The sequence below is a fragment of the Scyliorhinus torazame genome, chromosome 19 (genome assembly GCF_047496885.1).
Source record: "Scyliorhinus torazame isolate Kashiwa2021f chromosome 19, sScyTor2.1, whole genome shotgun sequence".
NCBI lineage: Eukaryota > Metazoa > Chordata > Chondrichthyes > Carcharhiniformes > Scyliorhinidae > Scyliorhinus > Scyliorhinus torazame.
Genome location: NC_092725.1, coordinates 23,811,638 through 24,099,995, shown reverse-complemented (window position 1 = coordinate 24,099,995; position 288,358 = coordinate 23,811,638). Strand labels below are relative to the sequence as shown.

Genomic DNA, 288,358 nt, shown 5'->3' with positions numbered 1-288,358 from the left:
AGATTGATGTGGAGATGCCGGCGTTGGACTGGGGTGAGCACAGTACGAAGTCTTACAACACCAGGTTAAAGTCCAACAGGTTTGTTTCAAACACTAGCTTTCGGAGCGCTGCTCCTTCCTCAGGTGAATGAAGAGGTCTGTTCCAGAAACACATATATAGACAAATTCAAAGATGCCAAACAATGCTAGGAATGCGAGCATTAGCAGGTGATTAAATCTTTACAGATCCAGAGATGGGGTAACCCCAGGTTAAAGAGGTGTGAATTGTGTCAAGCCAGGACAGTTGGTAGGATTTCGCAGGCCAGATGGTGGGGGATGAATGTAATGCAACATGAATCCCAGGTCCCGGTTGAGGCCGCACTCATGTGTGCGGAACTTGGCTATAAGTTTCTGCTCGGCGATTCTGCGTTGTCGCGGGTCCTGAAGGCCGCCTTGGAGAATGCTTACCCGGAGATCAGAGGCTGAATGCCCTTGACTGCTGAAGTGTTCCCCGACTGGAAGGGAACATTCCTGCCTGGTGATTGTCGCGCGATGTCCGTTCATTCGTTGTCGCAGCATCTGCATGGTCTCGCCAATGTACCACGCTTCGGGACATCCTTTCCTGCAGCGTATGAGGTAGACAACGTTGGCCGAGTTGCACGAGTATGTACCGCGTACCTGGTGGGTGGTGTTCTCACGTGTAATGGTGGTATCCATGTCGATGATCTGGCACGTCTTGCAGAGATTGCCATGACAGGGTTGTGTGGTGTTGTGGTCACTGTTCTGAAGGCTGGGTAGTTTGCTGCAAACAATGGTTCGTTTGATGTTGCGCGGATGTTTGAAGGCAAGTAGTGGGGGTGTGGGGATGACCTTGGTGTGGTAAACCACTGTTACACCTGTATTAGGTGATGTACGGTAGGACCTGTATTACAGGTTCGCCGGTAGTCCCTGCCTGCTGGCTCCGCCCAGTCTGAAATTCGGCGGACCCTTACCACCCCTCACTGCGTGCGGCCTCGTGACCCTAAAGGTCGACCCACCTTCCCTCTTTGCCAATCTAACTCCAGATTGCAAACCCGTCGCCACCAGGAGCAGACGGTACAGCGCCCAGGACAGGACCTACATCAGGTCCGAGGTCCAGCGGCTGCTTCGGGAAGGCATCATCGAGGCCAGCAACAGCCCCAGGAGAGCCCAAGTGGTAGTGGTTAAAACTGGGAGAAACACCGAATGGTCGTGGACCACAGCCAGACCATCAATCGGTACACGCAGCTCGACGCGAACCCCCTCCCACGCTTTTCTGATATGGTCAATCAGATTGCGCAGTACTGGGTCCTCAACGGTAGACCTGAAATCTTCGTACCACCAGCTCCCCATCCGTAAATCGGACCGGCCATACACTGCCTTCGAGGCAGGCGGCCGCCTCTATCACTTCCTTTGGGTCCCCTTCGGCGTCACCAATGGGGTCTCGGTCTTCCAAAGGGAGATGGACCGAATGGTCGACCGGTACGGTTTGCGGGCCACGTTTCCGTACCTAGACAACGTCACCATCCGCGGCCATGACCAGCAGGATCACGACGCCAACCTTGCCAAATTTCTCCGCACCGCCACTCTCCTCAACCTCACCTACAACAAGGAGAAGTGCGTGTTTAGCACGACCCGCTTAGCCATCCTCGGCTACGCGGTCCAGAACGGAGTTCCAGGGCCCGATCCCGACCGCATGCGCCCCCTCATGGAGCTCCCCCTCCCCCACTGCCCCAAGGCCCTCAAACGCTGCCTGGGGTTCTTTTGCTACTACGCTCAGTGGGTCCCAAACTATGCGGACAAGGCCCGCCCACTCATACAGTCCACCCACTTTCCCCTGGCTGCCGAGGCCCAACAGGCTTTCGCCCGGATCAGAGCCGATATCGCCAAGGCCACAATGCACGCTGTAGACGAGACGCTGCCCTTCCAAGTAGAGAGCGATGCATCAGACGTCGCCCTAGCCGCCACCCTCAACCAGGCAGGCAGGCCCGTGGCATTCTTTTCCTGCACCCTTCATGCCACAGAAATTCAACACTCATCCATCGAAAAGGAGGCCCAGACTATCGTTGAAGCTGTGCAACATTGGAGGCATTACCTGGCCGGTAGGAGATTCACTCTCCTCACTGACCAACGGTCGGTAGCCTTCATGTTTAACAACACACAGCGGGGCAAGATCAAAAATGATAAAATCTTGCGGTGGAGGATCGAGCTCTCCACCTACAACTACGAGATTTTGTATCGCCCCGGCAAGCTCAACGAACCTCCAGACGCCCTATCACGAGGTACATGTGCCAGCGCACAAGTAGACCGACTCCGGGCTCAGCACGACAACCTTAGTCATCCAGGAGTCACACAGTTGTACCATTTCATTAAGACACAAAATCTGCCCTACTCCATCGAGGAAGTACGGACAATCACCAGAGACTGCCAGGTCTGTGCGGAGTGCAAGCCGCACTTCTACCGGCCGGACCGCGCGCGCCTGGTGAAGGCCTCCCGCCCCTTTGAACGCCTCAGCGTGGACTTCAAAGGGCCCCCTCCCCTCCACCGACCGACACACGTATTTCCTCAGTGTGGTCGATGAGTCCTCCAGATTCCCCTTCGCCATCCCATGCCCCGACATGACATCTGCCTGCGTCATCAAAGCCCTCAACACAATCTTCGCTCTGTTCGGTTTCCCCGCCTATATCCACAGTGACAGGGGATCCTCATTCATGAGTGATGAGCTGCGTCAGTTTCTGCTCAGCAGGGGTATCGCCTCCAGCAGGACGACCAGCTATAACCCCCGGGGAAACGGACAGGTAGAGAGGGAGAACGGGACGGTCTGGAGGGCCGTCCAACTGGCCCTATGGTCCAGGAACCTCCCAGCCTCTCGCTGGCAGGAGGTCCTCCCTGATGCACTACATTCCATTTGCTCATTACTCTGCCCTGCCACTAACAGTACACCCCATGAACGTCTTTTTGCCTTCCCCAGGAAGTCCACATCCGGGGTATCGCTCCCGACTTGGCTCGCAGCTCTGGGAACCATGCTTCTCCGTAAGCACGGCCGACTCCACAAGGCGGACCCGTTGGTGGAGAGGGTGCTCCAGGCAAACCCCCAGTACGCCTACGTGGCGTTCCCCGACGGCCGCCAGGATACTGTCTCCCTCAGGGACCTGGCACCAGCAGGTTCCACCCCCACACCCCCTCCGCCCCCGGCGCCACACTCCCCTCCCCCATCTCTCCCAACATCACCCCCCCCAGGACCATCCGTCCTCCCCCTGCCCACGCCCCCTGGTAAATCTTCTTTGCATCTTTTCCAAAGCTTCCACATCCTTCCAAAAACGAGGCGACCAGAACTGCACACAGTACTCCAAATGTGGCCTTACCAAAGTTTTGTACAGCTGCATCATCACCTTACGGCTCTTAAATTCAATCCCTCTGTTAATGAACGCTAGCACACCATGGGCCTTCTTCACAGCTCTATCCACTTGAGTGGCAACTTTCAAAGATGTATGAACATAGACCCCAAGATCTCTCTGCTCCACCACATTGCCAAGAACTCTACCGTTAACCCTGTATTCCGCATTCATATCCCTCACCACCCACATCCTACAGGAGGAGCATGTAACTGGCCTAGCCTCCATCCCCTCTTACCTGACAGAATATAGCTGCCCTGTGGACTAACTAGATCTCCGCCCTCCGACTCTGCTCCCAGTCAGCTGAACTCTCTGTAAACTCCTGGCTCTCTTCTCACTCTTTGCGGAAATGTCAGAAACAAAATGAAAGGAGCACCTTACTCCCTCCTCACCTAACCCCCTCAGTCACCAAACTCTCAAATGCACCAAATTCAGCACTCAGTGCAAAAAATAAATAAATAAAAAATCTGATAGCAATACAGCCTCAGTTGGATTCAACTATCGCCTTTTGTCCAATTGATCGTGCCTCGCTTGGCAAGATGTTCATCGTCATCAATGATGTGTTGAAGGCTGTGAAGAAGGTGACGTAGTTTCTCCGCTCCGGGGAAGTACTGGACGACGAAGGGTATTCTGTCGGTTGTGTCCCATGTTTGTCTTCTGAGGAGGTCGGTCCGGTTTTTCGCTGTGGCGCGTTGGAACTGTCGATCGATGAGTCGAGCGCCATATCCCGTTCGTACGAGGGCATCTTTCAGCGTCTGTAGATGTCTGTTACGCTCCTCCTCGTCTGAGCAGATCCTGTGTATACAGAGAGCTTGTCCATAGGGGTGGCTTCTTTAATGTGTTTCGGGTGGAAGCTGGAGAAGTGGAGCATCATGAGGTTATCCGTGGGTTTGCGGTAAAGCGAAGAGCTGAGGTGACCGTCCTTGATGGAGACGAGTGTGTCCAAGAATGCAACTGATTTTGCAGAGTAGACAATGGGGAGATTGGTAAAGGTGTGTGTGTGTGAGTCTCACATACCTACATTTAAAAAAAAAAGAATCACACACACACCAAACAGGCCGAGGAGGAGCCGCGTGAGGCCTTGTGTGTGCCAGCACTGCCTGTCATTCGAGGGCCTGTCGGACCGGGCATGCTGCCGAACATGCCAGCTGAGCCGGGAGACAGTGCGACATATCTGCCAGATGATGGCACACCTGGCACCGCGGGGTATGGGGGGAGGACACCCGCTCCCGGTGGCCGTCAAGGTGATGGTCGCCCTGAGCATTTAGCGCATGGGGTCCTTCCAGGCGCCGAGTGGGGACGCGTCCAGAATCTCACAGGCCTCAGTGCACAGGTGCCCAAGTGGATCAATACATCCACTTCAATGTGGACCGAGCCCACCAGCATGCCAGGGCAGCGGGGTTCGCCACCATCGACAGGATGCCCCGGGTCCAGGGGGTGATCGACAGGATGCATGTGCCCCAAGGAGTACCTGCCGATGACAGGCCACTCTACACAAACCGCAAGAGTTTCCACTCAATGAACATGCAACTGATACCCGGGCAGTGTGCACGACGCCTTCACCCTGGCACGCTCGACGATTCCTGACACACTCAATACGCTCACCCTCCGCTTCCCGGCTTGGGGGGGGGGGGGGGTTGGCTCCTGGGTGACAGGGGTTATCTGCTGCGGTCATAGCTGATGAGCCTTCCAGAGGCCACAGACCCATGTGGAGACCCGCGACAGCGATGTCCATATAGCAACCAGGTCCATGAGCGAGCGGTGCTTCGACCTCCTGAAGATGTGATTCAGGTGCCCGGACCGCTCTATAGGGGTCCTCCAGTACGAGGCTGAGAGGGTCACCCGCATGGTGGTGGCCTCCTGCGTCCTCCACAACATCGCACAGCAGAGGGGCAATGTGCTGGAGGAGGAGGAGGTGGAGGAACACCAGGCCTCGTCCCACCAGGGGGATGTGGGGGAGGGTGGGCAGGACATGGGGCCCAGGCAAGGAAGGCCGCATGACGTGTGCGCCAGGGCCAACACGCACGGGACGTTCTGAACACCTCCAGGTTCACCAACTGTGCGGGGGTTGGGGGGGATGGACTGACCAGGGGCTCGGTCACTGCATTCCACCCCCACATCCCCTCACTCCTCCTCCCCCCGGCCCCCCTCCCGCCTGCAACCCCCTCCGTGATACATACCAACTGCACTATGGGACGCAGGCCAAAGGTTGGCAGTGTTGGGGGACATTTTCTGATACTGGGCTATGGTATAAATTATAGTTGGTTCTGTAACTACATTTTTGCTCCTATATTACTTTTGAATAGTTCTGCTGAGACAAAAGGTACTCATTGGCTTAGATGCCTGTGTAGAAGAGGCAATTTGTAGGAATAGATAGTGTATACACAATGCTTGTTAATATCAGAAAGGACACAAAATGGCTGTTACTGAGCTAGCCACATTCCTGAACAATTAGCTGGGTTAAGTTACAAGCTGTGTAAACTACCTCATGAGAACTAGACGTGGGTATTTCTAGGGAGTACAAAGAACAAAGAACAAAGAAATGTACAGCACAGGAACAGGCCCTTCGGCCCTCCAAGCCCGTGCCGACCATACTGCCCGACTAAACTACAATCTTCTACACTTCCTGGGTCCGTATCCTTCTATTCCCATCCTATTCATATATTTGTCAAGATGCCCCTTAAATGTCCCTATCGTCCCTGCTTCCACTACCTCCTCCGGTAGTGAGTTCCAGGCACCCACTACCCTCTGCGTAAAAAACTTGCCTCGTACATCTACTCTAAACCTTGCCCCTCTCACCTTAAACCTATGCCCCCTAGTAATTGACCCCTCTACCCTGGGGAAAAGCCTCTGACTATCCACTCTGTCTATGCCCCTCATAATTTTGTATACCTCTATCAGGTCGCCCCTCAACCTCCTTCGTTCCAGTGAGAACAAACCGAGTTTATTCAATCGCTCCTCATAGCTTATGCCCTCCATACCAGGCAACATTCTGGTAAATCTCTTCTGCACCCTCTCTAAAGCCTCCACATCCTTCTGGTAGTGTGGCGACCAGAATTGAACACTATACTCCAAGTGTGGCCTAACTAAGGTTCTATACAGCTGCAACATGACTTGCCAATTCTTATACTCAATGCCCCGGCCAATGAAGGCAAGCATGCCGTATGCCTTCTTGACTACCTTCTCCACCTGTGTTGCCCCTTTCAATGACCTGTGGACCTGTACTCCTAGATCTCTTTGACTTTCAATACTCTTGAGGGTTCTACCATTCACTGTATATTCCCTACCTGCATTAGCCCTTCCAAAATGCATTACCTCACATTTGTCCGGATTAAACTCCATCTGCCATCTCTCCGCCCAAGTCTCCAGACAATCTAAATCCTGCTGTATCCTCAGACAGTCCTCATCGCTATCCGCAATTCCACCAACCTTTGTGTCGTCTGCAAACTTACTAATCAGACCAGTTACATTTTCCTCCAAATCATTTATATATACTACAAACAGCAAAGGTCCCAACACTGATCCCTGTGGAACACCACTGGTCACAGCCCTCCAATTAGAAAAGCATCCCTCCATTGCTACCCTCTGCCTTCTATGGCCTAGCCAGTTCTCTATCCACCTTGCCAGTTCACCCCTGATCCCGTGTGACTTCACCTTTTGTACTAGTCTACCATGAGGGACCTTGTCAAAGGCCTTACTGAAGTCCATATAGACAACATCTACTGCCCTACCTGCATCAATCATCTTAGTGACCTCCTCGAAAAACTCTATCAAGTTAGTGAGACACGACCTCCCCTTCACAAAACCGTGCTGCCTCTCACTAATACGTCCATTTGCTTCCAAATGGGAGTAGATCCTGTCTCGAAGAATTCTCTCCAGTAATTTCCCTACCACTGAAGTAAGGCTCACCGGCCTGTAGTTCCCGGGATTATCCTTGCTACCCTTCTTAAACAGAGGAACAACATTGGCTATTCTCCAGTCCTCCGGGACATCCCCTGAAGACAGCGAGGATCCAAAGATTTCTGTCAAGGCCTCAGCAATTTCCTCTCCAGCCTCCTTCAGTATTCTGGGGTAGATCCCATCAGGCCCTGGGGACTTATCTACCTTAATATTTTTTAAGACACCCAACACCTCGTCTTTTTGGATGACAATGTGACCCAGGCTATCTACACCCCCTTCTCCAGACTCAACATCTACCAATTCCTTCTCTTTGGTGAATACTGATGCAAAGTATTCATTTAGTACCTCGCCCATTTCCTCTGGCTCCACACATAGATTCCCTTGCCTATCCTTCAGTGGGCCAACCCTTTCCCTGGCTACCCTCTTGCTTTTTATGTACGTGTAAAAAGCCTTGGGATTTTCCTTAACCCTATTTGCCAATGACTTTTCATGACCCCTTCTAGCCCTCCTGACTCCTTGCTTAAGTTCCTTCCTACTTTCCTTATATGCCACACAGGCTTCGTCTGTTCCCAGCCTTTTAGCCCTGACAAATGCCTCCTTTTTCTTTTTGACGAGGCCTACAATATCACTCGTCATCCAAGGTTCCCGAAAATTGCCGTATTTATCTTTCTTCCTCACAGGAACATGCCTGTCCTGTATTCCTTTCAACTGACACTTGAAAGCCTCCCACATGTCAGATGTTGATTTGCCCTCAAACATCCGCCCCCAATCTATGTTCTTCAGTTCCCGCCTAATATTGTCATAATTAGCCTTCCCCCAATTTAGCACATTCATCCTCGGACCACTCTTATCCTTGTCCACCAGTACTTTAAAACTTACTGAATTGTGGTCACTGTTACCGAAATGCTCCCCACTGAAACATCTACCACCTGGCCGGGCTCATTCCCCAATACCAGGTCCAGTACTGCCCCTTCCCTAGTTACAGACTTCCCCAACAGACGCTGATAACAACTTCACACAATAGCTCAAGGTCCCCAGGTGCAGACAGGACATATCCTTAGGTTAGTCTGGAGTGACTTTTGCATGAAGTTAGGGGCTGGTGAGACAACACCCACTTTAACCATATATGTGGTAACTGGGATGCTAAGAAAATTGATTGACTGCATGTAATGAATTGTGACGCGAATTGAGTTTTTTTAAAAATAAATATTTTATTGAAAATTTTTGGTCAACCAACACAGTACATTGTGCATCCTTTACACAATATTATAACAACACAAATAACAATGACCTATTTTATAAACAGAAAATGAATAAATAATAAATAACAAAAATGAAAACTAACCCTAATTGGCAACTGCCTTATCACAAGTAACACTCTCCAAAAATATAATTTAACAGTCCAATATATAATTATCTGTAGCAACGACATATACATACTATACAGTATATATTAACAACCCTGAGAGTCCTTCTGGTTCCTCCTCCCCCTCCCCCCCGCCCACCTCCCCCCCACATTCCATATCCCCCATCCATTCTCCCCGGGGCAAACCTATGGTTGTTTCTTATCGGGGACCCCCCCAAGGCTCCAGTCTTTCCCCTATGCTGTCTCCACTGTCCCCAAATCTTCAGTGTAGCCACCACCACCGGGCTTGTGGTGTAGTTCCTCGGTGAGAACGGCAATGGGGCTGTCACCATAGCCTGTAGGCTAGTCCCCCTACAGGACGCCCTCTCTAATCTCTTCCACGCCGCTCCCTCCTCCTCTCCCATCCACTTACTCACCATTGAAATATTAGCGGCCCAATAATACTCACTTAGGCTCGGTAGTGCCAGCCCCCCCCTATCCCTGCTACGCTGTAAGAATCCCTTCCTCACTCTCGGGGTCTTCCCGGCCCACACAAAACCCACGATGCTCTTTTCAATCCTTTTTAAAAAAGCCTTCGTGATCACCACCGGGAGGCACTGAAACACAAAGAGGAATCTCGGGAGGACCACCATCTTAACCGCCTGCACCCTCCCTGCCAGTGACAGGGATACCATATCCCATCTCTTGAAATCCTCCTCCATTTGTTCCACCAACCGCGTTAAATTTAACCTGTGCAATGTGCCCCAATTCTTGGCTATCTGGATCCCCAGGTAACGAAAGTCCCTTGTTACCTTCCTCAACGGTAGGTCCTCTATTTCTCTACTCTGCTCCCCTGGATGCACCACAAACAACTCACTTTTCCCCATGTTCAATTTATACCCTGAAAAATCCCCAAACTCCCCAAGTATCCGCATTATTTCTGGCATCCCCTCCGCCGGGTCTGCCACATATAGTAGCAAATCTTCCGCATACAAAGATACCCGGTGTTCCTCTCCTCCCCTGAGTACTCCCCTCCACTTCTTGGAACCCCTCAACGCTATCGCCAGGGGCTCAATTGCCAGTGCAAACAATAATGGGGACAGAGGGCATCCCTGCCTTGTCCCTCTATGGAGCCGAAAATATGCAGATCCCCGTCCATTCGTGACCACGCTCGCCATCGGGGCCCTATACAACAGCTGCACCCATCTAACATACCCCTCTCCAAAACCAAATCTCCTCAACACCTCCTCACCACAAATAATCCCACTCCACTCTATCAAATGCTTTCTCGGCATCCATCGCCACTACTATCTCCGTTTCCCCCTCTGGTGGGGCCATCATCATTACCCCTAACAGCCTCCGTATATTCGTGTTCAGCTGTCTCCCCTTCACAAACCCAGTTTGGTCCTCGTGGACCACCCCCGGGACGCATTCCTCTATTCTCATTGCCATTACCTTGGCCAGGATCTTGGCATCTACATTTAGGAGGGAAATAGGTCTATAGGACCCGCATTGCAGCGGGTCCTTTTCCTTCTTTAAGAGAAGCGATATCGTTGCTTCAGACATAGTCGGGGGCAGTTGTCTCCTTTCCTTTGCCTCATTAAAGGTCCTCGTCAATACCGGGGCGAGCAAGTCCACATATTTTCTATAGAATTCGACTGGGAATCTATCCGGTCCCGGGGCCTTTCCCGCCTGCATGCTCCTAATTCCTTTCACCACTTCTTCTACCTCGATCTGTGCTCCCAGTCCCACCCTTTCCTGCTCTTCCACCTTGGGAAATTCCAGCCGATCCAAGAAGCCCATCATTCTCTCCCTCCCATCCGGGGGTTGAGCTTCATATAATTTTTTATAAAATGTCTTGAACACTCCATTCACTCTCTCCGCTCCCCGCTCCATCTCTCCTTCCTCATCCCTCCCTCCCCCTATTTCCCTCGCTGCTCCCCTTTTCCTCAATTGGTGCGCCAGCAACCTGCTCGCCTTCTCCCCATATTCGTACTGTACACCCTGTGCCTTCCTCCATTGTGCCTCTGCAGTGCCCGTAGTCAGCAAGTCAAATTCTACATGTAGCCTTTGCCTTTCCCTGTACAGTCCCTCCTCCGGTGCTTCTGCATATTGTCTGTCCACCCTCAAAAGTTCTTGCAGCAACCGCTCCCGTTCCTTACTCTCCTGCTTCCCTTTATGTGCCCTTATTGATATCAGCTCCCCTCTAACCACCGCCTTCAACGCCTCCCAGACCACTCCCACCTGGACCTCCCCATTATCATTGAGTTCCAAGTACTTTTCAATGCACCCCCTCACCCTTAGACACCCCCCCTCATCTGCCATTAGTCCCATGTCCATTCTCCAGGGTGGGCGCCCTCCTGTTTCCTCCCCTATCTCCAAGTCTACCCAATGTGGAGCGTGATCCGAAATGGCTATAGCCGTATACTCCGTTCCCCTCACCTTCGGGATCAACGCCCTTCCCAGCACAAAAAAGTCTATTCGCGAGTAGACTTTATGGACATAGGAGAAAAACGAGAACTCCTTACTCCTAGGTCTGCTAAATCTCCACGGGTCTACACCTCCCATCTGCTCCATAAAATCTTTAAGTACCTTGGCTGCTGCCGGCCTCCTTCCAGTCCTGGACTTCGACCTATCCAGCCCTGGTTCCAACACCGTATTAAAATCTCCCCCCATTATCAGCTTTCCCATCTCTAGGTCCGGAATGCGTCCTAGCATCCGCCTCATAAAATTGGCATCATCCCAGTTCGGGGCATATACGTTTACCAAAACCACCGTCTCCCCCTGTAGTTTGCCACTCACCATCACATATCTGCCCCCGTTATCCGCCACTATAGTCTTTGCCTCGAACATTACCCGCTTCCCCACTAATATAGCCACCCCCCTGTTTTTCGCATCTAGCCCCGAATGGAACACCTGCCCCACCCATCCTTTGCGTAGCCTAACCTGGTCTATCAGTTTCAGGTGCGTTTCCTGTAACATAACCACATCTGCCTTAAGTTTCTTAAGGTGTGCGAGTACCCGTGCCCTCTTTATCGGCCCGTTCAGCCCTCTCACGTTCCACGTGATCAGCCGGGTTGGGGGGCTTCCTACCCCCCCCCCTTGTCGATTAGCCATCCCCTTTTTCTAGCTCCTCAGCCGGTTCCCACGCAGCTGTATCTTCCCCAGGCGGTGCCCCCCCCGCCCATCCCCTCCTATACCAGCTCCCCCCTCTCCCCAGCAGCAGCAACCCAGTAATTCCCCTCTTCGCCCCCCACATTCGCCCCACCACTTTGTTCAAACGTTCTTTTTAATAACCCGCTCATTCCAGTTTTTCTTCCACAATAAAAGTCCACGCTTCATCCGCCGTCTCAAAGTAGTGGTGCCTCCCTCGATATGTGACCCACAGTCTTGCCGGTTGCAGCATTCCAAATTTTATCTTCTTTTTATGAAGCACCGCCTTGGCCCGATTAAAGCTCGCCCTCCTTCTCGCCACCTCCGCACTCCAGTCTTGATAAACGCGGATCACCGCATTCTCCCATTTACTGCTCCGAGTTTTCTTCGCCCATCTAAGGACCATTTCTCTATCCTTAAAACGGAGGAATCTCACCACTATGGCTCTGGGAATTTCTCCTGCTCTCAGTCCTCGCGCCATCACTCGGTATGCTCCCTCCACCTCCAACGGACCCGCCGGGGCCTCCGCTCCCATTAACGAGTGCAGCATCGTGCTCACATATGCCCTGACGTCCGCTCCCTCCGCACCTTCAGGAAGACCAAGAATCCTCAGGTTGTTCCTCCTCGCGTTGTTCTCCAGTGCCTCCAACCTTTCCACACATCGTTTCTGATGTGCCTCATGCGTCTCCGTCTTCACCACCAGGCCCTGTATGTCGTCCTCATTCTCGGCTGCCTTTGCCTTCACGACCCGAAGCTCCCGCTCCTGGGTCTTTTGTTCCTCCTTTAGCCCTTCGATCGCCTGTAGTATCGGGGCCAACAGCTCTTTCTTCATTTCCTTTTTGAGCTCTTCCACACAGCATTTCAAGAACTCTTGTTGTTCAGGGCCCCATGTTAAACTGCCACCTTCCGACGCCATCTTTGTTTTTGCTTGCCTTCCTTGCCGCTGTTCTAAAGGATCCACTGCAATCTGGCCACTTTCTCCTCCTTTTTCCATCCGTATCCAGGGGGGATTCCCTTCTGGTTTACCGCACAGTGTTTTTAGCCGTCAAAATTGCCGTTGGGGCTCCTATCAAGAGCCCAAAAGTCCGTTTCACCGGGAGCTGCCGAAACGTGCGACTCAGCTGGTCATCGCCGCACCCGGAAGTCCCTCGTGACGCGAATAGAGTTGATTGATTGTCTGTAAATGAGATTGCAACTAATTCCGCCCATTGAATCTCTAAGTTAACCCAATGCAAACCTTAGCTCAAGTGAGAATAGTAATAGAATAATAATAATCGCCTATTGTCACAAGTAGGCTTCAAATGAAGTTACTGTGAAAAGCCCCTAGTCGCCACATTCCGGCGCCTGTTCGGGGAGGCCGGTACGGGAATTGAACCCGCGCTGCTGGCATTGTTCTGCATTGCAAGCCAGCTGTTTAGCCCACTGTGCTAAACCGGCACAGAAAGAGTGCTGTCTAAAGGCTGAGGGGTCTCAGGCCTTCCTCCCAGAGCTCTGATATAATATACTGCTTCTTTACTCATTCAAAGACCTGCGTGTGAATATTTGCACCTCTCATAGCAGTAACAGCGGGTCTGGTCCATGGGACGGAGGGTGATGACTCCCTGCTCTGTGATGAGCTCTGGTGCTCTGCATCCTTTGACAATGCCTGACTCCTGCCCACAGTAGCGCTTCCCACCGTCCACCTGGGTGATCCCTGCATGCGAGCTGGTCATTCCATCACACGGTCCGTTCGGATTCCTGGGGTGACGGTGGTGGGGACGGTTGGCGGGGGGGGGGGGGGGGGGGGGGAGAAAGAGTGGGGAGCATGGGCCATCCACAACATCCACCCATTCTCTCCCCGCACCCCCTCTCTGACCATCTCAGACAAGCCCACCCCTCACACCCATCTGACAGAGCACTGAGGCAGGTTGTGACAGTGTTAACAGGTGTTTAATGTGCACAAATATATACATCTACGTGCCCTAGCCCCTATAACTAAACTGTGCTTTGCACCCGTGCCAACGTAATTGGTATCCAACTTTCTGGCCATACGGGCCCTAACGCTATGTCTCGATGGGTTCCCAGATGGTAGAGCAGGAGTGGACGTGGCCTGCTGTGATTCCCTCCCTACAACCTGGGATCCCAGTTGGTTGCCATGGTGCCAGCGGGAGTCCAAGGTCTCCCCCTCCCACTGGGGTGCCCGATGACCACCGGGCTACTCCATTGGATGCGGGTGTGAGTGGAGCTATACCCTGAGGTGCCCCTTCCACCTGGCGCTGCCAATCCTGGAGGCCCGCTCTGGCCTCAGCCCGGGTCTGCGTGCTGGCCGCCATGGAGCACCTCCGTCTGGGACTGCACCACATCACCCAGTGACTGCCCTCCAAATGTCCGCACCCTCGGGAGCTCCTACCGCCACCTGCTGCACCGGACCAGCTGTGTGGGTGCGGACCAGAGGTTGTCCCAGGAGCCCCTTCACTAAAGTGCCTGACTGAGGGTGAGAGTCTCCGGGATTGTGGAGGGCGTTAGAGACAGCTGTGATGGGAAATCCATGCCATCCTCCGACTCGTGCTCCGGGGTGTCCTGAGTCTGGGGAGGGAGGGCTGCCATCCTAGCTGACCTCAACGCTGCTCGGCTCATAGGGGGCTCTGGCTGTGGCACTGGCTGGGGGCGGCATTTCTAGAAATTTTAAGGGCCTAACTGGTGTTTAATCTTTTTTTTTCCTTTTCAATCTCCTTGGGAATTCAGAGGCTAGGGCAGTTGCATGCTCCTCCTGTAGGATGTGGGTGGTGAGGGATACCCCCGATGTCCCCGCTGACTATACCTGCGGGAAGTGCACCCAACTCCAGCTCCTCAGAGGCAGCGTTAGAGAACTGGAGCTGGAGCTGGATGAACTTTGGATCATCCGGGAGGCAGAGGGGGTGATGGAGAAGAGTTACAGGGAGGTAGCCACACCCAAGGTGCAGGACAAGAGTAGCTGGGTTACAGTCAGGGGATGGAAAAGGACCGGGCAGGCAGTGCAAGGATCCCCCGCGGCTGTTCCCCTTCAAAACAAGTATACCGTTTTGGATGCTGTTGGGGGGGGGGGGGGGGACCTACCGGGGGAAGGCCCTAGCGGCCAGGGCTCTGGCACTGAGCCTGGCTCTGTGGCTCAGAAGGCAAGGGGTGGGGGGAGAATAGAAAAGCAATAGTGATAGGAGATTCAATGGTTAGGGGAATGGCGAGGAAATTCTGTAGTCGCGTGCGAGACTCCCGGAAGGTATGTTGCCTCCTGGATGCCAGGGCCAGGGATGTCTCGGATCGAGTCTACAGGATTCTTAAGAGGGAGGGGGAGCAACCAGAAGTCGTGGTCCACATAGGCACCAACTACATAGCTAAGAAAAGGGATGAGGATCTAAAAAGTGATTTTAGGGAGTTGGATTGGAAGCTAAAGAGCAGGACGAGCAGAGTAGTGATCTCAGGATTGCTACCGGTGCCACGTGCAAGTGAGGCAAGGAACAGAGAGCGAGTGCAGCTGAACACGTGGCTACGGGGCTGGTGCAGGAGGGAAGGCTTCAGATATGTGGATCATTGGGATATCTTCTGGGGAAGGTGGGACCTGTACATGAAGGACGGGTTGCACCTAAACTGGAGGGGCACCAATATCCTGGGTGGGAGGTTTGCTAGAGCTCTTCGGGAGGGTTTAAACTAGTTTGGCAGGGGGGTGGGAACCAGAGCTATGGATCAGAGGATAGGGTATCTGTTGAACAGGCAGAAATAGTCTGCAGCAAGTCTGTGAGGAAGGATAGACAGTTGATTGGGCAAAGTTGCACTCAGTGGAATGGGTTAAAGTGTGTCTGTTTCAATGCAAGGAGTGTCAGGAATAAGGGAGATGAACTTAGAGCATGGATCAGTACTTGGGATTACGATGTTGTGGCCATTATGGCGACATGGATTTCACAGGGGCAGGAATGGTTGTTAGATGTTCCGGGATTTAGATGTTTTAAGAAGAATAGGGAGTGAGGTAAAAGAGGAGGGGGAGTGGCACTGTTAATTAGGGAGTGTACCACAGCTGCAGAAAAGGAGGTAGTTGAGGAGGGTTTGTCTGCTGAGTCAGTATGGGTGGAAGTCAGAAACAAGAAAGGAGCAGTCACTTTATTGGGAGTTTTCTATAGACCCCCCAATAGCAGCAGAGAGATGGAGGACCAGACTGGGCGGCAGATCTTGGAAAGTGCAGAAGTGACAGACTTGTTGTCATGGGTGACTTCAACTTCCCTAATATTGACTGGAACCTCCTTAGTGCAAATGGTTTGGATGGAGCAGATTTTGTCAGGTGTGTACTGGAAGGATTCCTGACTCAATATGTAGATAGGCCGACTAGGGGGGTGGCCATATTGGATTTGGTGCTTGGCAACGAACCAGGCCAGGGGTCAGATGTCTCGGTGGGAGAGCATTTGGGTGACAGTGACCACAACTCCTTGACCTTTACCATCGTCATGGAGAGGGATAGGAACAGACAGTATGGGAAGGTATTTAATTGGAGGAGGGGTAATTATACTGCTATTAGACAGGAGCTGAGGAGCATAAAGTGGGAACAGTTGTTCTTGGGGAAATGCACAACAGTAATGTGGGGAATGTTTAAGGAGCACTTGCTGTGAGTGCTGGATAGTTTTGTCCCACTGAGATGAGGAAGGAATGGTAAGGTGAAGGAGCCTTGGATGACAAGAGAAGTGGAGCTTCTAGGCAAGAGGAAGAAGGAAGCTTACGTAAGGTTGAGGAAGCAAGGATCTGGCACGGCTCTAGAGGGTTACAAGGTAGCCAGGAAGGAACTCAAAAATGGACTTAGGAGAGCTAGAATGGGCATGAAAAAGCCCTGGTGTGAAGGATTAGGGAAAACCCCAAGGCGTTCTACACTTATGTGAGAAATAAGAGGATGATCAGAGTGAGAGTAGGGCCGATCAGGGATCGTGGAGGGAACTTGTGCCGAGAGTCTGAGGAGATAGGGGAGGCCCTAAATGAATATTTTGTTTCAGTATTCACTAGAGAGAGGGGCCTTGTTGCCCATGAGAACAGTGTGAACCAGGTTAATAGACTCGAACAGGTTGATATTAAGAAGGAGGATGTGCCGTAAATTTTGAAAAGCATCAGGATAGATAAGTCCCCTGGGCCTGACGGGATATACCCAAGGTTACTACGGGAAGCGAGGGAGGATATTGCTGCGCCATTGGCGATGATCTTTGCGTCCTCACTCTCCACTGGAGTAGTACCGGGTGATTGGAGGGAGGCGAATGTTGTTCCCTTGTTCAAGAAAGGGAATAGGGAAATCCCTGGGAATTACAGATCCATCAGTCTTATGTCTATGATGTGTTGGGTGCTCTGGATCTGTGGAACTTAAAATAGTGCAACACTATTTTATTAAGCTAGAAACTGTTGAACATACTTTCACTGTGGGTTAACACGATGTTAGATTAAACTAAAGATCTATGGCTGTCCGAGCCAGTCTATGCACTCATCACATGGTGAAGATCTGTGCTGTAAGCTGTAAGCTCTGTCCTTCTGAGAGTCTGCATCCTGAATGAGCGGGAAAACTGATGCCCTCTGTCTTTATAGTGAGTGTACTCTAACTGGTGATTGGCTGCGGTGTTGTGTGTGTTGATTGGTCTTGCTGTGTGTCCATCAGTGTGTGTGTCTGCACCATGATATACTGGTGTATATTAGGACATCCTCCCTTTTATAAAAGAATGTATGTGTGTGGCAATCAATAATGGTGAGAATGTTCCTAACTACGTGTGCGGTGCTAAGACATATTTACAGTACTACGTACATGAGAACTAAGCTATTTACATGGGAAGGTGCCTGGTGCAGAGAAGCAGTATGCAACAAGAGTAACGAGATCAACACTATATACAAACCAGGGAAACGATCAAACAAAGCAACAAAACAATTCAGAGAGTCCATAAGTTCGAAAAGTTCATAAATTTAGTCTCTGAGGTGGGCGACGAATGTTGTTGACCGCCTCAAGGGTGGGTCGAGAGCCGCCGGTTCAGGAGCGGGCTGGACTGCGTCAGAGTCAGGGGGAGGCAGAGTGACAGGGAGCTCTGCATAGTCCGTGGCAGGGTCAGCAGGAGAGCGAGGTGACACTGGAGGGTCACGTGGTGAGCGTGGAACGAGACAAAGGGCGCGTCGATTGCGGCACAGAATAGAGCCATCCGGTAGCCGAACCAGGAACGAGCGGGGGGCCACCTGCCGAAGGACAACAGCAGTCGCAGACCAGCCCCCACCCGGAAGATGGACACGGACGTTGTCATCTGGAGCCAGAGCAGGGAGATCGGCTGCACGGGAGTCATGAGCCGCCTTGTGCTGTGCACGAGACAGCTGCATCCGGCGAAGGACCGGAATGTGGTTGAGGTCTGGGACATGGATGGACGGCACCGTCATCCTCTGGGTACGACCCATGAGTAACTGGGCTGGCGACAGGCCAGTGGACAGTGGGGCGGAGCGATAGGCCAGCAAGGCAAGGTAGAAATCGGACCCAGCATCGGCAGCCTTGCAGAGGAGCCGTTTGACTATGTGGACGCCCTTCTCCGCTTTGCCGTTGGATTGGGGGTACAGGGGACTGATGTCACATGGGCAAAATTGTACCACCTGGCAAAGTTGGACCATTCCTGGCTGGCGAAGCAGGGGCCATTGTTCGACATAACCGTGAGCGGGATGCCGTGTCGAGCAAAGGTTTCTTTACAGGCACGAATGACTGCAGACGAGGTGATGTCGTGCAACCGTATCACCTCCGGGTAATTCAAAAAGTAATCCACGATCAGGACATAGTCTCTACCCAACGCCTGGAACAGGTCGATGCCCACCTTGGTCCATGGTGATGTGACCAACTCATGGGGCTGCAGGGTCTCACGTGGTTGGGCCGGCTGGAAGCGCTGACAAGTGGGGCAGTTGAGCACTGTGTTGGCGATGTCCTCATTAATGCCGGGCCAGTACACTGCCTCTCGGGCCCGTCGGCGGCACTTTTCCACGCCAAGGTGGCCCTCGTGTAGTTGTTCCAGGACAAGCTGGCGCATGCTATGCGGGATGACAATGCGGTCCAGTTTTAGGAGAACCCCGTCTACTACCGCCAGATCATCTCTGACATTATAGAATTGAGGGCATTGGCCCTTGAGCCACCCGTCCGTTAGGTGGCGCATGACACGCTGTAGCAAGGGGTCAGCCGCCATCTCGCGGCGAATTTGGATGAGACGTTCATCCGAGGCAGGTAGATTGGAGGCCGCGAATGCCACATGGGCGTCAACCTGGCAGACAAATCCCGCTGGGTCACATGGAGTGTTGACTGCCCTGGAGAGAGCGTCAGCGATGATGAGGTCCTTGCCTGGGGTGTATACCAGCTGGAAGTCGTATCGCCGGAGTTTGAGAAGAATACGCTGGAGGCGAGGCGTCATGTCGTCCAAGTCTTTCTTATTATATTGACCAGCGGGCGATGGTCGGTCTCAGCCGTGAACTGAGGAAGTCCGTAGACATAATCGTGAAACCTAACCACACCGGTCAGAAGGCCCAGGCACTCCTTTTCTATCTGCGCGTAGCGCTGCTCCGTGGGGGTCATCGCACGTGACGCATCTGCAATGGGGGCCCATGATGAGGCCTCATCACGTTGAAGGAGCACTGCCCCAATGCCGGAGTGACTGGCATCGGTCGAAATTTTGGTCTCCTTTGCTGGATCAAAGAAAGCTAAGACCGGGGCCGTGGTCAGTTTGGTTTTGAGTTCTCTCCATTCGCGCTCGTGGGCAGGGGGCCATTGGGAGCCTGTCGTCTTCCTGACCAGGTTCCCGAGAGCCGTGGTATGAGAGGCGAGGTTAGGGATGAATTTCCCTAAAAAATTGACCATGCCCAGAAATCAGAGGACCACCTTCTTGTCCTCTGGCGTTTTCATAGCTGTGATGGCAGCTACCTTGTCCGCATCCGGCCGCACACCCAACTGGGAGATGTGGTCCCCGAGGAACTTGAGTTCCGTCTGACCAAAAGAGCATTTGGCCCTGTTGAGGCGGAGGCCATGCTCACGTATACGTCTGGATACTCGCTGGAGGCGACTAACATGCTCCTGCGGGGTGGTGGACCAAATGATTATGTCATCGACAGAGACGCGAACACCTTCAATACCTTCCATCATGAACACTTCTGAAGCCGATATGATCCCGAACGGCCTCCTGTTGTAACAATATCTGCCAAAGGGAGTGTAGCGCACAAAGACTCCGTGAGACGAATAGAGTGAAGTCGATGAGGCTTTATTAAGCGTGTCTGTTCCCCCGCAGCTCGATAGTAAACTGGCCTGCGGGGGAAGACTCCGGCTTCTTATACTCCGCCTTCAGGGCGGAGCTAGAGGTCAACGGCCAACCAGGACCCGGGATCTGTCAGCCAATGACATTAGGGCTTCCAGTCCCACATGACCCCCAATACATACTACCACATTCACCCCTTGTCAAAAATGAACCCGGCGGGGTGACGCTTCGTATGGTGGTAAGGGTTTACAGGGCTGGTCCTGGGAGGGAAAAAAAACATTCACAAGGCAATACAGTATTGTACAATTTTGTCCTGTTGCAACTATTTACAGAGGGTATGGGAAGAAAAGCAAAATGTTCTTGTGAAAAGTCCATATTTAGTTTTAGATCGACGCCACGAGTCGGTCGGGCAGTCTGGTCGCCGTGTCGATCGCCTCGGCCCCGGTGGTGGTGGTGCTTGTACCGGTGTTGTCGCCTCCAGGAGCCTTACGGTTTCAGCTCGGGCTTGATTCTTGGTCGGTGCTGAGGGGAGGGGAACCGATCCTCCTGGGAAGGGGGCTGTCGCGGGGTGCGGCGGTGGCAGGAAGGGGGGGGGTTGGGTGAATGGTGTCGGGGGGGGGTGTGCATGTTGCTGGCGGGCACAAGATCCCGCAGGGAGGCCGTGTCCTGTCGGCCGTCGGGGTACTCCACGTAGGCGTACTGGGGGTTCGCGTGGAGGAGGTGAACCCTTTCGACCAACGGGTCCGCTTTATGTGCCCGCACGTGCTTTCGGAGCAGGATGGGTCCTGGGGCCGCCAGCCAGGTCGGCAGCGACGTTCCAGAGGAGGACCTCCTAGAGAAAACAAGGAGACGCTCATGAGGCGTTTGATTAGTGCTTGTACATAATAACGACCGGATGGAATGGAGAGCGTCCGGGAGGACCTCCTGCCACCGTGAAACTGGGAGGTCCCTGGACCGTAGGGCTAGTAGGACGGCCTTCCAGACCGTGCCGTTCTCCCTCTCTACTTGCCCGTTCCCCCGGGGGTTGTAGCTGGTCGTCCTGCTTGAGGCTATGCCCTTGCTGAGCAGGAACTGGCGCAGCTCATCACTCATGAAGGAGGACCCCCTGTCGCTGTGGACGTAAGCGGGGTAACCGAACTGTGTGAAGATGCTGTTCAGGGCTTTAATGACTGTGGCCGCGGTCATGTCAGAACAGGGAATGGCAAAACGGAAGCGGGGGTATTCGTCCACCACATTAAGAAAATATGCGTTGCGGTCGGTGGAGGGGAGGGGCCCTTTGAAATCGAGACTGAGGCGTTCAAAGGGGCGGGAAGCCTTAATCAGGTGCGCTCCATCTGGCCTGAAAAAATGCGGCTTGCATTCCGCGCAGATGTGGCAGTCCCTTGTGACTGTACGGACCTCCTCTAAAGAGTATGGGAGATTGCGGGACTTGATGAAGTGGTAAAACCGAGTGACCCCCGGGTGGTAGAGGTCCTCGTGGAGGGTTTGGAGGCGGTTAATTTGTGCGTTGGCACATGTGCCGCGGGATAGGGCATCGGACGGCTCGTTCAGCTTTCCGGGACGATACAAAATCTCGTAGTTGAAGGTGGAGAGCTCGATCCTCCACCTTAAGATCTTGTCGTTTTTGATTTTGCCCTGCTGTGCATTATCGAACATGAAGGCTACCGACCGTTGGTCCGTGAGGAGAGTGAATCTCCTGCCGGCCAGGTAATGCCTCCAATGTCGCACAGCTTCCACTATGGCTTGGGCTTCCTTTTCTCCTGAAGAGTGGCGGATTTCTGAGGCGTGGAGGGTCCGGGAGAAAAAGGCCACGGGTCTGCCCGCTTGGTTAAGGGTGGCCGCTAGAGCTACGTCGGAGGCGTCGCTCTCGACCTGGAAGGGGAGGGACTCGTCGATGGCGCGCATCGTGGCCTTTGCGATATCCGCTTTGATGCGGCTGAAGGCCTGGCAAGCCTCTGTCGACAGAGGGAAGGTCGTGGTCTGTATTAGGGGGCGGGCCTTGTCTGCGTACTGGGGGACCCACTGGGCGTAGTATGAAAAGAACCCCAAGCAGCGTTTCAGGGCTTTTGGGCAGTGCGGGAGGGGAAATTCCATGAGTGCGCGCATACGTTCGGGGTCGGGCCTATTATCCCATTGCGCACTACGTAGCCCAGAATGGCTAGCCGATCGGTGCTAAATACGCACTTGTCCTCGTTGTACGTGAGGTTCAAGGCTTTGGCGGTCTGGAGGAATTTTTGGAGGTTGGCGTCGTGGTCCTGCTGATCGTGGCCGCAGATGGTTACATTGTCGAGATACGGGAACGTGGCCCGCAACCCATGTTGATCAACCATTCGGTCCATCTCCCGTTGGAAGACCGAGACCCCGTTTATGACGCCAAAAGGGACCCGTAGGAAATGGTATAATCGCCCGTCTGCCTCGAAGGCTGTGTACTTGCGGTCACTTGGGCGGATGGGGAGCTGATGGTAGGCGGACTTGAGGTCCACGGTGGAGAAGACTTTATATTGGGCAATCCGGTTGACCATGTCGGATATGCGGGGGAGAGGGTACGCGTCTAGTTGTGTGTACCTGTTGATGGTCTGGCTATAGTCAATGATCATCCTTTGTTTCTCCCCTGTCTTCACTACTACCACCTGCGCTCTCCAGGGACTATTGCTGGCCTGGATTATGCCTTGCTTTAGTAGCCGCTGGACTTCGGACCGAATGAAGGTCCGGTCCTGGGCGCTGTACCGTCTGCTCCTAGTGGCGACGGGTTTGCAATCCGGGGTGAGGCTCTGTAGATTGCATTGGAAATCTAATCCCAGCAAGGTGGGGGCACAGAGTTGGGGAAGGACGTTTAGTTTGTAGTTTTTGAACTCCCTCCCCTGCACCGTTAGGGTAACTATGCAGAATCCCTGGATCTGTACGGAGTGGGATCCTGCAGCTAGGGAAATCTTTTGTGCGCTGGGATAGGTGGTCAAGGAACAGCGTCTTACCGTGTCGGGGTGTATAAAGCTCTCCGTGCTCCCTGTGTCGACTAGGCATGGCGTCTCGTGGCCGTTTATTAGCACCGTTGTCGTCGTCGTCTGGAGTGTCCAGGGCCGAGCTTGATCGAGCGTAATTGAAGCGAGACGTGGTTGTAGTAGTGGAGCGGGGTCCGTTGTTGCCGTCCAAGATGGCGTCGGGGATGGACAAAATGGCCGCCCCCATACATCGCACGTGGCTGGGGGGTCACAAGATGGCGGCGGGGGTGGACAAAATGGCCGCCCCCAGGCGTCGTACAGGTCTGGGGCGGTCCAAGATGGCGGCGCCCCTCCTCCCCTCGTGGTGGCCGGGAGCCAAAATGGCGGCGTCTGCGGGTCGCACATCGGCGCCCCTCCTCCCCTCGTGGTGGCCGGGACCCAAAATGGCGGCGTCTGCGGGTCGCACATGGTGTGCTGGGGGGTCTGGGGAGCGCTAGGACCGCGAGCGCTAGGACCGTGAGCGCTAGGGCCACAAGCGCTAGGACCGCGCGGAGCTCCCTCACCGGGGACAGCGGTGGTCGGGGCCCAAGTAGGTGGCGCCGGCGGGTCAGGCGTGGGGCGCGGGGTGGGGGTTAGGGTGGCGTCAGGGACGCGCAAAACTCCCTCCTCTCCGTGGAGAGTGTTGGCCGGGACCCAAAGCGGTAGCGCCGGCGGCGGGTCATACATGGGCTGCGGGGAGGGGGGTTGGGGAGCGTAAGCGGCGTGCAGAGCTCCCAGTTCTCCCGGGACCGCGGTGGTCGGGACCCAGAGCGGCTGCGCCTGCGGGTCGTACATGGCGTGCTGGGGGGGGTTGGGGCGCGTAAACTGCTTGCAGGGATCCCTGTTCTCCCGGGACGGCGGCGACCTCGCGGGACCGGCACACAACCGCATAATGGCCCTTTTTCCTGCAGCTTTTGCAGATGGCTGCGCGGGCCGGGCAGCGTTGTCGGGGGTGCTTCGCCTGGCCGCAGAAATAACAGCGGGCGCCCTCGGTGCGACTCGGCGTTTGGACCGCGCAAGCCTGTGGGGTGTCCGGGGGAGGGGGTAGGGGGTTTGCCGCGACGGGTACGTACGGGACCCAATGGGTTGCCGCGCGGTCGGGGCCGTAGGCGCGGGTATTACGCGCGGCCACGTCTAGGGAGGCTGCTAGGGCCCGTGCCTCTGAGAGTCCTAGCGACTCTTTTTCTAGAAGTCTTTGGCGGATTTGGGAGGATTGCATACCTGCCACAAAAGCATCACGCATTAACATGTCCGTGTGTTCGTTTGCATTCACCGACGGGCAGCTGCAGGCTCGTCCCAAAATCAGCAGCGCGGCGTAGAACTCGTCCATCGATTCTCCGGGAGCTTGCCGTCTCGTCGCGAGCTGGTAGCGAGCGTAGATTTGGTTAACTGGGCGAACGTAGAGACTTCTCAGTGCTGCGAACGCCGTCTGGAAATCGTCCGAGTCTTCAATGAGGGTGAAAATCTCCGTGCTCACCCTCGAGTGCAGGACCTGCAGTTTTTGGTCTTCTGAGACTCGGCCGGTGGTCGGTCTGAGGTCGGCCTCGAAACAAGTCTGCCAGTGCTTGAAGGCTGCTGCCGCGTTCACTGCGTGGGGGCTGATCCTCAGGCATCCCGGAATGATCCTGAGCTCCATAGTCCTTTTTAGGCACGCTTAATAAATTGTGGCGCACAAAGACTCCGTGAGACGAATAGAGTGAAGTCGATGAGGCTTTATTAAGCGTGTCTGTTCCCCCGCAGCTCGATAGTAAACTGGCCTGCGGGGGAAGACTCCAGCTTCTTATACTCCGCCTTCAGGGCGGAGCTAGAGGTCAACGGCCAACCAGGACCCGGGATCTGTCAGCCAATGACATTAGGGCTTCCAGTCCCACATGACCCCCAATGCATACTACCACAGGGGGTATTAAATGTGCAGAGTTTCCTGCTGGATTTGTCGAGCTGGATTTGCCAGAATCCTTTTGAGGCGTCGAGTTTGGTGAAGAGCTTGGCGCGAGCCATCTCACATGTGAGCTCTTCGCGCTTGGGAATTGGATAATGCTCCCTCATGATATTGCGATTCAGATCCTTGGGATCAATGCAAATTCTCAATTCGCCGGAAGGCTTTTTTACACACACCATGGAACTGACCCAGTCGGTCGGTTCCGTGACTTTGGAAACCACCCCTTGGTTCTGGAGGTCCTGCAGCTGCTGCTTGAGGCGGTCCCTAAGGGGTGCTGGGACCCTGCGAGGTGCGTGCACCACAGGCGTGGCATTCGGTTTTAATAAAATCTTGTAGGTGTACGGGAGCGTGCCCCTGCCCTCGAAGACGTCGTGGTACTGGTTGATAATGGCATCGAGCTGCACCCTGAAGTCAGTGTCCTGAAAGGCAGACCCGTCAGCAGGAGAGAGAGAGTGAACTCTCTGAACTTGGTTCAACAGCTTGCAGCCTGCGCGTCAAGCAGGGAGGCTTTCCAGGAGCCCACGATTTCAAAGGGAAGGCTGGTTTTGCGTGACCTGTGCGTCACTTCGAGCTGACACGAGCCGCTGGCAGCAATGGCATTGCCATTGTAATCCAATAGCTGGCAGGCTGATGGGAGGATGGTTGGTTTGACACAAAGGCTTTGGAGGTCAGACCGCGCAATGAGATTGGCGGAGGCACCAGTGTCCAGGCGGAATCGTATTTGGGACCGGTTGACCGTAAGGGTGGCACACCACTCATCGTCTGGACCGATGCTGTATACCGATAGAGGCTGGATTCTTTGCTTCGGGGACACCCTGTTTTTTGTAACCATACCGACTCGAAAAGGCGCCTTCGTGTCCTCGGTGTCAATATCGGGTAGCAGGTCCACATCGGACTCGGTGACCGTGGGTTGAATGGCCCGGACATTCCTGCGAGGCTGGCTGGAGCGATGAGAGTTGGCAGGCTGAGCTGATCTGCATAAAGCAGCAGAGTGGCCAAGTTTGCCACATCTCAGGCAGCGTCGAGATTTGGCAGGGCATTGCCGCTTTAAATGGGCGGAGCCATAGTTGCCGCACGTCGTAGCGTCAGCACGTTCACTGCGCCACCGCGCATGCGCGGTGCGGTCGTACGTGGTGCGTGCCTGCGCAGTACGTTCGTCAACGTCGCCGTCCCGTTTGGTGTGTACAAGCGTGGGAGTCCGCGAAAAGCGCGCGAAATGGCCGCCCTCATCCAGGCTGAGGCCCTGGAGTTGCTCGATTGCTTGGACCCGTTCTGCCTCGTGGGGACCTTGCCGCACCGTTTCAGCCGCTTGGATGTGGGAATACCGACTAGTGGCGTGTTCGTGTAGCACGCAGGTCTCGATGGCGGTCGCTGGGGTGAACTGCTTTACTTTGAGGAGCTGCTGGCGCAGGGGGTCCGACTGAACACCGAAAACGATCTGGTCGCGTATCATGGAGTCGGACGTGGGCCCGTAATAACAGGACTGCGCAAGGATGCGGAGGTGGGTGAAAAAGGACTGGAAAGGTTCATCCTTACCCTGCAAACGCTGTTGGAATACATAGCGCTCGAAACTTTCATTCACCTCGATGTCGCAGTGACTGTCAAACTTAAGGAGGACCGTCTTGAATTTTGATTTATCTTCACCATCAGCAAAGGAGAGAGAATTGAAAATGTGGATGGAATGTTCCCCGGCCGTGGATAGGAAGAGAGCGACCTTCCTGGTGTCCGAGGCAGCTTCCCGGTCTGTGGCTTCCAGGTAGAGTTGGAAGCGTTGTTTGAATATCTCCCAGTTGGCCCCGAGGTTGCCGGTGATGCGGAGCGGCGGCGGCGGGCGGACGCTGTCCATTCTGCAGGATGACGGAATGCTGGTGGAAGGCAGATCACTTGCAGGTAGGTCTCAGAAGTTCTAACATCCCTCAACTCCTGGTACCATGATGTGTTGGGTGCTCTGGATCCGTGGAACACATACCGGCCACCAACACTTAAAATAGTACAACACTATTTTATTAAGTTAGAAACTGTTGAACATACTTTCACTGTGGGTTAACACGATGTTAGATTAAACTAAAGACCTATGCCTGTCCTAACCAGTCTATGTACTCAGCACATGGTGAGGATCTGTGCTGTAAGCTGTAAGCTCTGTCCTTGTAGGAGGCTGCATCCCGAATGAGCGGGAACTCTGATGCCCCCTGTCTTTATAGTGAGTGTGCTCTCACTGGTGATTGGCTGCGGTGTTGTGTGTGTTGATTGGTCCCGCTGTGTGTCCATCAGTGTGTGTGTCTGCACCATGATATACTGGTGTATATTATGACGTCTGTGGTGAGCAAAATACTGGAAAGGATTCTGAGAGATAGGATTTATGATTATTTACAAAAACCTAGTTTGATTAAAGACAGTCAGCGTGGCTTTGTGAGGGGCAGGTCATGCCTCACAAGCCTCATTGAATTCTTTGAGGATGTGACGAGACACATTGATGAAGGTCGGGCAGTGGATGTGGTGTATATGGATTTCACTAAGGCATTTGATAAGGTTCCCCATGGTAGGCTCATTCAGAAAGTTAGGGGGCATGGGTTACAGGGAAATTTGGCTGTCTGGATACAGAATTGGCTGGCCAAAGAAGACAGCAAGTGGTAGTGGATGGAAAATATTCCGCCTGGAGGTCAGTGACCAGTGGTGTCCCACGGGGATCTGTTCTGGGACCTCTGCTCTTTGTGGCTTTTATAAATGACTTGGATGAGGAAGTGTAAGGGTGGGTTAGTAAGTTTGACGATGGCACAAAGGTTGGTGGAGTTGTAGATAGTGTCGAGGGCTGTTGCAGGTTACAACAGGACATTGACAGGATGCAGAGCTGGGCTGAGAAGTGGCAAATGGAGTTCAACCTAGATAAATGTGGTGATTAATTTTGGAAGGTCGGAATTTGAATGCTGAATACAGGGTTAAAGGCAGGATTCTTGGAAGTGTGGAGGAACGGAGGGATCTTGGGGTCCACGTACATAGATCCCTCAAAGTTGCCACCCAGGTTGATAGGGTTGTTAAGAAGGAGTATGGTGTATTGGCTTTCATTCATAGTGGGATTGAGTTTAAGAGCCGTGAGGTTTTGCTGCAGCTTTATAAAACCCTGGTTAGACCACACTTGGAATATTGTGTCCAGTTCTGGTCGCCTCATTACAGGAAGGATGTGGATGCTTCGGAGAGGGTGCAGAGGAGATTTACCAGGATGCTGCCTGGACTGGAGAGCATGTCTTATGAAGAAAGGCTGAGGGAGCTAGGGCTTTTCTCACTGGAGCGAAGAAGGAAGAGAGGTGACTTGATAGAGGTGTACAAGGTGATGAGAGACATGGATAGAGTGGAGAGCCAGACTTTTCCCGAGGGTGGAAATGGCTGTCACGAGGGGACATAATATTAAGGTGATTGGAGGAAGATATAGGGGAGATGTCAGAGGTCGGTTCTTTACACAGAGAGTGGTGGGTGTGTGGAATGCACTGCCAGCGGAGGTGGTGGAGTCAGAGTCATTGGGACATTTAAGCGACTCTTAGACGGGGACATGGACAGCAGTAAATTGAAGGAGTGGAGGTTAGGTTGATGTCAGAGCAGTCTTCACGAAGGTCAACCCTCGTAAAGCCACTGGCCCGAATGGGGTACCCGGACGAGCACTCAGGTCTTGAGCGGATCAACTGGCGGGGTATTCGCAGACATCTTCAACCTCTCTTTACAACAATCTGAGGTCCCTATCTGCTTCAAGAAGACGACCATCATCCCTGTACCAAACACAAGTCAAGCAGCGTGCCTTAATGACTATCGTCCAGTGGCTCTGACATCCACCATCATGAAGTGCTTCGAAAGGTTAGTCATGGCATGAATCAACTCCAGCCTCCCAGATTGCTTTGATCCACTGCAGTTCGCCTACCGCTGCAACAGGTCTACAGCAGACGCCATCTCCTTGGCCCTGCACTCTACCCTGGAACACCTAGATAACAAAGACACCTACGTCAGACTCCTATTTATCGACTACAGCTCAGCCTTCAACGCCATCATTCCTACGAAACTCATCTCCAAACTCTGTGGCCTTGGCCTCGGCTCCTCTCTCTGCGACTGGATCCTGAACTTTCTAACCCACAGGCCACAATCAGTAAGGAGAGGCAACAACACCTCCTCCATGATCATCCTCAACACCAGTGCCCCATAAGGCTGTGTCCTCAGCCCCCTACTATACTCCTTATACACCTATGACCGTGTGGCCAAATTCCCCTCCAACTCGATTTTCAAATTTGCTGATGACACCACCGTAGTGGGTCAGATTTCAAACAATGACGAGACAGAGTACAGGAATGGGATAGAGAATCTGGTGAACTGGTGCGACGACAATAATCTCTCCCTCAGTGTCAACAAAATGAGGGAGATTGCCATCGACTTCAGGAAGCGTAGTGGAGAACGTGCCCCTGTCTACATCAATGGGAACGAAGTAGGAAGAGTCGAGAGCTTCAAGTTCTTAGGTGTCCAGATCACCAATAACCTGTCCTGGTCCCCCCATGCCGACACTATAGTTAAGAAAGCCCACCAACGACTCTACTTTCTCAGAAGACTAAGGAAATTTGGCATGTCAGCTACGACCCTCACCAACATCTACAGGTGCACCATAGAAAGCATTCTTTCTGGTTGTACCACAGCTTGGTATGGAGCCTGCTCTGCCCAAGACCGCAGGAAACTACAAAAGGTCGTGAATGTAGCCTAATCCATCACGTAAACCAGCCTCCCGTCCATCGACTCTGTCTACAATTCGTGCTGCCTCAGAAAGGCAGCCAGCATAATTAAGGACCCCACGCACCCCGGACATACTCTCTTCCACCTTCTTCCGTCAGGAAAAACATACCAACGTTTGAGGTCACATACCAACCGACTCAAGAACAGCTTCTTCCCTGCTGCCATCAGACTTTTGAATGGACCTACCTCGTATTAAGTTGATCTTTTCTCACACCTTGCTATAACTATAACATTATATTCTGCAGTCTCTCCTTCCTTCCCTATGTACGGTATGCATTGTCTGTATAGCATGCAAGAAACAATATTTTTCACTGTATACTAATACATGTGACAATAATAAATCAAATCAAAAATCTTAGATTAGGATAAATGGTCAGCACGACCATAAGACAATACGACATAGGAGCAGAATTAGGCCACTCGGCCCATCGCGTCTGCCCCGCCATTCAATCATGGCTGATATTTTTCTCATTCCCTCAGGCTGAAAAAATTCCTCCTCATCTCTGTTTTAAAGGATCGTCCCTTTAGTCTGAGTCCTCTGGTTCTAGTTTTTCCTACAAGTGGAAACATCCTCTCCACGTCCACTCTATCCAGGCCTCGCAGGATCCTGTAAGTTTCAATAAGATCCCCTCTCATCCTTCTAAACTCCAATGAGTAGAAACCAAGAGTCCTCAACCATTCCTCATACGACAAGCTCTTCATTCCAGGGATCATTCTTGTGAACCTCCTCTGGACCCTTTCCAAGGCCAGCGACTCCTTCCTTAGATACGGGGCACAAAACTGCTCACAATACTCCAAATGGGGTCTGACCAGAGCCTTATACAGCCTCAGAAGTACATCCCTGGTCTTGTATTCTAGCCCTCTCGACATGAATGCTAACATTGCATTTGCCGCCTTAACTGCCGACTGAACCTGCACGTTAACCTGAAGAGAATCGTGAACAAGGACTCCCAAGTCCCTTTGTGCTTCTGCTTTCTGAAGCATCTTCCATGACATTGTGGGCCAAAGTGCTGTTCTATGTTCTATGCTCTATGTTCTATTAGTGTTTAAACATACAAGAAACAAGTTTCAGTAACAAGGGGTAAATTGTGAGTGTTTCGCACAAACTGAGGTGCAAGCTGGGAGTTGAGGTGGTTTGTTGTTAGTACCTGGAGAATATATGTTCAGGTTTGTGGGGGGAGGGTGCTGCTTGCTTTAGGCCCCTCGTGGTCAGGTACCCGATCTCTCTGTTCTACTATTTATGTGTGGCGGCCTAGTTTTACTCTATCTTGTTGTTTTGCACTTTTGCAAATGAAAATCCGAATGAAAACATTATTATTTTTAAAAAACTATTAACGGTGAGTGACCACGTGACTTCCGAATGGAGGGGCCGAGTTTTAAATTCTCCGCCTCATGTCGTGGTTTGTACCCGGTTGAGTTTACCGAACCCCTTTGCTCCTTACCCAGAATCCTTTTCAGCTGTCAGCTCAAAGGCCGGACCCGCTGGTTGCTGGGAGAATGGAATTGATCATTGAAGTTCATGGTCTCAAATGTTGACGTGGCATGATTCACCAAGTCGGGTTTGAAGGGACACGCTTGCGGTGCCCCACGTTGTGCCCTTCCTGTTGCTGTTCTGGGGGCATCCTTCCTGGGCTGTCCCCCCGCACCCTCTGCCCCACCTGCCCTGTGTTCTGGGTTGTGTCTCCTCCCCCCCCCCCCCCCCACTTTGTGGATCCCTTCCTCCCCCCCCGCCCCCCCCCCCCACTCCCTTCCCCACCTTCCTGAGACCACATCTGCAGTATTGTGCACAGTATCGGTCTCCTGACTTCAGGGAAGAAAACTTTACGAGACTAATTCCAGGAACAAGCGGATCGTTTTGTGAGGAGAGGGGTTGGCGAGGATAGATTTGTATCCATTGGGAGTTACGAACAGTAAGAGGCGACTTGATTGAAGCCTTTTCGATGCTGAGGGGTATGGACAGAGTGGATGTGGAGAGGACATTTCCTCTGGTGGGAGAATCTAGAACCAGGGGGTCACCAGGGAGTCGTCCATTCGAGACGGAGATGAAGAGAATTTTCTTCTCTCAGAGGGTGGAGCCACTCCGGAACTTTCTTCCCCAGAGGGCAGTGGAAACAGAGACTGTGAATATTTGTCAGGCACAGCCGGATAGATTCTCCATTAACGAGGGGGGGTGAAAGGTTATCGGGGGGTCAGGCTCTAAACTCCCAATGTGGGGTTGAGGTCACAATCAGGTCAAAGAACAAAGAACAAAGAAAAGTACAGCACAGGAACAGGCCCTTCGGCCCTCCAAGCCCGTGCCGACCATGCTGCCCGTCTAAACTAAAATCTTCTACACTTCCTGGGTCCGTATCACTCTATTCCCATTCTATTCATGTATTTGTCAAACACGGTCTTATAGAATGGGACAGCAGGACGCAAGGGGCTGAGTGGCTTCTTCTGTGACCAGTTTGCACAGGTGTATAATATATAATATATTCAATAAAATTGTCGTTTTTAAAATTTGTTTTTTTATCGTTTATTGTCACAAGTAGGCTTGAAATGAAGTTACAGTGAAAAGCCCCTAGTCGCCACATTCCGGCGCCTGTTCGGTGAGGCTGGTACGGTTTCAACACATTACTTGGCATCGTCACTCATTCCTTTGGCTCCAGAAGGGACCCCCCCCACTGCACTGGAGCAAGGAGGTTAAGTTGGTTAAACTTGTATCAAACACCAGTCCAGACTCAACTGGAGGATTGTGTCCAGCCCTGGCCACCCGCACTTTAGGAAGGATGTGGAGGCTTTAGAGAGAGAGAGAGAGAAAGAGGGAGAGAAAGAGAGAGAGAGGGAGAGAGAGAGACTTCCCTCTGAGAGACGATAATCCTCCTCTCGGTCTGAAACGGGTGACCCCTTCCTCTGAGATTGTCCCCTCTGGTCTGAGACTCTCCCACAAGAGGAAACATCTTCTCAGCCTCTATCCAGTCAAACTCCCTGAGAATCCGATATGTCTCAATATGGCCGCCACTCATTCTTCTAAACTCCCGACGGGTACAGGGCCGCCCTACTCAAACTCTCCTCATTGGAAAATCCTTCCCCACCCGGGATCAATGCAGTGAAGCTTCTCTGGACAAGAGGAGCGAGGGGAAAATCCTTCACCATTGACGCGGGAGATCGAGAACCAGAGGGGGGGGGGGGGGGGGGGGCCAAAGGTGGAAGGTCAGGTGGGTCTGCAGCAGTGAATGGGGGAACGGAGTATAAAAGTCAGGAAGACTCGCTACATCTATATGGAGCTTTGGGGAGAACACACCAGGAGCGCTCACTCACGGAGGGATAGACTCGTGTCGGAGTCAGTTCAGAGAAGGTTCACTGGGCTGATTCCTGGGATGAGGGGGGTGTGTCTGATGAGGAAAGGTTTGAGCAGGTTGGGCCCTGTACCCATTGGGGTTTAGAAGATTGAGAGGTGATCTTATTGAAACCTATCAGATTCTGAGGGGGGCTCGACAGGGTGGGTCTGAGAGGATGTTTCCCCCCCTCGTGGGGGCCACAGTTTCAGAATAAGGGGGTCTCCCCATTGGCGACGGAGATGAGGAGGAATTTCTTCTCTCAGAGGGGGGTCAGTCTGTGGAATTCCCCCCCCCCCTCGGAGAGCAGTGGGGGCTGCGGCTCATTGAATATATTCAAGGCCGAGTGAGGCAGATTTCTGATCGGCGAGGGAGTGGAGGGTTACGAGGGGGAGGGGCAGGGAAGTGGAGTTGACACTCCAATCAGGTCAGACAGGTGATGCGACCGTCAATTCACTGAGAGACATGTTGAGAAGTAAACCGTGGTTTTAATCAGCTTAGACTTGAGCCTGCCAACAATGAATGCGGCCCCGCAGGTCAGCTGCCTTTATACTTCCTGTAAGGGGTGGAGCCATGGGCGATCCCGTACATGCCCCGACATATCCCCCTGTGGGTGAAGCCGTACAATGGCCCATAGGTGGATCCCACAGGGTTAAACACATAACGTAACACGATACAGCAGTAACATGATATCATGGAAAAGGCGGCCGTCTGCCTCAAACGCCGTGTAGTAGCGGTCCTCCGGGCGGATTGGGAGTGGTGATATGTAGACTTCAGATCTACCGGAGAGAACACGCGGTAGTGCGCGATCTGATTTAGCATGTCTGCAATCCGGGGAAGGGGGTACGCATCGAGTTGCGTAAACCGGTTAATGGTCTGGCTGTAATCAACCACCATCCGGAACTTTTCTCCGGTCTTGACGACCACCACCTTCTCCAGGGGCTATTGCTGGCTTCTATGACCCCCTCCCGCAAGAGACGCTGGACCCCGGACCTAATGAACGTCCTGTCCTGCGTGCTATACCGCCTGCTTCTGGTGGCTACTGGCTTACAATCGGCGGTATCACAGTGCACTGGTGAATTAACAGCAGTTCCATTGGCCACAACAGGATGTTATGGAATGGGGGTAGCAGGGCTCGAGGGGCTGAATGACCCCTCCTGCTGTCGATAGGCTGGGACACACTGAAATTGAAACTTTCTCAAACCCCCCCCCCCAATCGGAGAGTTTATTTCAGGAACATTTTGTCCTCGGTTTTACTCCACTGACCTGTCCAACTTTGTAACTTTGATTCAATTGTCACTTGGTGAACGGTGACTCCAGGGGAGGCGGGGGGTGGCACTCATCAGAAACCAGGTCCTAACTTTTTCTACATTGTCTCCACCATGTAACCAACCTGCCGGCAGAGACCCAGGTGTTCAGAAAACAGATCCTCCCCCCTCCGAGGGGCATCACTCTGCGGGTCGAGACTCTGGCAGCAAACCCAGGAGGGGAGCTCGGTGGAGTAGGTAGGTATTGAGGGATGGCAATGAGGGAGAGGAGAGGTAGTGACACACAGAGAGGGACAGAGAGACAGCCAGAGAGAGAGCGGGATAGAGAGAGACAGAGATAGAGCGACAGAGAGGGAGAGACACAATGAGAGTGAGACAGAGAGCGAGACAGAGAGAGAGACAGGGAAAGAGACAGAGAAGCGAGACAGTGACAGTGAGAGAGAGTGGCAGACAGAGGGAGAATGAGAGACAGAGAGTGCGAGTGAAAAGGAGAGAATGATAGAGAGAAAGAGAAAGAATGAGATGGGGAGAGAGACAGAAAGTGCGACAGAGTGAGCTAGAGAGGCAGAGAGTGAGAGAGAGGTAGAACGTGAGAGAGAGACACACACACAGTAAGATAGAGAGAGAGAGATAGGCAGATAGAGAGAGATAGGGGGAGACACAGAAGACGAGACAGAGGGAGAGACAGAGGGAGCGAGAGAGACAGAGGGAGAGAGAGACAGAGGGAGAGAGAGACAGAGGGAGAGAGAGACAGAGAGAGGGAGAGTGGGTGAAGAGAGAGGGAGACAGAGAGGGAGAGACAGGGAGGGAGAGAGGGAGAGACAGGGAAGAGAGAGGGAGAGACAGAGAGAGGAAAAGACAGAGAGAGAGAGTGACAGAGATAGGAAGAGTGCGGGGGGAGAGAGCTGAACCCTGAGATCAGTTACTGAAAGTAAGCAGACAAGTACAGGGCAGGAAAGAAGGCCAATGGTATGTTGGCCTTCACAGCAAGAGGATTCGAGTTCAGGAGCAGAGATGTGTTGCTGCAATTGTACAGGGCCTTGGTGAGGCCACACCTGGAATATTGTGGGCAGTTTCGGTCTCCTTCTCTGGGGAAGGATGTCCTTGCTCTCGAGGGAGCGCAGCGAAGGTTCACCAGACTGATTCCAGGGATGGCGGGACTGTCTTATGAGGAGAGACTAAGTCAGTTAGGATTATATTCATCGGAGTTTAGAAGAGTGAGAGGCGATCTCATAGAAACTTATAAAATTCTAACAGGATTAGACAGGGTAGATTCAGGAACGTTCTTGATGGTGGGATCCAGACTAGGGGGTCAGCCGTAGTGAATGGTGCGGCAGGCTCGAATGGCTTCTATTCGCTGATTGATGTTTCATGTGTCTGGGCAAACTCGATGTATTGTATTATCCTGTGACTCTGTATGAGAGGGGAGAAAGAGAGAGAGAGATCCCTGCAGAGGGAGAGAGGGAGCGAGAGCTGATCCCCGAAGAGAGAGAGTGAGTGAGAGCTGATCCCCGAAGAGAGAGAGTGAGTGAGAGCTGATCCCCGAAGAGAGAGACTGAGTGAGAGCTGATCCCTGAAGAGAGAAAGTGAGTGAGAGCTGATCCCCGAAGAGAGAGAGTGAGTGAGAGCTGATCCCCGAAGAGAGAGACTGAGTGTGAGCTGATCCCCGAAGAGAGAGTGAGTGAGAGCTGATCCCTGAAGAGAGAAAGTGAGTGAGAGCTGATCCCCGAAGAGAGAGAGTGAGAGCTGATCCCCGAAGAGAGAGAGAGTGAGTGAGAGCTGATCCCTGAAGAGAGAAAGTGAGTGAGAGCTGATCCCCGAAGAGAGAGAGTGAGAGCTGATCCCCGAAGAGAGAGAGTGAGTGAGAGCTGATCCCCGAAGAGAGAGAGTGAGTGAGAGCTGATCCCTGAAGAGAGAGAGTGAGTGAGAGCTGATCCCCGAAGAGAGAGACTGAGTGTGAGCTGATCCCCGAAGAGAGATTGAGTGAGAGCTGATCCCTGAAGAGAGAAAGTGAGTGAGAGCTGATCCCCGAAGAGAGAGAGTGAGTGAGAGCTGATCCCCGAAGAGAGAGAGTGAGAGCTGATCCCCGAAGAGAGAGAGAGTGAGTGAGAGCTGATCCCTGAAGAGAGAAAGTGAGTGAGAGCTGATCCCTGAAGAGAGAGAGTGAGTGAGAGCTGACTCCTGAAGAGAGAGAGTGTGAGTGAGAGCTGATCCCTGAAGAGGGAGAGAGTGAGTGAGAGCTGATTCCTGAAGGGAGAGAGTGAGTGAGAGCTGATCCCCGAAGAGAGAGAGTGAGTGAGAGCTGATCCCTGAAGAGAGAGTGAGTGAAAGCTGATTCCTGAAGAGAGAAAGTGAGTGGGAGCTGATTCCTGAAGAGAGAGAGTGAGTGAGAGCTGATCCCTGAAGAGAGAGTGAGTGAGAGCTGATCCCTGAAGAGAGAGTGAGTGAGAGCTGATCCCTGAAGAGGGAGAGAGTGAGTGAGAGCTGACTCCTGAAGAGAGAGACTGAGTGTGAGCTGATTCCTGAAGAGAGTGAGTGAGTGAGAGCTGATTCCTGAAGAGAGAGAGTGAGAGCTGATTCCTGAAGAGAGAGAGTGAGTGAGAGCTGATCCCTGAAGAGGGAGAGAGTGAGTGAGAGCTGACTCCTGAAGAGAGAGAGTGTGAGTGAGAGCTGATCCCTGAAGAGGGAGAGAGTGAGTGAGAGCTGATTCCTGAAGGGAGAGAGTGAGTGAGAGCTGATCCCCGAAGAGAGAGAGTGAGTGAGAGCTGATCCCTGAAGAGAGAGTGAGTGAGAGCTGATTCCTGAAGAGAGAAAGTGAGTGGGAGCTGATTCCTGAAGAGAGAGAGTGAGTGAGAGCTGATCCCTGAAGAGAGAGTGAGTGAGAGCTGATTCCTGAAGAGAGAAAGTGAGTGAGAGCTGATTCCTGAAGAGAGAGAGTGAGTGAGAGCTGATCCCTGAAGAGAGAGTGAGTGAGAGCTGATCCCTGAAGAGGGAGAGAGTGAGTGAGAGCTGACTCCTGAAGAGAGAGACTGAGTGTGAGCTGATTCCTGAAGAGAGTGAGTGAGTGAGAGCTGATTCCTGAAGAGAGAGAGTGAGAGCTGATTCCTGAAGAGAGAGAGTGAGTGAGAGCTGATCCCTGAAGAGGGAGAGAGTGAGTGAGAGCTGACTCCTGAAGAGAGAGTGTGTGAGTGAGAGCTGATCCCTGAAGAGGGAGAGAGTGAGTGAGAGCTGATTCCTGAAGGGAGAGAGTGAGTGAGAGCTGATCCCCGAAGAGAGAGAGTGAGTGAGAGCTGATCCCTGAAGAGAGAGTGAGTGAGAGCTGATTCCTGAAGAGAGAAAGTGAGTGGGAGCTGATTCCTGAAGAGAGAGAGTGAGTGAGAGCTGATCCCTGAAGAGAGAGTGAGTGAGAGCTGATTCCTGAAGAGAGAAAGTGAGTGAGAGCTGATTCCTGAAGAGAGAGAGTGAGTGAGAGCTGATCCCTGAAGAGAGAGTGAGTGAGAGCTGATCCCTGAAGAGGGAGAGAGTGAGTGAGAGCTGACTCCTGAAGAGAGAGACTGAGTGTGAGCTGATTCCTGAAGAGAGTGAGTGAGTGAGAGCTGATTCCTGAAGAGAGAGAGTGAGAGCTGATTCCTGAAGAGAGAGAGTGAGTGAGAGCTGATCCCTGAAGAGGGAGAGAGTGAATGAGAGCTGACTCCTGAAGAGAGAGTGTGTGAGTGAGAGCTGATCCCTGAAGAGGGAGAGAGTGAGTGAGAGCTGATTCCTGAAGGGAGAGAGTGAGTGAGAGCTGATCCCCGAAGAGAGAGAGTGAGTGAGAGCTGATCCCTGAAGAGAGAGTGAGTGAGAGCTGATTCCTGAAGAGAGAAAGTGAGTGGGAGCTGATTCCTGAAGAGAGAGAGTGAGTGAGAGCTGATCCCTGAAGAGAGAGTGAGTGAGAGCTGATTCCTGAAGAGAGAAAGTGAGTGAGAGCTGATTCCTGAAGAGAGAGAGTGAGTGAGAGCTGATCCCTGAAGAGAGAGTGAGTGAGAGCTGATCCCTGAAGAGGGAGAGAGTGAGTGAGAGCTGACTCCTGAAGAGAGAGACTGAGTGTGAGCTGATTCCTGAAGAGAGTGAGTGAGTGAGAGCTGATTCCTGAAGAGAGAGAGTGAGAGCTGATTCCTGAAGAGAGAGAGTGAGTGAGAGCTGATCCCTGAAGAGGGAGAGAGTGAGTGAGAGCTGACTCCTGAAGAGAGAGAGTGTGAGTGAGAGCTGATCCCTGAAGAGAGAGAGCGAGTGAGAGCTGATCTCTGAGGAGAGAGAGTGAGTGAGAGCTGATTCCTGAAGAGAGAGAGTGTGAGAGCTGATCCCTGAAGGGAGAGAGAGTGAGTGAGAGCTGATTCCTGAAGAGAGAGACTGAGTGAGAGCTGATTCCTGAAGAGAGAGAGTGAGTGTGAGCTGATTCCTGAAGAGAGAGAGTGAGTGAGACCTGATCCCTGAAGGGAGAGAGTGAGTGAGAGCTGATCCCTGAAGAGAGAGAGTGAGTGAGAGCTGATTACTGAAGAGAGAGAGTGAGTGAGAGCTGATCCCTGAAGAGAGAGAGTGAGTGAGAGCTGATTCCTGAAGAGAGAGACTGAGTGTGAGCTGATTACTGAAGAGAGAGCGAGAAAGAGGGAGTGAGATCTGACTGGATTCTCCGCCGGCGGGACGCTCCGTTTTGCCGGCAGCCCGGGGGTTTAGTGACGGTGTGGAGCTGCCCCACAACGGGATACCCCATTGCCCGGTCGGTGTAACGGAGAATCCCGCCGGCGGGGTGAAACAGAAATGTTGCGCGGCAGTGCGGAGAATCCAGGCCATGATTCCTGAAGAGAGAGCTAGTGAGTGTGAGTGAGAGCGAGACATCTGATCCCTGAGAGATAGAGTGAGAGAGAGCTAACCCCTGAAAAGAGAGGAGAGAGAGAGACAGAAAAGAGAGCGTGTAAAGAGAGAGGAAAGAATGAGAAAAGTGAGGGAAAAGAGGGCGAAAAGAGAGAGGGAAGAGAGAGGAAAGAGAGAGGAGAGGAAAGAGAGGGTGTGGTAGTATGCATTAGGGGTCATGTGGGACTGTGAAGCCATGATGTCATTGGCTGACAGATCCCGGGTCCTGGTTGGACGTTGACCTCTAGCTCCGCCCTGAAGGCGGAGTATAAGTACCTGGAGTCCTCCCCCGCAGGCAGTCTACTACTGAACTGTGGGGGAACAGTCACGCTTAATAAAGCCTCATCGACTTCACTCTATTCGTCTCTCGGAGTCTTTGTGCGCTACAATTTATTAAGCGTGACTAAAGGATTATGGAGCTCAGGATCATCCCGGAATGCCTGAGGATCAGCCCCCACGCAGTGAACGCGGCAGCAGCCTTCAAGCACTGGCAGACTTGTTTCGAGGCCTACCTCAGAACAGCCACCGGCCAGGTCACAAAAGACCAAAAACTACAGGTCCTGCACTCGAGGTTAAGCACGGAGATCTTCTCTCTCATCGAAGACGCAGAGGATTTCCAGACGGCGTTCGCAGCACTAAAAAGTCTCAATGTCCGCCCAGTAAACCAGATCTACGCTCGCTATCAACTCGCAACGAGACGGCAAAGTCCCGGAGAATCGATAGATGAATTCTACGCCGCGCTACTAATTTTGGGACGAGCCTGCAGCTGCCCGTCGGTGAACGCAAATGAACACACGGACATGTTAATGCGCGATGCTTTTGTGGCAGGTATGAACTCCTCCCAAATCCGCCAAAGACTTCTAGAAAAAGAGTCGCTAGGACTCTCAGAGGCACGGGCCCTAGCAGCCTCCCTAGACGTGGCCGCGCAAAATACTCGCGCCTACGGCCCCGACCGCGCGGCAGCCCATTGGGCTCCGTACTTACCCGTCGCGACAAACCCACCCCCCCGGACACCCCACAGGCTTGCGCGGTCCAAACGCCAAGTCACACCGGGGGCGCCCGCTGCTATTTCTGCGGCCAGGCGAAACACCCCCGGCAGCGCTGCCCGGCCCGCGCAGCGACCTGTAAGAGCTGCGGGAAAAAGGGCCATTTCGCGGCTGTGTGCCGGTCCCGCGAGGTCGCCGCTGTCCCGGGAGAACAGGGAGCCATGCACGCCGTTTACGCTCCCCAACCCCCCGCGCCCCATGTATGACCCACCGGCGCTACCACTTTGGGTCCCGACCACTGCTCTCCCCGGAGAAGAGGGAGTTCTGCGCGTCTCTAACGCCCCCCAAACCCCCCCCCCTCCGCGCCCCACGTATGACCCGCCGGCGCTACCAATTTCGGTCCCGACCACCGCTGTCCCCGGAGAAGAGGGAGCCCCGCGCGTTCCTAACGCTCCCCAACCCCCCCAGCGCCCCATGTGCGACCCGCAGACGCCGCCATTTTGGGTCCCGGCCACCACGAGGGGAGGAAGGGCGCCGCCATCTTGGGCCACCCCAGACCTGTATGACGCATGGGGGTGGCCATTTTGTCCACCCCCGCCGCCATCTTGTGACCCCCCAGCCATGTGCGATGCATGGAGGCAGCCATCTTGTTCACCCCCGACGCCATCTTGGACGGCAACAACGGACCCCAGTGTCGACGGCTCCACGGGGTTCGAAGAAGACGCTCAACCACTACAACCACGTCTGGCTTCAATTACGCTCGATCAAGCTCGGCCCCGGACGCTCCAGACGACGACGACAACGGTGCTGATAAACGGGCACGAGACACCATGCCTAGTCGACTCCGGGAGCACGGAGAGCTTTATCCACCCCGACACGGTAAGACGCTGTTCTTTGACCATCCATTCCAGCGCACAAAAGATTTCCCTAGCTGCAGGATCCCACTCCGTACAGATCCAAGGGTTCTGCATAGTTACCCTAACGGTGCAGGGGAGGGAGTTCAAAAACTACAAACTAAACGTCCTTCCCCAACTCTGCGCCCCCACATTACTGGGATTAGATTTCCAGTGCAATCTACAGAGCCTAACCTTCAAATTCGGCGGCCCAATACCCCCACTCACTATCTGCGGCCTCGCAACCCTCAAGGTGCAACCCCCGTCCTTGTTTGCAAACCTCACCCCGGATTGCAAACCCGTCGCCACTAGGAGCAGACGGTACAGCGCCCAGGACCGGACCTTCATTCGGTCCGAAGTCCAGCGGCTACTAAAGGAAGGTATAATCCAGGCCAGCAATAGTCCCTGGAGAGCACAGGTGGTCGTAGTAAAGACAGGGGAGAAGCAAAGGATGGTCATAGACTATAGCCAGACCATCAACAGGTACACACAACTAGACGCGTACCCTCTCCCCCGCATATCCGACATGGTCAATCGGATTGCCCAATATAAGGTCTTCTCCACCGTGGACCTCAAGTCCGCCTACCATCAGCTCCCCATCCGCCCAAGTGACCGCAAGTACACAGCCTTCGAGGCAGACGGGCGATTATACCATTTCCTAAGTGTCCCATTTGGCGTCACAAACGGGGTCTCGGTCTTCCAACGAGAGATGGACCGAATGGTTGATCAACACAGGTTGCGGGCCACGTTCCCGTATCTCGACAATGTAACCATCTGCGGCCACGATCAGCAGGACCACGACACCAACCTCCAAAAATTCCTCCAGACCGCTAAAGCCTTGAACCTCACGTACAACGAGGACAAGTGCGTTTTTAGCACCAACCGGCTAGCCATCCTGGGATACGTAGTGCGCAATGGGATAATAGGCCCCGACCCCGAACGTATGCGCGCCCTCATGGAATTTCCCCTCCCGCACTGCTCAAAAGCCCTGAAACGCTGCCTGGGGTTCTTTTCATACTACGCCCAGTGGGTCCCCCAGTACGCAGACAAGGCCCGCCCCCTAATACAGACCACGACCTTCCCTCTGTCGACAGAGGCTTGCCAGGCCTTCAGCCGCATCAAAGCGGATATCGCAAAGGCCACGATGCGCGCCATCGACGAGTCCCTCCCCTTCCAGGTCGAGAGCGACGCCTCCGACGTAGCTCTAGCGGCCACCCTTAACCAAGTGGGCAGACCCGTGGCCTTTTTCTCCCGAACCCTCCACGCTTCAGAAATCCGCCACTCCTCAGTGGAAAAGGAAGCCCAAGCCATAGTGGAAGCTGTGCGACATTGGAGGCATTACCTGGCCGGCAGGAGATTCACTCTCCTCACGGACCAACGGTCGGTAGCCTTCATGTTTGATAATGCACAGCGGGGCAAAATCAAAAACGACAAGATCTTAGGGTGGAGGATCGAGCTCTCCACCTTCAACTACGAGATCTTGTATCGTCCCGGAAGGCTGATCGAGCCGTCCGATGCCCTATCCCGCGGCACATGTGCCAACGCACAAATTAACCGCCTCCAAACCCTCCACGAGGACCTCTGCCACCCGGGGTCACTCGTTTTTACCACTTTATCAAGTCCCGCAACCTCCCATACTCTTTAGAGGAGGTCCGTACAGTCACAAGGAACTGCCACATCTGCGCGGAATGCAAACCACATTTTTTCAGGCCGGATGGTGCGCACCTGATTAAGGCTTCCCGCCCCTTTGAACGCCTTAGTCTGGATTTCAAAGGAACCCTCCCCTCCACCGACCGCAACATATACTTCCTTAATGTGGTGGACGAGTACTCCCGCTTCCCATTCGCCATCCCCTGTTCTGACATGACCGCGGCCACAGTCATTAAAGCCCTGAACACCATATTCACACTGTTTGGTTGCCCCACATACGTCCACAGCGACAGGGGGTCCTCCTTCATGAGTGACGAGCTGCGCCAGTTCCTGCTCAGCAACGGTATAGCCTCGAGCAGGACGACCAGCTACAACCCCCGGGGGAACGGGCAAGTAGAGAGGGAGAACGGCACGGTCTGGAAGACCGTCCTACTGGCCCTACGGTCCAGGGACCTCCCAGTTTCATGGTGGCAGGAGGTCCTCCCGGACGCCCTCCACTCCATCCGGTCGCTATTATGTTCGAGCACTAACCAAACGCCTCATGAGCGCCTCCTTGTCTTCCCCAGGAAGTCCTCCTCTGGAACGTCGCTGCCGACCTGGCTGGCGGCCCCAGGACCCATCTTGCTCCGAAAGCATGTGCGGGAGCACAAGTTGGACCCGTTGGTCGAAAGGGTTCACCTCCTTCACGCAAACCCACAGTACGCTTACGTGGAGTACCCCGACGGCCGACAGGACACGGTCTCCCTGCGAGATCTGGCGCCCGCCGGCAACACACACACCCCCCCTTCCTGCCACCGCCGCACCCTGCGACCGCCCCCTTCCCAGAAGGATCAGTCCTCCTCCCAGGCCCGACCAGGAATGAAGCCCAAGCTGAAACCGTAAGGCTCCCGGAGACGACAACACCGGAACAAGCACCACCACCACCACCGGGGCCGAGGCGATCGACACGGACGACCAGACCGCCCGACCGACTCGTGGCGTTGATCTAACAGTGGACTTTTTAACAAGAACATTTTGTCTTTTCCTGACGATTACTGTAAATAGTTTGAAACAAAAAAAATCCTTGTACATACTGTAATAACATGCAAAAGGTTTCCTCCCAGGACCAGCCTTGTAAACCCTTACCACCATGCGAAGCATCACCCTGCCGGGTTCATTTTTAACAAGGGGTGAATGTGGTAGTATGCATTAGGGGTCATGTGGGACTGTGAAGCCATGATGTCATTGGCTGACAGATCCCGGGTCCTGGTTGGACGTTGACCTCTAGCTCCGCCCTGAAGGCGGAGTATAAGTACCTGGAGTTCTCCCCCGCAGGCAGTCTACTACTGAACTGCGGGGGAAACAGTCACGCTTAATAAAGCCTCATCGACTTCACTCTATTCGTCTCTCGGAGTCTTTGTGCGCTACAGAGGGAAAAGAGAGAGGAAAGAGAGAGGAGAGGAAAGAGAGGGAAAAGAAAGAGGAAAGAGAGAGGAGAGTAAAGAGAGGGAAAAGACACAGACACACACACAAACACAAACTCAAACACACACACACACTCTCACGCACACTCACTCTCTCACACACACACTCTCACACACACTCACACACAAACTGAAAAACACACACACAAAAAACTCACACACACACTCACACAAACACACACACACACAAACTCACACACAGACACAAACTCAGACACACACACTCTCACACACACTCAAAAAACTCACACACACACAAACTCTCACACAAACTCACACACAAATTCTCACACAAACACACACACAAACACACACAAACTCACACACACACACAGACGTACAAACATACACACACAAACACACACACAAACTCACACACACACAGACTCACACACAAACACACACACACACACAAACTCAAACACACACACACAAAAAACACACACACTCACACACACACAAACTCTCACACACACAAACTCATACACACAAACTCACACACAAACTCTCACACAAACACACACACAAACTCACACACAGACACAAACTCAGACACACACACACTCTCACACACACTCAAAAAACTCACACACACACAAACTCTCACACAAATTCTCACACAAACACACACAAACTCACACACACACACAGACGTACAAACATACACACACAAACACAGACACAAACTCACACACACACAGACTCACACACAAACACACACACACACACACAAACTCAAACACACACACACACACACTCACACACACACAAACTCTCACACACACAAACTCATACACACAAACTCTCACACAAACACACACACACAAACTCACACACACAAACACACACACAAACATACACACACAAACATACACACACACACACAAACTCAACACAAACACACACACAAACTCACACGCACACACAAACATACACACACAAACACACATACACAAACATACACACACACAAACATACACAGAAACACACAAACTCACACACAAACATACACACACAAACAAACACACACACACACAAAAACAAAAATTCTCACAAAAACACACGCACACACAAACAAACACACGCACACACACAAACTCACAAACTCACACAAACACACAAACATACACACACAAACACAAACTCACACAAACACAAACTCACACAGACACAAAAACAAAAATCCTCACAAAAACACACGCACACACAAACAAACACGCACACACACAAACAAACACACGCACACACACAAACAAACACGCAAAAAAACACACGCACACACACAAACAAACACACACACACAAACTCACACGCACACACACAAACGCACACACACACAAACTCACACACACACAAACTCACGCACACACACATACACACACAAACACAAACTCACACAGACACAAAAACAAAAATCCTCACAAAAACACACGCACACACAAACAAACACGCACACACACAAACAAACACACGCACACACACAAACAAACACACACAAAAAAACACACGCACACACACAAACAAACACACACACACAAACTCACACGCACACACACAAACGCACACACACACACAAACTCACACACACACAAACTCACGCACACACACATACACACACAAACACAAACTCAAACAGACACAAAAACAAAAATTCTCACAAAAACACACGCACACACAAACAAACACACGCACACAAACTCACACGCACACACAAACACACACACACAAACTCACGCACACACAAACACACACACAAACTCACACACACACAAACTCACACGCACACACACATACACACACAAACACAAAATCACACAGACACAAAAACAAAAATTCTCACAAAAACACACGCACACACAAACAAACACACGCACACAAACTCACACGCACACACAAACTCACACACAAACACACACACAAACTCACACACACAAACGCACACACACACAAACTCACACAAACACAAACTCACACAGACACAAAAACAAAAATTCTCACAAAAACACGCACACACAAACAAACACACGCACACACTCAAACACACACACACAAACTCACACACACAAACACACACAAACACACACAAGCTCACACAAACACACAAACATACACACACAAACACAAACTCACACAAACAAACTCACACACAGACACAAAAACAAAAATTCTCACAAAAACACACGCACACACAAACAAACACGCACACACACAAACAAATGCACACACACAAACAAACACACACACAAACAAACACACACACACACACAAACAAACACACACACAAACTCACACAAACTCACACGCACACACAAACACACACACACAAACTCACACACACACAAACACACAAACATACACACACAAACACAAACTCACACACAGACACAAAAACAAAAATCCTCACAAAAACACACGCACACACAAACAAACACGCACACACACAAACAAACACACACACACACAAACAAACACACGCACACACACAAACAAACACACACACACATACTCACACGCACACACACAAACGCACACACACAAACGCACACACACAAACTCACGCACACACACATACACACACAAACACAAACTCACACAGACACAAAAACAAAAATTCTCACAAAAACACACGCACACACAAACAAACACACGCACACAAACTCACACGCACACACAAACACACACACACAAACTCACACGCACACACAAACACGCACACACACATACACACACAAACACAAACTCACACAGACACAAAAACAAAAATTCTCACAAAAACACACGCACACACAAACAAACACACGCACACAAACTCACACGCACACACAAACACACACACAAACTCACACGCACACACAAACACACACACAAACACACACACACAAACTCACACGCACACATACATACACACACAAACACAAAATCACACAGACACAAAAACAAAAATTCTCACAAAAACACACGCACACACACAAACGCACACACACAAACACACACACACAAACTCACGCACACACACATACACACACAAACACAAACTCACACAGACACAAAAACAAAAATTCTCACAAAAACACACGCACACACAAACAAACACACGCACACAAACTCACACGCACACACAAACACACACACACAAACTCACACGCACACAAAAACACGCACACACATACACACACAAACACAAACTCACACAGACACAAAAACAAAAATTCTCACAAAAACACACGCACACACAAACAAACACACGCACACAAACTCACACGCACACACAAACACACACACAAACTCACACGCACACACAAACACACACACAAACTCACACACACACAAACTCACACGCACACACACATACACACACACAAACACAAAATCACACAGACACAAAAACAAAAATTCTCACAAAAACACACGCACACACAAACAAACACACGCACACAAACTCACACGCACACACAAACTCACACAAACTCACACACACAAACGCACACACACACAAACTCACACAAACACAAACTCACACAGACACAAAAACAAATTCTCACAAAAACACACGCACACACAAACAAACACACGCACACAAACTCACACGCACACACAAACACACACACAAACTCACACACAAACACACACACAAACTCACACACACAAACGCACACACACACAAACTCACACAAACACAAACTCACACAGACACAAAAACAAAAATTCTCACAAAAACACACGCACACACAAACAAACATACACACACAAACAAACTCACACACAGACACAAAAACAAAAATTCTCACAAAAACACACGCACACACAAACAAACATACGCACACACACAAACACACACACACACAAACTCACACACACAAACACACACAAACACACACAAGCTCACACAAACACACAAACATACACAAACTCACACAAACAAACTCACACACAGACACAAAAACAAAAATTCTCACAAAAACACACGCACACACAAACAAACACGCACACACACAAACAAACGCACACACACAAACTAACACACACACACAAACAAACACACGCACAAACAAACACACGCACAAACAAACACACGCACACACACAAACAAACACACACACAAACTCACAAACTCACACGCACACACAAACACACACACACAAACTCACACACACACACAAACACACAAACATACACACACAAACACAAACTCACACAAACACAAACTCACACAAACACAAACTCACACACAGACACAAAAACAAAAATCCTCACAAAAACACGCACACACAAACAAACACGCACACACACAAACAAACACACACAAACAAACACACGCACACACACAAACAAACACACACACACAAACTCACACGCACACACACAAACGCACACACACAAACACACACACAAACTCACGCACACACACATACACACACAAACACAAACTCACACAGACACAAAAACAAAAATTCTCACAAAAACACACGCACACACAAACAAACACACGCACACAAACTCACACGCACACACAAACACACACACACAAACTCACACGCACACACAAACACGCACACACACATACACACACAAACACAAACTCACACAGACACAAAAACAAAAATTCTCACAAAAACACACGCACACACAAACAAACACACGCACACAAACTCACACGCACACACACACACACAAACTCACACGCACACACACAAACTCACACACACAAACGCACACAAACTCACACAAACACAAACTCACACAGACACAAAAACAAAAATTCTCACAAAAACACACGCACACACAAACAAACATACACACACAAACAAACTCACACACAGACACAAAAACAAAAATTCTCACAAAAACACACGCACACACAAACAAACACACGCACACACACGCACACAAACACACACACACACAAACTCACACACACAAACACACACAAGCTCACACAAACACACAAACATACACACACAAACACAAACTCACACAAACAAACTCACACAGACACAAAAACAAAAATTCTCACAAAAACACGCACACACAAACACACGCACACACACAAACAAACGCACACACACAAACAAACACACGCACACACACAAACAAACACATACACAAACTCACACAAACTCACACGCACACACAAACACACACACAAACTCACACGCACACACAAACACACACACACAAACTCACACACAAACGCACACACACACAAACTCACACACACAAACTCACACGCACACACACATACACACACAAACACAAACTCACCCAGACACAAAAACAAAAATTCTCACAAAAACACACACACAAACAAACACACGCACACAAACTCACACGCACACACAAACTCACACACACACAAACTCACACGCACACACAAACACACACACACAAACTCACACACACAAACGCACACACACACAGACTCACACACGCAAACTCACGCGCACACACACATACACACACAATCACAAACTCACACAGACACAAAAACCAAAATTCTCACAAAAACACACGCCCACACAAACAAACACACGCACACAAACTCACACGCACACACACATACACACATACACACACAAACTCACACAGACACAAAAACAAAAATTCTCAGAAAAACTCACACACACACACAAACAAACACACGGACACACAACAACTCACACACACAAACTCACACACACACACAAACACACACAAACATACACAAGCTCACACACAAAGACACCAATTAGGAGCAGGACGAGGTCATTCAGCCCCTTGAGCCCTGCTACCCCATTCTATAACACCCTGTCTGATCTGATTGGGGCCTCAACTCCACTTCCCTGCCCCTCCCCCTCGTAACCCTCCACTCCCTCGCCGATCAGAAATCTGCCTCACTCGGCCTTGAATATATTCAATGAGCCGCAGCCCCCACTGCTCTCCGAGGGTGGGGGGGGGGATTCCACAGACTGACCCCCCTCTGAGAGAAGAAATTCCTCCTTATCTCCGTCTCCAATGGGGAGACCCCCTTATTCTGAAACTGTGGCCCCCACGAGGGGGGGAAACATCCTCTCAGACCCACCCTGTCGAGCCCCCCTCGCAATCTGATAGGTTTCAATAAGATCACCTCTCAATCTTCTAAACCCCAATGGGTACAAACCGTTCCTCATCAGACACTCCCCCCCCCCCCCCCCTCATCCCAGGAATCAGCCCAGTGAACCTTCTCTGAACTGACTCCGTCGCGAGTCTATCCCTCCGAGAGTAAGGAGACCAAAACTGGACCCAGTGCTCCAGGTACATCTGTACACCCAGAGTGTACACTGCATATCCCAGTAAAAAGTGCCCTTTTACCTTTCGTTCACTGCTTGAGGTGTGATTCAGCTTCTGTGGTGATGTAACGGGGCCAGGTTGATCAGGGACATGTGGTGGATGCTGTGTATATGGACTCGCAGGGGATTGTTTTGTCTGTTGCCAACAGACATGCAAGCAAAATATAAAATACAGGCAGGGAGGGGGAATGGGGTCATGAGGGGACACTTGGGTGGGTTGGGCATGACTCAGCATGTGGGTGTCCTGCAGATAGTTCAAGGTGAATGGATGTGAGAATGAGAGCTGGAGGACCATCAAAGGTCATTGGGCTCCACGGCAGTTGGGGAGTCAAGGGTTGCACAGCCAGGATGGGTGGAATGACCTTTTCCTGCGCTGTGTGGTGTCACCAGGTTATGGAGTTGCTGATTTTAATCCGTTGTCATGTTTTCATCTTTCCCCGGCTGCTCACCCGCTCTTCCCGGACTCTGCAGCTGACTGTTGATCGAAGCGTTGAGAGGGGGACACGGAACGTGGACAATATGAAAATCTCTCACAGTCTGGGAGTGATGGTGGTCCTGAGCTGTAAGTTGCTGATTTCCCCGTGTAGGAAGGGGGAAGTAAGGTGTCTGTTCTGCAGGAATGGGCGCGTGTGGGAGAGCAGGAGGAGAGCGGAGGAGGAGGAGTGGGAAAGAGAAGGGATGATGGGGGAAAGAGAGACGGCGGACAAGGGAACGCTGAGAGGAGGGATAGAGGGTAAAGATTTGGTGTTGGAAATGGTGGGAAATGGAGATATGCAAAGATCAGGGAGGGTAACATTTGCAGTGGTGGATGGTGGAATCTCAAAACATAATTTCTACCTCATGGTGGGAGGCAGGACTGAGGAAGTGGCAAAGAAGGAGAGGGGCATTAAAAAGCTTAAATAGTCAGCAAAGATCAGGTAAAAGAATCCCAAGATACAAATCAGCAAGATATAATTAAAAAAAAAAAAATTTTCATTCAAATTTTCACAATATATTAGCAACAAAATACAGAAAGAAAGGAACGCACCCCCCCCCCCCCATATACACAAATAATAAATTAACACCCTTCATCAACACAAAGGCAAAAATACACTCCCACTCAAGAAACAACGAAAAACGAACCAACCCCCCCCCGGGTTGCTGCCGCTGCTGACCATCTTCTAACGTTCTGCCAGGAAGTCTAGAAACAGTTGCCACCGCCTGAAGAACCCTTGTACCGATCCCCTTAAGGCGAATTTCACCCTCTCCAATTTAATAAACCCCGCCATATCGCTGATCCAGGATTCCACGCTTGGGGGCCTCGCATCCAGGGCAGCACGGCAGCATTGTGGATAGCACAATTGCTTCACAGCTCCAGGGTCCCAGGTTCGATTGCGGCTCGGGTCGCTGCCTGTGCGGAGTCTGCACGTCCTCCCCGTGTGTGCGTGGGTTTCCTCCGGGTGCTCCGGTTTCCTCCCACAGTCCAAAGATGTGCCGGTTAGGTGGATTGGCCGTGATAAATTGCCCTTAGTGTCCAAAATTGCCCTGAGTGTTATGTGGGGTTGCTGGGTTGTGGGGATAGGGTGGAGGTGTTGACCTTGGGTAGGGTGCTCTTTCCAAGAGCCGGTGCAGACTTGATGGGCCGAATGGCCTCCTTCTGCACTGTAAATTCTATAATTCTATGATAATCCTTCCATGAAGAAGAATCCTTCGCCGGGCTACCAGGGACGCAAAGGCCAGAATACTGGCCTCTTTCGCCTCCTGCACTCCCGGTTCCTCTGCCACCCCAAATAGTGCGAGCCCCCAGCCCGGCTTGGCCCTGGAACCTACCACCCTCGACACCGTCCTCGCTACGCCCTTCCAAAATTCCTCCAGTGCTGGGCATGCCCAGAACATATGGGTGTGGTTTGCTGGGCTCCCTGAGCACCTAACACACCTGTCCTTGCACCGAAGAACCGGCTTATCCTTGCCCCGGTCATGTGAGCCCGATGCAGCACCTTAAATTGCATGAGGCTAAGCCTCGTGTAAGAGGAGGAAGAGTTGACCCTATGGCATCCACCCACATCCCCTCGTCAATCTCCTCACCCAACTCCTCCTCCCACTTACCCTTTAGCTCCTCCACCGAGGCCTCCTCCTCCTCCTGCATCACCGGATACGTTGCCGAGATCCTCCCCTCTCCAACCCACCCCCCCGACAGCACCCTGTCCTGGACCCCATGTGGCGGCAGCCGTGGGAACTCCACCACCTGGCGCTGAACAAACGCCCTTACCTGCATAGATCTGAAGGTGTTCCCCGGGGGGAGCACAAACTTCTCCTCCAGCTCACTCAGGCTCGCGAACTTCCCGTCCACAAACAGGTCCCCCATCCTTCTAATACCTACCCTGTGCCAGCTCAGAAACCCTCCGTCCATCCTCCCCGGGACAAACCGGTGGTTCCCCCGAATCGGGGACCGCACCGAGGCCCCCACCTCCCCCCTGTGGCGTCTCCATTGCCCCCAAATTTTGAGGGTAGCCGTCACAACCGGGCTCGTGGTGTACCTCGTTGGAGGAAGCGGCAGCGGCGCCGTCACCAGTGCCTCCAGGCTCGTGCCCACACAGGACGCCATCTCCAGCCTCTTCCATGCCGTCTCATCCCCCTCCATCACCCACTTACGCACCATTGCCACGTTGGCGGCCCAATAATACCCACAGAGGTTAGGCAGCGCCAACCCCTCCCCATCCTTGCACCGCTCCAGGAACACCCTTTTCACCCTCGGGGTCTTCTGCGCCCACACAAACCCCATAACGCTCCTGTTAACCCGCCTGAAGAAGGCCCTAGGGATCAGGATGGGGCGGCATTGGAACGGGAACAAAAACCTTGGGAGCACCGTCATTTTAACTGACTGCACCCTACCCGCCAGGGAGAGTGGCAGCTCGTCCCACCTCTTAAACTTCCCCTCCGTCTGCTCCACCAGCCTCGTGAAGTTAAGCTTATGTAGGGCCCCCCAGCCCCTAGCCACCTGGACCCCCAGGTACCTGAAACTCCTCTCCGCCCTTTTTAGCTGGAGCTCACCAATCCCCCTCCTGGTCCCCCGGGTGCACTACGAACAACTCACTCTTCCCCATATTAAGCTTGTACCCGGAGAAATCTCCAAACTCCCTAAGGATCCTCATTACCTCCGGCATTCCACCCACCGGGTCCGCCACATATAGCAGCAAATCATCCGCATAGAGCGACACCCGATACTCCTCCCCCCCCCCCCCCCCCCCCACCACCACCAGCCCCCTCCAGTTCCTCGACTCCCTCAACGCCATGGCCAGGGGTTCAATCGCCAGTGCAAAGAGCAGGGGGGACAGAGGACACCACTGCCTCGTCCCCGGTGTAGCCGGAAATACTCTGACCTCCTTCTGTTCGTGGCCACATTCGCCACCGGGGCCTCATACAGCAGCCTCACCCTCCTGACGAACCCCTCCCCGAACCCAACCCTTTCCAACGCCGCCCACAGGTACCCCCACTCCACCCTATCAAAGGCCTTCTCCGCATCCATCGCCGCCACTATCTCCGCCTCCCCTTCCATCGCCGGCATCATTATAACATTCAAGAGCCTCTGTACATTGGTGTTCAACTGCCTCCCTTTCACGAACCCCGTCTGATCTTCGTGTATGACCTACGGCACACAGTCCTCTATCCTCATGGCCAAAATCTTTGCCAGCAACTTTGCGTCTACATTTAAGAGTGAGATCGGCCTGTATGACCCACACTGTAGGGGATCCTTGTCCCGCTTCAGGATCAGGGAAATCAGCGCTCTAGACATCGTCGGGGGCAGAGCCCCCCCTTCCCTTGCCTCGTTAAAGGTCCTTACCAACAGCGGGCCCAGCAGGTCCGCATACTTCTTATAAAGTTCAACCGGGAACCCATCCGGCCCCGGTGACTTCCCCGCCTGCCTGTTCCCTATCCCTTTGACCAACTCCTCCAACCCAACCGGCGCCCCCAACCCCGCCACCTGCCCCTCCTCCACCCTCGGAAACCCCAGCCGGTCCAGGAAGCGACCCATCCCTCCCTCTTCCAGTGGGGGTTCAGACCGGTACAGTTCCTCGTAGAAGTCCCTGAAGACCCCATTGATACCCACCGCACTTTGCACCGTGTTCCCTCCTCCATCCCTAACTCCCCCGATCTTCCTAGCTGCCTCTCGCTTCCGAAGCTGGTGCGGCAGCTTACGGCTCGCCTTTTCTCCGTATTCATATACCGCCCCCTGCGCCTTCCTCCACTGTGCCTCTGCCTTCCTTGTGGTCAACAAATCAAACTCAGCCTGGAGGCTACGCCGCTCCCGAAGCAATCCCTCCTCCGGGGCCTCCGCGTACCTCCTATCCACCCTCACCATCTCCCCCACCAACCTCTCCCTCTCTCTCCTCTTCCCCCCTCTTCTTGTGTGCCCTAATGGAGATCAGCTCTCCTCTGACCACTGCCTTCAGCACCTCCCAGAGCAACCGTACTTGCACCTCCCCATTGTCATTAGCCTCCAGGTACCTCTCTATACACTTCCGGACCCGCCCGCTCACCTCCTCGTCCGCCAGCAACCCCACCTCTAGGTGCCACAATGGGCGCTGGTCCCTCTCCTCCCCCAACTCGAGGTCCACCCAGTGCGGAGCATGATCAGAAATGGCTATCGCCGAGTACTCCGCATCCTCCACCCTCGGAATCAGTACCCTGCTCATGACAAAAAAGTCAATCCGGGAATAGGCCTTGTGAACATGGGAGAAGAAAGAAAATTCCCTGGCCCCCGGCCTCGCAAACCTCCATGGATCCACCCTTCCCATCTGGTCCATGAACCCCCTCAGCACCTTGGCCACCGCCGGCCTCCTGCCCGTCCTAGACCTAGATCGATCCAGTGCTGGGTCCAGCACCGTGTTGAAATCTCCCCCCCCATTATCAGGCCCCCTGACTCCAGGTCCGGAATCCGGCCCAGCATACGCCGCATGAACCCCGCATCGTCCGAATTCGGGGCATATACATTGACCAACACCACCCGCTCCCCCTGCAGCTTGCCACTTACCATCACATACCTACCACCATTGTCTGCCACAATGCTCGACGCCTCGAACGACACTCTCTTCCCCCCCTAGATCGCCACGCCCCAATTTTTTGCATCCAAACCTGAATGAAACGCCCCTTTCTCAACCTTACCTGATCCACCACCCTCAGGTGTGTCTCCTGAAGCATGGCCACATCCGCCTTCAGCCCCTTCAGGTGCGCGAAGACCTGGGCCCGCTTGACCGGTCCATTCAATCCCCTTACATTCCAGGTTATCAGCCGGATCAGGGGGCTACTCACCCCTCTCCCCCGCCGACTAGCCATAACCCCTCCTCGGCCAGCCACGTGCCCGCACCCCCCGCACGGCCTGTTCCCCACAGCGGCAGACCCCGGCCCCGACCTCTTCTACCAACTCCAGCTCCCCCTTGGCCATTCCAGCAGCAACCCGGTCCCCCCACCCCCCGCCCCCCCTAGCTGCATTGCTCCCCCCATTGCACTCCAGTAAGTCAGCTGACTCCTGCTGACCCCGGCCACTCCCGCCGCTCCATCGACCCCCCCCCAAGTGTGGAACTTCCCCTCCTCCCCCCTGTCCACCAGCGGGATCTCGTCCATTCCACTCCCAGCGCGGGAGAGAAAGCCTGCGCTTTCCAGCTCCGGCCCCGCCCCTTCAGCCCTAAACGTGGGGAAGAAAAATCCCGCTCTTTCCACTCGCCCGTCCCCGCCTCCCCTGGCGCAGCACCCTTCCCAGGCCCGGTCCCACTACCCCCAACTCAGGCCTCTCCCTCCCCCGCGGGGCCCCATCTCCCCTACCGACCATCAACCCCCAAGCAGTTTACCTGCCCCCCCCGCCACGAGCCCGCCCGGCGGACCTAATTAAAACAATGCCCGATCAACCCCCAAAAAACAAAAACAAAAACCTCGAAACAAAACCCAACAATCCCCAACCATCCCTCCACCGCAACCCCTCATCCCCGACCCTTAGTCTGAGTCCAGTTTTTCGGCCGGAACAAAGGCCCACACTTCCTCCGGGGACTCAAAATAATGGTGTTGATCCTTATAGGTGACCCACAGACACGCCAGCTGCAGCATACCGAACTTCACCCCCTTCCTGTGCAGCACGACCTTCGCCCGGTTGTAACCTGCCCTCTTCTTCGCCACCTCCGCACTCCAACCCTGGTAGATCCGGACCTCCGCGTTCTCCCACCTGCTGCTCCGCTCCTTCTTGGCCCACCTTAACACACACTCTCGATCAGCAAACCGGTGGAACCGCACCAGCACCGCCCGCGGCGGCTCGCTGGGCTTGGGCCTCCTCGCCAGCACTTGGTGGGCCCCCTCCAGCTCCAAGGGCCCCTGAAAGGCCCCCGCTCCCATCAGCGAGTTCAGCCTGGTGACCACGTAGGCCCCCACGCCCGATCCCTTCAGCCCCTTCGGGAGACCCAGGATCCACAGGTTTTTCCGCCTCGACCAGTTCTCCATCTCCTCGAACCTCGCCTGCCATTTCTTGTGGAGCGTTTCGTGCGCCTCCACCTTCACCGCCAGGCCCAGGATCTCGTCCTCGTTCGCCGAGACCTTCTGCCGGACCTCCTGGATCGCCGCCCCTTGGGCCGTCTGGGTCTCCAGCAGCTTATTGATTGAAGCCTTCATTGGCTCCAGCAGCTCTGCTTTTAGTTCCTTAAAACAGCGCTGGAGAAGCTCCTGCTGCTCTTGCGCCCACTGTCTCCACGCTGCTTGGTCTCCGCCCGCCACCATCTTCCCTCCCTCGCACCTTTCTTTGCTTCACTGCCACTTTTTTAATCGCCCCGCTCCTGGTCCACTCCATACACTATCGGGGGAATGTTGCTGTCCCCTTCCCACACCGGGAAACGTCGAACAAGTGCCGTTACGCGCCCTAAATAGAGCCCAAAAGTCCGTTTTTAGCGGGAGCTGCCGAATGTGCGATTTAGCTCCGCATAGCCGCAACCGGAATTCGCAAGACATAAATTAATACACAGGCTTCTCCATATATTAGAAAAATATTATCTATGTAGTTTGTAAGAACACACTGGGTATAACACTGTATAAATTATATAATAGCACACTGCACATCACTGGGTATAGCACTTTATATAATAATACACCGTGTGTAACTGGGTACAATGCTGTACTTATTATATTATATAATAACACACCGTGTGTCACTGGGTATAGCACTTTATATAATAATACACCGTGTGTCACTGGGAATAACGCTGTATATATTATATAATAACACACCGTGTGTCACTGGGTATAACGCTGTGTATATTATATAATAACACAGTGTGTCACTGGGTATAACACTGTGTATATTATATAATAACACACCGTGTGTCACTGGGTATAACGCTGTGTATATTATATAATAACGCACCGTGTGACACTGGGTATAACGCTGTGTATATTATATAATAACACACCGTGTGTCACTGGGAATAACGCTGTATATATTATATAATAACACACCGTGTGTCACTGGGTATAACGCTGTGTATATTATATAATAACGCACCGTGTGACACTGGGTATAACGCTGTGCGTATTATATAATAACACACCGTGTGTCACTGGGTATAACGCTGTGTATATTATATAATAACACCGTGTGTCACTGGGTATAACGCTGTGTATATTATATAATAACACACCGTGCGTCACTGGGTGTAACGCTGTGTATATTATATAATAACACCGTGTGTCACTGGGTATAACGCTGTATATATTATATAATAACACCGTGTGTCACTGGGTATAACGCTGTGTATATTATATAATAACACCATGTGTCACTGGGTATAACGCTGTATATATTATATAATAACACACCGTGTGTCACTGGGTAGAACGCTGTGTATATTATATAATAACATGCAGTGTGTCACTGGGTATAACGCTGTGTATATTATATAATAACACACCGTGTGTCACTGGGTATAACGCTGTATATATTATATAATAACACACAGTGTGTCACTGGGTATAACGCTGTGTATATTACATAATAACACACCGTGTGTCACTGGGTATAACGCTGTGTATATTATATAATAACACACCGTGTGTCACTGGGTATAACGCTGTGTATATTATATAATAACACACCGTGTGTCACTGGGTATAACGCTGTGTATATTATATAATAACACACCGTGTGTCACTGGGTATAACGCTGTATATATTATATAATAACACACCGTGTGTCACTGGGTATAACGCTGTGTATATTATATAATAACACACCGTGTGTCACTGGGTATAACGCTGTGTATATTATATAATAACACACCGTGTGTCACTGGGTATAACGCTGTATATATTATATAATAACACACCGTGTGTCACTGGGTATAACGCTGTGTATATTATATAATAACACACCGTGTGTCACTGGGTATAACGCTGTGTATATTATATAATAACACACCGTGTGTCACTGGGTATAACGCTGTATATATTATATAATAACACACCGTGTGTCACTGGGTATAACGCTGTGTATATTATATAATAACACAGTGTGTCACTGGGTATAACACTGTGTATATTATATAACACACTGTGTGTCACTGGGTATAACGCTGTGTATATTATTTAATAACACACCGTGTGTCACTGGGTATAACGCTGTGTATATTATATAATAACACACCGTGTGTCACTGGGTATAACGCTGTGTATATTATTTAATAACACACCGTGTGTCACTGGGTATAACGCTGTGTATATTATACAATAACACACCGTGTGTCACTGGGTATAACGCTGTGTATATTATTTAATAACACACCGTGTGTCACTGGGTATAACGCTGTGTATATTATATAATAACACACCGTGTGTCACTGGGTATAACGCTGTGTATATTATATAATAACACACCGTGTGTCACTGGGTATAACGCTGTGTATATTATATAATAACACACCGTGTGTCACTGGGTATAACGCTGTGTATATTATATAATAACACACCGTGTGTCACTGGGTATAACGCTGTGTATATTATTTAATAACACACCGTGTGTCACTGGGTATAACGCTGTGTATATTATACAATAACACACCGTGTGTCACTGGGTATAACGCTGTGTATATTATTTAATAACACACCGTGTGTCACTGGGTATAACGCTGTGTATATTATATAATAACACACCGTGTGTCACTGGGTATAACGCTGTGTATATTATATAATAACACACCGTGTGTCACTGGGTATAACACTGTGTATATTATATAATAACACACCGTGTGTCACTGGGTATAACGCTGTGTATATTATATAATAACACACCGTGTGTCACTGGGTATCACGCTGTGTATATTATATAATAACACAGTGTGTCACTGGGTATAACACTGTGTATATTATATAACACACTGTGTGTCACTGGGTATAACGCTGTGTATATTATTTAATAACACACCGTGTGTCACTGGGTATAACGCTGTGTATATTATATAATAACACACCGTGTGTCACTGGGTATAACGCTGTGTATATTATTTAATAACACACCGTGTGTCACTGGGTATAACGCTGTGTATATTATATAATAACACACCGTGCGTCACTGGGTGTAACGCTGTGTATATTATATAATAACACCGTGTGTCACTGGGTATAACGCTGTGTATATTATATAATAACACACCGTGCGTCACTGGGTGTAACGCTGTGTATATTATATAATAACACCGTGTGTCACTGGGTATAACGCTGTATATATTATATAATAACACCGTGTGTCACTGGGTATAACGCTGTGTATATTATATAATAACACCATGTGTCACTGGGTATAACGCTGTATATATTATATAATAACACACCGTGTGTCACTGGGTATAACGCTGTGTATATTATATAATAACATGCAGTGTGTCACTGGGTATAACGCTGTGTATATTATATAATAACACACCGTGTGTCACTGGGTATAACGCTGTATATATTATATAATAACACACAGTGTGTCACTGGGTATAACGCTGTGTATATTACATAATAACACACCGTGTGTCACTGGGTATAACGCTGTGTATATTATATAATAACACACCGTGTGTCACTGGGTATAACGCTGTGTATATTATATAATAACACACCGTGTGTCACTGGGTATAACGCTGTGTATATTATATAATAACACACCGTGTGTCACTGGGCATAACGCTGTATATATTATATAATAACACACCGTGTGTCACTGGGTATAACGCTGTGTATATTATATAATAACACACCGTGTGTCACTGGGTATAACGCTGTGTATATTATATAATAACACACCGTGTGTCACTGGGTATAACGCTGTATATATTATATAATAACACACCGTGTGTCACTGGGTATAACGCTGTGTATATTATATAATAACACACCGTGTGTCACTGGGTATAACGCTGTGTATATTATATAATAACACACCGTGTGTCACTGGGTATAACGCTGTATATATTATATAATAACACACCGTGTGTCACTGGGTATAACGCTGTGTATATTATATAATAACACAGTGTGTCACTGGGTATAACACTGTGTATATTATATAACACACTGTGTGTCACTGGGTATAACGCTGTGTATATTATTTAATAACACACCGTGTGTCACTGGGTATAACGCTGTGTATATTATATAATAACACACCGTGTGTCACTGGGTATAACGCTGTGTATATTATTTAATAACACACCGTGTGTCACTGGGTATAACGCTGTGTATATTATACAATAACACACCGTGTGTCACTGGGTATAACGCTGTGTATATTATTTAATAACACACCGTGTGTCACTGGGTATAACGCTGTGTATATTATATAATAACACACCGTGTGTCACTGGGTATAACGCTGTGTATATTATATAATAACACACCGTGTGTCACTGGGTATAACGCTGTGTATATTATATAATAACACACCGTGTGTCACTGGGTATAACGCTGTGTATATTATATAATAACACACCGTGTGTCACTGGGTATAACGCTGTGTATATTATATAATAACACTGTGTCACTGGGTATAACACTGTGTATATTATATAACACACTGTGTGTCACTGGGTATAACGCTGTGTATATTATTTAATAACACACCGTGTGTCACTGGGTATAACGCTGTGTATATTATATAATAACACACCGTGTGTCACTGGGTATAACACTGTGTATATTATATAACACACTGTGTGTCACTGGGTATAACGCTGTGTATATTATATAATAACACACCGTGTGTCACTGGGTATAACGCTGTGCATATTATATAATAACACACCGTGTGTCACTGGGTATAACGCTGTGCATATTATATAATAACACACCGTGTGTCACTGGGTATAACGCTCTGTATATTATATAATAACACACAGTGTGTCACTGGGTATAACGCTGTGTATATTACAAATAACACACCGTGTGTCACTGGGTATAACGATGTGTATATTATATAATAACACACCGTGTGTCACTGGGTATAATGCTGTGTATATTATATAATAACACACAGTGTGTCACTGGGTATAACGCTGTGTATATTACAAATAACACACCGTGTGTCACTGGGTATAACGCTGTGTATATTATAGAATAACACACCGTGTGTCACTGGGTATAACGCTGTATATATTATATAATAACACACCGTGTGTCACTGGGTATAACTCTGTGTATATTATTTAATAAAACACCGTGTGTCACTGGGTATAACGCTGTGTATATTATATAATAACACACCGTGTGTCACTGGGTATAACGCTGTGTATATTATATAATAACACACCGTGTGTCACTGGGTATAACACTGTGTATATTATATAATACACTGTGTGTCACTGGGTATAACGCTGTGTATATTATATAATAACACACCGTGTGTCACTGGGTATAACGCTGTGCATATTATATAATAACACACCGTGTGTCACTGGGTATAACGCTGTGCATATTATATAATAACACACCGTGTGTCACTGGGAAAACGCTCTGTATATTATATAATAACACACAGTGTGTCACTGGGTATAACGCTGTGTATATTACAAATAACACACCGTGTGTCACTGGGTATAATGCTGTGTATATTATATAATAACACACCGTGTGTCACTGGGTGTAACGCTGGGTATAATATATAATAACACACAGTGTGTCACTGGGTATAACACTGTATATATTATATAATAACACACCGTGTGTCACTGGGTATAACGCTCTGTATATTATATAATAACACACCGTGTGTCACTGGGTATAACGCTCTGTATATTACAAATAACACACCGTGTGTCACTGGGTGTAACGCTGGGTATATTATATAATAACACACAGTGTGTCACATGGTATAACGCTGTGTATATTATATAATAACACACAGTGTGTCACTGGGTATAACGCTGTGTATATTACAAATAACACACCGTGTGTCACTGGGTGTAACGCTGGGTATATTATATAATAACACACAGTGTGTCACTGGGTATAACACTGTATATATTATATAATAACACACCGTGTGTCACTGGGTAAAACACTGTGTATATTATATAATAACACACCGTGTGTCACTGGGTATAATGCTGTGTATATTATATAATAACACACCGTGTGTCACTGGGTATAACGCTGTGTATATTACAAATAACACACCGTGTGTCACTGGGTATAACGCTGTGTATATTATATAATAACACACCGTGTGTCACTGGGTATAACGCTGTGTATATTATTTAATAACACACCGTGTGTCACTGGGTATAACGCTGTGTATATTATATAATAACACACCGTGTGTCACTGGGTATAACGCTGTGTATATTATATAATAACACACCGTGTGTCACTGGGTATAACGCTGTGTATATTATATAATAACACACCGTGTGTCACTGGGTATAACGCTGTGTATATTATATAATAACACAGTGTGTCACTGGGTATAACACTGTGTATATTATATAACACACTGTGTGTCACTGGGTATAACGCTGTGTATATTATTTAATAACACACCGTGTGTCACTGGGTATAACGCTGTGTATATTATATAATAACACACCGTGTGTCACTGGGTATAACACTGTGTATATTATATAACACACTGTGTGTCACTGGGTATAACGCTGTGTATATTATATAATAACACACCGTGTGTCACTGGGTATAACGCTGTGCATATTATATAATAACACACCGTGTGTCACTGGGTATAACGCTGTGCATATTATATAATAACACACCGTGTGTCACTGGGTATAACGCTCTGTATATTATATAATAACACACAGTGTGTCACTGGGTATAACGCTGTGTATATTACAAATAACACACCGTGTGTCACTGGGTATAACGCTGTGTATATTATATAATAACACACCGTGTGTCACTGGGTATAATGCTGTGTATATTATATAATAACACACAGTGTGTCACTGGGTATAACGCTGTGTATATTACAAATAACACACCGTGTGTCACTGGGTATAACGCTGTGTATATCATAGAATAACACACCGTGTGTCACTGGGTATAACGCTGTATATATTATATAATAACACACCGTGTGTCACTGGGTATAACTCTGTGTATATTATTTAATAACACACCGTGTGTCACTGGGTATAACGCTGTGTATATTATATAACACACCGTGTGTCACTGGGTATAACGCTGTGTATATTATATAATAACACACCGTGTGTCACTGGGTATAACGCTGTATATATTATATAATAACACACCGTGTGTCACTGGGTATAACGCTGTGTATATTATATAATAACACAGTGTGTCACTGGGTATAACACTGTGTATATTATATAACACACTGTGTGTCACTGGGTATAACGCTGTGTATATTATATAATAACACACCGTGTGTCACTGGGTATAACGCTGTGCATATTATATAATAACACACCGTGTGTCACTGGGTATAACGCTGTGCATATTATATAATAACACACCGTGTGTCACTGGGTGTAACGCTGGGTATATTATATAATAACACACAGTGTGTCACTGGGTATAACACTGTATATATTATATAATAACACACCGTGTGTCACTGGGTATAACGCTCTGTATATTATATAATAACACACCGTGTGTCACTGGGTATAACGCTCTGTATATTACAAATAACACACCGTGTGTCACTGGGTGTAACGCTGGGTATATTATATAATAACACACAGTGTGTCACATGGTATAACGCTGTGTATATTATATAATAACACACAGTGTGTCACTGGGTATAACGCTGTGTATATTACAAATAACACACCGTGTGTCACTGGGTGTAACGCTGGGTATATTATATAATAACACACAGTGTGTCACTGGGTATAACACTGTATATATTATATAATAACACACCGTGTGTCACTGGGTAAAACACTGTGTATATTATATAATAACACACCGTGTGTCACTGGGTATAATGCTGTGTATATTATATAATAACACACCGTGTGTCACTGGGTATAACGCTGTGTATATTACAAATAACACACCGTGTGTCACTGGGTATAACGCTGTGTATATTATATAATAACACACCGTGTGTCACTGGGTATACCGCTGTGTATATTATATAATAACACCGTGTGTCACTGGGTATAACGCTGTGTATATTATATAATAACACACCGTGTGTCACTGGGTATAACGCTGTGTATATTATATAATAACACACAGTGTGTCACTGGGTATAACGCTCTGTATATTATATAATAACACACAGTGTGTCACTGGGTACAACGCTGTGTATATTACAAATAACACACCGTGTGTCACTGGGTATAACGCTGTGTATATTATATAATAACACACCGTGTGTCACTGGGTATAACGCTCTGTATATTATATAATAACACACCGTGTGTCACTGGGTATAACGCTGTGTATATTATATAATAACACACCGTGTGTCACTGGGTATAACGCTGTGTATATTATATAACACCGTGCGTCACTGGGTAAAATGCTGTGTATATTATATAATAACACACCGTGTGTCACTGGGAATAACGCTGTGTATATTATATAATAACACACCGTGTGTCACTGGGTATAACGCTGGGTATATTATATAATAACACACCATGCGTCACTGGGTATAACGCTGGGTATATTATATAATAACACACCGTGTGTCACTGGGTATAACACCGTAGATATTATATAATAACACACCGTGTGTCACTGGGTGTTACGCTGGGTATATTATATAATAACACACCATGTGTCACTGGGTATAACAGTGTAGATATTATATAATAACACACCGTGTGTCACTGGGTGCAACGCTGGGTATATTATATAATAACACACCGTGTGTCACTGGGTATAACACTGTGTATATTATATAATAACACACCGTGTGTCACTGGGTATAACGCTGTGTATATTATATAATAACACACCGTGTGTCACTGGGTATAACGCTGTATATATTATATAATAACACACCGTGTGTCACTGGGTGTAACGCTGGGTATATTATATAATAACACACCGTGCATCACTGGGTATAACGCTGTGTATATTATATAATAACACACCGTGTGTCACTGGGTATAACGCTGTGTATATTATATAATAACACACTGTGCGTCACTGGGTATAACGCTGTGTATATTATATAATAACACACCGTGTGTCACTGGGTATAACACTGTAGATATTATATATTAACACACCGTGTGTCAGTGGGTGTAACGCTGGGTATATTATATAATAACACACCGTGTGTCACTGGGTATAACACTGTGTATATTATATAATAACACACCGTGCGTCACTGGGTGTAACGCTGGGTATACTATATAATAACACACCGTGTGTCACTGGGTATAACGCTGTGTATATTATATAATAACACACGGTGTGTCACTGGGTATAACGCTGTGTATATTATATAACACCGTGCGTCACTGGGTATAATGCTGTGTATATTGTATAATAACACCGTGTGTCACTGGGTATAACGCTGTGTATATTATATAATAACACACCGTGTGTCACTGGGTATAACGCTGTGTATATTATATAATAACACACCGTGTGTCACTGGGTATAACGCTGTGTATATTATATAATTACATGCCGTGTGTCACTAGGTATAACGCTGTGTATATTATATAATAACACCATGTGTCACTGGGTATAACGCTGTGTATATTATATAATAACACACCATGTGTCACTGGGTGTAACGCGGTGTATATTATATAATAACACACTGTGTGACACTGGGTATAACGCTGTGTATATTATATAATAACACACCGTGTGTCACTGGGAATAACGCTGTGTATATTATATAATAACACACCGTGTGTCACTGGGTATAACGCTGGGTATATTATATAATAATACACCATGCGTCACTGGGTGTAACGCTGGGTATATTATATAATAACACACCTTGTGTCACTGGGTATAACACCATAGATATTATATAATAACACACCGTGAGTCACTGGGTGTTACGCTGGGTATATTATATAATAACACACCGTGTGTCACTGGGTATAACAGTGTAGATATTATATAATAACAAACCGTGTGTCACTGGGTGCAAAGCTGGGTATATTATATAATAACACACCGTGTGTCACTGGGTATAACACTGTGTATATTATATAATAACACACCGTGTGTCACTGGGTATAACGCTGTGTATATTATATAACACACCGTGTGTCACTGGGTATAACGCTGTGTATATTATATAATAACACGCCATGTGTCACTGGGTATAACGCTGTGTATATTATATAATAACACACCATGTGTCACTGGGTGTAACGCTGTGTATATTATATAATAACACACCGTGTGACACTGGGTATAACGCTGTGTATATTATATAATAACACACCGTGTGTCACTGGGTATAACGCTGTGTATATTATATAACACCGTGCGTCACTGGGTATAACGTTGTGTCTATTATATAATAACACACCGTGCGTCACTGGGTGTAACGCTGGGTATACTATATAATAACACACCGTGTGTCACTGGGTATAACGCTGTGTATATTATATAATAACACACCGTGTGTCACTGGGTATAACGCTGTGTATATTATATAACACCGTGCGTCACTGGGTATAATGCTGTGTATATTATATAATAACACCGTGTGTCACTGGGTATAACGCTGTGTATATTATATAATAACACACCGTGTGTCACTGGGTATAACGCTGTGTATATTATATAATAACACACCGTGTGTCACTGGGTATAACGCTGTGTATATTATATAATTACATGCCGTGTGTCACTGGGTATAACGCTGTGTATATTATATAATAACACCATGTGTCACTGGGTATAACGCTGTGTGTATTATATAATAACACACCATGTGTCACTGGGTGTAACGCTGTGTATATTATATAATAACACACTGTGTGACACTGGGTATAATGCTGTGTATATTATAGAATAACACACCGTGTGTCACTGGGAATAACGCTGTGTATATTATATAATAACACACCGTGTGTCACTGGGTATAACGCTGGGTATATTATATAATAATACACCATGCGTCACTGGGTGTAACGCTGGGTATATTATATAATAACACACCGTGTGTCACTGGATATAACACCGTAGATATTATATAATAACACACCGTGTGTCACTGGGTGTTACGCTGGGTATATTATATAATAACACACCGTGTGTCACTGGGTATAACACTGTGTATATTATATAATAACACACCGTGTGTCACTGGGTATAACGCTGTGTATATTATATAACACACCGTGTGTCACTGGGTATAACGCTGTGTATATTATATAATAACACGCCATGTGTCACTGGGTATAACGCTGTGTATATTATATAATAACATACCGTGTGTCACTGGGTATAACACTGTGTATATTATATAATAACACACCGTGTGTCACTGGGTATAACGCTGTGTATATTATATAACACACCGTGTGTCACTGGGTATAACGCTGTGTATATTATATAATAACACGCCATGTGTCACTGGGTATAACGCTGTGTATATTATATAACACCGTGCGTCACTGGGTATAACGCTGTGTATATTATATAATAACACACCGTGTGTCACTGGGTGTAACGCTGGGTATATTATATAATAACACACCGTGTGTCACTGGGTATAACGCTGTGTATTTTATATAATAACACACCGTGTGTCACTGGGTATAACGCTGTGTATATTATATAATAACACACTGTGTGTCACTGGGTATAACGCTGTGTATATTATATAACACCGTGCGTCACTGGGTATAATGCTGTGTATATTATATAATAACACCGTGTGTCACTGGGTATAACGCTGTGTATATTATATAATAACACACCGTGTGTCACTGGGTGTAACGCTGGGTATATTATATAATAACACACCGTGTGTCACTGTGTATAATGCTGTGTATATTATATAATAACACGCCGCGTGTCACTGGGTATAACACTGTGCATATAATATAATAACACACCGTGTGTCAATGGGTATAACGCTGTGTATATTATATAATATCACACTGCGTGTCACTGGATATAACGTTGTGTATATTATATTAGAACACACCGTGTGTCACTGGGTATAGCGCTGTGTATATTATATAATAACGCACCGTGTGTCACTGGGTATAACGCTGTGAATATTATATAATAACACACCGTGTGTCACTGGGTATAACGCTGTGCATATTATATAATAACACCGTGTGTCACTGGGTATAATGCTGTGTATATTACATAATAACACACCGTGTGTCACTGGGTATAACGCTGTTTATATTATATAATAACACACCGTGTGTCACTGGGTATAACGCTGTGTATATTATATAATAACACACCGTGTGTCACTGGGTGTAACGCTGTGTATATTAAATAATAACACACCCTGTGTCACTGGGTATAACGCTGTGTATATTATGTAATAACACACCGTGTATCACTGGGTATAACGCTGTGTATATTATATAATATCACACTGCGTGTCACTGGATATAACGTTGTGTATATTATATAATAACACACCGTGTGTCACTGGGTATAACGCTGTGTACATTATATAATAACACGCCGTGTGTCACTGGGTATAACACTGTGTATATTATATAATAACACCATGTGTCACTGGGTATAACGCTGTGTATATTATATAATAACATACCATGTGTCACTGGGTGTAACGCTGTGTATATTATATAATAACACACCGTGTGACACTTGGTATAACGCTGTGTATATTATATAATAACACACCGTGTGTCACTGGGAATAATGCTGTGTATATTATATAATAACACACCGTGTGTCACTGGGTATATCGCTGGGTATATTATATAATCTCACACTGTGCATCACTGGGTATAACGCTGTGTATATTATATAATAACACACCGTGTGTCACAGGGTATAATGCTGCGTATATTATATAATAACACAGCGTGTGTCACTGGGTATAATGCTGTGTATATTATATAATAACACATCGTGTGTCACTGGGTATCACGCTGTATGTATTATATAATGACACACCGTGTGTCACTGGGTATAACGCTGGGTATATAATATAATAACACACCGTGTGTCACTGGGTATAATGCTGTGTATATTATATAATAACATGCCTTGTGTCAATGGGTATAACGCTGTGTATATTATATAATAACCCACCGTGTGTCACTGGGTATAACGCTGTGTATATTATATAACACCGTGCGTCACTGGGTATAACGCTATGTATATTATATAATAACACACCGTGTGTCACTGGGTATAACGCAGTGTATATTATATAATAACACCGTGTGTCACTGGGTATAACGCTGTGTATATTATATAATAACACACCGTGTGTCACTGGGTATAACGCTGTAATATTATATAATAACGCCGTGTGTCACTGGGTATAACGCTGTATATATTATATAAAAGCACACCGTGCGTCACTGGGTAGACCGCTGTGTATATGATACAATAACACCGTGTGTCACTGGGTATAACGCTGTGTATATTATGTAATAACACACCGTGTATCACTGGATATAACGCTGTGTATATTATATAATAACACACCGTGCGTCACTGGGTATAACGCTGTGTATATTATATAATAACACACCGTGTGTCACTGGGTATAACGCGGTGTATATTATATAATAACAAACCGTGTGTCACTGGGTAAAACGCTGTGTATATTATATAATAACACACCGTGTGACACTGGGTATAACGCTGTGTATATTATATAATAACACACCGTGTGTCACTGGGTATAACGCTGTGTATATTATATAATAACACACCGTGTGACACTGGGTATAACGCTGTGTATATTATATAATAACACACCGTGTGTCACTGGGTAAAACGCTGTGAATATTATAAAAAACACACCGTGTGTCACTCGGTATAACGCAGTGTATATTATATAATAACACACCATGTGTCACTGGGTAAGACGCTGTGTATATTATAAAAAACACACCGTGTGTCACTGGGTATAACGCTGTATATATTATATAATAACACAACTTGTGTCACTGGGTATAACGCTGTATATATTATATAATAACACACCGTGTGTCACTGGATATTACGCTGTATATATTATATAATAACACACCGTGTGACACTGGGTATAACGCTGTGTACATTATATAATAACACCGTGTGTCACTGGGGAGAACGCTGTGTATATTATATAATAACACCGTGTGTCACTGGGTATTACGCTGTGTATATTATATAATAACACACCATGTGTCACTGGGTGTAACGCTGTGTATATTATATAATAACACACCGTATGTCCCTGGGTATAACGCTGTGTACATTATATAATAACACCGTGTGTCACTGGGTATAATGCTGTGTATATTGTATAATAACACACCGTGTGTCACTGGGTATAACACTATATATTATATAATAACACACCGTGTGACACTGGGTATAACGCTGTGTATATTGTACAATAACACACCGTGTGTCACTGGGTATAACACTATATATTATATAATAACACACCGTGTGTCACTGGGTATAATGCTGTGCATATTACATAATAACACACCGTGTGTCACTGGATATTACGCTGTATATATTATATAATAACACACCTTGTGTCACTGGGTATAACGCTGTGTATATTATATAATAACACACCGTGCGTCACTGGGTATAACGCGTGTATATTATATAATAACACCGTGTGTCACTGGGTATAATGCTGTGTATATCATATAATAACACACCGTGTGTCACTGGGTATAACGCTGTGTGTATTATATCATAACACACCGTGTGTCACTGGGTATAACGCTGTGTATATTATATAATAACACGCCGTGTGTCACTGGGTATAACGCTGTGTATATTATATAATAACACGCCGTCTGTCACTGGGTATAACGCTGTGTATATTATATAATAACACCGTGTGTCACTGGGTATAACGCTGTTTATATTATATAATAACACACCATGTGTCACTGGGTGTAACGCTGTGTATATTATATAATAACACACCGTGTGACACTGGGTATAACGCTGTGTACATTATATAGTAACACCGTGTGTCACTGGGTATAACGCTGTGTATATTATATAATAACACCGTGTGTCACTGGGTATTACGCTGTGTATATTATATAATAACACACCATGTGTCACTGGGTGTAACGCTGTGTATATTATATAATAACACACCGTGTGTCCCTGGGTATAACGCTGTGTACATTATATAATAACACCGTGTGTCACTGGGTATAATGCTGTGTATATTGTATAATAACACACCGTGTGTCACTGGGTATAACACTATATATTATATAATAACACACCGTGTGACACTGGGTATAACGCTGTGTATATTGTATAATAACACACCGTGTGTCACTGGGTATAACACTATATATTATATAATAACACACCGTGTGTCACTGGGTATAATGCTGTGCATATTACATAATAACACACCGTGTGTCACTGGGTGTAACGCTGTATGTATTATATAATAACACACCGTGCGTCACTGGGTATAACGCTGTGTATATTATATAATAACACACCGTGTGACACTGGGTATAACGCTGTGTATATTATATAATAACACACCGTGTGTCTCTGGGTATAATGCTGTGTATATTATATAATAACACGCCGTGTGTCACTGGGTGTAACGCATATGTATTATATAATAACACACCGTGTGTCACTGGGTATAACGCTGTGTATATTATATAATAAACACCATGTGTCACATGGTATAACGTTGTGTATATTATATAATAACACACCGTGTGTCACTGGGTATAACACTGTATATATTATATAATAACACACCGTGTGTCACTGGGTATAACGTTGTGTATATTATATAATGATACACCGTGTGTCACTGGGTATAACGTTGTGTATATTATATAATAACACACCGTGCGTCACTGGGTATAATGCTCTGTATATTATATAATAACACACCATGTGTCACTGGGTATAACGCTGTGTATATTATATAATAACACACCGTGCGTCACTGGGTATAACGCTGTATATTATATAATAACACCGTGTGTCACTGGGTATAACGCTGTGTATATTATATAATAACACACCGTGCGTCACTGGGTATTACGCTGTGTATATTATATAACACACCGTGTGTCACTGGGTATAACGTTGTGTATATTATATAATAACACACCGTGCGTCACTGGGTATAACGCTGTGTATATTATATAATAACACCGTGTGTCACTGGGTATAACGCTGTGTATATTATATAATAACACACCGTGTGTCACTGGGTATAATGCTGTGTATATTATATAATAACACACCATGTGTCACTGGGTATAACGCTGTGTATATTATATAATAACACACCGTGTGTCACTGGGTATAACGTTGTGTATATTATATAATAACACACCGTGCGTCACTGGGTATAATGCTGTGTATATTATATAATAACACACCGTGTGTCACTGGGTAAAACGCTGTGTATATTATATAATAACACACCGTGCGTCACTGGGTATAACGCTGTGTATACTATATAATAACACACCGTGCGTCACTGGGTATAACGCTGTGTATATTATATAATAACACACCGTGTGTCACTGGGTATAACGTTGTGTATATTATATAATAACGCACCGTGTGTCACTGGGTATAACGCTGTGTATATTATATAATAACACCGTGTGTCACTGGGTATAACGCTGTGTATATTATATAATAACACACCGTGTGTCAGTGGGTATAACGCTGTATATATTATATAATAACACACTGTGTGTCACTTGGTATACATCATTGTTAATTTAATATCACCGAGTAGTAGTTTTCGGGTTGGTAATTTTACATTTGTAAAAATTGTCAGTTTGTATTTCAAGTTGTAATAACTAAACAAACATTTCTCTCTGTTACAGGTTTCCAATGGAATCTTGTACAAGCTGGTATGTACCACACGGTCTTGGGGGACAGTGGACAGTGTATCTAACAGACTGTGACACCCAGTCCCAGAGGGGGAAAGGACAGTGTATCTAACACTCTGTGATACCCGGTCGCAGTGGGGCAAAGGACAGTGTATCGAACACACTGTGACACCCAGTCCCAGAGGGGGAAAGGACAGTGTATCGAACACACTGTGACATTGTCCCAGAGGGGGAAAGGACAGCGTATCTAACACACTGTCCCAGAGGGGGAAAGGACAGTATATCTGACACACTGTGACACTCTGTCCCAGAGGGGGAACGGACAGTGTATCGAACACACTGTGGCACCCGGTCCTAGAGGGGGAAAGGATAGTGTATCTAACACTCTGTGACACGGTCCCAGAGAGGGAAAGGTCAGTGTATCTAACACACTGTGACATAAAGTCCCAGAGAGGGAAAGGACAGTGCATCTAACACACTGTGATATCTTGACCCAGAGGGGGAAAGGACAGTGTATCTAACACACTGTGACACTCCGTCCCAGAGGGGGAACGGACAGTGTATCTAACACACTGTGACATTGTCCCAGAGGGGGAAAGGACAGTGTATCTAACACACTGTGACATTGTCCCAGAGGGGAAAAGGACAGTGTATCTAACATACTGTGACACTCCGTCCCAGAGGGGGAACGGACAGTGTATCTAACACACTGTGACACCCTGTCCCAGAGAGGGAAAGGACAGCGTATCTAACACACTGTGACACTGTCCCAGAGGGGGAAAGGACAGTGTATCTAACACACTGTGACACTCCGTCCCAGAGGGGGAACGGACAGTGTATCTAACACACTGGCGCACCCGGTCCCTGAGGGGGAAAGGATAGTCGATCTAACACACTGTGACACCCGGTCTCAGAGGGGGAAAGGACAGTGTATCTAACACACTGTGACATAAAGTCCCAGAGAGGGAATGGACAGTGTATCTAACACACTGTGACAGCCAGTCCCAGAGAGGGAAAGGACAGTGTATCTAACACACTGTGACACCCAGTCCCAGAGGGGGGAAAGGACAGTGTATCTAACACACTGTGACAGCCAGTCCCAGAGAGGGAAAGGACAGTGTATCTAACACACTGTGACACCCTGTCCCAGAGGGGGAAAGGACAGTGTATCTAACACACTGTGACATAAAGTCCCAGAGAGGGAAAGGACAGTGTATCTAACACACTGTGACAGCCAGTCCCAGAGAGGGAAAGGACAGTGTATCTAACACATTGTGACACCCAGTTCCAGAGAGAGAAAGGACAGTGTATCTAACACACTGTGACACCCAGTCCCAGAGGGGGAAAGGACAGTGTATCTAACACACTGTGACACCCAGTCCCAGAGGGGGAAAGGACAGTGTATCTAACACACTGTGACACTGTCCCAGAGGGAGAAAGGACAGTATATCAAACACAGTGACAGCAGGTCCCAGAGGTGGAAAGGACAGTGTATCTAACACACTGTGACACTGTCCCAGAGGGGGAAAGGACAGTGTATCTAACACACTGTGACACCCGGTCCCAGAGGGGAAAGGACAGTGTATCTAACACACTGTGACACCCGGTCCCAGAGGGGGAAAGGACAGTGTATCTAACACACTGTGACACCCAGTCCCAGAGGGGGAAAGGACAGTGTATCTAACACAGTGACACCCAGTTATAGAGGGGGAAAGGACAGTGTATCTATCGCACTGTGACACCCAGTCCCAGAGGGGGAAAGGACAGTGTATCTAACACAGTGACACCCAGTCCCAGAGGGAGAAAGGACAGTGTTTCTAACACACAGTCACAGCTAGTCCCAGAGGGGGAAAGGACAGTGCATCTAACATACTGTGACACCCGGTCCCAGAGGGGGAAAGGACAGTCTATCTTACACACTGTGACACCCTGTGCCAGAGGGGGAAAGGACAGTGTACCTAACACAGTGTGACACCCGGTCGCAGATGGGGGAAGGACAGTGTATCTAACACACTGTGACACCCTGTCCCAGAGAGGGAAAGGATAGTGTATCTAACACACCTTGACACCCAGTCCCAGAGGGGGAAAGAACAGTGTTTCTAACACACTGTGACACCCTGTCCCAGAGGGGGAAAAGATAGTGTATCTAACACACTGCGACACCCTGTCACAGAGGGGGAAAGGACAGTGTATCTAACACACTGTGACACCCGGTTCCAGAGGGGGATCGGACAGAGTATCTAACACACTGTGACACGCAGTCCCAGAGGGGGAAAGGACCGTATCTCAAACACAGTGACACCCAGTCCCAGATGGGGAAAGGACAGTATATCAAACACAGTGACAGCTTGTCCCAGAGGTGGAAAGGACAGTGTATCGAACACACTGTGGCACCCAGTCCCAGAGGGGGAAAGGACTGTGTATCTAACACACTGTGACACCCAGTCCCAGAGGGGGAAAGGACAGTGTATCTAACACACTGTGACACCCAGTCCCAGAGGGGGAAAGGACAGTGTATCTAACACACTGTGACAACCGGTCCCAGAGGGCGAAAGGACAGAGTATCTAACACAGTCACAGCTGGTCCCAGAGGGAGAAAGGACAGTGTATCTAACACACAGTCACAGCTGGTCCCAGAGGGGGAAAGGACAGTGCATCTAACACACTGTGACACGCGGTCTCAGAGTGGGAAAGGACAGTCTATCTTACACACTGTGACACCCTGTGCCAGAGGGGGAAAGAACAGTGTACCTAACACACTGTGACATCCGGTCCCACAGGGGGAAAGGACAGTGTATCTAACACACTGTGACATCCAGTCCCAGATGGGAGAAGGACAGTGTATCTAACACACTGTGACACCCTGTCACAGAGGGGGAAAGGACAGCGTATCTAACACACTGTCCCAGAGGGGGAAAGGACAGTGTATCTAACACACTGTGACACTCCGTCCCAGAGGGGGAACGGACAGTGTATCTAACACACTGTGACACCAGATCCCAGAGGGGGAAAGGACAGTGTATCTAACACACTGTGACATTGTCCCAGAGGGGGAAAGGACAGCGTATCTAACACACTGTGACACTGTCCCAGAGGGGGAAAGGACAGTGTATCTAACACACTGTGACACTCCGTCCCAGAGGGGGAACGGACAGTGTATCTAACACACTGTGACACCCAGTCCCAGAGGGGGAAAGGACAGTGTATCTAACACACTGTGACATTGTCCCAGAGGGGGAAAGGACAGCGTATCTAACACACTGTGACACTGTCCCAGAGGGGGAAAGGACAGTGTATCTAACACACTGTGACACTCCGTCCCAGACGGGGAACGGACAGTGTATCTAACACACTGTGGCACCCGGTCCCTGAGGGGGAAAGGACAGTGTATCTAACACACTGTAACACGGTCCCAGAGAGGGAAAGGTCAGTGTATCTAACACACTGTGACATAAAGTCCCAGAGAGGGAAAGGACAGTGCATCTAACACACTGTGATATCTTGACCCAAAGGGGGAAAGGACAGTGTATCTAACACACTGTGACACCCGGTCCCAGACGGGGAACGGACAGTGTATCTAACACACTGTGGCACCCGGTCCCTGAGGGGGAAAGGACAGTATATCTAACACACTGTGACACGGTCCCAGAGAGGGAAAGGTCAGTGTATCTAACACACTGTGATATTTTGACCCAGAGGAGGAAAGGACAGTGTATCTAACACATTGTGACACCCAGTTCCAGAGAGAGAAAGGACAGTGTATCTAACACACTGTGACACTGTCCCAGAGGGGGAAAGGACAGTATATCTAACACAGTGACAGCTGGTCCCAGAGGTGGAAAGGACAGTGTATCTAACACACTGTGACACTGTCCCAGAGGGGGAAAGGACAGTGTATCTAACACACTGTGATACCCAGACCCTGAGGGGGAACGGACAGTGTATCTAACACACTGTGACACCCTGTCCCAGAGAGGGAAAGGACAGCGTATCTAACACACTGTGACACCAGATCCCAGAGGGGGAAAGGACAATGTATCCAACACACTGTGACACCCGGTCCCAGGGGGGGGAAGGACAGTGTATCTAACACACTGTGACACTGTCCCAGAGGGGAAAGGACAGTGTATCTAACACACTGTGACACCCGGTCCCAGAGGGGGAAAGGACAGTGTATCTATCACACTGTGACACCCAGTCCCATAGGGGGAAAGGACAGTGTATCTAACACACTGTGATACCCAGACCCTGAGGGGGAACGGACAGTGTATCTAACACACTGTGACACCCTGTCCCAGAGAGGGAAAGGACAGCGTATCTAACACACTGTGACACCCGGTCCAGAGGGGTAAAGGACAATGTATCTAACACACTGTGACACCCGGTCCCAGAGGGGGAAAGGACAGTGTATCTAACACACTGTGACACCAGATCCCAGAGGGGGAAAGGACAGTGTATCTAACACACTGTGACATTGTCCCAGAGGGGGAAAGGACAGCGTATCTAACACACTGTGACACTGTCCCAGAGGGGGAAAGGACAGTGTATCTAACACACTGTGACACTCCGTCCCAGAGGGGGAAAGGACAGCGTATCTAACACACTGTGACACTGTCCCAGAGGGGGAAAGGACAGTGTATCTAACACACTGTGACACCCGGTCCCAGAGGGGGAAAGGACAGTGTATCTAACACACTGTGACACGGTCCCAGAGAGGGAAAGGTCAGTGTATCTAACACACTGTGACATAAAGTCCCAGAGAGGGAAAGGACAGTGCATCTAACACACTGTGATATCTTGACCCAGAGGGGGAAAGGACAGTGTATCAAACACATTGTGACACCCAGTTCCAGAGAGAGAAAGGACAGTGTATCTAACACAGTGACAGCTGGTCCCAGAGGTGGAAAGGACAGTGTATCTTACACACTGTGACACTGTCCCAGAGGGGGAAAGGACAGTGTATCTAATACACTGTGACACCCGGTCCCAGAGGGGGAAAGGACAGTGTATCTATCACACTGTGACACCCAGTCCCAGAGGGGGAAAGGAGAGTGTATCTAACACAGTGACACCCAGTTATAGAGGGGGAAAGGACAGTGTATCTATCGCACTGTGACACCCAGTCCCAGAGGGGGAAAGGACAGTGTATCTAACACAGTGACACCCAGTCCCAGAGGGCGAAAGGACAGTGTATCTAACATACTGTGACACCCAGTCCCAGAGGGAGAAAGGACAGTGTATCTAACACACAGTCACAGCTAGTCCCAGAGGGGGAAAGGACAGTGCATCTAACACACTGTGACACCCGGTCCCAGAGGGGGAAAGGACAGTCTATCTTACACACTGTGACACCCAGTCCCAGATGGGGGAAGGACAGTGTATCTAACACACTGTGACACCCTGTCCCAGAGGGGGAAAGAACAGTGTTTCTAACACACTGTGACTCCCTGTCCCAGAGGGGGAAAAGATAGTGTATCTAACACACTGCGACACCCTGTCACAGAGGGGGAAAGGATAGTGTGTCTAACACACTGTGACACCCGGTTCCAGAGGGGGATCGGACAGAGTATCTAACACACTGTGACACGCAGTCCCAGAGGGGGAAAGGACAGTGTATCAAACACAGTGACAGCTTGTCCAAGAGGTGGAAAGGACAGTGTATCTAACACACTGTGACACCCAGTCCCAAAGGGGGAAAGGACAGTGTATCTAACACACTGTGACACCCAGTCCCAGAGGGAGAAACGACAGTGTATCTAACACACTGTGACACCCAGTCCCAGAGGGAGAAACGACCGTGCATCTAACACAGACACAGCTGGTCCCAGAGGTGGAAAGAATAGTGTATCTAACACACTGTCACACCCAGTCCGATAGGGGAAAGGACAGTGTATCTAACACACTGTGACACTGTCCCAGAGGGGGAATGGACAGTGTATCTAACACACTGTGACACTGTCCCAGAGGGGGAAAGGACAGTGTATCTAACACACTGTCACACCCAGTCCGAGAGGGGAAAGGACAGTGTATCTAACACACTGTGACACTGTCCCAGAGGGGGAAAGGACAGTGTATCTAACACACTGTCACACCCAGTCCCAGAGGGGAAAGGACAGTGTATCTAACATACTGTGATACCCTGTCCCAGAAGGGGAAAGGACAGTGTATTTGACACACTGTGATACCCTGTCCCAGAGGGGGAAAGGACAGTCTAACTCGCACACTGTGACACCCACTCCCAGATGTGGAAAGGACAGTGTATCTGACACACTGTGACACCAGGTCCCAGAGAGGGAAAGGACAGTGTATCTAACACACTGTGACACCCAGTCCCAGAGGGGGAAAGGACAGTGTATCTAACACACTGTGACACCCAGTCCAGAGGGGGAAAGGACAGTGTATCTAACATACTGTGACACGGCCCGAGAGAGGGAAAGGTCAGTGTATCTAACACACTGTGACATAAAGTCCCAGAGAGGGAAAGGACAGTGCATCTAACACACTGTGATATCTTGACCCAGAGGGGGAAAGGACAGTGTATCAAACACATTGTGACACCCAGTTCCAGAGAGAGAAAGGACAGTGTATCTAACACAGTGACAGCTGGTCCCAGAGGTGGAAAGGACAGTGTATCTTACACACTGTGACACTGTCCCAGAGGGGGAAAGGACAGTGTATCTAACACACTGTGACACCCGGTCCCAGAGGGGAAAGGACTGTGTATCTAACACACTGTGACACCCGGTCCCAGAGGGGGAAAGCACAGTGTATCTATCACACTGTGACACCCAGTCCCAGAGGGGGAAAGGAGAGTGTATCTAACACAGTGACACCCAGTTATAGAGGGGGAAAGGACAGTGCATCTATCGCACTGTGACACCCAGTCCCAGAGGGGGAAAGGACAGTGTATCTAACACAGTGACACCCAGTCCCAGAGGGCGAAAGGACAGTGTATCTAACATACTGTGACACCCAGTCCCAGAGGGAGAAAGGACAGTGTATCTAACACACAGTCACAGCTAGTCCCAGAGGGGGAAAGGACAGTGCATCTAACACACTGTGACACCCGGTCCCAGAGGGGGAAAGGACAGTCTATCTTACACACTGTGACACCCTGTGCCAGAGGGGGAAAGGACAGTGTATCTAACACACTGTGACATCCGGTCCCACAGGGGGAAAGGACAGTGTATCTAACACACTGTGACACCCAGTCCCAGATGGGGGAAGGACAGTGTATCTAACACACTGTGACACCCTGTCCCAGAGGGGGAAAGAACAGTGTTTCTAACACACTGTGACTCCCTGTCCCAGAGGGGGAAAAGATAGTGTATCTAACACACTGCGACACCCTGTCACAGAGGGGGAAAGGATAGTGTGTCTAACACACTGTGACACCCGGTTCCAGAGGGGGATCGGACAGAGTATCTAACACACTGTGACACGCAGTCCCAGAGGGGGAAAGGACAGTGTATCAAACACAGTGACAGCTTGTCCCAGAGGTGGAAAGGACAGTGTAACTAACACACTGTGACACCCAGTCCCAAAGGGGGAAAGGACAGTGTATCTAACACACTGTGACACCCAGTCCCAGAGGGAGAAACGACAGTGTATCTAACACACTGTGACACCCAGTCCCAGAGGGAGAAACGACCGTGCATCTAACACAGACACAGCTGGTCCCAGAGGTGGAAAGAATAGTGTATCTAACACACTGTCACACCCAGTCCGATAGGGGAAAGGACAGTGTATCTAACACACTGTGACACTGTCCCAGAGGGGGAATGGACAGTGTATCTAACACACTGTGACACTGTCCCAGAGGGGGAAAGGACAGTGTATCTAACACACTGTCACACCCAGTCCGAGAGGGGAAAGGACAGTGTATCTAACACACTGTGACACTGTCCCAGAGGGGGAAAGGACAGTGTATCTAACACACTGTCACACCCAGTCCCAGAGGGGAAAGGACAGTGTATCTAACATACTGTGATACCCTGTCCCAGAAGGGGAAAGGACAGTGTATTTGACACACTGTGATACCCTGTCCCAGAGGGGGAAAGGACAGTCTAACTCGCACACTGTGACACCCACTCCCAGATGGGGAAAGGACAGTGTATCTGACACACTGTGACACCAGGTCCCAGAGAGGGAAAGGACAGTGTATCTAACACACTGTGACACCCAGTCCCAGAGGGGGAAAGGACAGTGTATCTAACACACTGTGACACCCAGTCCAGAGGGGGAAAGGACAGTGTATCTAACATACTGTGACACGGTCCGAGAGAGGGAAAGGTCAGTGTATCTAACACACTGTGACATAAAGTCCCAGAGAGGGAAAGGACAGTGCATCTAACACACTGTGATATCTTGACCCAGAGGGGGAAAGGACAGTGTATCTAACACATTGTGACACCCAGTTCCAGAGAGAGAAAGGACAGTGTATCTAACACACTGTGACACCCAGTCCCAGAGGGGGAAAGGACAGTGTATCTAACACAATGTGACACTGTCCCAGAGGGGGAAAGGACAGTATATCTAACACAGTGACAGCTGGTCCCAGAGGTGGAAAGGACAGTGTATCTAACACACTGTGACACTGTCCCAGAGGGGGAAAGGACAGTGTATCTAACACACTGTGACACCCGGTCCCAGAGGGGAAAGGACAGTGTATCTAACACACTGTGACACCCGGTCCCAGAGGGGGAAAGGACAGTGTATCTATCGCACTGTGACACCCAGTCCCAGAGGGGGAAAGGACAGTGTATCTAACACAGTGACACCCTGTCCCAGAGGGCGAAAGGTCAGTGTATCTAACATACTGTGACACCCAGTCCCAGAGGGAGAAAGGACAGTGTATCTAACACACAGTCACAGCTAGTCCCAGAGGGGGAAAGGACAGTGCATCTAACACACTGTGACACCCGGTCCCAGAGGGGGAAAGGACAGTCTATCTTACACACTGTGACACCCTGTGCCAGAGGGGGAAAGGTCAGTGTATCTAACACACTGTGACATCCGGTCCCACAGGGGGAAAGGACAGTGTATCTAACACACTGTGACACCCAGTCCAAGATGGGGGAAGGACAGTGTATCTAACACACTGTGACACCCTGTCCCAGAGAGGGAAAGGATAGTGTATCTAACACACCTTGACACCCAGTCGCAGAGGGGGAAAGAACAGTCTTTCTAACACACTGTGACACCCTGTCCCAGAGGGGGAAAAGATAGTGTATCTAACACACTGCGACACCCTGTCACAGAGGGGGAAAGGATAGTGTATCTAACACACTGTGACACCCGGTTCCAGAGGGGGATCGGACAGAGTATCTAACACACTGTGACACGCAGTCCCAGAGGGGGAAAGGACAGTGTGTCAAACACAGTGACACCCAGTCCCAGATGGGGAAAGGACAGTGTATCTAACACACTGTGACACCCAGTCCCAGAGGGGGAAAGGACAGTGTATCTAACACAATGTGGCACCCAGTCCCAGAGGGGGAAAGGGCAGTGTATCTGACACACTGTGACACCCAGTCCCAGAGGGGGAAAGGACAGTGTATCTAACACACTGTGACACCCAGTCCCAAAGGGGGAAAGGACAGTGTATCTAACACACTGTGACACCCAGTCCGATAGGGGAAAGGACAGTGTATCTAACACACTGTGACACTGTCCCAGAGGGGGAAAGAACAGTGTATCTAACACACTGTCACACCCAGTCCCAGAGGGGAAAGGACAGTGTATCTAACACACTGTGACACTGTCCCAGAGGGGGAAAGGACAGTGTATCTAACATACTGTGATACCCTGTCCCAGAAGGGGACAGGACAGTGTATTTGACACACTGTGATACCCTGTCCCAGAGGGGGAAAGGACAGTGTAACTCGCACACTGTGACACCCACTCCCAGATGGGAAAAGGACAGTGTATCTGACACACTGTGACACCAGGTCCCAGAGAGGGAAAGGACAGTGTATCTAACACACTGTGACAACCAGTCCCAGAGGGGGAAAGGACAGTGTATCTAACACACTGTGACACCCAATCCCAGAGGGGGAAAGGACAGTGTATCTAACACACTGTGACACCCGGTCCCAGAGGGCGAAAGGACAGAGTATCTAACACAGTCACAGCTGGTCCCAGAGGGAGAAAGGACAGTGTATTTAACACACAGTCACAGCTGGTCCCAGAGGGGGAAAGGACAGTGCATCTAACACACTGTGACACCCGGGCTCAGAGGGGGAAAGGACAGTCTATCTTACACACTGTGACACCCTGTGCCAGAGGGGGAAAGGACAGTGTATCTAACACACTGTGACATCCGGTCCCACAGGGGGAAAGGACAGTGTATCTAACACACTGTGACACTGTCCCAGAGGGGGAAAGGACAGTGTATCTAACACACTGTGACACTCCGTCCCAGAGGGGGAAAGAACAGTGTATCTAACACACTGTGACACCCGGTCCAAGAGGGGGAAACGACAGTGTATCGAACACACTGTGACACGGTCCCAGAGAGGGAAAGGTCAGTGTATCTAACACACTGTGACATAAAGTCCCAGAGAGGGAAAGGACAGTGCATCTAACACACTTTGATATCTTGACCCAGAGGGGGAAAGGACAGTGTATCTAACACACTGTGACACTGTCCCAGAGGGGGAAAGGACAGTATATCTAACACAGTGACAGCTGGTCCCAGAGGTGGAAAGGACAGTGTATCTAACACACTGTGACACTGTCCCAGAGGGGGAAAGGACAGTGTATCTAACACACTGTGACACCCGGTCCCAGAGGGGAAAGGACAGTGTATCTAACACACTGTGACACCCGGTCCCAGAGGGGGAAAGGACAGTGTATCTATCACACTGTGACACCCAGTCCCAGAGGGGGAAAGGACAGTCTATCTTACACACTGTGACACCCTGTGCCAGAGGGGGAAAGGACAGTGTATCTAACACACTGTGACACCCTGTCCCAGAGGGGGAAAAGATAGTGTATCTAACACACTGTGACACCCTGTCCCAGAGAGGGAAAGGACAGTGTATCTAACACACCTTGACACCCAGTCCCAGAGCGGGAAAGAACAGTGTTTCTAACACACTGTGACACCCTGTCCCAGATGGGGGAAGGACAGTGTATCTAACACACTGTGACACCCTGTCCCAGAGAGGGAAAGGATAGTGTATCTAACACACCTTGACACCCAGTCCCAGAGCGGGAAAGAACAGTGTTTCTAACACACTGTGACACCCTGTCCCAGAGGGGGAAAAGATAGTGTATCTAACACACTGCGACACCCTGTCACAGAGGGGGAAAGGATAGTGTGTCTAACACACTGTGACACCCGGTTCCAGAGGGGGATCGGACAGAGTATCTAACACACTGTGACACGCAGTCCCAGAGGGGGAAAGGACAGTGTATCAAACACAGTGACACCCAGTCCCAGATGGGGAAAGGACAGTATATCAAACACAGTGACAGCTTGTCCCAGAGGTGGAAAGGACAGTGTATCTAACACACTGTGGCACCCAGTCCCAGAGGGGGAAGGGGCAGTGTATCTGACACACTGTGACACCCATTCCCAGAGGGGGAAAGGACAGTGTATCTAACACACTGTGACACCCAGTCCCAAAAGGGGAAAGGACAGTGTATCTAACACACTGTGACACCCAGTCCCAGAGGGAGAAACGACAGTGTATCTAACACACTGTGACACCCAGTCCCAGAGGGAGAAACGACAGTGTATCTAACACAGACACAGCTGGTCCCAGAGGTGGAAAGAATAGTGTATCTAACACACTGTCACACCCAGTCCGAGAGGGGAAAGGACAGTGTATCTAACACACTGTCACACCCAGTCCCAGAGGGGAAAGGACAGTGTATCTAACACACTGTGACACTGTCCCATCGGGGGAAAGGACAGTGTATCTAACATACTGTGATACCCTGTCCCAGAAGGGGAAAGGACAGTGTATTTGACACACTGTGATACCCTGTCCCAGAGGGGGAAAGGACAGTGTAACTCGCACACTGTGACACCCACTCCCAGATGGGGAAAGGACAGTGTATCTGACACACTGTGACACCAGGTCCCAGAGAGGGAAAGGACAGTGTATCTAACACACTGTGACACCCAGTCCCAGAGGGGGAAAGGACAGTGTATCTAACACACTTCTGACACCCAGTCCCAGAGGGGGAAAGGACAGTGTATCTAACACACTGTGACACGGTCCCAGAGAGGGAAAGGTCAGTGTATCTAACACACTGTGACATAAAGTCCCAGAGAGGGAAAGGACAGTGCATCTAACACACTGTGATATCTTGACCCAGAGGGGGAAAGGACAGTGTATCTAACACATTGTGACACCCAGTTCCAGAGAGAGAAAGGACAGTGTATCTAACACACTGTGACACCCAGTCCCAGAGGGGGAAAGGACAGTGTATCTAACACACTGTGACACTGTCCCAGAGGGGGAAAGGACAGTATATCTAACACAGTGACAGCTGGTCCCAGAGGTGGAAAGGACAGTGTATCTAACACACTGTGACACTGTCCCAGAGGGGGAAAGGACAGTGTATCTAACACACTGTGACACCCGGTCCCAGAGGGGAAAGGACAGTGTATCTAACACACTGTGACACCCGGTCCCAGAGGGGGAAAGGACAGTGTATCTATCACACTGTGACACCCAGTCCCAGAGGGTGAAGGACAGTGTATCTAACACAGTGACACCCAGTTATAGAGGGGGAAAGGACAGTGTATCTATCGCACTGTGACACCCAGTCCCAGAGGGGGAAAGGACAGTGTATCTAACACAGTGACACCCAGTCCCAGAGGGCGAAAGGACAGTGTATCTAACATACTGTGACACGCAGTCCCAGAGGGAGAAAGGACAGTGTATCTAACACACAGGCACAGCTAGTCCCAGAGGGGGAAAGGACAGTGCATCTAACACACTGTGACACCCGGTCCCAGAGGGGGAAAGGACAGTCTATCTTACACACTGTGACACCCTGTGCCAGAGGGGGAAAGGACAGTGTATCTAACACACTGTGACATCCGTTCCCACAGGGGGAAAGGACAGTGTATCTAACACACTGTGACACCCAGTCCCAGATGGGGGAAGGACAGTGTATCTAACACACTGTGACACCCTGTCCCAGAGAGGGAAAGGATAGTGTATCTAACACACCTTGACACCCAGTCCCAGAGGGGGAAAGAACAGTGTTTCTAACACACTGTGACACGCTGTCCCAGAGGGGGAAAAGATAGTGTATCTAACACACTGCGACACCCTGTCACAGAGGGGGAAAGAATAGTGTATCTAACACACTGTGACATCCGGTTCCAGAGGGGGATCGGACAGAGTATCTAACACACTGTGACACGCAGTCCCAGAGGGGGAAAGGACAGTGTATCAAACACAGTGACACCCAGTCCCAGATGGGGAAAGGACAGTGTATCTAACACACTGTCACACCCAGTCCGATAGGGGAAAGGACAGTGTATCTAACACACTGTGACACTGTCCCAGAGGGGGAAACAACAGTGTATCTAACACACTGTCACACCCAGTCCCAGAGGGGAAAGGACAGTGTATCTAACACACTGTGACACTGTCCCAGAGGGGGAAAGGACAGTGTATCTAACATACTGTGATACCCTGTCCCAGAAGGGGAAAGGACAGTGTATTTGACACACTGTGATACCCTGTCCCAGAGGGGGAAAGGACAGTGTAACTCGCACACTGTGACACCCACTCCCAGATGGGGAAAGGACAGTGTATCTGACACACTGTGACACCAGGTCCCAGAGAGGGAAAGGACAGTGTATCTAACACACTGTGACACCCAGTCCCAGAGGGGGAAAGGACAGTGTATCTAACACACTGTGACACCCAGTCCCAGAGGGGGAAAGGACAGTGTATCTAACACACTGTGACACCCGGTCCCAGAGGGCGAAAGGACAGAGTATCTAACACAGTCACAGCTGGTCCCAGAGGGAGAAAGGACAGTGTATCTAACACACAGTCACAGCTGGTCCCAGAGGGGGAAAGGACAGTGCATCTAACACACTGTGACACCCGGTCTCAGAGGGGGAAAGGACAGTCTATCTTACACACTGTGACACCCTGTGCCAGAGGGGGAAAGGACAGTGTATCTAACACACTGTGACATCCGGTCCCACAGGGGGAAAGGACAGTGTATCTAACACACTGTGACACCCAGTCCCAGATGGGGGAAGGACAGTGTATCTAACACACTGTGACACCCAGTCCCAGAGGGGGAAAGAACAGAGTATCTAACACACTGTGACACGCAGTCCCAGAGGGGGAAAGGACAGTATATCAAACACAGTGACACCCAGTCCCAGATGGGGAAAGGACAGTGTATCTAACACACTGTGACACCCAGTCCCAGAGGGGGAAAGAACAGTGTTTCTAACACACTGTGACACCCTGTCCCAGAGGGGGAAAAGATAGTGTATCTAACACACTGCGACACCCTGTCACAGACGTGGAAAGGACAGCGTATCTAACACACTGTCCCAGAGGGGGAAAGGACAGTGTATCTAACACACTGTGACACTCCGTCCCAGAGGGGGAACGGACAGTGTATCTAACCCACTGTGGCAACCGGTCCCAGAGGGGGAAAGGACAGTGTAACTAACACACTGTGACACTCCGTCCCAGAGGGGGAACGGACAGTGTATCTAACACACTGTGACACCCGGTCCTAGAGGGGGAAAGGACAGTGTATCTAACACACTGTGACACGGTCCCAGAGAGGGAAAGGTCAGTGAATCTAACACACTGTGACATAAAGTCCCAGAGAGGGAAAGGACAGTGCATCTAACACACTGTGATATCTTGAACCAGAGGGGGAAAGGACAGTGTATCTAACACATTGTGACAACCAGTTCCAGAGAGAGAAAGGACAGTGTATCTAACACACTGTGACACCAGATCCCAGAGGGGGAAAGGACAGTGTATTTAACACACTGTGACATTGTCCCAGAGGGGGAAAGGACAGCGTATCTAACACACTGTCACACTGTCCCAGAGGGGGAAAGGACAGTGTATCTATCACACTGTGACAGCCAGTCCCAGAGGGGGAAAGGACAGTGTATCTAACACAGTGACACCCAGTTATAGAGGGGGAAAGGACAGTGTATCTATCGCACTGTGACACCCAGTCCCAGAGGGGGAAAGGATAGTGTATCTAACACAGTGACACCCAGTCCCAGAGGGCGAAAGGACAGTGTATCTAACATACTGTGACACCCAGTCCCAGAGGGAGAAAGGACAGTGTATCTAACACACAGTCACAGCTAGTCCCAGAGGGGGAAAGGACAGTGCATCTAACACACTGTGACACCCGGTCCCAGAGGGGGAAAGGACAGTGCATCTAACACACTGTGACACCCGGTCCCAGAGGGGGAAAGGACAGTCTATCTTACACACTGTGACACCCTGTGCCAGAGGGGGAAAGGACAGTGTATCTAACACACTGTGACATCCGTTCCCACAGTGGGAAAGGACAGTGTATCTAACACACTGTGACACCCAGTCCCAGATGGGGGAAGGACAGTGTATCTAACACACTGTGACACCCTGTCCCAGAGAGGGAAAGGATAGTTTATCTAACACACCTTGACACCCAGTCCCAGAGGGGGAAAGAACAGTGTTTCTAACACACTGTGACACCCTGTCCCAGAGGGGGAAAAGATAGTGTATCTAACACACTGCGACACCCTGTCACAGAGGGGGAAAGGACAGTGTATCTAACACACTGTGACACCCGGTTCCAGAGGGGGATCGGACAGAGTATCTAACACACTGTGACACGCAGTCCCAGAGGGAGAAAGGACAGTGTATCAAACACAGTGACACCCAGTCCCAGATGGGGAAAGGACAGTGTATCTAACACACTGTGACACCCAGTCCCAGAGGGGGAAAGGACAGTGTATCTAACACACTGTGGCACCCAGTCCCAGAGGGGGAAAGGGCAGTGTATCTGACACACTGTGACACCCAGTCCCAGAGGGGGAAAGGACAGTGTATCTAACACACTGTGACACCCAGTCCCAGAGTGAGAAACGACAGTGTATCTAACACAGACACAGCTGGTCCCAGAGGTGGAAAGAATAGTGTATCTAACACACTGTCACACCCAGTCCGATAGGGGAAAGGACAGTGTATCTAGCACACTGTGACACTGTCCCAGAGGGGGAATGAACAGTGTATCTAACACACTGTCACACCCAGTCCCAGAGGGGAAAGGACAGTGTATCTAACACACTGTGACACTGTCCCAGAGGGGGAAAGGACAGTGTATCTAACATACTGTGATACCCTGTCCCAGAAGGGGAAAGGACAGTGTATTTGACACACTGTGATACCCTGTCCCAGAGGGGGAAAGGACAGTGTAACTCGCACACTGTGACACCCACTCCCAGATGGGGAAAGGACAGTGTATCTGACACACTGTGACACCAGGTCCCAGAGAGGGAAAGGACAGTGTATCTAACACACTGTGACACCCAGTCCCAGAGGGGGAAAGGACAGTGTATCTAACACACTGTGACACCCAGTCCCAGAGGGGGAAAGGACAATGTATCTAACACACTGTGACACCCGGTCCCAGAGGGCGAAAGGACAGAGTATCTAACACAGTCACAGCTGGTCCCAGAGGGAGAAAGGACAGTGTATCTAACACACAGTCACAGCTGGTCCCAGAGGGGGAAAGGACAGTGCATCTAACACACTGTGACACCCGGTCTCAGAGGGGGAAAGGACAGTCTATCTTACACACTGTGACACCCTGTGCCAGAGGGGGAAAGGACAGTGTATCTAACACACTGTGACATCCGGTCCCACAGGGGGAAAGGACAGTGCATCTAACACACTGTGACACCCAGTCCCAGATGGGGGAAGGACAGTGTACCTAACACACTGTGACACCCAGTCCCAGAGGGGGAAAGAACAGTGTTTCTAACACACTGTGACACCCTGTCCCAGAGGGGGAAAAGATAGTGTATCTAACACACTGCGACACCCTGTCACAGAGGGGGAAAGGACAGCGTATCTAACACACTGTCCCAGAGGGGGAAAGGACAGTGTATCTAACACACTGTGACACTCCGTCCCAGAGGGGGAACGGACAGTGTATCTAACACACTGTGGCACCCGGTCCCAGAGGGGGAAAGGACAGTGTATCTAACACACTGTGACACTCCGTCCCAGAGGGGGAACGGACAGTGTATCTAACACACTGTGACACCCGGTCCTAGAGGGGGAAAGGACAGTGTATCTAACACACTGTGACACGGTCCCAGAGAGGGAAAGGTCAGTGTATCTAACACACTGTGACATAAAGTCCCAGAGAGGGAAAGGACAGTGCATCTAACACACTGTGATATCTTGACCCAGAGGGGGAAAGGACAGTGTATCTAACACAGACACAGCTGGTCCCAGAGGTGGAAAGAATAGTGTATCTAACACATTGTCACACCCAGTCCGAGATGGGAAAGGACAGTGTATCTAAGACACTGTGACACTGTCCCAGAGGGGGAAAGAACAGTGTATCTAACACACTGTCACACCCAGTCCCAGAGGGGAAAGGACAATGTATCTAACACACTGTGACACTGTCCCAGAGGGTGAAAGGACAGTGTATCTAACATACTGTGATACCCTGTCCCAGAAGGGGAAAGGACAGTGTATTTGACACACTGTGATACCCTGTCCCAGAGGGGGAAAGGACAGTGTAACTCGCACACTGTGACACCCACTCCCAGATGGGGAAAGGACAGTGTATCCGACACACTGTGACACCAGGTCCCAGAGAGGGAAAGGACAGTGTATCTAACACACTGTGACACCCAGTCCCAGAGGGGGAAAGGACAGTGTATCTAACACACTGTGACACCCAGTCCCAGAGAGGGAAAGGACAGTGTATCTAACACACTGTGACACCCAGTTCCAGAGGGGGAAAGGGCAGTGTATCTAACACACTGTGACACCCAGTCCCAGAGGGGGAAAGGACAGTGTATCTAACACACATTGACACGGTCCCAGAGAGGGAAAGGTCAGTGTATCTAACACACTGTGACATAAAGTCCCAGAGAGGGAAAGGACAGTGCATCTAACACACTGTGATATCTTGACCCAGAGGGGGAAAGGACAGTGTATCTAACACATTGTGACACCCAGTTCCAGAGAGAGAAAGGACAGTGTATCTAACACACTGTGACACCCAGTCCCAGAGGGGGAAAGGACAGTGTATCTAACACACTGTGACACTGTCCCAGAGGGGGAAAGGACAGTATATCTAACACAGTGACAGCTGGTCCCAGAGGTGGAAAGGACAGTGTATCTAACACACTGTGACACTGTCCCAGAGGGGGAAAGGACAGTGTATCTAACACACTGCGACACCCGGTCCCAGAGGGGAAAGGACAGTGTATCTAACACACTGTGACACCCGGTCCCAGAGGGGGAAATGACAGTGTATCTATCACAATGTGACACCCAGTCCCAGAGGGGGAAAGGACAGTGTATCTAACACAGTGACACCCAGTTATAGAGGGGGAAAGGACAGTGTATCTATCGCACTGTGACACCCAGTCCCAGAGGGGGAAAGGACAGTGTATCTAACACAGTGACACCCAGTCCCAGAGGGCGAAAGGACAGTGTATCTAACATACTGTGACACCCAGTCCCAGAGGGAGAAAGGACAGTGTATCTAACACACAGTCACAGCTAGTCCCAGAGGGGGAAAGGACAGTCTATCTTACACACTGTGACACCCTGTGCCAGAGGGGGAAAGAACAGTGTATCTAACACACTGTGACACCCAGTCCCAGATGGTGGAAGGACAGTGTATCTAACACACTGTGACACCCTGTCCCAGAGAGGGAAAGGATAGTGTATCTAACACACCTTGACACCCAGTCCCAGAGGGGGAAAGAACAGTGTTTCTAACACACTGTGACACCCTGTCCCAGAGGGGGAAAAGATAGTGTATCTAACACACTGCGACACCCTGTCACAGAGGGGGAAAGGATAGTGTATCTAACACACTGTGACACCCGGTTCCAGAGGGGGATCGGACAGAGTATCTAACACACTGTGACACGCAGTCCCAGAGGGGGAAAGGACAGTGTATCAAACACAGTGACACCCAGTCCCAGATGGGGAAAGGACAGTGTATCTAACACACTCTGACACCCAGTCCCAGAGGGGGAAAGGACAGCGTATCTAACACACTGTCCCAGAGGGGGAAAGGACAGTGTATCTAACACACTGCGACACCCTGTCACAGAGGGGGAAAGGACAGTGTATCTAACACACTGTGACACCCGGTTCCAGAGGGGGATCGGACAGAGTATCTAACACACTGTGAGACGCAGTCCCATAGGGGGAAAGGACAGTGTATCAAACACAGTGACACCCAGTCTCAGATCGGGAAAGGACAGTGTATCTAACACACTGTGACACCCAGTCCCAGAGGGGGAAAGGACAGTGTATCTAACACACTGTGGCACCCAGTCCCAGAGGGGGAAAGGGCAGTGTATCTGACACACTGTGACACCCAGTCCCAGAGGGGGAAAGGACAGTGTATCTAACACACTGTGACACCCAGTCCCAAAGGGGGAAAGGACAGTGTATCTAACACACTGTGACACCCAGTCCCAGAGGGGGAAAGGACAGTGCATCTAACACACTGTGACACCAGGTCCCAGAGAGGGAAAGGACAGTGTATCTAACACACTGTGACACCCAGTCCCAGAGGGGGAAAGGACAGTGTATCTAACACACTGTGACACCCAGTCCCAGAGGGGGAAAGGACAATGTATCTAACACACTGTGACACCCGGTCCCAGAGGGCGAAAGGACAGAGTATCTAACACAGTCACAGCTGGTCCCAGAGGGAGAAAGGACAGTGTATCTAACACACAGTCACAGCTGGTCCCAGAGGGGGAAAGGACAGTGCATCTAACACACTGTGACACCCGGTCTCAGAGGGGGAAAGGACAGTCTATCTTACACACTGTGACACCCTGTGCCAGAGGGGGAAAGGACAGTGTATCTAACACACTGTGACATCCGGTCCCACAGGGGGAAAGGACAGTGCATCTAACACACTGTGACACCCAGTCCCAGATGGGGGAAGGACAGTGTACCTAACACACTGTGACACCCAGTCCCAGAGGGATAAAGAACAGTGTTTCTAACACACTGTGACACCCTGTCCCAGAGGGGGAAAAGATAGTGTATCTAACACACTGCGACACCCTGTCACAGAGGGGGAAAGGACAGCGTATCTAACACACTGTCCCAGAGGGGGAAAGGACAGTGTATCTAACACACTGTGACACTCCGTCCCAGAGGGGGAACGGACAGTGTATCTAACACACTGTGGCACCCGGTCCCAGAGGGGGAAAGGACAGTGTATCTAACACACTGTGACACTCCGTCCCAGAGGGGGAACGGACAGTGTATCTAACACACTGTGACACCCGGTCCTAGAGGGGGAAAGGACAGTGTATCTAACACACTGTGACACGGTCCCAGAGAGGGAAAGGTCAGTGTATCTAACACACTGTGACATAAAGTCCCAGAGAGGGAAAGGACAGTGCATCTAACACACTGTGATATCTTGACCCAGAGGGGGAAAGGACAGTGTATCTAACACAGACACAGCTGGTCCCAGAGGTGGAAAGAATAGTGTATCTAACACACTGTCACACCCAGTCCCAGAGGGGAAAGGACAATGTATCTAACACACTGTGACACTGTCCCAGAGGGTGAAAGGACAGTGTATCTAACATACTGTGATACCCTGTCCCAGAAGGGGAAAGGACAGTGTATTTGACACACTGTGATACCCTGTCCCAGAGGGGGAAAGGACAGTGTAACTCGCACACTGTGACACCCACTCCCAGATGGGGAAAGGACAGTGTATCCGACACACTGTGACACCAGGTCCCAGAGAGGGAAAGGACAGTGTATCTAACACACTGTGACACCCAGTCCCAGAGGGGGAAAGGACAGTGTATCTAACACACTGTGACACCCAGTCCCAGAGAGGGAAAGGACAGTGTATCTAACACACTGTGACACCCAGTTCCAGAGGGGGAAAGGGCAGTGTATCTAACACACTGTGACACCCAGTCCCAGAGGGGGAAAGGACAGTGTATCTAACACACATTGACACGGTCCCAGAGAGGGAAAGGTCAGTGTATCTAACACACTGTGACATAAAGTCCCAGAGAGGGAAAGGACAGTGCATCTAACACACTGTGATATCTTGACCCAGAGGGGGAAAGGACAGTGTATCTAACACATTGTGACACCCAGTTCCAGAGAGAGAAAGGACAGTGTATCTAACACACTGTGACACCCAGTCCCAGAGGGGGAAAGGACAGTGTATCTAACACACTGTGACACTGTCCCAGAGGGGGAAAGGACAGTATATCTAACACAGTGACAGCTGGTCCCAGAGGTGGAAAGGACAGTGTATCTAACACACTGTGACACTGTCCCAGAGGGGGAAAGGACAGTGTATCTAACACACTGCGACACCCGGTCCCAGAGGGGAAAGGACAGTGTATCTAACACACTGTGACACCCGGTCCCAGAGGGGGAAATGACAGTGTATCTATCACACTGTGACACCCAGTCCCAGAGGGGGAAAGGACAGTGTATCTAACACAGTGACACCCAGTTATAGAGGGGGAAAGGACAGTGTATCTATCGCACTGTGACACCCAGTCCCAGAGGGGGAAAGGACAGTGTATCTAACATACTGTGACACCCAGTCCCAGAGGGAGAAAGGACAGTGTATCTAACACACAGTCACAGCTAGTCCCAGAGGGGGAAAGGACAGTGCATCTAACACACTGTGACACCCGGTCCCAGAGGGGGAAAGGACAGTCTATCTTACACACTGTGACACCCTGTGCCAGAGGGGGAAAGAACAGTGTATCTAACACACTGTGACATCCGGTCCCACAGGGGGAAAGGACAGTGTATCTAACACACTGTGACACCCAGTCCCAGATGGGGGAAGGACAGTGTATCTAACACACTGTGACACCCTGTCCCAGAGGGGGAAAAGATAGTGTATCTAACACACTGCGACACCCTGTCACAGAGGGGGAAAGGACAGTGTATCTAACACACTGTGACACGCAGTCCCAGAGGGGGAAAGGACAGTGTATCAAACACAGTGACACCCAGTCCCAGATGGGGAAAGGACAGTGTATGTAACACACTCTGACACCCAGTCCCAGAGGGGGAAAGGACAGCGTATCTAACACACTGTCCCAGAGGGGGAAAGGACAGTGTATCTAACACACTGCGACACCCTGTCACAGAGGGGGAAAGGACAGTGTATCTAACACACTGTGACACCCGGTTCCAGAGGGGGATCGGACAGAGTATCTAACACACTGTGAGACGCAGTCCCATAGGGGGAAAGGACAGTGTATCAAACACAGTGACACCCAGTCTCAGATGGGGAAAGGACAGTGTATCTAACACACTGTGACACCCAGTCCCAGAGGGGGAAAGGACAGTGTATCTAACACACTGTGGCACCCAGTCCCAGAGGGGGAAAGGGCAGTGTATCTGACACACTGTGACACCCAGTCCCAGAGGGGGAAAGGACAGTGTATCTAACACACTGTGACACCCAGTCCCAAAGGGGGAAAGGACAGTGTATCTAACACACTGTGACACCCAGTCCCAGAGGGGGAAAGGACAGTGCATCTAACACACTGTGACACTCCGTCCCAGAGGGGGAACGGACAGTGTATCTAACACACTGTGACACCCGGTCCTAGAGGGGGAAAGGACAGTGTATCTAACACACTGTGACACGGTCCCAGAGAGGGAAAGGTCAGTGTATATAACACACTGTGACATAAAGTCCCAGAGAGGGAAAGGACAGTGCATCTAACACACTGTGATATCTTGACCCAGAGGGGGAAAGGACAGTGTATCTAACACATTGTGACAACCAGTTCCAGAGAGAGAAAGGACAGTGTATCTAACACACTGTGACACCCAGTCCCAGAGGGGGAAAGGACAGTGTATCTAACACACTGTCACACCAGATCCCAGAGGGGGAAAGGACAGTGTATTTAACACACTGTGACATTGTCCCAGAGGGGGAAAGGACAGCGTACCTAACACACTGTGACACTGTCCCAGAGGGGGAAAGGACAGCGTATCTAACACACTGTGACACTGTCCCAGAGGGGGAAAGGACAGTGTATCTAACACACTGTGACACCCAGTCCCAGAGGGGGAAAGGACAGTGTATCTAACACAGTGACAGCTGGTTCCAGAGGTGGAAAGGACAGTGTATCTAACACACTGTGACACTGTCCCAGAGGCGGAAAGGACAGTGTATCTAACACACTGTGACAACCGGTCTCAGAGGGGAAAGGACAGTGTATCTAACACTGTGACACCCAGTCCCAGAGGGGGAAAGGGCAGTGTATCTGACACACTGTGACACCCAGTCCCAGAGGGGGAAAGGACAGTGTATCTAACACACTGTGACACCCAGTCCCAAAGGGGGAAAGGACAGTGTATCTAACACACTGTGACACCCAGTTCCAGAGAGGGAGAAACGACAGTGTATCTAACACAGACACAGCTGGTCCCAGAGGTGGAAAGAATAGTGTATCTAACACACTGTCACACCCAGTCCGATAGGGGAAAGGACAGTGTATCTAACACACTGTGACACTGTCCCAGAGGGGGAAAGAACAGTGTATCTAACACACTGTCACACCCAGTCCCAGAGGGGAAAGGACAGTGTATCTAACACACTGTGACACTGTCCCATCGGGGGAAAGGACAGTGTATCTAACATACTGTGATACCCTGTCCCAGAAGGGGAAAGGACAGTGTATTTGACACACTGTGATACCCTGTCCCAGAGGGGGAAAGGACAGTGTAACTCGCACACTGTGACACCCACTCCCAGATGGGGAAAGGACAGTGTATCTGACACACTGTGACACCAGGTCCCAGAGAGGGAAAGGACAGTGTATCTAACACACTGTGACACCCAGTCCCAGAGGGGGAAAGGACAGTGTATCTAACACACTGTGACACCCGGTCCCAGAGGGCGAAAGGACAGAGTATCTAACACAGTCACAGCTGGTCCCAGAGGGGGAAAGGACAGTGCATCTAACACACTGTGACACCCGGTCTCAGAGGGGGAAAGGACAGTCTATCTTACACACTGTGACACCCTGTGCCAGAGGGGGAAAGGACAGTGTATCTAACACACTGTGACATCCGGTCCCACAGGGGGAAAGGTCAGTGTATCTAACACACTGTGACACCCAGTCCCAGATGGGGGAAGGACAGTGTATCTAACACACTGTGACACCCAGTCCCAGAGGGGGAAAGAACAGTGTTTCTAACACACTGTGACACCCTGTCCCAGAGGGGGAAAAGATAGTGTATCTAACACACTGCGACACCCTGTCACAGAGGGGGAAAGGACAGCGTATCTAACACACTGTCCCAGAGCGGGAAAGGACAGTGTAGCTAACACACTGTGACACTCCATCCCAGAGGGGGAACGGACAGTGTATCTAACACACTGTGACACCCGGTCCGACAGGGGGAAAGGACAGTGCATCTAACACACTGTGATATCTTGACCCAGAGGGGGAAAGGACAGTGTATCTAACACATTGTGACAACAAGTTCCAGAGAGAGAAAGGACAGTGTATCTAACACACTGTGACACACAGTCCCAGAGGGGGAAAGGACAGTGTATCTAACACACTGTGACACCAGATCCCAGAGGGGGAAAGGACAGTGTATTCAACACACTGTGACATTGTCCCAGAGGGGGAAAGGACAGCGTATCTAACACACTGTCCCAGAGCGGGAAAGGACAGTGTATCTAACACACTGTGACACTCCGTCCCAGAGGGGGAACGGACAGTGTATCTAACACACTGTGGCACCCGGTCCCAGAGGGGGAAAGGACAGTGTATCTAACACACTGTGACACTCCGTCCCAGAGGGGGAACGGACAGTGTATCTAACACACTGTGACACCCGGTCCGAGAGGGGGAAAGGACAGTGCATCTAACACACTGTGACACGGTCCCAGAGAGGGAAAGGTCAGTGTATCTAACACACTGTGACATAAAGTCCCAGAGAGGGAAAGGACAGTGCATCTAACACACTGTGATATCTTGACCCAGAGGGGGAAAGGACAGTGTATCTAACAGATTGTGACAACCAGTTCCAGAGAGAGAAAGGACAGTGTATCTAACACACTGTGACACACAGTCCCAGAGGGGGAAAGGACAGTGTATCTAACACACTGTGACACCAGATCCCAGAGGGTGAAAGGACAGTGTATCTAACATACTGTGACACCCAGTCCCAGAGGGGGAAAGGACAGTGCATCTAACACACTGTGACACCCGGACCCAGAGGGGGAAAGGACAGTCTATCTTACACAATGTGACACCCTGTGCCAGAGGGGGAAAGGACAGTGTATCTAACACACTGTGACATCCGGTCCCACAGGGGGAAAGAACAGTGTATCTAACACACTGTGACACCAGTCCCAGATGGGGGAAGGACAGTGTATCTAACACACTGTGACACCAGGTCCCAGAGAGGGAAAGGACAGTTTATCTAACACACTGTGACACCCAGTCCCAGAGGGGGAAAGGACAGTGTATCTAACACACTGTGACACCCAGTCCCAGAGGGGGAAAGGACAGTGTATCTAACACACTGTGACACCCGGTCCCAGAGGGCGAAAGGACAGAGTATCTAACACAGTCACAGCTGGTCCCAGAGGGAGAAAGGACAGTGTATCTAACACACAGTCACAGCTGGTCCCAGAGGGGGAAAGGACAGTGCATCTAACACACTGTGACACCCGGTCTCAGAGGGGGAAAGGACAGTCTATTTTACACACTGTGACACCCTGTGCCAGAGGGGGAAAGGACAGTGTATCTAACACACTGTGACATCCGGTCCCACAGGGGGAAAGGACAGTGTATCTAACACACTGTGCCACCCAGTCCCAGATGGGCGAAGGACAGTGTATCTAACACACTGTGACACCCAGTCCCAGAGGGGGAAAGAACAGTGTTTCTAACACACTGTGACACCCTGTCCCAGAGGGGGAAAAGATAGTGTATCTAACACACTGCGACACCCTGTCACAGATGGGGAAAGCACAGCGTATCTAACACACTGTCCCAGAGGGGGAAAGGACAGTGTATCTAACACACTGTGACACTCCGTCCCAGAGGGGGAACGGACAGTGTATCTAACACTGTGACACCCAGTCCCAGAGGGGGAAAGGGCAGTGTATCTGACACACTGTGACACCCAGTCCCAGAGGGGGAAAGGACAGTGTATCTAACACACTGTGACACCCAGTCCCAAAGGGGGAAAGGACAGTGTATCTAACACACTGTGACACCCGGTCCCAGAGGGGGAAAGGGCAGTGTATCTGACACACTGTGACACCCAGTCCCAGAGGGGGAAAGGACAGTGTATCTAACACACTGTGACACCCAGTTCCAGAGAGGGAGAAACGACAGTGTATCTAACACAGACACAGCTGGTCCCAGAGGTGGAAAGAATAGTGTATCTAACACACTGTCACACCCAGTCCGATAGGGGAAAGGACAGTGTATCTAACACACTGTGACACTGTCCCAGAGGAGGAAAGAACAGTGTATCTAACACACTGTCACACCCAGTCCCAGAGGGGAAAGGACAGTGTATCTAACACACTGTGACACTGTCCCATCGGGGGAAAGGACAGTGTATCTAACATACTGTGATACCCTGTCCCAGAAGGGGAAAGGACAGTGTATTTGACACACTGTGATACCCTGTCCCAGAGGGGGAAAGGACAGTGTAACTCGCACACTGTGACACCCACTCCCAGATGGGGAAAGGACAGTGTATCTGACACACTGTGACACCAGGTCCCAGAGAGGGAAAGGACAGTGTATCTAACACACTGTGACACCCAGTCCCAGAGGGGGAAAGGACAGTGTATCTAACACACTGTGACTCCCAGTCCCAGAGGGGGAAAGGACAGTGTATCTAACACACTGTGACACCCGGTCCCAGAGGGCGAAAGGACAGAGTATCTAACACAGTCACAGCTGGTCCCAGAGGGGGAAAGGACAGTGCATCTAACACACTGTGACACCCGGTCTCAGAGGGGGAAAGGACAGTCTATCTTACACACTGTGACACCCTGTGCCAGAGGGGGAAAGGACAGTGTATCTAACACACTGTGACATCCTGTCCCACAGGGGGAAAGGTCAATGTATCTAACACACTGTGACACCCAGTCCCAGATGGGGGAAGGACAGTGTATCTAACACACTGTGACACCCAGTCCCAGAGGGGGAAAGAACAGTGTTTCTAACACACTGTGACACCCTGTCCCAGAGGGGGAAAAGATAGTGTATCTAACACACTGCGACACCCTGTCACAGAGGGGGAAAGGACAGCGTATCTAACACACTGTCCCAGATCGGGAAAGGACAGTGTAGCTAACACACTGTGACACTCCGTCCCAGAGGGGGAACGGACAGTGTATCTAACACACTGTGACACCCGGTCCGAGAGGGGGAAAGGACAGTGCATCTAACACACTGTGATATCTTGACCCAGAGGGGGAAAGGACAGTGTATCTAACACATTGTGACAACAAGTTCCAGAGAGAGAAAGGACAGTGTATCTAACACACTGTGACACACAGTCCCAGAGGGGGAAAGGACAGTGTATCTAACACACTGTGACACCAGATCCCAGAGGGGGAAAGGACAGTGTATTCAACACACTGTGACATTGTCCCAGAGGGGGAAAGGACAGCGTATCTAACACACTGTCCCAGAGCGGGAAAGGACAGTGTATCTAACACACTGTGACACTCCGTCCCAGAGGGGGAACGGACAGTGTATCTAACACACTGTGGCACCCGGTCCCAGAGGGGGAAAGGACAGTGTATCTAACACACTGTGACACTCCGTCCCAGAGGGGGAACGGACAGTGTATCTAACACACTGTGACACCCGGTCCGAGAGGGAGAAAGGACAGTGCATCTAACACACTGTGACACGGTCCCAGAGAGTGAAAGGTCAGTGTATCTAACACACTGTGACATAAAGTCCCAGAGAGGGAAAGGACAGTGCATCTAACACACTGTGATATCTTGACCCAGAGGGGGAAAGGACAGTGTATCTAACACATTGTGACAACCAGTTCCAGAGAGAGAAAGGACAGTGTATCTAACACACTGTGACACACAGTCCCTGAGGGGGAAAGGACAGTGTATCTAACACACTGTGACACCAGATCCCAGAGGGGGAAAGGACAGTGTATTCAACACACTGTGACATTGTCCCAGAGGGGGAAAGGACAGCGTATCTAACACACTGTCCCAGAGCGGGAAAGGACAGTGTATCTAACACACTGTGACACTCCGTCCCAGAGGGGGAACGGACAGTGTATCTAACACACTGTGGCACCCGGTCCCAGAGGGGGAAAGGACAGTGTATCTAACACACTGTGACACTCCGTCCCAGAGGGGGAACGGACAGTGTATCTAACACACTGTGACACCCGGTCCGAGAGGGGGAAAGGACAGTGCATCTAACACACTGTGACACGGTCCCAGAGAGTGAAAGGTCAGTGTATCTAACACACTGTGACATAAAGTCCCAGAGAGGGAAAGGACAGTGCATCTAACACACTGTGATATCTTGACCCAGAGGGGGAAAGGACAGTGTATCTAACACATTGTGACAACCAGTTCCAGAGAGAGAAAGGACAGTCTATCTAACACACTGTGACACCCAGTCCCAGAGGGGGAAAGGACAGTGTATCTAACACACTCTGACACCAGATCCCAGAGGGGGAAAGGACAGTGTATTCAACACACTGTGACATTGTCCCAGAGGGGGAAAGGACAGCGTATCTAACACACTGTGACACTGTCCCAGAGGGGGAAAGGACAGTGTATCTAACACACTGTGACACCCGGTCCCAGAGGGGGAAAGCACAGTGTATCTAACACACTGTGACACCCAGTCCCAGAGGGGGAAAGGACAGTGTATCTAACACACTGTGACACTGTCCCAGAGGGGGAAAGGACAGTATATCTAACACAGTGACAGCTGGTCCCAGAGGTGGAAAGGACAGTGTATCTAACACACTGTGACACTGTCCCAGAGGCGGAAAGGACAGTGTATCTAACACACTGTGACACCCGGTCCCAGAGGGGAAAGGACAGTGTATCTAACACACTGTGACACCCGGTCCCAGAGGGGGAAAGGACAGTGTATCTATCACACTGTGACACCCAGTCCAAGAGGGGGAAAGGACAGTGTATCTAACACAGTGACACCCAGTTATAGAGGGGGAAAGGACAGTGTATCTATCGCACTGTGACACCCAGTCCCAGAGGGGGAAAGGACAGTGTATCTAACACAGTGACACCCAGTCCCAGAGGGCGAAAGGACAGTGTATCTAACATACTGTGACACCCAGTCCCAGAGGGGGAAAGGACAGTGCATCTAACACACTGTGACACCCGGACCCAGAGGGGGAAAGGACAGTCTATCTTACACACTGTTACACCCTGTGCCAGAGGGGGAAAGGACAGTGTATCTAACACACTGTGACATCCGGTCCCACAGGGGGAAAGAACAGTGTATCTAACACACTGTGACACCCAGTCCCAGATGGGGGAAGGACAGTGTATCTAACACACTGTGACACCAGGTCCCAGAGAGGGAAAGGACAGTGTATTTAACACACTGTGACACCCAGTCCCAGAGGGGGAAAGGACAGTGTATCTAACACACTGTGACACCCAGTCCCAGAGGGGGAAAGGACAGTGTATCTAACACACTGTGACACCCGGTCCCAGAGGGAGAAAGGACAGTGTATCTAACACACAGTCACAGCTGGTCCCAGAGGGGGAAAGGACAGTGCATCTAACACACTGTGACACCCTGTGCCAGAGGGGGAAAGGACAGTGTATCTAACACACTGTGACATCCGGTCCCACAGGGGAAAAGGACAGTGTATCTAACACACTGTGACACCCAGTCCCAGATGGGGGAAGGACAGTGTATCTAACACACTGTGACACCCAGTCCCAGAGGGGGAAAGAACAGTGTTTCTAACACACTGTGACACCCTGTCCCAGAGGGGGAAAAGATAGTGTATCTAACACACTGCGACACCCTGTCACAGAGGGGGAAAGGACAGCGTATCTAACACACTGTCCCAGAGGGGGAAAGGACAGTGTATCTAACACACTGTGACACTCCGTCCCAGAGGGGGAACGGACAGTGTATCTAACACTGTGACACCCAGTCCCAGAGGGGGAAAGGGCAGTGTATCTGACACACTGTGACACCCAGTCCCAGAGGGGGAAAGGACAGTGTATCTAACACACTGTGACACCCAGTCCCAAAGGGGGAAAGGACAGTGTATCTAACACACTGTGACACCCAGTTCCAGAGAGGGAAAGGACAGTGTATCTAACACACTGTGACACCCAGTCCCAGAGGGGGAAAGGACAGTGTATCTAACACACTGTGACACCAGATCCCAGAAGGGGAAAGGACAGTGTATTTAACACACTGTGACATTGTCCCAGAATGGGAAAGGACAGCGTATCTAACACAATGTGACACTGTCCCAGAGGGGGAAAGGACAGCGTATCTAACACACTGTGACACTGTCCCAGAGGGGGAAAGGACAGTGTATCTAACACACTGTGACACCAGATCCCAGAGGGGGAAAGGACAGTGTATTCAACACACTGTGACATTGTCCCAGAGGGGGAAAGGACAGCGTATCTAACACACTGTGACACTGTCCCAGAGGGGGAAAGGACAGTGTATCTAACACACTGTGACACCCAGTCCCAGAGGGGGAAAGGACAGTGTATCTAACACACTGTGACACTGTCCCAGAGGGGGAAAGGACAGTATATCTAACACAGTGACAGCTGGTCCCAGAGGTGGAAAGGACAGTGTATCTAACACACTGTGACACTGTCCCAGAGGCGGAAAGGACAGTGTATCTAACACACTGTGACACCCGGTCCCAGAGGGGAAAGGACAGTGTATCTAACACACTGTGACACCCGGTCCCAGAGGGGGAAAGGACAGTGTATCTATCACACTGTGACACCCAGTCCCAGAGGGGGAAAGGACAGTGTATCTAACACAGTGTCACCCAGTTATAGAGGGGGAAAGGACAGTGTATCTATCGCACTGTGACACCCAGTCCCAGAGGGCGAAAGGACAGTGTATCTAACATACTGTGACACCCAGTCCCAGAGGGGGAAAGGACAGTGCATCTAACACACTGTGACACCCGGACCCAGAGGGGGAAAGGACAGTCTATCTTACACACTGTTACACCCTGTGCCAGAGGGGGAAAGGGCAGTGTATCTAACACACTGTGACATCCGGTCCCACAGGGGGAAAGAACAGTGTATCTAACACACTGTGACACCCAGTCCCAGATGGGGGAAGGACAGTGTATCTGACACACTGTGACACCAGGTCCCAGAGAGGGAAAGGACAGTGTATCTAACACACTGTGACACCCAGTCCCAGAGGGGGAAAGGACAGTGTATCTAACACACTGTGACACCCAGTCCCAGAGGGGGAAAGGACAGTGTATCTAACACACTGTGACACCCGGTCCCAGAGGGCGAAAGGACAGAGTATCTAACACAGTCACAGCTGATCCCAGAGGGAGAAAGGACAGTGTATCTAACACACAGTCACAGCTGGTCCCAGAGGGGGAAAGGACAGTGCATCTAACACACTGTGACACCCTGTGCCAGAGGGGGAAAGGACAGTGTATCTAACACACTGTGACATCCGGTCCCACAGGGGGAAAGGACAGTGTATCTAACACACTGTGACACCCTGTCCCAGATGTGGGAAGGACAGTGTATCTAACACACTGTGACACCCAGTCCCAGAGGGGGAAAGAACAGTGTTTCTAACACACTGTGACACCCTGTCCCAGAGGGGGAAAAGATAGTGTATCTAACACACTGCGACACCCTGTCACAGAGGGGGAAAGGACAGCGTATCTAACACACTGTCCCAGAGGGGGAAAGGACAGTGTATCTAACACACTGTGACACTCCATCCCAGAGGGGGAACGGACAGTGTATCTAACACTGTGACACCCAGTCCCAGAGGTGGAAAGAATAGTGTATCTAACACACTGTCACACCCAGTCCAATAGGGGAAAGGACAGTGTATCTTACACACTGTGACACTGTCCCAGAGGGGGAAAGAACAGTGTATCTAACACACTGTCACACCCAGTCCCAGAGGGGAAAGGACAGTGTATCTAACACACTGTGACACTGTCCCATAGGGGGAAAGGACAGTGTATCTAACATACTGTGATACCCTGTCCCAGAAGGGGAAAGGACAGTGTATTTGACACACTGTGATACCCTGTCCCAGAGGGGGAAAGGACAGTGTAACTCGCACACTGTGACACCCACTCCCAGATGGGGAAAGGACAGTGGATCTGACACACTGTGACACCAGGTCCCAGAGAGGGAAAGGACAGTGTATCTAACACACTGTGACACCCAGTCCCAGAGGGGGAAAGGACAGTGTATCTAACACACTGTGACACTGTCCCAGAGGGGGAAAGGACAGTATATCTAACACAGTGACAGCTGGTCCCAGAGGTGGAAAGGACAGTGTATCTAACACACTGTGACATCCGGTCCCACAGGGGGAAAGAACAGTGTATCTAACACACTGTGACACCCAGTCCCAGATGGGGGAAGGACAGTGAATCTAACACACTGTGACACCAGGTCCCAGAGAGGGAAAGGACAGTGTATCTAACACACTGTGACACCCAGTCCCCGAGGGGGAAAGGACAGTGTATCTAACACACTGTGACACCCAGTCCCAGAGGGGGAAAGGACAGTGTATCTAACACACTGTGACACCCGGTCCCAGAGGGCGAAAGGACAGAGTATCTAACACAGTCACAGCTGGTCCCAGAGGGAGAAAGGACAGTGTATCTAACACACAGTCACAGCTGGTCCCAGAGGGGGAAAGGACAGTGCATCTAACACACTGTGACACCCGGTCTCAGAGGGGGAAAGGACAGTCTATCTTACACACTGTGACACCCTGTGCCAGAGGGGGAAAGGACAGTGTATCTAACACACTGTGACATCCGGTCCCACAGGGGGAAAGGACAGTGTATCTAACACACTGTGACACCCAGTCCCAGATGGGGGAAGGACAGTGTATCTAACACACTGTGACACCCAGTCCCAGAGGGGGAAAGAACAGTGTTTCTAACACACTGTGACACCCTGTCCCAGTGGGGGAAAAGATAGTGTATCTAACACACTGCGACACCCTGTCACAGAGGGGGAAAGGACAGCGTATCTAACACACTGTCCCAGAGGGGGAAAGGACAGTGTATCTAACACACTGTGACACTCCGTCCCAGAGGGGGAACGGACAGTGTATCTAACACACTGTGGCACCCGGTCCCAGAGGGGGAAAGGACAGTGTATATAACACACTGTGACACTCCGTCCCAGAGGGGGAACGGACAGTGTATCTAACACACTGTGACACCCGGTCCTAGAGGGGGAAAGGACAGTGTATCTAACACACTGTGACACGGTCCCAGAGAGGGAAAGGTCAGTGTATCTAACACACTGTGACATAAAGTCCCAGAGAGGGAAAGGACAGTGCATCTAACACACTGTGATATCTTGACCCAGAGGGGGAAAGGACAGTGTATCTAACACATTGTGACAACCAGTTCCAGAGAGAGAAAGGACAGTGTATCTAACACACTGTGACCCCCAGTCCCAGAGGGGGAAAGGACAGTGTATCTAACACACTGTGACACCAGATCCCAGAAGGGGAAAGGACAGTGTATTTAACACACTGTGACATTGTCCCAGAATGGGAAAGGACAGCGTATCTAACACAATGTGACACTGTCCCAGAGGGGGAAAGGACAGCGTATCTAACACACTGTGACACTGTCCCAGAGGGGGAAAGGACAGTGTATCTATCACACTGTGACACCCAGTCCCAGAGGGGGAAAGGACAGTGTATCTAACACAGTGACACCCAGTTATAGAGGGGGAAAGGACAGTGTATCTATCGCACTGTGACACCCAGTCCCAGAGGGGGAAAGGACAGTGTATGTAACACAGTGACACCCAGTCCCAGAGGGCGAAAGGACAGTGTATCTAACATACTGTGACACCCTGTGCCAGAGGGGGAAAGGACAGTGCATCTAACACACTGTGACATCCGGTCCCACAGGGGGAAAGAACAGTGTATCTAACACACTGTGACACCCAGTCCCAGAGAGGGAAAGGACAGTGCATCTAACACACTGTGACACCCGGTCCCAGAGAGGGAAAGGATAGTGTATCTAACACACCTTGACACCCAGTCCCAGAGGGGGAAAGAACAGTGTTTCTAACACACTGTGACACCCTGTCCCAGAGGGGGAAAAGATAGTGTATCTAACAGACTGCGACACCCTGTCACAGAGGGGGAAAGGATAGTGTATCTAACACACTGTGACACCCGGTTCCAGAGGGGGATCGGACAGAGTATGTAACACACTGTGACACGCAGTCCCAGAGGGGGAAAGGACAGTGTATCAATCACAGTGACACCCAGTCCCAGAGGGGTAAAGGACAGTATATCAAACACAGTGACAGCTTGTCCCAGAGGTGGAAAGGACAGTGTATCTAACACACTGTGACACCTGGTCCGAGAGGGGGAAAGGACAGTGTATCTAACACACTGTGGCACCCAGTCCCAGAGGGGGAAAGGGCAGTGTATCTGACACTGTGACACCCAGTCCCAGAGGGGGAAAGGACAGTGTATCTAACACACTGTGACACCGAGTCCCAAAGGGGGAAAGGACAGTGTATCTAACACAATGTGACACCCAGTCCCAGAGGGTGAAACGACAGTGTATCTAACACAGACACAGCTGGTCCCAGAGGTGGAAAGAATAGTGTATCTAACACACTGTCACACCCAGTCCCAGAGGGGAAAGGACAGTGTATCTAACACACTGTGACACTGTCCCAGAGGGGGAAAGGACAGTGTATCTAACATACTGTGATACCCTGTCCCAGAAGGGGAAAGGACAGTGTATTTGACACACTGTGATACCCTGTCCCAGAGGGGGAAAGGACAGTGTAACTCGCACACTGTGACACCCACTCCCAGATGGGGAAAGGACAGTGTATCTGACACACTGTGACACCAGGTCCCAGAGAGGGAAAGGACAGTGTATCTAACACACTGTGACACCCAGTCCCAGAGGGGGAAAGGACAGTGTATCTAACACACTGTGACACCCAGTCCCAGAGGGGGAAAGGACAGTGTATCTAACACACTGTGACACCCGGTCTCAGAGGGCGAAAGGACAGAGCATCTAACACAGTCACAGCTGGTCCCAGAGGGAGAAAGGACAGTGTATCTAACACACTGTGACACCCTGTCCCAGATGGGGGAAGGACAGTGTATCTAACACACTGTGACACCCAGTCCCAGAGGGGGAAAGAACAGTGTTTCTAACACACTGTGACACCCTGTCCCAGAGGGGGAAAAGATAGTGTATCTAACACACTGCGACACCCTGTCACAGAGGGGGAAAGGACAGCGTATCTAACACACTGTCCCAGAGGGGGAAAGGACAGTGTATCTAACACACTGTGACACTCCGTCCCAGAGGGGGAACGGACAGTGTATCTAACACTGTGACACCCAGTCCCAGAGGTGGAAAGAATAGTGTATCTAACACACTGTCACACCCAGTCCAATAGGGGAAAGGACAGTGTATCTAACACACTGTGACACTGTCCCAGAGGGGGAAAGAACAGTGTATCTAACACACTGTCACACCCAGTCCCAGAGGGGAAAGGACAGTGTATCTAACACACTGTGACACTGTCCCATAGGGGGAAAGGACAGTGTATCTAACATACTGTGATACCCTGTCCCAGAAGGGGAAAGGACAGTGTATTTGACACACTGTGATACCCTGTCCCAGAGGGGGAAAGGACAGTGTAACTCGCACACTGTGACACCCACTCCCAGATGGGGAAAGGACAGTGGATCTGACACACTGTGACACCAGGTCCCAGAGAGGGAAAGGACAGTGTATCTAACACACTGTGACACCCAGACCCAGAGGGGGAAAGGACAGTGTATCTAACACACTGTGACACCCAGTCCCAGAGGGGGAAAGGACAGTGTATCTAACACACTGTGACACTGTCCCAGAGGGGGAAAGGACAGTATATCTAACACAGTGACAGCTGGTCCCAGAGGTGGAAAGGACAGTGTATCTAACACACTGTGACACTGTCCTAGAGGCGGAAAGGACAGTGTATCTAACACACTGTGACACCCGGTCCCAGAGGGGAAAGGACAGTGTATCTAACACACTGTGACACCCGGTCCCAGAGGGGGAAAGGACAGTGTATCTATCACACTGTGACACCCAGTCCCAGAGGGGGAAAGGACAGTGTATCTAACACAGTGACACCCAGTTATAGAGGGGGAAAGGACAGTGTATCTATCGCAGTGTGACACCCAGTCCCAGAGGGGGAAAGGACAGTGTATCTAACACAGTGACACCCAGTCCCAGAGGGCGAAAGGACAGTGTATCTAACATACTGTGACACCCAGTCCCAGAGGGGGAAAGGACAGTGCATCTAACACACTGTGACACCCGGACCCAGAGGGGGAAAGGACAGTCTATCTGACACACTGTGACACCCTGTGCCAGAGGGGGAAAGGACAGTGTATCTAACACACTGTGACATCCGGTCCCACAGGGGGAAAGAACAGTGTATCTAACACACTGTGACACCCAGTCCCAGATGGGGGAAGGACAGTGTATCTAACACACTGTGACACCAGGTCCCAGAGAGGGAAAGGACAGTGTATCTAACACACTGTGACACCCAGTCCCCGAGGGGGAAAGGACAGTGTATCTAACACACTGTGACACCCAGTCCCAGAGGGGGAAAGGACAGTGTATCTAACACACTGTGACACCCGGTCCCAGAGGGCGAAAGGACAGAGTATCTAACACAGTCACAGCTGGTCCCAGAGGGAGAAAGGACAGTGTATCTAACACACAGTCACAGCTGGTCCCAGAGGGGGAAAGGACAGTGCATCTAACACACTGTGACACCCGGTCTCAGAGGGGGAAAGGACAGTCTATCTTACACACTGTGACACCCTGTGCCAGAGGGGGAAAGGACAGTGTATCTAACACACTGTGACATCCGGTCCCACAGGGGGAAAGGACAGTGTATCTAACACACTGTGACACCCAGTCCCAGATGGGGGAAGGACAGTGTATCTAACACACTGTGACACCCAGTCCCAGAGGGGGAAAGAACAGTGTTTCTAACACACTGTGACACCCTGTCCCAGAGGGGGAAAAGATAGTGTATCTAACACACTGCGACACTCCGTCCCAGAGGGGGAACGGACAGTGTATCTAACACACTGTGGCACCCGGTCCCAGAGGGGGAAAGGACAGTGTATCTAACATACTGTGATACCCTGTCCCAGAAGGGGAAAGGACAGTGTATTTGACACACTGTGATACCCTGTCTCAGAGGGGGGAAAGGACAGTGTAACTCGCACACTGTGACACCCACTCCCAGATGGGGAAAGGACAGTGTATCTGACACACTGTGACACCAGGTCCCAGAGAGGGAAAGGACAGTGTATCTAACACACTGTGACACCCAGTCCCAGAGGGGGAAAGGACAGTGTATCTGACACACTGTGACACCCAGTCCCAGAGGGGGAAAGGACAGTGTATCTAACACACTGTGACACCCGGTCTCAGAGGGCGAAAGGACAGAGTATCTAACACAGTCACAGCTGGTCCCAGAGGGAGAAAGGACAGTGTATCTAACACACTGTGACACCCTGTCCCAGATGGGGGAAGGACAGTGTATCTAACACACTGTGACACCCAGTCCCAGAGGGGGAAAGAACAGTGTTTCTAACACACTGTGACACCCTGTCCCAGAGGGGGAAAAGATAGTGTATCTAACACACTGCGACACCCTGTCACAGAGGGGGAAAGGACAGCGTATCTAACACACTGTCCCAGAGGGGGAAAGGACAGTGTATCTAACACACTGTGACACTCCGTCCCAGAGGGGGAACGGACAGTGTATCTAACACTGTGACACCCAGTCCCAGAGGTGGAAAGAATAGTGTATCTAACACACTGTCACACCCAGTCCAATAGGGGAAAGGACAGTGTATCTAACACACTGTGACACTGTCCCAGAGGGGGAAAGAACAGTGTATCTAACACACTGTCACACCCAGTCCTAGAGGGGGAAAGGACAGTGTATCTAACACAGTGACACCCAGTCCCAGAGGGCGAAAGGACAGTGTATCTAACATACTGTGACACCCAGTCCCAGAGGGGGAAAGGACAGTGCATCGAACACACTGTGACACCCGGACCCAGAGGGGGAAAGGACAGTCTATCTTACACACTGTGACACCCTGTGCCAGAGGGGGAAAGGACAGTGTATCTAACACACTGTGACATCCGGTCCCACAGGGGGAAAGAACAGTGTATCTAACACACTGTGACACCCAGTCCCAGATGGGGGAAGGACAGTGTATCTAACACACTGTGACACCAGGTCCCAGAGAGGGAAAGGACAGTGTATCTAACACACTGTGACACCCAGTCCCCGAGGGGGAAAGGACAGTGTGTCTAACACACTGTGACACCCAGTCCCAGAGGGGGAAAGGACAGTGTATCTAACACACTGTGACACCCGGTCCCAGAGGGCGAAAGGACAGAGTATCTAACACAGTCACAGCTGGTCCCAGAGGGAGAAAGGACAGTGTATCTAACACACAGTCACAGCTGGTCCCAGAGGGGGAAAGGACAGTGCATCTAACACACTGTGACACCCGGTCTCAGAGGGGGAAAGGACAGTCTATCTTACACATTGTGACACCCTGTGCCAGAGGGGGAAAGGACAGTGTATCTAACACACTGTGACATCCGGTCCCACAGGGGGAAAGGACAGTGTATCTAACACACTGTGACACCCAGTCCCAGATGGCGGAAGGACAGTGTATCTAACACACTGTGACACCCAGTCCCAGAGGGGGAAAGAACAGTGTTTCTAACACACTGTGACACCCTGTCCCAGAGGGGGAAAAGATAGTGTATCTAACACACTGCGACACCCTGTCACCGAGGGGGAAAGGACAGCGTATCTAACACACTGTCCCAGAGGGGGAAAGGACAGTGTATCTAACACACTGTGACACTCCGTCCCAGAGGGGGAACGGACAGTGTATCTAACACACTGTGGCACCCGGTCCCAGAGGGGGAAAGGACAGCGTATCTAACATACTGTGATACCCTGTCCCAGAAGGGGAAAGGACAGTGTATTTGACACACTGTGATACCCTGTCCCAGAGGGGGAAAGGACAGTGTAACTCGCACACTGTGACACCCACTCCCAGATGGGGAAAGGACAGAGTATCTGACACACTGTGACACCAGGTCCCAGAGAGGGAAAGGACAGTGTATCTAACACACTGTGACACCCAGTCCCAGAGGGGGAAAGGACAGTGTATCTAACACACTGTGACACCCAGTCCCAGAGGGGGAAAGGACAGTGTATCTAACACACTGTGACACCCTGTGCCAGAGGGGGAAAGGACAGTGTATCTAACACACTGCGACACCCTGTCACAGAGGGGGAAAGGACAGCGTATCTAACACACTGTCCCAGAGGGGGAAAGGACAGTGTATCTAACACACTGTGACACTCCGTCCCAGAGGGGGAACGGACAGTGTATCTAACACACTGTGGCACCCGGTCCCAGAGGGGGAAAGGACAGTGTATAAAGCACACTGTGACACTCCGTCCCAGAGGGGGAACGGACAGTGTATCTAACACACTGTGACACCCGGTCCTAGAGGGGGAAAGGACAGTGTATCTAAAACACTGTGACACGGTCCCAGAGAGGGAAAGGTCAGTGTATCTAACACACTGTGACATAAAGTCCCAGAGAGGGAAAGGACAGTGCATCTAACACACTGTGATATCTTGACCCAGAGGGGGAAAGGACAGTGTATCTAACACATTGTGACAACCAGTTCCAGAGAGAGAAAGGACAGTGTATCTAACACACTGTGACCCCCAGTCCCAGAGGGGGAAAGGACAGTGTATCTAACACACTGTGACACCAGATCCCAGAAGGGGAAAGGACAGTGTATTTAACACACTGTGACATTGTCCCAGAGGGGGAAAGGACAGCGTATCTAACACACTGTGACACTGTCCCAGAGGGGGAAAGGACAGCGTATCTAACACACTGTGACACTGTCCCAGAGGGGGAAAGGACAGTGTATCTAACACACTGTGACACCCAGTCCCAGAGGGGGAAAGGACAGTGTATCTAACACACTGTGACACTGTCCCAGAGGGGGAAAGGACAGTATATCTAACACAGTGACAGCTGGTCCCAGAGGTGGAAAGGACAGTGTATCTAACACACTGTGACACTGTCCCAGAGGCGGAAAGGACAGTGTATCTAACACACTGTGACACCCGATTCCAGAGGGGAAAGGACAGTGCATCTAACACACTGTGACACCCGGTCCCAGAGGGGGAAAGGACAGTGTATCTATCACACTGTGACACCCAGTCCCAGAGGGGGAAAGGACAGTGTATCTAACACAGTGACACCCAGTTATAGAGGGGGAAAGGACAGTGTATCTATCGCACTGTGACACCCAGTCCCAGAGGGGGAAAGGACAGTGTATGTAACACAGTGACACCCAGTCCCAGAGGGCGAAAGGACAGTGTATCTAACATACTGTGACACCCTGTGCCAGAGGGGGAAAGGACAGTGCATCTAACACACTGTGACATCCGGTCCCACAGGGGGAAAGAACAGTGCATCTAACACACTGTGACACCCAGTCCCAGAGGGAGAAACGACAGTGTATCTAACACAGACACAGCTGGTCCCAGAGGTGGAAAGAATAGTGTAACTAACACACTGTCACACCCAGTCCCAGAGGGGAAAGGACAGTGTATCTAACACACTGTGACACTGTGCCAGAGGGGGAAAGGACAGTGCATCTAACACACTGTGACATCCGGTCCCACAGGGGGAAAGAACAGTGTATCTAACACACTGTGACACCCGGTTCCAGAGGGGAAAGGACAGTGCATCTAACACACTGTGACACCCGGTCCCAGAGAGGGAAAGGATAGTGTATCTAACACACCTTGACACCCAGTCCCAGAGGGGGAAAGAACAGTGTTTCTAACACACTGTGACACCCTGTCCCAGAGGGGGAAAAGATAGTGCATCTAACAGACTGCGACACCCTGTCACAGAGGGGGAAAGGATAGTGTATCTAACACACTGTGACACCCGGTTCCAGAGGGGGATCGGACAGAGTATCTAACACACTGTGACACGCAGTCCCAGAGGGGGAAAGGACAGTGTATCAATCACAGTGACACCCAGTCCCAGAGGGGTAAAGGACAGTATATCAAACACAGTGACAGCTTGTCCCAGAGGTGGAAAGGACAGTGTATCTAACACACTGTGGCACCCAGTCCCAGAGGGGGAAAGGGCAGTGTATCTGACACTGTGACACCCAGTCCCAGAGGGGGAAAGGACAGTGTATCTAACACACTGTGACACCGAGTCCCAAAGGGGGAAAGGACAGTGTATCTAACACACTGTGACACCCAGTCCCAGAGGGAGAAACGACAGTGTATCTAACACAGACACAGCTGGTCCCAGAGGTGGAAAGAATAGTGTATCTAACACACTGTCACACCCAGTCCCAGAGGGGAAAGGACAGTGTATCTAACACACTGTGACACTGTCCCAGAGGGGGAAAGGACAGTGTATCTAACATACTGTGATACCCTGTCCCAGAAGGGGAAAGGACAGTGTATTTGACACACTGTGATACCCTGTCCCAGAGGGGGAAAGGACAGTGTAACTCGCACACTGTGACACCCACTCCCAGATGGGGAAAGGACAGTGTATCTGACACACTGTGACACCAGGTCCCAGAGAGGGAAAGGACAGTGTATCTAACACACTGTGACACCCAGTCCCAGAGGGGGAAAGGACAGTGTATCTAACACACTGTGACACCCAGTCCCAGAGGGGGAAAGGACAGTGTATCTAACACACTGTGACACCCGGTCTCAGAGGGCGAAAGGACAGAGTATCTAACACAGTCACAGCTGGTCCCAGAGGGAGAAAGGACAGTGTATCTAACACACTGTGACACCCAGTCCCAGACGGGGAAAGGACAGTGTATCTAACACACTGTGACACCCAGTCCCAAAGGGGGAAAGGACAGTGTATCTAACACACTGTGACACCCAGTCCCAGAGGGAGAAACGACAGTGTATCTAATACAGGCACAGCTGGTCCCAGAGGTGGAAAGGACAGTGTATCAATCACAGTGACACCCAGTCCCAGAGGGGGAAAGGATAGTGTATCTAACACACTGTGACACCCGGTTCCAGAGGGGGATCGGACAGAGTATGTAACACACTGTGACACGCAGTCCCAGAGGGGGAAAGGACAGTGTATCAATCACAGTGACACCCAGTCCCAGAGGGGTAAAGGACAGTATATCAAACACAGTGACAGCTTGTCCCAGAGGTGGAAAGGACAGTGTATCTAACACACTGTGACACCTGGTCCGAGAGGGGGAAAGGACAGTGTATCTAACACACTGTGGCACCCAGTCCCAGAGGGGGAAAGGGCAGTGTATCTGACACTGTGACACCCAGTCCCAGAGGGGGAAAGGACAGTGTATCTAACACACTGTGACACCGAGTCCCAAAGGGGGAAAGGACAGTGTATCTAACACAATGTGACACCCAGTCCCAGAGGGAGAAACGACAGTGTATCTAACACAGACACAGCTGGTCCCAGAGGTGGAAAGAATAGTGTATCTAACACACTGTCACACCCAGTCCCAGAGGGGAAAGGACAGTGTATCTAACACACTGTGACACTGTCCCAGAGGGGGAAAGGACAGTGTATCTAACATACTGTGATACCCTGTCCCAGAAGGGGAAAGGACAGTGTATTTGACACACTGTGATACCCTGTCCCAGAGGGGGAAAGGACAGTGTAACTCGCACACTGTGACACCCACTCCCAGATGGGGAAAGGACAGTGTATCTGACACACTGTGACACCAGGTCCCAGAGAGGGAAAGGACAGTGTATCTAACACACTGTGACACCCAGTCCCAGAGGGGGAAAGGACAGTGTATCTAACACACTGTGACACCCAGTCCCAGAGGGGGAAAGGACAGTGTATCTAACACACTGTGACACCCGGTCTCAGAGGGCGAAAGGACAGAGTATCTAACACAGTCACAGCTGGTCCCAGAGGGAGAAAGGACAGTGTATCTAACACACTGTGACACCCTGTCCCAGATGGGGGAAGGACAGTGTATCTAACACACTGTGACACCCAGTCCCAGAGGGGGAAAGAACAGTGTTTCTAACACACTGTGACACCCTGTCCCAGAGGGGGAAAAGATAGTGTATCTAACACACTGCAACACCCTGTCACAGAGGGGGAAAGGACAGCGTATCTAACACACTGTCCCAGAGGGGGAAAGGACAGTGTATCTAACACACTGTGACACTCCGTCCCAGAGGGGGAACGGACAGTGTATCTAACACTGTGACACCCAGTCCCAGAGGTGGAAAGAATAGTGTATCTAACACACTGTCACACCCAGTCCAATAGGGGAAAGGACAGTGTATCTAACACACTGTGACACTGTCCCAGAGGGGGAAAGAACAGTGTATCTAACACACTGTCACACCCAGTCCCAGAGGGGAAAGGACAGTGTATCTAACACACTGTGACACTGTCCCATAGGGGGAAAGGACAGTGTATCTAACATACTGTGATACCCTGTCCCAGAAGGGGAAAGGACAGTGTATTTGACACACTGTGATACCCTGTCCCAGAGGGGGAAAGGACAGTGTAACTCGCACACTGTGACACCCACTCCCAGATGGGGAAAGGACAGTGGATCTGACACACTGTGACACCAGGTCCCAGAGAGGGAAAGGACAGTGTATCTAACACACTGTGACACCCAGACCCAGAGGGGGAAAGGACAGTGTTTCTAACACACTGTGACACCCAGTCCCAGAGGGGGAAAGGACAGTGTATCTAACACACTGTGACACTGTCCCAGAGGGGGAAAGGACAGTATATCTAACACAGTGACAGCTGGTCCCAGAGGTGGAAAGGACAGTGTATCTAACACACTGTGACACTGTCCTAGAGGCGGAAAGGACAGTGTATCTAACACACTGTGACACCCGGTCCCAGAGGGGAAAGGACAGTGTATCTAACACACTGTGACACCCGGTCCCAGAGGGGGAAAGGACAGTGTATCTATCACACTGTGACACCCAGTCCCAGAGGGGGAAAGGACAGTGTATCTAACACAGTGACACCCAGTTATAGAGGGGGAAAGGACAGTGTATCTATCGCAGTGTGACACCCAGTCCCAGAGGGGGAAAGTACAGTGTATCTAACACAGTGACACCCAGTCCCAGAGGGCGAAAGGACAGTGTATCTAACATACTGTGACACCCAGTCCCAGAGGGGGAAAGGACAGTGCATCTAACACACTGTGACACCCGGACCCAGAGGGGGAAAGGACAGTCTATCTGACACACTGTGACACCCTGTGCCAGAGGGGGAAAGGACAGTGTATCTAACACACTGTGACATCCGGTCCCACAGGGGGAAAGAACAGTGTATCTAACACACTGTGACACCCAGTCCCAGATGGGGGAAGGACAGTGTATCTAACACACTGTGACACCAGGTCCCAGAGAGGGAAAGGACAGTGTATCTAACACACTGTGACACCCAGTCCCCGAGGGGGAAAGGACAGTGTATCTAACACACAGTCACAGCTGGTCCCAGAGGGGGAAAGGACAGTGTATCTAACACACTGTGACACCCGGTCCCAGAGGGCGAAAGGACAGAGTATCTAACACAGTCACAGCTGGTCCCAGAGGGAGAAAGGACAGTGTATCTAACACACAGTCACAGCTGGTCCCAGAGGGGGAAAGGACAGTGTATCTAACACACTGTGACACCCGGTCCCAGAGGGCGAAAGGACAGAGTATCTAACACAGTCACAGCTGGTCCCAGAGGGAGAAAGGACAGTGTATCTAACACACAGTCACAGCTGGTCCCAGAGGGGGAAAGGACAGTGCATCTAACACACTGTGACACCCGGTCTCAGAGGGGGAAAGGACAGTCTATCTTACACACTGTGACACCCTGTGCCAGAGGGGGAAAGGACAGTGTATCTAACACACTGTGACATCCGGTCCCACAGGGGGAAAGGACAGTGTATCTAACACACTGTGACACCCAGTCCCAGATGGGGGAAGGACAGTGTATCTAACACACTGTGACACCCAGTCCCAGAGGGGGAAAGAACAGTGTTTCTAACACACTGTGACACCCTGTCCCAGAGGGGGAAAAGATAGTGTATCTAACACACTGCGACACTCCGTCCCAGAGGGGGAACGGACAGTGTATCTAACACACTGTGGCACCCGGTCCCAGAGGGGGAAAGGACAGTGTATCTAACATACTGTGATACCCTGTCCCAGAAGGGGAAAGGACAGTGTATTTGACACACTGTGATACCCTGTCTCAGAGGGGGGAAAGGACAGTGTAACTCGCACACTGTGACACCCACTCCCAGATGGGGAAAGGACAGTGTATCTGACACACTGTGACACCAGGTCCCAGAGAGGGAAAGGACAGTGTATCTAACACACTGTGACACCCAGTCCCAGAGGGGGAAAGGACAGTGTATCTGACACACTGTGACACCCAGTCCCAGAGGGGGAAAGGACAGTGTATCTAACACACTGTGACACCCGGTCTCAGAGGGCGAAAGGACAGAGTATCTAACACAGTCACAGCTGGTCCCAGAGGGAGAAAGGACAGTGTATCTAACACACTGTGACACCCTGTCCCAGATGGGGGAAGGACAGTGTATCTAACACACTGTGACACCCAGTCGCAGAGGGGGAAAGAACAGTGTTTCTAACACACTGTGACACCCTGTCCCAGAGGGGGAAAAGATAGTGTATCTAACACACTGCGACACCCTGTCACAGAGGGGGAAAGGACAGCGTATCTAACACACTGTCCCAGAGGGGGAAAGGACAGTGTATCTGACACACTGTGACACTCCGTCCCAGAGGGGGAACGGACAGTGTATCTAACACTGTGACACCCAGTCCCAGAGGTGGAAAGAATAGTGTATCTAACACACTGTCACACCCAGTCCAATAGGGGAAAGGACAGTGTATCTAACACACTGTGACACTGTCCCAGAGGGGGAAAGAACAGTGTATCTAACACACTGTCACACCCAGTCCTAGAGGGGGAAAGGACAGTGTATCTAACACAGTGACACCCAGTCCCAGAGGGCGAAAGGACAGTGTATCTAACACACTGTGACACCCGGTCTCAGAGGGGGAAAGGACAGTGTATCTAACATACTGTGACACCCAGTCCCAGAGGGGGAAAGGACAGTGCATCTAACACACTGTGACACCCGGACCCAGAGGGGGAAAGGACAGTCTATCTTACACACTGTGACACCCTGTGCCAGAGGGGGAAAGGACAGTGTATCTAACACACTGTGACATCCGGTCCCACAGGGGGAAAGAACAGTGTATCTAACACACTGTGACACCCAGTCCCAGATGGGGGAAGGACAGTGTATCTAACACACTGTGACACCAGGTCCCAGAGAGGGAAAGGACAGTGTATCTAACACACTGTGACACCCAGTCCCCGAGGGGGAAAGGACAGTGTGTCTAACACACTGTGACACCCAGTCCCAGAGGGGGAAAGGACAGTGTATCTAACACACTGTGACACCCGGTCCCAGAGGGCGAAAGGACAGAGTATCTAACACAGTCACAGCTGGTCCCAGAGGGAGAAAGGACAGTGTATCTAACACACAGTCACAGCTGGTCCCAGAGGGGGAAAGGACAGTGCATCTAACACACTGTGACACCCGGTCTCAGAGGGGGAAAGGACAGTCTATCTTACACATTGTGACACCCTGTGCCAGAGGGGGAAAGGACAGTGTATCTAACACACTGTGACATCCGGTCCCACAGGGGGAAAGGACAGTGTATCTAACACACTGTGACACCCAGTCCCAGATGGGGGAAGGACAGTGTATCTAACACACTGTGACACCCAGTCCCAGAGGGGGAAAGAACAGTGTTTCTAACACACTGTGACACCCTGTCCCAGAGGGGGAAAAGATAGTGTATCTAACACACTGCGACACCCTGTCACAGAGGGGGAAAGGACAGCGTATCTAACACACTGTCCCAGAGGGGGAAAGGACAGTGTATCTAACACACTGTGACACTCCGTCCCAGAGGGGGAACGGACAGTGTATCTAACACTGTGACACCCAGTCCCAGAGGTGGAAAGAATAGTGTATCTAACACACTGTCACACCCAGTCCAATAGGGGAAAGGACAGTGTATCTAACACACTGTGACACTGTCCCAGAGGGGGAAAGAACAGTGTATCTAACACACTGTCACACCCAGTCCCAGAGGGGAAAGGACAGTGTATCTAACACACTGTGACACTGTCCCATAGGGGGAAAGGACAGTGTATCTAACATACTGTGATACCCTGTCCCAGAAGGGGAAAGGACAGTGTATTTGACACACTGTGATACCCTGTCCCAGAGGGGGAAAGGACAGTGTAACTCGCACACTGTGACACCCACTCCCAGATGGGGAAAGGACAGTGGATCTGACACACTGTGACACCAGGTCCCAGAGAGGGAAAGGACAGTGTATCTAACACACTGTGACACCCAGACCCAGAGGGGGAAAGGACAGTGTATCTAACACACTGTGACACCCAGTCCCAGAGGGGGAAAGGACAGTGTATCTAACACACTGTGACACTGTCCCAGAGGGGGAAAGGACAGTATATCTAACACAGTGACAGCTGGTCCCAGAGGTGGAAAGGACAGTGTATCTAACACACTGTGACACTGTCCTAGAGGCGGAAAGGACAGTGTATCTAACACACTGTGACACCCGGTCCCAGAGGGGAAAGGACAGTGTATCTAACGCACTGTGACACCCGGTCCCAGAGGGGGAAAGGACAGTGTATCTATCACACTGTGACACCCAGTCCCAGAGGGGGAAAGGACAGTGTATCTAACACAGTGACACCCAGTTATAGAGGGGGAAAGGACAGTGTATCTATCGCAGTGTGACACCCAGTCCCAGAGGGGGAAAGTACAGTGTATCTAACACAGTGACACCCAGTCCCAGAGGGCGAAAGGACAGTGTATCTAACATACTGTGACACCCAGTCCCAGAGGGGGAAAGGACAGTGCATCTAACACACTGTGACACCCGGACCCAGAGGGGGAAAGGACAGTCTATCTGACACACTGTGACACCCTGTGCCAGAGGGGGAAAGGACAGTGTATCTAACACACTGTGACATCCGGTCCCACAGGGGGAAAGAACAGTGTATCTAACACACTGTGACACCCAGTCCCAGAGGGGGAAAGGACAGTGTATCTAACACACTGTGACACCCGGTCCCAGAGGGCGAAAGGACAGAGTATCTAACACAGTCACAGCTGGTCCCAGAGGGAGAAAGGACAGTGTATCTAACACACAGTCACAGCTGGTCCCAGAGGGGGAAAGGACAGTGCATCTAACACACTGTGACACCCGGTCTCAGAGGGGGAAAGGACAGTCTATCTTACACACTGTGACACCCTGTGCCAGAGGGGGAAAGGACAGTGTATCTAACACACTGTGACATCCGGTCCCACAGGGGGAAAGGACAGTGTATCTAACACACTGTGACACCCAGTCCCAGATGGGGGAAGGACAGTGTATCTAACACACTGTGACACCCAGTCCCAGAGGGGGAAAGAACAGTGTTTCTAACACACTGTGACACCCTGTCCCAGAGGGGGAAAAGATAGTGTATCTAACACACTGCGACACTCCGTCCCAGAGGGGGAACGGACAGTGTATCTAACACACTGTGGCACCCGGTCCCAGAGGGGGAAAGGACAGTGTATCTAACATACTGTGATACCCTGTCCCAGAAGGGGAAAGGACAGTGTATTTGACACACTGTGATACCCTGTCTCAGAGGGGGGAAAGGACAGTGTAACTCGCACACTGTGACACCCACTCCCAGATGGGGAAAGGACAGTGTATCTGACACACTGTGACACCAGGTCCCAGAGAGGGAAAGGACAGTGTATCTAACACACTGTGACACCCAGTCCCAGAGGGGGAAAGGACAGTGTATCTGACACACTGTGACACCCAGTCCCAGAGGGGGAAAGGACAGTGTATCTAACACACTGTGACACCCGGTCTCAGAGGGCGAAAGGACAGAGTATCTAACACAGTCACAGCTGGTCCCAGAGGGAGAAAGGACAGTGTATCTAACACACTGTGACACCCTGTCCCAGATGGGGGAAGGACAGTGTATCTAACACACTGTGACACCCAGTCCCAGAGGGGCAAAGAACAGTGTTTCTAACACACTGTGACACCCTGTCCCAGAGGGGGAAAAGATAGTGTATCTAACACACTGCGACACCCTGTCACAGAGGGGGAAAGGACAGCGTATCTAACACACTGTCCCAGAGGGGGAAAGGACAGTGTATCTGACACACTGTGACACTCCGTCCCAGAGGGGGAACGGACAGTGTATCTAACACTGTGACACCCAGTCCCAGAGGTGGAAAGAATAGTGTATCTAACACACTGTCACACCCAGTCCAATAGGGGAAAGGACAGTGTATCTAACGCACTGTGACACTGTCCCAGAGGGGGAAAGAACAGTGTATCTAACACACTGTCACACCCAGTCCTAGAGGGGGAAAGGACAGTGTATCTAACACAGTGACACCCAGTCCCAGAGGGCGAAAGGACAGTGTATCTAACATACTGTGACACCCAGTCCCAGAGGGGGAAAGGACAGTGCATCTAACACACTGTGACACCCGGACCCAGAGGGGGAAAGGACAGTCTATCTTACACACTGTGACACCCTGTGCCAGAGGGGGAAAGGACAGTGTATCTAACACACTGTGACATCCGGTCCCACAGGGGGAAAGAACAGTGTATCTAACACACTGTGACACCCAGTCCCAGATGGGGGAAGGACAGTGTATCTAACACACTGTGACACCAGGTCCCAGAGAGGGAAAGGACAGTGTATCTAACACACTGTGACACCCAGTCCCCGAGGGGGAAAGGACAGTGTGTCTAACACACTGTGACACCCAGTCCCAGAGGGGGAAAGGACAGTGTATCTAACACACTGTCCCAGAGGGGGAAAGGACAGAGTATCTAACACAGTCACAGCTGGTCCCAGAGGGAGAAAGGACAGTGTATCTAACACACAGTCACAGCTGGTCCCAGAGGGGGAAAGGACAGTGCATCTAACACACTGTGACACCCGGTCTCAGAGGGGGAAAGGACAGTCTATCTTACACATTGTGACACCCTGTGCCAGAGGGGGAAAGGACAGTGTATCTAACACACTGTGACATCCGGTCCCACAGGGGGAAAGGACAGTGTATCTAACACACTGTGACACCCAGTCCCAGATGGGGGAAGGACAGTGTATCTAACACACTGTGACACCCAGTCCCAGAGGGGGAAAGAACAGTGTTTCTAACACACTGTGACACCCTGTCCCAGAGGGGGAAAAGATAGTGTATCTAACACACTGCGACACCCTGTCACAGAGGGGGAAAGGACAGCGTATCTAACACACTGTCCCAGAGGGGGAAAGGACAGTGTATCTAACACACTGTGACACTCCGTCCCAGAGGGGGAACGGACAGTGTATCTAACACACTGTGGCACCCGGTCCCAGAGGGGGAAAGGACAGCGTATCTAACATACTGTGATACCCTGTCCCAGAAGGGGAAAGGACAGTGTATTTGACACACTGTGATACCCTGTCCCAGAGGGGGAAAGGACAGTGTATCTAACACACTGTGACACCCAGTCCCAGAGGGGGAAAGGACAGTGTATCTAACACACTGTGACACTGTCCCAGAGGGGGAAAGGACAGTATATCTAACACAGTGACAGCTGGTCCCAGAGGTGGAAAGGACAGTGTATCTAACACACTGTGACACTGTCCTAGAGGCGGAAAGGACAGTGTATCTAACACACTGTGACACCCGGTCCCAGAGGGGAAAGGACAGTGTATCTAACACACTGTGACACCCGGTCCCAGAGGGGGAAAGGACAGTGTATCTATCACACTGTGACACCCAGTCCCAGAGGGGGAAAGGACAGTGTATCTAACACAGTGACACCCAGTTATAGAGGGGGAAAGGACAGTGTATCTATCGCAGTGTGACACCCAGTCCCAGAGGGGGAAAGTACAGTGTATCTAACACAGTGACACCCAGTCCCAGAGGGCGAAAGGACAGTGTATCTAACATACTGTGACACCCAGTCCCAGAGGGGGAAAGGACAGTGCATCTAACACACTGTGACACCCGGACCCAGAGGGGGAAAGGACAGTCTATCTGACACACTGTGACACCCTGTGCCAGAGGGGGAAAGGACAGTGTATCTAACACACTGTGACATCCGGTCCCACAGGGGGAAAGAACAGTGTATCTAACACACTGTGACACCCAGTCCCAGATGGGGGAAGGACAGTGTATCTAACACACTGTGACACCAGGTCCCAGAGAGGGAAAGGACAGTGTATCTAACACACTGTGACACCCAGTCCCCGAGGGGGAAAGGACAGTGTATCTAACACACAGTCACAGCTGGTCCCAGAGGGGGAAAGGACAGTGTATCTAACACACTGTGACACCCGGTCCCAGAGGGCGAAAGGACAGAGTATCTAACACAGTCACAGCTGGTCCCAGAGGGAGAAAGGACAGTGTATCTAACACACAGTCACAGCTGGTCCCAGAGGGGGAAAGGACAGTGTATCTAACACACTGTGACACCCGGTCCCAGAGGGCGAAAGGACAGAGTATCTAACACAGTCACAGCTGGTCCCAGAGGGAGAAAGGACAGTGTATCTAACACACAGTCACAGCTGGTCCCAGAGGGGGAAAGGACAGTGCATCTAACACACTGTGACACCCGGTCTCAGAGGGGGAAAGGACAGTCTATCTTACACACTGTGACACCCTGTGCCAGAGGGGGAAAGGACAGTGTATCTAACACACTGTGACATCCGGTCCCACAGGGGGAAAGGACAGTGTATCTAACACACTGTGACACCCAGTCCCAGATGGGGGAAGGACAGTGTATCTAACACACTGTGACACCCAGTCCCAGAGGGGGAAAGAACAGTGTTTCTAACACACTGTGACACCCTGTCCCAGAGGGGGAAAAGATAGTGTATCTAACACACTGCGACACTCCGTCCCAGAGGGGGAACGGACAGTGTATCTAACACACTGTGGCACCCGGTCCCAGAGGGGGAAAGGACAGTGTATCTAACATACTGTGATACCCTGTCCCAGAAGGGGAAAGGACAGTGTATTTGACACACTGTGATACCCTGTCTCAGAGGGGGGAAAGGACAGTGTAACTCGCACACTGTGACACCCACTCCCAGATGGGGAAAGGACAGTGTATCTGACACACTGTGACACCAGGTCCCAGAGAGGGAAAGGACAGTGTATCTAACACACTGTGACACCCAGTCCCAGAGGGGGAAAGGACAGTGTATCTGACACACTGTGACACCCAGTCCCAGAGGGGGAAAGGACAGTGTATCTAACACACTGTGACACCCGGTCTCAGAGGGCGAAAGGACAGAGTATCTAACACAGTCACAGCTGGTCCCAGAGGGAGAAAGGACAGTGTATCTAACACACTGTGACACCCTGTCCCAGATGGGGGAAGGACAGTGTATCTAACACACTGTGACACCCAGTCGCAGAGGGGGAAAGAACAGTGTTTCTAACACACTGTGACACCCTGTCCCAGAGGGGGAAAAGATAGTGTATCTAACACACTGCGACACCCTGTCACAGAGGGGGAAAGGACAGCGTATCTAACACACTGTCCCAGAGGGGGAAAGGACAGTGTATCTGACACACTGTGACACTCCGTCCCAGAGGGGGAACGGACAGTGTATCTAACACTGTGACACCCAGTCCCAGAGGTGGAAAGAATAGTGTATCTAACACACTGTCACACCCAGTCCAATAGGGGAAAGGACAGTGTATCTAACACACTGTGACACTGTCCCAGAGGGGGAAAGAACAGTGTATCTAACACACTGTCACACCCAGTCCTAGAGGGGGAAAGGACAGTGTATCTAACACAGTGACACCCAGTCCCAGAGGGCGAAAGGACAGTGTATCTAACACACTGTGACACCCGGTCTCAGAGGGGGAAAGGACAGTGTATCTAACATACTGTGACACCCAGTCCCAGAGGGGGAAAGGACAGTGCATCTAACACACTGTGACACCCGGACCCAGAGGGGGAAAGGACAGTCTATCTTACACACTGTGACACCCTGTGCCAGAGGGGGAAAGGACAGTGTATCTAACACACTGTGACATCCGGTCCCACAGGGGGAAAGAACAGTGTATCTAACACACTGTGACACCCAGTCCCAGATGGGGGAAGGACAGTGTATCTAACACACTGTGACACCAGGTCCCAGAGAGGGAAAGGACAGTGTATCTAACACACTGTGACACCCAGTCCCCGAGGGGGAAAGGACAGTGTGTCTAACACACTGTGACACCCAGTCCCAGAGGGGGAAAGGACAGTGTATCTAACACACTGTGACACCCGGTCCCAGAGGGCGAAAGGACAGAGTATCTAACACAGTCACAGCTGGTCCCAGAGGGAGAAAGGACAGTGTATCTAACACACAGTCACAGCTGGTCCCAGAGGGGGAAAGGACAGTGCATCTAACACACTGTGACACCCGGTCTCAGAGGGGGAAAGGACAGTCTATCTTACACATTGTGACACCCTGTGCCAGAGGGGGAAAGGACAGTGTATCTAACACACTGTGACATCCGGTCCCACAGGGGGAAAGGACAGTGTATCTAACACACTGTGACACCCAGTCCCAGATGGGGGAAGGACAGTGTATCTAACACACTGTGACACCCAGTCCCAGAGGGGGAAAGAACAGTGTTTCTAACACACTGTGACACCCTGTCCCAGAGGGGGAAAAGATAGTGTATCTAACACACTGCGACACCCTGTCACAGAGGGGGAAAGGACAGCGTATCTAACACACTGTCCCAGAGGGGGAAAGGACAGTGTATCTAACACACTGTGACACTCCGTCCCAGAGGGGGAACGGACAGTGTATCTAACACTGTGACACCCAGTCCCAGAGGTGGAAAGAATAGTGTATCTAACACACTGTCACACCCAGTCCAATAGGGGAAAGGACAGTGTATCTAACACACTGTGACACTGTCCCAGAGGGGGAAAGAACAGTGTATCTAACACACTGTCACACCCAGTCCCAGAGGGGAAAGGACAGTGTATCTAACACACTGTGACACTGTCCCATAGGGGGAAAGGACAGTGTATCTAACATACTGTGATACCCTGTCCCAGAAGGGGAAAGGACAGTGTATTTGACACACTGTGATACCCTGTCCCAGAGGGGGAAAGGACAGTGTAACTCGCACACTGTGACACCCACTCCCAGATGGGGAAAGGACAGTGGATCTGACACACTGTGACACCAGGTCCCAGAGAGGGAAAGGACAGTGTATCTAACACACTGTGACACCCAGACCCAGAGGGGGAAAGGACAGTGTATCTAACACACTGTGACACCCAGTCCCAGAGGGGGAAAGGACAGTGTATCTAACACACTGTGACACTGTCCCAGAGGGGGAAAGGACAGTATATCTAACACAGTGACAGCTGGTCCCAGAGGTGGAAAGGACAGTGTATCTAACACACTGTGACACTGTCCTAGAGGCGGAAAGGACAGTGTATCTAACACACTGTGACACCCGGTCCCAGAGGGGAAAGGACAGTGTATCTAACGCACTGTGACACCCGGTCCCAGAGGGGGAAAGGACAGTGTATCTATCACACTGTGACACCCAGTCCCAGAGGGGGAAAGGACAGTGTATCTAACACAGTGACACCCAGTTATAGAGGGGGAAAGGACAGTGTATCTATCGCAGTGTGACACCCAGTCCCAGAGGGGGAAAGTACAGTGTATCTAACACAGTGACACCCAGTCCCAGAGGGCGAAAGGACAGTGTATCTAACATACTGTGACACCCAGTCCCAGAGGGGGAAAGGACAGTGCATCTAACACACTGTGACACCCGGACCCAGAGGGGGAAAGGACAGTCTATCTGACACACTGTGACACCCTGTGCCAGAGGGGGAAAGGACAGTGTATCTAACACACTGTGACATCCGGTCCCACAGGGGGAAAGAACAGTGTATCTAACACACTGTGACACCCAGTCCCAGAGGGGGAAAGGACAGTGTATCTAACACACTGTGACACCCGGTCCCAGAGGGCGAAAGGACAGAGTATCTAACACAGTCACAGCTGGTCCCAGAGGGAGAAAGGACAGTGTATCTAACACACAGTCACAGCTGGTCCCAGAGGGGGAAAGGACAGTGCATCTAACACACTGTGACACCCGGTCTCAGAGGGGGAAAGGACAGTCTATCTTACACACTGTGACACCCTGTGCCAGAGGGGGAAAGGACAGTGTATCTAACACACTGTGACATCCGGTCCCACAGGGGGAAAGGACAGTGTATCTAACACACTGTGACACCCAGTCCCAGATGGGGGAAGGACAGTGTATCTAACACACTGTGACACCCAGTCCCAGAGGGGGAAAGAACAGTGTTTCTAACACACTGTGACACCCTGTCCCAGAGGGGGAAAAGATAGTGTATCTAACACACTGCGACACTCCGTCCCAGAGGGGGAACGGACAGTGTATCTAACACACTGTGGCACCCGGTCCCAGAGGGGGAAAGGACAGTGTATCTAACATACTGTGATACCCTGTCCCAGAAGGGGAAAGGACAGTGTATTTGACACACTGTGATACCCTGTCTCAGAGGGGGGAAAGGACAGTGTAACTCGCACACTGTGACACCCACTCCCAGATGGGGAAAGGACAGTGTATCTGACACACTGTGACACCAGGTCCCAGAGAGGGAAAGGACAGTGTATCTAACACACTGTGACACCCAGTCCCAGAGGGGGAAAGGACAGTGTATCTGACACACTGTGACACCCAGTCCCAGAGGGGGAAAGGACAGTGTATCTAACACACTGTGACACCCGGTCTCAGAGGGCGAAAGGACAGAGTATCTAACACAGTCACAGCTGGTCCCAGAGGGAGAAAGGACAGTGTATCTAACACACTGTGACACCCTGTCCCAGATGGGGGAAGGACAGTGTATCTAACACACTGTGACACCCAGTCCCAGAGGGGCAAAGAACAGTGTTTCTAACACACTGTGACACCCTGTCCCAGAGGGGGAAAAGATAGTGTATCTAACACACTGCGACACCCTGTCACAGAGGGGGAAAGGACAGCGTATCTAACACACTGTCCCAGAGGGGGAAAGGACAGTGTATCTGACACACTGTGACACTCCGTCCCAGAGGGGGAACGGACAGTGTATCTAACACTGTGACACCCAGTCCCAGAGGTGGAAAGAATAGTGTATCTAACACACTGTCACACCCAGTCCAATAGGGGAAAGGACAGTGTATCTAACGCACTGTGACACTGTCCCAGAGGGGGAAAGAACAGTGTATCTAACACACTGTCACACCCAGTCCTAGAGGGGGAAAGGACAGTGTATCTAACACAGTGACACCCAGTCCCAGAGGGCGAAAGGACAGTGTATCTAACATACTGTGACACCCAGTCCCAGAGGGGGAAAGGACAGTGCATCTAACACACTGTGACACCCGGACCCAGAGGGGGAAAGGACAGTCTATCTTACACACTGTGACACCCTGTGCCAGAGGGGGAAAGGACAGTGTATCTAACACACTGTGACATCCGGTCCCACAGGGGGAAAGAACAGTGTATCTAACACACTGTGACACCCAGTCCCAGATGGGGGAAGGACAGTGTATCTAACACACTGTGACACCAGGTCCCAGAGAGGGAAAGGACAGTGTATCTAACACACTGTGACACCCAGTCCCCGAGGGGGAAAGGACAGTGTGTCTAACACACTGTGACACCCAGTCCCAGAGGGGGAAAGGACAGTGTATCTAACACACTGTCCCAGAGGGGGAAAGGACAGAGTATCTAACACAGTCACAGCTGGTCCCAGAGGGAGAAAGGACAGTGTATCTAACACACAGTCACAGCTGGTCCCAGAGGGGGAAAGGACAGTGCATCTAACACACTGTGACACCCGGTCTCAGAGGGGGAAAGGACAGTCTATCTTACACATTGTGACACCCTGTGCCAGAGGGGGAAAGGACAGTGTATCTAACACACTGTGACATCCGGTCCCACAGGGGGAAAGGACAGTGTATCTAACACACTGTGACACCCAGTCCCAGATGGGGGAAGGACAGTGTATCTAACACACTGTGACACCCAGTCCCAGAGGGGGAAAGAACAGTGTTTCTAACACACTGTGACACCCTGTCCCAGAGGGGGAAAAGATAGTGTATCTAACACACTGCGACACCCTGTCACAGAGGGGGAAAGGACAGCGTATCTAACACACTGTCCCAGAGGGGGAAAGGACAGTGTATCTAACACACTGTGACACTCCGTCCCAGAGGGGGAACGGACAGTGTATCTAACACACTGTGGCACCCGGTCCCAGAGGGGGAAAGGACAGCGTATCTAACATACTGTGATACCCTGTCCCAGAAGGGGAAAGGACAGTGTATTTGACACACTGTGATACCCTGTCCCAGAGGGGGAAAGGACAGTGTAACTCGCACACTGTGACACCCACTCCCAGATGGGGAAAGGACAGTGTATCTGACACACTGTGACACCAGGTCCCAGAGAGGGAAAGGACAGTGTATCTAACACACTGTGACACCCAGTCCCAGAGGGGGAAAGGACAGTGTATCTAACACACTGTGACACCCAGTCCCAGAGGGGGAAAGGACAGTGTATCTAACACACTGTGACACCCGGTCTCAGAGGGGGAAAGGACAGTCTATCTTACACACTGTGACACCCTGTGCCAGAGGGGGAAAGGACAGTGTATCTAACACACTGCGACACCCTGTCACAGAGGGGGAAAGGACAGCGTATCTAACACACTGTCCCAGAGGGGGAAAGGACAGTGTATCTAACACACTGTGACACTCCGTCCCAGAGGGGGAACGGACAGTGTATCTAACACACTGTGGCACCCGGTCCCAGAGGGGGAAAGGACAGTGTATAAAGCACACTGTGACACTCCGTCCCAGAGGGGGAACGGACAGTGTATCTAACACACTGTGACACCCGGTCCTAGAGGGGGAAAGGACAGTGTATCTAAAACACTGTGACACGGTCCCAGAGAGGGAAAGGTCAGTGTATCTAACACACTGTGACATAAAGTCCCAGAGAGGGAAAGGACAGTGCATCTAACACACTGTGATATCTTGACCCAGAGGGGGAAAGGACAGTGTATCTAACACATTGTGACAACCAGTTCCAGAGAGAGAAAGGACAGTGTATCTAACACACTGTGACCCCCAGTCCCAGAGGGGGAAAGGACAGTGTATCTAACACACTGTGACACCAGATCCCAGAAGGGGAAAGGACAGTGTATTTAACACACTGTGACATTGTCCCAGAGGGGGAAAGGACAGCGTATCTAACACACTGTGACACTGTCCCAGAGGGGGAAAGGACAGCGTATCTAACACACTGTGACACTGTCCCAGAGGGGGAAAGGACAGTGTATCTAACACACTGTGACACCCAGTCCCAGAGGGGGAAAGGACAGTGTATCTAACACACTGTGACACTGTCCCAGAGGGGGAAAGGACAGTATATCTAACACAGTGACAGCTGGTCCCAGAGGTGGAAAGGACAGTGTATCTAACACACTGTGACACTGTCCCAGAGGCGGAAAGGACAGTGTATCTAACACACTGTGACACCCGGTTCCAGAGGGGAAAGGACAGTGCATCTAACACACTGTGACACCCGGTCCCAGAGGGGGAAAGGACAGTGTATCTATCACACTGTGACACCCAGTCCCAGAGGGGGAAAGGACAGTGTATCTAACACAGTGACACCCAGTTATAGAGGGGGAAAGGACAGTGTATCTATCGCACTGTGACACCCAGTCCCAGAGGGGGAAAGGACAGTGTATGTAACACAGTGACACCCAGTCCCAGAGGGCGAAAGGACAGTGTATCTAACATACTGTGACACCCTGTGCCAGAGGGGGAAAGGACAGTGCATCTAACACACTGTGACATCCGGTCCCACAGGGGGAAAGAACAGTGTATCTAACACACTGTGACACCCGGTTCCAGAGGGGAAAGGACAGTGCATCTAACACACTGTGACACCCAGTCCCAGAGGGAGAAACGACAGTGTATCTAACACAGACACAGCTGGTCCCAGAGGTGGAAAGAATAGTGTATCTAACACACTGTCACACCCAGTCCCAGAGGGGAAAGGACAGTGTATCTAACACACTGTGACACTGTGCCAGAGGGGGAAAGGACAGTGCATCTAACACACTGTGACATCCGGTCCCACAGGGGGAAAGAACAGTGTATCTAACACACTGTGACACCCAGGCCCAGAGGGGAAAGGACAGTGCATCTAACACACTGTGACACCCGGTCCCACAGGGGGAAAGAATAGTGTATCTAACACACTGTGACACCCAGGCCCAGAGGGGAAAGGACAGTGCATCTAACACACTGTGACACCCGGTCCCACAGGGGGAAAGAATAGTGTATCTAACACACTGTGACACCCAGGCCCAGAGGGGGAAAGGACAGTGTATCTAACACACTGTGACACCCAGGCCCAGAGGGGAAAGGACAGTGCATCTAACACACTGTGACATCCGGTCCCACAGGGGGAAAGAATAGTGTATCTAACACACTGTGACACCCGGTTCCAGAGGGGGAAGGACAGTGCATCTAACACACTGTGACACCCGGTCCCAGAGAGGGAAAGGATAGTGTATCTAACACACCTTGACACCCAGTCCCAGAGGGGGAAAGAACAGTGTTTCTAACACACTGTGACACCCTGTCCCAGAGGGGGAAAAGATAGTGTATCTAACACACTGTGACACCCTGTCACAGAGGGGGAAAGGATAGTGTATCTAACACACTGTGACACCCGGTTCCAGAGGGGGATCGGACAGAGTATCTAACACACTGTGACACGCAGTCCCAGAGGGGGAAAGGACAGTGTATCAATCACAGTGACACCAAGTCCCAGAGGGGTAAAGGACAGTATATCAAACACAGTGACAGCTTGTCCCAGAGGTGGAAAGGACAGTGTATCTAACACACTGTGGCACCCAGTCCCAGAGGGGGAAAGGGCAGTGTATCTGACACTGTGACACCCAGTCCCAGAGGGGGAAAGGACAGTGTATCTAACACACTGTGACACCGAGTCCCAAAGGGGGAAAGGACAGTGTATCTAACACACTGTGACACCCAGTCCCAGAGGGAGAAACGACAGTGTATCTAACACAGACACAGCTGGTCCCAGAGGTGGAAAGAATAGTGTATCTAACACACTGTCACACCCAGTCCCAGAGGGGAAAGGACAGTGTATCTAACACACTGTGACACTGTCCCAGAGGGGGAAAGGACAGTGTATCTAACATACTGTGATACCCTGTCCCAGAAGGGGAAAGGACAGTGTATTTGACACACTGTGATACCCTGTCCCAGAGGGGAAAAGGACAGTGTAACTCGCACACTGTGACACCCACTCCCAGATGGGGAAAGGACAGTGTATCTGACACACTGTGACACCAGGTCCCAGAGAGGGAAAGGACAGTGTATCTAACACACTGTGACACCCAGTCCCAGAGGGGGAAAGGACAGTGTATCTAACACACTGTGACACCCAGTCCCAGAGGGGGAAAGGACAGTGTATCTAACACACTGTGACACCCGGTCTCAGAGGGCGAAAGGACAGAGTATCTAACACAGTCACAGCTGGTCCCAGAGGGAGAAAGGACAGTGTATCTAACACACTGTGACACCCAGTCCCAGACGGGGAAAGGACAGTGTATCTAACACACTGTGACACCCAGTCCCAAAGGGGGAAAGGACAGTGTATCTAACACACTGTGACACCCAGTCCCAGAGGGAGAAACGACAGTGTATCTAATACAGACACAGCTGGTCCCAGGGGGGGAAAGGACAGTGTATCTAACACACTGTGACACCCAGTCCCAGAGGGGGAAAGGACAGTGTATCTAACACACTGTGACACCCGGTCTCAGAGGGCGAAAGGACAGAGTATCTAACACAGTCATAGCTGGTCCCAGAGGGAGAAAGGACAGTGTATCTAACACACTGCGACACCCAGTCCTAGAGGGGAAAAGGACAGTGTATCTAACACACTGTGACACCCAGTCCCAAAGGGGGAAAGGACAGTGTATCTAACACACTGTGACACCCAGTCCCAGAGGGAGAAACGACAGTGTATCTAACACAGACACAGCTGGTCCCAGAGGTGGAAAGAATAGTGTATCTAACACACTGTCACACCCAGTCCCAGAGGGGTAAGGACAGTGCATCTAACACACTGTGACACTGTCCCAGAGGGGGAAAGAACAGTGTATCTAACACACTGTCACACCCAGTCCCAGAGGGGAAAGGACAGTGTATCTAACACACTGTGACACTGTCCCAGAGGGGGAAAGGACAGTGTATCTAACATAATGTGATAGATACCCTGTCCCAGAAGGGGAAAGGACAGTGTATTTGACACACTGTGATACCATGTCCCAGAGGGGGAAAGGACAGTGTAACTCGCACACTGTGACACCCACTCCCAGATGGACAGTGTATCTGACACACTGTGATACCAGGTCCCAGAGAGGGAAAGGACAGTGTATCTAACACACTGTGACACCCAGTCCCAGAGGGGGAAAGGACAGTGTATCTAACACACTGTGACACCCAGTCCCAGAGGGGGAAAGAACAGTGTAGCTAACACACTGTGACACCCGGTCTCAGAGGGCGAAAGGACAGAGTATCTAACACAGTCACAGCTGGTCCCAGAGGGAGAAAGGACAGTGTATCTAACACACAGTCACAGCTGGTCCCAGAGGGGGAAAGGACAGTGCATCTAACACACTGTGACACCCGGTCTCAGAGGGGGAAAGGACAGTCTATCTTACACACTGTGACACCCTGTGCCAGAGGGGGAAAGGACAGTGTATCTAACACACTGTGACATCCGGTCCCACAGGGGGAAAGGACAGTGCATCTAACACACTGTGACACCCAGTCCCAGAGGGGGAAAGAACAGTGTTTCTAACACACTGTGACACCCTGTCCCAGAGGGGGAAAAGATAGTGTATCTAACATACTGCGACACCCTCTCACAGAGGGGGAAAGGATAATGTATCTAACACACTGTGACACCCGGTTCCAGAGGGGGATCGGACAGAGTATCTAACACACTGTGACACGCAGTCCCAGAGGGGGAAAGGACAGTGCATCAAACACAGTGACACCCAGTCCCAGATGGGGAAAGGACAGTATATCAAACACAGTGACAGCTTGTCCCAGAGGTGGAAAGGACAGTGTATCTAACACACTGTGACACTGTCCCACAGGGGGAAAGGACAGTATATCTAACACACAGTGACAGCTGGTCCCAGAGGGAGAAACGACAGTGTATCTAACACAGACACAGCTGGTCCCAGAGGTGGAAAGAATAGTGTATCTAACACACTGTCACACCCAGTCCCAGAGGGGAAAGGACAGTGTATCTAACACACTGTGACACTGTCCCAGAGGGAGAAACGACAGTGTATCTAACACAGACACAGCTGGTCCCAGAGGTGGAAAGAATAGTGTATCTAACACACTGTCACACCCAGTCCCAGAGGGGAAACGACAGTGTATCTAACACAGACACAGCTGGTCCCAGAGGTGGAAAGAATAGTGTATCTAACACACTGTCACACCCAGTCCCAGAGGGGAAAGGACAGTGTATCTAACACACTGTGACACCCAGTCCCAGAGGGGGAAAGAACAGTGTAGCTAACACACTGTGACACCCGGTCCCAGAGGGGGAAAGGACAGTGTATCTATCACAGTCACAGCTGGTCCCAGAGGGAGAAAGGACAGTGTATCTAACACACTGTGACACCCAGTCCCAGAGGGGGAAAGGACAGTGTATCTAACACACTGTGACACCCAGTCCCAAAGGGGGAAAGGACAGTGTATCTAACACAGACACAGCTGGTCCCAGAGGTGGAAAGAATAGTGTATCTAACACACTGTCACACCCAGTCCCAGAGGGGAAAGGACAGTGTATCTAACACACTGTGACACTGTCCCAGAGGGGGAAAGAACAGTGTATCTAACACACTGTCACACCCAGTCCCAGAGGGGAAAGGACAGTGTATCTAACACACTGTGACACTGTCCCAGAGGGGGAAAGGACAGTGTATCTAACATACTGTGATACCCTGTCCCAGAAGGAGAAAGGACAGTGTATTTGACACACTGTGATACCATGTCCCAGAGGGGGAAAGGACAGTGTAACTCGCACACTGTGACACCCACTCCCAGATGGGGAAAGGACAGTGTATCTGACACACTGTGACACCAGGTCCCAGAGAGGGAAAGGACAGTGTATCTAACACACTGTGACACCCAGTCCCAGAGGGGGAAAGGACAGTGTATCTAACACACTGTGACACCCGGTCTCAGAGGGCGAAAGGACAGAGTATCTAACACAGTCACAGCTGGTCCCAGAGGGAGAAAGGACAGTGTATCTAACACACTGTGACACCCAGTCCCAGAGGGGGAAAGGACAGTGTATCTAACACACTGTGACACCCAGTCCCAAAGGGGGAAAGGACAGTGTATCTAACACACTGTGACACCCAGTCCCAGAGGGAGAAACGACAGTGTATCTAACACAGACACAGCTGGTCCCAGAGGTGGAAAGAATAGTGTATCTAACACACTGTCACACCCAGTCCCAGAGGGGAAAGGACAGTGTATCTAACACACTGTGACACAGTCCCAGAGGGGGAAAGAACAGTGTATCTAACACACTGTCACACCCAGTCCCAGAGGGGAAAGGACAGTGTATCTAACACACTGTGACACTGTCCCAGAGGGGGAAAGGACAGTGTACCTAACATACTGTGATACCCTGTCCCAGAAGGGGAAAGGACAGTGTATTTGACACACTGTGATACCATGTCCCAGAGGGGGATAGGACAGTGTAACTCGCACACTGTGACACCCACTCCCAGATGGGGAAAGGACAGTGTATCTGACACACTGTGACACCAGGTCCCAGAGAGGGAAAGGACAGTGTATCTAACACACTGTGACACCCAGTCCCAGAGGGGGAAAGGACAGTGTATCTAACACACTGTGACACCCAGTCCCAGAGGGGGAAAGAACAGTGTAGCTAACACACTGTGACACCCGGTCTCAGAGGGCGAAAGGACAGAGTATCTAACACAGTCACAGCTGGTCCCAGAGGGAGAAAGGACAGTGTATCTAATACACAGTCACAGCTGGTCCCAGAGGGGGAAAGGACAGTGCATCTAACACACTGTGACACCCGGTCTCAGAGGGGGAAAGGACAGTCTATCTTACACACTGTGACACCCTGTGCCAGAGGGGGAAAGGACAGTGTATCTAACACACTGTGACATCCGGTCCCACAGGGGGAAAGGACAGTGTATCTAAAACACTGTGACACCCAGTCCCAGAGGGGGAAAGAACAGTGTTTCTAACACACTGTGACACCCTGTCCCAGAGGGGGAAAAGATAGTGTATCTAACACACTGCGACACCCTGTCACAGAGGGGGAAAGGATAGTGTATCTAACACACTGTGACACCCGGTCCCAGAGGGGGATCGGACAGAGTATCTAACACACTGTGACACGCAGTCCCAGAGGGGGAAAGGACAGTGCATCAAACACAGTGACACCCAGTCCCAGATGGGGAAAGGACAGTATATCGAACACAGTGACAGCTTGTCCCAGAGGTGGAAAGGACAGTGTATCTAACACACTGTGGCACCCAGTCCCAGAGGGGGAAATGGCAGTGTATCTGACACACTGTGACACCCAGTCCCAGAGGGGGAAAGGACAGTGTATCTAACACACTGTGGCACGCAGTCCCAGAGGGGGAAATGGCAGTGTATCTGACACACTGTGACACCCAGTCCCAGAGGGGGAAAGGACAGTGTATCTAACACACTGTGACACCCAGTCCCAGAGGGAGAAACGACTGAGTATCTAACACAGACACAGCTGGTCCCAGAGGTGGAAAGAATAGTGTATGTAACACACTGTCACACCCAGTCCCAGAGGGGAAAGGATAGTGTATCTAACACACTGTGACACTGTCCCAGAGGGGGAAAGAACAGTGTATCTAACACACTGTCACACCCAGTCCTAGAGGGGAAAGGACAGTGTATCTAACACACTGTGACACTGTCCCAGAGGGGGAAAGGACTGTGTATCTAACATACTGTGATACCCTGCCCCAGAAGGGGAAAGGACAGTGTATTTGACACACTGTGATACCCTGTCCCAGAGGGGGAAAGGACAGTGTATCTCGCACACTGTGACACCCACTCCCAGATGGGGAAAGGACAGTGTATCTGACACACTGTGACACCAGGTCCCAGAGAGGGAAAGGACAGTGTATCTAACACACTGTGACATCCAGTCCCAGAGGGGGAAAGGACACTGTATCTAACACACTGTGACACCCGGTCCCAGAGGGCGAAAGGACAGAGTATCTAACACACTATGACACTGTCCCAGAGGGGGAAAGGACAGTGTATCTAACACATTGTGACACTGTCCCAGTGGGGGAAAGGACAGTGTATCTAACACACTGTGACACCCAGTCCCAGAGGGGGAAAGGACAGTGAATCTAACACAGTGACACCCAGCCCTAGAGATAAAGAGTCTGTTGAATTCCGGTATCCTACTCGTTATATCTTTATTTTCACAGTCTGCGGCAAACCTGTGTACTCATCCCGGATAGTTGGTGGCAAAGATGCCGAACACGGAAACTGGCCGTGGATGGTCAGTATTCATATCTTTAACCAACACATCTGTGGAGGGACTCTCATCTCGAATGCCTGGGTGCTGACTTCTGCAAACTGCATCGATATGTAAGTGAGCCATACTGCGGGAACGATTCTGTCTCCTCCCTAATCCTTTATTTTTTCTGTGTCATTTGCGGGATGTGGGCGTTGCTGGACGGGTCCAGCATTTTTTGCTCATTGCTAAATGCCCCTTTGAGAAGTTGGGTGAGCCGCCATCTTGAACCGCGGCAGTCCCATGTGGTGCAGGTACACCCACAGTGCTGTTAGGGAGGGAGTTTGACCCAGCGACAGTGAAGGAACGGCCGATATATTCCCCAGTCAGGATGGTGAGTGTGGGGTTTGGAGGGGAACTTGCAGGCGGTGGGTGTTGCCCATGTGTCTGCTGCCCTTGTCCCTCTAGATGGTAGAGGTGGTGGGTTTGGAAGGTGCTGTCGAAGGAGCATTGGCGAATCGCTGCAGAGCATCTTGTAGACGGTACACACGGCTGCTGCTGTGTGTCGGTGCTGGAGGGAGTGAGTGTCTGTGGATGGGGTGTCGATCGAGCAGGGCTGCTTTGTCCTGGATGGTGTCGAGCTTCTCGAGTGTTGTTGGAGCTGCACTCATCCAGGCAAGTGGAGAGGGTCCCATCACACTCCTGACTTGTGTCCTTGTAGATGGTGGACAGGCTTTGGGGGGGGAGTCAGGAGGTGAGTTACTCTCCGCAGGATTCCCAGCCTCTAACCTGCCCTCTTAGTCACAATATATATATATATATATACGCTGGGTCCAGTTCAGTTTCTGGTCAATGGTAACCCCCAGGATGGTGATAGTGGGGGATTCAGCGATGGTAATGCCATTGAATGTCAAGGGGAGGTGGTTAGATCCTCTCTTGTAGGAGATGGTTATCGCCTGGCAATTGTGTGACGTGAATGTAACTTGTCACTTGCCTGCCCAAACCAGGGTATTGTCCAGGTCCTGCTGCATTTGGACATGGACTGCTTCATTATCAGAGGAGTCGCGAATGGTGCTGAACATTGTTCAGTCATCCGCAAACATCCCCACTTCTGACATGATGGGAGGGAGGCATTGATGAAGCAGCTGAAGATGGTTGGGCCTAGGACACTACCCTGAGGAACTCCTGCAGTGACATCCTGGAGCTGAGATTATTGACCACCACAAACACTGTAACCATCAATTTGTGCCGGGTGTGACTCCAGCCACCAGAGAGTTTCCCCCCCTGAATCCCAAGTTAGCTCGGCTCCTTGATGCCATACTCAGCCAAATGCTAGCTGATATCAATGGCAGTCACTTTTACCTCACCTCTGGCATTCTACTCTTTTGTCCATGTTTGAACCATGACTGTACCCATCCTGGGCATGTTTGATGGAGACAGTGTAGAGGGAGCTTTACTCTGTATCTAACCCCGTGCTGGACCTGTCCTGGGAGTGTTTGATGGGGACAGTGTAGAGGGAGCTTTACTCTGTATCTAACCCCGTGCTGTACCTGTCCTGGGAGTGTTTGATGGGGACAGTGTAGAGGGAGCTTTACTCTGTATCTAACCCCTTGCTGTACCTGTCCTGGGAGTGTTTGATGGGGACAGTGTAGAGGGAGCTTTACTCTGTATCTAACCCCGTGCTGTACCTGTCCTGGGAGTGTTTGATGGGGACAGTGTAGAGAGAGCTTTACTCTGAATCTAACCCCGTGCTGTACCTGTCCTGGGAGTGTTTGATGGGGACAGTGTAGAGAGAGCTTTACTCTGAATCTAACCCCGTGCTGTACCTGTCCTGGGAGTGTTTGATGGGGACAGTGTAGAGGGAGCTTTACTCTGTATTTACCCCCGTGCTGTACCTGTCCTGGGAATGTTTGATGGGGACAGTGTAGAGGGAGCTTTACTCTGTATCTAACCCCGTGCTGTACCTGTCCTGGGAATGTTTGATGGGGACAGGGTAGAGGGAGCTTTACTCTGCATCTAACCCCGTGCTGTACCTGTCCTGGGAATGGTTGATGGGGACAGTGTAGAGGGAGCTTTACTCTGTATCTAACCCCGTGCTGTACCTGTCCTGGGAGTGTTTGATGGGGACAGTGCAGAGGGAGCTTTTCTCTGTATCTAACCCCGTGCTGTACCTGTCCTGGGAGTGTTTGATGGGGACAGAGTAGAGGGAGCTTTACTCTGTATCTAACCCCGTGCTGTACCTGTCCTGGGAGTGTTTGATGGGGACATTGTAGAGGGAGCTTTACTCTGTATCTAACCCCGTGCTGTACCTGTCCTGGGAGTGTTTGATGGGGACAGTGTAGAGAGAGCTTTACTCTGTATCTAACCCCGTGCTGTACCTGTCCTGGGAGTGTTTGATGGGGACAGTGCAGAGGGAGCTTTACTCTGTATCTAACCCCGTGCTGTACCTGTCCTGGGAGTGTTTGATGGGGACAGTGTAGAGGGAGCTTTACTCTGTACCTAACCCCGTGCTGTACCTGTCCTGGGAATGTTTGATGGGGACAGGGTAGAGGGAGCTTTACTCTGCATCTAACCCCGTGCTGTACCTGTCCTGGGAATGGTTGATGGGGACAGTGTAGAGGGAGCTTTACTCTGTATCTAACCCCGTGCTGTACCTGTCCTGGGAGTGTTTGATGGGGACAGTGCAGAGGGAGCTTTTCTCTGTATCTAACCCCGTGCTGTACCTGTCCTGAGAGTATTTGATGGGGACAGAGTAGAGGGAGGTTTACTCTGTATCTAACCCCGTGCTGTACCTGTCCTGGGAGTGTTTGATGGGGACAGTGTAGAGGGAGCATTACTCTGTATGTAACCCCGTGCTGTACCAGTCCTGGGAGTCTTTGATGGGGACAGTGTAGAGGGAGCTTTACTCTGTATCTAACTTCGTGCTGTACCTGTCCTGGGAGTGTTTGACAGGGACAGTGTAGAGGGAGCTTTACTCTGTATCTAACTCAGTGCTGTACCTGTCCTGGGAGTGTTTGATGGGGACAGTGTAGAGGGAGCTTTACTCTCTTTCTAACCCCGTGCTGTACCTGTCCTGGGAGTGTTTGATGGGGACAGTGTAGATGGAGCTTTTCTCTGTATCTAACCCCGTGCTGCACCTGTCCTGGGAGTGTTTGATGGGGACAGTGTAGAGGGAGCTTTACTCTGTATCTAACCCCGTGCTGTACCTGTCCTGGGAGTGTTTGATGGGGACAGTGTAGAGGGAGCTTTACTCTGTATCTAACCCCGTGCTGTACCTGTCCTGGGAGTCTTTGATGGGGACAGTATAGAGGGAGCTTTACTCTGTATCTAACCCCGTGCTGTACCTGTCCTGGGAGTGTTTGATGGGGACAGTGTAGAGGGAGCTTTCCTCTGTATCTAACTCCGTGCTGTACCTGGCCTGGGAGTGTTTGACAGGGACAGTGCAGAGGGAGCTTTACTCTGTATCGAACCCCGTGCTGTACCTGTCCTGGGAGTGTTTGATGGGGACAGTCTAGAGGGAGCTTTACTCTCTTTCTAACTCCGTCCTGTACCTGTCCTGGGAGTGTTTGACGGGGACAGTGTAGAGGGAGCTTTACTCTGTATCTAACCCCGTGCTGTACCTGTCCTGGGAGTGTTTGATGGGGACAGTGTAGAGGGAGCTTTACTCTGTATCTAACTCCGTGCTCTACCTGTCCTGGGAGTGTTTGACAGGGACAGTGTAGAGGGAGCTTTACTCTGTATCTAACCCCGTGCTGTACCTGTCCTGGGAGTGTTTGATGGGGACAGTGTAGAGGGAGCTTTACACTGTATCTAACCCTGTGCTGTACCTGTCCTGGGAGTGTTTGATGGGGACAGTGTAGAGGTAGCTTTACTCTGTATCTAACTCTGTGCTGTACCTGTCCTGGGAGTGTTTGATGGGGACAGTGTAGAGGGAGTTTACTCTTTATCTAACCCCGTGCTGTACCTGTCCTGGGGAGTATTTGATGCGGGCAGTGTAGAGGGAGCTTTACTCTGTATCTAACCCCGTGCTGTACCTGTCCTGGGAGTGTTTGATGGGGACAGTGTGGAGGGAGCTTTACTCTGTATCTAACCCCCTGCTGTACCTGTCCTGGGAGTGTTTGATGGGGACAGTGTAGAGGGAGCTTTACTCTGTATCTAACCCCGTGCTGTACCTGTCCTGGGAGTGTTTGATCGGGACAGTGTAGAGGGAGCTTTACTCTGTATCTAACTCCATGCTGTACCTGTCCTGGGAGTGTTTGACAGGGACAGTGTAGAGGGAGCTTTACTCTGTATCTAACCCCGTGCTGTACCTGTCCTGGGAGTGTTTGATGGGGACAGTGTAGAGGGAACTTCACTCTCTTTCTAACTCCGTCCTGTACCTGTCCTGGGAGTGTTTGACGGGGACAGTGTAGAGGGAGCTTTACTCTGTATCTAACCCCGTGCTGTACCTGTCCTGGGAGTGTTTGATGGGGACAGTGTAGAGGGAGCTTTACTCTTTATCTAACCCCGTGCTGTACCTGTCCTTGGGAGTGTTTGATGCGGGCGGTGTAGAGGGAGCTTTATTCTGTATCTAACCCCGTGCTGTACCTGTCCTGGGAGTGTTTGATGGGGACAGTGTGGAGGGAGCTTTACTCTGTATGTAACCCCGTGCTGTACCTGTCCTGGGAGTGTTTGGTGGGGACAGTGTAGAGGGAGCTTTACTCTGTATCTAATCCCGTGCTGTACCTGTCCTGGGAATGTTTGATGGCGACAGTGTAGAGGGAGCTTTACTCTGTATCTAACCCCGTGCTGTACCTGTCCTGGGAATGTTTGATGGGGACAGTGTAGAGGGAGCTTTTCTCTGTATCTAACCCGGTGCTGTACCTGTCCTGGGAGTGTTTGATGGGGACAGTGTAGAGGGAGCTTTACTCTGTATCTTACCCCATGCTGTACCTGTCCTGGGAGTGTTTGATGGGGACAGTGTAGAGGGAGCTTTACTCTGTATCTAACCCCATGCTGTTCCTGTCCTGGGAGTGTTTGATGGGGACAGTGTAGAGGGAGCTTTACTCTGTATCTAACCCCATGCTGTACCTGTCCTGGGAGTGTTTGATGGGGACAGTGTAGAGGGAGCTTTACTCTGTATCTAACCTCATGCTGTAACTGTTCCTTGTGCAGAAAAAAGCTCACTTCTTATATAGTCTATTTCGGACGTCACAAGCAGGAGGATAAAAATCCCAACGAAATATATTCAACTATTAAATCAGTGTTCGCCCATCAACTGTTTAACTCACATAACCTGGATTACAATATCGCTTTGCTGAGGATCAACCAATCCATAATGTACACGGACTACATCATGCCAGTGTGCCTGCCAGCATCAACCTTACAGGTTCACTGTACAGCGAAGATGTGGATCACAGGCTGGGGAGACATAGGACCGACAAGTAAGTAACAAAAACAACATTTTGCAGATACACTGTCCATTCCCCCTCTGGGATCGGGTGTCACAGTGTGTAAGATACACTGTCCTTTCCCCCTCTGGGACCGGGTGTCACAGTGTGTTAGATACACTGTCCTTTCCCCCTCTGGGACCGGGTGTCACAGTGTGTTAGATACACTGTCCTTTCCCCCTCTGGGACCGGGTGTCACAGTGTGTTAGATACACTGTCCTTTCCCCCTCTGGGACCGGGTGTCACAGTGTGTTAGATACACTGTCCTTTCCCCCTCTGGGACTGGGTGTCACAGTGTGTTAGATACACTGTCCTTTCCCCCTCTGGGACTGGGTGTCACAGTGTGTTAGATACACTGTCCTTTCCACCTCTGCGACCGGGTGTCACAGTGTGTTAGATACACTGTCCTTTCACCCTCTGGGACAGTGTCACAGTGTGTTAGATACACTGTCCTTTCCCCCTCTGGGACCGGGTGTCACAGTGTGTTAGATACACTGTTCTTTCCCCCTCTGGGACAGGGTGTCACAGTGTGTTAGATACACTGTCCTTTCCACCTCTGGGACTGGGTGTCACAGTGTGTTAGATACACTGTCCTTTCCCCCTCTGGGACCGGGTGTCACAGTGTGTTAGATACACTGTCCTTTCCACCTCTGCGACCGGGTGTCACAGTGTGTTAGATACACTGACCTTTCACCCTCTGGGACAGTGTCACAGTGTGTTAGATACACTGTCCTTTCCCCCTCTGGGACCGGGTGTCACAGTGTGTTAGATACACTGTTCTTTCCCCCTCTGGGACAGGGTGTCACAGAGTATTAGATACACTGTCCTTTCCACCTCTGGGACCGGGTGTCACAGTGTGTTAGATACACTGTCCTTTCCACCTTTGGGACAGGGTGTCACCGTGTGATGGATATACTGTCCTTTTCCCCCTCTGGGACAGTGTCACAGTGTGTTAGATACACTCTCCTTTCCCCCTCTGGGACCGGGTGTCACAGTGTGTTAGATACACTGTCCTTTCCACCTCTGGGACAGTGTCACAGTGTGTTAGATACACTGTCCTTTCCCCCTCTGGGACTGGGTGTCACAGTGTGTTAGATACACTGTCCTTTCACCCTCTGGGACAGTGTCACAGTGTGTTAGATACACTGTCCTTTCCCCCTCTGGGACCGGGTGTCACAGTGTGTTAGATACACTGTTCTTTCCCCCTCTGGGACAGGGTGTCACAGTGTGTTAGATACACTGTCCTTTCCTCCTCTGGGACCGGGTGTCACAGTGTGTTAGATACACTGTTCTTTCCCCCTCTGGGACAGGGTGTCACAGTGTGTTAGATACACTCTCCTTTCCCCCTCTGGGACCGGGTGTCACAGTGTGTTAGATACACTGTCCTTTCCACCTCTGGGACAGTGTCACATTGTGTTAGATACACTGTCCTTTCCCCCTCTGGGACTGGGTGTCACAGTGTGTTAGATACACTGTCCTTTCCACCTCTGCGACCGGGTGTCACAGTGTGTTAGATACACTGTCCTTTCCCCCTCTGGGACAGTGTCACAGTGTGTTAGATACACAGTCCTTTCCCTCCCTGGGACAGGGTGTCAGTGTGTGTTAGATACACTGTCCTTTCCCCCTCTGGGACAGTGTCACATTGTGTTAGATGCACTGTCCTTTCCCCCTCTGGGACAGGGTGTCACAGTGTGTTAGACACACTGTCCTTTCCCCCTTGGGACAGTGTCACAGTGTGTTAGATACACAGACCTTTCCCTCTCTGGGACAGGGTGTCACAGTGTGTTAGATGCACTGTCCTTTCCCCCTCTGGGACAGCGTCACAGTGTGTTAGATACACTGTCCTTTCCACCTCTGCAACTGGGTGACACAGTGTGTTAGATACACTGTTCTTTCCCCCTCTGGGACTGGGTGCCACAGTGTGTTAGATACACTCTCCTTTCCCCCTCTGGGACCGGGTGTCACAGTGTGTTAGATACACTGTCCTTTCCACCTCTGGGACAGTGTCACAGTGTGTTAGATACACTGTCCTTTCCCCCTCTGGGACAGGGTGTCACTGTGTTAGATACACTGTCCTTTCCCCCTCTGGGACAGTGTCACAGTGCGTTAGATACACAGTCCTTTCCCTCCCTGGGACAGGGTGTCAGTGTGTGTTAGATACACTGTCCTTTCCCCCTCTGGGACAGTGTCACATTGTGTTAGATACACTGTCCTTTCCCCCTCTGGGACAGGGTGTCACAGTGTGTTAGATACACTGTCCTTTCCCCCTTGGGACAGTGTCACAGTGTGTTAGATACACAGACCTTTCCCTTTCTGGGACAGGGTGTCACAGTGTGTTAGATACACTGTCCTTTCCCCCTCTGCAACTGGGTGACACAGTGTGTTAGATACACTGTCCTTTCCCCCTCTGAGACCGGGTGTCACAGTGTGTTAGATACACTGTCCTTTCCCCCTCTGGGACAGTGTCACAGTGTGTTAGATACACTGTCCTTTCCCCCTCTCGGACCGGGTGTCACAGTGTGTTAGATACACTGTCCTTTCCCCCCTCTGAGACCGGGTGTCACAGTGTGTTAGATACACTGTCCTTTCCCCCTCTCGGACCGGGTGTCACAGTGTGTTAGACACACTGTCCTTTCCCCCTCTGGGACAGTGTCACAGTGTGTTAGATACACTGTCCTTTCCACCTCTGCGACCGGGTGTCACAGTGTGTTAGATACACTGTCCTTTCCACCTCTGGGACCGGGTGTCACTGTGTTAGATTCACTGTCCTTTCCCCCTCTGGGACAGTGTCACAGTGTGTTAGATACACACTCCTTTCCCTCTCTGGGACAGGGTGTCACAGTGTGTTAGATACACTGTCCTTTCCCCCTCTGGGACAGTGACACAGTGTGTTAGATACACTGTCCATTCCCCCTCTGCGACTGGGTGTCACAAAGTGTTCGATACACTGTCTTATCCCCCTCTGGGACAGTGTCACAGCGTGTTCGATACACTGTCCTTTCCCCCTCTGCGACCGGGTGTCACAGTGTGTCAGATACACTGTCCTTTCCCCCTCTAGGACCGGGTGTTACAATGTGTTAGATACACTGTCCTTTCCCCCTCTGGGACCGGGTGTCACAGTGTGTTAGATACACTGTCCTTTCCCCCTCTGGGACTGGGTGTCACAGTGTGTTAGATACACTGTCCTTTCCCCCTCTGGGACTGGGTGTCACAGTGTGTTAGATACACTGTCCTTTCCACCTCTGCGACCGGGTGTCACAGTGTGTTAGATACACTGTCCTTTCACCCTCTGGGACAGTGTCACAGTGTGTTAGATACACTGTCCTTTCCCCCTCTGGGACCGGGTGTCACAGTGTGTTAGATACACTGTTCTTTCCCCCTCTGGGACAGGGTGTCACAGTGTGTTAGATACACTGTCCTTTCCACCTCTGGGACTGGGTGTCACAGTGTGTTAGATACACTGTCCTTTCCCCCTCTGGGACCGGGTGTCACAGTGTGTTAGATACACTGTCCTTTCCACCTCTGCGACCGGGTGTCACAGTGTGTTAGATACACTGACCTTTCACCCTCTGGGACAGTGTCACAGTGTGTTAGATACACTGTCCTTTCCCCCTCTGGGACCGGGTGTCACAGTGTGTTAGATACACTGTTCTTTCCCCCTCTGGGACAGGGTGTCACAGTGTATTAGATACACTGTCCTTTCCACCTCTGGGACCGGGTGTCACAGTGTGTTAGATACACTGTCCTTTCCACCTTTGGGACAGGGTGTCACCGTGTGATGGATATACTGTCCTTTTCCCCCTCTGGGACAGTGTCACAGTGTGTTAGATACACTCTCCTTTCCCCCTCTGGGACCGGGTGTCACAGTGTGTTAGATACACTGTCCTTTCCACCTCTGGGACAGTGTCACAGTGTGTTAGATACACTGTCCTTTCCCCCTCTGGGACTGGGTGTCACAGTGTGTTAGATACACTGTCCTTTCACCCTCTGGGACAGTGTCACAGTGTGTTAGATACACTGTCCTTTCCCCCTCTGGGACCGGGTGTCACAGTGTGTTAGATACACTGTTCTTTCCCCCTCTGGGACAGGGTGTCACAGTGTGTTAGATACACTGTCCTTTCCTCCTCTGGGACCGGGTGTCACAGTGTGTTAGATACACTGTTCTTTCCCCCTCTGGGACAGGGTGTCACAGTGTGTTAGATACACTCTCCTTTCCCCCTCTGGGACCGGGTGTCACAGTGTGTTAGATACACTGTCCTTTCCACCTCTGGGACAGTGTCACATTGTGTTAGATACACTGTCCTTTCCCCCTCTGGGACTGGGTGTCACAGTGTGTTAGATACACTGTCCTTTCCACCTCTGCGACCGGGTGTCACAGTGTGTTAGATACACTGTCCTTTCCCCCTCTGGGACAGTGTCACAGTGTGTTAGATACACAGTCCTTTCCCTCCCTGGGACAGGGTGTCAGTGTGTGTTAGATACACTGTCCTTTCCCCCTCTGGGACAGTGTCACATTGTGTTAGATGCACTGTCCTTTCCCCCTCTGGGACCAGGTGTCACAGTGTGTTATATACACTGTCCATTCCCCCTCAGGGACAGAGTCACAGTGTGTTAGATACACTGTCCATTCCCCCTCAGGGACAGAGTCACAGTGTGTTTGATACACTGTCCTTTCCCCCCTCTGGGACCGGGTGTCACAGTGTGTTTGATACACTGTCCTTTCCCCCTCTGGGACAGGGTGTCACAGTGTGTTAGATACACTGTCCTTTCCCCCTCTGGGCCAGTGTCACAGTGTGTTAGATACACAGTCCTTTCTCTCTCTGGGACAGGGTGTCACAGTGTGTTAGATACACAGTCCTTTCCCTCTCTGGGACAGGGTGTCACAGAGTGATAGATACACTGTCCTTTCCCCCATCTGGGACCGGGTGTCACAGTGTGTTAGATACACTGTCCTTTCCCCTCTGGGACCGGGTGTCACAGTGTATTCGACACACTCTCCTTTCCCCCTCTGCGACCGGGTGTCACAGTGTGTCAGATACACTGTCCTTTCCCCCACTGGGACTGGGAGTCACAGTGTGTTAGATACACTGTCCTTTCCCCCCTCTGGGACAGTGTCACAGTGTGTTAGATACATTGTCCTTTCGCCCTCTGGGACCGGGTGTCACAGTGTGTTAGATACACTGTCCTTTCCCCCTCTGCGACCCGGTGTCACAGTGTGTTTGACACGCTGTCCTTTCCCCCTCTGGGACTGGGTGTCACAGTGTGTCAGATACACTGTCCTTTCCCCCTCTGGGACAGTGTCACAGTGTGTTAGATACACTGTCCTTTCCCCCTCTGGGACAGTGTCACAGTGTGTTAGATACGCTGTCCTTTCCCTCTCTGGGACTGGGTGTCACAGTGTGTTCGATACATTGTCCTTTCCCCCTCTGGGACAGTGTCACAGTGTGTTAGATACACTGTCCTTTCCCCCTCTGGGACCGGGTGTTACAGTGTGTTCGATACATTGTCCTTTCCCCCTCTGGAACTAGGGGCGTCATTCTCCGCCGGCTGGAGTCTCCGTTTTGCCGGCCACCGGGGGTTTCCCGACGGCGTGGGGCTGCCCCACAATGGGAAACCCCATTGACCGGCCGGTGTTACGGAGACTCACGCTGGCCGGTCGGCGCAGAAATATGGCGGGGCGGGTAGGAGAATTTCGCCCATGATGTCACAGTGTGTTAGATACAGTGTCCTTTCCTCCTCTGCGACCGGGCATCAGTGTGTTAGATACACTGTCCTTTCCCCCTCTGAGACCGGGTGTCACAGTGTGTTAGATACACTGTCCTTTCCCCCTCTGGGACAGTGTCACAGTGTGTTAGATACACTGTCCTTTCCCCCTCTCGGACCGGGTGTCACAGTGTGTTAGATACACTGTCCTTTCCCCCCTCTGAGACCGGGTGTCACAGTGTGTTAGATACACTGTCCTTTCCCCCTCTCGGACCGGGTGTCACAGTGTGTTAGACACACTGTCCTTTCCCCCTCTGGGACAGTGTCACAGTGTGTTAGATACACTGTCCTTTCCACCTCTGCGACCGGGTGTCACAGTGTGTTAGATACACTGTCCTTTCCACCTCTGGGACCGGGTGTCACAGTGTGTTAGATACACTGTTCTTTCCCCCTCTGGGACAGGGTGTCACTGTGTTAGATTCACTGTCCTTTCCCCCTCTGGGACAGTGTCACAGTGTGTTAGATACACACTCCTTTCCCTCTCTGGGACAGGGTGTCACAGTGTGTTAGATACACTGTCCTTTCCCCCTCTGGGACAGTGACACAGTGTGTTAGATACACTGTCCATTCCCCCTCTGCGACTGGGTGTCACAAAGTGTTCGATACACTGTCTTATCCCCCTCTGGGACAGTGTCACAGCGTGTTCGATACACTGTCCTTTCCCCCTCTGCGACCGGGTGTCACAGTGTGTCAGATACACTGTCCTTTCCCCCTCTAGGACCGGGTGTTACAATGTGTTCGATACACTGTCCTTTCCCCCTCTGGAACTAGATGTCACAGTGTGTAGATACACTGTCCTTTCCCCCATCTGGGACCGGGTGTCACAGTGTGTTAGATACACTGTCCTTTCCCCTCTGGGACCGGTTGTCACAGTCTATTCGATACACTGTCCTTTCCCCCTCTGGGACAGAGTGTCACAGTGCGTTAGATACACTGTCCCTTCCCCCTCTGGGACCGGGTGTCACAGTGTGTTAGATACACTGTCCTTTCCCCCTCTGGGACAGGGTGTCACAGTGTGTTAGATACACTGTCCTTTCCCCCTTGGGACAGTGTCACAGTGTGTTAGATACACTGTCCTTTCCCCCTCTGGGACAGGGTGTCACAGTGTGTTAGATACACTGTCGTTTCCCCCTTGGGACAGTGTCACAGTGTGTTAGATACACTGTCCTTTCCCCCTCTGGGATAGGGTGTTACAGTGTGATAGATACACTGTCCTTTCCCCCTCTGGGACTGGGTGAACACAGTGTGATAGATACACTGTTCTTTCTCCCTCTGGGACAGGGTGTCACTGTGTTAGATACAGTGTCCTTTCCCCCTCTGGAACAGTGTCACAGTCTGTTAGATCCACTGTCCGTTCCCCCTCTGGGACTGGGTGTCACAGCGTGTTCGATACACTGTCTTTTCCCCCTCTGGGACAGTGTCACAGTGTGTTAGAAACACTGTCCTTTCCCCCTCTGGGACCAGGTGTCACAGTGTGTTAGATATACTGTCCTTTCCCCTTCTGGGATAGTGTCACGGTCTGTTAGATACACTGATCTTTCCCCCTCTGGGACTGGGTGTCACAGCGTGATCGATACACTGTCTTTTCCCCCTTGGGACAGTGTCACAGTGTGTTAGATACACAGACTTTTCCCTCTCTGGGATAGGGTGTCACAGTGTGTTAGATACACTGTCCTTTCCCCCTCTGGGACAGCGTCACAGTGTGTTAGATACACTGTCCTTTCCCCCTCTGCAACTGGGTGACACAGTGTGTTAGATACACTGTCCTTTCCCCCTCTGGGACTGGGTGTCACAGCGTGTTCGATGCACTGTCTTTTCCCCCTCTGGGACAGTGTCACAGTGTGTTAGATACACTGTCCTTTCCCCCTCTGGGAAAGTGTCACAGTGTGTTAGATACACTGTCCTTTCCCCCTCTGGGACAGTGTAACAGTGTGTTAGATACACTGTCCTTTCCCCCTCTGGGACCAGATGTCACAGTGTGTTAGATACACTGTCCATTCCCCCTCAGGGACAGAGTCACAGTGTGTTAGATACACTGTCCTTTCCCCTTCTGGGACTGTGTCACAGTGTGTTAGATACACTGTCCTTTCCCTCTCTGGGACAGGGTGTCACCGTGTGTTAGATGCACTGCCCTTTCTCTCTCTGGGACCGGGTGTCACAGTGTGTTAGATACACTGTCCTTTCCCCTCTGGGACAGGGTGTCACAGTGTGATAGATACACTGTCCTTTCCCCCTCTTGGACCAGGTGTCACAGCGTGTTTGATACACTGTCCTTTCCCCCCTCTGGGACCGGGTGTCACAGTGTGTTAGATACACTGTCCTTTCCCCCTCTGGGCCAGTGTCACAGTGTGTTAGATACACAGTCCTTTCTCTCTCTGGGACAGGGTGTCACAGTGTGTTAGATACACAGTCCTTTCCCTCTCTGGGACAGGGTGACACAGAGTGATAGATACACTGTCCTTTCTCCCATCTGGGACCGGGTGTCACAGTGTGTTAGATACACTGTCCTTTCCCCTCTGGGACCGGGTGTCACAGTGTATTCGACACACTGTCCTTTCCCCCTCTGCGACCGGGTGTCACAGTGTGTCAGATACACTGTCCTTTCCCCAACTGGGACTGGGAGTCACAGTGTGTTAGATACACTGTCCTTTCCCCCCTCTGGGACAGTGTCACAGTGTGATAGATACACTGTTCTTTCTCCCTCTGGGACAGGGTGTCACTGTGTTAGATACAGTGTCCTTTCCCCCTGTGGAACAGTGTCACAGTCTGTTAGATCCACTGTCCGTTCCCCCTCTGGGACTGGGTGTCACAGCGTGTTCGATACACTGTCTTTTCCCCCTCTGGGACAGTGTCACAGTGTGTTAGAAACACTGTCCTTTCCCCCTCTGGGACCAGGTGTCACAGTGTGTTAGATATACTGTCCTTTCCCCTTCTGGGATAGTGTCACGGTCTGTAAGATACACTGATCTTTCCCCCTCTGGGACTGGGTGTCACAGCGTGATCGATACACTGTCTTTTCCCCCCTCTGGGACAGTGTCACAGTGTGTTAGATACACTGTCCTTTACCCTCTGGGACCAGGTGTCACAGTGTGTTAGATACACTGTCCTTTCCCCCTCTGCGACCCGATGTCACAGTCTGCTAGATACACTGTCCTTTCGCCTTCTGGGACTGTGTCACAGTGTGTTAGATACACTGTCCTTTCCCTCTCTGGGACAGGGTGTCACAGTGTGTTAGATACACTGTCCTTTCCCCCTCTGGGAACGGGTGTCACAGTGTGATAGATACACTGTCCTTTCCCCCTCTGGGACCAGGTGTCACAGCGTGTTTGATACACTGTCCTTTCCCCCCTCTGGGACCGGGTGTCACAGTGTGTTAGATACACTGTCCTTTCCCCCTCTGGGACAGGGTGTCACAGTGTGTTAGATACACTGTCCTTTCCCCCTCTGGGCCAGTGTCGCAGTGTGTTAGATACACAGTCCTTTCTCTCTCTGGGACAGGGTGTCACAGTGTGTTAGATACACAGTCCTTTCCCTCTCTGGGACAGGGGGTCACAGAGTGATAGATACACTGTCCTTTCCCCCATCTGGGACCGGGTGTCACAGTGTGTTAGATACACTGTCCTTTCCCCTCTGGGACCGGGTGTCACAGTGTATTCGACACACTGTCCTTTCCCCCTCTGCGACCGGGTGTCACAGTGTGTCAGATACACTGTCCTTTCCCCCACTGGGACTGGGAGTCACAGTGTGTTAGATATACTGTCCTTTCCCCCCTCTGGGACAGTGTCACAGTGTGTTAGATACATTGTCCTTTCGCCCTCTGGGACCGGGTGTCACAGTGTGTTAGATACACTGTCCCTTCCCCTCTGGGACCGGCTGTGACAGTGTGTTCGATACACTGTCCTTTCCCCCTCTGCGACCCGGTGTCACAGTGTGTTTGACACGCTGTCCTTTCCCCCTCTGGGACTGGGTGTCACAGTGTGTCAGATAAACTGTCCTTTCCCCCTCTGGGACAGTGTCACAGTGTGTTAGATACACTGTCCTTTCCCCCTCTGGGACAGTGTCACAGTGTGTTAGATACACTGTCCTTTCCCTCTCTGGGACTGGGTGTCACAGTGTGTTCGATACATTGTCCTTTCCCCCTCTGGGACAGTGTCACAGTGTGTTAGATACACTGTCCTTTCCCCCTCTGGGACCGGGTGTTACAGTGTGTTCGACACATTGTCCTTTCCCCCTCTGGAACTAGGGGCGTCATTCTCCGCCGGCTGGAGTCTCCGTTTTGCCGGCGCCCGGGGGTTTCCCGACGGCGTGGGGCTGCCCCACAATGGGAAACCCCATTGACCGGCCGGTGTTACGGAGACTCACGCTGGCCGGTCGGCGCAGAAATGTGGCGGGGCGGGTAGGAGAATTTCGCCCATGATGTCACAGTGTGTTAGATACAGTGTCCTTTCCTCCTCTGCGACCGGGTATCAGTGTGTTAGATACACTGTCCTTTCCCCCTCTGAGACCGGGTGTCACAGTGTGTTAGATACACTGTCCTTTCCCCCTCTGGGACAGTGTCACAGTGTGTTAGATACACTGTCCTTTCCCCCTCTTGGACCGGGTGTCACAGTGTGTTAGATACACTGTCCTTTCCCCCTCTGAGACCGGGTGTCACAGTGTGTTAGATACACTGTCCTTTCCCCCTCTCGGACCGGGTGTCACAGTGTGTTAGATACACTGTCCTTTCCCCCTCTGGGACAGTGTCACAGTGTGTTAGATACACTGTCCTTTCCACCTCTGCGACCGGGTGTCACAGTGTGTTAGATACACTGTCCTTTCCACCTCTGGGACCGGGTGTCACAGTGTGTTAGATACACTGTCCTTTCCCCCTCTGGGACAGGGTGTCACTGTGTTAGATTCACTGTCCTTTCCCCCTCTGGGACAGTGTCACAGTGTGTTAGATACACACTCCTTTCCCTCTCTGGGACAGGGTGTCACAGTGTTTTAGATACACTGTCCTTTCCCCCTCTGTGACTGGGTGTCACAAAGTGTTCGATACACTGTCTTATCCCCCTCTGGGACAGTGTCACAGCGTGTTCGATACACTGTCCTTTCCCCCTCTGCGACCGGGTGTCACAGTGTGTCAGATACACTGTCCTTTCCCCCTCTGGGACAGTGTCACAGTGTGTTAGATACACTGTCCTTTCCCCCTCTGCGACCCGATGACACAGTCTGCTAGATACACTGTCCTTTCCCCTTCTGGGACTGTGTCACAGTGTGTTAGATACACTGTCCTTTCCCTCTCTGGGACTGGGTGTCACTGTGTGATGGATACACTGTCCTTTCCCCCTCTGGGAACGGGTGTCACAGTGTGATAGATACTCTGTCCTTTCACACTCTGGGACCGATTGTCACAGTGTGTTGGATACACTGTCCTTTCCACCTCTGGGACCGGGTGTCACAGCGTGTTCGATACACTGTCGTTTCCCCCTCTGGGACAGTGTCACAGTGTGTTAGATACACTGTCCTTTACCCTCTGGGACCAGGTGTCACAGCGTGTTCGATACACTGTCCTTTCACACTCTGGGACCGATTGTCACAGTGTGTTGGATACACTGTCCTTTCCACCTCTGGGACCGGGTGTCACAGCGTGTTCGATACACTGTTCTTTCCCCCTCTGGGACAGGATGTCACAGTGTGTTAGATATACTGTCCTTTCCCCCCATGTGACAGGGTGTCACAGTGTGTTAGATGCACTGTCCTTTCCTCCTCTGGGACAGTGTCACAGTGTGTTAGATACACTGTCCTTTCCACCTCTGTGACAGGGTGCCACAGTGTGTTAGATGCACTGGCCTTTCCTTCTCTGGGACAGTGTCACAGTGAGTTAGATACACTGTCCTTTCCCCCATCTGGGACCGGGTGTCACAGTGTGATAGATACACTGTTCTTTCCACCTCTGGGACAGGGTGTCACATGTGTTAGATACACAGTCCTTTCCCTCTCTCGGACAGGATGTCACAGTGTGATCGATACACTGTCCTTTCCCCCACTGGGACAGTGTCACAGTGTGATAGATACACTGTCCTTCCCCCTCTTGGACCGGGTGTCACAGTGTGATAGATACACTGTTCTTTCCACCTCTGTGACAGGGTGCCACAGTGTGTTAGATGCACTGGCCTTTCCTTCTCTGGGACAGTGTCACAGTGTGTTAGATACACTGTCCTTTCCCCCATCTGGGACCGGGTGTCACAGTGTGATAGATACACTGTTCTTTCCACCTCTGGGACCGTGTGTCACAGTGTGTTAGATATACTGCCCTTTCCCCCCCTGTGACAGGGTGTCACAGTGTGTTAGATGCACTGGCCTTTCCTTCTCTGGGACAGTGTCACAGTGTGTTAGATACACTGTCCTTTCCCCCATCTGGGACCGGGTGTCACAGTGTGTTAGATACACTGTCCTTTCCCCAACTGCGACCGGGTGTCACAGTGTGTTAGATACACTGTCCTTTCCCCCTCTGGGACCGGCTGTCACAGTGTATTCGATACACTGTCCTTTCCCCCACTGGGACTGGGTGTCACAATGTGTTAGATACACTGTCCTTTCCCCCCTCTGGGACAGTGTCACAGTGTGTTAGATACATTGTCCTTTCGCCCTCTGGGACCGGGTGTCACAGTGTGTTAGATACACTGTCCTTTCACCCTCTGGGACCGGCTGTCACAGTGTATTCGATACACTGTCCTTTCCCCCACTGGGACTGGGTGTCACAATGTGTGAGATACACTGTCCTTTCCCCCCTCTGGGACAGTGTCACAGTGTGTTAGATACATTGTCCTTTCGCCCTCTGGGACCGGGTGTCACAGTGTGTTAGATACACTGTCCTTTCGCCCTCTGGGACCGGGTGTCATAGCGTGTTAGATACACTGTCCTTTCAACCTTTGGGACAGGGTGCCACAGTGTGTTCGATACTCTGTGCTTTCCCCTTATGGGACTAGATGTCACAGTGTGTACCTACACTGTCCTTTCCCCCTCTGGAACTAGATGTCACAGTGTGTAGATACACTGTCCTTTCCCCCTCTGGGACTGGGTGTCACAGTGTGTTAGATACACTGTCCTTTCCCCTCTGGGACCGGTTGTCACAGTCTATTCGATACACTGTCCTTTCCCCCTCTGGGACAGAGTGTCACAGTGCGTTAGATACACTGTCCCTTCCCCCTCTGCGACCGGGTGTCACAGTGTGTTAGATACACTCTCCTTTCCCCCTCTGGGACAGGGTGTCACAGTGTGTTAGATACACTGTCCTTTCCCCCTTGGGACAGTGTCACAGTGTGTTAGATACACTGTCCTTTCCCCCTCTGGGACAGGGTGTCACAGTGTGTTAGATACACTGTCCCTCCCCCCTCTGGGACCGGGTGTTACAGTGTGATAGATACACTGTCCTTTCCCCCTCTGGGACTGGGTGTACACAGTGTGATAGATACACTGTTCTTTCCCCCTCTGGGACAGGGTGTCACTGTGTTAGATACAGTGTCCTTTCCCCCTCTGGGACAGTGTCACAGTGTGTTCGATACACAGTCCTTTCCCTCTCTGGGACAGGGTGTCACAGTGTGTCAGATACACTGTCTTTCACCCGTCTGGGACAGTGTCACAGTGTGTTAGATACACAGACCTTTCCCTCTCTGGGACAGGGTGTCACTGTGTGTTAGATACACTGTCCTTTCCCCCTCTGTGACTGGGTGTCACAGTGTGTTAGATGCACTGTCCTTTCCCCCTCTGGGACTGGGTGTCACAGCGTGTTCGATACACTGTCTTTTCCCCCTCTGGGACAGTGTCACAGTGTGTTAGAAACACTGTCCTTTCCCCCTCTGGGACCAGGTGTCACAGTGTGTTAGATACACTGTCCTTTTCCCCTCTGCGACCCGATGTCACAGTCTGTTAGATACACTGTCCTTTCCCCTTCTGGGACTGTGTCACGGTCTGTTAGATACACTGACCTTTCCCCCTCTGGGACTGGGTGTCACAGCGTGTTCGATACACTGTCTTTTCCCCCTCTGGGACAGTGTCACAGTGTGTTAGATACACTGTCCTTTCCCAATCTGGGACCAGGTGTCACAGTGTGTTAGATACACTGTCCTTTCCCCCTCGGCGACCCGATGTCACAGTCTGCTAGATACACTGTCCTTTCCCCTTCTGGGACTGTGTCACAGTGTGTTAGATACACAGTCCTTTTCCTCTCTGGGACAGGATGTCACAGTGTGATCGATACACTGTCCTTTCCACCACTGGGACAGTGTCACAGTGTGATAGATACACTGTCCTTCCCCCTCTTGGACCGGGTGTCACAGTGTGATAGATACACTGTCCTTTCCACCTCTGGGACCGGGTGTCACAGCGTGTTCGATACACTGTTCTTTCCCCCTCTGGGACCAGGTGTCACAGTGTGTTAGATACACCGTCCTTTCCCCCTCTGGGACAGTGTCACAGTGTGTTAGATACACTGTCCTTTCCCCCTCTGGGACAGTGTCACAGTGTGTTAGATACACTGTCCTTTCTCTCTCTGGGACAGGGTGTCACAGTGTGTTAGATACACTGTCCTTTCCCTCTCTGGGACAGGGTGTCACAGAGTGATAGATGCACTGTCCTTTCCCCCACTGGGACAGGGTGTCACAGTGTGTTAGATACACTGTCCTTTCCCCATCTGCGACCGGATGTCACAGTCTGTTAGATACACTGTCCATTCCCCTTCTGGGACTGTGTCACAGTGTGTTAGATACACTGTCCTTTTCCCCTCTGGGACCGGGTGTCACAGTGTGTTAGATACACTGTCCTTTCCCCCTCTGGGACCGGGTGTCACAGCGTGTTCGATACACTGTTCTTTCCCCCTCTGCGACCGGGTGTCACAGTGTGTTAGATACACTGTCCTTTCCCCCGCTGGGACAGGGTGTCACCGTGTGTTAGACACATTGTCCTTTCCCCCTCTGGGACAGTGTCACAGTGTGTTAGATACACAGTCCTTTCCCCCACTGGGACCGGGTGTCACAGTGTGTTAGATACACTGTCCTTTCCCCCTCTGGGACCGGGTGTCACAGTGTGTTCGATACACTGTCCTTTCCCCCTTTGCGACCGGGTGTCACAGTGTGCCAGATACACTGTCCTTTCTCCCTCTGGGACCGGGTGTTACAATGTGTTCGATACACTGTCCTTTCCCCCTCTGGGACTGGGTGTTACAGTGTGTTAGATACACTGTCCTTTCCCCCTCTGCGACCGGGTGTCACAGTGTGCCAGATACACTGTCCTTTCCCCCTCTGGGACATGGTGTCACAGTGTGTTAGATACACTGTCCTCTCCCCCTCTGGGACAGTGTCACAGTGTGTTAGATAGACAGTCCTTTCTCTCTCTGGGACAGTGTGTCACAGAGTGGTAGATACACTGTCCTTTCCCCCACTGGGACAGGGTGTCACAGTGTGATAGATACACTGTCCTTCCCCCTCTGGGACCGGGTGTCACAGTGTGTTAGACACACTGTCCTTTCCCCCTCTGCACCTGGTGTCACAGTGTGCCAGATACACTGTCCTTTCTCCCTCTGGGACCGGCTGTTACAATGTGTTCGATACACTGTCCTTTCCCCCTCCGGGACCGGGTGTCACAGTGTGTTAGATACACTGTCCTTTCCCCCTCTGGGACCAGGTGTCACAGTGTGTTAGATATACTGTCCTTTCCCCCTCTGTGACCGGATGTCACAGTGTGTTCGATACACTGTCCTTTCCCCCTCTCGGACCGGGTGTCACAGTGTGTTAGATACACTGTCCTTTCCCCCTCTCGGACTGGGTATCACAGTGTGTTAGATACACTGTCCTTTCCCCCTCTGGGACAGTGTCACAGTGTGTTAGATACACTGTCCTTTCCCCCTCTCGGACAGGGTGTCACTGTGTTAGATACACTGTCCTTTCCCCCTCTTGGACAGTGTCACAGTGTGTCACATATACTGTCCTTTCCCTCTCAGGAACAGGGTGTACACAGTGTGATAGATACAGTGTCCTTTCCCCCTCTGGGACCGGGTGTACACAGTGTGATAGATACACTGTCCTTTCCCCAACAGGGACAGGGTGTCACTGTGTTAGATACACTGTCCTTTCCCCCTCTGGGACAGTGTCACAGTGTGTTAGATACACAGTCCATTCCCTCTCTGAGACAGGGTGTCACAGCGTGTTTGATACACTGTCCGTTCCCCCTCTGGGACCAGGTGTCACAGTGTGTTAGATACACTGTCCTTTCCCCCTCTGCGACCCGATGTCACAGTCTGTTAGATACACTGTCCTTTCCCCTTCTGGGACAGTGTCACAGTGTGTTAGATACACTGTCCTTTCCCCCTCTGGGACCGGGTGTCACAGCGTGTTCGATACACTGTCCTTTCCCCCTCTGGGACCAGGTGTCACAGTGTGTTAGATACACTGTCTTTTCCCCCTCTGCGACCGGATGTCACAGTGTGTTAGATACACTGTCCTTTCCCCCTCTGGGACAGTGTCACAGTGTGTTAGATACACTGCCCTTTCCCCCTCTGGGAGAGGGTGTCACAGTGTGTTAGATACACTGTCCTTTCCCCCTCTGGGACAGGGTGTCACAGTCTGTAAGATACACTGTCCTTTCCCCCTCTGGGACTGAGTGTCACAGCATGTTCGATACACTCTCTTTTCCCCCTCTGGGACAGTGTCACAGTGTGTTAGATACACTGTCCTTTCCCCCTCTGGGACCAGGAGACACAGTGTGGTAGATATACTGTCCTTTCCCCCTCTGGGACCAGGTGTCACAGTGTGTTAGATATACTGTACTTTCCCGCTCTGGGACAGGGTGTCACAGTGTGTTAGATACACTGTCCTTTCCCCCTCTGCGACCTGTTGTCACAGTCTGTTAGATACACTGTCCTTTCCCCTTCTGGGACTGTGTCACAGTGTGTTAGATACACTGTCCTTTCACCCTCCGGGAACGGGTGTCACAGTGTGTTAGATACACTGTCCCTTCGCCCTCTGGGACTGGGTGTCACAGTGTGTTAGATACACTGTCCTTTACCCCTCTGGGACCGGGTGTACACAGTGTGATAGATACACTGTCCTTTCCCCCTCTGGGACTGGGTGTCACAGTGTGTTAGATACACTGTCCTTTCCCACTCTGGGACCAGGTGTCACAGCGTGTTTGATACACTGTCCTTTCCCCCCTCTGGGACCGGGTTTCACAGTGTGCTAGATACACTGTCCTTTCCCCCTCTGGGACAGGGTGTCACAGTGTGTTAGATACACTGTCCTTTCCCCCTCTGGGACAGTGTCACAGTGTGTTAGATACACAGTCCTTTCTCTCTCTGGGACAGGGTGTCACAGTGTGTTAGATACACAGTCCTTTCCCTCTCTGGGACAGGGTGTCACAGAGTGTTAGATACACTGTCCTTTCCCCCTCTGGGACAGGGTGTCACAGTGTGATAGACACACTGTCCTTTCCCCCTCTGGGACAGTGTCACAGCGTGTTTGATACACTGTCCTTTCCCCCTCTGGGACCGGGTGTTACAATGTGTTTTATACACTGTCCTTTCCCCCCACTGGGACAGGGTGTCACAGTGTGATAGACACACTGTCCTTTCCCCCTCTGGGACAGTGTCACAGTGTGTTTGATACACTGTCCTTTCCCCCTCTGGGACCGGGTGTTACAATGTGTTCGATACACTGTCCTTTCCCCTTCTGGGACTAGATGTCACAGTGTGTCCATACACTGTCCTTTCCCCCTCTGGAACTAGATGTCACAGTGTGAAGATACAATGTCCTTTCCCCCATCTCGGACCGGGTGTCACAGTGTGTTAGACACACTGTCCTTTCCCCTCTGGGACCGGGTGTCACATGTGTTAGATACACAGTCCTTTCCCTCTCTGGGACAGGATGTCACAGTGTGATCGATACACTGTCCTTTCCCCCACTGGGACAGTGTCACAGTGTGATAGATACACTGTCCTTCCCCCTCTTGGACCGGGTGACACAGTGTGTTCGATACACTGTTCTTTCCCCCTCTAGGACAGGGTGTCACCGTGTGTTTGATACTCTGCCCATTCACCCTCTGGGACAGAGTGTCCCAGTGTGTTAGATACACTGCCCTTTGCCCCTCTGGGACAGGGTATCACAGTGTGATAGATACACTGTCCTTTCTCCCTCTGGGACCGGGTGTCACAGTGTGTTAGATACAGTGTCATTTCCACATCTGGGACCGGGTGTCACAGCGTGTTCGATACACTGTCCTTTCCCCCTCTGCGACCCGATGTCACAGTCTGTTAGATACACTGTCCTTTCCCCTTCTGGGACTGTGTCACGGTCTGTTAGATACACTGACCTTTCCCCCTCTGGGACTGGGTGTCACAGCGTGTTCGATACACTGTCTTTTCCCCCTCTGGGACAGTGTCACAGTGTGTTAGATACACTGTCCTTTCCCAATCTGGGACCAGGTGTCACAGTGTGTTAGATACACTGTCCTTTCCCCCTCGGCGACCCGATGTCACAGTCTGCTAGATACACTGTCCTTTCCCCTTCTGGGACTGTGTCACAGTGTGTTAGATACACAGTCCTTTTCCTCTCTGGGACAGGATGTCACAGTGTGATCGATACACTGTCCTTTCCACCACTGGGACAGTGTCACAGTGTGATAGATACACTGTCCTTCCCCCTCTTGGACCGGGTGTCACAGTGTGGTAGATACACTGTCCTTTCCACCTCTGGGACCGGGTGTCACAGCGTGTTCGATACACTGTTCTTTCCCCCTCTGGGACCAGGTGTCACAGTGTGTTAGATACACTGTCCTTTCCCCCTCTGGGACAGTGTCACAGTGTGTTAGATACACTGTCCTTTCCCCCTCTCGGACCGGGTGTCACAGTGTGTTAGATACACTGTCCTTTCCCCCTCTGAGACCGGGTGTCACAGTGTGTTAGATACACTGTCCTTTCCCCCTCTCGGACCGGGTGTCACAGTGTGTTAGATACACTGTCCTTACCCCCTCTGGGACAGTGTCACAGTGTGTTAGATACACTGTCCTTTCCACCTCTGGGACCGGGTGTCACAGTGTGTTAGATACACTGTCCTTTCCACCTCTGGGACCGGGTGTCACAGTGTGTTAGATACACTGTTCTTTCCCCCTCTGGGACAGGGTGTCACTGTGTTAGATTCACTGTCCTTTCCCCCTCTGGGACAGTGTCACAGTGTGTTAGATACACACTCCTTTCCCTCTCTGGGACAGGGTGTCACAGTGTGTTAGATACACTGTCCTTTCCCCCTCTGGGACAGTGACACAGTGTGTTAGATACACTGTCCATTCCCCCTCTGCGACTGGGTGTCACAAAGTGTTCGATACACTGTCTTATCCCCCTCTGGGACAGTGTCACAGCGTGTTCGATACACTGTCCTTTCCCCCTCTGCGACCGGGTGTCACAGTGTGTTCGATACACTGTCCTTTCCCCCTCTGGAACTAGATGTCACAGTGTGTAGATACACTGTCCTTTCCCCCATCTGGGACCGGGTGTCACAGTGTGTTAGATACACTGTCCTTTCCCCTCTGGGACCGGTTGTCACAGTCTATTCGATACACTGACCTTTCCCCCTCTGGGACAGAGTGTCACAGTGCGTTAGATACACTGTCCCTTCCCCCTCTGGGACCGGGTGTCACAGTGTGTTAGATACACTGTCCTTTCCCCCTCTGGGACAGGGTGTCACAGTGTGTTAGATACACTGTCCTTTTCCCCTCTGGGACAGTGTCACAGTGTGTTAGATACACTGTCCTTTCCCCCTCTGGGACAGGGTGTCACAGTGTGTTAGATACACTGTCGTTTCCCCCTTGGGACAGTGTCACAGTGTGTTAGATACACTGTCCTTTCCCCCTCTGGGACAGGGTGTTACAGTGTGATAGATACACTGTCCTTTCCCCCTCTGGGACTGGGTGAACACAGTGTGATAGATACACTGTTCTTTCTCCCTCTGGGACAGGGTGTCACTGTGTTAGATACAGTGTCCTTTCCCCCTCTGGAACAGTGTCACAGTCTGTTAGATCCACTGTCCGTTCCCCCTCTGGGACTGGGTGTCACAGCGTGTTCGATACACTGTCTTTTCCCCCTCTGGGACAGTGTCACAGTGTGTTAGAAACACTGTCCTTTCCCCCTCTGGGACCAGGTGTCACAGTGTGTTAGATATACTGTCCTTTCCCCTTCTGGGATAGTGTCACGGTCTGTTAGATACACTGATCTTTCCCCCTCTGGGACTGGGTGTCACAGCGTGATCGATACACTGTCTTTTCCCCCTCTGGGACAGTGTCACAGTGTGTTAGATACACTGTCCTTTACCCTCTGGGACCAGGTGTCACAGTGTGTTAGATACACTGTCCTTTCCCCCTCTGCGACCCGATGTCACAGTCTGCTAGATACACTGTCCTTTCGCCTTCTGGGACTGTGTCACAGTGTGTTAGATACACTGTCCTTTCCCTCTCTGGGACAGGGTGTCACCGTGTGATGGATACACTGTCCTTTCCCCCTCTGGGAACGGGTGTCACAGTGTGATAGATACACTGTCCTTTCCCCCTCTGGGACCAGGTGTCACAGCGTGTTTGATACACTGTCCTTTCCCCCCTCTGGGACCGGGTGTCACAGTGTGTTAGATACACTGTCCTTTCCCCCTCTGGGACAGGGTGTCACAGTGTGTTAGATACACTGTCCTTTCCCCCTCTGGGCCAGTGTCACAGTGTGTTAGATACACAGTCCTTTCTCTCTCTGGGACAGGGTGTCACAGTGTGTTATATACACAGACCTTTCCCTCTCTGGGACAGGGGGTCACAGAGTGATAGATACACTGTCCTTTCCCCCATCTGGGACCGGGTGTCACAGTGTGTTAGATACACTGTCCTTTCCCCTCTGGGACCGGGTGTCACAGTGTATTCGACACACTGTCCTTTCCCCCTCTGCGACCGGGTGTCACAGTGTGTCAGATACACTGTCCTTTCCCCCACTGGGACTGGGAGTCACAGTGTGTTAGATACACTGTCCTTTCCCCCCTCTGGGACAGTGTCACAGTGTGTTAGATACATTGTCCTTTCGCCCTCTGGGACCGGGTGTCACAGTGTGTTAGATACACTGTCCCTTCCCCTCTGGGACCGGCTGTGACAGTGTGTTCGATACACTGTCCTTTCCCCCTCTGCGACCCGGTGTCACAGTGTGTTTGACACGCTGTCCTTTCCCCCTCTGGGACTGGGTGTCACAGTGTGTCAGATAAACTGTCCTTTCCCCCTCTGGGACAGTGTCACAGTGTGTTAGATACACTGTCCTTTCCCCCTCTGGGACAGTGTCACAGTGTGTTAGATACACTGTCCTTTCCCTCTCTGGGACTGGGTGTCACAGTGTGTTCGATACATTGTCCTTTCCCCCTCTGGGACAGTGTCACAGTGTGTTAGATACACTGTCCTTTCCCCCTCTGGGACCGGGTGTTACAGTGTGTTCGACACATTGTCCTTTCCCCCTCTGGAACTAGGGGCGTCATTCTCCGCCGGCTGGAGTCTCCGTTTTGCCGGCGCCCGGGGGTTTCCCGACGGCGTGGGGCTGCCCCACAATGGGAAACCCCATTGACCGGCCGGTGTTACGGAGACTCACGCTGGCCGGTCGGCGCAGAAATGTGGCGGGGCGGGTAGGAGAATTTCGCCCATGATGTCACAGTGTGTTAGATACAGTGTCCTTTCCTCCTCTGCGACCGTGTATCAGTGTGTTAGATACACTGTCCTTTCCCCCTCTGAGACCGGGTGTCACAGTGTGTTAGATACACTGTCCTTTCCCCCTCTGGGACAGTGTCACAGTGTGTTAGATACACTGTCCTTTCCCCCTCTTGGACCGGGTGTCACAGTGTGTTAGATACACTGTCCTTTCCACCTCTGCGACCGGGTGTCACAGTGTGTTAGATACACTGTCCTTTCCACCTCTGGGACCGGGTGTCACAGTGTGTTAGATACACTGTCCTTTCCCCCTCTGGGACAGGGTGTCACTGTGTTAGATTCACTGTCCTTTCCCCCTCTGGGACAGTGTCACAGTGTGTTAGATACACACTCCTTTCCCTCTCTGGGACAGGGTGTCACAGTGTTTTAGATACACTGTCCTTTCCCCCTCTGTGACTGGGTGTCACAAAGTGTTCGATACACTGTCTTATCCCCCTCTGGGACAGTGTCACAGCGTGTTCGATACACTGTCCTTTCCCCCTCTGCGACCGGGTGTCACAGTGTGTCAGATACACTGTCCTTTCCCCCTCTAGGACCGGGTGTTACAATGTGTTCGATACACTGTCCTTTCCCCCTCTGGAACTAGATGTCACAGTGTGTAGATACACTGTCCTTTCCCCCATCTGGGACCGGGTGTCACAGTGTGTTAGATACACTGTCCTTTCCCCTCTGGGACCGGTTGTCACAGTCTATTCGATACACTGTCCTTTCCCCCTCTGGGAAAGAGTGTCACAGTGCGTTAGATACACTGTCCCTTCCCCCTCTGGGACCGGGTGTCACAGTGTGTTAGATACACTGTCCTTTTCCCCTCTGGGACAGGGTGTCACAGTGTGTAAGATACACTGTCCTTTCCCCCTTGGGACAGTGTCACAGTGTGTTAGATACACTGTCATTTCCCCCTCTGGGACAGGGTGTCACAGTGTGTTAGATACACTGTCGTTTCCCCCTTGGGACAGTGTCACAGTGTGTTAGATACACTGTCCTTTCCCCCTCTGGGACAGGGTGTTACAGTGTGATAGATACGCTGTCCTTTCCCCCTCTGGGACTGGGTGTACACAGTGTGATAGATACACTGTTCTTTCCCCCTCTGGGACAGGGTGTCACTCTGTTAGATACAGTGTCCTTTCGCCCTCTGGAACAGTGTCACAGTGTGTTAGATACACTGTCCTTTCCCCCTCTGGGACCGGGTGTCACAGCGTGTTCGATACACTGTCTTTTCCCCCTCTGGGACCAGGTGTCACAGTGTGTTAGATATACTGTGCTTTCCCCTTCTGGGATAGTGTCACGGTCTGTTAGATACACTGATCTTTCCCCCTCTGGGACTGGGTGTCACAGCGTGATCGATACACTGTCTTTTCCCCCTCTGGGACAGTGTCACAGTGTGTTAGATACACTGTCCTTTACCCTCTGGGACCAGGTGTCACAGTGTGTTAGATACACTGTCCTTTCCCCCTCTGCGACCCGATGTCACAGTCTGCTAGATACACTGTCCTTTCCCCTTCTGGGACTGTGTCACAGTGTGTTAGATACACTGTCCTTTCCCTCTCTGGGACAGGGTGTCACCGTGTGATGGATACACTGTCCTTTCCCCCTCTGGGAACGGGTGTCACAGTGTGATAGATACACTGTCCTTTCACACTCTGGGACCGATTGTCACAGTGTGTTGGATACACTGTCCTTTCCACCTCTGGGACCGGGTGTCACAGCGTGTTCGATACACTGTTCTTTCCCCCTCTGGGACCGGGTGTCACAGTGTGTTAGATATACTGTCCTTTCCCCCCATGTGACAGGGTGTCACAGTGTGTTAGATGCACTGTCCTTTCCTCCTCTGGGACAGTGTCACAGTGTGTTAGATACACAGTCCTTTCCACCTCTGGGACAGGGTGTCACATGTGTTAGATACACAGTCCTTTCCCTCTCTCGGACAGGATGTCACAGTGTGATCGATACACTGTCCTTTCCCCCACTGGGACAGTGTCACAGTGTGATAGATACACTGTCCTTCCCCCTCTTGGACCGGGTGTCACAGTGTGATAGATACACTGTTCTTTCCACCTCTGTGACAGGGTGTCACAGTGTGTTAGATGCACTGGCCTTTCCTTCTCTGGGACAGTGTCACAGTGTGTTAGATACACTGTCCTTTCCCCCATCTGGGACCGGGTGTCACAGTGTGATAGATACACTGTTCTTTCCACCTCTGGGACCGTGTGTCACAGTGTGTTAGATATACTGCCCTTTCCCCCCCTGTGACAGGGTGTCACAGTGTGTTAGATGCACTGGCCTTTCCTTCTCTGGGACAGTGTCACAGTGTGTTAGATACACTGTCCTTTCCCCCATCTGGGACCGGGTGTCACAGTGTGTTAGATACATTGTCCTTTCCCCAACTGCGACCGGGTGTCACAGTGTGTTAGATACACAGTCCTTTCACCCTCTGGGACCGGCTGTCACAGTGTATTCGATACACTGTCCTTTCCCCCACTGGGACTGGGTGTCACAATGTGTTAGATACACTGTCCTTTCCCCCCTCTGGGACAGTGTCACAGTGTGTTAGATACATTGTCCTTTCGCCCTCTGGGACCGGGTGTCACAGTGTGTTAGATACACTGTCCTTTCACCCTCTGGGACCGGCTGTCACAGTGTATTCGATACACTGTCCTTTCCCCCACTGGGACTGTGTGTCACAATGTGTGAGATACACTGTCCTTTCCCCCCTCTGGGACAGTGTCACAGTGTGTTAGATACATTGTCCTTTCGCCCTCTGGGACCGGGTGTCACAGTGTGTTAGATACACTGTCCTTTCGCCCTCTGGGACCGGGTGTCATAGCGTGTTAGATACACTGTCCTTTCAACCTTTGGGACAGGGTGCCACAGTGTGTTCGATACTCTGTGCTTTCCCCTTATGGGACTAGATGTCACAGTGTGTACCTACACTGTCCTTTCCCCCTCTGGAACTAGATGTCACAGTGTGTAGATACACTGTCCTTTCCCCCTCTGGGACTGGGTGTCACAGTTTGTTAGATACACTGTCCTTTCCCCTCTGGGACCGGTTGTCACAGTCTATTCGATACACTGTCCTTTCCCCCTCTGGGACAGAGTGTCACTGCGTTAGATACACTGTCCCTTCCCCCTCTGCGACCGGGTGTCACAGTGTGTTAGATACACTCTCCTTTCCCCCTCTGGGACAGGGTGTCACAGTGTGTTAGATACACTGTCCTTTCCCCCTTGGGACAGTGTCACAGTGTGTTAGATACACTGTCCTTTCCCCCTCTGGGACAGGGTGTCACAGTGTGTTAGATACACTGTCCTTTCCCCCTTGGGACTGTGTCACAGTGTGTTAGATACACTGTCCCTCCCCCCTCTGGGACCGGGTGTTACAGTGTGATAGATACACTGTCCTTTCCCCCTCTGGGACTGGGTGTACACAGTGTGATAGATACACTGTTCTTTCCCCCTCTGGGACAGGGTGTCACTGTGTTCGATACACAGTCCTTTCCCTCTCTGGGACAGGGTGTCACAGTGTGTCAGATACACTGTCTTTCACCCGTCTGGGACAGTGTCACAGTGTGTTAGATACACAGACCTTTCCCTCTCTGGGACAGGGTGTCACTGTGTGTTAGATACACTGTCCTTTCCCCCTCTGTGACTGGGTGTCACAGTGTGTTAGATGCACTGTCCTTTCCCCCTCTGGGACTGGGTGTCACAGCGTGTTCGATACACTGTCTTTTCCCCCTCTGGGACAGTGTCACAGTGTATTAGAAACACTGTCCTTTCCCCCTCTGGGACCAGGTGTCACAGTGTGTTAGATACACTGTCCTTTTCCCCTCTGCGACCCGATGTCACAGTCTGTTAGATACACTGTCCTTTCCCCTTCTGGGACTGTGTCACGGTCTGTTAGATACACTGACCTTTCCCCCTCTGGGACTGGGTGTCACAGCGTGTTCGATACACTGTCTTTTCCCCCTCTGGGACAGTGTCACAGTGTGTTAGATACACTGTCCTTTCCCAATCTGGGACCAGGTGTCACAGTGTGTTAGATACACTGTCCTTTCCCCCTCGGCGACCCGATGTCACAGTCTGCTAGATACACTGTCCTTTCCCCTTCTGGGACTGTGTCACAGTGTGTTAGATACACAGTCCTTTTCCTCTCTGGGACAGGATGTCACAGTGTGATCGATACACTGTCCTTTCCACCACTGGGACAGTGTCACAGTGTGATAGATACACTGTCCTTCCCCCTCTTGGACCGGGTGTCACAGTGTGATAGATACACTGTCCTTTCCACCTCTGGGACCGGGTGTCATAGCGTGTTCGATACACTGTTCTTTCCCCCTCTGGGACCAGGTGTCACAGTGTGTTAGATACACTGTCCTTTCCCCCTCTGGGACAGTGTCACAGTGTGTTAGATACACTGTCCTTTCCCCCTCTGGGACAGGGTATCACAGTGTGTTAGATACACTGTCCTTTCCCCCTCTGGGACAGTGTCACAGTGTGTTAGATACACAGTCCTTTCTCTCTCTGGGACAGGGTGTCACAGTGTGTTAGATACACTGTCCTTTCCCTCTCTGGGACAGGGTGTCACAGAGTGATAGATGCACTGTCCTTTCCCCCACTGGGACAGGGTGTCACAGTGTGTTAGATACACTGTCCTTTCCCCATCTGCGACCGGATGTCACAGTCTGTTAGATACACTGTCCATTCCCCTTCTGGGACTGTGTCACAGTGTGTTAGATACACTGTCCTTTTCCCCTCTGGGACCGGGTGTCACAGTGTGTTAGATACACTGTCCTTTCCCCCTCTGGGACCGGGTGTCACAGCGTGTTCGATACACTGTTCTTTCCCCCTCTGCGACCGGGTGTCACAGTGTGTTAGATACACTGTCCTTTCCCCCGCTGGGACAGGGTGTCACCGTGTGTTAGACACATTGTCCTTTCCCCCTCTGGGACAGTGTCACAGTGTGTTAGATACACAGTCCTTTCCCCCACTGGGACCGGGTGTCACAGTGTGTTAGATACACTGTCCTTTCCCCCTCTGGGACCGGGTGTCACAGTGTGTTCGATACACTGTCCTTTCCCCCTCTGCGACCGGGTGTCACAGTGTGCCAGATACACTGTCCTTTCTCCCTCTGGGACCGGGTGTTACAATGTGTTCGATACACTGTCCTTTCCCCCTCTGGGACTGGGTGTTACAGTGTGTTAGATACACTGTCCTTTCCCCCTCTGCGACCGGGTGTCACAGTGTGCCAGATACACTGTCCTTTCTCCCTCTGGGACCGGGTGTTACAATGTGTTCGATACACTGTCCTTTCCCCCTCTGGGACTGGGTGTCACAGTGTGTTAGATACACTGTCCTTTCACGCTTTGGGACAAGGTGCCACAGTGTGTTCGATAATCTGTGCTTTCCCCTTCTGGGACTAGATGTCAAAGTGTGTACAAACACTGTCCTTTCCCCCTCCGGAACTAGATTTCACAGTGTGTAGATACACTGTCCTTTCCCCCATCTGGGACCGGGTGTCACAGTGTGTTAGATACACTGTCTTTTCGCCCTCTGGGACAGTGTCACAGTGTGTTCGATACACTGTCCTTTCCCCCTCTGGGACTGGGTGTCACAGTGTGTTAGATACACTGTCCTTTCCCCCATGGGACCAGGTGTCACAGTGTGTTAGATATACTGTCCTTTCCCCCTCTGTGACCGGATGCCACAGTGTGTTCGATTCACTGTCCTTTCCCCCTCTGGGACAGTGTCACAGTGTGTTAGATACACTGTCCTTTCCCCCTCTTGGACAGTGTCTCAGTGTGTTAGATACACTGTCCTTTCCCCCTCTCGGACAGGGTGTCACTGTGTTAGATACACTGTCCTTTCCCCCTGTTGGACAGTGTCACAGTGTGTCAGATATAATGTCCTTTCCCTCTCAGGAACAGGGTGTACACAGTGTGATAGATACAGTGTCCTTTCCCCCTCTGGGACCGGGTGTACACAGTGTGATAGATACACTGTCCTTTCCCCAACAGGGACAGGGTGTCACTGTGTTAGATACACTGTCCTTTCCCCCTCTGGGACAGTGTCACAGTGTGTTAGATACACAGTCCTTTCCCTCTCTGAGACAGGGTGTCACAGTATGTTAGATACACTGTCCTTTACCCCTCTGCGACCAGGTGTCACAGTGTGTTAGATACACTGTCCTTTCCCCCTCTGCGACCCGATGTCACAGTCTGTTAGATACACTGTCCTTTCCCCTTCTGGGACAGTGTCACAGTGTGTTAGATACACTGTCTTTTCCCCCTCTGGGACAGTATCACAGTGCATTTGATACACTGTCCCTTCCCCCTCTGGGACCGGGTGTCACAGCGTGTTCGATACACTGTCCTTTCCCCCTCTGGGACCGGGTGTCACAGTGTATTAGATACACTGTCCTTTCCCCCTCTGGGACAGGGTGTCACAGTGTGTTAGATACACTGTCCTCTCCCCCTCTGGGACAGTGTCACAGTGTGTTAGATAGACAGTCCTTTCTCTCTCTGGGACAGTGTGTCACAGAGTGGTAGATACACTGTCCTTTCCCCCACTGGGACAGGGTGTCACAGTGTGATAGATACACTGTCCTTCCCCCTCTGGGACCGGGTGTCACAGTGTGTTAGATACATTGTCCTTTCGCCCTCTGGGACCGGGTGTCACAGTGTGTTAGATACACTGTCCTTTCGCCCTCTGGGACCGGGTGTCATAGCGTGTTAGATACACTGTCCTTTCAACCTTTGGGACAGGGTGCCACAGTGTGTTCGATACTCTGTGCTTTCCCCTTATGGGACTAGATGTCACAGTGTGTACCTACACTGTCCTTTCCCCCTCTGGAACTAGATGTCACAGTGTGTAGATACACTGTCCTTTCCCCCTCTGGGACTGGGTGTCACAGTTTGTTAGATACACTGTCCTTTCCCCTCTGGGACCGGTTGTCACAGTCTATTCGATACACTGTCCTTTCCCCCTCTGGGACAGAGTGTCACTGCGTTAGATACACTGTCCCTTCCCCCTCTGCGACCGGGTGTCACAGTGTGTTAGATACACTCTCCTTTCCCCCTCTGGGACAGGGTGTCACAGTGTGTTAGATACACTGTCCTTTCCCCCTTGGGACAGTGTCACAGTGTGTTAGATACACTGTCCTTTCCCCCTCTGGGACAGGGTGTCACAGTGTGTTAGATACACTGTCCTTTCCCCCTTGGGACTGTGTCACAGTGTGTTAGATACACTGTCCCTCCCCCCTCTGGGACCGGGTGTTACAGTGTGATAGATACACTGTCCTTTCCCCCTCTGGGACTGGGTGTACACAGTGTGATAGATACACTGTTCTTTCCCCCTCTGGGACAGGGTGTCACTGTGTTAGATACAGTGTCCTTTCCCCCTCTGGGACAGTGTCACAGTGTGTTCGATACACAGTCCTTTCCCTCTCTGGGACAGGGTGTCACAGTGTGTCAGATACACTGTCTTTCACCCGTCTGGGACAGTGTCACAGTGTGTTAGATACACAGACCTTTCCCTCTCTGGGACAGGGTGTCACTGTGTGTTAGATACACTGTCCTTTCCCCCTCTGTGACTGGGTGTCACAGCGTGTTCGATACACTGTCTTTTCCCCCTCTGGGACAGTGTCACAGTGTATTAGAAACACTGTCCTTTCCCCCTCTGGGACCAGGTGTCACAGTGTGTCAGATACACTGTCCTTTTCCCCTCTGCGACCCGATGTCACAGTCTGTTAGATACACTGTCCTTTCCCCTTCTGGGACTGTGTCACGGTCTGTTAGATACACTGACCTTTCCCCCTCTGGGACTGGGTGTCACAGCGTGTTCGATACACTGTCTTTTCCCCCTCTGGGACAGTGTCACAGTGTGTTAGATACACTGTCCTTTCCCAATCTGGGACCAGGTGTCACAGTGTGTTAGATACACTGTCCTTTCCCCCTCGGCGACCCTATGTCACAGTCTGCTAGATACACTGTCCTTTCCCCTTCTGGGACTGTGTCACAGTGTGTTAGATACACAGTCCTTTTCCTCTCTGGGACAGGATGTCACAGTGTGATCGATACACTGTCCTTTCCCCCACTGGGACAGTGTCACAGTGTGATAGATACACTGTCCTTCCCCCTCTTGGACCGGGTGACACAGTGTGTTCGATACACTGTTCTTTCCCCCTCTAGGACAGGGTGTCACCGTGTGTTTGATACTCTGCCCATTCACCCTCTGGGACAGAGTGTCCCAGTGTGTTAGATACACTGCCCTTTGCCCCTCTGGGACAGGGTATCACAGTGTGAAAGATACACTGTCCTTTCTCCCTCTGGGACCGGGTGTCACAGTGTGATTGATACACTGTCATTTCCACATCTGGGACCGGGTGTCACAGCGTGTTCGATACACTGTCCTTTCCCCCTCTGCGACCCGATGTCACAGTCTGTTAGATACACTGTCCTTTCCCCTTCTGGGACTGTGTCACAGTGTGTTAGATACACTGTCCTTTCCACCTCTGGGACTGGGTGTCACAGTGTGTTAGATACACTGTCCTTTCCCCCTCTGGGACTGGGTGTCACAGTGTGTTAGATACACTGTCCCTTCCCCCTCTGGGACCGGGTGTCACAGTGTGATAGACACACTGTCCTTTCCCCCTCTGGGACAGTGTCACAGTGTGTTAGATGCACTGTCCTTTCCCCCTCTGGGAGAGGGTGTCACAGTGTGTTAGATACACTGTCCTTTCCCCCTTGGGACAGTGTCACAGTGTTTCAGATACACTGTCCTTTCCCTCTCTGGGACAGGGTGTCACAGTGTGATAGATACACTGTCCTGTCCCCCTCTGGGACCGGGTGCACACAGTGTGATAGATACACTGTCCTTTCCCCCGCAGGGACAGGGTGTCACTGTGTTAGATACACTGTCCTTTCCGCCTCTGGGACAGTGTCACAGTGTGTTAGATACACAGTCCTTTCCCTCTCTGGGACAGTGTCACAGTGTGATAGATACACTGTCCTTCCCCCTCTTGGACCGGGTGTCACAGTGTGATAGATACACTGTTCTTTCCACCTCTGTGACAGGGTGTCACAGTGTGTTAGATGCACTGGCCTTTCCTTCTCTGGGACAGTGTCACAGTGTGTTAGATACACTGTCCTTTCCCCCATCTGGGACCGGGTGTCACAGTGTGATAGATACACTGTTCTTTCCACCTCTGGGACCGTGTGTCACAGTGTGTTAGATATACTGCCCTTTCCCCCCCTGTGACAGGGTGTCACAGTGTGTTAGATGCACTGGCCTTTCCTTCTCTGGGACAGTGTCACAGTGTGTTAGATACACTGTCCTTTCCCCCATCTGGGACCGGGTGTCACAGTGTGTTAGATACATTGTCCTTTCCCCAACTGCGACCGGGTGTCACAGTGTGTTAGATACACAGTCCTTTCACCCTCTGGGACCGGCTGTCACAGTGTATTCGATACACTGTCCTTTCCCCCACTGGGACTGGGTGTCACAATGTGTTAGATACACTGTCCTTTCCCCCCTCTGGGACAGTGTCACAGTGTGTTAGATACATTGTCCTTTCGCCCTCTGGGACCGGGTGTCACAGTGTGTTAGATACACTGTCCTTTCACCCTCTGGGACCGGCTGTCACAGTGTATTCGATACACTGTCCTTTCCCCCACTGGGACTGTGTGTCACAATGTGTGAGATACACTGTCCTTTCCCCCCTCTGGGACAGTGTCACAGTGTGTTAGATACATTGTCCTTTCGCCCTCTGGGACCGGGTGTCACAGTGTGTTAGATACACTGTCCTTTCGCCCTCTGGGACCGGGTGTCATAGCGTGTTAGATACACTGTCCTTTCAACCTTTGGGACAGGGTGCCACAGTGTGTTCGATACTCTGTGCTTTCCCCTTATGGGACTAGATGTCACAGTGTGTACCTACACTGTCCTTTCCCCCTCTGGAACTAGATGTCACAGTGTGTAGATACACTGTCCTTTCCCCCTCTGGGACTGGGTGTCACAGTTTGTTAGATACACTGTCCTTTCCCCTCTGGGACCGGTTGTCACAGTCTATTCGATACACTGTCCTTTCCCCCTCTGGGACAGAGTGTCACTGCGTTAGATACACTGTCCCTTCCCCCTCTGCGACCGGGTGTCACAGTGTGTTAGATACACTCTCCTTTCCCCCTCTGGGACAGGGTGTCACAGTGTGTTAGATACACTGTCCTTTCCCCCTTGGGACAGTGTCACAGTGTGTTAGATACACTGTCCTTTCCCCCTCTGGGACAGGGTGTCACAGTGTGTTAGATACACTGTCCTTTCCCCCTTGGGACTGTGTCACAGTGTGTTAGATACACTGTCCCTCCCCCCTCTGGGACCGGGTGTTACAGTGTGATAGATACACTGTCCTTTCCCCCTCTGGGACTGGGTGTACACAGTGTGATAGATACACTGTTCTTTCCCCCTCTGGGACAGGGTGTCACTGTGTTCGATACACAGTCCTTTCCCTCTCTGGGACAGGGTGTCACAGTGTGTCAGATACACTGTCTTTCACCCGTCTGGGACAGTGTCACAGTGTGTTAGATACACAGACCTTTCCCTCTCTGGGACAGGGTGTCACTGTGTGTTAGATACACTGTCCTTTCCCCCTCTGTGACTGGGTGTCACAGTGTGTTAGATGCACTGTCCTTTCCCCCTCTGGGACTGGGTGTCACAGCGTGTTCGATACACTGTCTTTTCCCCCTCTGGGACAGTGTCACAGTGTATTAGAAACACTGTCCTTTCCCCCTCTGGGACCAGGTGTCACAGTGTGTTAGATACACTGTCCTTTTCCCCTCTGCGACCCGATGTCACAGTCTGTTAGATACACTGTCCTTTCCCCTTCTGGGACTGTGTCACGGTCTGTTAGATACACTGACCTTTCCCCCTCTGGGACTGGGTGTCACAGCGTGTTCGATACACTGTCTTTTCCCCCTCTGGGACAGTGTCACAGTGTGTTAGATACACTGTCCTTTCCCAATCTGGGACCAGGTGTCACAGTGTGTTAGATACACTGTCCTTTCCCCCTCGGCGACCCGATGTCACAGTCTGCTAGATACACTGTCCTTTCCCCTTCTGGGACTGTGTCACAGTGTGTTAGATACACAGTCCTTTTCCTCTCTGGGACAGGATGTCACAGTGTGATCGATACACTGTCCTTTCCACCACTGGGACAGTGTCACAGTGTGATAGATACACTGTCCTTCCCCCTCTTGGACCGGGTGTCACAGTGTGATAGATACACTGTCCTTTCCACCTCTGGGACCGGGTGTCATAGCGTGTTCGATACACTGTTCTTTCCCCCTCTGGGACCAGGTGTCACAGTGTGTTAGATACACTGTCCTTTCCCCCTCTGGGACAGTGTCACAGTGTGTTAGATACACTGTCCTTTCCCCCTCTGGGACAGGGTATCACAGTGTGTTAGATACACTGTCCTTTCCCCCTCTGGGACAGTGTCACAGTGTGTTAGATACACAGTCCTTTCTCTCTCTGGGACAGGGTGTCACAGTGTGTTAGATACACTGTCCTTTCCCTCTCTGGGACAGGGTGTCACAGAGTGATAGATGCACTGTCCTTTCCCCCACTGGGACAGGGTGTCACAGTGTGTTAGATACACTGTCCTTTCCCCATCTGCGACCGGATGTCACAGTCTGTTAGATACACTGTCCATTCCCCTTCTGGGACTGTGTCACAGTGTGTTAGATACACTGTCCTTTTCCCCTCTGGGACCGGGTGTCACAGTGTGTTAGATACACTGTCCTTTCCCCCTCTGGGACCGGGTGTCACAGCGTGTTCGATACACTGTTCTTTCCCCCTCTGCGACCGGGTGTCACAGTGTGTTAGATACACTGTCCTTTCCCCCGCTGGGACAGGGTGTCACCGTGTGTTAGACACATTGTCCTTTCCCCCTCTGGGACAGTGTCACAGTGTGTTAGATACACAGTCCTTTCCCCCACTGGGACCGGGTGTCACAGTGTGTTAGATACACTGTCCTTTCCCCCTCTGGGACCGGGTGTCACAGTGTGTTCGATACACTGTCCTTTCCCCCTCTGCGACCGGGTGTCACAGTGTGCCAGATACACTGTCCTTTCTCCCTCTGGGACCGGGTGTTACAATGTGTTCGATACACTGTCCTTTCCCCCTCTGGGACTGGGTGTTACAGTGTGTTAGATACACTGTCCTTTCCCCCTCTGCGACCGGGTGTCACAGTGTGCCAGATACACTGTCCTTTCTCCCTCTGGGACCGGGTGTTACAATGTGTTCGATACACTGTCCTTTCCCCCTCTGGGACTGGGTGTCACAGTGTGTTAGATACACTGTCCTTTCACGCTTTGGGACAAGGTGCCACAGTGTGTTCGATAATCTGTGCTTTCCCCTTCTGGGACTAGATGTCAAAGTGTGTACAAACACTGTCCTTTCCCCCTCCGGAACTAGATTTCACAGTGTGTAGATACACTGTCCTTTCCCCCATCTGGGACCGGGTGTCACAGTGTGTTAGATACACTGTCTTTTCGCCCTCTGGGACAGTGTCACAGTGTGTTCGATACACTGTCCTTTCCCCCTCTGGGACTGGGTGTCACAGTGTGTTAGATACACTGTCCTTTCCCCCATGGGACCAGGTGTCACAGTGTGTTAGATATACTGTCCTTTCCCCCTCTGTGACCGGATGCCACAGTGTGTTCGATTCACTGTCCTTTCCCCCTCTGGGACAGTGTCACAGTGTGTTAGATACACTGTCCTTTCCCCCTCTTGGACAGTGTCTCAGTGTGTTAGATACACTGTCCTTTCCCCCTCTCGGACAGGGTGTCACTGTGTTAGATACACTGTCCTTTCCCCCTGTTGGACAGTGTCACAGTGTGTCAGATATAATGTCCTTTCCCTCTCAGGAACAGGGTGTACACAGTGTGATAGATACAGTGTCCTTTCCCCCTCTGGGACCGGGTGTACACAGTGTGATAGATACACTGTCCTTTCCCCAACAGGGACAGGGTGTCACTGTGTTAGATACACTGTCCTTTCCCCCTCTGGGACAGTGTCACAGTGTGTTAGATACACAGTCCTTTCCCTCTCTGAGACAGGGTGTCACAGTATGTTAGATACACTGTCCTTTACCCCTCTGCGACCAGGTGTCACAGTGTGTTAGATACACTGTCCTTTCCCCCTCTGCGACCCGATGTCACAGTCTGTTAGATACACTGTCCTTTCCCCTTCTGGGACAGTGTCACAGTGTGTTAGATACACTGTCTTTTCCCCCTCTGGGACAGTATCACAGTGCATTTGATACACTGTCCCTTCCCCCTCTGGGACCGGGTGTCACAGCGTGTTCGATACACTGTCCTTTCCCCCTCTGGGACCGGGTGTCACAGTGTATTAGATACACTGTCCTTTCCCCCTCTGGGACAGGGTGTCACAGTGTGTTAGATACACTGTCCTCTCCCCCTCTGGGACAGTGTCACAGTGTGTTAGATAGACAGTCCTTTCTCTCTCTGGGACAGTGTGTCACAGAGTGGTAGATACACTGTCCTTTCCCCCACTGGGACAGGGTGTCACAGTGTGATAGATACACTGTCCTTCCCCCTCTGGGACCGGGTGTCACAGTGTGTTAGATACATTGTCCTTTCGCCCTCTGGGACCGGGTGTCACAGTGTGTTAGATACACTGTCCTTTCGCCCTCTGGGACCGGGTGTCATAGCGTGTTAGATACACTGTCCTTTCAACCTTTGGGACAGGGTGCCACAGTGTGTTCGATACTCTGTGCTTTCCCCTTATGGGACTAGATGTCACAGTGTGTACCTACACTGTCCTTTCCCCCTCTGGAACTAGATGTCACAGTGTGTAGATACACTGTCCTTTCCCCCTCTGGGACTGGGTGTCACAGTTTGTTAGATACACTGTCCTTTCCCCTCTGGGACCGGTTGTCACAGTCTATTCGATACACTGTCCTTTCCCCCTCTGGGACAGAGTGTCACTGCGTTAGATACACTGTCCCTTCCCCCTCTGCGACCGGGTGTCACAGTGTGTTAGATACACTCTCCTTTCCCCCTCTGGGACAGGGTGTCACAGTGTGTTAGATACACTGTCCTTTCCCCCTTGGGACAGTGTCACAGTGTGTTAGATACACTGTCCTTTCCCCCTCTGGGACAGGGTGTCACAGTGTGTTAGATACACTGTCCTTTCCCCCTTGGGACTGTGTCACAGTGTGTTAGATACACTGTCCCTCCCCCCTCTGGGACCGGGTGTTACAGTGTGATAGATACACTGTCCTTTCCCCCTCTGGGACTGGGTGTACACAGTGTGATAGATACACTGTTCTTTCCCCCTCTGGGACAGGGTGTCACTGTGTTAGATACAGTGTCCTTTCCCCCTCTGGGACAGTGTCACAGTGTGTTCGATACACAGTCCTTTCCCTCTCTGGGACAGGGTGTCACAGTGTGTCAGATACACTGTCTTTCACCCGTCTGGGACAGTGTCACAGTGTGTTAGATACACAGACCTTTCCCTCTCTGGGACAGGGTGTCACTGTGTGTTAGATACACTGTCCTTTCCCCCTCTGTGACTGGGTGTCACAGCGTGTTCGATACACTGTCTTTTCCCCCTCTGGGACAGTGTCACAGTGTATTAGAAACACTGTCCTTTCCCCCTCTGGGACCAGGTGTCACAGTGTGTCAGATACACTGTCCTTTTCCCCTCTGCGACCCGATGTCACAGTCTGTTAGATACACTGTCCTTTCCCCTTCTGGGACTGTGTCACGGTCTGTTAGATACACTGACCTTTCCCCCTCTGGGACTGGGTGTCACAGCGTGTTCGATACACTGTCTTTTCCCCCTCTGGGACAGTGTCACAGTGTGTTAGATACACTGTCCTTTCCCAATCTGGGACCAGGTGTCACAGTGTGTTAGATACACTGTCCTTTCCCCCTCGGCGACCCTATGTCACAGTCTGCTAGATACACTGTCCTTTCCCCTTCTGGGACTGTGTCACAGTGTGTTAGATACACAGTCCTTTTCCTCTCTGGGACAGGATGTCACAGTGTGATCGATACACTGTCCTTTCCCCCACTGGGACAGTGTCACAGTGTGATAGATACACTGTCCTTCCCCCTCTTGGACCGGGTGACACAGTGTGTTCGATACACTGTTCTTTCCCCCTCTAGGACAGGGTGTCACCGTGTGTTTGATACTCTGCCCATTCACCCTCTGGGACAGAGTGTCCCAGTGTGTTAGATACACTGCCCTTTGCCCCTCTGGGACAGGGTATCACAGTGTGAAAGATACACTGTCCTTTCTCCCTCTGGGACCGGGTGTCACAGTGTGATTGATACACTGTCATTTCCACATCTGGGACCGGGTGTCACAGCGTGTTCGATACACTGTCCTTTCCCCCTCTGCGACCCGATGTCACAGTCTGTTAGATACACTGTCCTTTCCCCTTCTGGGACTGTGTCACAGTGTGTTAGATACACTGTCCTTTCCACCTCTGGGACTGGGTGTCACAGTGTGTTAGATACACTGTCCTTTCCCCCTCTGGGACTGGGTGTCACAGTGTGTTAGATACACTGTCCCTTCCCCCTCTGGGACCGGGTGTCACAGTGTGATAGACACACTGTCCTTTCCCCCTCTGGGACAGTGTCACAGTGTGTTAGATGCACTGTCCTTTCCCCCTCTGGGAGAGGGTGTCACAGTGTGTTAGATACACTGTCCTTTCCCCCTTGGGACAGTGTCACAGTGTTTCAGATACACTGTCCTTTCCCTCTCTGGGACAGGGTGTCACAGTGTGATAGATACACTGTCCTGTCCCCCTCTGGGACCGGGTGCACACAGTGTGATAGATACACTGTCCTTTCCCCCGCAGGGACAGGGTGTCACTGTGTTAGATACACTGTCCTTTCCGCCTCTGGGACAGTGTCACAGTGTGTTAGATACACAGTCCTTTCCCTCTCTGGGACAGGGTGTCACAGTGTGTTAGATACACTGTCCTTTCCCCCTCTGGGACAGTGTCACAGTGTGTTCGATACACTGCCCTTTCCCCCTCTGGGAGAGGGTGTCACAGTGTGTTAGATACACTGTCCTTTCCCCCTTGGGACAGTTTAACAGTGTGTTCGATACAGAGACCTTCCCCCCTCTGGGACAGGGTGTCCCAGTGTGTTAGATACACTGTCCTTTCCCCCTTGGGACAGTGTAACAGTGTGTTAGATACACAGACCTTTCCCTCTCTGGGACAGGGTGTCACAGCCTGTTAGATACACTGTCCTTTCCCCCTCTGGGACTGGGTGTCACAGCGTGTTCGATACACTGTCTTTTCCCCCTCTGGAACAGTGTCACAGTGTGTTAGATACACTGTCCTTTCCCCCTCTGGGACCAGGTTTCACAGAGTGTTAGATACACTGTCCTTTCCCCCTCTACGACACGTTGTCACTGTCTGTTAGATACACTGTCCTTTCCTCTTCTGGGACTGTGTCACTGTGTGTTAGATACACTGTCCTTTCCCCCTCTGGGACTGGCTGTCACAGTGTGTTAGATACACTGTCCTTTCCCTCTCTGGGACAGGGTGTCACAGTGTGTTAGATACACTGTCCTTTCCCCCTCTGGGACAGTGTCACAGTGTGTTAGATACACTGCCCTTTCCCCCTCTGGGAGAGGATGTCACAGTGTGTTAGATACACTGTCCTTTCCCCCTTCGGACAGTTTAACAATGTGTTAGATACAGAGACCTTTCCCCCTCTGGGACAGGGTGTCACAGTGTGTTAGATGCACTGTCCTTTCCCCCTCTGAGACAGGGTGTCACAGTATGTTCGATACACTGTCCTTTCCCCCTCTGGGACCGGGTGTACACAGTGTGATAGATACACTGTCCTTTCCCCCTCAGGGACAGGGTGTCACTGTGTTAGATACACTGTCCTTTCCCCCTCTGGGACAGGGTGTCACAGTGTGTTAGATACACTGTCCTTTCCCCCTCTGGGACAGTCTCACAGTGTGTTAGATACACTGCCCTTTCCCCCTCTGGGAGAGGGTGTCACAGTGTGTTAGATACACTGTCCTTTCCCCCTTGGGACAGTTTAACAGTGTGTTAGATACAGAGACCTTCCCCCCTCTGGGACAGGGTGTCACAGTGTGTTAGATACACTGTCCTTTCCCCCTTGGGACAGTGTAACAGTGTGTTAGATACACAGACCTTTCCCTCTCTGGGACAGCGTGTCACAGTCTGTTAGATACACTGTCCTTTCCCCCTCTGGGACTGGGTGTCACAGCGTGTTCGATACACTGTCTTTTCCCCCTCTGGGACAGTGTCACAGTGTGTTAGATACACTGTCCTTTCCCCCTCTGGGACCAGGTGTCACAGAGTGTTAGATACACTGTCCTTTCCCCCTCTGGGACCAGGTGTCACAGTGTGTTAGATACACTGTCCTTTCCCCCTCTGCGACACGTTGTCACAGTCTGTTAGATACACTGTCCTTTCCCCTTCTGGGACTGTGTCACTGTGTGTTAGATACACTGTCCTTTCCCCCTCTGGGATCGGGTGTCACAGTGTGTTAGATACACTGTCCTTTCCCCCTCTGGGACTGGGTGTCACAGTGTGTTAGATACACTGTCCTTTCCCCCTCTGGGTCGGGTGTCACAGTCTGCTAGATACACTGTCCTTTCCCCTTCAGGGACTGTGTCACAGTGTGTTAGATACACTGTCCTTTCACACTCTGGGACCGATTGTCACAGTGTGTTCGATACACTGTCCTTTCCACCTCTGGGACCGAGTGTCACAGCGTGTTCGATACACTGTTTTTTCTCCCTCTGGGACCAGGAGTCACAGTGTGTTAGATACACTGTCCTTTCCCCCTCTGGGACAGGGTGTCACAGTGTGTTAGATACACTGTCCTTTCCTCCTCTGGGACAGTGTCACAGTGTGTTAGATACACAGTCCTTTCCCTCTCTGGGACAGGGTGTCACATGTGTTAGATACACAGTCCTTTCCCTCTCTGGGACAGGGTGTCACAGTGTGATAGATACACTGTCCTTTCCCCCACTGGGACAGTGTCACAGTGTGATAGATACACTGTCCTTCCCCCTCTTGGACCGGGTGTCACAGTGTGATAGATACACTGTCCTTTCCCCCCCTGTGTCAGGGTGTCACAGTGTGTTAGATGCACTGTCCTTTCCTCCTCTGGGACAGTGTCACAGTGTGTTAGATACACAGTCCTTTCCCCATCTGGGACAGGGTGTCACATGTGTTAGATACACATTCCTTTCCCTCTCTGGGACCGGGTGTCACAGCGTGTTCAATACACTGTTCTTTCCCCCTCTGGCACCAGGTGTCACAGTGTGTTAGATACACTGTCCTTTCCCCTTCTGGGATAGTGTCACAGTGTGTTAGATACACTGTCATTTCCCCCTCTGGGACAGGGTATCACAGTGTGTTAGATACACTGTCCTTTCCCCCTCTGGGACAGTGTCAAAGTGTGTTAGATACACAGTCCTTTCTCTCTCTGGGACAGGGTGTCACAGTGTGTTAGATACACTGTCCTTTCCCTCTCTGGGACAGGGTGTCACAGTGTGTTAGATACACTGTCCTTTCCCCATCTGCGACCGGATGTCACAGTCTGTTAGATGCACTGTCCTTTCCCCTTCTGGGACTGTGTCACAGTGAGTTAGATACACTGTCCTTTCCCCCTCTTGGACAGTGTCACAGTGTGTCAGATACACTGTTTTTTCCCTCTCTGGGACAGGGTGTCACAGTGTGATAGATACACTGTCCTTTCCCCCTCTGGGACCGGGTGTACACAGTGTGATAGATAAACTGTCCTTTCCCCCTCAGGGACAAGGTGTCACTGTGTTAGATACACTGTCCTTTCCCCCTCTGGGACAGTGTCACAGTGTGTTAGATACCCAGTCCTTTCCCCCTCTGGGACAGTGTCACAGTGTGTTAGATACACTGCCCTTTCCCCCTCTGGGAGAGGGTGTCACAGTGTGTTAGATACACTGTCCTTTCCCCCTTGGGACAGTTTAACAGTGTGTTAGATACAGAGACCTTTCCCCCTCTGGGACAGGGTGTCACAGTGTGTTAGATACACTGTCCTTTCCCCCTCTGGGACTGGGTGTCACAGCGTGTTCGATACACTGTCTTTTCCCCCTCTGGGACAGGGTCACAGTGTGTTAGATACACTGTCCTTTCCCCCTCTGGGACAATGTGTCACAGTGTGTTAGATACACTGTCCTTTCCCCCTCTGGGACCAGGTGTCACAGTGTGTTAGATACACTGTCCTTTCCCCCTCTGCGACCCGTTGTCACAGTCTGTTAGATACACTGTCCTTTCTCCTTCTGGGTGTGTGTCACAGTGTGTTAGATACACTGTCCTTTCCCCCTCTGGGACTGGCTGTCACAGCGTGTTCGATACACTGTCTTTTCCCCCTCTGGGACAGTGTCACAGTGTGTAAGATACACTGTCCTTTCCCCCTCTGGGACCAGGTGTCACAGTGTGTTAGATACACTGTCCTTTCCCCTTCTGGGACTGTGTCACAGTGTGTTAGATACACTGTCCTTTCCCCCTCTGGGACCAGGTGTCACAGTGTGTTAGATACACTGTCCTTTCCCTCTCTGGGACTGGCTGTCACAGCGTGTTCGATACACTGTCTTTTCCCCCTCTTGGACAGTGTCACAGTGTGTTAGATACACTGTCCTTTCCCCCTCTGGGACTGGGTGTCACAGTGTGTTAGATACACTGTTCTTTCCCCCTCTGGGGCTGGGTGTCACAGTGTGTTAGATACACTGTCCTTTCCCCCTCTGGGAGAGGGTGTCACAGTGTGTTAGATACACTGTCCTTTCCCCCTCTGGGACTGGGTGTCACAGTCTGCTAGATACACTGTCCTTTCCCCTTCGGGGACTGTGTCACTGTGTGTTAGATACACTGTCCTTTCCCTCTCTGGGACCGGGTGTCACAGTGTGACAGATGCACTGTCCTTTCACACTCTGGGACCGGTTGTCACAGTGTGTTCGATACACTGTCCTTTCCACCTCTGGGACCGGGTGTCACAGCGTGTTCGATACACTGTTTTTCCCCCTCTGGGACCAGGAGTCACAGTGTGTTAGATACACTGTCCTTTCCCCCTCTGGGACAGGGTGTCACAGTGTGTTAGATACACTGTCCTTTCCTCCTCTGGGACAGTGTCACAGTGTGTTAGATACACAGTCCTTTCCCTCTCTGGGACAGGGTGTCACGTGTTAGATACAGAGTCCTTTCCCTCTCTGGGACAGGGTGTCACAGTGTGACAGATACACTGTCCTTTCCCCCACTGGGACAGTGTCACAGTGTGATAGATACACTGTCCTTCCCCCTCTTGGACCGGGTGTCACCGTGTGATAGATACACTGTCCTTTCCCCCCCTGTGACAGGGTGTCACAGTGTGTTAGATGCACTGTCCTTTCCTCCTCTGGGATAGTGTCACAGTGTGTTAGATACACAGTCCTTTCCCCCTCTGGGACAGGGTGTCACATGTGTTAGATACGCAGTCCTTTCCCTCTCTGGGACAGGATGTCACAGTGTGTTAGATACACTGTCCTTTCCCCCTCTGGGACAGTGACACAGTGTGTTAGACACATTGTCCTTTCCCCCTCTGGGACAGTGTCACAGTGTGTTAGATACACAGTCCTTTCCCCCACTGGGACCGGGTGTCGCAGTGTGTTCGATGCACTGTCCTTTCCCCCTCTGCGACCGGGTGTCACAGTGTGTTAGATACACTGTCCTTTCCCCCTCTGGGACTGGGTGTCACAGTGTGTTAGATTCACTGTCCTTTCACGCTTTGGGACAGGGTGCCACAGTGTGTTCGATAATCTGTGCTTTCCCCTTCTGGGACTAGATGTCACAGTGTGTACATACACTGTCCTTTCCCCCTCTGGAACTAGATTTCACAGTGTGTAGATACACTGTCCTTTCCCCCATCTGGGACAGTATCACAGTGCGTTTGATACACTGTCCCTTCCCCCTCTTGGACCGGGTGTCACAGCATGTTCGATACACTGTCCTTTCCCCCTCTGGGACCAGGTGTCACAGTGTGTTAGATATACTGTCCTTTCCCCCTCTGTGACCGGACGTCACAGTGTGTTAGATACACTGTCCTTTCCTCCTCTTGGACAGTGTCCCAGTGTGTCAGATACACTGTCCTTTCCCCCTCAGGGACAGGGTGTCACTGTGTTAGATACACTGTCCTTTCCCCCTCTGGGACAGTGTCACAGTGTGTTAGATACACTGTCCTTTCCCTTTCTGGGACCGGGTGCCACAGTGTGTCAGATATACTGTCCTTTCCCTCTCTGGGACAGTCACAGTGTGTTAGATACACTGTCCTTTCGCCCTCTGGGACCGGGTGTCACAGTGTGTTAGATACACTGTCCTTTCCCTCTCTGGGACAGTGTGTCACAGTGTGTTAGATACAGTGTCCTTTCCCCCTCTGGGACCGGGTGTAAACAGTGTGATAGATACACTGTCCTTTCCCCCTCTGGGACCGGGTGTACACAGTGTGATAGATACACTGTCCTTTCCCCAACTGGGACAGGGTGTCACTGTGTTAGATACACAGTCCTTTCCCCCTCTGGGACAGAGTCACAGTGTGTTAGATACACTGTCCTTTCACGCTTTGGGACAGGGTGCCACAGTGTGTTTGATAATCTGTGCTTTCCCCTTCTGGGACTAGATGTCACAGTGTGTAGATATACTGTCCTTTCCCCCATCTGGGACCGGGTGTCACAGTGTGTTAGATACACTGTCTTTTCGCCCTCTGGGACAGTATCACAGTGCGTTTGATACACTGTCCCTTCCCCCTCTGGGACCGGGTGTCACAGCATGTTCGATACACTGTCCTTTCCCAATCTGGGACCAGGTGTCACAGTGTGTTCGATACACTGTCCTTTCCCCCTCTTGGACAGTGTCACAGTGTGTCAGATATACTGTCCTTTCCCCCTCTTGGTCAGTGTTTCAGTGTGTTAGATACACTGTCCTTTCCCCCTCTGGGACAGGGTGTCAGAGTGTGATAGATACAGTGTCCTTTCCCCCGCTGGGACCGGGTGTACACAGTGTGATAGATACACTGTCCTTTCCCCAACTAGGACAGGGTGTCACTGTGTTAGATACACTGTCCTTTCCCCCTCTGGGGCAGTGTCACAGTGTGTTAGATACACTGTCCTTTCCCCCTCTGGGACCGGGTGTACACAGTGTGATAGATACAGTGTCCTTTCCCCCTCTGGGACCGGGTGTACACAGTGTGATAGATAAACTGTCCTTTCCCCCTCTGGGATCGGGTGTACACAGTGTGATAGATACACTGTCCTTTCCTCAACTGGGACAGGGTGTCACTGTGTTAGATACACTGTCCTTTCCCCCTCTGGGACAGTGTCACAGTGTGTTAGATACACTGTCTTTTCCCCCTCTGGGACAGTGTCACAATCTGTTCGATACAAAGTCCTTTCTCTCTCTCGGACAGGGTGTCACAGTGTGTTAGATACACAGTCCTTTCACTCTCTGGGACAGGGTGTCACAGTGTGTTAGATACACTGTCCTTTCCCCATCTGCGACTGGATGTCACAGTCTGTTAGATACACTGTCCATTCCACTTCTGGGACTGTGTCACAGTGAGTTAGATACACTGTCCTTTCCCCCTCTGGGACCGGGTGTACACAGAGTGTTAGATACACTGTCCTTTCCCCCTCTGCGATCGGGTGTCACAGTGTGATAGATACACTGTCCTTTCCCGCTCTGGGACCGGTTGTCACAGTGTGTTAGATACACTGTGCTTTCCACCGCTGGGACCGGGTGTCACAGCGTGTTAGACACATTGTCCTTTCCCCCTCTGGGACAGTGTCACAGTGTGTTAGATACACAGTCCTTTCCCCCACTGGGACCGGGTGTCACAGTGTGTTCGATGCACTGTCCTTTCCCACTCTGCGACCGGGTGTCACAGTGTGACAGATGCACTGTCCTTTCACACTCTGGGACCGGTTGTCACAGTGTGTTCGATACACTGTCCTTTCCCCCTCTGGGACAGGGTGTCACAGTGTGTTAGATACACTGTCCTTTCCCCCTCTGGGACCGGGTGTCACAGTGTGTTAGACACACTGTCCTTTCCCCCTCTGGGACAGGGTGTCACAGCATGTTCGATACACTGTCCTTTCCCCCTCTGGGACCGGGTGTCACAGTGTGTTCGATACACTGTCCTTTCCCCCTCTGGGACCAGGTGTCACAGTGTGTTAGATACACTGTCCTTTCCCCCTCTGGGACAGGGTGTCACAGTGTGTTAGATACACTGTCCTTTCCCCCTCTGGGACAGTGTCACAGTGTGTTAGATACACTGTCCTTTCCCTCTCTGGGACCGGGTGTCACAGTGTGACAGATGCACTGTCCTTTCACACTCTGGGACCGGTTGTCACAGTGTGTTCGATACACAGTCCTTTCCCCCTCTGGGACAGGGTGTCACAGTGTGTTAGATACACTGTCCTTTCCCCCTCTGGGACCGGGTGTCACAGTGTGTTAGATACACTGTCCTTTCCCCCTCTGGGACAGGGTGTCACAGCATGTTCGATACACTGTCCTTTCCCCCTCTGGGACCGGGTGTCACAGTGTGTTCGATACACTGTCCTTTCCCCCTCTGGGACCAGGTGTCACAGTGTGTTAGATACACTGTCCTTTCCCCCTCTGGGACAGGGTGTCACAGTGTGTTAGATACACTGTCCTTTCCCCCCCTGGGACAGTGTCACAGTGTGTTAGATACACTGTCCTTTCCCCCTCTGGGACCGGGTGTCGCAGTGTGTTAGATACACTGTCCTTTCTCTCTCTGGGACCGGGTGTCACAGCGTGTTCGATACACTGTTCTTTCCCCCTCTGCGACCAGGTGTCACAGTGTGTTAGATATACTGTCCTTTCCCCCTCTGGGACTGGGTGTCACAGTGTGTTAGATTCACTGTCCTTTCCCCCTCCGGGACAGGGTGTCACAGTGTGTTAGACACATTGTCCTTTCCCCCTCTGGGACAGTGTCACAGTGTGTTAGATACACAGTCCTTTCCCCCACTGGGACCGGGTGTCGCAGTGTGTTCGATGCACTGTCCTTTCCCCCTCTGCGACCGGGTGTACACAGTGTGATAGATACACTGTCCTTTCCCCCTCTGGGACCGGGTGTACACAGTGTGATAGATACACTGTCCTTTCCCCAACTAGGACAGGGTGTCACTGTGTTAGATACACTGTCCTTTCCCCCTCTGGGACAGTGTCACAGTGTGTTAGATACACTGTCTTTTCCCCCTCTGGGACAGTGTCACAATCTGTTAGATACACTGTCCTTTCCCCTTCTGGGACTGTGTCACAGTGTGTCAGATACACTGTCTTTTCCCCCTGTGGGACAGTGTCACAGTGTGTTTGATACACTGTCCTTTCACCCTCGGGGACAGGGTGTCACAGTGTGTTAGATACACTGTCCTTTCCCCCTCTGGGACAGTGTCACAGTGTGTTAGATACACAGTCCTTTCTCTCTCTGGGACAGGGTGTCACAGTGTGTTAGATACACAGTCCTTTCCCCCTCTGGGACAGTGTCACAGTGTGTTAGATACACAGTCCTTTCTCTCTCTGGGACAGGGTGTCACAGTGTGTTAGATACACTATCCTTTCCCCATCTGCGACCGGATTTCACAGTCTGTTAGATACACTGTCCATTCCCCTTCTGGGACTGTGTCACAGAGTGTTAGATACACTGTCCTTTCCCTCTCTGGGACAGGGTGTCACCGTGTGATAGATACACAGTCCTTTCCCCCTCTGCGATCGGGTGTCACAGTGTGATAGTTACACTGTCCTTTCCCGCTCTGGGACTGGTTGTCACAGTGTGTGAGATACACTGTGCTTTCCACCGCTGGGACCGGGTGTCACAGCGTGTTAGATGCACAGTCCTTTCCCACTCTGCGACCGGGTGTCACAGTGTGTTCGATACACTGTCCTTTCCCCCTCTGGGACAGGGTGTCACAGTGTGTTAGATACACTGTCCTTTCACCCTCTGGGACCGGGTGTCACAGTGTGTTAGATACACTGTCCTTTCCCCCTCTGGGACAGGGTGTCACAGCATGTTCGATACACTGTCCTTTCCCCCTCTGGGACCGGGTGTCACAGTGTGTTCGATACACAGTCCTTTCCCCCTCTGGGACCAGGTGTCACAGTGTGTTAGATACACTGTCCTTTCCCCCTCTGGGACAGGGTGTCACAGTGTGTTAGATACACTGTCCTTTCCCCCTCTGGGACAGTGTCACAGTGTGTTAGATACACTTTCCTTTCACACTCTGGGACCGGTTGTCACAGTGTGTTCGATACACTGTCCTTTCCCCCTCTGGGACAGGGTGTCACAGTGTGTTAGATACACTGTCCTTTCCCCCTCTGGGACCGGGTGTCACAGTGTGTTAGATACACTGTCCTTTCCCCCTCTGGGACAGGGTGTCACAGCATGTTCGATACACTGTCCTTTCCCCCTCTGGGACCGGGTGTCACAGTGTGTTCGATACACTGTCCTTTCCCCTCTGGGACCAGGTGTCACAGTATGTTAGATACACTGTCCTTTCCCCCTCTGGGACAGGGTGTCACAGTGTGTTAGATACACTGTCCTTTCCCCCCCTGGGACAGTGTCACAGTGTGTTAGATACACAGTCCTTTCTCTCTCTGGAACCGGGTGTCACAGCGTGTTCGATACACTGTTCTTTCCCCCTCTGCGACCGGGTGTCACAGTGTGTTAGATATACTGTCCTTTCCCGCTCTGGGACTGGTTGTCACAGTGTGTTAGATACACTGTGCTTTCCACCGCTGGGACCGGGTGTCACAGCGTGTTAGATGCACAGTCCTTTCCCACTCTGCGACCGGGTGTCACAGTGTGACAGATGCACTGTCCTTTCACACTCTGGGACCGGTTGTCACAGTGTGTTCGATACACTGTCCTTTCCCCCTCTGGGACAGGGTGTCACAGTGTGTTAGATACACTGTCCTTTCCCCCTCTGGGACCGGGTGTCACAGTGTGTTAGATACACTGTCCTTTCCCCATCTGGGACAGGGTGTCACAGCATGTTCGATACACTGTCCTTTCCCCCTCTGGGACCGGGTGTCACAGTGTGTTCGATACACTGTCCTTTCCCCCTCTGGGACCAGGTGTCACAGTGTGTTAGATACACAGTCCTTTCCCCCACTGGGACCGGGTGTCGCAGTGTGTTCGATGCACTGTCCTTTCCCCCTCTGCGACCGGGTGTCACAGTGTGTTAGATACACTGTCCTTTCCCCCTCTGGGACTGGGTGTCACAGTGTGTTATATTCACTGTCCTTTCACGCTTTGGGACAGGGTGCCACAGTGTGTTCGATAATCTGTGCTTTCCCCTTCTGGGACTAGATGTCACAGTGTGTACATACACTGTCCTTTCCCCCTCTGGAACTAGATTTCACAGTGTGTAGATACACTGTCCTTTCCCCCATCTGGGACCGGGTGTCACAGTGTGTTAGATACACAGTCTTTTCGCCCTCTGGGACAGTATCACAGTGCGTTTGATACACTGTCCCTTCCCCCTCTTGGACCGGGTGTCACAGCATGTTCGATACACTGTCCTTTCCCCCTCTGGGACCAGGTGTCACAGTGTGTTAGATACACTGTCCTTTCCCTCTCTGGGACAGGGTGTCACAGTGTGATAGATACACTGTCCTTTCCCCCTCTGGGACAGTGTCACAGTGTGTTAGATACACTGCCCTTTCCCCCTCTGGGAGAGGGTGTCACAGTGTGTTAGATACACTGTCCTTTCCCCCTTGGGACAGTGTAACAGTGTGTTAGATACAGAGACCTTTCCCCCTCTGGGACAGGGTGTCACAGTGTGTTAGATACACTGTCCTTTCCCCCTTGGGACAGTGTAACAGTGTGTTAGATACACAGACCTTTCCCTCTCTGGGACAGGGTGTCACAGTCTGTTAGATACACTGTCCTTTCCCCCTCTGGGACTGGGTGTCACAGCGTGTTCGATACACTGTCTTTTCCCCCTCTGGGACAGTGTCACAGTGTGTTAGATACACTGACCTTTCCCCCTCTGGGACCAGGTGTCACAGTGTGTTAGATACACTGTCCTTTCCCCCTCTGGGACAGGGTGTCAGAGTGTGTTAGATACACTGTCCTTTCCCCCTCTGGGACAGTGTCACTGTGTGTTAGATACACTGTCCTTTCCCTCTCTGGGACCGGGTGTCACAGTGTGACAGATGCACTGTCCTTTCACACTCTGGGACCGGTTGTCACAGTGTGTTCGATACACTGTCCTTTCCCCCTCTGGGACAGGGTGTCACAGTGTGTTAGATACACTGTCCTTTCCCCCTCTGGGACCGGGTGTCACAGTGTGTTAGATACACTGTCCTTTCCCCCTCTGGGACAGGGTGTCACAGCATGTTCGATACACTGTCCTTTCCCCCTCTGGGACCGGGTGTCACAGTGTGTTCGATACACTGTCCTTTCCCCCTCTGGGACCAGGTGTCACAGTGTGTTAGATACACTGTCCTTTCCCCCTCTGGGACAGGGTGTCACAGTGTGTTAGATACACTGTCCTTTCATCCCCTGGGACAGTGTCACAGTGTGTTAGATACACTGTCCTTTCCCCCTCTGGGACCGGGTGTCGCAGTGTGTTAGATACACTGTCCTTTCTCTCTCTGGGACCGGGTGTCACAGCGTGTTCGATACACTGTTCTTTCCCCCTCTGCGACCGGGTGTCACAGTGTGTTAGATATACTGTCCTTTCCCCTGTGGGATTGGGTGTCACAATGTGTTAGATTCACTGTCCTTTCCCCCTCCGGGACAGGGTGTCACAGTGTGTTAGACACATTGTCCTTTCCCCCTCTGGGACAGTGTCACAGTGTGTTAGATACACAGTCCTTTCCCCCACTGGGACCGGGTGTCGCAGTGTGTTCGATGCACTGTCCTTTCTCCCTCTGCGACCGGGTGTACACAGTGTGATAGATACACTGTCCTTTCCCCCTCTGGGACCGGGTGTACACAGTGTGATAGATACACTGTCCTTTCCCCAACTAGGACGGGGTGTCACTGTGTTAGATACACTGTCCTTTCCCCCTCTGGGACAGTGTCACAGTGTGTTAGATACACTGTCGGTTCCCCCTCTGGGACAGCGTGTCAGAGTGTGATAGATACAGTGTCCTTTCCCCCTCTGGGACCGGGTGTACACAGTGTGATAGATGCACTGACCTTTCCCCCTCTGGGACCGGGTGTACACAGTGTGATAGATACACTGTCCTTTCCCCAACTGGGACAGGGTGTCACTGTGTTAGATACACTGTCCTTTCCCCCTCTGGGACAGTGTCACAGTGTGTTAGATACACTGTCTTTTCCCCCTCTGGGACAGTGTCACAATCTGTTAGATACACTGTCCTTTCCCCTTCTGGGACTGTGTCACAGTGTGTTAGATACACTGTCTTTTCCCCCTGTGGGACAGTGTCACAGTGTGTTCGATACACTGTCCTTTCACCCTCGGGGACAGGGTGTCACAGTGTGTTAGATACACTGTCCTTTCCCCCTCTGGGACAGTGTCACAGTGTGTTAGATACACAGTCCTTTCTCTCTCTGGGACAGGGTGTCACAGTGTGTTAGATACACAGTCCTTTCCCTCTCTGGGACAGGGTGTCACAGTGTGTTAGATACACTGTCCTTTCCCCATCTGCGACCGGATGTCACAGTCTGTTAGATACACTGTCCATTCCCCTTCTGGGACTGTGTCACAGAGTGTTAGATACACTGTCCTTTCCCTCTCTGGGACAGGGTGTCACCGTGTGATAGATACACAGTCCTTTCCCCCTCTGCGATCGGGTGTCACAGTGTGATAGTTACACTGTCCTTTCCCGCTCTGGGACTGGTTGTCACAGTGTGTTAGATACACTGTGCTTTCCACCGCTGGGACCGGGTGTCACAGCGTGTTAGATGCACAGTCCTTTCCCACTCTGCGACCGGGTGTCACAGTGTGACAGATGCACTGTCCTTTCACACTCTGGGACCGGTTGTCACAGTGTGTTCGATACACTGTCCTTTCCCCCTCTGGGACAGGGTGTCACAGTGTGTTAGATACACTGTCCTTTCCCCCTCTGGGACCGGGTGTCACAGTGTGTTAGATACACTGTCCTTTCCCCATCTGGGACAGGGTGTCACAGCATGTTCGATACACTGTCCTTTCCCCCTCTGGGACCGGGTGTCACAGTGTGTTCGATACACTGTCCTTTCCCCCTCTGGGACCAGGTGTCACAGTGTGTTAGATACACAGTCCTTTCCCCCACTGGGACCGGGTGTCGCAGTGTGTTCGATGCACTGTCCTTTCCCCCTCTGCGACCGGGTGTCACAGTGTGTTAGATACACTGTCCTTTCCCCCTCTGGGACTGGGTGTCACAGTGTGTTATATTCACTGTCCTTTCACGCTTTGGGACAGGGTGCCACAGTGTGTTCGATAATCTGTGCTTTCCCCTTCTGGGACTAGATGTCACAGTGTGTACATACACTGTCCTTTCCCCCTCTGGAACTAGATTTCACAGTGTGTAGATACACTGTCCTTTCCCCCATCTGGGACCGGGTGTCACAGTGTGTTAGATACACAGTCTTTTCGCCCTCTGGGACAGTATCACAGTGCGTTTGATACACTGTCCCTTCCCCCTCTTGGACCGGGTGTCACAGCATGTTCGATACACTGTCCTTTCCCCCTCTGGGACCAGGTGTCACAGTGTGTTAGATACACTGTCCTTTCCCTCTCTGGGACAGGGTGTCACAGTGTGACAGATACACTGTCCTTTCCCCCTCTGGGACAGTGTCACAGTGTGTTAGATACACTGCCCTTTCCCCCTCTGGGAGAGGGTGTCACAGTGTGTTAGATACACTGTCCTTTCCCCCTTGGGACAGTGTAACAGTGTGTTAGACACATTGTCCTTTCCCCCTCTGGGACAGTGTCACAGTGTGTTAGATACACAGTCCTTTCCCCCACTGGGACCGGGTGTCGCAGTGTGTTCGATGCACTGTCCTTTCCCCCTCTGCGACCGGGTGTACACAGTGTGATAGATACACTGTCCTTTCCCCCTCTGGGACCGGGTGTACACAGTGTGATAGATACACTGTCCTTTCCCCAACTAGGACGGGGTGTCACTGTGTTAGATACACTGTCCTTTCCCCCTCTGGGACAGTGTCACAGTGTGTTAGATACACTGTCGGTTCCCCCTCTGGGACAGCGTGTCAGAGTGTGATAGATACAGTGTCCTTTCCCCCTCTGGGACCGGGTGTACACAGTGTGATAGATGCACTGACCTTTCCCCCTCTGGGACCGGGTGTACACAGTGTGATAGATACACTGTCCTTTCCCCAACTGGGACAGGGTGTCACTGTGTTAGATACACTGTCCTTTCCCCCTCTGGGACAGTGTCACAGTGTGTTAGATACACTGTCTTTTCCCCCTCTGGGACAGTGTCACAATCTGTTAGATACACTGTCCTTTCCCCTTCTGGGACTGTGTCACAGTGTGTTAGATACACTGTCTTTTCCCCCTGTGGGACAGTGTCACAGTGTGTTCGATACACTGTCCTTTCACCCTCGGGGACAGGGTGTCACAGTGTGTTAGATACACTGTCCTTTCCCCCTCTGGGACAGTGTCACAGTGTGTTAGATACACAGTCCTTTCTCTCTCTGGGACAGGGTGTCACAGTGTGTTAGATACACAGTCCTTTCCCTCTCTGGGACAGGGTGTCACAGTGTGTTAGATACACTGTCCTTTCCCCATCTGCGACCGGATGTCACAGTCTGTTAGATACACTGTCCATTCCCCTTCTGGGACTGTGTCACAGAGTGTTAGATACACTGTCCTTTCCCTCTCTGGGACAGGGTGTCACCGTGTGATAGATACACAGTCCTTTCCCCCTCTGCGATCGGGTGTCACAGTGTGATAGTTACACTGTCCTTTCCCGCTCTGGGACTGGTTGTCACAGTGTGTTAGATACACTGTGCTTTCCACCGCTGGGACCGGGTGTCACAGCGTGTTAGATGCACAGTCCTTTCCCACTCTGCGACCGGGTGTCACAGTGTGACAGATGCACTGTCCTTTCACACTCTGGGACCGGTTGTCACAGTGTGTTCGATACACTGTCCTTTCCCCCTCTGGGACAGGGTGTCACAGTGTGTTAGATACACTGTCCTTTCCCCCTCTGGGACCGGGTGTCACAGTGTGTTAGATACACTGTCCTTTCCCCATCTGGGACAGGGTGTCACAGCATGTTCGATACACTGTCCTTTCCCCCTCTGGGACCGGGTGTCACAGTGTGTTCGATACACTGTCCTTTCCCCCTCTGGGACCAGGTGTCACAGTGTGTTAGATACACAGTCCTTTCCCCCACTGGGACCGGGTGTCGCAGTGTGTTCGATGCACTGTCCTTTCCCCCTCTGCGACCGGGTGTCACAGTGTGTTAGATACACTGTCCTTTCCCCCTCTGGGACTGGGTGTCACAGTGTGTTATATTCACTGTCCTTTCACGCTTTGGGACAGGGTGCCACAGTGTGTTCGATAATCTGTGCTTTCCCCTTCTGGGACTAGATGTCACAGTGTGTACATACACTGTCCTTTCCCCCTCTGGAACTAGATTTCACAGTGTGTAGATACACTGTCCTTTCCCCCATCTGGGACCGGGTGTCACAGTGTGTTAGATACACAGTCTTTTCGCCCTCTGGGACAGTATCACAGTGCGTTTGATACACTGTCCCTTCCCCCTCTTGGACCGGGTGTCACAGCATGTTCGATACACTGTCCTTTCCCCCTCTGGGACCAGGTGTCACAGTGTGTTAGATACACTGTCCTTTCCCTCTCTGGGACAGGGTGTCACAGTGTGACAGATACACTGTCCTTTCCCCCTCTGGGACAGTGTCACAGTGTGTTAGATACACTGCCCTTTCCCCCTCTGGGAGAGGGTGTCACAGTGTGTTAGATACACTGTCCTTTCCCCCTTGGGACAGTGTAACAGTGTGTTAGATACACTGTCCTTTCCCCCTCTGGGACTGGGTGTCACAGTGTGTTATATTCACTGTCCTTTCACGCTTTGGGACAGGGTGCCACAGTGTGTTCGATAATCTGTGCTTTCCCCTTCTGGGACTAGATGTCACAGTGTGTACATACACTGTCCTTTCCCCCTCTGGAACTAGATTTCACAGTGTGTAGATACACTGTCCTTTCCCCCATCTGGGACCGGGTGTCACAGTGTGTTAGATACACAGTCTTTTCGCCCTCTGGGACAGTATCACAGTGCGTTTGATACACTGTCCCTTCCCCCTCTTGGACCGGGTGTCACAGCATGTTCGATACACTGTCCTTTCCCCCTCTGGGACCAGGTGTCACAGTGTGTTAGATACAGAGACCTTTCCCCCTCTGGGACAGGGTGTCACAGTGTGTTAGATACACTGTCCTTTCCCCCTTGGGACAGTGTAACAGTGTGTTAGATACACAGACCTTTCCCTCTCTGGGACAGGGTGTCACAGTCTGTTAGATACACTGTCCTTTCCCCCTCTGGGACTGGGTGTCACAGCGTGTTCGATACACTGTCTTTTCCCCCTCTGGGACAGTGTCACAGTGTGTTAGATACACTGACCTTTCCCCCTCTGGGACCAGGTGTCACAGTGTATTAGATACACTGTCCTTTCCCCCTCTGGGACAGGGTGTCAGAGTGTGTTAGATACACTGTCCTTTCCCCCTCTGGGACAGTGTCACTGTGTGTTAGATACACTGTCCTTTCCCTCTCTGGGACCGGGTGTCACAGTGTGACAGATGCACTGTCCTTTCACACTCTGGGACCGGTTGTCACAGTGTGTTCGATACACTGTCCTTTCCCCCTCTGGGACAGGGTGTCACAGTGTGTTAGATACACTGTCCTTTCCCCCTCTGGGACCGGGTGTCACAGTGTGTTAGATACACTGTCCTTTCCCCCTCTGGGACAGGGTGTCACAGCATGTTCGATACACTGTCCTTTCCCCCTCTGGGACCGGGTGTCACAGTGTGTTCGATACACTGTCCTTTCCCCCTCTGGGACCAGGTGTCACAGTGTGTTAGATACACTGTCCTTTCCCCCTCTGGGACAGGGTGTCACAGTGTGTTAGATACACTGTCCTTTCATCCCCTGGGACAGTGTCACAGTGTGTTAGATACACAGTCCTTTCTCTCTCTGGGACAGGGTGTCACAGCGTGTTCGATACACTGTCTTTTCCCCCTCTGGGACAGTGTCACAGTGTGTTAGATACACTGACCTTTCCCCCTCTGGGACCAGGTGTCACAGTGTGTTAGATACACTGTCCTTTCCCCCTCTGGGACAGGGTGTCAGAGTGTGTTAGATACACTGTCCTTTCCCCCTCTGGGACAGTGTCACTGTGTGTTAGATACACTGTCCTTTCCCTCTCTGGGACCGGGTGTCACAGTGTGACAGATGCACTGTCCTTTCACACTCTGGGACCGGTTGTCACAGTGTGTTCGATACACTGTCCTTTCCCCCTCTGGGACAGGGTGTCACAGTGTGTTAGATACACTGTCCTTTCCCCCTCTGGGACCGGGTGTCACAGTGTGTTAGATACACTGTCCTTTCCCCCTCTGGGACAGGGTGTCACAGCATGTTCGATACACTGTCCTTTCCCCCTCTGGGACCGGGTGTCACAGTGTGTTCGATACACTGTCCTTTCCCCCTCTGGGACCAGGTGTCACAGTGTGTTAGATACACTGTCCTTTCCCCCTCTGGGACAGGGTGTCACAGTGTGTTAGATACACTGTCCTTTCATCCCCTGGGACAGTGTCACAGTGTGTTAGATACACTGTCCTTTCCCCCTCTGGGACCGGGTGTCGCAGTGTGTTAGATACACTGTCCTTTCTCTCTCTGGGACCGGGTGTCACAGCGTGTTCGATACACTGTTCTTTCCCCCTCTGCGACCGGGTGTCACAGTGTGTTAGATATACTGTCCTTTCCCCTGTGGGATTGGGTGTCACAATGTGTTAGATTCACTGTCCTTTCCCCCTCCGGGACAGGGTGTCACAGTGTGTTAGACACATTGTCCTTTCCCCCTCTGGGACAGTGTCACAGTGTGTTAGATACACAGTCCTTTCCCCCACTGGGACCGGGTGTCGCAGTGTGTTCGATGCACTGTCCTTTCCCCCTCTGCGACCGGGTGTACACAGTGTGATAGATACACTGTCCTTTCCCCCTCTGGGACCGGGTGTACACAGTGTGATAGATACACTGTCCTTTCCCCAACTAGGACGGGGTGTCACTGTGTTAGATACACTGTCCTTTCCCCCTCTGGGACAGTGTCACAGTGTGTTAGATACACTGTCGGTTCCCCCTCTGGGACAGCGTGTCAGAGTGTGATAGATACAGTGTCCTTTCCCCCTCTGGGACCGGGTGTACACAGTGTGATAGATGCACTGACCTTTCCCCCTCTGGGACCGGGTGTACACAGTGTGATAGATACACTGTCCTTTCCCCAACTGGGACAGGGTGTCACTGTGTTAGATACACTGTCCTTTCCCCCTCTGGGACAGTGTCACAGTGTGTTAGATACACTGTCTTTTCCCCCTCTGGGACAGTGTCACAATCTGTTAGATACACTGTCCTTTCCCCTTCTGGGACTGTGTCACAGTGTGTTAGATACACTGTCTTTTCCCCCTGTGGGACAGTGTCACAGTGTGTTCGATACACTGTCCTTTCACCCTCGGGGACAGGGTGTCACAGTGTGTTAGATACACTGTCCTTTCCCCCTCTGGGACAGTGTCACAGTGTGTTAGATACACAGTCCTTTCTCTCTCTGGGACAGGGTGTCACAGTGTGTTAGATACACAGTCCTTTCCCTCTCTGGGACAGGGTGTCACAGTGTGTTAGATACACTGTCCTTTCCCCATCTGCGACCGGATGTCACAGTCTGTTAGATACACTGTCCATTCCCCTTCTGGGACTGTGTCACAGAGTGTTAGATACACTGTCCTTTCCCTCTCTGGGACAGGGTGTCACCGTGTGATAGATACACAGTCCTTTCCCCCTCTGCGATCGGGTGTCACAGTGTGATAGTTACACTGTCCTTTCCCGCTCTGGGACTGGTTGTCACAGTGTGTTAGATACACTGTGCTTTCCACCGCTGGGACCGGGTGTCACAGCGTGTTAGATGCACAGTCCTTTCCCACTCTGCGACCGGGTGTCACAGTGTGACAGATGCACTGTCCTTTCACACTCAGGGACCGGTTGTCACAGTGTGTTCGATACACTGTCCTTTCCCCCTCTGGGACAGGGTGTCACAGTGTGTTAGATACACTGTCCTTTCCCCCTCTGGGACCGGGTGTCACAGTGTGTTAGATACACTGTCCTTTCCCCATCTGGGACAGGGTGTCACAGCATGTTCGATACACTGTCCTTTCCCCCTCTGGGACCGGGTGTCACAGTGTGTTCGATACACTGTCCTTTCCCCCTCTGGGACCAGGTGTCACAGTGTGTTAGATACACAGTCCTTTCCCCCACTGGGACCGGGTGTCGCAGTGTGTTCGATGCACTGTCCTTTCCCCCTCTGCGACCGGGTGTCACAGTGTGTTAGATACACTGTCCTTTCCCCCTCTGGGACTGGGTGTCACAGTGTGTTATATTCACTGTCCTTTCACGCTTTGGGACAGGGTGCCACAGTGTGTTCGATAATCTGTGCTTTCCCCTTCTGGGACTAGATGTCACAGTGTGTAGATACACTGTCCTTTCCCCCATCTGGGACCGGGTGTCACAGTGTGTTAGATACACAGTCTTTTCGCCCTCTGGGACAGTATCACAGTGCGTTTGATACACTGTCCCTTCCCCCTCTTGGACCGGGTGTCACAGCATGTTCGATACACTGTCCTTTCCCCCTCTGGGACCAGGTGTCACAGTGTGTTAGATACACTGTCCTTTCCCTCTCTGGGACAGGGTGTCACAGTGTGATAGATACACTGTCCTTTCCCCCTCTGGGACAGTGTCACAGTGTGTTAGATACACTGCCCTTTCCCCCTCTGGGAGAGGGTGTCACAGTGTGTTAGATACACTGTCCTTTCCCCCTTGGGACAGTGTAACAGTGTGTTAGATACAGAGACCTTTCCCCCTCTGGGACAGGGTGTCACAGTGTGTTAGATACACTGTCCTTTCCCCCTTGGGACAGTGTAACAGTGTGTTAGATACACAGACCTTTCCCTCTCTGGGACAGGGTGTCACAGTCTGTTAGATACACTGTCCTTTCCCCCTCTGGGACTGGGTGTCACAGCGTGTTCGATACACTGTCTTTTCCCCCTCTGGGACAGTGTAACAGTGTGTTAGATACACTGACCTTTCCCCCTCTTGGACCAGGTGTCACAGTGTATTAGATACACTGTCCTTTCCCCCTCTGGGACAGGGTGTCAGAGTGTGTTAGATACACTGTCCTTTCCCCCTCTGGGACAGTGTCACTGTGTGTTAGATACACTGTCCTTTCCCTCTCTGGGACCGGGTGTCACAGTGTGACAGATGCACTGTCCTTTCACACTCTGGGACCGGTTGTCACAGTGTGTTCGATACACTGTCCTTTCCTCCTCTGGGACCAGGTGTCACAGTGTGTTAGATACACTGTCCTTTCCCCCTCTGGGACAGGGTGTCACAGTGTGTTAGATACACTGTCCTTTCATCCCCTGGGACAGTGTCACAGTGTGTTAGATACACAGTCCTTTCTCTCTCTGGGACAGGGTGTCACAGTGTGTTAGATACACTGTCCTTTCCCCCTCTGGGACAGGGTGTCACAGTGTGTTAGATACACTGTCCTTTCATCCCCTGGGACAGTGTCACAGTGTGTTAGATACACAGTCCTTTCTCTCTCTGGGACAGGGTGTCACAGTGTGTTAGATACACAGTCCTTTCTCTCTCTGGGACAGGGTGTCACAGTGTGTTAGATACACTGTCCTTTCATCCCCTGGGACAGTGTCACAGTGTGTTCGATACACTGACCTTTCCCCCTCTGGGACCAGGTGTCACAGTGTGTTAGATACACTGTCCTTTCCCCCTCTGGGACAGGGTGTCAGAGTGTGTTAGATACACTGTCCTTTCCCCCTCTGGGACAGTGTCACTGTGTGTTAGATACACTGTCCTTTCCCTCTCTGGGACCGGGTGTCACAGTGTGACAGATGCACTGTCCTTTCACACTCTGGGACCGGTTGTCACAGTGTGTTCGATACACTGTCCTTTCCCCCTCTGGGACAGGGTGTCACAGTGTGTTAGATACACTGTCCTTTCCCCCTCTGGGACCGGGTGTCACAGTGTGTTAGATACACTGTCCTTTCCCCCTCTGGGACAGGGTGTCACAGCATGTTCGATACACTGTCCTTTCCCCCTCTGGGACCGGGTGTCACAGTGTGTTCGATACACTGTCCTTTCCCCCTCTGGGACCAGGTGTCACAGTGTGTTAGATACACTGTCCTTTCCCCCTCTGGGACCGGGTGTCGCAGTGTGTTAGATACACTGTCCTTTCTCTCTCTGGGACCGGGTGTCACAGCGTGTTCGATACACTGTTCTTTCCCCCTCTGCGACCGGGTGTCACAGTGTGTTAGATATACTGTCCTTTCCCCTGTGGGATTGGGTGTCACAATGTGTTAGATTCACTGTCCTTTCCCCCTCCGGGACAGGGTGTCACAGTGTGTTAGACACATTGTCCTTTCCCCCTCTGGGACAGTGTCACAGTGTGTTAGATACACAGTCCTTTCCCCCACTGGGACCGGGTGTCGCAGTGTGTTCGATGCACTGTCCTTTCCCCCTCTGCGACCGGGTGTACACAGTGTGATAGATACACTGTCCTTTCCCCCTCTGGGACCGGGTGTACACAGTGTGATAGATACACTGTCCTTTCCCCAACTAGGACGGGGTGTCACTGTGTTAGATACACTGTCCTTTCCCCCTCTGGGACAGTGTCACAGTGTGTTAGATACACTGTCGGTTCCCCCTCTGGGACAGCGTGTCAGAGTGTGATAGATACAGTGTCCTTTCCCCCTCTGGGACCGGGTGTACACAGTGTGATAGATGCACTGACCTTTCCCCCTCTGGGACCGGGTGTACACAGTGTGATAGATACACTGTCCTTTCCCCAACTGGGACAGGGTGTCACTGTGTTAGATACACTGTCCTTTCCCCCTCTGGGACAGTGTCACAGTGTGTTAGATACACTGTCTTTTCCCCCTCTGGGACAATGTCACAATCTGTTAGATACACTGTCCTTTCCCCTTCTGGGACTGTGTCACAGTGTGTTAGATACACTGTCTTTTCCCCCTGTGGGACAGTGTCACAGTGTGTTCGATACACTGTCCTTTCACCCTCGGGGACAGGGTGTCACAGTGTGTTAGATACACTGTCCTTTCCCCCTCTGGGACAGTGTCACAGTGTGTTAGATACACAGTCCTTTCTCTCTCTGGGACAGGGTGTCACAGTGTGTTAGATACACAGTCCTTTCCCTCTCTGGGACAGGGTGTCACAGTGTGTTAGATACACTGTCCTTTCCCCATCTGCGACCGGATGTCACAGTCTGTTAGATACACTGTCCATTCCCCTTCTGGGACTGTGTCACAGAGTGTTAGATACACTGTCCTTTCCCTCTCTGGGACAGGGTGTCACCGTGTGATAGATACACAGTCCTTTCCCCCTCTGCGATCGGGTGTCACAGTGTGATAGTTACACTGTCCTTTCCCGCTCTGGGACTGGTTGTCACAGTGTGTTAGATACACTGTGCTTTCCACCGCTGGGACCGGGTGTCACAGCGTGTTAGATGCACAGTCCTTTCCCACTCTGCGACCGGGTGTCACAGTGTGACAGATGCACTGTCCTTTCACACTCTGGGACCGGTTGTCACAGTGTGTTCGATACACTGTCCTTTCCCCCTCTGGGACAGGGTGTCACAGTGTGTTAGATACACTGTCCTTTCCCCCTCTGGGACCGGGTGTCACAGTGTGTTAGATACACTGTCCTTTCCCCATCTGGGACAGGGTGTCACAGCATGTTCGATACACTGTCCTTTCCCCCTCTGGGACCGGGTGTCACAGTGTGTTCGATACACTGTCCTTTCCCCCTCTGGGACCAGGTGTCACAGTGTGTTAGATACACTGTCCTTTCCCCCTCTGGGACTGGGTGTCACAGTGTGTTATATTCACTGTCCTTTCACGCTTTGGGACAGGGTGCCACAGTGTGTTCGATAATCTGTGCTTTCCCCTTCTGGGACTAGATGTCACAGTGTGTACATACACTGTCCTTTCCCCCTCTGGAACTAGATTTCACAGTGTGTAGATACACTGTCCTTTCCCCCATCTGGGACCGGGTGTCACAGTGTGTTAGATACACAGTCTTTTCGCCCTCTGGGACAGTATCACAGTGCGTTTGATACACTGTCCCTTCCCCCTCTTGGACCGGGTGTCACAGCATGTTCGATACACTGTCCTTTCCCCCTCTGGGACCAGGTGTCACAGTGTGTTAGATACACTGTCCTTTCCCTCTCTGGGACAGGGTGTCACAGTGTGATAGATACACTGTCCTTTCCCCCTCTGGGACAGTGTCACAGTGTGTTAGATACACTGCCCTTTCCCCCTCTGGGAGAGGGTGTCACAGTGTGTTAGATACACTGTCCTTTCCCCCTTGGGACAGTGTAACAGTGTGTTAGATACAGAGACCTTTCCCCCTCTGGGACAGGGTGTCACAGTGTGTTAGATACACTGTCCTTTCCCCCTTGGGACAGTGTAACAGTGTGTTAGATACACAGACCTTTCCCTCTCTGGGACAGGGTGTCACAGTCTGTTAGATACACTGTCCTTTCCCCCTCTGGGACTGGGTGTCACAGCGTGTTCGATACACTGTCTTTTCCCCCTCTGGGACAGTGTCACAGTGTGTTAGATACACTGACCTTTCCCCCTCTGGGACCAGGTGTCACAGTGTGTTAGATACACTGTCCTTTCCCCCTCTGGGACAGGGTGTCAGAGTGTGTTAGATACACTGTCCTTTCCCTCTCTGGGACCGGGTGTCACAGTGTGACAGATGCACTGTCCTTTCACACTCTGGGACCGGTTGTCACAGTGTGTTCGATACACTGTCCTTTCCCCCTCTGGGACAGGGTGTCACAGTGTGTTAGATACACTGTCCTTTCCCCCTCTGGGACCGGGTGTCACAGTGTGTTAGATACACTGTCCTTTCCCCCTCTGGGACAGGGTGTCACAGCATGTTCGATACACTGTCCTTTCCCCCTCTGGGACCGGGTGTCACAGTGTGTTCGATACACTGTCCTTTCCCCCTCTGGGACCAGGTGTCACAGTGTGTTAGATACACTGTCCTTTCCCCCTCTGGGACAGGGTGTCACAGTGTGTTAGATACACTGTCCTTTCATCCCCTGGGACAGTGTCACAGTGTGTTAGATACACTGTCCTTTCCCCCTCTGGGACCGGGTGTCGCAGTGTGTTAGATACACTGTCCTTTCTCTCTCTGGGACCGGGTGTCACAGCGTGTTCGATACACTGTTCTTTCCCCCTCTGCGACCGGGTGTCACAGTGTGTTAGATATACTGTCCTTTCCCCTGTGGAATTGGGTGTCACAATGTGTTAGATTCACTGTCCTTTCCCCCTCCGGGACAGGGTGTCACAGTGTGTTAGACACATTGTCCTTTCCCCCTCTGGGACAGTGTCACAGTGTGTTAGATACACAGTCCTTTCCCCCACTGGGACCGGGTGTCGCAGTGTGTTCGATGCACTGTCCTTTCCCCCTCTGCGACCGGGTGTACACAGTGTGATAGATACACTGTCCTTTCCCCCTCTGGGACCGGGTGTACACAGTGTGATAGATACACTGTCCTTTCCCCAACTAGGACGGGGTGTCACTGTGTTAGATACACTGTCCTTTCCCCCTCTGGGACAGTGTCACAGTGTGTTAGATACACTGTCGGTTCCCCCTCTGGGACAGCGTGTCAGAGTGTGATAGATACAGTGTCCTTTCCCCCTCTGGGACCGGGTGTACACAGTGTGATAGATGCACTGACCTTTCCCCCTCTGGGACCGGGTGTACACAGTGTGATAGATACACTGTCCTTTCCCCAACTGGGACAGGGTGTCACTGTGTTAGATACACTGTCCTTTCCCCCTCTGGGACAGTGTCACAGTGTGTTAGATACACTGTCTTTTCCCCCTCTGGGACAGTGTCACAATCTGTTAGATACACTGTCCTTTCCCCTTCTGGGACTGTGTCACAGTGTGTTAGATACACTGTCTTTTCCCCCTGTGGGACAGTGTCACAGTGTGTTCGATACACTGTCCTTTCACCCTCGGGGACAGGGTGTCACAGTGTGTTAGATACACTGTCCTTTCCCCCTCTGGGACAGTGTCACAGTGTGTTAGATACACAGTCCTTTCTCTCTCTGGGACAGGGTGTCACAGTGTGTTAGATACACAGTCCTTTCCCTCTCTGGGACAGGGTGTCACAGTGTGTTAGATACAGTGTCCTTTCCCCATCTGCGACCGGATGTCACAGTCTGTTAGATACACTGTCCATTCCCCTTCTGGGACTGTGTCACAGAGTGTTAGATACACTGTCCTTTCCCTCTCTGGGACAGGGTGTCACCGTGTGATAGATACACAGTCCTTTCCCCCTCTGCGATCGGGTGTCACAGTGTGATAGTTACACTGTCCTTTCCCGCTCTGGGACTGGTTGTCACAGTGAATTAGATACACTGTGCTTTCCACCGCTGGGACCGGGTGTCACAGCGTGTTAGATGCACAGTCCTTTCCCACTCTGCGACCGGGTGTCACAGTGTGACAGATGCACTGTCCTTTCACACTCTGGGACCGGTTGTCACAGTGTGTTCGATACACTGTCCTTTCCCCCTCTGGGACAGGGTGTCACAGTGTGTTAGATACACTGTCCTTTCCCCCTCTGGGACCGGGTGTCACAGTGTGTTAGATACACTGTCCTTTCCCCATCTGGGACAGGGTGTCACAGCATGTTCGATACACTGTCCTTTCCCCCTCTGGGACCGGGTGTCACAGTGTGTTCGATACACTGTCCTTTCCCCCTCTGGGACCAGGTGTCACAGTGTGTTAGATACACTGTCCTTTCCCCCTCTGGGACAGGGTGTCACAGTGTGTTAGATACACTGTGCTTTCCACCGCTGGGACCGGGTGTCACAGCGTGTTAGATGCACAGTCCTTTCCCACTCTGCGACCGGGTGTCACAGTGTGACAGATGCACTGTCCTTTCACACTCTGGGACCGGTTGTCACAGTGTGTTCGATACACTGTCCTTTCCCCCTCTGGGACAGGGTGTCACAGTGTTTTAGATACACTGTCCTTTCCCCCTCTGGGACTGGGTGTCACAGTGTGTTAGATACACTGTCCCTTCCCCATCTGGGACAGGGTGTCACAGCATGTTCGATACACTGTCCTTTCCCCCTCTGGGACCGGGTGTCACAGTGTGTTCGATACACTGTCCTTTCCCCCTCTGGGACCAGGTGTCACAGTGTGTTAGATACACTGTCCTTTCACCCTCTGGGACAGGGTGTCACATTGTGTTAGATACACTGTCCTTTCCCCCTCTGGGACAGTGTCACAGTGTGTTAGATACACTGTCCTTTCCCTCTCTGGGACCGGGTGTCACAGTGTGACAGATGCACTGTCCTTTCACAATCTGGGACCGGTTGTCACAGTGTGTTCGATACACTGTCCTTTCCCCCTCTGGGACAGGGTGTCACAGTGTGTTAGATACACTGTCCTTTCCCCCTCTGGGACCGGGTGTCACAGTGTGTTAGATACACTGTCCTTTCCCCCTCTGGGACAGGGTGTCACAGCATGTTCGATACACTGTCCTTTCCCCTCTGGGACCGGGTGTCACAGTGTGTTCGATACACTGTCCTTTCCCCTCTGGGACCAGGTGTCACAGTGTGTTAGATACACTGTCCTTTCCCCCTCTGGGACAGGGTGTCACAGTGTGTTAGATACACTGTCCTTTCCCCCCCTGGGACAGTGTCACAGTGTGTTAGATACACAGTCCTTTCTCTCTCTGGAACCGGGTGTCACAGCGTGTTCGATACACTGTTCTTTCCCCCTCTGCGACCGGGTGTCACAGTGTGTTAGATACACAGTCTTTTCGCCCTCTGGGACAGTATCACAGTGCGTTTGATACACTGTCCCTTCCCCCTCTTGGACCGGGTGTCACAGCATGTTCGATACACTGTCCTTTCCCCCTCTGGGACCAGGTGTCACAGTGTGTTAGATACACTGTCCTTTCCCTCTCTGGGACAGGGTGTCACAGTGTGATAGATACACTGTCCTTTCCCCCTCTGGGACCGGGTGTACACAGTGTGATAGATACACTGTCCTTTCCCCCTCAGGGACAGGGTGTCACTGTGTTAGATACACTGTCCTTTCCCCCTCTGGGACAGTGTCACAGTGTGTTAGATACACAGTCCTTTCCCTCTCTGGGATAGGGTGTCACAGTGTGTTAGATAAACTGTTCTTTCCCCCTCTGGGACAGTGTCACAGTGTGTTAGATACACTGCCCTTTCCCCCTCTGGGAGAGGGTGTCACAGTGTGTTAGATACACTGTCCTTTCCCCCTTGGGACAGTGTAACAGTGTGTTAGATACGGAGACCTTTCCCCCTCTGGGACAGGGTGTCACAGTGTGTTAGATACACTGTCCTTTCTCCCTTGGGACAGTGTAACAGTGTGTTAGATACACAGACCTTTCCCTCTCTGGGACAGGGTGTCACAGTCTGTTAGATACACTGTCCTTTCCCCCTCTGGGACTGGGTGTCACAGCGTGTTCGATACACTGTCTTTTCCCCCTCTGGGACAGTGTCACAGTGTGTTAGATACACTGTCCTTCCCCCCTCTGGGACCAGGTGTCACAGTGTGTTAGATACACTGTCCTTTCCCCCTCTGGGAACAGGTGTCGCAGTGTGTTAGATACACTGTCCTTTCCCCCTCCGGGACTGGGTGTCACAGCGTGTTCGATACACTGTCTTTTCCCCCTCTGGGACAGTGTCACAGTGTGTTAGATACACTGTCCTTCCCCCCTCTGGGACCAGGTGTCACAGTGTGTTAGATACACTGTCCTTTCCCCCTCTGGGAACAGGTGTCGCAGTGTGTTAGATACACTGTCCTTTCCCCCTCCGGGAACAGGTGTCGCAGTGTGTTAGATACACTGTCCTTTCCCCCTCTGGGACTGGTTGTCACCGTGTGTTAGATACACTGTCCTTTCCCCCTCTGGGTCGGGTGTCACAGTGTGTTAGATACACTGTCCTCTCCCTCTCTGGGACCGGGTTGTCACAGTGTGACAGATACACTGTCCTTTCACACTCTGGGACCGGTTGTCACAGTGTGTTCGATATACTGTCCTTTCCCCCTCTGGGACAGGGTGTCACAGTGTGTTAGGTACACTGTCCTTTCCCCCTCTGGGACAGTGTCACAGTGTGTTAGATACACTGTCCTTTCCCCCTCTGGGACAGGGTGTCAGAGTGTGATAGATACAGTGTCCTTTCCCCCTCTGGGACCGGGTGTACACAGTGTGATAGATACACTGTCCTTTCCCCAACTAGGACAGGGTGTCCACAGTGTGATAGATACACTGTGCTTTCCCCAACTGGGACAGGGTGTCACTGTGTTAGATACACTGTCCTTTCCGCCTCTGGGACAGTGTCACAGTGTGTGAGATACACTGTCTTTTCCCCCTCTGGGACAGTGTCACAATCTGTTAGATACACTGTCCTTTCCCCTTCTGGGACTGTGTCACAGTGTGTTAGATACACTGTCTTTTCCCCCTGTGGGACAGTGTCACAGTGTGTTAGATACACTGTCCTTTCCCCCTCTGGGACAGTGTCACAGTGTGTTAGATACACAGTCCTTTCTCTCTCTGGGACAGGGTGTCACAGTGTGTTAGATACACAGTCCTTTCCCTCTCTGGGACAGGGTGTCACAGTGTGTTAGATACACTGTCCTTTCCCCATCTGCGACCGGATGTCACAGTCTGTTAGATACACTGTCCATTCCCCTTCTGGGACTGTGTCACAGTGAGTTAGATACACTGTCCTTTCCCCCTCTGCGATCGGGTGTCACAGTGTGATAGTTACACTGTCCTTTCCCGCTCTGGGACCGGTTGTCACAGTGTGTTAGATACAATGTGCTTTCCACCGCTTGGACCGGGTGTCACAGCGTGTTAGATGCACTGTCCTTTCCCACACTGCGACCGGGTGTCACAGTGTGACAGATGCACTGTCCTTTCACACTCTGGGACCGGTTGTCACAGTGTGTTCGATACACTGTCCTTTCCCCCTCTGGGACAGGGTGTCACAGTGTGTTAGATACACTGTCCTTTCCCCCTCTGGGACAGGGTGTCACAGCATGTTCGATACACTGTCCTTTCCCCCTCTGGGACCGGGTGTCACAGTGTGTTCGATACACTGTCCTTTCCCCCTCTGGGACCAGGTGTCACAGTGTGTTAGATACACTGTCCTTTCCCCCTCTGGGACAGGGTGTCACAGTGTGTTAGATACACTGTCCTTTCCCCCTCTGGGACAGTGTCACAGTGTGTTAGATACACTGTCCTTTCCCTCTCCGGGACCGGGTGTCACAGTGTTACAGATGCACTGTCCTTTCACACTCTGGGACCGGTTGTCACAGTGTGTTCGATACACTGTCCTTTCCCCCTCTGGGACAGGGTGTCACAGTGTGTTAGATACACTGTCCTTTCCCCCTCTGGGACCGGGTGTCACAGTGTGTTAGATACACTGTCCTTTCCCTCTCTGGGACAGGGTGTCACAGCATGTTCGATACACTGTCCTTTCCCCCTCTGGGACCGGGTGTCACAGTGTGTTCAATACACTGTCCTTTCCCCTCTGGGACCAGGTGTCACAGTGTGTTAGATACACTGTCCTTTCCCCCTCTGGGACAGGGTGTCACAGTGTGTTAGATACACTGTCCTTTCCCCCCCTGGGACAGTGTCACAGTGTGTTAGATACACAGTCCTTTCTCTCTCTGGGACCGGGTGTCACAGCGTGTTCGATACACTGTTCTTTCCCCCTCTGCGACCGGGTGTCACAGTGTGTTAGATATACTGTCCTTTCCCCCTCTGGGACTGGGTGTCACAGTGTGTTAGATTCACTGTCCTTTCCCCCTCTGGGACAGGGTGTCACAGTGTGTTAGACACATTGTCCTTTCCCCCACTGGGACAGTGTCACAGTGTGTTAGATACACAGTCCTTTCCCCCACTGGGACCGGGTGTCGCAGTGTGTTCGATGCACTGTCCTTTCCCCCTCTGCGACCGGGTGTCACAGTGTGTTAGATACACTGTCCTTTCCCCCTCTGGGACTGGGTGTCACAGTGTGTTATATTCACTGTCCTTTCACGCTTTGGGACAGGGTGCCACAGTGTGTTCGATAATCTGTGCTTTCCCCTTCTGGGACTAGATGTCACAGTGTGTACATACACTGTCCTTTCCCCTTCTGGAACTAGATTTCACAGTGTGCAGATACACTGTCCTTTCCCCCATCTGGGACCGGGTGTCACCGTGTGTTAGATACACAGTCTTTTCGCCCATTGGGACAGTATCACAGTGCGTTTGATACACTGTCCCTTCCCCCTCTTGGACCGGGTGTCACAGCATGTTCGATACACTGTCCTTTCCCCCTCTGGGACCAGGTGTCACAGTGTGTTAGATACACTGTCCTTTCCCTCTCTGGGACAGGGTGTCACAGTGTGATAGATACACTGTCCTTTCCCCCTCTGGGACCGGGTGTACACAGTGTGATAGATACACTGTCCTTTCCCCCTCAGGGACAGGGTGTCACTGTGTTCGATACACTGTCCTTTCCGCCTCTGGGACAGTGTCACAGTGTGTTAGATACACAGTCCTTTCCCTCTCTGGGATAGGGTGTCACAGTGTGTTAGATAAACTGTTCTTTCCCCCTCTGGGACAGTGTCACAGTGTGTTAGATACACTGCCCTTTCCCCCTCTGGGAGAGGGTGTCACAGTGTGTTAGATCCACTGTCCTTTCCCCCATGGGACAGTGTAACAGTGTGTTAGATACAGAGACCTTTCCCCCTCTGGGACAGGGTGTCACAGTGTGTTAGATACACTGTCCTTTCCCCCTTGGGACAGTGTAACAGTGTGTTAGATACACAGACCTTTCCCTCTCTGGGACAGGGTGTCACAGTCTGTTAGATACACTGTCCTTTCCCCCTCATTGGGACTGGGTGTCACAGCGTGTTCGATACACTGTCTTTTCCCCCTCTGGGACAGTGTCACAGTGTGTTAGATACACTGACCTTTCCCCCTCTGGGACCAGGTGTCACAGTGCGTTAGATACACTGTCCTTTACCCCTCTGGGACCAGGTGTCACAGTGTGTTAGATACACTGTCCTTTCCCCCTCTGCGACCCGTTGTCACAGTCTGTTAGATACACTGTCCTTTTCCCTTCTGGGACTGTGTCACAGTGTGTTAGATACACTGTCCTTTCCCCCTCTGGGACTGGGTGTCACAGCGTGTTCGATACACTGTCTTTTCCCCCTCTGGGACAGTGTCACAGTGTGTTAGATACACTGTCCTTTCCCCCTCTGGGACCAGGTGTCACAGTGTGTTAGATACACTGTCCTTTCCCCCTCTGGGAACAGGTGTCGCAGTGTGTTAGATACACTGTCCTTTCCCCCTCCGGGAACAGGTGTCGCAGTGTGTTAGATACACTGTCCTTTCCCCCTCTGGGTCGGGTGTCACAGTGTGTTAGATACACTGTCCTTTCCCTCTCTGGGACCGGGTGTCACAGTGTGACAGATACACTGTCCTTTCACACTCTGGGACCGGTTGTCACAGTGTGTTCGATACACTGTCCTTTCCCCCTCTGGGACAGGGTGTCACAGTGTGTTAGATACACTGTCCTTTCCCCCTCTGGGACAGTGTCACAGTGTGTTAGATACACTGTCCTTTCCCCCTCTGGGACAGGGGGTCACTGTGTTAGATACACTGTCCTTTCCCCCTCTGGGACAGGGTGTCACAGTGTGTTAGATACACTGTCCTTTCCCCCTCTGGGACAGGGTGTCACTGTGTTAGATACACTGTCCTTTCCCCCTCTGGGACAGTGTCACAGTGTGTTAGATACACTGTCCTTTCCCACTCAGGGACCGGGTGTCACAGTGTGTTAGATACACTGTCCTTTCCTCCTCTGGGACAGTGTCACAGTGTGTTAGATACACAGTCCTTTCCCTCTCTGGGACAGGGTGTCACGTGTTAGATACACAGTCCTTTCCCTCTCTGGGACAGGGTGTCACAGTGTGATAGATACACTGTCCATTCCCCCTCTGGGACAGTGTCACAGTGTGTTAGATACACTGTCCTTTCCCCCTCTGGGACAGGGTGTCAGAGTGTGATAGATACAGTGTCCTTTCCCCCTCTGGGACCGGGTGTACACAGTGTGATAGATACACTGTCCTTTCCCCAACTAGGACAGGGTGTCCACAGTGTGATAGATACACTGTGCTTTCCCCAACTGGGACAGGGTGTCACTGTGTTAGATACACTGTCCTTTCCGCCTCTGGGACAGTGTCACAGTGTGTGAGATACACTGTCTTTTCCCCCTCTGGGACAGTGTCACAATCTGTTAGATACACTGTCCTTTCCCCTTCTGGGACTGTGTCACAGTGTGTTAGATACACTGTCTTTTCCCCCTGTGGGACAGTGTCACAGTGTGTTCGATACACTGTCCTTTCACCCTCGGGGACAGGGTGTCACAGTGTGTTAGATACACTGTCCTTTCCCCCTCTGGGACAGTGTCACAGTGTGTTAGATACACAGTCCTTTCTGTCTCTGGGACAGGGTGTCACAGTGTGTTAGATACACAGTCCTTTCCCTCTCTGGGACAGGGTGTCACAGTGTGTTAGATACACTGTCCTTTCCCCATCTGCGACCGGATGTCACAGTCTGTTAGATACACTGTCCATTCCCCTTCTGGGACTGTGTCACAGTGAGTTAGATACACTGTCCTTTCCCCCTCTGGGACCGGGTGTACACAGAGTGTTAGATACACTGTCCTTTCCCTCTCTGGGACAGGGTGTCACCGTGTGATAGATACACTGTCCTTTCCCCCTCTGCGATCGGGTGTCACAGTGTGATAGTTACACTGTCCTTTCCCGCTCTGGGACCGGTTGTCACAGTGTGTTAGATACAATGTGCTTTCCACCGCTTGGACCGGGTGTCACAGCGTGTTAGATGCACTGTCCTTTCCCACACTGCGACCGGGTGTCACAGTGTGACAGATGCACTGTCCTTTCACACTCTGGGACCGGTTGTCACAGTGTGTTCGATACACTGTCCTTTCCCCCTCTGGGACAGGGTGTCACAGTGTGTTAGATACACTGTCCTTTCCCCCTCTGGGACAGGGTGTCACAGCATGTTCGATACACTGTCCTTTCCCCCTCTGGGACCGGGTGTCACAGTGTGTTCGATACACTGTCCTTTCCCCCTCTGGGACCAGGTGTCACAGTGTGTTAGATACACTGTCCTTTCCCCCTCTGGGACAGGGTGTCACAGTGTGTTAGATACACTGTCCTTTCCCCCTCTGGGACAGTGTCACAGTGTGTTAGATACACTGTCCTTTCCCTCTCCGGGACCGGGTGTCACAGTGTTACAGATGCACTGTCCTTTCACACTCTGGGACCGGTTGTCACAGTGTGTTCGATACACTGTCCTTTCCCCCTCTGGGACAGGCTGTCACAGTGTGTTAGATACACTGTCCTTTCCCCCTCTGGGACCGGGTGTCACAGTGTGTTAGATACACTGTCCTTTCCCTCTCTGGGACAGGGTGTCACAGCATGTTCGATACACTGTCCTTTCCCCCTCTGGGACCGGGTGTCACAGTGTGTTCAATACACTGTCCTTTCCCCTCTGGGACCAGGTGTCACAGTGTGTTAGATACACTGTCCTTTCCCCCTCTGGGACAGGGTGTCACAGTGTGTTAGATACACTGTCCTTTCCCCCCCTGGGACAGTGTCACAGTGTGTTAGATACACAGTCCTTTCTCTCTCTGGGACCGGGTGTCACAGCGTGTTCGATACACTGTTCTTTCCCCCTCTGCGACCGGGTGTCACAGTGTGTTAGATATACTGTCCTTTCCCCCTCTGGGACTGGGTGTCACAGTGTGTTAGATTCACTGTCCTTTCCCCCTCTGGGACAGGGTGTCACAGTGTGTTAGACACATTGTCCTTTCCCCCACTGGGACAGTGTCACAGTGTGTTAGATACACAGTCCTTTCCCCCACTGGGACCGGGTGTCGCAGTGTGTTCGATGCACTGTCCTTTCCCCCTCTGCGACCGGGTGTCACAGTGTGTTAGATACACTGTCCTTTCCCCCTCTGGGACTGGGTGTCACAGTGTGTTATATTCACTGTCCTTTCACGCTTTGGGACAGGGTGCCACAGTGTGTTCGATAATCTGTGCTTTCCCCTTCTGGGACTAGATGTCACAGTGTGTACATACACTGTCCTTTCCCCTTCTGGAACTAGATTTCACAGTGTGCAGATACACTGTCCTTTCCCCCATCTGGGACCGGGTGTCACAGTGTGTTAGATACACAGTCTTTTCGCCCATTGGGACAGTATCACAGTGCGTTTGATACACTGTCCCTTCCCCCTCTTGGACCGGGTGTCACAGCATGTTCGATACACTGTCCTTTCCCCCTCTGGGACCAGGTGTCACAGTGTGTTAGATACACTGTCCTTTCCCTCTCTGGGACAGGGTGTCACAGTGTGATAGATACACTGTCCTTTCCCCCTCTGGGACCGGGTGTACACAGTGTGATAGATACACTGTCCTTTCCCCCTCAGGGACAGGGTGTCACTGTGTTCGATACACTGTCCTTTCCGCCTCTGGGACAGTGTCACAGTGTGTTAGATACACAGTCCTTTCCCTCTCTGGGATAGGGTGTCACAGTGTGTTAGATAAACTGTTCTTTCCCCCTCTGGGACAGTGTCACAGTGTGTTAGATACACTGCCCTTTCCCCCTCTGGGAGAGGGTGTCACAGTGTGTTAGATACACTGTCCTTTCCCCCATGGGACAGTGTAACAGTGTGTTAGATACAGAGACCTTTCCCCCTCTGGGACAGGGTGTCACAGTGTGTTAGATACACTGTCCTTTCCCCCTTGGGACAGTGTAACAGTGTGTTAGATACACAGACCTTTCCCTCTCTGGGACAGGGTGTCACAGTCTGTTAGATACACTGTCCTTTCCCCCTCATTGGGACTGGGTGTCACAGCGTGTTCGATACACTGTCTTTTCCCCCTCTGGGACAGTGTCACAGTGTGTTAGATACACTGACCTTTCCCCCTCTGGGACCAGGTGTCACAGTGTGTTAGATACACTGTCCTTTACCCCTCTGGGACCAGGTGTCACAGTGTGTTAGATACACTGTCCTTTCCCCCTCTGCGACCCGTTGTCACAGTCTGTTAGATACACTGTCCTTTTCCCTTCTGGGACTGTGTCACAGTGTGTTAGATACACTGTCCTTTCCCCCTCTGGGACTGGGTGTCACAGCGTGTTCGATACACTGTCTTTTCCCCCTCTGGGACAGTGTCACAGTGTGTTAGATACACTGTCCTTTCCCACTCTGGGACCAGGTGTCACAGTGTGTTAGATACACTGTCCTTTCCCCCTCTGGGAACAGGTGTCGCAGTGTGTTAGATACACTGTCCTTTCCCCCTCCGGGAACAGGTGTCGCAGTGTGTTAGATACACTGTCCTTTCCCCCTCTGGGTCGGGTGTCACAGTGTGTTAGATACACTGTCCTTTCCCTCTCTGGGACCGGGTGTCACAGTGTGACAGATACACTGTCCTTTCACACTCTGGGACCGGTTGTCACAGTGTGTTCGATACACTGTCCTTTCCCCCTCTGGGACAGGGTGTCACAGTGTGTTAGATACACTGTCCTTTCCCCCTCTGGGACAGTGTCACAGTGTGTTAGATACACTGTCCTTTCCCCCTCTGGGACAGGGGGTCACTGTGTTAGATACACTGTCCTTTCCCCCTCTGGGACAGGGTGTCACAGTGTGTTAGATACACTGTCCTTTCCCCCTCTGGGACAGGGTGTCACTGTGTTAGATACACTGTCCTTTCCCCCTCTGGGACAGTGTCACAGTGTGTTAGATACACTGTCCTTTCCCACTCAGGGACCGGGTGTCACAGTGTGTTAGATACACTGTCCTTTCCTCCTCTGGGACAGTGTCACAGTGTGTTAGATACACAGTCCTTTCCCTCTCTGGGACAGGGTGTCACGTGTTAGATACACAGTCCTTTCCCTCTCTGGGACAGGGTGTCACAGTGTGATAGATACACTGTCCATTCCCCCACTGGGACAGTGTCACAGTGTGATAGATACACTGTCCTTCCCCCTCTTGGACCGGGTGTCACAGTGTGATAGATACACTGTCCTTTCCCCCCCTGTGACAGGGTGTCACAGTGTGTTAGATGCACTGTCCTTTCCTCCTCTGGGACAGTGTCACAGTGTGTTAGATACACAGTCCTTTCCCCCTCTGGGACAGGGTGTCACATGTGTTAGATACACAGTCCTTTCCCTCTCTGGGACAGGATGTCACAGTGTGATCGATACACTGTCCTTTCCCCCACTGGGACAGTGTCACAGTGTGATAGATACACTGTCCTTCCCCCTCTGGGACCGGGTGTCACAGTGTGTTAGATACACTGTCCTTTCACGCTTTGGGACAGGGTGCCACAGTGTGTTGGATAATCTGTGCTTTCCCCTTCTGGGACTAGATGTCACACTGTGTACATACACTGTCCTTTCCCCCTCTGGAACTAGATTTCACAGTGTGTAGATACACTGTCCTTTCCCCCATCTGGGACCGGGTGTCACAGTGTGCTAGATACACTGTCTTTTCGCCCTCTGGGACAGTATCACAGTGCGTTTGATACACTGTCCCTTCCCCCTCTGGGACCGGGTGTCACAGCATGTTCGATACACTGTCCTTTCCCCCTCTGGGACCAGGTGTCACAGTGTGTTAGATACACTGTCCTTTCCCCTTCTGGGACTGTGTCACAGTGACTTAGATACACTGTCCATTCCCTCTCTGGGACAGGGTGTCACCGTGTGTTCGATACACAGCCCATTCCCCCTCTGGGACAGAGTGTCCCGGTGTGTTAGATACACTGTCCTTTGCCCCTCTGCGACAGGGTGTCACAGTGTGATAGATACACTGTCCTTTCCCCCTCTGGGATCGGGTGTCACAGTGTGATAGATACACTGTCTATTCCACCGCAGGAACCGGGTGTCACAGTGTGTTAGATACACTGTCCTTTCCCCCTCTGGGACCAGGTGTCACAGTGTGTTAGATACACTGTCCTTTCCCCCTCTGTGACCGGATGTCACAGTGTGTTAGATACACTGTTCTTTCCCTCTCTGGGAGCGGGTGTCACAGCATGTTCGATACACTGTCCTTTCCCCCTCTGGGACCAGGTGTCACAGTGTGTTAGATATACTGTCCTTTCCCCCTCTGTGACCGGATATCACAGTGTGTTAGATAAACTGTCCTTTCCCCCTCTGGGACAGGGTATCACAGTGTGTTAGATATACTGTCCTTTCCCCCTCTGTGACCGGATGTCACAGTGTGTTAGATACGCTGTCCTTTCCCCCTCTTGGACAGTGTCACAGTGTGTCAGATATACTGTCCTTTCCCTCTCTGGGACAGGGTGTACACAGTGTGATAGATACACTGTCGTTTCCCCCTCTGGGACCGGGTGTCACAGTGTGTTAGATACACTGTCCTTTGCCCCTCTGGGACAGGGTGTCACAGTGTGTTAGATACACTGTCCTTTCCCCCTCTGGGACAGTGTCACAGTCTGTTAGATACATTGTCCTTTCCCCCTCTGGGACAGGGTGTCACAGTGTGTTAGACACATTGTCCTTTCCCCCTCTGGGACAGTGTCACAGTGTGTTAGATACACAGTCCTTTCCCCCACTGGGACCGGGTGTCACAGTGTGTTCGATACACTGTCCTGTCCCCCTCTGCGACCGGGTGTCACAGTGTGCCAGATACAGTGTCCTTTATCCCTCTGGGACCGGGTGTTACAATGGGTTCGATACACTGTCCTTTCCCCCTCTGGGACTGGGTGTCACAGTGTGTTAGATACACTGTCCTTTCACGCTTTGGGACAGGGTGCCACAGTGTGTTCGATAATCTGTGCTTTCCCCTTCTGGGACTAGATGTCACAGTGTGTACATACACTGTCCTTTCCCCCTCTGGAACTAGATTTCACAGTGTGTAGATACACTGTCCTTTCCCCCATCTGGGACCGGGTGTCAGGGTGTTCGATACACTGTCCTTTCCCCCTCTGGGACTGGGTGTCACTGTGTGTTCGATACACTGTCCTTTACCCCTCTCGGACCAGGTGTCACAGTGTGTTAGATACACTGTCCTTTCCCCCTCTGGGACAGGGTGTCACAGTGTGTTAGATATACTGTCCTTTCCCCCTCTGTGACCGTATGTCACAGGGTGTTAGATACACTGTCCTTTCACGATTTGGGACAGGGTGCCACAGTGTGTTCGATGATCTGTGCTTTACCCTTCTGGGACTAGATGTCACAGTGTGTAGATACACTGTCCTTTCCCCCATCTGGGACCGGGTGTCACAGTGTGTTAGATGCACTGTCTTTTCGCCCTCTGGGACCGGGTGTCACAGCATGTTCGATACACTGTCCTTTCCCCCTCTGGGACAGTATCACAGTGCGTTTGATACACTGTCCCTTCCCCCTCTGGGACCGGGTGTCACAGCATGTTCGATACACTGTCCTTTCCCCCTCTGGGACCAGGTGTCACAGTGTGTTAGATACACTGTCCTTTCCCCCTCTGTGACCGGATGTCACAGTGTGTTAGGTACACTGTCCTTTCCCTCTCTGGGACAGGGTGTCACAGCATGTTCAATACACTGTCCTTTCCCCCTCTGGGACCAGGTGTCACAGTGTGTTAGATAAACTGTCCTTTCCCCCTCTGGGACAGGGTATCACAGTGTTTTAGATACACTGTCCTTTCCCCCCCTGTGACAGGGTGTCACAGTGTGTTAGATGCACTGTCCTTTCCTCCTCTGGGACAGTGTCACAGTGTGTTAGATACACAGTCCTTTCCCCCTCTGGGACAGGGTGTCACATGTGTTAGATACACAGTCCTTTCCCTCTCTGGGACAGGATGTCACAGTGTGATCGATACACTGTCCTTTTCCCCACTGGGACAGTGTCACAGTGTGATAGATACACTGTCCTTCCCCTCTGGGACCGGGTGTCACAGTGTGTTAGATACACTGTCCTTTCACGCTTTGGGACAGGGTGCCACAGTGTGTTGGATAATCTGTGCTTTCCTCTTCTGGGACTAGATGTCACACTGTGTACATACACTGTCCTTTCCCCCTCTGGAACTAGATTTCACAGTGTGTAGATACACTGTCCTTTCCCCCATCTGGGACCGGGTGTCACAGTGTGTTAGATACACTGTCTTTTCGCCCTCTGGGACAGTATCACAGTGCGTTTGATACACTGTCCCTTCCCCCTCTGGGACCGGGTGTCACAGCATGTTCGATACACTGTCCTTTCCCCCTCTGGGACCAGGTGTCACAGTGTGTTAGATACACTGTCCTTTCCCCTTCTGGGACTGTGTCACAGTGACTTAGATACACTGTCCATTCCCTCTCTGGGACAGGGTGTCACCGTGTGTTCGATACACAGCCCATTCCCCCTCTGGGACAGAGTGTCCCGGTGTGTTAGATACACTGTCCTTTGCCCCTCTGGGACAGGGTGTCACAGTGTGATAGATACACTGTCCTTTCCCCCTCTGGGATCGGGTGTCAGTGTGTTAGATACACTGTCTATTCCACCGCAGGAACCGGGTGTCACAGTGTGTTAGATACACTGTCCTTTCCCCCTCTGGGACCAGGTGTCACAGTGTGTTAGATACACTGTCCTTTCCCCCTCTGTGACCGGATGTCACAGTGTGTTAGATACACTGTTCTTTCCCTCTCTGGGACCGGGTGTCACAGCATGTTCGATACACTGTCCTTTCCCCCTCTGGGACTAGGTGTCACAGTGTGTTAGATATACTGTCCTTTCCCCCTCTGTGACCGGATATCACAGTGTGTTAGATAAACTGTCCTTTCCCCCTCTGGGACAGGGTATCACAGTGTGTTAGATATACTGTCCTTTCCCCCTCTGTGACCGGATGTCACAGTGTGTTAGATACGCTGTCCTTTCCCCCTCTTGGACAGTGTCACAGTGTGTCAGATATACTGTCCTTTCCCTCTCTGGGACAGGGTGTGCACAGTGTGATCGATACACTGTCCTTTCCCCCTCTGGGACCGGGTGTCACAGTGTGTTAGATACACTGTCCTTTGCCCCTCTGGGACAGGGTGTCACAGTGTGTTAGATACACTGTCCTTTCCCCCTCTGGGACAGTGTCACAGTGTGTTAGATACATTGTCCTTTCCCCCTCTGGGACAGGGTGTCACAGTGTGTTAGACACATTGTCCTTTCCCCCTCTGGGACAGTGTCACAGTGTGTTAGATACACAGTCCTTTCCCCCACTGGGACCGGGTGTCACAGTGTGTTCGATACACTGTCCTGTCCCCCTCTGCGACCGGGTGTCACAGTGTGCCAGATACACTGTCCTTTATCCCTCTGGGACCGGGTGTTACAATGGGTTCGATACACTGTCCTTTCCCCCTCTGGGACTGGGTGTCACAGTGTGTTAGATACACTGTCCTTTCACGCTTTGGGACAGTGTGCCACAGTGTGTTCGATAATCTGTGCTTTCCCCTTCTGGGACTAGATGTCACAGTGTGTACATACACTGTCCTTTCCCCCTCTGGAACTAGATTTCACAGTGTGTAGATACACTGTCCTTTCCCCCATCTGGGACTGGGTGTCACTGTGTGTTCGATACACTGTCCTTTACCCCTCTCGGACCAGGTGTCACAGTGTGTTAGATACACTGTCCTTTCCCCCTCTGGGACAGGGTGTCACAGTGTGTTAGATATACTGTCCTTTCCCCCGTGACCGTATGTCACAGGGTGTTAGATACACTGTCCTTTCACGCTTTGGGACAGGGTGCCACAGTGTGTTCGATAATCTGTGCTTTACCCTTCTGGGACTAGATGTCACAGTGTGTAGATACACTGTCCTTTCCCCCATCTGGGACCGGGTGTCACAGTGTGTTAGATGCACTGTCTTTTCGCCCTCTGGGACCGGGTGTCACAGCATGTTCGATACACTGTCCTTTCCCCCTCTGGGACAGTATCACAGTGCGTTTGATACACTGTCCCTTCCCCCTCTGGGACCGGGTGTCACAGCATGTTCGATACACTGTCCTTTCCCCCTCTGGGACCAGGTGTCACAGTGTGTTAGATACACTGTCCTTTCCCCCTCTGGGACAGGGTATCACAGTGTTTTAGATACACTGTCCTTTCCCCCCCTGTGACAGGGTGTCACAGTGTGTTAGATGCACTGTCCTTTCCTCCTCTGGGACAGTGTCACAGTGTGTTAGATACACAGTCCTTTCCCCCTCTGGGACAGGGTGTCACATGTGTTAGATACACAGTCCTTTCCCTCTCTGGGACAGGATGTCACAGTGTGATTGATACACTGTCCTTTCCCCCACTGGGACAGTGTCACAGTGTGATAGATACACTGTCCTTCCCCCTCTGGGACCGGGTGTCACAGTGTGTTAGATACACTGTCCTTTCACGCTTTGGGACAGGGTGCCACAGTGTGTTGGATAATCTGTGCTTTCCTCTTCTGGGACTAGATGTCACACTGTGTACATACACTGTCCTTTCCCCCTCTGGAACTAGATTTCACAGTGTGTAGATACACTGTCCTTTCCCCCATCTGGGACCGGGTGTCACAGTGTGTTAGATACACTGTCTTTTCGCCCTCTGGGACAGTATCACAGTGCGTTTGATACACTGTCCCTTCCCCCTCTGGGACCGGGTGTCACAGTGTGTTAGACACACTGTCCCTTCCCCCTCTGGGACAGTGTCACAGTGTGTTAGATACACTGTCCTTTCCCCCTCTGGGACCAGGTGTCACAGTGTGTTAGATACACTGTCCTTTCCCCTTCTGGGACTGTGTCACAGTGACTTAGATACACTGTCCATTCCCTCTCTGGGACAGGGTGTCACCGTGTGTTCGATACACAGCCCATTCCCCCTCTGGGACAGAGTGTCCCGGTGTGTTAGATACACTGTCCTTTGCCCCTCTGGGACAGGGTGTCACAGTGTGATAGATACACTGTCCTTTCCCCCTCTCGGATCGGGTGTCACAGTGTGATAGATACACTGTCTATTCCACCGCAGGAACCGGGTGTCACAGTGTGTTAGATACACTGTCCTTTCCCCCTCTGTGACCGGATATCACAGTGTGTTAGATAAACTGTCCTTTCCCCCACTGGGACAGGGTATCACAGTGTGTTAGATATACTGTCCTTTCCCCCTCTGTGACCGGATGTCACAGTGTGTTAGATACGCTGTCCTTTCCCCCTCTTGGACAGTGTCACAGTGTGTCAGATATACTGTCCTTTCCCTCTCTGGGACAGGGTGTGCACAGTGTGATCGATACAGTGTCCTTTCCCCCTCTGGGACCGGGTGTCACAGTGTGTTAGATACACTGTCCTTTGCCCCTCTGGGACAGGGTGTCACAGTGTGTTAGATACACTGTCCTTTCCCCCTCTGGGACAGTGTCACAGTGTGTTAGATACATTGTCCTTTCCCCCTCTGGGACAGGGTGTCACAGTGTGTTAGACACATTGTCCTTTCCCCCTCTGGGACAGTGTCACAGTGTGTTAGATACACAGTCCTTTCCCCCACTGGGACCGGGTGTCACAGTGTGTTCGATACGCTGTCCTTTCCCCCTCTGCGACCGGGTGTCACAGTGTGCCAGATACACTGTCCTTTATCCCTCTGGGACCGGGTGTTACAATGGGTTCGATACACTGTCCTTTCCCCCTCTGGGACTGGGTGTCACAGTGTGTTAGATACACTGTCCTTTCACGCTTTGGGACAGGGTGCCACAGTGTGTTCGATAATCTGTGCTTTCCCCTTCTGGGACTAGATGTCACAGTGTGTACATACACTGTCCTTTCCCCCTCTGGAACTAGATTTCACAGTGTGTAGATACACTGTCCTTTCCCCCATCTGGGACCGGGTGTCAGTGTGTTCGATACACTGTCCTTTCCCCCTCTGGGACTGGGTGTCACTGTGTGTTCGATACACTGTCCTTTACCCCTCTCGGACCAGGTGTCACAGTGTGTTAGATACACTGTCCTTTCCCCCTCTGGGACAGGGTGTCACAGTGTGTTAGATATACTGTCCTTTCCCCCTCTGTGACCGGATGTCACAGTGTGTTAGATACACTGTCCTTTCACGCTTTGGGACAGGGTGCCACAGTGTGTTCGATAATCTGTGCTTTACCCTTCTGGGACTAGATGTCACAGTGTGTAGATACACTGTCCTTTCCCCCATCTGGGACCGGGTGTCACAGTGTGTTAGATACACTGTCTTTTCGCCCTCTGGGACCGGGTGTCACAGCATGTTCGATACACTGTCCTTTCCCCCTCTGGGACCAGGTGTCACAGTGTGTTAGATACACTGTCCTTTCCCCCTCTGTGACCGGATGTCACAGTGTGTTAGATACACTGTCCTTTCCCCCTCTTGGACAGTGTCACAGTGTGTCAGATATACTGTCCTTTCCCTCTCTGGGACAGGGTGTCACAGTGTGTTAGATACACTGTCCTTTCCCCCTCTGGGACAGAGTGTCACAGTGTGTTAGATACACTGTCCTTTCCCTCTCTGGGACAGGGTGTCACAGTGTGTTAGATACACTGTCCTTTCCCCCTCTGGGACAGAGTGTCACAGTGTGTTAGATACACTGTCCTTTCCCCCTCTGGGACAGTGTCACAGTGTGTTAGATACACAGTCCTTTCCCTCTTTGAGACAGGGTGTCACAGTATGTTAGATACACTGTCCTTTCCCCCTCTGCGACCAGGTGTCACAGTGTGTTAGATACACTGTCCTTTCCCCCTCTGGGACAGTGTCACAGTGTGTTAGATACGCTGTCCTTTCCCCTTCTGGGACAGTGTCACAGTGTGTTAGATACACTGTCCTTTCCACCTCCGGGACCGGGTGTCACAGTGTGTTAGATACACTATTTTTTCCCCCTCTGGGACCAGGAGTCACAGTGTGTTAGATACACTGTCCTTTCCCCCTCTGGGACCAGGTGTCACAGTGTGTTAGATACACTGTCCTTTCCCCCTCTGTGACCGGATGTCACAGTGTGTTAGATACACTGTTCTTTCCCTCTCTGGGACCGGGTGTCACAGCATGTTCGATACACTGTCCTTTCCCCCTCTGGGACCAGGTGTCACAGTGTGTTAGATATACTGTCCTTTCCCCCTCTGTGACCGGATATCACAGTGTGTTAGATAAACTGTCCTTTCCCCCTCTGGGACAGGGTATCACAGTGTGTTAGATATACTGTCCTTTCCCCCTCTGTGACCGGATGTCACAGTGTGTTAGATACGCTGTCCTTTCCCCCTCTTGGACAGTGTCACAGTGTGTCAGATATACTGTCCTTTCCCTCTCTGGGACAGGGTGTACACAGTGTGATCGATACACTGTCCTTTCCCCCTCTGGGACCGGGTGTCACAGTGTGTTAGATACACTGTCCTTTGCCCCTCTGGGACAGGGTGTCACAGTGTGTTAGATACACTGTCCTTTCCCCCTCTGGGACAGTGTCACAGTGTGTTAGATACATTGTCCTTTCCCCCTCTGGGACAGGGTGTCACAGTGTGTTAGACACATTGTCCTTTCCCCCTCTGGGACAGTCTCACAGTGTGTTAGATACACAGTCCTTTCCCCCACTGGGACCGGGTGTCACAGTGTGTTCGATACACTGTCCTTTCCCCCTCTGCGACCGGGTGTCACAGTGTGCCAGATACACTGTCCTTTATCCCTCTGGGACCGGGTGTTACAATGCGTTCGATACACTGTCCTTTCCCCCTCTGGGACTGGGTGTCACAGTGTGTTAGATACACTGTCCTTTCACGCTTTGGGACAGGGTGCCACAGTGTGTTCAATAATCTGTGCTTTCCCCTTCTGGGACTAGATGTCACAGTGTGTACATACACTGTCCTTTCCCCCTCTGGAACTAGATTTCACAGTGTGTAGATACACTGTCCTTTCCCCCATCTGGGACCGGGTGTCAGTGTGTTCGATACACTGTCCTTTACCCCTCTCGGACCAGGTGTCACAGTGTGTTAGATACACTGTCCTTTCCCCCTCTGGGACAGGGTGTCACAGTGTGTTAGATATACTGTCCTTTCCCCCTCTGTGACCGGATGTCACAGTGTGTTAGATACACTGTCCTTTCACGCTTTGGGACAGGGTGCCACAGTGTGTTCGATAATCTGTGCTTTACCCTTCTGGGACTAGATGTCACAGTGTGTAGATACACTGTCCTTTCCCCCATCTGGGACCGGGTGTCACAGTGTGTTAGATACACTGTCTTTTCGCCCTCTGGGACAGGGTGTCACAGCATGTTCGATACACTGTTCTTTCCCCCTCTGGGACCGGGTGTCACTGTGTGTTCGATACACTGTCCTTTACCCCTCTCGGACCAGGTGTCACAGTGTGTTAGATACACTGTCCTTTCCCCCTCTGGGACAGGGTGTCACAGTGTGTTAGATATACTGTCCTTTCCCCCTCTGTGACCGGATGTCACAGTGTGTTAGATACACTGTCCTTTCACGCTTTGGGACAGGGTGCCACAGTGTGTTCGATAATCTGTGCTTTCCCCTTCTGGGACTAGATGTCACAGTGTGTAGATACACTGTCCTTTCCCCCATCTGGGACCGGGTGTCACAGTGTGTTAGATACACTGTCTTTTCGCCCTCTGGGACCGGGTGTCACAGCATGTTCGATACACTGTCCTTTCCCCCTCTGGGACCAGGTGTCACAGTGTGTTAGATACACTGTCCTTTCCCCCTCTGCGACCCGTTGTCACAGTCTGTTAGATACACTGTCCATTCCCCTTCTGGGACTGTGTCACAGTGTGTTAGATACACTGTCCTTTCCCCCTCTGGGACCAGGTGTCACAACGTGTTAGATACACTGTCCTTTCCCCCTCCGGGAACGGGTGTCACAGTGTTAGATTCACTGTCCTTGCCCCCTCTGCGACCCGATGTCACAGTCTGTTAGATACACTGTCCTTTCCCCTTCTGGGACTGTGTCACAGTGTGATAGCTACACTGTCCTTCCCCCTCTGGGACCGGGTGTCACAGTGTGTTAGATACACTGTCCTTTCCCCTTCTGGGACTGTGTCACAGTGTGTTAGACACACTGTCCTTTCCCCCTCTGGGACAGTGTCACAGTGTGTTAGATACACAGTCCTTTCCCCCACTGGGACCGGGTGTCACAGTGTGTTAGATACACTGTCCTTTCCCCCTCTGCGACCCGATGTCACAGTCTGTTAGATACACTGTCCTTTCCCTCTCTGGGTCCGGGTGTCACAGTATGATAGATACACTGTCCTTTCACACTCTGGGACCGGTTGTCACAGTGTGTTCGATACGCTGTCCTTTCCACCTCTGGGACAGGGTGTCACAGTGTGTTAGATACACTGTCCTTTCCTCCTCTGGGACAGGGTGTCACATGTGTTAGATACACAGTCCTTTCCTTCTCTGGGACAGGGTGTCACATGTGTTAGATACACAGTCCTTTCCCTCTCTGGGACAGGGTGTCACAGTGTGATAGATACACTGTCCTTTCCCCCACTGGGACAGTGTCACAGTGTGATAGATACACTGTCCTTCCCCCTCTGCGACCCGATGTCACAGTCTGTTAGATACACTGTCCTTTCCCCTTCTGGGACTGTGTCACAGTGTGATAGCTACACTGTCCTTCCCCCTCTGGGACCGGGTGTTACAGTGTGATAGATACACTGTCTTTTCCCCTTCTGGGACTGTGTCACAGTGTGTTAGACACACTGTCCTTTCCCCCTCTGGGACAGTGTCACAGTGTGTTAGATACACTGTCCTTTCCCCCTCTGCGACCCGATGTCACAGTCTGTTAGATACACTGTCCTTTCCCCTTCTGGGACTGGGTGTCACAGCGTGTTCGATACACTGTCTTTTCCCCCTCTGGGACAGTGTCACAGTGTGATAGATACACTGTCCTTCCCACTCTGGGACCGGGTGTCACAGTGTGATAGATACACTGTCCTTTCCCCCTCTGGGACCAGGTGTCAGAGTGTGTTAGATACACTGTCCTTTCCACCTCTGGGACCAGGTGTCACAGCGTGTTCGATACACTGTCCTTTCCACCTCTGGGACAGGGTGTCACAGTGTGTTAGATAGACTGTCCTTTCCCCCTCTGGGACAGTGTCACAGTGTGTTAGATACACAGTCCTTTCCCTCTCTAGGACAGGGAGTCACAGTGTGTTAGATACACAGTCCTTTCCCTCTCAGGGACAGGGTGTCACAGTGTGATAGCTACACTGTCCTTCCCCCTCTGGGACCGGTTGTCACAGTGTGTTAGATACACTGTCCTTTCCTCCTCTGGGACCGGGTGTCACAGCGTGTTCGATTCACTGTTCTTTCCCCCTCTGGGACCGGGTGTCACAGTGTGTTAGATACACTGTCCTTTCCCCCTCTGGGACAGGGTATCACAGTGTGTTAGACACACTGTCCTTTCCCCCTCTGGGACAGTGTCACAGTGTGTTAGATACACAGTCCTTTCCCCCACTGGGACCGGGTGTCACAGTGTGTTAGATACACTGTCCTTTCCCCCTCTGCGACCCAATGTCACAGTCTGTTAGATACACTGTCCTTTCCCCTTCTTGGACTGTGTCACAGTATGTTAGATACACTGTCCATTTCCCCTCTGGGACTGGGTGTCACAGCGTGTTCGATACACTGTCTTTTCCCCCTCTGGGACAGTGTCACAGTGTGTTAGATACACTGTCCTTTCCCCCTCTGGGACCAGGTGTCACAGTGTGTTAGATACACTGTTCTTTCCACCTCTGGGACCAGGTGTCACTGCGTGTTCGATACACTGTCCTTTCCCCCTCTGGGACCAGGTGTCACAGTGTGTTAGATACATTGTCCGTTCCCCACTGGGACAGGGTGTCACAGTGTGATAGATACACTGTCCTTCCCCCTCTGGGACCGGGTGTCACAGTGTGATAGCTACACTGTTCTTTCCCCCCCTAGGACTGGGTGTCACAGTGTGTGAGATACACTGTCCTTCCCCCTCTGGGACCGGGTGTCACAGTGTGTTAGATACACTGTCCTTTCCCCCTCTGGGACAGTGTCACAGTGTGTTAGATACACAGTCCTTTCCCTCTTTGGGACAGGGAGTCACAGTGTGTTAGATACACAGTCCTTTCCCTCTCAGGGACAGGGTGTCACAGTGTGATAGACACACTGTCCTTTCCCCCACTGGGACAGGGTGTCACAGTGTGATAGATACACTGTCCTTCCCCCTCTGGGACCGGGTGTCACAGTGTGATAGCTACACTGTCCTTCCCCCTCTGGGACCGGTTGTCACAGTGTGTTAGATACACTGTCCTTTCCCCCTCTGGGACCGGGTGTCACAGCGTGTTCGATTCACTGTTCTTTCCCCCTCTGGGACCGGGTGTCACAGTGTTTTAGATACACTGTCCTTTCCCCCTCTGGGACAGGGTATCACAGTGTGTTAGACACACTGTCCTTTCCACCTCTGGGACAGTGTCACAGTGTGTTAGATACACAGTCCTTTCCCCCACTGGGACCGGGTGTCACAGTGTGTTAGATACACTGTCCTTTCCCCCTCTGCGACCCAATGTCACAGTCTGTTAGATACACTGTCCTTTCCCCTTCTTGGACTGTGTCACATTATGTTAGATACACTGTCCATTTCCCCTCTGGGACTGGGTGTCACAGCGTGTTCGATACACTGTCTTTTCCCCCTCTGGGACCAGGTGTCACAGTGTGTTAGATACATTGTCCGTTCCCCACTGGGACAGGGTGTCACAGTGTGATAGATACACTGTCCTTTCCCCCTCTGGGACCAGGTGTCACAGTGTGTTAGATACACTGTTCTTTCCACCTCTGGGACCAGGTGTCACTGCGTGTTCGATACACTGTCCTTTCCCCCTCTGGGACCAGGTGTCACAGTGTGTTAGATACATTGTCCGTTCCCCACTGGGACAGGGTGTCAACAGTGTGATAGATACACTGTCCTTCCCCCTCTGGGACAGGGTGTCACAGTGTGATAGCTACACTGTCCTTTCCCCCTCTGGGACCGGTTGTCACAGTGTGTTAGATACACTGTCCTTTTCCCCCTCTGGGACCGGGTGTCACAGCGTGTTCCATACACTGTTCTTTCCCCCTCTGGGACCGAGTGTCACAGTGTGGTAGATACACTGTTCTTTCCCCCTCTTGGACAGGGTATCACAGTGTTTTAGATACACTGTCTTTTTCCCCTCTGGGACAGTGTCACAGTGTGTTAGATACACTGTCCTTTCCCCCTCTGGGACTGGGTGTCGCAGTGTGTTAGATACAGTGTCCTTTCCCCCTCTGGGACCGGTTGTCACAGTGTGTTCGATACACTGTCCTTTCCACCTCTGGGACCGGGTGCCACAGCGTGTTCGATACACTGTTCTTTCCCCCTCTGGGACAGTGTCACAGTGTGTTAGATACACAGTCCTTTCCCTCTCTGGGACAGGGTGTCACAGTGTGTTAGATACACAGTCCTTTCCCTCTCTGGAACAGGGTGTCACAGTGTGATAGATACACTGTCCTTTCACCCACTGGGACAGTGTCACAGAGTGATAGATACACTGTCCTTCCCCCTCTTGGACCGGGTGCCACAGTGTGATAGATACACTGACCTTTCCCCCTCTGGGACCGGTTGTCACAGTCTTTTCGATACACTGTCCTTTCCACTTCTGGGACCGGGTGTCACAGCGTGTTCGAAACACTATTCTTTCCCCCTCTGGGTCGGGTGTCACAGTGTGTTAGATACACTGTCCTTTCACACTCTGGGACAGTGTCACAGTGTGTTAGATACACTGTCCTTTCCCCCTCTGGGACAATGTCACAGTGTGTTAGATACACAGTCCTTTCCCCCTCTGGGACTGGGTGTCACAGTGTGTTAGATACACTGTCCTTTCCCCCTCTGGGACAGTGTAACAGTGTGTTCGATACACAGTCCTTTCCCTCTCTGGGACTGGGTGTCACAGTGTGTTAGATACACTGTCCTTTCCCCCTCTGGGACAGTGTAACAGTGTGTTCGATACACAGTCCTTTCCCACTCTGGGACTGGGTGTCACAGTGTGTTAGATACACTGTCCTTTCCCCCTCTGGGACAGTGTAACAGTGTGTTCGATACACTGTCCTTTACCCCTCTGGGACAATGTCACAGTGTGTTAGATACACAGTCATTTCCCCCTCTGGGACTGGGTGTCACAGTGTGTTAGATACACTGTCCTTTCCCCCTCTGGGACAGTGTAACAGTGTGTTCGATACACAGTCCTTTCCCTCTCTGGGACTGGGTGTCACAGTGTGTTAGACACACAGTTCTTTCCTTCTCAGGGACAGGGTGTCACAGTGTGATAGATACACTGTCTTTTCTCCCTCTGGAACAGTTTGTCACAGTGTGTTCGATACAGTGTCCTTTCCACCTCTGGGACCAGGTGTCACAGCGTGTTCGATACACTGTTCTTTCCCCCTCTGGGACCAGGTGTCACAGTGTGTTAGATACACTGTCCTTTCCCCCTCTGGGACTGGGTGTCACAGTGTGTTAGATACACTGTCCTTTCCCCCTCTGCGACCCAATGTCACAGTCTGCTAGATACCCTGTCCTTTCCCCTTCTTGGACTGTGTCACAGTATGTTAGATACACTGTCCATTTCCCCTCTGGGACTGGGTGTCACAGCGTGTTCGATACACTGTCTTTTCCCCCTCTGGGACAGTGTCACAGTGTGTTAGATACACTGTCCTTTCCCCCTCTGGGACCAGGTGTCACAGTGTGTTAGATACACTGTTCTTTCCACCTCTGGGACCAGGTGTCACTGCGTGTTCGATACACTGTCCTTTCCCCCTCTGGGACCAGGTGTCACAGTGTGTTAGATACATTGTCCGTTCCCCACTGGGACAGGGTGTCACAGTGTGATAGATACACTGTCCTTCCCCCTCTGGGACCGGGTGTCACAGTGTGATAGCTACACTGTCCTTTCCCCCTCTGGGACCGGTTGTCACAGTGTGTTAGATACACTGTCCTTTTCCCCCTCTGGGACCGGGTGTCACAGCGTGTTCGATACACTGTTCTTTCCCCCTCTGGGACCGAGTGTCACAGTGTGGTAGATACACTGTCCTTTCCCCCTCTTGGACAGGGTATCACAGTGTGTTAGACACACTGTCCTTTCCCCCTCTGGGACAGTGTCACAGTGTGTTAGATACACTGTCCTTTCTCCCTCTGGGACCGGGTGTTACAATGTGTTCGATACACTGTCCGTTCCCCGTCTGGGACTTGGTGTCACAGTGTGTTAGATACACTGTCCTTTCACCCATTGGGACAGGGTGTCACAGTGTGATAGATACACTGTCCTTTCCCCCTCTGGGACCGGGTGTACACAGTGTGCTAGATTCACTGTCCTTTCCCCCTCTGGGACAGGGTGTCACTGTGTTAGATACTGTGTCCTTTCCCCCTCTGGGACAGTGTCACAGTGTGTTATATACACCGTCCTTTCCCTCTCTGGGACAGGGTGTCACAGTGTGTTAGATACACTGTCTTTTTCCCCTCTGGGACAGTGTCACAGTGTGTTAGATACACTGTCCTTTCCCCCTCTGGGACTGGGTGTCGCAGTGTGTTAGATACAGTGTCCTTTCCCCCTCTGGGACCGGTTGTCACAGTGTGTTCGATACACTGTCCTTTCCACCTCTGGGACCGGGTGCCACAGCGTGTTCGATACACTGTTCTTTCCCCCTCTGGGACAGTGTCACAGTGTGTTAGATACACAGTCCTTTCCCTCTCTGGGACAGGGTGTCACAGTGTGTTAGATACACAGTCCTTTCCCTCTCTGGAACAGGGTGTCACAGTGTGATAGATACACTGTCCTTTCACCCACTGGGACAGTGTCACAGAGTGATAGATACACTGTCCTTCCCCCTCTTGGACCGAGTGCCACAGTGTGATAGATACACTGACCTTTCCCCCTCTGGGACCGGTTGTCACAGTCTGTTCGATACACTGTCCTTTCCACTTCTGGGACCGGGTGTCACAGCGTGTTTGAAACACTATTCTTTCCCCCTCTGGGTCGGGTGTCACAGTGTGTTAGATACACTGTCCTTTCCCCCTCTGGGACAGTGTCACAGTGTGTTAGATACACTGTCCTTTCCCCCTCTGGGACAATGTCACAGTGTGTTAGATACACAGTCCTTTCCCCCTCAGGGACTGGGTGTCACAGTGTGTTAGATACACTGTCCCTTCCCCCTCTGGGACAGTGTAACAGTGTGTTCGATACACAGTCCTTTCCCTCTCTGGGACTGGGTGTCACAGTGTGTTAGATACACTGTCCTTTCCCCCTCTGGGGCAGTGTAACAGTGTGTTCGATACACAGTCCTTTCCCATTCTGGGACTGGGTTTCACAGTGTGTTAGATACACTGTCCTTTCCCCCTCTGGGACAGTGTAACAGTGTGTTCGATACACTGTCCTTTCCCCCTCTGGGACAATGTCACAGTGTGTTAGATACACTGTCCTTTCCCCCTCTGGGACAGTGTAACAGTGTGTTCGATACACAGTCCTTTCCCTCTCTGGGACAGGGTGTCACAGTGTGTTAGACACACAGTTCTTTCCTTCTCAGGGACAGGGTGTCACAGTGTGATAGATACACTGTCTTTTCTCCCTCTGGAACAGTTTGTCACAGTGTGTTCGATACAGTGTCCTTTCCACCTCTGGGACCAGGTGTCACAGCGTGTTCGATACACTGTTCTTTCCCCCTCTGGGACCAGGTGTCACAGTGTGTTAGATACACTGTCCTTTCCCCCTCTGGGACTGGGTGTCACAGTGTGTTAGATACACTGTCCTTTCCCCCTCTGCGACCCAATGTCACAGTCTGCTAGATACCCTGTCCTTTCCCCTTCTGGGACTGTGTCACAGTGTGTTAGATACACTGTCCTTTCCCTCTCTGGGACCGGGTGTCACAGTGTGATAGATACACTGTCCTTTCACACTCTGGGACCGGTTGTCACAGTGTGTTCGATACACTGTCCTTTCCACCCCTGGGACAGGGTGTCACAGTGTGTTAGATACACTATCCTTTCCTCCCCTGGGACAGTGTCACAGTGTTTTAGATACACAGTCTTTTCCCTCTCTGGGAAAGGGTGTCACAGTGTGATAGATACACTGTCCTTTCCCCCACTGGGACAGTGTCACAGTGTGATAGATACACTGTCCTTCCCCCTCTTGGACCGAGTGTCGCTGTGTGATAGATACACTGTCCTTTCCCCCTCTGGGACTGGTTGTCACAGTGTGTTCGATACACTGTCCTTTCCACCTCTGGGACCAGGTGTCAAAGCGTGTTCGATTCACTGTTCTTTCCCCCTCTTGGACCGGGTGTCACAGTGTGTTAGATACACTGTCCTTTCCCCCTCTGGGACAGTGTCACACTGTGTTAGATACACAGTCCTTTCCTTCTCTGGGACAGGGTGTCACAGTGTGTTAGATACACTGTCCTTTCCCCCTCCGGGAACGGGTGTCACAGTGTGTTCGATACACTGTCCTTTCCCCCTCTGGGACCAGGTGTCACAGTGTGTTAGATACACTGTCCTTTCCCCCACTGCGACCCGTTGTCACAGTCTGTTAGATACACTGTCCTTTCCCCTTCTGGGACTGTGTCACAGTGTGTTAGATACACTGTCCTTTCCCCCTCTGGGACTGGGTGTCACAGCGTGTTCGATACACTGTCTTTTCCCCCTATGGGACAGTGTCACAGTGTGTTAGATACACTGTCCTTTCCCCCTCTGGGACCAGGTGTCACAGTGTGTTAGATACACTGTCCTTTCCCCCTCCGGGAACGGGTGTCACAGTGTGTTAGATACACTGTCCTTTCCCCCTCTGCGACACAATGTCACAGTGTGTTAGATATACTGTCCTTTCCCCCTCTGGGACTGTGTCACAGTGTGTTAGATACACTGTCCTTTCCCTCTCTGCGACCGGGTGTCACAGTGTGATAGATACACTGTCCTTTCACACTCTGGGACCGGTTGTCACAGTGTGTTCGATACACTGTCCTTTCCACCTCTGGGACAGGGTGTCAGTGTGTTAGATACACAGTCCTTTCCCCCTCTGGGACTGGGTGTCACAGTGTGTTAGATACACTGTCCTTTCCCCCTCTGGGACAGTGTAACAGTGTGTTCGATACACAGTCCTTTCCCTCTCTGGGACTGGGTGTCACAGTGTGTTAGATACACTGTCCTTTCCCCCTCTGGGACAGTGTAACAGTGTGTTCGATACACAGTCCTTTCCCACTCTGGGACTGGGTGTCACAGTGTGTTAGATACACTGTCCTTTCCCCCTCTGGGACAGTGTAACAGTGTGTTCGATACACTGTCCTTTCCCCCTCTGGGACAATGTCACAGTGTGTTAGATACACAGTCCTTTCCCCCTCTGGGACTGGGTGTCACAGTGTGTTAGATACACTGTCCTTTCCCCTCTGGGACAGTGTAACAGTGTGTTCGATACACAGTCCTTTCCCTCTCTGGGACAGGGTGTCACAGTGTGTTAGACACACAGTTCTTTCCTTCTCAGGGACAGGGTGTCACAGTGTGATAGATACACTGTCTTTTCTCCCTCTGGAACAGTTTGTCACAGTGTGTTCGATACAGTGTCCTTTCCACCTCTGGGACCAGGTGTCACAGCGTGTTCGATACACTGTTCTTTCCACCTCTGGGACCAGGTGTCACAGTGTGTTAGATACACTGTCCTTTCCCCCTCTGGGACTGGGTGTCACAGTGTGTTAGATACACTGTCCTTTCCCCCTCTGCGACCCAATGTCACAGTCTGCTAGATACCCTGTCCTTTCCCCTTCTTGGACTGTGTCACAGTATGTTAGATACACTGTCCATTTCCCCTCTGGGACTGGGTGTCACAGCGTGTTCGATACACTGTCTTTTCCCCCTCTGGGACAGTGTCACAGTGTGTTAGATACACTGTCCTTTCCCCCTCTGGGACCAGGTGTCACAGTGTGTTAGATACACTGTTCTTTCCACCTCTGGGACCAGGTGTCACTGCGTGTTCGATACACTGTCCTTTGCCCCTCTGGGACCGGGTGTCACAGTGTGATAGCTACACTGTCCTTTCCCCCTCTGGGACTGGGTGTCACAGTGTGTTAGATACACTGTCCTTTCCCCCTCTGCGACCCAATGTCACAGTCTGCTAGATACCCTGTCCTTTCCCCTTCTGGGACTGTGTCACAGTGTGTTAGATACACTGTCCTTTCCCTCTCTGGGACTGGGTGTCACAGTGTGTTCGATACACTGTCCTTTCCACCTCTGGGACAGGGTGTCACAGTGTGTTAGATACACTGTCCTTTCCTCCCCTGGGACAGTGTCACAGTGTTTTAGATACACAGTCTTTTCCCTTTCTGGGAAAGGGTGTCACAGTGTGATAGATACACTGTCCTTTCCCCCACTGGGACAGTGTCACAGTGTGATAGATACACTGTCCTTCCCCCTCTTGGACCGAGTGTCGCTGTGTGATAGATACACTGTCCTTTCCCCCTCTGGGACCGGTTGTCACAGTGTGTTCGATACACTGTCCTTTCCACCTCTGGGACCAGGTGTCAAAGCGTGTTCGATTCACTGTGCTTTCCCCCTCTTGGACCGGGTGTCACAGTGTGTTAGATACACTGTCCTTTCCCTCTCTGGGACAGGGTGTCACAGTGTGTTAGATACACTGTCCTTTCCCCCTCTGGGACAGAGTGTCACAGTGTGTTAGTTACACTGTCCTTTCCCTCTCTGGGACAGGGTGTCACAGTGTGTTAGATACACTGTCCTTTCCCCCTCTGGGACAGAGTGTCACAGTGTGTTAGATACACTGTCCTTTCCCCCTCTGGGACAGGGTGTCACAGTGTGTTAGATACACTGTCCTTTTCCCCTCTGGGAGTGGGGGTCACAGTGTGTTAGATACACAGTCCTTTCCCACTCTGGGACAGGGTGTCACAATCCGATAGATACACTGTCCTTTCCCCCACTGGGACAGGGTGTCACAGTGTGATAGATACACAGTCCTTCCCCCTCTGGGACCGGGTGTCACAGTGTGATAGATAACCTGTCCTTTCCCCCTCTTGGACCGGTTGTCACAGTGTGTTCGATACACTGTCCTTTCCACCTCTGCGACCGGGTGTCACAGAGTGTTCGATACACTGTCCATTCCCCCTCTGCCACCGGGTGTCACAGTGTGTTAGATACACTGTCCTATCCCCCTCTGGGACTGGGTGTCACAGAGTGTTAGATACACTGTCCTTTCACCCTTTGGGACAGGGTGTCACAGTGTGTTAGGTACTCTGTGCTTTCCCCTTCTGGGACTAATGTCACAGTGTGTTAGATACACTGGCCTTTCCCCCTCTGGAACTAGATGTCAAGGTGTGTAGATACACTGTCCTTTCCCCCCTCTGGGACCGGGTGTCACAGTGTGTTAGATACACTGTCCTTTCCCCTCTGGGACCGGGTGTCACAGTGTGTTAGATACGGTGTCCTTTCCCCCACTGGGACTGGGTGTCACAGTGTGTTAGATACATTGTCCATTCCCCCTCTGGGACAGTATCACAGTGCGTTTGATACACTGACGCTTCCCCCTCTGGGACCGGGTGTCACAGCGTGTTCGATATACTGTCCTTTCCCCCTCTGGGACCAGGTGTCACAGTATGTTAGATACACTGTCCTTTGCCCCTCTTGGACAGTGTCACAGTGTGTTAGATGCTCTGTGCTTTCCCCTTCTGGGACTAGATGTCAAAGTGTGTACATACACTGTCCTTTCCCCCTCTGGAACTAGATGTCACAGTGTGTTAGATACACTGTCCTTTCCCCCACTGGGACCGGGTGTCACAGTGTGTTCAATACACTGTGCTTTCCCCGTCTGGGACCGGGACTCACAGTGTGTTAGATACGCTGTCCTTTCCCCCCTGGGACAGTGTCACAGTGTGTTAGACACACTGTCCTTTCCCCCTCTGGGACAGTGTCACAGTGTGTTAGATACACTATCCTTTCCCTCTCTATGACAGGGTGTCACAGTGTGATAGATATACTGTCCTTTCCCCCTATGGAACTGGATGTCACAGTGTCTTAATTCCTAAGTGGCTTTCCCTCTCCCTCTCTCTTCAATGTTGAAACCACAAATTCAGCCTCTTCTTTCTGTCTCACAGCACATCCCGTCATTCCGGAGACACTCGCTGTCGTGGATATTGAAATGATTAAACGCAGCAAATGCCAGGCAAAGTACCAGAAAATGACAAGGGATCTGAGCCTCAGGATCACCGATCGTATGTTGTGCGCTGGCTCCGAGGATGGATCGAAGGATGCCTGTCACGTAAGTCACGCAGAGGAGCATTTGGAAAGTGGTCAAAAATTGACATGCCTCAGTCCCTGACTCCACAGGATTCTCAAAGTGCCCAGGAATGATTCAGGAATGTGTGCACCAGAGAGAAGGCTACCTCTGAACAGGACAGGGTAGAGGGAGTATTACTCTGTATATATCCTGTGCTGTACCTGTCCTGGAGGTGGGGACAATGTATAGGGAGGTTTACTCTGTATCTAAGCCCGTGCTGTACCTGTCCTGGGAGTGTTTGATGGGGACAGTGTAGAGGGAGATTTACTCTGTATCTAACCCCATGCTGTACCTGTCCTGAGAGTGTTTGATGAGGACAGTGTAGAGGGAGCTTTACTCTGTATCTAACCCCGTGCTGTACCTGTCCTGGGAGTGTTTGATGGGATCAGTGTAGAGGGAGCTTTACTCTGTATCTAACCCCGTGCTGTACCTGTCCTGGGAGTGTTTGATGGGGACAATGTAGAGGGAGCTTTACTCTGTCTGTTTGCCCTTTGTGTACCTGTCGTGGGAGTGTTTGATGGGGGCAGCGTAGAGGGAGCTTTACCCTGTATCTAACCCCGTGCTGTACCTGTCCTGGGAATGTTTGCTGTGGACAGTGTAGAGGCAGCTTTATTCTGTATCGAACCCCGTGCTGTACCTGTTTAGCGAGTGTTTGATGGGGACAGTGTAGAGGGACCTTTACTCTGTATCTAACCCAGTCCTGTACCTGTCCTGGGAGTGTTTGAGGGGGACAGTGTAGAGGGAGCTTTACTCTGTATCTAATCCTGTGCTGTATCTGTGCTGAGAATGTTTGTTAGGGAGAGTGTAGAGGGGGCTTTACCCTGTATCTAACCCCGTGTTGTACCTGTCCTGGGAGTGTTTGATGGGGACAGTGTCGAGGGGGATTTACCCTGTATCTAACCCCGTGCTGTACCTGTCCTGGGAGTGTTTGATGGGGACAGTGTAGAGGGAGCTTTACTCTGTATCTAACCCAGTCCTGTACCAGTCCTGGGAGTGTTTAATGGGGACAGTGTAGAGGGAGCTTTACTCTGTATCTACCCCAGTCCTGTACCTGTCTGGGAGTGTTGGATGGGGACAGTGTAGAAGGAGCATTACTGTGTATCTAACCCCGTGCTGTACCTGTCCTGGGAGTGTTTGATGGGGACAGTGCAGAGGGATCTTTACTCTGTATCTAACCCCGTGCTGTACCTGTCCTGGGAGTGTTTGATGGGGTCAGTGTCGAGGTTTACTCTGTATCTAACCCCGTGCTGTACCTGCCCTGGGAGTGTTTGATGGGGACAGTGTAGAGGGAGCTTTACTCTGTATCTAACACCGTGCTGTATCTGTCCTGGGAGTGTTTGATGGGGACAGTGTAGAGGGAGCTTTACTCTGTATCTAACACCGTGCTGTACCTGTCCTGGGAGTGTTTGATGGGGACAGTGTAGAGGGAGCTTTACTCTGTATCTAACCCTGTGCTGTACCTGTCCTGGGAGTGTTTGATGGGGACAGTGTAGAGGTTTACTCTGTATCTAACCCCGTGCTGTACCTGCCCTGGGAGTGTTTGATGGGGACAGTGTAGAGGGAGCTTTGCTCTGTATCTAACACCGTGCTGTATCTGTCCTGGGAGTGTTTGATGGGGACAGTGTAGAGGGAGCTTTACTCTGTATCTAACCCCGTGCTGTACCTGTCCTGGGAGTGTTTGATGGGGACAGTGTCGAGGTTTACTCTGTATCTAACCCCGTGCTGTACCTGCCCTGGGAGTGTTTGATGGGGACAGTGTAGAGGGAGCTTTACTCTGTATCTAACACCGTGCTGTATCTGTCCTGGGAGTGTTTGATGGGGACAGTGTAGAGGGAGCTTTACTCTGTATCTAACACCGTGCTGTATCTGTCCTGGGAGTGTTTGATGGGGACAGTGTAGAGGGAGCTTTACTCTGTATCTAACCCCGTGCTGTACCTGTCCTGGGAGTGTTTGATGGGGACAGTGTAGAGGTTTACTCTGTATCTAACCCCGTGCTGTACCTGCCCTGGGAGTGTTTGATGGGGACAGTGTAGAGGGAGCTTTACTCTGTATCTAACACCGTGCTGTATCTGTCCTGGGAGTATTTGATGGGGACAGTGTAGAGGGAGCTTTACTCTGTATCTAACACCGTGCTGTATCTGTCCTGGGAGTGTTTGATGGGGACAGTGTAGAGGGAGCTTTACTCTGTATCTAACCCCGTGCTGTTCCTGTCCTGGTGTCTAATGTTCTGAATTGCTCTCTTCTCCTCCGCAGGGTGATTCAGGCGGGCCACTTGTCACTCACTACAATGGCCTTTGGGTGCAGTTTGGCATCGTGAGCTTTGCTAAGGGTTGTGGCAACCCCGAACTACCTGCAATCTACACGGATGTAGCCTTCTTCCAGTCGTGGCTCAAGAAGTTGGTTCCCCCGCTGCAGTTTATCACCCCCAGCGTGATCACCAAGAAATCACCGGAGGGCTGCCAGAGCGGAGGACCTCCCCGGGCGATGAGGGGACTCCCTGCCCACGCGGGCAGCCTCGTCTCCCTCTTGCTGTGCGTCACCTTGCTGGTCCAGTGAGCACCGTGTGTGGGGGGGGGGGAAACATACAGCGGGGAGGCTGCAAGAGGCAGGAATGGGCGTCGCTGCCGGGAGCTGGGACAGAGCAGAAAGGCAACAGTGCTTTAACTCTGGGAGTTCACCCATGGCCCAGGGTTAACCGCTCGTCTATGTGAACCCCGGCTACACCTTCCCGGCTCCTGTCCCCTTGGGCAAGGGTGGCGCGAGACCCCCCTCCCTACCATCCCCGAGCATCCGCACACCCCTTCCCTCCCCCCTCATCGCGCGGTGCTGTCTGTCCCCCTCACATCACCGTGTTTTCCTGCATCAACAAATAAATTGCTGCTTTGTCTGTATGATTCCGGCTTTCTCCTTGTTTAAATCTCCAGCGAGCGGGACATCGGAAATTTGGGCCTGTGAAAATTGAAAGTGGCGGGGGGGGGGGGGGGGGGGGGGGGGGAGATTTTGTGGGGGGGGCGGGGGAATTATTTTATTGCATTTGTTCAGGGATGTGGGTGTCGTTGGCCGGGCCCAACATTTATTGTGTTATGGGCCAGGGTTTAAAAACTCCAAACTCCAAAGTGTATTATAGAGTTCACCTGACCTCTAACTTTTTATGTTGAATTTGGCTAGGGAGAGCACAAGAGCATACCCTTCAGGTGTTATTCAACAGTCTACCTCTACACTTTAATCAAAATAAGCTTTATTCTAAGAATTTAGTTAACATTTGTATGAACACACACAGCCACAGTTTTTAGCAAATACAAACATAAAGATCCCACACAGCTACAGTAATCTATATATAACCCTTAATGAATTCCCCCTTAACTGTTCCAATTCAAAAACAAAATCCCATGAACCAAAACCCCCTTTTTAAGGATGTGGCCCAGCACTCTGCATTCTCACTTGAATAACACCAGGCAACCTGGGGAAGGAGCTGCGCTACGAAAGCTAGTGATTTGAAACAAACCTGTTGGACTTTGACCTGATGTTGTAACACTTCTTACTGTGCCCACCCCAGTCCAACGCCGGCATCTCAACATCATCACTTGGTAAGACTTGCTTTTCCTGAGATTCTGACCCCATCTCACCAGCAGGTTTAAACCCTTCCGAAAAGCAAACTATATCTTTCAAGTTACCAAAACAGCAGGGAGCTATAATCAATGTCTTGGAACAGATATTTAAAATGAAAATCGAGATTCAGGCCAAACACTTCTGTGACTGCGAAAGTAAAACTCGGGGCCACAGCTCAGCCCCACCCACAAAAATGACATCACTGAAGCCATGTGAAAGACAAAAACCTTTCTTAAAGGGACACTCCCATGACAATTGTCCATCTCTAATTGGCTCTTGAGAAGGTAGTGGGTGAGCCTCTGTAGACCCATGTGGTGTAGATACACCCACAATGCTGTTAGGAAGGGAGTCCCAGCGAGAGTGAAGGGATGGCCGATATATTTCCAACTCAGGATGGTGAGTGGGGATAGGAAGGGAACCAGAGCTCCGGCTAGCAATGGATAAACAACAAATAATAATCACTTATTGTCACAAGTAGGCTTCAATGAAGTTACTGTGAAAAGCCCCTAGTCGCCGTCATTAGTTTGGGGGAAGAGGCCAGAATAGGAGCAAATCAGAAAGCTCGGAAGTTTGGGCATCTCAGTGGTTGGCATTGATGTCTCAGTGCCAGGGACCCGGGTTAGCACTGCTGTCTCACAGCTCCAGGGACCCGGGTTAGCACTGCTGTCTCACAGCTCCAGGGACCCGGGTTAGCACTGCTGCCTCACAGCGCCAGGGACCCGGGTTAGCACTGCTGCCTCACAGCGCCAGTGACTTTGGTTAGCACTGCTGCCTCACAGCGGCAGGGACCCCGGTTAGCACTGCTGTCTCACAGCGCCAGGGACTCGATTACAGCCTCAGACTGTCTGTGTGGAGTCCGTACTTTCTCCCCATGTCTGCGTGGGTTTCCTCCGGGTGCTCCAGTTTCCTACCACTGTCCAAAGATGTGCAGGTTGGATGGATTGACCATGCTAAATTGTCCCTCAGTATCCAAAGATGTGCAGGTTAAGTGGAGGTACAGGGAATGTGGTGGAGAGTGGGCCATGGTAAGGTGCTCTTTCAGAGGGTCGGTGAAGATTCGAAGGGCAGAATGGCCTCCTTCTGCACGGCAGTGATTCTATGGTTGTGAAGGAGGATCAGGTTTCAGGGACAGTTTGAGTACGGGAGCAGTTGGAGTGATGTGTAAACCAAGACGGTATTTGTCCGGGAGCGGGGAGTTACACAAACCCAGGTTTAGTTAGGATAAGGTTCCGGGAAGCGGGGAGTTACACGAGTTCGTGTTTATTTAGGGGAAGGTTCCTGGAAGCGGGAGTTACACGAGCTCGTGTTTATTTAGGGGAAGGTTCCGGGAAGCGGGAGTTACACAAACTCGGGTTTATTTAGGGTAAGTTTCCGGGAAGCGGGAGTTACACAAACTCGGGTTTATTCAGGGTAAGGTTTCGGGAAGCGGGAGTTACACAAACTCGGGTTTATTTAGGGTAAGTTTCCGGGAAGCGGGAGTTACACAAACTCGGGTTTATTTAGGGTAAGGTTCCGGGACGCGGGAGTTACACAAACTCGGGTTTATTTAGGGTGAGGTTTCGGGAAGCGGGAGTTACACAAACTCGGGTTTATTTAGGGTGAGGTTCCGGGAAGCGGGAGTTACACAAACTCGGGTTTATTCAGGGTAAGGTTCCGGGACGCGGGAGTTACACAAACTTGGGTTTATTTAGGGTGAGGTTCCGGGAAGCGGGAGTTACACAAACTCGGGTTTATTTAGGGTAAGGTTCCGGGAAGCGGGAGTTACACAAACTCGGGTTTATTTAGGGTGAGGTTCCGGGAAGTGGGAGTTACACAATCTCGGGTTTATTTAGGGTAAGGTTCCGGGAAGCGGGAGTTACACAAACTCGGGTTTATTTAGGGTAAGGTTCCGGGAAGCGGGAGTTACACAAACTCGGGTTTATTTAGGGTGAGGTTCCGGGAAGCGGGAGTTACACAAACTCGGGTTTATTTAGGGTAAGGTTCCGGGAAGCGGGAGTTACACAAACACGGGTTTATTTAGGGTGAGGTTCCGGGAAGCGGGAGTTACACAAACTCGGGTTTATTTAGGGTAAGGTTCCGGGAAGCAGGAGTTACACAAACTCGGGTTTATTTAGGGTAAGGTTCCGGGAAGCAGGAGATACACAAACTCGGGTTTATTTAGCGTAAGGTTCCGGGAAGCGGGAGTTACACAAACTCGGATTTATTTAGGGAAAGGTCCGGGAAGCGGGTGTTACACAAACTCGGGTTTATTCAGGGTAAGGTTCCGGGAAGCGGGAGTTACACAAACTCGGGTTTATTTAGGGTAAGGTTCCGGGAAGCGGGAGTTACACAAACTCGGGTTTATTTAGGGTGAGGTTCCGGGAAGCGGGAGTTACACAAACTCGGGTTTATTTAGGGTAAGGTTCCGGGAAGCGGGAGTTACACAAACTCGGGTTTATTTAGGGTGAGGTTCCGGGAAGTGGGAGTTACACAATCTCGGGTTTATTTAGGGTAAGGTTCCGGGAAGCGGGAGTTACACAAACTCGGGTTTATTTAGGGTGAGGTTCCGGGAAGCGGGAGTTACACAAACTCGGGTTTATTTAGGGTAAGGTTCCGGGAAGCGGGAGTTACACGAACTCGGGTTTATTTAGGGTAAGGTTCCGGGAAGCGGGAGTTACACAAACTCGGGTTTATTTAGGGTAAGGTTCCGGGAAGCGGGAGTTACACAGACTCGGGTTTATTTAGCGTAAGGTTCCGAGAAGCGGGAGTTACACAAACTCGGGTTTATTTAGGGCAAGTTTTCGGGAAGCGGGAGTTACACAAACTCGGGTTTATTTAGGGTAAGGTTCGGGGAAGCGGGAGTTACACAAACTCGGGTTTATTTAGGGAAAGGTCCGGGAAGTGGGAGTTACACAAACTCGGGTTTATTTAGGGTGAGGTTCCGGGAAGCGGGAGTTACACAAACTCGGGTTTATTTAGGGAAAGGTCCGGGAAGCGGGAGTTACACAAACTCGGGTTTATTTAGGGTGAGGTTCCGGGAAGCGGGAGTTAGACAAACTCGGGTTTATTTAGGGAAAGGTCCGGGAAGTGGGAGTTACACAAACTCGGGTTTATTGAGGGTGAGGTTCCGGGAAGCGGGAGTTACACAAACTCGGGTTTATTTAGGGCAAGTTTTCGGGAAGTGGGAGTTACACAAACTCGGGTTTATTCAGGGTAACATCCCGGGAAGCGGGAGTTACAGAAACATGGATTTATTCAGGGTAAGGTGCCGGGAAGCGGGAGTTACACAAACTCGGGTTTATTCAGGGTAAGGTTCGGGGAAGGGGGGAGTTACACAAACTCGGGATTATTTAGGGAAGGTTCTGGGAAGCGGGAGTTACAGGAGCTCGGATTTATTTAGGGAAGATTTTGGGAAGTGGAGAGTGATACAAACTCGGATTTATTTAAGGTAAGGTTCTGGGAAGTAGGGAGTTAAGAGTCATAGATAGAGTCATGGATGTTTACAGCATCGAAGCAGACCCTTCGGCCCAGCTTGTCCATGCCGCCCAGTTTCTACCACTAAGCTAGTCCCACTTGCCCACATTTGGCTCATATCCCTCTATACCCACCCTGCCCATGTCACTGGTAACATTTTTAAAGGAAAAAATTGTACCCGCCTCAACCACTGCCTCTGACAGCCCGTTCCAGATGCTCACCACCCTCTGTGTGAAGAAATTTCCCCTCTGGTCTCTTCTGTATCTCTCTCCTCTCACCTTAAACCTATGCCCTCTAGTTCTAGACTCCTCTATCTTTGGGAAAATATGTTGACTATCTACCGTATCGATGCTCCTCATTATTTTATAGACCTCTATAAGTTCACCCCTAAGATTTCTACACTCCAGGGAAAGAAGTCCTGGACTTTCCAGCCTCGCCTGAAAACTCAGACCATCAAAGTCCTGGTAGCAGCCTCGTAAATCTCTTCTGCACTCTTTCTAGTTTAACAATACCCCTCCTATAATAGGGTGCCCAGAACTGAACACCGTATTCCATATGTGGCCTTACCAATGTCGTGTACAACTTCAACAAGACGTCCCAACTGTATTTAATATTCTGACGAATAAAACCTAGCATGCTGAATGCCTTCTTCACCACCCCGTCCACCTGCGACTCCACCTTCAAGGAGCTATGAACCAGTACCCCTAGATCTCTTTGTTTTGTAACTCTTCCCAACTCCCTACCATTAACTGAGTAGGTCCTGCCCTGATTTGATCTACCAAAATGCATCACCTCACATTTATCCAAATTAAACTCCATCTGCCATTCATCGGCTCACTGGCCCAATTGGTCAAGATCCTGTTGCAACCTTATATCACCTTCTGCACAATTTTGGTGTCATCTGCAAACTTACTAACCATGCCTCCGACATTCTCATCCAAATCATTAATATATATAACAAATAACAGTGGACCCAGCACCGATCCCCGAGACACTCGGCTGGTCACAGGCCTCCAGTTTGAAAAACAACCCTCCACAACCACCCTTTGACTTCAGTCGCCAAGACAATTTTGGATCCAATTGTCTATCTCACCCTGGATTCCATGCGATTTACACGAGTTACAGGAGCTCGGATTTATTTAGGATAAGGTTCCGGGAAGCGGGAGTTACACAAACTCGGGTTTATTTAGGGTAAGGTTCCAGGAAGCGGGGAGTTACAGGAACTCGGGTTTATTTAAGGTAAAGTTCCAGGAAGCGGGAGTTACACGAGCTCAGGTTTATTTAGGGTAAGGTTCTGGGAGGTCTATCTGAAACTGGCCCCGGCGAATAGGAAATATCCTCTCAGCACTCAGCCTGTCACCCAACCCTCTGAATAGGTTTCAATAAGATCACCTCTCATTCTTCTAAACCCCAATGTGTACAGGGTCCAACCTGCTGAAACCTTTCATCAGACCACCCCCCCTCACCCCCACCCTCCCGCCCCCCCCCGCCTTCATCCCGGGAATCAGCCCAGTGAACCTTCTCTGAACTGCTTCTAACTTGACGCCATGACACCCAGATCCCTCTGTACCAAAGCAACACCCATATCCCGCTGTACTGCAGCGACACCCAGATCCCTCTGTACCACAGCAACACCCACATCCCTCTGTTCCACAGTAACACCCAGATGCCTCTGTACCACAGCAACGCCCAGATCCCTCTGTACCACAGCAACGCCCAGATCCCTCTGTACCGCAGCAACATGCAGATCCCTCTGTACCACAGCAACACTCAGATCCCTCTGTACCACAGCAACACCCAGATCCCTCTGTACCGCACCAACACCCAGATCCCTCTGTAACACAGCAACTCCCAGATCCCTCTGTACCGCAGCAACACCCAGATCCCTCTGTGCTTCAGCAACACACAGATCCCTCTGTACCTCAGAAACCACCCAAATCCCTCTGTACCACAGCAACACCCAGATCCCTCTGTACCACAGCACACCCAGATCCTGTACAGCAGTGAAGCCCAGATCCTTCTGTACCGCAGCAACTCCCAGATCCCTCTGTACCGCAGCAACACCCAGATCCCTCTGTACCACAGCAACTCCCAGATCCCTCTGTACCGCAGCAACACCCAGATGCCTCTGTACCACAGCGACACCCAGATCCCTCTGTACCACAGCAACACTCAGGTCCCTCTGTAACACAGCAACACCCAGATCCCTCTGTACCGCAGCAACACCCAGATCCCTCTGTAACACAGCGACACCCAGATCCCTCTGTACCGCAGCAACACCCAGATCCCTCTGTACCGCAGCAAAACCCAGATCCCTCTGTACCACAGCAACACCCAAATCCCTCTGTACCACAGCAACACCCAGATCCCTCTGTACCGCAGCAACACCCAGATACCTCTGTACCGCAGCAACACTCAGATCCCTCTGTACCACAGCAACACCCAGCTCCCTCTGTACCATAGCGACACCCAGATCCCTCTGTACCGCACCAACACCCAGATCCCTCTGTAACACAGCAACTCCCAGATCCCTCTGTACCGCAGCAACACCCAGATCCCTCTGTGCTTCAGCAACACACAGATCCCTCTGTACCTCAGAAACCACCCAAATCCCTCTGTACCACAGCAACACCCAGATCCCTCTGTACCACAGCACACCCAGATCCTGTACAGCAGTGAAGCCCAGATCCTTCTGTACCGCAGCAACTCCCAGATCCCTCTGTACCGCAGCAACACCCAGATCCCTCTGTACCACAGCAACTCCCAGATCCCTCTGTACCGCAGCAACACCCAGATGCCTCTGTACCACAGCAACACCCAGATAACCTCTGTACCGCAGCAACACCCAGATCCCTCTGTACCACAGTAACACCCAGATCCCTCTGTACCGCAGCAACACCCAGATCCCTCTGTACCACAGCGACACCCAGATCCCTCTGTACCGCAGCAACACCCAGATCGCTGTGCACCGCAGCAACACCCAGATCGCTCTGTACCGCAGCAACATCCAGATCCCTCTGTACCGCAGCAACACGCAGATCCCTCTGTACCACAGCAACACCCAGATCCCTCTGTGTCTCAGTAACACCCAGATCCCTCTGTACCACAGCAACACCCAGATCCCTCTGCACCGCAGCAACTCCCAGATCCCTCTGTACCGCAGCAACACCCAGATCCCTCTGTACCACAGCAACACCCAGATCCCTCTGTACCACAGTAACACCCAGATCCCTCTGTACCGCAGCAACACCCAGATCCCTCTGTACCACAGCGACACCCAGATCCCTCTGTACCGCAGCAACACCCAGATCGCTGTGCACCGCAGCAACACCCAGATCGCTCTGTACCGCAGCAACATCCAGATCCCTCTGTACCGCAGCAACACGCAGATCCCTCTGTACCACAGCAACACCCAGATCCCTCTGTGTCTCAGTAACACCCAGATCCCTCTGTACCACAGCAACACCCAGATCCCTCTGCACCGCAGCAACTCCCAGATCCCTCTGTACCGCAGCAACACCCAGATCCCTCTGTACCACAGCAACACCCAGATCCCTCTGTACCACAGCAACACCCAGATCCCTCTGTACCGCAGCAACACCCAGATCCCTCTGTACCACAGTAACACCCAGATCCCTCTGTACCACAGCAACACCCAGATCCCTCTGTACCGCAGCAACACCCAGATCCCTCTGTACCACAGCGATACCCAGATCCCTCTGTTCCGCAGCAACACCCAAATCCCTCTGTACCGCAATGAAGCCCCGATCCTTCTGTACCGCAGCAACACCCAGATCCCTCTGTACCACAGTAACACCCAGATCGCTCTGTACCACAGTAACACCCAGATCCCTCTGTACCACAGCAACACCCAGATCCCTCTGTACCGCAGCAACACCCAGATCCCTCTGTACCACAGCGATACCCAGATCCCTCTGTTCCGCAGCAACACCCAAATCCCTCTGTACCGCAGTGAAGCCCCAATCCTTCTGTACCGCAGTGACATCCAGATCCCTCTGAACCACAGCAACACCCAGATCCCTCTGTACCGCAGTGAAGCCCCGATCCTTCTGTACCGCAGTGTGGTAAAATGGTCAATGATCTGATTCTTAGGCGAGATTATATAACTAAGCTTGTTAAATTAAGAATTGGACATTTTAAATCATAGCCACAGTCAGCCTACAGGCAGACCTGATGGGAATTTGAACAGCCATGTTGAGTACATGGAACAGAGACAGACAACAGAACACGCCTGGGACTGCCGTGTAAGCAGGACGCCAGGAGATAATTGTTTCCATTCAAATGGAGTGATTGTTGTTGATTAAACTATATTTCTGTCACCCAGATTTCCCATTTCCATATAAGGAGGGAGGTCAAGTGCGGCCAATATACCTGGAGATGGACCCTGGAGGTGGGTTTCTGGTGTCCTGCAGAGTTGCAATTGGCATCTCCATTGGGTGCTGCGACCCCTCCCCCTGGACCTCATTGGCTGAGTGCCAGATAAGATTCTGGAATGACGCAAAGCGGGGTTTAAAAATGAGGCATCCCGAGGCCCTCCCCAGCGAAGAATCGGCGCAGCGGCCACGGAAAGGATTTGATGGCAGACCAGAGGATGGAATGTGCGAGGCCCACCATCACAGACGTAGGCCCGGAGTCAACCGAGACTCAGGGAATTGGCCCACAGTTCACTTGAGTTCATTGGCAGTAGTAGTACTAAGAATCCGGGCGATTATTAGAGTTGGGATATTGCAGGCAGCGGCACGTGGAAGAAATGAAGACAGCCGTTTTAACCGCTGTGGGATATGATAGACAGGACCCAGTGAGCGGCCTTAATACGTGTAGGTAGAAGAAACGGAAACACCCAACAGCATACGCTAGTCCTATGGACACAGGTTTTGGCTCGAGTTGAACCAAGCCCAGTTGGACGAGCACCACCAATCCACGTGGATCCGGAAGCCCGTCTCGCATGCCATCAGAGTGAGTCAGAAATTTGGACATTCTTATGTTTGTCCTGTTGGGTGTGGGAATTGGAGTTTGGGCATTCTTGTGTTTGGCCTGTTGGGTGCGGGAGATGGAATTTGGGCATTCTTGTGTTTGTCCTGAATGGCAAGTGAGATGAAATTTGGGCACTGTTCCAACACCCTGGAAAAGTGCCCGGTCCGTTCCAGCCCCACAGACCCCGGGTACACAGGTTCGATTCCCGTTTGAGTCACTGTGTGTGGAGTCTGCACGTTCTCCCCGTGTCTGCATGGGTTTCCTCCGGGTGCTCCGGTTTCCTCCCACAAGTCCAGAAAGACATGCTTATTAGGTGAATTGGACATTCTGAATTCTCCCTCAGTGTACCCACATAGGCGCCGGAATGTGGCGACTAGAGGATTTTCACAGTAACTTCATTGCAGTGTTAATATAAGCCTACATGTGTCAATAAAGATTATTATAATTGAAGTCACCAATAACTCGTGTTTTCCTGAAATCTTTAACCCTCAACTGCCCCAATCAGTTATAGACACCAGATTTGCAAGTAAAACATTAACAAACTGCTTATTAATTAGAGGGACAGATGAACATATAAAGGAATAACAGAACAATGGTCTCCTGATCTACCTATTTCCAAAACACTATCCGACCCTCCACCCAGACGCACACAAAACAGACACACAGTAGGGATGGGAGAGGATAAAAATACAGGGGGATTAAAATGAAAGGTTTGAGATGACACTTCACTGCTGCTCTTGCGACCTCTGGGGAATAGATTAATTCACAAGAGTGGCAGTCAGTGCTGTTCCATCCTTCCACCACCAGATGGTGTTCTAGGTCAGTGCAATTCCTTCCTTCTCCTGGTTGATACGCTACCACCCCTCTGCCGCCCTGAGATATGACTGAGCTTTGAATCCGAAAGTTTGCAAACATTTCGGAGCACAAATACCAGCTGTATTTTAAAGAACGCTCTCAGCTTAAGCTTCAATTTGAGCTCTTCCCAGCCCTCTACAAGATTAAAAGGTGACAGACTTGTTGAGTGGCTGCTTGTTTTATTACTGCGGAGGTCCTCCACTGACCGGAGTGCTGCCGGTGACATTTCACTGGGAGAGCCTTCAAAGAACGGACTTGGAGGTTTCAGAAATTGCCTAGCCTAGAAAGAGAAAGCAGCAGAGAAAGAGAGTGCCTTCCAGATGCTGTCAGGCCTGGGTCTTCTCAGAACTGACAAAATGGCGAGGGCTTCTCCTATTCCATCAGTTTCTGAAAAGCTCCACCAATCCGAGGATACATCAGTGCTGCAGCAGCTAGCAATAAGACTGCAGATCAGTCATTGTCAAACGCAGGGTCATGGCTAGCGGGTCGGTTGTAGGCGGGTGTTGGGAGGGTTGCAGAGCTATGCATCGCGGAGTTCCCAATCACGGGAAGTAGCACCCAACGACACATTTTTACACAGCAAGTGGATCTGAATTGTGCTGTTTGAGAGCACGGTGAGGCAGGTTCATTTGTTGTTTTCAAAAGAGTATTGGATAAGTGCCTGAACAGAAAAGAAATCCAGCATTATGGGGAAAGTTCAAGGGAGTGGGATGAATCAAATTGCTCTTCCAGAGAAGTGGCACTGATTCAATGGGCTGAATGTATCCCTTCCGTGTTGTAGCCATTCTTCGATTCAATAATATATGCTTGTGGGCAGCACGGTCGTACAAGTGGATAGCACTGTGGCTTCACAGCGCCAGGGTCCCAGGTTCGATTCCCCGTTGGGTCACTGTCTGTGCGGAGTCTGCATGTTCTCCTCGTGTCTGCGTGGGTTTCCTCCGGGTGCTCCGGTTTCCTCCCACAGTCCAAAGACGTGCAGGTTAGGTGGATTGGCCGTGATAAATTGCCCTTAGTGACCAAAAAGGTTAGGAGGGGTTATTGGGTTACGGGGATACGGTGGCAGCGAGGACTTAAGTGGGTCGGTGCAGACTCGATGGGCCGAATGGCCTCCTTCTGCACTGTATGTTCTATGTTCTCTGGCTATGACACGTCCAGCTTTTAAAAAATGCCAGCCATGACCGCCTTTCAGAATGCGAGCCATTCCGTGCAAGTGTGCTCCCTCAGCCGGGACCAGGCCCGGAACCCAGCAGGGCACAACACCTCCTCCTAAAATCAGCGTGCGGACCCAGGAGCAGATTGTTTTTTTAAACCACTGGGGTCTTCCTGCCTGGCGCAGCGGCAGAGAGCAGGTCACGCACCCCGTACACCCACGTCATGTGCCCTGGGCGCCAGAAAGATTCCTCCATTTTGCAGCAGCCAGCAGCGCTGGTGTACACTCTAGAGCCTCTGGTGAATAACCCATGTCTGTGTTACATGCAGGGAAGCAATGGCAAATGAAAGTTAAAAACCCTCAAAACTTCAAAGACATTTGAAGACTAAGCATGGTGGGTTGGAGAACAAACCACTTGTTTTCAAGGATGTAGTGAGATCTTAAATCATCAGCTGAAGTCCTGATTGGGGTGGGATGATATTTGGGCATTCTGGTGTTTGCCCTAATACTGGGAGGCGGTGGGATGAATAGAACTACAGCTCCCAGGGGGCATTGCGGCCAAAGGTCGGTCGGGCACGTCAGCCGGTGACGTCGCGCCGCCTGCTGGTTGGTTACCTCTGGGCAAGATGGCGGCGGCGACGCCGAACTGGGAGAGCCGGGCCCGCTGGCTGGCCTGCGGCCTGGGCATCTTGCTGTCGCTCTACGCCTTCCACGTCGAGGTGTCGAAGGAGCGAGACGCAGACTACCGGGCGATGTGCGACCTCAGCGAGTCTGTGAGCTGCTCCAAAGTCTTCACCTCCCGGTACTGCTGTAGAGGATTTGAGTGAGGGTGGGGAGGTCTCCTTCATTGGTCGCTGCGCCCGTCGGTCACGGCCGCCGACTGCCCATCAACCTCTCGAAGCCCGCCCCTCCGTTCCCATTGGTCCGTTCGCCCGCCAGACACGTCACCCTCGCCACCTGTACTGCCTGGAGTGTCCTCATTGGCTCGCGAGCCTGCATGTCAAACTACGGCCCGCCCCGCACGGCTGCTCCAACCGGTCCCTCTCCACCCCCTCGCCCACGTGGGCCCGTCGGGTGGCACCACCCCCTCAGTGCGCGGCCGCCTCCCATTGGGCGGCAGCCCAGCGCGAGGCCCCGCCCTCTCCCTCCAGCCCGCGGCCCCAATGTCTGCTCTGGACCGCCTTTCAGCCACGTGGCCTCCCGCTCCTTTCAGCCCCGCCCCTTTCAGCCCCGCCCCAGAGAAACTGCCACTAACGGAATGTCCTATTTTAACCCAAAAGTTTGTTTTCTGCGTTAAATCCGCGGAGATTCAAAACAAGTGCTGCATTCGTTCCAGACAATAGGTACCTTTCTGTGACAGTCTTACAAAAGCTGAGTTATCACAAAATGTGATTTCATTTATATATAACCAGCTCCGGAGGCCCAACGTGATTTGTGGCCAGGGCAGTGCGGCACTCCCTCAGCACTGACCCTCCGACAGTGCGGCACTCCCTCAGCACTGACCCTCCGACAGTGCGGCACTCCCTCAGTACTGACACTCCGACAGTGCGGCACTCCCTCAGTACTGACACTCCGACAGTGCGGCACTCCCTCAGCACTGACCCTCCGACAGTGCGGCACTCCCTCAGTACTGACACTCCGACAGTGCGGCACTCCCTCAGTACTGACACTCCGACAGTGCGGCACTCCCTCAGTACTGACCCTCAGACAGTGCGGTGCTCCCTCAGTACTGACCCTCTGACAGTGCGGCACTCCCTCAGTACTGACACTCCGACAGTGCGGCACTCCCTCAGTACTGACCCTCTGACAGTGCGGTGCTCCCTCAGTACTGACCCTCCGACAGTGCGGAGCTCCCTCAGTACTGACCCTCCGACAGTGCGGTGCTCCCTCAGTACTGAGCCTCTGACAGTGCGGCGCTCCCTCAGTACTGACCCTCTGACAGTGCGGTGCTCCCTCAGTACTGACCCTCTGACAGTGCAACACTCCCTCAGTACTGACCCTCAGACAGTGCGGCACTCCCTCAGTACTGACCCTCCGACAGTGCGGTGCTCCCTCAGTACTGACCCTCTGACAGTGCAACACTCCCTCAGTACTGACCCTCTGACAGTGCGGCACTCCCTCAGTACTGACCCTCTGACAGTGCGGCGCTCCCTCAGCACTGACCCTCTGACAGTGCAACACTCCCTCAGTACTGACCCTCCGACAGTGCGGCACTCCCTCAGTACTGACCCTCCGACAGTGCGGTGCTTCCTCAGTACTGACCCTCTGACAGTGCGGCACTCCCTCAGCACTGACCCTCCGACAGGGCGGCACTCCCTCAGTACTGACCCTCCGACAGTGCGGCGCTCCCTCAGTACTGACCCTCTGACAGTGCGGTGCTCCCTCAGTACTGACCCTCTGACAGTGCGGCACTCCCTCAGCACTGACCCTCCGACAGTGCGGCACTCCCTCAGTACTGCCCCTCCGACAGGGCGGCACTCCCTCAGTACTGACCCTCCGACAGTGCAACACTCCCTCAGCACTGACCCTCTGACAGTGCGGCGCTCCCTCAGCACTGACCCTCTGACAGTGCGGTGCTTCCTCAGCACTGACCCTCTGACAGTGCGGCACTCCCTCAGTACTGCCCCTCCGACAGTGCGGCACTCCCTCAGTACTGACCCTCCGACAGTGCGGGACTCCCTCAGCACTGACCCTCTGACAGTGCGGCGCTCCCTCAGTACTGACCCTCTGAATGTGCGGCACTCCCTCAGTACTGACCCTCTGAATGTGCGGCGCTCCCTCAGCACTGACCCTCTGACAGTGCGGCGCTCCCTCAGTACTGGCCCTCCGACAGTGCGGCACTCCCTCAGTACTGACCCTCCGACAGTGCAACACTCCCTCAGCACTGACCCTCTGACAGTGCGGCGCTCCCTCAGTACTGACCCTCTGAATGTGCGGCACTCCCTCAGTACTGACCCTCTGACAGTGCGGCGCTCCCTCAGCACTGACCCTCTGACAGTGCGGCGCTCCCTCAGCACTGACCCTCTCTCAGTGCGCCGCTCCCTCAGCACTGACCCTCTGACAGTGCAGTGCTCCGTCAGCACTGCCCCTCCGACAGTGCAGCACTCCCTCAGCACTGACCCTCCGACAGTGCAGCACTCCCTCAGTACTGACCCTCTGACAGTGCGGCGCTCCCTCAGTACTGACCCTCTGACAGTGCAGCACTCCCTCAGTACTGACCCTCTGACAGTGCAGCACTCCCTCAGTACTGACCCTCTGACAGTGCAGCACTCCCTCAGCACTGACCCTCCGACAGTGCAGCACTCCCTCAGCACTGACCCTCCGACAGAGCGGTGCTCCCTCAGCACTGACCCTCCGACAGTGCGGCACTCCCTCAGCACTGCCCCTCCGACCGTGCAGCACTCCCTCAGCACTGACCCTCCGACAGTGCGGTGCTCCCTCAGCACTGACCCTCCGACAGTGCGGTGCCCCCTCAGTACTGACCCTCCGACAGTGCGGTGCTCCCTCAGCACTGACCCTCCGACAGTGCGGCACTCCCTCAGCACTGACCCTCCGACAGTGCAGCACTCCCTCAGCACTGACCCTCCGACAGTGCGGTGCTCCCTCAGCACTGACCCTCCGACAGTGCGGTGCTCCCTCAGCACTGACCCTCCGACAGTGCGGTGCTCCCTCAGTACTGACCCTCCGACAGTGCATTGCTCCCTCAGTACTGACCCTCCGACAGTGCGTTGCTCCCTCAGTACTGACCCTCCGACAGTGCGGCGCTCCCTCAGTACTGACCCTCTGACAGTGCGGTGCTCCCTCAGTACTGACCCTCCGACAGTGCGGCGCTCCCTCAGTACTGACCCTCCGACACTGCGGCGCTCCCTCAGTACTGATGCTCCGACAGTGCGCGCTCCCTCAGCACTGACCCACCGACAGTGAGCCGCTCCCTCAGTACTGACCCTCCGACAGTGCGGTGCTCCCTCAGTACTGACCCTCCGACAGTGCGGTGCTCCCTCAGTACTGATCCTCCGACAGTGCGGCGCTCCCTCAGTACTGACGCTCTGACAGTGCGACACTCCCTCAGTACTGACCCTCTGACAGTGCGGCACTCCCTCAGCACTGACCCACCGACAGTGAGGCGCTCCCTCAGTACTGACCCTCCGACAGTGCGGTGCCCTCTCAGTACTGACCCTCCGACAGTGCGGTGCTCCCTCAGTACTGACGCTCTGACAGTGCGGCGCTCCCTCAGTACTGACCCTCCGACAGTGCGGTGCTCCCTCAGTACTGACGCTCTGACAGTGCGGCGCTCCCTCAGCACTGAACCACCGACAGTGCGGCGCTCCCTCAGTACTGACCCTCCGACAGTGCGGTGCTCCCTCAGTACTGACCCTCTGACAGTGCGGCGCTCCCTCAGTACTGACCCTCTGACAGAGCGGCTCCCTCAGTACTGACCCTCCGACACTGCGGCGCTCCCTCAGTACTGACGCCCCGACAATGCTCCCTCAGCACTGACCCACCGACAGTGAGGCGCTCCCTCAGTACTGACCCTCCGACTGTGCGGTGCTCCCTCAGTACTGACCCTCCGACAGTGCGTTGCTCCCTCAGTACTGACGCTCTGACAGTGCGGCGCTCCCTCAGCACTGAACCACCGACAGTGAGGCGCTCCCTCAGCACTGACCCTCCTACAGTGCGGCGCTCCCTCAGTACTGACCCTCCGACAGTGCGGCGCTCCCTCAGTACTGACCCTCCTACAGTGCGGCGTTCCCTCAGTACTGACCCTCCGACAGTGCGGTGCTCCCTCAGTACTGACCCTCTGACAGTGCGGCGCTCCCTCAGTACTGACCCTCTGACAGAGCTGCTCCCTCAGTACTGAACCTCTGACAGTGCGACTCCCTCAGCACTGACCCTCTGACAGTGCGGCGCTCCCTCAGTACTGATCCTCCGACAGTGCGGCGCTCCCTCAGCCCTGACCCTCTGACAGTGCGATGCTCCCTCAGTACTGATCCTCTGACAGTGCTGCGCTCCTTCAGTACTGACCCTCCGACAGTGCGTCGCTCCCTCAGTACTGACCCTTTGACAGTGCGGCGCTCCCTCAGTACTGACCCTCTGACAGAGCGGCTCCCTCGACACTGACCCTCTGACAGTGCGGTGCTCCCTCAGTACTGAACCTCTGACAATGCAGCACTCCCTCAGTACTGACCCTCCGACTGTGCAGCACTCCCTCAGTAGTGACCCTCCGACAGTGCGGTGCTCCCTCAGTACTGAATGTGATTTCATTTATATATAAATGTGATTTTATTTATATGTAACCTATCGCCACCTCCGGAGGCCAAGGTGATTTGTGGCCATGGCACAGTGGCTGGGGCAGAGCGGCGTTCCCTCAGCACTGACCCTCCGACAGTGCGGCACTCCCTCAGCATTGACCCTCTGACAGAGCAGCACTCCCTCAGCACTGACCCTCCGGCAGTGCGGCACTCCCTCAGCACTGACCCTCCGACAGTGCGGCACTCCCTCAGTCCTGACCCTCCGACAGTGCGGCACTCCCTCAGTCCTGACCCTCCGACAGTGCGGCACTCCCTCAGTCCTGACCCTCCGACAGTGCGGCACTCCCTCAGTACTGATCCTCCGACAGTGCGGCGCTCCCTCAGTCCTGACCCTTCGACAGTGCGGCGCTCCCTCAGCACTGACCCTCTGACAGTGCGGCTCTCCCTGAGCACTGACCCTCTGACAGTGCGGCACTCCCTCAGTCCTGACCCTTCGACAGTGCTGCGCTCCCTCCGTACTGACCCTCCGACAGTGCGGCTCGGCCTCAGTACTGACCCTCCGACAGTGCGGCGCTCCCTCAGCCCTGAACCTCCGACAGTGCGTCAGTCCCTCCATTGATGTTTTTTCTCTCTCTTCCTCTCTCACTATGTGGGGAGAGAGGGGGGAGCATGTGGGGAGAGAGGGGGGAGCGTGTGGTGAGAGCGGGGGGGGGAGCGTGTAGGGCGAGTAGGGGGAGCGTGTGGGGAGAGTAGGGGGAGCGTGTGGGGAGAGTAGGGGGAGCGTGTGGGGAGAGTAGGGGGAGCGTGTGGGGAGAGTAGGGGGAGCGTGTGGGGAGAGTAGGGGGAGCGTGTGGGGAGAGTAGGGGGAGCGTGTGGGGAGAGTAGGGGGAGCGTGTGGGGAGAGTAGGGGGAGCGTGTAGGGAGAGTAGGGGGAGCGTGTGGGGAGCGTGTGGGGAGAGTGTGGGGAGAGTAGGGGGAGCGTGTGGGGAGAGTAGGGGAAGCGTGTGGGGAGAGTAGGGGGAGCGTGTGGGGAGAGTAGGGGGAGCGTGTGGGGAGAGTAGGGGGAGCGTGTGGGGAGAGTAGGGGAAGCGTGTGGGGAGAGTAGGGGGAGCGTGTGGGGAGAGTAGGGGGAGCGTGTGGGGAGAGTAGGGGGAGCGTGTGGGGAGAGTAGGGGAAGCGTGTGGGGAGAGTAGGGGGAGCGTGTGGGGAGAGTAGGGGGAGCGTGTGGGGAGAGTAGGGGGAGCGTGTGGGGAGAGTAGGGGGAGCGTGTGGGGAGAGTAGGGGGAGCGTGTGGGGAGAGAGGGGGGGAACGCGTGGGGAGAGGGGGGAGCGTGTGGGGAGAGGTGGGGAGCGTGTGGGGAGAGAGGGGAACGTGTGGGGAGAGGTGTGGGGAGGGGGGAGTATGTGGGGAGGGGTGAGCGTGTGGGGAGGGGCGAGCGTGTGGGGAGGGGGGAGCGTGTGGAGAAAGGGGGCAGCGTGTGGGGAGCAGGGGGGGAGCATGTGGGGAGAGGGGGGGAGCATGTGGGGGGGAGCATGTGGGGAGAGGGGGAGCATGTGGGGAGAGGGGGGGGAGCATGTGGGGAAAGGGGAGCATGTGGGGAGAGGGGAGCATGTGGGGAGAGGGGGGAGCATGTGGGGAGAGGGGGGAGCATGTGGGGAGGGGTCGAGCGTGTGGGGAGAGGGGGAGCATGTGGGGAGAGGGCGGAGCGTGTGGGGAGAGGGGGCAGCGTATGGGGAGCATGGGGGGAGAGAGGGAGTGTGTGGGGAGCATGGGGGGAGCATGTGTGGAGAGGGGGGAGCATGTTGGGAGAGGGGGAGCTTGTGGGGAGAGGGGGCAGCATATGGGGAGAGGGTTTCTGGAGATGGACAGCGGGCGTGGGGAGAGGCGAGTGGGCGTGGGGAGCGAGGTGTGGGGGACCGGTGGTGTTGTGGGGGTATAGAGGGCCTGGGGAGAGGGGAGGGGTAGTGATGAGGAAACTCAGTGAAGCGGAAAGATTGTAGAAGTTGGGACCGGTCTCCTTGGAGAGGAGAAGGTCGAGAGGGAATTTGGATCGAGGTGTTGAAAATCATGAGGGGCTCTGAGAGAGAGAGAGAGAGGTGGGGGCAATTTCAATGCAGGAATTTCCAAGAGGGAATGGGAAATGGAAAATGAAGAGAAAAACTTTGCAGGGCTCGGGGCGGGAGAAAGACTGAAGGGAAATAAGTGGGCCGAGGGGGCGGGAGGGTGGAGGGCCGAGAGGGAGGGGGTAGGAGTGCCGGTGGGGGGGCAGGGGTGCCGAGGGGGGGGGGATGAAGAGGACCCGGGGGGGGAGGAGGGCTGAGGAGGAGGAGTGGGGAGGGTCGAGGGGGTGGTACTGGGTGAGTTGCTCTTGCCGACGCTCAGCACAGGCCGGCCAGGTAGAAGCTTGAGCGGCAGAACGAGGGATCGTGACTTTTTTTTGTCCACCTCTGCATTCATCTCTTGCATGATGGCATCGCGTGGCAAAGCTGGCACTCACTGAGCGCCAGTCACACCCCCACCCCGCTCCGCCACTGCCACGCAGACCCTTTGCAACGTGCTGTTGGTGGGTCGGCTGTTTCTCTGGTTCCAATCAGGGCTTCAAGACAGCGCGGAGAAGACGCCAAAAGGATTCCCCCTCGGATAATGGTTCCTTCCGTTGCAGGTGGGGCCGGGGTTTCGGATTGCTAGGAGACATCCTGGGACATGACAGCATCTTAAACCAGCCCAACAGTGTGTACGGAATCCTCTTCTACCTCCTCCAAGTGCTCCTGAGTAAGAAACGTCATCTCTACATTGCGATTCTGATGGAACTAGATTGGGTGTAGGACGGAAGTGGGCACTCGGGTAGAGAGAGAAAGAGACGGGGGTACTGAGAGACACCATTCAGTGTACAGATATCTCCCTGAGAGAGAGGGGACTGAGAGACACCAGTCAGGGTACAGATATCTCCCTGAGAGAGAGAGGACTGAGAGACACCAATTAGTGTACAGATATCTCCCTGAGAGAGAGAGAGGAGACTGAGAGACACCATTCAGTGTACAGATATCTTCCTGAGAGAGAGAGGGGACTGAGAGACACCAGTCAGTGTACAGATATCTCCCTGAGAGAGAGAGGACTGAGAGACGCCAGTCAGTGTACAGATATCTCCCTGAGAGAGAGAGGGGACTGAGAGACGCCAGTCAGTGTACAGATATCTCCCTGAGAGGGGACTGAGAGACACCAGTCAGTGTAAAGATATCTCCCTGAGAGAGAGTGTGGACTGAGAGACACCAGTCAGTGTACAGATGTCTCCCTGAGAGAGAGAGGGGACTGAGAGACACCAGTCAGTGTACAAATATCTCCCTGAGAGAGAGAGGGGACTGAGAGACACCAGTCAGTATACAGATATCTCCCTGAGAGCGAGTGGGGACTGAGACACCAGTCAGTGTACAGATATCTCCCTGAGAGAGAGGGGGGACTGAGAGACACCAGCCAGTGTACAGATATCTCTCTGAGAGAGAGGGGACTGAGAGACACCAGTCAGTGTACAGATATCTCCCTGAGAGAGTGGGGACTGAGAGACACCAGTCAGTGTACAGATATCTCCCTGAGAGAGAGGGGACTGAGAGACATCAGTCAGTGTACAGATATCTCCCTGAGAGAGAGGGGACTGAGAGACACCATTCAGTGTACAAATATCTCCCTGAGAGAGAGCGGACTGAGAGACACCAGTCAGTGTACAGATATCTCCCCGAGAGAGAGGGGGGACTGAGAGACACCAGTCAGTGTACAAATTTCTCCCTAAGAGAGAGGGGACTGAGAGACATCAGTCAGTGTACAGATATCTCCCTGAGAGAGAGAGGGGACTAAGAGACACCAGTCAGTGTACAGATATCTCCCTGAGAGAGAGAGGGGTCTGAGAGACACCAGTCAGTGGACAGATATCTCCCTGAGAGAGAGAGGACTGAGACACCAGTCAGTGTACAGATATCTCCCTGAGAGAGAGGGGACTGAGAGACGCCAGTCAGAGTACAGATATCTCCCTGAGAGAGAGGGGATTGAGAAACACCAGGGTACCGATATCTCCCTGAGAGGGGACTGAGAGACACCAGTCAGTGTACAGATATCTCCCTGAGAGAGGACTGAGAGACACCAGTCAGTGTACAGATATCTCCCTGAGAGAGACAGGGGACTGAGAGACACCAGTCAGTGTACAGATATCTCCCTGAGAGAGAGAGGGGACTGAGAGACACCAGTCAGTGTACAGATATCTCCCTGAGAGAGACAGGGGACTGAGAGACACCAGTCAGTGTACAGATATCTCCCTGAGAGAGAGAGGGGGGACTGAGAGACACCAGTCAGTGTACAGATATCTCCCTGAGAGAGACAGGGGACTGAGAGACACCAGTCAGTGTACAGATATCTCCCTGAGAGAGAGGGGACTGAGAGACACCAGTCAGTGTACAGATATCTCCCTGAGAGAGAGGGGACTGAGAGACACCAGTCAGTGTACAGATATCTCCCTGAGAGAGAGGGGACTGAGAGACACCAGTCAGTGTACAGATATCTCCCTGAGAGAGAGGGGACTGAGAGACACCAGTCAGTGTACAGATATCTCCCTGAGAGAGAGAGGGGACTGAGAGACACCAGTCAGTGTACAGATATCTCCCTGAGAGAGAGAGGGGACTGAGAGACACCAGTCAGTGTACAGATATCTCCCTGAGAGAGAGAGAGGACTGAGAGACACCAGTCAGTGTACAGATATCTCCCTGAGAGAGAGAGGGGACTGAGAGACACCAGTCAGTGTACAGATATCTCCCTGAGAGAGAGGACTGAGAGACACCAGTCAGTGTACAGATATCTCCCTGAGAGAGAGAGAGGACTGAGAGACACCAGTCAGTGTACAGATATCTCCCTGAGAGAGAGAGGGGACTGAGAGACACCAGTCAGTGTATGAATGTCTGGGACTCTGCACCCTGTGCCTGGACTTCGCTGGGTGCTGTATTGTCGACACTAACTCCTCCGTTCACCCTGTCTCCTCTCCCAGGTTTGACAGAGAGTGCCATGGCAGCCATCGCCCTCGCCGCCTCCTCTGTCGTGTCCTTGGCAGGATCGCTGTACCTGGCCTACGTGCTCCTGTTTATCCTGCACGACTTCTGCCTGGTGTGTGTCAGCACCTATGCACTCAATGTGCTGCTGTTTATCCTCAACTACAGGCGACTGGTTCATCTCAACAGTGGCTGGCAACAGGAGCGGGGCAAGCTGGAGTGACCGGGGCAGGTGTCCTGGCTCGAGTTACCCGGGGGAGTGATTCGAGGTGGGAGACAGGTTAATCTGGGAGTGATTGCGGAAGAGATTATCACAAGCTCTCGATAGGTTGGGCAGGGGCATGATTGAGGAAGCTATACTGCGGCTGTGATTGTGTGGCAGCGACTGGCATGGGTCCTGGGGCTGGGGTAAGGTGCGTAATTGTCACGGGATCTTGGGGGTGGGGGTGGAGTTCTGGGAGGGAGCGTGTCGGATGCAACCAACTCAAGACAAAGTAACCGGAATGGCCAGGGGAAGCAGCCACGTCACAGCGGTGCGTGGGCAAAGGAGTGAGCTGGTGTGACAGAGGGCAATATGAGGGTAAAAGACAACGCCGAGACCTGCCCCCCTCACCCATCTCGAGTGTTTTTTGTATAATGTTTTCTATGCCAAAGAATCAGAAAGTAAATCATTGTCCGGTAATAATAACATGATAGATGTACACTGAGTGTATTAAAATATATATTTACACAAAATCCTTCCACCATGTCATTGTGATCACAAGTGAGGAGATGAACGAAATCCACCCTTTGGCGCCACCACTGGCTGGAGGTTCCAATGGAGGCATGACTGTTGACAGCGGAAAACCCACTGGGCTAAAGTTGACATCGGAGTTCCACTGTTGCTCTGCGCGGACTGAGTGTGGTGCAAAATCCCACAGCCTGATACAGGGGAGTATAGTTTTCACACAGCAAATGCGGGCATACATGCCCAAACTTTTAATCTCTACTCAATCTAGAGAGGCGTGTCCTATGATCCAGACCGACACTCCCCAGGTTGTCAGTACAGAGGAAGCTCCACAGTCAAAGGGTCAGTGCTGAGGGAGCGCCGCACAGTCGGAGGGTCAGTACTAAGGTAGTGCCGCATTGTCAAAGCGTCAGTGCTGAGGGAGCGCCGCACTGTCAGAGGGTTATGCTGAGGGAGTGCAACATTGCCGGAATGTCAGTACTGAGGGAGCGCCACACACTGTCGGAGGGTCAGTACTAAGGTAGCACCGCACTGTCAAAGGGTCAGTGCTGAGGGTGCGCTGCACTGTTGGAAGGTCAGTGCTGAGGAAGCGTCGCACTGCTGGAGGGTCAGTGCAGAGTGAGAGCCGCATTGTCGGAGGGTCAGTGCTGAGGGAGCGCTGCACTGTCGGAGGGCCAGTACTGAGGGAGTGCTGCACTGCCAGAGGGTCAGTGCTGAGGGAGCGCTGCACTGTGTGAGGGTCAGTACTGAGGGAGAGCCGCACTGTCAGAGGGTCAGTACTGAGGGAGTGCTGCACTGTGTGAGGGTCAGTACTGAGGGAGAGCCGCACAGTCAGAGGGTCAGCACTGAGGGAGTGCTGCACTGCCAGAGGGTCAGTGCTGAGGGAGCGCTGCACTGTGTGAGGGTTAGTACTGAGGGAGAGCCGCACTGTCAGAGGGTCAGCACTGAGGGAGTGCTGCACTGCCAGAGGGTCAGTGCTGAGGGAGTGCTGCACTGCCAGAGGGTCAGTGCTGAGGGAGCGCTGCACTGTGAGAGGGTCAGTACTGAGGCAGTGCTGCACTGACAGAGGGTCAATGCTGAGGGAGCGCACTGTTGGAGGGTCAGTACTGAGGGAGCGCCACACTGTCGGAGGATCAGTACTGAGGGAGCGCCGCACTGTCATAGGGTCAGTGCTGAGGGAGCGCCGCACTGTCGGAGGATCAGCACTGAGGGAGCGCGGCAGTGTCATAGGGTCAGTGCTGAGGGAGCGCTGCACTGCCGGAGGGTCAGTGCTGAGGGAGCGCTGCACTGTCGGAGGGTCAGTACTGAGGGAGCGCCGCACTGTCGGAGGGTCACTGCTGAGGGAGCGCCGCACTGTCGGAGGATCATTACTGAGGGAGCGCTGCACTTTCATAGGGTCAGTGCTGAAGGAGCGCTGCACTGTTGGAGGGTCAGTCCGGAAGGTGTGCTGGAGGATACATCTCTTGGCTGAGATGTCAAGTCAAGGGCACTCCTCAAGGATGTAAAGGATCCCACAACCCCGTGCGGGATGACGTGATGGACCTCTCCCCGTTGTCCCAGCCCATCACGTGAACCTGGGCGATCCGCTACAAGTGCCCGCCCACTGGTCTCCCTCACTGGCCTCTCCAATCTGTCCTGAAAGGACAACAACCATTTTTCCATTGTCGCTGGGTTGATATCCTGCTCCTGACGGATCCGTCTCCACGTGCACTGCGGCGTGTCCAATCGAGTTGAGGAGTGATCGGCCAGAGCGTTCCACCAGCTGCAGAATCCATTACCTGGAGAGACTGGGGGAGCTGGGACCGTTCTCCTCGGCTCCCGAGAAGGTTAAGGGGGCGATTGAATCGAGACATTTCTTGAAATGTTTCTGATCGGGTGAAGGAGGAGAAACTTCACGGTGACGGAAGGGTTGGGAAACCAGAGAGATAAGGACTGACGGCGATTGGAGGGGGAAACAAACAGGAAGGAAATGAGCAAAGATTGTGATGTGGAAGGCGTGAAGCAGAGTTGACGGGAAGGTCAATGTGGAGAATTGGATCACTACTCGGAGAAAATTTCACAGGACAATGCGGGGGGGCGGGGTGGTTTATAAGGCACGTTTCGTGGTGACAGGACTGGTTAAGCAGTTTACAGAACGTCAAAATACTTTCGACCTGCAGCCGAAGGGCAAACATTGGCCAGAATGTCCGTTCTAATTGCCTCCTCGGGATGCAACTGGGCACAGATAGTTCCGCAAAACCGTTCGCCATTCTGCGTTTGGGTCACCGACGTTACAGAGACGACAATTGGATCAGCTCAGCCTGGGTGTATATTTGATATCCGGGCTGAGGTAAATAACCAGGACAAACTTGGATTACAGGAGGATATAGACAGGATGGTCAGACGGGCAGAACAATGGCAAATGGAATTTAACCCTGAAAAGTGATGCATTGTGGGAGGACTAACAAGACAAGGGAATAAACAATGAACGGCCGGGCGCTGGGCAGTACAGAGGACCAGAGAGACATGGGTGCGCATGCCCATTGATCCATGAAGACAGCAGGACAGGTAGATTAGGTGGTTAAGAAGGAAGATAGGAAGGCAGCATGATGGCACAGTGGGTTTGCACTGCCGCCTCACGGCGCCAAGGTCACAGGTTCAATCCCGGCTCTGGGTCACTGTCCGTGTGGAGTTTGCACATTCTCCTTGTGTCTGCGTGGGTTTCGCCCCCACAACCCAAAAGATGTGCAGGTTAGGTGGATTGGCCACGCTAAATTGACCCTTAATTGGAAAAAATGAATTGGGTACTCTAAATTTATTTTTACAAAAAGGAAAATAGGAACTTGCCTTTATTGACCATCGAATCTAAGAGCTGGGAGGTTATGCTGGAGCTGTATAAAACACTGGTTAGGCCTCAATTAGAGCACGTTCTGGGCACCACACTACAGGAAGGATGTGTTTGCACTAGAGAGGGTGCAGAGAAGATTCACCAGGATGCTGCCTGGGCTGGAGAGTTTCAGCGATGAAGAGAGGCTGGTTAGGCTGGAGGGTTTTCCTTGGAGCAGAGAAGGCTGAGGGGGTCCTGATTGAGGTGTACAAAGTTATGAGGGGCACAAAGAGTGGATAGGAAGGAACCTTTCTCCTAGTGGAGGCATCAATAACTCGGGGGCACAGATTTCAGGTGAGGAGCAGGAGGTTTAGAGGGAATTTGAGGAAAAACCTTTCACCCAGAGACTGGGTTGGAATCTGGAACTCGCTGCCTGAAAGGGTGAGAGAGGCGGGAATCCTCACCACATTTAAGAAGCATTTAGATGAGCACTTCATGCATCATCGCTGTGCAATGCTTCGGCGCTGGTGATGGACAATTAGAATAGAGAGGTGCTTGATCACTGGCCCACAGACACGATGGGCCGAAAGGGCCTCTTTCCGTGCTGTTAACCCCATAACTGACACTTACGTATATCATATAAAGCACTATTTAAATAGAGAGACTGCAGAACCTGGTGATGCAGGAGGGACCTGAATGTCCAGCTTTGGGGATCAGAGTTCCCCAGATGTCCGCAAACGATCAGGAAGGCAGGGGGAATGTTGGTGTTTATTGTCAGGGGGATTATAGGATGTAAAGTGGGAAGTTTTACTGCAGCTGTACACAGATGCAGAGAGGGCCTGGACCTCCTGCCCCGACCACCTAACCCCCTCTCCCCACCCGTCTCTCAACGTGCCCTCCCGTTGCTCCCTGTGTGCCAACCCATGTAAACCGTTTGATAGCCGTCTCTGTACTTTAATTCTGCAGATAACAGTCGCCGCCGAGATGCTGTACATTGCGAGGTAGCGCGGCGTGTGTGTGTGTGTCCAATGACGGGGAGCCAATGTGGTCTTGAGAGCTGGTACAGTGGCGTTGGCGATAGCTGGTCACGAATCTTGACCTCCACCCTCCTAAATGCGGAGCAGGCTTGGCGAAAGCAGTTTTGAACCCAAACCCCCCTCCACCCCAGGATAGCGGACCCTCTTCAAAAGGGGCCTCGGTTGTCTCTTCTGCAGGAGGCATGGATGTTGAGGTCCCCTTTTAAAAGAGGGCTCGGAGGTCAGGGTCTCTCTTTAAAAGGGACTTAGAGGTCTAGGACCTTCCTTGTAAGGGGGCTTAAGAGGTCGAGGACCTATCTCGTATGGGGTCTCCAAGGTTGAGGGCACATCTTGCATGGGGTCTCCGAGGTCGAGGACACATCTCGTATGAGATCTTAGTGGTCGAGGACCCTCTTTACAAGGCGGCTCAAAGACCGAGGACCCTCTTGGGGTTTGGAGACAGAGGACCCTCTTGGGGATTGGAGACAGAGGACCCTCTTGGGGATTGGAGACAGAGGACCCTCTTGGGGTTTGGAGACAGAGGACCCTCTTGGAGTTTGGAGACAGAGGACCCTCTTGGGGTTTGGAGACAGAGGACCCTCTTGGGGTTTGGAGACAGAGGACCCTCTTGGGGTTTGGAGACAGAGGACCCTCTTGGGGTTTGGAGACAGAGGCCCCTCTTGGGGATTGGAGACAGAGGACCCTCTTGGGGTTTGGAGGCAGAGGACCCTCTTGGGGATTGGAGACTGAGGACCCTCTTGGGGATTGGAGACTGAGGACCCTCTTGGGGATTGGAGACTGAGGACCCTCTTGGGGATTGGAGACAGAGGCCCCTCTTGGGGATTGGAGACAGAGGACCCTCTTGGGGATTGGAGACAGAGGACCCTCTTGGGGATTGGAGACAGAGGACCCTCTTGGGGATTGGAGACTGAGGACCCTCTTGGGGATTGGAGACAGAGGCCCCTCTTGGGGATTGGAGACAGAGGACCCTCTTGGGGATTGGAGACAGAGGACCCTCTTGGGGTTTGGAGACAGAGGACCCTCTTGGGGATTGGAGACAGAGGACCCTCTTGGGGATTGGAGACTGAGGACCCTCTTGGGGATTGGAGACAGAGGACCCTCTTGGGGTTTGGAGACAGAGGACCCTCTTGGGGTTTGGAGACAGAGGACCCTCTTGGGGTTTGGAGACAGAGGACCCTCTTGGGGATTGGAGACAGAGGACCCTCTTGGGGATTGGAGACAGAGGACCCTCTTGGGGATTGGAGACAGAGGACCCTCTTGGGGATTGGAGACAGAGGACCCTCTTGGGGATTGGAGACAGAGGACCCTCTTGGGGATTGGAGACAGAGGACCCTCTTGGGGATTGGAGACTGAGGACCCTCTTGGGGATTGGAGACAGAGGACCCTCTTGGGGATTGGAGACAGAGGCCCCTCTTGGGGATTGGAGACAGAGGACCCTCTTGGGGTTTGGAGACAGAGGACCCTCTTGGGGATTGGAGACAGAGGACCCTCTTGGGGATCGGAGACAGAGGACCCTCTTGGGGATTGGAGACAGAGGACCCTCTTGGGGATCGGAGACAGAGGACCCTCTTGGGGATTGGAGACTGAGGACCCTTTTTAAAGAAGGCTCTGAGGTCCAGGTCCCTCCTGATTAGGAATTCCGAGAGAGAGTGCAAGGGATTCAGTGAAAGAAGGTACCACTTAAAAGGGGTTTGCCAATACTGGCCTCCCTTTACCCTCCGTTCGAGCTGCTGAAACACGTCTTCCAGCCCCACCCCTCCATTCCCCTCAGCCTTGAATTCCCTCTCTCCATTTTCTCCCTCTGTTGATGCAGCAGCAGCTTGGTAATTTTTCTGGGGTAGTGGCCTCACGTCCTGCACTCCGCATGCAGGCCGTTCCTCAAGCTGTGGCTGCGTTGGTGGAGGGGGTGGAAGCATCAGTTGTGACCCCGCCAGATCCTTCGTCGCCAGCGTCCTCCAACTTGGCCTTGTAGCCTCTCTTGAAGAAACCGACCTGGCAAGAGACAGAGCAGACAAGAGTCAGAGCGGACGATGACCCACTTCCGTTCAGTCAGTCCCCCCGGCCTGAGGGTGACGCTGCAGTCAGTCTTCCCAGCCTGAGGGTGGCCCTGTCATCAGTGTTCCCTGCCTGACGGTGGCGCTGCAGTCAGTCCTCCCGGCCTGAGGGTGGTGCTGCAGTCAGTCCTCCCAGCCTGAGGGTGACGCTGCAGTCAGTCCTCCCAGCCTGAGGGTGGCCCTGTCATCAGTGTTCCCTGCCTGACGGTGGTGCTGCAGTCAGTCCTCTCGGCCTGAGGGTGGTGCTGCAGTCAGTCCTCCCAGCCTGACGGTGGCGCTGCAGTCAGTCCTCCCAGCCTGAGGGTGGCCCTGTCATCAGTGTTCCCTGCCTGACGGTGGCGCTGCAGTCAGTCCTCCCGGCCTGAGGGTGGTGATGCAGTCAGTCCTCCTAGCCGGAGGGTGGCGCTGCAGTCTGTCCTCCCGGCGTGAAGGTGGTGCTGTAGTCAGTCCTCCCGGCCTGAGGGTATCGCTGCAGTCAGTCGTCCTGGCCTGAGTGTGTCGCTGCAGTCAGTCGCCCTGGCCTGATGGTGTCACTGCAGTCAATCCTCCCGGCATGAGGGTGGTGCTGCAGTCATTTCTCCCCCCAGCCTGAGGGTGGCATTGCAGTCAGTCCTCTGGGCCTGAAGCTGCTGTTGAAATGAATCCTCCCACCATAAGGGGAGCCCTGACAGGCTTCAGGGTGCGACTGCAGTCTGTCCTCCCAGCCTGTAGGGTGGCACTGCAGTGAGTCCACCCAGTCTGACAGTGGCACTGCAGTCAGTCCTCCCAGCCTGAAGGCAGCGCTGCAGTCAGTCCTCCCAGCCTGAGGGCTGTGCTGCGATCAGTCTTCCCAGCCTGAAGGCAGCACTGCAGTCAGTCCTCCCAGCCTGAAGGCAGCACTGCAGTCAGTCCTCCCAGCCTGAAGGCAGCACTGCAGTCAGTCCTCCCAGCCTGAAGGCAGTGCTGCGCTCAATCCATCAGCCTGAAGGCAGCGCTGCGGTCAGTCTTCCCAGCCTGAGGCAGTGCTGCGATCAGTCTTCCCAGCCTGAAGGCAGCGCTGCGGTCAGTCTTCCCAGCCTGAGGCAGTGCTGCGATCAGTCCTCCCAGCCTGAAGGCAGCACTGCGGTCAGTCCTCCCAGCCTGAAGGCAGCACTGCGGTCAGTCCTCCCAGCCTGAAGGCAGCGCTGTGATCAATTTTCCCAGCCTGAAGGCAGTGCTGCGATCAGTCCTCCCAGCCTGAAGGCAGCACTGCGGTCAGTCCTCCCAGCCTGAAGGCAGCACTGCGGTCAGTCCTCCCAGCCTGAAGGCAGCGCTGTGGTCAGTCCTCCCAGCCTGAAGGCAGCACTGCGATCAGTCCTCCCAGCCTGAAGGCAGCGCTGTGATCAGTTTTCCCAGCCAGAAGGCAGTGCTGCGATCAGTCCTCCCAGCCTGAAGGCAGCGCTGTGGTCAGTCCTCCCAGGCTGAAGGAATCCCAGCAATCAGTCCTCCTACCCATTCTCCTCTCTCTCAATGTACCCTGGCACACACTTACCTTATAAAGGACTCCAGCCACAATAGCCAACAAGGCCAAGCCTCCGATTGTGCTCCCTATAATGATGGGAAGCTGGTTAACCTCTTTCACAATCTCAACCCTTGTGGTAACCTGAAAACCGAGGAGAAAGAAATCACATTAGTGAGGCAGAAGGGACATTTCACCACACAACTCCGCCTCAGCTTATCAGCTACTGAAGCCCTTGTCCTTGCCCTCAGTCACCTTCAGACCCAACTATTCCTGATTTGACCCGGCCACCCTCTCACATTCTCCCCTCCAGAAATTTCAGATTATCCAAAATCTCCCCCACCCGCCCTGTCTGAACTCACACTGCGCCCCCATCACCCATCGCACCCCTAGCTCCCTGACCCACACTGGTTTGTGGTAGGGCAACGCCTCAATTTGTATCCTTGTTTACATGATCCTTGTCCACTCCCTATCTCTGTAACCTCCTCCAACCCTCCCCATCTCTGTAACCTCCTCGAACCCTCCCTATCTCTGTAACCTCCTCGAACCCTCCCTACCTCTGTAACCTAATTCAGCCACTACAAAACTCCCTATCTTTGTAACCTCCTCCAGCCCTACACCCTCCCTATCTTTGTAACCTCCTCCAGCCCTACAACCCTCCCTATCTTTGTAACCTCCCACAATGCTCCTCCAATTCTGGCATCCCCCATATTGTGTCCGTGCCTTCAGCTGCCTTAGAGAGGCGGGTGCACGCTGAGCTCTTAAATTTCTCCTGCCCCCCCCCAACCACCACCACCACCAGACAGAGGAGAAATAACTCACTTTGGCTTCTTGGAAACGGTTGGTGGCTTGAGAGACGTGAATGTACTTATTCTCATCATAGCCCACTTTTGCATATGTCGTGAGCTTCACATCCTGGGGGTTGGCCTGCATCGCAAAAACAGCATCACATTTTAACTGCGGGATAAATACATTTTAAAAAAGCCTTTCTTGTGGCACTAAATCCAATGCCTTCTGCAAGCCCATTTACTTGACATCCAACGTAAAGTTCACCTCTTGGTGCCACAGGTTCAGTGTTGGAGGCTCAGCCATTTGCGATCTACGTTTAAGGAATGAATGTATGCAGCCAACTTTGCTGCCGATACAAATCTAGGTGGGAAAGGAAGTTGTGAGGAGGACACAAAGACTGCAAGGGGCTGTAGATTGGTTATAATAATAATCTTTATTGTCACAAGTTAGGCTTACATTAACACTGCAATGAAGTTACTGTGAAAATCCCCTCATCGCCACATTCCGGTGCCTGTTGAGGGAGAATTGAGAATGTCCAATTCACCTGACAGCACGTATTTCGGGATTTGTGGGAGGAAATGGGAGCACCCAGAGGAAACCTACGCAAACACGGGGAGAGCGTGCAGACTCCGCACAGACAGTAACCCAAGCCGGGAATCGACCCTGGAGCTGTGAAGCAACAGTGCTAATCACTGTGCTACCGTGCCACCCATAATCTTTAGTAGTGTCACATTAACTCTACAATGAAGTTATTGTGAAAATCTCGTAGTCGTCACACTACGGCGTCTGTTCGGGTACACTGAAGGAGAATTCAGACAGTCCAATTCACCTAACAATCACGTCTTTTCTTGGGGACTTGTGGGAGGAAACTGGAGCACCCGGAGGAAACCCACGCAGACACGGGGGAGAACGTGTAGACAGTGACCCAAGCCTTGAATCAAATCCAGGCCTCTGGTGCTGTGAAGCAACAGTGCTAACCACTGTGCCACTGTTAAGTGAGTGGGCAAAAATATAATACAGTAAAATGTGGGAAAATATGAATTTTGCACTATGGCAGGGAGAACAGAAAATCTGGATATTATTCAGGGATTAAAATGCAAAACTCTTGTACAGAAGGATGTGGGTGTTGCTGTGGTACATCGGGTCTGGTTGCTTCTGCGGTACAGAGGGATCTGGGAGTTGCTTCCGTACAGAGGGATGTGTTGCTGTGGTACAGGGGAATCCGGATGTTGCTGCGGTACAGAGGGATCTGGGTGTCGCTGTGGTACAGATGGATCTCGGTGTTGTTGCGGTACAGAGGGATCTGGGTGTTGCTGTGGTACATCGGGTCTGGGTGTTGCTGTGGTACAGATGGATCTCGGTGTTGTTGCGGTACAGAGGGATCTGGGTGTTGCTGTGGTACATCGGGTCTGGTTGCTCCTGCGGTACAGAGGGATCTGGGAGTTGCTTCCGTACAGAGGGATGTGTTGCTGTGGTACAGGGGAATCCGGATGTTGCTGCGGTACAGAGGGATCTGGGTGTCGCTGTGGTACAGAGGGATCTGGGTGTTGCTGTGGTACTGAGGGATCTGGGTGTTGCTGTGGTACAGAGGGATCTGGGTGTTGCTGTGGTACAGAGGGATCTGGGTGTTGCTGTGATACAGAGGGATCTGGGTGTTGCTGCGGTACAGAGGGATCTGGGTGTTGCTGCGGTACAGGGATCTGGGTGTTGTTGTGGTACAGAAGGATCTGGGTGTTGCTGCGGTACAGAGGGATCTGGGTGTTGCTGAGGTACAGAGGGATCTGGGTGTTGCTGTGGTACAGAGGGATCTGGGTGTTGCTGAGGTACAGAGAGATCTGGGTGTCGCTGCGGTACAGAGGGATCTGGGTGTCGCTGTGGCACAGAGGGATCTGGGTGTTGCTGTGGTACAGAGGGACTTGGGTGTTGCTGAGGTACAGAGGGATCTGGGTGTTGCTGCCGTACAGAGGGATCTGCGTGTTGCTGCGGTACAGAGGGATCTGGGTGTTGCTGCCGTACAGGAGGATCTGGGTGTTGCTGCGGTACAGAGGGATCTGGGTGTTGCTTCCGTACAGAGGGATCTGGGTGTTGCTGCGGTACAGAGGGATCTGGGTGTTGCTGAGGTACAGAGGGATCTGGGTGTTGCTGAGGTACAGAGGGATCTGGGTGATGCTGCGGTACAGAGGGATCTGGGTGTTGCTGCAGTACAGAGGGATCTGGGTGTTGCTGCAGTACAGAGGGATCTGGGTGTTGCTGCGGTACAGCGGGATCTGGGTGTCACTGCGGTACAGAGGGATCTGGGTGTTGCTGTGGTACAGAGGGATCTGGGTGTCCCTGCGGTACAGAGGGATCTGGGTGTTGCTGTGGTACAGAGGGATCTGGGTGTCGCTGTGGTACAGAGGGATCTGGGTGTTGCTGTGGTACAGAGGGATCTGGGTGTTGCTGCGGTACAGAGGGATCTGGATGTAGCTGCGGTACAGAGGGATCTGGGTGTTACTGTGGTCCAGAGGGATCTTGGTGTCCCTGCGGTACAGAGGGATCTGGGTGTTGCTGTGGTACAGAGGGATCTGGGTGTTGCTGTGGTACAGTGCGGCACTCCCTCAGTACTGACCCTCCGACAGTGCTGTGCTCCCTCAGCACTGACCCTCCGACAGTGCGACGCTCCCTCAGCACTGACCCTCCGACAGTGCGACGCTCCCTCAGCACTGACCCTCAGACAGTGCGGCGCTCCCTCAGCACTGACCCTCAGACAGTGCGACGCTCCCTCAGAACTGACCCTCTGACAGTGCGGCACACCCTCATTTCTGACCCTCTGACAGTGCGACGCTCCCTCAGAACTGACCCTCTGACAGTGCGGCAGACCCTCTTTTCTGACCCTCCGACAGTGCGGCACTCCCTCAGTACTGACCCTGTGACAGTGCGGCGCTCCCTCAGTACTGACCCTCTGACAGTGTGGCTCTCCCTCAGTACTGACCCTCTGACAGTGCGGTGCTCCCTCAGTACTGACCCTCCGACAGTGCGGCGCTCCCTCAGTACTGACCCTCTAACAATGCGGCGCTCCCTCAGTACTGACCCTCTGACAGTGCGGCACTCCCTCAGCACTGACCCTCCGACAGTGCGACGCTCCCTCAGCACTGACCCTCAGACAGTGTGGCATTCTCTCAACACTAATCCTCTGACAGTGCGGTGCTCCCTCAGCACTGACCCTCCGACAGTGCGGCGCTCCCTCAGCACTGACCCTCTGACAGTGCGGCACTCCCTCAGTACTGCTGTAAACTTCTATGATTCTATAAGTGCGGGCATCTGGGACTAGCTTAATGGTAAAAACTGGGCGGCATGGACTGGTTGGGCCGAAGGGCCTGTTTCCATGCTGTAAACTTCTATGATTCTCTGATACTGACCCTCCGATAGTGCGGCATCCCCTCAGCACTGATCCTCTGACAGTGCGGCACTCCCTCAGCACTGACCCTCCAATAGTGCGGCATCCCCTCAGCACTGACCCTCTGACAGTGCGGCACTCCCTCAGTACTGACCCTCCGATAGTGCGGCATCCCCTCAGCACTGATCCTCTGACAGTGCGGTGCCTCCTCAGCAATGACCCCCTGACCACGGTGTCCTCCCACAGCACTGACTCTCCGGCAGTGCGGCACCCCCTCAGCACTGACCCTCCGACAGTGCGACGCTCCCTCAGTACTGACCCTCCGACAGTGCGACGCTCCCTCAGCACTGACCTGACCCTCCGACAGTGCGGTGCTTCCTCAGCACTGACCCTATGACAGTGCGCTACTCCCTCAGTACTGACCCTCCTGCAGTGCGGGACTCCCTCAACACTGACCCTCCGACAGTGAGACACTCCCTCAGCACGGACCCTCCGACTGTGCTCACTCCCGCAGCACTGACCCTCAGATAGTGCGGCCCTCCCTCAGCACTGACCCTCCCTAGGTGCGGTGCTGCCTCAGCACTGACCCTCCGACAGTGAGGCGCTCCCTCAACACTGACCCTCCAACAGTGCGGTGCTGCCTCAGCACTGACCCTCCGGCAGTGCGGCACCCCCTCAACACTGACCCTCCAACAGTGCGGTGCTCCCTCAGCACTGACCCTCCGGCAGTGCGGCACCCCCTCAGCACTGACCCTCCGGCAGTGCGGCACCCCCTCAGCACTGACCCTCCGACAGTGCGGTGCTCCCTCAGATCTAACCCTCCGACAATGCGGTGGTTCCTCAGCACTGACCCTATGACAGTGCGGCGCTCCCTCAGTACTGACCCTATGACAATGCGGCACTCCCTCAGCTCTGACCTTCCGACAGTGCGGCGCTCTCTCAGCACTGACCCTCCGACAGTGCGGCACTCCCTCAGTACTGACCCTCCGACAGTGCGGCGCTCTCTCAGCACTGGCCCTCCGACAGTGTGGCGCTCTCTCAGCACTGACCCTCCGACAGTGCGGCGTTCCCTCAGCACTGACCCTCAGACAGTGCGGCACTCCCTCAGTACTGACCCTCTGACAGTGCGGCACTCCCTCAGTACTAACCCTCTGACAGTGTGGTACTCCCTCAGTACTGACCCTCCAAAAGTGCGGCACTCCCTCAGTACTGACCCTCCAAAAGTGCGGAGCTCCCTCAGCACTGACCCTCCGACAGTGCGGAGCTCCCTCAGCACTGACCCTCCGACAGTGCGGCGCTCCCTCAGTACTGACCCTCTGACAGTGCGGCACTCCCTCAGTACTGACCCTCCGACAGTGCTGTGCTCCCTCAGCACTGACCCTCCGACAGTGCGACGCTCCCTCAGCACTGACCCTCAGACAGTGCGGCGCTCCCTCAGCACTGACCCTCAGACAGTGCGACGCTCCCTCAGAACTGACCCTCTGACAGTGCGGCACACCCTCATTTCTGACCCTCTGACAGTGCGGTGCTCCCTCAGTACTGACCCTCCGACAGTGCGGCGCTCCCTCAGTACTGACCCTCTGACAGTGCGGCAGACCCTCTTTTCTGACCCTCTGACAGTGCAGCACTCCCTCAGTACTGACCCTGTGACAGTGCGGCGCTCCCTCAGTACTGACCCTCTGACAGTGTGGCTCTCCCTCAGTACTGACCCTCTGACAGTGCGGTGCTCCCTCAGTACTGACCCTCTGACAGTGCGGCGCTCCCTCAGTACTGACCCTCTGACAGTGTGGCGCTCCCTCAGTACTGACCCTCTGACAGTGCGGTGCTCCCTCAGTACTGACCCTCTAACAATGCGGCGCTCCCTCAGTACTGACCCTCTGACAGTGCGGCACTCCCTCAGCACTGACCCTCCGACAGTGCGACGCTCCCTCAGCACTGACCCTCAGACAGTGTGGCATTCTCTCAACACTAATCCTCTGACAGTGCGGTGCTCCCTCAGCACTGACCCTCCGACAGTGCGGCGCTCCCTCAGCACTGACCCTTTGACAGTGCGGCACTCCCTCAGTACTGCTGTAAACTTCTATGATTCTATAAGTGCGGGCATCTGGGACTAGCTTAATGGTAAAAACTGGGCGGCATGGACTGGTTGGGCCGAAGGGCCTGTTTCCATGCTGTAAACTTCTATGATTCTCTGATACTGACCCTCCGATAGTGCGGCATCCCCTCAGCACTGATCCTCTGACAGTGCGGCACTCCCTCAGCACTGACCCTCCAATAGTGCGGCATCCCCTCAGCACTGACCCTCTGACAGTGCGGCACTCCCTCAGTACTGACCCTCCGATAGTGCGGCATCCCCTCAGCACTGATCCTCTGACAGTGCGGTGCCTCCTCAGCAATGACCCCCTGACCACGGTGTCCTCCCACAGCACTGACTCTCCGGCAGTGCGGCACCCCCTCAGCACTGACCCTCCGACAGTGCGACGCTCCCTCAGTACTGACCCTCCGACAGTGCGACGCTCCCTCAGCACTGACCTGACCCTCCGACAGTGCGGTGCTTCCTCAGCACTGACCCTATGACAGTGCGCTACTCCCTCAGTACTGACCCTCCTGCAGTGCGGGACTCCCTCAACACTGACCCTCCGACAGTGAGACACTCCCTCAGCACGGACCCTCCGACTGTGCTCACTCCCGCAGCACTGACCCTCAGATAGTGCGGCCCTCCCTCAGCACTGACCCTCCCTAGGTGCGGTGCTGCCTCAGCACTGACCCTCCGACAGTGAGGCGCTCCCTCAACACTGACCCTCCAACAGTGCGGTGCTGCCTCAGCACTGACCCTCCGGCAGTGCGGCACCCCCTCAACACTGACCCTCCAACAGTGCGGTGCTCCCTCAGCACTGACCCTCCGGCAGTGCGGCACCCCCTCAGCACTGACCCTCCGGCAGTGCGGCACCCCCTCAGCACTGACCCTCCGACAGTGCGGTGCTCCCTCAGATCTAACCCTCCGACAATGCGGTGGTTCCTCAGCACTGACCCTATGACAGTGCGGCGCTCCCTCAGTACTGACCCTATGACAATGCGGCACTCCCTCAGCTCTGACCTTCCGACAGTGCGGCGCTCTCTCAGCACTGACCCTCCGACAGTGCGGCACTCCCTCAGTACTGACCCTCCGACAGTGCGGCGCTCTCTCAGCACTGGCCCTCCGACAGTGTGGCGCTCTCTCAGCACTGACCCTCCGACAGTGCGGCGTTCCCTCAGCACTGACCCTCAGACAGTGCGGCACTCCCTCAGTACTGACCCTCTGACAGTGCGGCACTCCCTCAGTACTAACCCTCTGACAGTGTGGTACTCCCTTCAGTACTGACCCTCCAAAAGTGCGGCACTCCCTCAGTACTGACCCTCCAAAAGTGCGGAGCTCCCTCAGCACTGACCCTCCGACAGTGCGGAGCTCCCTCAGCACTGACCCTCCGACAGTGCGGCGCTCCCTCAGTACTGACCCTCTGACAGTGCGGCACTCCCTCAGTACTGACCCTCTGACAGTGCGCAGCTCCCTCAGTACTGACCCTCTGACAGTGCGGCACTCCCTCAGTACTAACCCTCCGACAGTGCGGCGCTCTCTCAGCACTGACCCTCCGACAGTGCGGCACTCCCTCAGTACTGACCCTCTGACAGTGCGGAGCTCCCTCAGTACTGACCCTCCAACAGTGCGATGGTCCCTCAGTACTGACCCTCTGTCTCTCTTGCTGATGCGCCCCATCCGGAAAGGTCTGAGACGGCAAGTGCATTGTCATGTTTCCTGACCTGATTGGGTTTGCTCCAGCTGACTACGCCCGATATGGAAAACGTGGTCCTTCCATTGTGCTTGAGCTGGGGCATTTGACAAACATACATCAGACACGTCGACACCATGCAACCCTGCAGAGAAGGAGAAGAGGTTTCAACAATGCAGCAAGCGGGGGGCCCTCTGCAGCATTAACAAAGCCCCGATATCCGCGGCCTGCTCTCCACTACGCAGTGCCCTCGTGGTGCCCCCACAGTGGAGTCGAGGAGTTGGTGTGGTGAGCAGGTCGCTTCCCTCCTTTCCCTTACCTGGGAGCTGTTGAACGTGTCCATCTGTTGCCGGCTCACTTGGGGTATTGTTGTCATCTCGTTGCACTTGGCTTCCTGCTGCAGTGGGAAGGGGAAAGAGCGGAGAGTGAATCACGAGAATTAAACTCGTCTGATTTGTCTATTAAAGCGAATAGTTTCCTCCGAATGAATAGGGTGGGAGCAGGCCACTCCCCTGCTCGAACCTGCTCCACCATTCCATCAGATCTGGGCCTATCTATTTGTGTTTCCAGTCTGCATTCCCATCCACCCCCCGACCTCTGACACCGGTGCTCCCGATTCCCTCCCCGAATTACAATCTATCGACCTCCGCCTTTGAAAAAGTCAATGGTTTCCCCACCTCCTCCTGAGGCAGCGAGTTCCAAAGGCACACAAGCCTCATCAGTCAAAAACTTTCCTCCTCTCTGTGGTAACAGGATGACCACCTAATTTTAAAACCCCTCCCCCCTCACCCTCAAGAGGAAGCATCCCTACCCACCCCCCTCCACTGTTCGGGTTGGCAGGGATCTTGGGCGTCGTTGGCGAACCTGAATCTCCCGCCCAGCCCTGATATCCCCTCGCACCGAGCATCTTGCTCGGGGCACGTCAGGGTGGGGTGAGGGAGGTTAAAGCATCATCCCAGCATCGCTGTGTGCGTGTCGGGGTTCTGGAGTCACAGGGAGGCCTGACCAGGTTAGCTCAGCAGAGTTCCCTTTCCCTGAATGGATGTCAGTGAGCACGGTGTTTTTTTTTTTAAGTTTTAGAATTCTGGATTTTATTCATTGAACCAGCTGGCAGATTCTTCCCTTTTCAGAAACCTCTATTCTGTTCACCAACAAACAAAACATTTTTCACTAAACTGCTTTGAGAGCAGCTGCTGGCCACTTCACTGACAGATCAAAACTCAACACCTGACTGCTTCAGGCCCCTGGATCTGTGGTGATATACATCACTGTCAGTACACAAAGGGTTAATGTACATACACTACGCCTAGCTAGACACTAGAGTGAGCACCAGAGACATGACACACAGACAGTCAACCAATAGGTCAGTGAGATAGGACACGACCAATGGGCAGTCACGATACACACAGAGGTGACACTACCACAGGGGGGCATTACACCAACCGATACAAAAGGACACATCACACATGCTCAGTCTCTTTCCAGTGGAGACTCTCAGTGAGTGCAGACACAGGGTTGATTGAACATCACACCCACCACGTGGATTGTAGCAGACTGGTTCGTCAGTCTGAGTAGCTATAGCAGGATTAACAGTAGTGTTGAATCCAAGTAGGAGAATTGATAATAGTTTAATAAACGTGTAAAAGCTATCTCCAAGTCTGAACCTTCCTTTGTCAGAGTGCACATCAAGGAAGCAGCTGAAGCGACGCCACGAGCATAACAAAACAGGCTCCTCCATTAACTACATCGTCTCACTAAAGCTAAATTCACAACAGGCGCAAATCAACGGCTGAAAATCTATGTCCAGTTTTGGGCGAGTTTAGCGGGGTGTTCATTGGTGACTGTCGCGCCAAGAAACATCCGCTCTTCAGCGGCACTTTGCCGATCTTTTGGCCTTGACGAGTTTCTCTCCGCCAAGGCAGCACTTGAGTCAATTCCTGCAGGAACGGCTCCTCGCAGGAGCTGGTTTAGCACACTGGGCTAAATCGCTGGCTTTTAAAGCAGAGCAAGGCAGGCCAGCAGCACGGTTCAATTCCCGTACCAGCCTCCCCGAACAGGCGCGGGAATGTGGCGACTAGGGTATTTTCACAGTAACTTCATTTGAAGCCTACTTGTGACAATAAGCGATTTTCATTTCATTTCGCAGATCGGGGCGCCATTTTGTCTGCCTGCCCCAAGTCGGGCACGATGAGGCCACAGAATTGCGCCAAGTCTTTAAGTATCTACTCCCCATGGAACCTTTTTACGAACAAAATTCCATCAGCCCAACTTCAGGTAAACAATATCCATGGTGGGAAAGAATGATGATCTCACCTTTACAATGCTTTAATTGCACATTTGCAGCCAAAATGCCTGTCTTTTGAACCAGAACTTTTAATAAAGATTACTGCATTAGTCATTCACACACTCAGCCAGGTTTTTAACCACATGCATACCATACAATATATATATGAAATTCCTACAATCATCACAGTATCTAGCAGGACGGCATGGTGGCATAATGGTTAGCACTGCTGTCTCACAGCACGAGGGACCCGGGTTCAATTCCAGCCTCAGCTGACTGGAGTTTTCACATTCTCACATTCTGCGTGGGTTTCCTCCGGGTGCTCCAGGTTCCCCCCACGGTCCAAGGATGTGCAGGTTAGGTGGATTGGCCGTGCTAAATTGCCACTTAGTGTCCAAAGGTTAGGTGGGGTTATGGGATTACCAGGATTGGGAGGGGGCATGGGCCTAGGTAAAGTGATCTTTCAGAGGGTTGGTGCAGACTCGATGGGCCAAATGGCCTCCTTTTGCACTGTAGGGATTCTAAGATTCTATGAGAGCGGGGGAAAGGGTAAACCTGGAGGGAGTGAGACAGGGAGGGAGTGAACGAGAGACGATTAGACGGAAAGCAAAATTCCGCAGTTGGTTGGGAATCCTGGATGAAAACTGGGAAATAGAAATATGGCAGCAACAGTGTGGACCAAAACAGAGTGAATGTTCCGTATTGAATCGGACTCTCCTTTGGAACTGAAGGAAAGTTGGAAATGTCGGGGCTTGAAGCTGTTAGACGTGGCGGGAAATACAAAAGGGAAGTTGTAAGATAGGGTCGAGGGCAGGAGATATTAAATGATGTCCGAGAACAAAAGGCAAACTAATAGCTGGAGCAAAGAATGAAACCATTGCTACAGAGCAGAATACCAAACAGCTGAAAGCAAGACGTGGGGAGCCCCTCCACGGGAGCCTCCGACACAGCAGCCGGCCAGTGAGGTTTCCCATTGTGGTCATCCCCACGCCGTCGGGAAGCCACAGGCTTAAGCGCGCTGCCGGTGAAAGGGAGGGTGCTGCCGACGGAGAGTCCTGCCCGAGGACTGGCACGAGGCAGGCAAAACAATCACAATGGAGGACAGAGTTCACGGTCCCAAATTGTAAAACGCAGAATTGAGTGGAGAGAGTTGGAGACTGCCCAATCGGGAAGATCAGGTGCAGCTCCCCCAGCTGGTGGGAAACTCCACTGGCAACCTGCGGCAGAACGAGGACAGAGATGTCAGTGGGTCTGAAGAGAAAGATTTGGTGCGTGTTGAGGCACCTGCTCACTCACGTCTGTGGTGTTCACCACCAGCTTCTCCCAGGTTAGCCCGGTCCCGATTTTGAATGGTACAGAGAAAGTTATATTGACAGGAAGGGACTGAGGACCCACGTTCTCCACCTGAGAAAGAAAGCAAAAGACACGCCCTCAGTATTGATCCTCTGGCAGTGCGGCGCTCCCTCAGTACTGACCCTCCAACAGTGCAGCGCTCCCTCAGAACTGACCCTCCGACAGTGCAACTCTCCCTCAGTACTGACCCTCCAACAGTGCAGCGCTCCCTCAGAACTGACCCTCCGACAGTGCAACTCTCCCTCAGTACTGACCCTCCGACTGTGCGGTACACTGACTCTCCGACAGTGCGGCACTCTCTCAGTAGTTACCGTCTGACAGTGCTGCGCTTTCTCAGTACTGACTCTCCAACAGTGCGGTGCTCCCTCCGAACTGACCCTCCAACAGTGCGGAACTCCCACAGAACTGACCCTCTGACAGTGCGGCGCTCCCTCAGTACTGACCCTCCGACAGGGCAGCGCTCTCTCAGCACTGACCCTCTGACAGTGCGGAACTCCCTCAGTACTGACCTTCCGACAGTGAGGGGCTCCCTCAGTACTACCCACCCAAGATAACGACGCTTCCTCAGTACTGACCTTCCAACAGTGCGGCACTCCCAGTACTGACCCTCCAACAGAGTGGCACTCCCTCAGTACTGACCCTCCAACAGTGTGGCACTCCCTCAGTACTGACCCTCCGACAATCCAGCACTCCCAGTACTGACCCTCCAACGGTGCGGCACTCCCTCAGTACTGACCCTCTGGACAGTGCGGCACTCTCTCAGTACTGACCCTCTGACAGTGCGGCGCTCCCTCAGTACTGACCCTCCGACAGGGCAGCGCTCTCTCAGCACTGACCTCTGACAGTGCAGAACTCCCTCAGTACTGACCTTCCGACAGTGAGGGGCTCCCTCAGTACTACCCATCCAAGATAGCGACGCTTCCTCAGTACTGACCCTCCAAAGAGTGGCACTCCCTCAGTACTGACCCTCCGACAATCCAGCACTCCCAGTACTGATCCTCCAACGGTGCGGCACTCCCTCAGTACTGACCCTCTGGACAGTGCGGCACTCCCTCAGTACTGACGCTCTGACAGTGCGGCGCTCCCTCAGTACTGACCCTCTGACAGTGCGGCACTCCCTCAGTACTGACCCTCTGACAGTGCGGCACTCCCTCAGTACTGACCCTCTGGACAGTGCGGCACTCCCTCAGTACTGACCCTCTGACAGTGCGGCACTCCCTCAGTACTGACCCTCCGACAGGGCAGCGCTCTCTCAGCACTGACCCTCTGACAGTGCGGAACTCCCTCAGTACTGACCTTCCGATAGTGAGGGGCTCCCTCAGTACTACCCACCCAAGATAGCGACGCTTCCTCAGTACTGACCCTCCAACAGAGTGGCACTCCCTCAGTACTGACCCTCCGACAATCCAGCACTCCCAGTACTGACCCTCCAACGGTGCGGCCCTCCCTCAGTACTGACCCTCTGGACAGTGCGGCGCTCCCTCAGTACTGACCCTCTGACAGTGCGGCGCTCCCTCAGTACTGACTCTCTGACAGTGCGGCACTCCCTCAGTACTGACCCTCGACAGTGCGGCACTCCCTCAGTACTGACCCTCTGGACAGTGTGGCACTCCCTCAGTACTGACCCTCTGACAGTGCGGCACTCCCTCAGCACTGACCCTCAGACAGTGTGGCTCTCCCTCAGTACTGACCCTCAGACAGTGCGGCGCTCCCTCAGCACTGCCCTCTGGACAGTGCTGCGCTCCATCAGTACTGACCCTCTGGACAGTGCGGCGCTCCCTCAGTACTGACCCTCTGGACAGTGCTGCGCTCCCTCAGTACTGACCCTCCGACAGTGCGGCGCTCCCTCAGTACTGACCCTCTGACAGCGCGGCGCTCCCTCAGTACTGACCCTCGGACAGTGCAACACTCCCTCAGTACTGACCCTCAGACAGTGCGCCGCGCTCTCAGTACTGATCCTCCGACTGCGCGGCTCTCTGAGTACTGACCCTTCAAGTAATCACTGCCACAGAGTGTTACAGTGTGTTTCAAATATTCAAAGTAAATTACCTTGTATGCATGGAGAACAACTTTGTCCCCTGCTGCCATTGTGGTGAAGTTAATATACTGTGTTGATTCTATCCTGTAAAAAAATGAATTTACACCATTAACATGAAATGTTATCGTAAGTGTGTTAGATACACTGTCCTTTCCCCCTCTGCGACTGGGTGTCACAGTGTGTTAGATACACTGTCCTTTCCCCCTCTGGAACCGGGTGTCACAGTGTGTTAGATACACTGTCCTGTCCCCCTCTGGGACTGGGTGTCACAGTGTGTTAGATACACTGTCCTTTCCCCCTCTGCGACTGGGTGTCACAGTGTGTTAGATACACTGTCCTTTCCCCCTCTGAGACCGGGTGTCCCAGTGTGTTAGATACACTGTCCTTTCCCCCTCTGGGACAGTGTCACAGTGTGTTAGATACACTGTCCTTTCCCCCTCTGGGACAGGGTGTCACAGTGTGTTAGATACACTGTCCTTTCCCCCTCTGGGACCGGGTGTCACAGTGTGTTAGATACACTGTCCTTTCCCCCTCTAGGACCGGGTGTCACAGTGTGTTAGATACACTGTCCTTTCCCCCTCTGGGACCGGGTGTCACAGTGTGTTAGATACACTGTCCTTTCCCCCTCTAGGACCGGGTGTCACAGTGTGTTAGATACACTGTCCTTTCCCCCTCTGGAACCGGGTGTCACAGTGTGTTAGATACACTGTCCTGTCCCCCTCTGGGACTGGGTGTCACAGTGTGTTAGATACACTGTCCTTTCCCCCTCTAGGACCGGGTGTCACAGTGTGTTAGATACACTGTCCTTTCCCACTCTGGGACCGGGTGTCACAGTGTGTTAGATACACTGTCCTTTCCTCCTCTGGGACAGGGTGTCACATAGTGTTAGATACATTGTCCTTTCCTCCTCTGGGGGTGGGTGTCACAGTGTGTTAGATACACTGTCCTTTCCCCCTCTGGGACCGGGTGTCCCAGTGTGTTAGATACACTGTCCTTTCCCCCTCTGGGACAGTGTCACAGTGTGTTAGATACACTGTCCTTTCCACCTCTGGAACCGGGTGTCACAGTGTGTTAGATACACTGTCCTTTCGCCCTCTGGGTCCGGGTGTCACAGTGTGTTAGATACACTGTCCTTTCCCCCTCTAGGACCGGGTGTCACAGTGTGTTAGATACACTGTCCTTTCCCCCTCTGGGACAGTGTCACAGTGTGTTAGATACACTGTCCTTTCCACCT

General features: G+C 51.9%; 3 protein-coding genes across 3 annotated transcripts in view; 2 read left to right on the top strand and 1 right to left on the bottom strand.

Annotated features, from left to right (window-relative positions):
- The first annotated feature begins 50,750 nt into the window (after positions 1-50,750).
- On the top strand, positions 50,751-243,707 carry LOC140396641 (serine protease 27-like). Its single transcript, XM_072485435.1, has 6 exons — positions 50,751-51,036; positions 73,958-73,984; positions 140,402-140,564; positions 145,585-145,853; positions 240,896-241,059; positions 243,331-243,707. Exons 1-6 carry the CDS (start codon positions 50,751-50,753, stop codon positions 243,631-243,633), a joined length of 1,212 nt encoding a protein of 403 aa, XP_072341536.1. The 3' UTR covers positions 243,634-243,707.
- Positions 243,708-255,737: 12,030 nt separating this feature from the next.
- On the top strand, positions 255,738-266,151 carry LOC140396050 (vitamin K epoxide reductase complex subunit 1-like protein 1). The gene is made up of 3 exons (XM_072484134.1): positions 255,738-255,941; positions 263,052-263,161; positions 265,416-266,151. The coding sequence occupies exons 1-3, from the start codon at positions 255,766-255,768 to the stop codon at positions 265,637-265,639; spliced, it is 510 nt and encodes a 169-aa protein (XP_072340235.1). The 5' UTR covers positions 255,738-255,765; the 3' UTR covers positions 265,640-266,151.
- A 3,731-nt stretch (positions 266,152-269,882) lies between these two features.
- Positions 269,883-288,358, bottom strand: part of LOC140396640 (integrin alpha-M-like) — a 283,291-nt gene continuing 264,815 nt past the window's right edge. Inside the window, exons 22-28 of the mRNA XM_072485434.1 lie at positions 287,136-287,208; positions 285,030-285,137; positions 281,769-281,846; positions 281,481-281,594; positions 274,340-274,444; positions 273,551-273,661; positions 269,883-271,978 (exon numbers count right to left, since the gene is read on the bottom strand). Coding sequence (XP_072341535.1) covers positions 271,865-271,978; positions 273,551-273,661; positions 274,340-274,444; positions 281,481-281,594; positions 281,769-281,846; positions 285,030-285,137; positions 287,136-287,208 — 703 coding nt within the window. The 3' untranslated portion in view covers positions 269,883-271,864. The remainder of the gene's footprint in view (positions 271,979-273,550; positions 273,662-274,339; positions 274,445-281,480; positions 281,595-281,768; positions 281,847-285,029; positions 285,138-287,135; positions 287,209-288,358) is intronic.

Excerpts from the sequence above, each read along its gene's own strand:
- LOC140396641 (XM_072485435.1), top strand. The coding sequence starts at position 50,751 with ATGAGAGCTGGAGGACCATCAAAGGTCATTGGGCTCCACGGCAGTTGG. Across the intron at positions 73,985-140,401 it reads ATGGAATCTTGTACAAGCTG|TCTGCGGCAAACCTGTGTAC; the intron begins GTATGTACCACA and ends TTATTTTCACAG. Across the intron at positions 140,565-145,584 it reads TCTGCAAACTGCATCGATAT|AAAAAAGCTCACTTCTTATA; the intron begins GTAAGTGAGCCA and ends TTCCTTGTGCAG.
- LOC140396050 (XM_072484134.1), top strand. The coding sequence starts at position 255,766 with ATGGCGGCGGCGACGCCGAACTGGGAGAGCCGGGCCCGCTGGCTGGCC. Across the intron at positions 255,942-263,051 it reads TCCAAAGTCTTCACCTCCCG|GTGGGGCCGGGGTTTCGGAT; the intron begins GTACTGCTGTAG and ends CTTCCGTTGCAG. Across the intron at positions 263,162-265,415 it reads CCTCCTCCAAGTGCTCCTGA|GTTTGACAGAGAGTGCCATG; the intron begins GTAAGAAACGTC and ends CTCCTCTCCCAG.